General features: G+C 42.5%; 3 protein-coding genes across 6 annotated transcripts; 1 reads left to right on the top strand and 2 right to left on the bottom strand.

Annotated features, from left to right (window-relative positions):
- Positions 1 to 7,234: 7,234 nt before the first annotated feature.
- Positions 7,235 to 29,593, bottom strand: SYNM (synemin). The gene is made up of 4 exons (XM_069867074.1): positions 28,711 to 29,593; positions 22,758 to 22,882; positions 16,096 to 16,169; positions 7,235 to 14,576 (listed from the first exon to the last, which is right to left on the bottom strand). Exons 1-4 carry the CDS (start codon positions 29,494 to 29,496, stop codon positions 10,780 to 10,782), a joined length of 4,782 nt encoding a protein of 1,593 aa, XP_069723175.1. The 5' UTR covers positions 29,497 to 29,593; the 3' UTR covers positions 7,235 to 10,779.
- A 54,330-nt stretch (positions 29,594 to 83,923) lies between these two features.
- Positions 83,924 to 273,180, top strand: IGF1R (insulin like growth factor 1 receptor). 2 transcript variants are annotated; one of them, XM_069867140.1, is made up of 21 exons: positions 83,924 to 84,282; positions 117,322 to 117,867; positions 222,144 to 222,456; positions 225,045 to 225,190; positions 226,804 to 226,948; positions 233,322 to 233,536; positions 235,478 to 235,604; positions 236,583 to 236,821; positions 237,277 to 237,444; positions 237,646 to 237,850; positions 242,132 to 242,418; positions 243,934 to 244,070; positions 244,384 to 244,543; positions 245,193 to 245,298; positions 246,653 to 246,723; positions 249,231 to 249,460; positions 249,753 to 249,863; positions 251,899 to 252,058; positions 254,049 to 254,178; positions 259,172 to 259,306; positions 265,689 to 273,180. In XM_069867140.1, exons 1-21 carry the CDS (start codon positions 84,189 to 84,191, stop codon positions 266,053 to 266,055), a joined length of 4,092 nt encoding a protein of 1,363 aa, XP_069723241.1. In that variant the 5' UTR covers positions 83,924 to 84,188; the 3' UTR covers positions 266,056 to 273,180. The 2 variants fall into 2 exon arrangements, with proteins under 2 accessions (XP_069723241.1, XP_069723240.1); XM_069867139.1 differs by having other exon boundaries at positions 84,108 to 84,282; positions 245,196 to 245,298.
- Positions 273,181 to 273,697: 517 nt separating this feature from the next.
- Positions 273,698 to 286,111, bottom strand: PGPEP1L (pyroglutamyl-peptidase I like). 3 transcript variants are annotated; one of them, XM_069867165.1, is made up of 5 exons: positions 285,695 to 286,111; positions 283,006 to 283,058; positions 276,747 to 276,863; positions 276,012 to 276,241; positions 273,698 to 275,060 (listed from the first exon to the last, which is right to left on the bottom strand). In XM_069867165.1, the coding sequence occupies exons 1-5, from the start codon at positions 285,726 to 285,728 to the stop codon at positions 274,892 to 274,894; spliced, it is 603 nt and encodes a 200-aa protein (XP_069723266.1). In that variant the 5' UTR covers positions 285,729 to 286,111; the 3' UTR covers positions 273,698 to 274,891. The 3 variants fall into 3 exon arrangements, with proteins under 3 accessions (XP_069723266.1, XP_069723267.1, XP_069723268.1); XM_069867166.1 differs by having other exon boundaries at positions 273,698 to 274,213; XM_069867167.1 differs by lacking the exon at positions 285,695 to 286,111 and adding an exon at positions 277,079 to 277,268 and having other exon boundaries at positions 283,006 to 283,059.
- Between the last annotated feature and the right edge of the window lie 2,247 nt (positions 286,112 to 288,358).

Below are 288,358 nucleotides of genomic sequence, written 5' to 3'. Positions count from 1 at the left end.
TTTTGGTCACTGTTTCTCTCACAAAAAGCAACTCTGCTGCTGAAAGAAGGGCCAGGAATTAGAATGGCTGCAGGGATCTTAGCCCAGAAGTAACCAAGACAGAAGGGCGCCTAGAAGTGACAGAAGAGGGTAAAAGGACACGCAAATACAGCACTCATGAAACCTAAGCAGGTACAATCATTAGCTAAGAGTTGGCAATGTTCTAAGGATGCTTTTCAGATAGGCAATTTATACCCTGGCAGATCTTACTCTGGCTGACAGTTTGTAATGGACCAGGGTTCTTCATCTCAGTAACAGGAACTTGGCTCTTCCAAATCATTCACAGAACTAGGAAAGTGCGACAGCAAGCAGTGAAGAGAAATCCCATATTTGTAGCTGCTGCTAGCTGATTCTGCTGGAAAGTCCGATACTGGCATCTGCACTCCAGAGCTCATGGAAAAAGTTATGCTTTTCAGCTCTACCATCTACTATTAACCTGTATATAGTTTCTTATTTGTCAGCACTTCTGAACACTTTGCTGTGGTAGGAGGCAGGTGCTCTTCTCCATTAAGGGGAGAGTACAAACTCTGCTAACTTCTCTGCTTTCTCCTCCTGCTGTGAGTCATGGCGTTGTGGCAACACACAGGCATCAGTTAGAACGTCAGTGTACAGGATGAAGACTCCAGGCTCCTGCCAGAGCAGCACAAGTGGCTGTTTATCTGCTCAGATCCAGCCAGCTATGGTTTAAATAGAAATTTAACCATTACCTGTTTCAGTCTAAGGTGATACTGACACTCGTGTCCGTGAACTGCAGAAGCTGAAGAAGTTGCACCTCCCCTTTTGTTGTCCTTGACACAGCGCTGGCTAATTGATGGCAGAAAACTGGGAGCAATTATCTCCTCAAGTGACAGATCCCACCTGCCAGAGCCCTCCTACACTCTTGGGAATTTGGCTGGTGGTTCCCAGGCACTGATAACGGGAGGTTCCTCCTCTCGGCTCTTGGGGGCAGGAAGTGTTTATTCATGATATCGCAGAGTGTTTGCTCTGCTTCAAGACAAAACTAGAGGCGTTGTCAACTGCTTGCTTTCTAAAAATAATCTTTTTCATTTCATTCCTCTGAAAACAAGTCCTAAAAGGGAGTTACCTGGCTAAATTGCTATGGGTTTGATCATCTCTTGCATGAAATTTAATGTCCTGCTTACTACTATTTAGTTTAATGATGTGGGATCAGCCATTCTTTGCAAATCATACCATATTCAAATAAGTGCTAAACCCCATGCTTTTCCTTCTCCTCCAGGCACCCCAAGCTGAAAGGTTTTTGCGCCAGGATAAGGGAGGGATCAGTAAGTCATCAATATATCGAATGGCCTGCCAACAACTGGTTTACATGAAACAATTTTACTTTAATCTAGCTACTCAGTGGAGTGATTTTTAATAACGAGCACGTCCTTTGTAAGTTTCCAGAAACATGAGAAGTAATACATTTATTACAGAACACTGTTTTTGTTCTGACAGAGAATTATATCTGCTTTGGAATGCCAGCACAAGTTTTACTTATCTTTTTGTTTTTCCCTTGTGTTAATATATACTTAAAGCAAATTCCCATGAGATTCAAATGAGGTTAGTCTATTTTCAGCTACAAATAAGCAAAACCATATTTGGTGTCACATAGAATACACAGCAGATCTCAAATTTAGATTTATAACACAGTTTAACCTATTGCTATGTTATTTACCCTTACTCGAGCCATGGTGCAAAAGAAGATAATAGTTATTAAAGAAAAATTGGGCTATTTTACATTTTCCTTTTAAGGAATTAATATAATGTTTGATATCTTCTTTAATTTTTTAATTTGTTTTCTTTAATTTTTTAATTTGTTTTCTTTTGTTTTATTTTATTCAAAAAAAGCAAGCAAGAAATTGGTCCTTCCCTCCTTGGTAAAATTCAGTATTCAAAGTACCAATCATTTGTTTCAAACATTTCCTAGCAAAAAAAAAACCCAAACCCAAGTAGCTTGTTGGACTTTATGGAAGTGTAGTCTTTTCCTTTATTTCAAAAGCGTTTATAGCAGTCTAAGAGATGTAAAAGCTCACTTCATTTTTTTTAAAAGAGCACCCAACACTATAATAATTTTTTTCCATTACATTGCTCAGAAGCACACGCCACAAAACTTGCCCGATTCAGGCTTCGAAAGCAAGGCCAGTAGTCTCTTAGCATAGGCTACTTTTGTGGACTATTTGAACTGTCCATTCTGCTTTATAGCAGCCGCTGCAGGGGTAGTTTCCAGCATAGCTGTTTGGAAACCAGTTCAATAGAAGTTTTTCCAGATGTAGTTTTGCGTGTGCCAGCTGGTCTGGCTCTTCAGTACAAAAAACAAATGGGAAGTTGAGGCTGCCGTGCTTTAGCAGTGAGCAGCTTTAATCAATGCTCAGCTTGAAGAACCCTTTTCCTCTGAAAGATTGTAATGGTTCCAACAGGGCTTAATTTGGAGAGCAACACAAAAACGTGTCAGTCTTCTTCCCTCCTCCTCCCCCTCAATATTTCCTTTTTCCCTCCCAGTAATACAAATTGTCTAATAATCTATATAAAGTTAGAAATATCTCTACCGAGACCCCAGAAAATGGATGTTATACTCACAATACTAAAAAACTACCCAATAATGTAGTATGTTACAATTACTCTCTCGCACAAAGAAAGGATAGATTACCAATGATCCAACCAATCAAATGATTTACCACAGAATGAGATGGGATCTGATGGAATAAATAAATTCTGCAAAGGTACAAATTGCCTATCAGAAAAGCACCTTTATAACGTTGCGAATTCTACACTTTAACTTTTCCCCCTGCACAGAAACACTGCTGTTTAGCAAAGGGTGATGTCTATGAATTACCTTACAATTATCTGAAGTTTTGCCAAGTCTACCATTGTAGATTATTCTATTTCTCTATGTCAATTGTGATGTACCTGACCTGTGCTCAGTGTACCACTACCTACGGCTGAATTAGAGGAACAACTTAAAATACCAAATACAGCTTTTCAATTCACTCACCTAATCTGGGATTCAGACTATTCTATTAGAGGAGGAATCACAGGGAGGGGCATGTGTGTATTCCCTGGTGTTCTGTAGCATATTTTTATAATACCAATTCCCAGAACCCTCCTTTTCCTCTTCCTACTTTCTCTCTCTCCAAAAAACTGCAGGACCCTTAGATGTACTTGTACATTGTACCATGAACAGTCAGTCAGATGATGAAAAACATCTGATTTTTCAGCTGTACTGTCAGTTATTACATATTTACGTCCATCTCTCAGTTACTGCTGCTCCAAGTTTGTGGAGGTCCTTGCAAATGATTTATTTTAAGTGCACTGAGGGCTGAAATTAAATCTTGACATTTAGAGCTAGTGGGCTGAGAGCATTCAGATTTCCTCCCACTACAGGAACAAGATCTACCTTTGTATGAAGTATCACTGGCATTTGAGAGATGGATGTCTAAAAAATCATAAGTTCGTATCTAACTGATAACAGCAAAACTAAAGGTTAGTACTTTATAACAGTCCATTTAAAACTAACCATAAAACCAGTTATTAAAAAACCCACAATTTCTTCTACTATTTGCTTAAAATTTACATGAAACAGGCTGTGCATAAATAGCACCACATGATCTTTGCTTCTTGGTATAATAGCCAGAACCTGCTGCATCAGGAAAGCATCCCGTAAGTGAGAATAATCTTATCAGTCTCTCAAGAATAGTAAGGAACCACGTACCTAGAAACATTTTATTTCTTCCCTAGCTGTATGAATTGATCTGGATAGGTGTATTTTTTTTTCCCTATAATCTTTACCGTCAGATTTAGTAAATACAGTCTTAAAACACAGCCTCAAAAACCCTTTTTCACCATCCAACTCCATATGGACTAATATTGTGACCCTGTATTATTTATCCCCTCTAAACATTATTTGCCTTGCATAAAATTGCCATGATAAATGAGGGAGAGAAACATCAGCTTATAGGTTCAAAGGGAAAAAAGACCCAAACCAAGTAATATTGTAACTTACTAATTTTCAGTAACTCGTTCATTTTCAAGTTGTTCCTTCCTGGCTTTGGTTGGTAATCTAAGGATTTTACAGTAATTTCTAGGGCTTTACTCTTTGAGCTGTTTCTCCCTTGCTGAACAGAATCTGTTCTGCATTATCAATGATAGCAAAGTAACATCCAGTACTTATAGAAATGTTCACCAGTGTATAGTCAAAGCCATCTACAATAAATATACTTTATTCCCCAGTCCTGTGATAGAAAATACAAAGTTATCTTAATCACAGTCCTGCCTCAGTGCACAGCTCCAGAGACAATGCTTTTATGCAACCTGAGACTTTTAATTTAATTAACCTTTTCCTTATCTAGTTTGACTGTCACAGGGCTAACTATTACTCAGTGTAACAATATTTCCAATACATCTGCATATACTAGTAGCAAATAAACGTATTTGAATTTTCTCTATCAGTTTACTCCAGTCAGAGTCTCAGAAACATCTATTGTTGAATTATACGTTGTGCTGCCTTCACTGACAAATCTCATTTGGCACCCACAATAAAAAAAGGATTGATAGCAATTCAAGAAGCTGCTGACATATTCAGAGCGAGCTTTTAATTAGGTCTCTTCTTGCATCTTTTTGCATCTTGTTAGAATCTATGTTCCTTTGCTCCTCTCAGGGCTATTGAGGCACAAGAGTCACACAAATGTCTGATGGAAAAGACAGATGAGTCAAACTGTTGGAAAGTTCCCAGGGCAGCAGTTCAGATCACTAACTATTCAGAGTTTTTCCTCTGCTAAATGTCAGATGTGTCACTGATTAAACAGCCATTGCCTGAAGACATTTGATTACGTGCCACCATCACCCATCTTGATTAATGAAAGCACTAAGTGAAATATAGGAAGAGAATATGTTCACCTCCGATTTTTTTTCCTAACTCATAGGAATAAGTAATTCTCTTGGTTAACTCCTCCATTTAAGTGATAATGGCAAATAGTGACAGAGGTGGTCGTACAGCATCTCATTGTCTTCAGAGGGTGACACAGTGACATTAAGTGAATGTAAAGTCACAACGATGAGAAAAATCAACTAACTGTAAGCAGCAGTTTTCAATTAGTAAGAGAAATTGCCTTTTTAAAGTTGTATGAAACATCTGGATATGCATACACTCTATGCAACACAAAATTTAAAAGATAAACAATAATAAACTATAAACTATGTCTCCCTGCCCGTTTTTCAGAGCCACAAAAGCTGACAAAACAAAAAAATCAAATAAGAAAGACCAACACACAAACATCAGCCCACCATGCATCTCCTTCTGACTCTTGTCCCAAAGCAGAACATGACTATCAGAAAACAAGACTAGTATGCCAGGCTTCTCATTCTTAACAAAGATTAATCCATTTGTTCCATTTCTCCTACACACCATGAAGAACCAGTGTCCCTTCATTGCATGAAATACTGAAAAAAAAGAAATAATTTCCTTGAAGGCTGGTTACATAGATGAGTACAGGAATAAAGTTAATAGAGGTGAGCATATTTCTTAAACAGTGTATTTTCGGAATAGTAGTCACGGTCTTTATTTCCCTTAGTAAAATACTCACTGAAATTCAAAACAAAAGAAGTGAAACAAAGACAAATCAAGCACTCTATCAGCTTGTACATTATAAATAAACTTATTACCTTCTTGTATACATCTAGATTTCAGTTTTCTAGTCTATTCAAGGTATTTTTTTTACTGTAACATGAATCATGAAAGTACAAGGAAAGCAGAAATTTTAGCCTTTAGAGACATGTTTCTTAAAGCATATTGCTTTTCCTGTCAGGTCTATAAAACCTGAAGCAAATTCTACCTAGCATTAGGGTTCAGCATTTCTTAACTTTTTCACCTGAAAAAAAAGCATCTTTCATTGAATAAAGTAGGCTTGATTCCAGCTGTAAATTCCTGCCATATCAACTTCACATTATGATTTGGAAATGAAAACCAAACACTAGTAGTTTGTGATAACCCAACAGCTGGAGATAAAATCTTTCAAAACACAGAGTTTTTACCAGCTGAAAAAAAACCCCTATTCTTTGTTTTTGTTGGACATATTGCTTATTATTTTGCTCACATTTGGTCACAGGGATATATCAAGAAAAAAACCTTTGAAACTATTTAAATGTGGAGCATGAACAAATGCCCTTTTTTCTCATTTAATTCTAAGCATTCCTTTATAGAATTTAATATTGAGGACCGCCCCCCACCTTTTCACTGCATCTTTAAAATGTTATCACAACTCACAAGTGTCAAAACTAGGAAACTGAGAAGAAATCTTAAACAGTGTATGAAATGCCAGCCCACCGAGAGTCCCATTCCTTACTATTCAGAAACGCTTCAAGTTTCAGAGAAATCAGATCTTCAGCACTGACAGCTTAAGCAGCAATACAACTTCACTTAGGAGATGAAGGCTGAAAACATGTTTTTTCTGAGAGGCCAGTTTCAGTGGAAACTATTTTGCTGATCATTTAACCATCTTCAGAAAATACTGTGATTTACTGAGTAGCTTCGGATACTGCTTTGCCCTCGTTTGTGAGAAATGGAGAACTAGGAGTTTTTTCTCAGTGTACTAAAAATGGATCTCTCTTTAGAAAGCCTCATGCTTTCACACAAAAATCTTACTACGACCCATTTCTTTAATCAAGAGAAAACTGTGTTAAAGGTATATTTTCTTCAGTACAAATAAAGCAAGTGGTTAAAAAGCAAAGTTCACTTCACAGCATAGAGAGGTACTGTTTAAAAATATACGTATATCCTTTATATTAAAGGTCTAAACATGCATTAAAAGGTTTTCTTTGCCAGAAAAGGGTAAAAGTTAAGACTTACCTTGGTCAAAATCCCAAGATCTAAGGAAGACTATGGTGCTGGCAAGTCCAGGACTTCCACCTTCTGTGTTTTTACACTTTGCCTCGCACACTACGTGCTGTTGAACTCAAAACCCACTGCTCATCCACCCATGTTGTGTGTAATTGCAATAAAGAACATACTATGCTTTACCATCATTTCTACTATTAACACAAAAGAGTTACGCCTTTGCTCAAGTGAAAATTATGTTCATTCTTTGAACTGAAATTAACTCTGTCTGAGAGGCCTTAGGGCAAGATATTTGGAGTCATGAAGGATTTTAAGGACAATGCAGCATTAAAAACATCAGACGGGAAGAAAAGAGAAACATCTGTATTGATTTTCATTGTTTAATACTCAAGAGTGAAAAAGTGTAAAATCACAAAGCTTATACCACCACAAAAATGCAGTTTCATTGCAAATGACCAAAACAGAAGGTGCCTGCAAAGTTTCACACAGCGGACAACAAAACCAGTTTCAACATTCTTACCATCTTTTTAAACACCTGCTATTCACAAACATCAGTCAATACAGAATTCCAGGTCTCTCTAACATCTTTTCTTTATATTCTATGTTATATTTGCTTTCTAGACCAGTGGTTTACATACTTGGAAAACAGTGTCCCACTTCTGATCTATATCAGCATATAAATATATAGTTTTACCCTATAATATATTACCCTAATGATATTTTAAAGCATTTTGTCTAATCCAAACTCAGCAGCAATTGTATTGTATTTAATGATAAGCACAACTTATATGAGTAAGCTTCAGAAGTGCATGCTGACTGAGGTTCTATCACTAGTTCTTTCAGCCACAGGTTATAATACTTATGCAGAAAGTGATCATCTAGGGTGAGTTCGTACATCAGACAGCAGGTGATATTTGTGCTGCAACGTTTGTACCCATGGCCCTGCTTCTGCAAATACATGCCTGCAGGATGCAACTGTGCACCTAAGAATTTTTGTATTACCCCAAAGCTATCATTATGTCAAAATATCTCAGGGCAATGAGAGCTAAATGAAAAAAGGGCTGCTTACACCAACATTTGTAAAACTTAAACCCTTTTTACTTGAGATATCTTTATTTTCACAACCTGAAAGTATTTATGCAAAGGAACTGTGCATATTGTTATACGTCATGTCAATGCACATTTCTGGTTCTCTACAATAAATTAACTTTCCAACAGTTGATTAAAATCCCAATCTTAAATAGAACTAAAGAAAGTACGCAGAAACTTTTTTTCCTTCCAGGCATTCAAAATAGAAATATATCTTGGCATAACCTATTGCATCTGACAGTGATGACTGAAGTAATTTTTAAAGAGCTGCTGTCGCCTCAGTGGAAACAATAACTGCCTTGTTTTCCCCTCTCCTTCAGCACTAAGGCCATATACATTTTATGATTCACTTGCTCCTCACTGGTTTATTCCTTCATCTGACATTATAATCCTCTGAGCAGGTGAACATAAACGTAACAATGTTGGTGTAGCTGTTCCTAAGGCACACGTCTGTCAAAGATTCCACAAGGATCAAAAAATAGGTTTGACCCTGTAAGTAGCTTTTTGTTGGTTACAAAATGCATTTTCTGCAGGTTATGTCTGTTTTACAGAGAACGTTAAGTTTCAGCGCAGTATAAAACTTTGAAAAGCCTAACACTGACTGGAAAATTCTGGAGAATACTCACACAGGATTATTAAACACAGAGATGTTGTCATGTTTAAACTCACAGGGTCAGCTAAGGAAACCAAGTATACCGTGGTATTAGAAGTATTACAATTATTAACACCCTCTAAATGGAAGCATGAGATTTTTTTTGAGCACATATGCATAATTTTGAAAAAATACTATTATCTGTTACACAGTGAACAGTATAAACAAGCTTAGCATACATGCCTTTAGTGCTTCTGTACAACTGTCTCAAACTCATTTTCCAGGTGTCGGTTACACTTCCAATTTCAAGAAATTATTTTATAGTACATGATAGAAAACTATCCAATCCTGAGTACCCTGGTACTCACATTTATACAGAAATGAGGAAAACGTACAGAAAATTTTGCAGTGCAGACAAACCTTGTGAGTTAATCTTTGGAACATTAATAGCTTTGCACAGTTTAAAACTTAATTAATAAGGCACACAACAATCAAACTGTCCCACATTGGAAACAGCTTGATATGTCAGTCAGCATGGAGCTTCTCTTCAGCTTTGCATTTACATTCATCTCATCAAGTAGCAGTCAGTTTTGAAAAATCTGGCTTCTATTGATATTAATCTCAAAAGTGACTAGCCATGCCAGGCTATGATAGTTTAACTACATTCTAATATTGATTAGCACACACAGAGCTATGTTTACATAACCACAGGAAAAAAAAAAAAAAAAAGAGTTGGCAACCACCGTCCTGGCACAACGTAGCCAGGTGTGCTTCTGCTCTGCAGAGGGTGCGAGAGTGAGTGAGTGAATGTGCATGTGTGAGCATGTAAAAATAGCAGCTTCTCATTTGTGTATCTTATTTCCCATACGTGTCCAGTACTGTGTCTTCTTACCCCAGTGACAAAAATGTTCTGGCTGCTATTTTTGCTTCTGCCAGCACTGCACAGTTTAGTACAGTTATTGGTGCTGCCTTCTAAACTGGACTTTGAAGTCACTGAGTTATAATCGCAAAGTTAAATGATGTCCTTCATTTAACCAATGTGCAATCCAAGTGAAATTAGCTTATTTTCAAATGATTTAAGCAGAAGCCAACTTTGGCCCGAGGCAAATGTTACAACACGAGAAAACATAAGAAAATAAAGAAAATTCAAATCTCAAGTTGGCTTTGCAGAGCAAGTAATTGAAAAGGGAATCTTCTCATTTGTAAACAAATCATTATCTAGAAACGACTTGACACACAATGACCTAAGTGTCATCAATGCCATTTTTACAAGTTTTTACTGGCTAATTTCACTGTGTCAAGAAATTAGGCATTATACAATCATGTTTCACACTTCATGCTTACCTTTAGCGATACCTAGTATAAAGGCAACCCATATATTGCAAAATAAATTGATGTTATTAATGTACACAGCCAGTGAAGCTGTAAAGAGTTCTCCTTACTTCAGTGGAAGTACTATCCACACTGTTTTTTTAAATCTGTTTTTTTCTTTAAAGATATTAAATGTACTACTGTCCAACCATAAAAATCACTGTTTCTCATTAGGAATACAGTGAGAAATTCTTGCTTTAGTGTTACCTCTTTCTTTTTTGCACTGCATTCTAGCTATACAAATAATATATTTTTTTGTCAATTCTTGCTATCTTTAGTTTGATCCTACAGAATTGTGTTTATTTTTTTTACAGCTGCAATAACTCCATTTTCACATGTTTTCATTAGGTATTGCATATAAGTACACAGAAAATCAGCTACCTACCACCCTCATGCGTCTTATGTATATTTGTGGTTAGCAGCTTGAGATTTAAATAGAATTGCTGAACATTTTAGTAACCAAGTACAATACAGTATTTTTTAGAGAAAAGAAAAAGTCCTATTCAAGTACACACTTATTAATTGACCTGCTATAAAAAAAACAATGAATACAATTCTTTGAATTTCACAGTAGGAAATTCCTGTCGCTATGGGTGGAAAAACCTGAAATTATTTGACACAGGTCTCTGAGGAAAAACCTACCAATACCGTGATTTTGCCCCAAAAGAACATTTCCCATGAAGTAAAAGGTGCGCTGAATAGGTAGAGGCTTAGATTCAAGACTTTTCAGTCCATTATTTATAATCTGAATAGTTTGAGTGTTACCTCATCCCTTTTTTATCTTTTTTTCTTTAAAAAAAAAAAGTATAATCAAAATACGTGCCAACAAGTTACTAAGTAGACTTCATTAAGAGTGCTTTCAGAACCACTGTCCATCATTATCATCATTTTCTTCCTCCTCATGGTCCAGATAAAGAAGAGCGACTTTCTTTTCATCAGAAATAACTGACCTTTGGTCTACCATTCTTTGCAGCTGTACAGTCTTATCAAAAAATGATTTTTCCACTACCTTTTCACCATGATCTTGAGAAAAACTGGAGACTACGTAGCCTCCTCTTTTATCTTCATTTTCTACAATCTGGTCACTTTCAATGAGAACCTGTGACTGACTAACAGAAGGGTCTTGCTTATTGGATATGAGCACTGTTGCTTGCTGTTCTCCACTTTTTGCTGTGGATATTCCACCCATATTGGAAACATCCATTTGAAAAGTAAAAGATGTTTCCTTGGATCCTACTTTAATATGCTTTATAGACCTACTGCTCTCAGATGAATCTTCTGTTTGTGAAAGATCTTCCCGCATTTCAGAAGTAGGCGTTTTAAAGATTATTTGCTCATGAGTTTCTACAGGACCTATTTTAACATGCCTGAAAGATCTATTGATATCTGACATTCCTTCACTCTCTGAAAGATGTCCTTTGCTAATGAGCTCTGGAGTTTCAGAAACGGAGCCCTGGTATATGATTTGTTCAGTGGTTTCAACTCCCACCTGACCTAGTCTAACATGCTTTATTGAGCCTTCTGAAAGAGTCTGGTCTTCCAGTTCACTGATTGCTGTGTGCCGAGAGACAGGCCCCTGGTAGATGATTTTTTCAGCTGTCATAAACTCTTGGGGACCCAGCTGAATGTGTCTGACTGAACCTTCTGACTGTGAGAAGTCTCTAGTGTCGCTGACCTCCACTTTACCAGAGATTGGTCCTTCAAAGATAACTTGCTCAGTGGGGCCTAATTTAAAATGCCTTACTGATCTGCTGACATCCACAGACCCTTCTGTCTGAGAAAAGTCACTTGAGCTATTGAGTTCCAGAGATTCCGAAGCAGACCCTTGAAAAGAGACTTCTTCAGTTACTTGCCTTGATCCTACTGTGACGTGTCTTGTGGACCTGTTGAAGTCCGTTGAAAACTTCTGAGAAAGATTTCCAGAATCAATCTCTTCTACAGTTGTAGTAACAGGGCCTGTATAAATTACTTCTTCTGTGGTCTGGATTTCTTTAGGACCCAGTTTAAAATGCTTTACAGATCGGCTAAACTCTGATGATCCTTCTGTCTGAACAAGATCTTCCGTAGCGTTGAGCTCCAGTGTTTCAGAACCTGGCCCTTCATATATGATCTGCTCAAATCTCTGAATTTCTGCTGGACCAACCTTAATATGTCTTATGGATTTGGTCTCATCAGTTGACTGTGGTGAGTGAGAGACTTCTCCAAAATCTGCTTTTTCCAAAACTGAACCATCATAAATAACTTGTTCAGTGGTATGATATCCTGCAGCACCACTCCTCCTAACTGTGGATGAGTTATAGATTTCTTGATCAGCCAAAGAAGCGTATTCATCACTGCGGGAAGAAACATCTATATTGTCTCTACCGTCAACAACTCTTTCTAAGCTATCTTTTTTCAGAGAGTGCAATGTTGCTCTCTCCTTCTCACTTGCAATTACATCACCAAACTTAGCTACATCAAATTCATCAGTATTAAGTGTCTGTGACAGATTGACTTCAGCAACAATTGTCACCATGCCACCCTCCTCCTTTTGATCAACTTTTTTGATATCAAATGCTAAGCTACTAGAGTCAGCTTGATTTTCTTTAGTTAATGCGGACAGCTCCTCTTTCACACTTTCTGGGAGACTGCCCTCCAATTGCTCCAAAGCTTCCTTCAGTTGATGTTTAGGGTCCTTTGTTTCCTTTGATAAAAGCCCTTTTATTGAAGTCTGAAATTCATGGGGAATTTTAATTTCTTTTTCAATAACAACAGATTCAACATGGGATGTTTCAGCTTCAGGATGCTCTTTTAAAATCTGGGCACTTGCATCCTCCCCTACCACTTGATACGTTTCTTCTGAAGAGCTCACACCTTCTTGTCTCTTACTCTGTGTGCCTTGCAAAAATTCATCTTGCCAAGAATATTTAATAGTTGATTCTTCCTCTATATGAATTTGCCCATATACTGAGTCATCATCTTTTTCATTAATAATAGGATGTTCATCAGGAACAGATACAAAATATTTTTGTTCAATAGGTGAGTCATCTTCCTCGGTTACTTCTTCCACATGAGTGAAACTCTCGTGGCGTTGCTTCTTCTTTTTAACATCTTCATATGTGAATGTTACATTTTGTTCTTCATCACCATAACGCCTCTCTCTCTCAGGGAATGTATCTTCCACTTCCTCTACTTCAAAAGGTGTTGAAAAATCAGTCCTTTCATCACTGGCATAATCTAGTGGCTCCTCTACAATCTCAACATTAACAGACATGTTCTTTCTACCCTCATCTCCTTTCAGGCCATCATGAACTATATCTTCTATCTCCTCTTTGGAAAGAGTTCCCTCAATACCCTCTCGAACCGCTTTTCTAACATCCTGGTTTGATAGACCTCCCGTGCCAACTTTGTCAGAAATATCTATGTTTTCTTTAACCTGAGATTCCATTGTGATCTCAGTCTTTATTTTGCCATCTTCTGGTTGTTCTTTCTTATTGAAATAAGTCACTTTCGTGTCTGTTGATATTTGTGAACTAGAAGACTGCGTAAAGCTTTTCAGAATGTCAGCAACAATATTCTCTGCTATATTTTCAGTTGACAGAGTACCTGTTTGATGACTTCTGTCACTAACTTGCTTTTCACGTTTCAGACTGGATTCTTCTTCTGAAATACTCACTTTTTTAATTTCAGTGGGTTTACTTACATGGTCATCAGTTTGTCTTCCTGTAGAGGATTTAAAACCTTGTAACCTTATATCTTTATTACTCTGAGATTCCTTGTCAGCAGCAGGCATTTCAAGACTGATAGGTATCTCAATAACTTCTTTGCTTCTTGACTCCAATGTCACATTTGTATCTTTTTTTGCTGATCCGCTTTTCAAACTTCTTGCATTATAAATATCACTCCCTGTTAACTTCTGGTTAATAACTTCCTCATGGATATATGCTTTTTGCTCAGTCTTCCTTCCAAAATCAACATGTCTTTCTTCTGTAAGAGGTTTCTCATCTGTTTTCTTTTTCTCCTCCTTTGTTTGTTTCTCTAGCTTATCAGTTTCTTTCAGCAGAGATTTTCTCTCTTCAGTTGGTTTGCTGCCTCCTCTTCTTTCTTGTAGTGTGGTCCGAGTTTCAGTTATGGTTTCTTCATATTTAGATGGTCTAAAATTGGTGTTCAGCTCATAAGCTGGAAATCTAGTGAAGCTTGGTTTTGTTCTTATGTTTTCAGAAATCCCTGGCTTTGTGCCAGGTTTGTGGTCCTTGTCTGATCTTTCAGCATGTGCCAATTCTTTTGAAACAGATACTGTGGATGAAGTCGTAACTTCTGTTTTCTTTCTTTCTGGAATTGTCTTTTGCTGCATTTCAGTATTTTTCCAGCTACTGAAGCCTGGAGTAAACGTTCTGAATTCTTTGTGGTCTGTTACAATCTTTTCATCCTTTTTAAGAGTTGTTGAAGGGTGATATATTGAACCAAGTACATCTCTTCCAAAAGTTCTTCCACTAGCTGTTGTCTGTGATCCAGCATGTGTTGACTGCACTGAATAACGTGTAGAACTGCTAGTATCTGTCAGAGGCATTCTATGTCTTGTGTCAGTGATCCTGGTAGCTGGTAAAGCTTTATTTCTATTTCTTTCTTGATAAGCAGAATAAATATCAGTGTAGTTATACGAAGTGTTTATAATATCTGCAAAAAGAGCACAGGTAACTAAACATTAAAATAATGGCTTGTATCTAAAAAAATATAAAATAGGGTGCACGAGCTAAGATATTTTATACTAAATTTTTGAAAGAAATAATGATTTTCAGTGGAGCTTTTTAAAGGTGTTCCTGTAGGTTTTGCATGATAATTAAGTCTATCCAGAAACTATATTATAACTGAAAGCAAAGCCTTTTACTAAGTTGCAAGTTCTTGCTATCTTTACCAGTGAACTACTGGTTATCATGGCATTTGCTCAAGAATTACACCTACTATATTTCAAGGAACATTCGTTCACATTAACAATTTCTCATTAAATAATGTATGCTAATATCCTGGGCCTGACTTTTTGCTTCATAAGTCAAAGAGGCCTGAAGTTTCTCAGTTCTTACTGAGAATTAATGGTGTTGCTGCCATTAATACTGGAAATTGAAAACACAAATACAACACTTCATAGCCACAAGATACAACAAGGTACAACAAGGAAGAGAAAGAACTAACCTTTTATGCTACATTTATACAATTTAATAAAACATGCAAGGAATCACTGCCTGGCTCCAAGGCCAACCAGCACTGCACGACTCAAATCTACTCCTGAAGAGCTCGCCACATCTCCTCTGACATTTGGTAGCGTTTCCTGGTCTGTGGTAACCAGTGAACATGCCTGAGCATTATCTACAAAAGCACTGGCTAGTCCAGATCAGTGCTGTGCCAGAGACAGCACTAACAGTTTAACAGCATCAGCAATTCCATGTGAGCAATTCAGCCTAGGCCCTACTCTGTTTAATTTACTACAGACACACCCCTCACATCTCTTCTGGGACTACTGTCTGTGATAGTCTGAAGATTTAAGACCACACATTGCTAAACTCAGGAGTATTATTGAGACTAATTCTGTTAGCAATAACACTGGCCACAGCAGTCAGATTGAAGGTCCAGCTTCTCTAGTATCCTGTATACAGTGACCAACAGTAGAAACAGGGAAGAGTTTAAGAACAGGGCAAGTAAATTGTGATACTTCCCTGGCATACTCTCACAGCTTCCAGACACTTGCAGCTCCTAAGATAGAAACGGTATCTTTATGTTTAGTAAGTCTTTGAATTTTCTTTCATTACTCTGCTAAAATTGCTCATTAAACCCACATAACCTTTTAAACAGTCACAGTGCCTCTTGGTGATGAATTCCATGGTTTTAACTACATGTTTTGTGAAATACCTCTTGATTTATACTTCAAAGCTCTTAAGAGCTATGGGCATCCAAAAGTTCTTGCACTATTAGACCTATGAAACATCACTCCCTATTTCTCTTCTCTATCTGACCCATGATTTTATAAATTTCCTCATATAGAATAGCCCTATATTGATTTAAAATATTAACACTCAAAACCAATTCAATATTCACATTGCAATACCATCACAAAAAGCATGCTTCAGGAACACTATAACACAATAGTTTCCAGTTGTATTTAATTTCATTCAACGTTAATTTTTTAATATTCATTTTTTACCTTGAGGCAATTTCCCTGCATACTGATCTCTCCATGTAATAATCCACTGGTTGCTCTCCCCTTCTAACAAAGCTCTGCAAAACACAAAAAGGCATTCCATTAAAGTCCTGGGAAGAATAATCATAATAGTTAACATTTTTAAGTCTTAGAAATGCAAACAATTATCCTGGCATTGGGTCAGATCCTGAGTGTTTTTCACACCCCATATTTTTATTATAGGGAATAAGAAACCCTTAGCATCTTCCAGACTTTGTTTGCAGAGTCCTGTTGGCAAGAAGTAGGCAGTAACCTTACAGTAGGTGACAGCAGCAGACACAGTACAGTTTCAGATCAAATTTTCCACATTAGCCAATATACTACTTCTGGACATGGATAAGATCCGCTGATTTCCACTAAGGAATCATACAAGCGAGCAAGCTTTCCAGAATGATGACTAGGAGTTAGGAGAAAACAAAGCCACACAATATTCAGTATAACAGATATTCAGTAAAGGTTTCCAAGAGAAACACATGGAGATGTTTCATAAAGAAAAGGCAAAGATGAAAAAAAATTTTGCAAGCAAATAGTCAGGAGCTTTCCTGCAGGTAGTGTAGTACTAAAGGTGTTGTTGCAGTGTGATAGATGAGGGAACTCTTACAGCCAGGATATCAAGTTCTATCCTTTTCAAATGAAAACTGAAGGAAAGTATTACTTCTACTGTCAAACACTGGCTAATGCTGGAGGAAACAACTTGCATTTTTAATTTAAAATAATTATTCCTAGTTCCTGTTCATTTGCAAATCAACTCAACATTTTACAACAAAGACTAGGAAAATTCTTTGTGATAGAAACTACTTGGTTTCTTTTAATGACACCTCTGCTTGTCCCCTCTGTTCTTCAGCTTCCCACTCATTCTTTTTTGCAGCAACTCTATAGTAGCTCCCACAGTTCCAGGCAACCACCACTTTCAAAGGATTACTGTGGTCAAGGCTTCCTCTTGACTGAGGATGACATCATGTTAGCTCAGCAGGACTTGGTCAGAAACAGACAGGATGCTGATCTGCTTACCTTTACATCATGGAAATTACATCACTACAAATAAATAGCAGAAGCAGGCAACAGCTGTAGATAATCTGCTTCACAGTTTGGTCAACTACTTATTCTTGCGTGCAGTTCTCAGAAGCAATTGCTCTGCACGAAGAATATTCATACAGGCACAGAGCATACTTTTGTCCGGGGTGTGTGTCCATGTGTGTGACCAAGTGCCTTCTCTAGAATTACCCAACTGCTCTAAAAAACAAAACAAAACTATCTGCTTCCATATAGTGAATACAAAAAGTATATATATTACTGTGATCTTATTCAGTCTTAGCGGTTTTAGAGACTGCTATCCAGTAAGACTGGATCTTAGAATCCCTGATAAATTCTCTAGAAATCATTGTGTGCTTTCCTTCTCTCCTGCTGTCGATATGCTTGTACTGTCAGACATAAAATATGTACAGCCATTTTCTTTTTAAAAAAAAAGGAAGAAAAAAAAAATTTGTCCCTTTTATACTTTTGCAGGGCCACAAGCTATATAATCAATAAAAAAGTGCTCAAATGCAGCACTCTAGTGCAGCAGCCTAGAAATTCTGTGGTGCGTTCTTTCAATATACTACTGAGTGCTATAACCAGTACAGTAGCTTTGGTGTTTTTATATTCACTTCTACCAGTGGGATAACAGTTTCATCATCTCCGGTTTTGGAAGTGCCAGATGTTTTGCACTGATAACATACAGCTGCAAAATGAAAGCAGTCAAGAGTAAGGCTGGAGGATTGTGATAGCTTCTGACTCCCTAGGGGTGAGCATTGAAAGCAATTTAGGATTGTGGTATAAATACACTTGCTAGGCATTTCTGTCAAAATGAACAGTGCAGGCATTTTAAATGTCACCTGTAGATTTCACATTTCACATGACTGAAGACTTTGGACATTTAACACTTCTTTTGGTTTCTGACTGCTTCTAGATTCTGTAGAACAACACTACATCAGCAAAATATCTTTAGTAAAGTTTTCTTTGCAACCATAGGTTTACCTAGATTCAGAAGAGCCAGATTAGAATCACCTAAAATTTATTGTAGGTCACTTTTCCCCTTAAAATAGACTCAGGTGGACACCTTTACTACTATCTTGCTAGTCAAATTCAACTCTAGGATAACCTTTATTAGGTAAAATCAAAGTGAAAGCGATTTATCTTCCTTCATGTTAAGGGAGGCTTTAGAGGAATTAGATCACTTCAACACATATAGAGAATGTCCCCAAGACCAAACATCCGATCTGATGAAGCTAGTGAGTGCCAAGCAAACTGCTCTGATAAGACACAGGCTAGAGAAGCTGGTGGTGATGTTGCAGAAACATATCAAAGAGCTGGCTCTGGAAGTGTTAACCATGACGAAGGAAACTAGGAATGTGGGTAGTCTGACTAAGGATTTCTGGCTGCTGTTAAAACAACAGTTGTTCAGTTGCTGCAGCAACGGATGAAGTCACTAAAAATAAGTTCCAAGAGGTAACTGTATATGGCAAAGGGCAGCAGCACACAGAAAAGCCAGATCTGAAATATTACTACTGAAAATACATCACCTACAAAAATGAAAGGCAAAGCTTCATGAAACCTCTATAAAACTGGACGGTAAATCAGTGTTCTACTGTACAGAGTTCATAATATGTATTTCCTCAACCTTATCAAATAAACAAAACCATGTTAAACTGACTTTGGCTTAATACAAAGTAGCTTGAGAAACTGTAGTATAAGGTACTGAGCACTGGCTTGGAACCCAGCAAACGCAGGTTAATGTTCCTCAGCTTGAACACAGCTTCAGTTTATCCAAATATTGTTTCTCTGTTCCTTTGCATCCTAGCTTAACACTAACTATTTAAACTATAACATCTTTGTGGTGAGGACTGTTTTTTAAACTTAAACTGCCTAAAAAACACAGTGCTCATCTCAACTGTATGAACTCCTACGTAATAACAAAACACATGCCTCCAAGAAGCATTCTTCTAAACCACAACCATGTGATAAACTTCAAGAAGCTGGCCTCTTCTCCCAAGTGACAGGGGACAGGACAAGAGAGAATGGCCTCAAGTTCCGCCAGGGGAGGTTCAGGCTCGACATAAGGAAAAAATTCTTCACAGAAAGGGTCATTAGGCAATGGAACGGTCTGCCCAGGGAGTTGGTTGACTCGCCTTCCCTGGAGGTGTTTAAGGTGCGGGTGGATGAGGTACTGAGGGGCATGGTTTAGAGATCAGTGGGAATGGTTGGACTCGATGATCCGGTGGGTCTCTTCCAACCTCTTCCAATGATAAGCATGTCAGCTACATCCTGGAAATTGGATCCCAAATGACACGTACCCACACTGTGTTATTGCTTAGTTTAAGTCTTGCCAGAACATATTCAAACTGTACCTTAAATGTCATTAGATTAACTCACCTCATTATTAATGTCAGCAGCCACATGCTAGTCAGCCTGAAGCCCTGCTGTTTGAGGGGGTGACAGGAGAAATACTTAACTAGTCCATGAAAGCAGATGGATGAGATAAATTGATTGGGGTGGGGAGAGAGACGTTACCAAAACCAAAAGGATGCAGTGCAAATGTAATCATGGCCATTCACAACAGCGATTATTTTGTTTCAGCTACAGAAACCCAAAGCTCAGAGAGAGGCAGTTAGCCAGCAGGCCATAAACATTCATCCTCTCTATCCAGAGTATTTGGAAAGGCTTTTTTTTTTTTTTATAGCTCCTTCCAGGAAATGGAATGGAGGAAGCATTTTTACAGGTAAAGGCCACTTCACATCTTTTTTTCCATCACAGGATGGGAGGACAAGGACTTTGTAAAGAACAGCAGTAACTGACTCCATGTTAAGTTCCCATTAAAAACTCAGAATGTTTTCAAAATAAAACAAGTAGAGAAATAGGACACATTGGATGGTAGAAGCTGACAACAGGAAATAACACTGACTGAAAAAGCAATGGTGAGTATCTGAGGAGGCCTTAACGCTGGTGATGATCTCTTGAGAGGAAGGCATGGAAAGGGTCAGAAGTGTTGATGGAGGAAACCAACTGAAGGAGGATTGGAAAGTATGCCTGAAAAGGGTATTAAAGAGATTCCAACACTGACCAAGACAAAATGTGAAAAAGAGAAGAGTAAAAAGGCAAAAAAGCTTTGTAGCCTCTGCTGCTTCAAAATGCAGGGTAGTAACCTTGAATAGCACATTTGTGTGACACTAGGATTGCAAAGTGAAACCCTGTACCCTTGAACAGCAACATATTTTGGAGAGGACAGAAAAACTGCTTAACTCATGATAGAGGCTCTGGGCAGCGTCTGCTATTTGAAAAGAAGTTTCCTGATAGCTGAGGAGAAAGGCTTGATAGGAATTCTGATCCTAGGCAGACTTTCTGTCTCCTTTTAAAATTAAGAGTCTTACACAGTGAATAATTCACCACTTCTGTCTGGAAATAAAATTTAAGCACAGTCTAAGTAGTTGTGGTTTTGCAGGGTTCCAAGAACACCCAACAAAACTGCCAGATGATTGATAAATATTCACTTCAATGCTGGTGAAAAAGGATTGAGAATGAAGATTCCCATGAGGTATAATTTCATAAAGCCATATAAGACACATTTCACTTCCTGAGTGAACCTCAGCTCCCAGAGCAGGAAGGGTGAACAGAATCAGAGAGGAAGCACACTTGGTCCTTGGGGAAGGGTGTTGTTTGCAAGTGATCCTTCCTGCAAGTCCAAGCATAATGCTGACTAACAGAAAGAACTAGCTGTGGCAGCTGTAAAACAAAGAAAACACATGGTAGGAGGTACAAAGAAAGCTCCGAGAAGTAGACCAGATACCACACCCTTAACCTATAATGCCAGGAGGAGAGGAGGTAGCAAGGCCCTCATGGAAACCTCTCAATGGAAAGTTTGGGATGTTGAACTAAGTGTGAATAGGTGCCTTTTTTTTCCAATATGCATAAGCAGATGTACATGCCAGCATCCTTCCTGGAAACAAACTGAAGTTGGCTTCACACGCCCTGTTTTTCACAAATAAAAAGACCTGGGAGAGGAAAAAGATTTGAGAAAGGATATAGATGAGCAATCCAGAATTCTGCTACTAAAGAGGTTAGTAGCTGGAACCATGCCGATTCCCTCCCACAGCAGTGCTGATAAAGGCATACTGTAGGGAAGGCATTATTTTTGTAAGTGAAGGGAGAAAAAGAAGAAAAGAAGAACAGGTAAAATTGCATAAATGTAAAAATACAAATCAAATCCACCACTTTTCAGCAGCATTACATAGCCTGTTTTCCGTAGCAAGGCCCATTTCTCCATTTTCATCCGTACATCTTTTTCAGTAGTTAGGTGTTTATTCACCCACTTAGTCCTCCCTTGCCAATGCAATCAGTGGTATGAGTTGCACTCACTACAATCAGATGAAGAAACCCTACACTTTAAGGAGCTTCTAAACTGGACGACAAACATGCTGCAGGTGATGCTGAGTTGTTCCTCCTTTCACGAACGAGAGCAGCAAATATTTGGACAAACAATAATGCTCAGAATCAGTGGTGTGACCTCTGCAGAAGTTCCAGAATTTAATGGGCTTACCAGGTTTAACAGAGCAGAAGCACTGATGGTTCTCTTATTAACTAAGAGCATGTCCAAACAACTAAATAGCTGGGCATTATCATTCCTACTTCTGGATGAATACAAATCATAGAGACAATTCTGATAATTCTGCTATTGTGAAAGTACTGATCCCATTTTGTAGATGAATAAACCGAGAGAGAAAGTTTAAGTGACAACAGTAAAAGTCAACATCAGAGCTAGGATTCAATTTAGAAGAATCTTACTTTTTATGAAAGTTAATAGAATTAACACAGAAAGATAAGGAGCACAACTCGCTACTGTTTGCACAGTTTCTTTTCTGCTAGTAATGCCCCAGATGCTACTGGCTTACCAGGGATCACAGGGATCCCACTCCACCAACAAACATCCAGGTACTGCTTCGCACCACTTGACTGCAAATTACTTGTCCCACATACTGCTTGTGATCTTATCATCTTGTCCAGAAGTTAACTTTGGTCTGTGCCTCATATCACACAGTACTCAAGGTCTCTTGAACAGACAGTTTTCACTCTTTGAGGGACTACAGGCATCCTTTGCTCACTAGTCTATTATCAAGCTACTCAGAAGTTATTCTTTCAGGTTTCTTGTATTTTCAGTTACACAATTACTATTACATTTCATATTTATCAGTGGATTGCTTTAATCTACACTTTTCATCCATAATTCAGCTGCTGCCATCTTTATCCAGACTTAGATGCTTAGTCTTCATAGCAATGTTACATGCTTAGGACACAGCATTAAGACTTTAGGACACAGAAGCATATATCATATAACTGGTAATACCACTGTCTTTTTACGCTGGTTGAATATGAATATACACAATACAGACAAGCTAATGACTGAGGCAAAAAGAAGACAAGTAGGCTGACACTAAATTTTTTCAAATTTTTACTTTGGCCAATACGAATTGCACTTCTCTGTATTTGAAGGTCAATATTTCAATTAAAGTTAACACCTCTAGTGGCGGGCTCCTGTATCTATAAAGCAGGACTTATCCTCCAATTAGACAACTCAGCGTGATCACAATTCTTACCTGTAGGTTTCAATTTCAAGGATGAGACCTGCTTTCACCTGCAGTAATTCTTGGTAGTCCTTCAGGTAATCTGTGATGGACATGGTCAGGAACTGCTTTTCTTCTTCCAGGGCATCGATTATTCTCTAAACAGAAATACTGATTTTTAGTTTTGAAGCAGCATAAAGATCTATACATTTGAATGTCTATTAACTCAAAACTTCTAATTAAAATAATCTGAGAGAATAAATTAATACATTCCATCACTTCAAAAACAAGAACAAATCAGCTCTATGACCTCCCTGTATACAGTCTGAAATGTATTGCTACTGAAAGAGATTTATGCTAAGATTTCATTTTATGCCTTACTAAGTTAGTTAAATATTGAAACAAAACCCATTCAGATGCCCTGTACAAAACTTATCAAGTATACATAACAAGGAAAAGACACTCCTCTATAAATGTAACTTAACTGTGACTAATTTAATCATTTTAAGAGCATAGAGGCACATGCTTAAATCGTACTTGATATCAGAAGTTTTGGCAACTGCTTTGATGTGAGAACCTGGCTTGCTTCTCTTTATCAGTATTTTCAGTTCCAGAAGACAGGTTTGGGATTCTAGTGACTGGAGATATTCATAGTCCCCACAAAGTGAAGGATGAACCTCCTGCAGTTCTTTGTACCATGCCTTCTACAATATTTGGACACTTGTTTTGTAATCCACCCAGCTTTGTCCTAACTGCTACTCAGAAGATAGACAAGCAACTGCTCATTTTCATCTTGATAACTAAATATAACTTTGTAAGGGGTGTGTGTGCATGGGAGAGAATGCCAAGATAATAGTTAAGGACTGCCCAACCTTTAACAAGTTTTAGAAACAGATAAAGGGACTGATGAGCAGAAAAATACCAAAGTCCAAAATAATCTAAATTTGAACATACACTGAAACACTAAATGAACAAATACAGAGTGGCTGTACAGAACAGAACAAGCAATGAAGGCTTACGCAACAGAACATTAAGATTTGATTTAAACCAAGACAGTAGACACCCAAGTTCTTCAAAAGAATATCACAGAAAGCAAGTGCTTTAATCAGTGGTGTTACTTCTCAGATGAAGGGCAAATTGCCATCTTCTGGAAAATAAGCCCTTCCCCCAATAACTGAGAGGATCTTATTCAGTTCAGACTCAGAACTAGTATCAGTTTTAACCCAGATGAATCCTCCTCAGCCAGCAGATTGACGCTAACCAAAATGCTGTATGTTACACTTCATTCCAGGGGCTGGGAAGCCAGAAATTAAATCTCAGCAAAAGCCTGATTCTATTTTATTCACATCACTCTGCACTATGTAAGGACACCGAACTGTCATTTACAGAGCAAAATCCCATATACACGTACAACACTTAACAGGAATTCCTGAGAGCCTATTTCAGATTGGATCCTAACAAATAATTTGCATACAAACAGAAAAATCAAGCCACTGATAGTCTTGTTTTAAGAAATTCAAAATACATCATTTATATGCAGCAAGTGTTCAAGTATCACAGTGTGAGCAACGGCATGAAAATGAAGATAGAGCAGGGACTCCCTGGGTTGGTTAATGCCGGTCTTATATGCTAGGCACAAGTAAGGTTTAAGAACTAAGAATGTAAAGTGCTGGCACTTCAAACACTAATAATATTTTCTTTCTTTGAAGCAAAAGTGAAAAGAAAGCTTTATCAAGGAAGATATGCTGTTCTCTTGATGTACCTGTGAATATATCTCACTACATAACACATTAATCTATTTCTTCATTTACAGCTGCTGCCAAATGGTTACACTGATGTTGATAAACCTTGCCTACAATTGTTAGTGTCCCTTGAAAATCCCTTTTTATAGCAGAAGACAAATCATATCTGCATATCTGAAAAAGCACTATCACCCAGCAGTCTCATCCAGACTGCAGTGGAGGTAACATCCTGTATGGTCACACACATCAGCAAGCAGAACCGCTGACCTTTAGCAGCTCCGAGGCAACAATCCTGTTCAAGGACTGACAGAATGGAAAATCCCAAGACGAGAAGGGACAAAAAGTGCCAGACTCTGCATTTAAGAGGAAAAAGCTATCAAGTAAGAATGGACAGGGTGTTGACACAACTAGAGGAATCAGCAAAAGGAGCAAAATCTAAGAAAGACTGGATCTCTATGGGACCAACCCCTAAAGGTGGTAAGAGTGCTGACAAGAAACATTAAGTGGTTCAGGTATTTGTTGCCTCCCAATTAAACATAAAGACTAATGTACCTATGTGCATGCATATGTTGAAGAGATTCATAACGCAGGTCTGAATGCAGTCCCAAAGGAATCTAAACAGGGAATCTGTTAACTGGTGTGTGGAGCTCTGAAAGACTGGGGGCATTCACACCTATTTTAAGACACAAGAACTTCAGTCCCTCATCCCCAAGTTCTGAAGTCTGGGTTTGAAAAGCCGCCTAGATTCTACCCACTAGATTTGGAGAGCACACGGGATCCAAAAGTTTGAGTTAAATACCATGTCCTAATGATTACCATAAGGGGCTACATTACTCAGCCAGCTGAGCATTAGCTCCAAAGGAATTCATTCCAACAGGAGCAGCCATTGTAGACTGGATGGCAAGCAGCCACCCCTCTAGCCCTCCAGTCACTGATACTTAAACATAATGCAAAGGATGATTGCCTTTAAGTCCTGTTTCCAAACGCGGAAAGCACACATAGACCACTCTGGCAAAGTTCAGGAGACTGCAAGACAACAAATTTCCATTTCGCAAAGGTAACCTGAAGTATTGCAGCTGTGTTTGCTTCAGACAGGACTCTCTTGGAAAGGTTTGTTTCTCAACCACTCCAGACACATCCCCCCTCCCAGTCCCAGGGATGTCCTGCTAAAACTGAGTAACCAAATAGAAGCAATTCTAACTCTTTGGATGTTCCTTTCCAGGCAGCAGTGGGAAATTTTAGAAAGGCAGTAGCAGGGGAATTTACTTGGATTGTCCAAGCTACACCTACTCGGGGAATAAAGAGAGAATTCCAGGCTCCAGCCCTTTCCATTTAGTACTATTTACCGATCCCATAGCTCATTCAGTAACTCAGCAGGGGAGGAACTGACATTCTGCACTCATCTAGCTAGAAAGTGGTACACAAAAAAATTGCACGTAGCCTATTGTTATTACATGTTCATTTCACAAGATGTTTTATTCTTCTCTGAAGCTCTTATGAAAGAACCAATCCTAAAGCCACTGTATAAGTGAAAAATTTCTGCCTGTTTTCAAAGTAGCAGGAAGAGCCATGGCCATTTTTACATCTGAAAAATAGAAGACTTAATTAAATCACATTTTTTGCATAAATATTGTGACAGCACAGAGCTAAAAATTGTGGGAGAGACTTATTGAGTTCATCCCTTGAGCACCCAGCCACGGCCAGTGAACACTTTCCAAACAGTGTATGATTTACAGCTTGCCTGGTCCAGCTAAATGCTAATTCCAAAAACATATTTCTGTTTAACATTGCTGAAAGCTTTAGTGAGGATAAGGACAGTGCAGGAGGCAAAGATGGACATATAAGGCGACGGGATGACATATGGAAAATATGAATAAATCTAATTGCCACTGCGACTGCAATGGACAATAATCACTTGACTTAAATCTGAACATACATAACATTTCTATGTGACACTTCACAATAAATAAGCATGGAAGAGATGCTCTTTAAGGAGTAGCTGAAAATCCATGCTGAACTTATTTTTCGCCAATAAAAGAAACAATGAGGGAGGTCAAAAAGCTTTGCTCATAAGAATGAAACTTAAAACAATTGCTTCTACACATTCTATAACTTTTCTTCCTGGATATGAACACAAGATACTTTATTTCTCATGTAGAAGGGCCACTGGAAAAGAATCAGGACAATTCAAGGGCAAGCGCTGATTTTGATTACCTGACTTCTACAAGAACTTGCTCCATCTCCACTTGCTCTTCTGAATAAAATTCTTTAAAAACCACAGTCAGCTACATAGTTAACACACTGGTATAAAAACATTCTCACTGAGTTGAAAGGAAGAGTTCGGTATCTGAACACACCCATTCTAACTGTCTTTTGAAAAGAAACTTATAATCCAGATGATGAGTTATACAAAACTCTTATTAAAATAACACCATATTTAAAGGCTTTCAATGTGAGCAACGATGATTGAAGACCAATGAAATTTTCATTATAAATCCCTAATAACAAATCTAGACAGCAAGGAGAACATATTTTGGAAACTGAAGTAACTTATATGTTAGCAGGCTCCTGTACATTTATAAAAACTTGTACTCATTAAAAAACAAGGCAAAAAAATAATGTTTTTTTTTTAATTCTTCACATTTTCACTTGGCTTTGGCTGATGGATACATTTAATAAATTAGAGATATAAATAGCATAAACTTCTAAAGCTTTGGAAACATTTACATACATGACTAGAAAAATGAAACGTTCTGTCAAAAATGAAGAAAACCAATTGATTTAAAAGTTAAAAGCCTTTCTGATTCCTCGTTACACGCTTCATCTGCCTCAGTTCACAGCATCTGCAAACTACGCAACCTGCAGACAATCTACCCAGGTACAAAACCCAGACACACAGCAACAGGTCCCACTCCTTTCCCAATTGCCAGCATCTCCCTAATCACAGGTGGATGAGGTGCTGAGGGGGATGGTTTAGTGACTGATAGGAATGGTTGGACTCAATGATCCAGTGGGTCTTTTCCAACCTGGTGATTCTGTAATCTGCCACGGCTGCCGCGTACAACGTGACTATGAGCACACGGCGTTCAAACACTGAGCTTCAGCAGAGTGTTAATAAAAGATCTAACAATGAACAAAAGAAACGTCGCCCTCAGGAAATCGATTGATGGTTTGGATGATCTAATACCGCTCTCCAATCTAAATCAGATGAACTGATATTCTGCTGCTCCAGCATTTGCCGATCTGATCACACGCGCAGGGCGATCACACACCATTACCCTGCTCTGGCAGCAAGCACAGATGCAGATGCTTTAGCCCTGTTTAACGCCACCAAACAACCACCTTGAACACATATCAGTCACCTGCTTGGCTAAATTTTATTTCTATAATTTCCCACCTCTCGCTGCCTTTAGCCCAGTAACGAGTCTTCCTGCCTTTAAACAACTAAAAGTGTCCTTAACTACGCAGGGGCCCACAGGCTCTTCTCTAAGCTCAAGGTGCGCAGGAGCCCCTGTAAACCAGGAAGAAAAGTTAGATCGTTTCCCTGGTCACCACAGGTCAGCCTCAAGCCTAAGGCTACAAAAGAAGCTTGGTGTCCCACTGCACGGGGACCCAGTTCATCAGCTCCCAGGGACGCTCTGTAACCCTCATGCTCGTGCCAACCGCAGCAGGAGTCCTGGCAAGCCTGTGTGCCAGCTTCGTGCTCCTGGGTCCTTGGTGAGGGCAGGTTGGGGAGGGAGCACCTGTCACCGGGAAGGTGTCCTCAGGGTCACCGTCTCCCTTCCGAACCCCACCTTTCACAGCCGGCTCTCCCCCAACAGGGTCTGAAAGGGCCTCCCTGCTCCCCCAGAGAAGGGCTCAGCAGCAACAAGCGCTTCCTGGGTCACCGCCTGCTCCAGTTCAGGGAAATGCTGCTGCAGGAAGGCAAAGTGGGGTGAGGGAGCCCTGGGCCAGGCAGAGTCAGGAGGAGCCTTCGGAAGGGTTTAGGCAGCTCCTGCAGCAGAGGGAACAGCAGGGATGGAAGCTGGTCTATGGGAACAGAGTGCCAGGGTCACGCACGCTTGGGCTGACATCTCACCACGGGCCAGAACTAAGGGAAGAGACTCAGAAGCACCGGAGGGCGAGAGGGTCCTGGTGGGAGGGTGGAAGGAGAGCCAGGAGCATCACAACCAGCACCGGAGGGCAGGAGGGTCCCGGTGGCAGGGCTGGGGGCGCGGGGCTGGCCGCGGGGCGCTGCCACCCACCTGGTACTCCTCCACCTGGGCGCCGTGGCGGTCCTGCAGGGCCAGCAGCTCCTGCTCCAGGCGCTCCCGCAGCCCGCACAGCTCCCGGCCCTGGCGGTGCAGGTCCTCCAGGTGCTGCCGGCACTGCCGGCTCTCCTCCCGCAGGAGCTCCAGGTTCTCCCGGCTCCGCTGCGCCTCCTGCTCCTGCAGCACCTGGATCTGCTCCTGGTAGCGCAGCAGGGTCTCCCGGCAGTACTGGCCGAGCAGCGACTCGTAGGTCTCCTCCAGCTCCTCCAGGCTTAGCCCGGCCAGGGGGGGCGGCAGGGCGGCCAGGTCTACCCGCAGCTCCCGCATCTCGGCCGCCTCCCGCCGCTGCCGCTCCGCCAGGTGCCCGTGCTCGGCCTCCAGCCGCAGCAGCAGCTCCTCCAGCGCCACGCACTCGCCCCGCAGCCGCTCCAGCAGCTGCCGCTGCCCGGCCAGCTCGGGCTCGAGGCGCCTCCGCATCGCCAGCACCTCGGCCCCCAGCGCCCGCAGCCGCTCCAGCTCCCGCCGCAGCCCGTCCCGCTCCAGCTCCGCTTCCAGCTTCGCCCGGCTCAGCTCCTCCAGCTGCAGCCGCAGCCACGCCAGCTCCTCCTCGGGCACGCGGAGCCCGAGCAGCTCCTGCTCGCGCAGCTCCGCCAGCTCCCGCGCCAGGAAGCGGTTCTCCTCCTCCAGCTCCCGCACGCGGGACACGAAGACCCGCAGCCGGGAGTTGAGCTCCTGCAGCTCCCGCTTCTCGTCCCATCCCGCTTCCCAGCGCCGCCACATCTTGCCGGGGCTGCGGGGTCGGGGCCGCGCTGGACCCCGGGCTGCCGGCGGGAACCCTCCTGCCGCCCGCTCTGCGCGCCGCTCGCGCCGCCGGGACCGGCCCGTCCGCCAGGCCACGCCCACTGCCCGCCAGGCCACGCCCCCCGCCCGCTAGGTCACTCCAGGCCACCCCCCACAAAGAAGACCACGCCCTCACGTCGCAGACCACGCCCCCTCGCTGACCCAGACCACGCCCACCACACAACCCCTCGTCGGCGTAGGCCACGACTCTTCCGCGAGTCCACGCCCACCAGGCCCCGCCCCTCAAAGACCCACCCCCCTTCCCCAGACCACGCTCCCCTCCTGCTTCGCTGCCCTGCGGCGCCCCCTGTCGGGCGAGAGGGAAATCAAAGTCCGGCTTAGGGGGCAAAGCCCCGTTTAAAGAGTCGATTTCGGCTTAAGCGCTGCTTAGGGAGAAAGGCCCCGCTTGGGGAACAAAGCTTGGTTGACGGAGCGAAGCTCAGTTTGGGAAACAAAGCTCGTTTTGGGGAGCAAAGCTCCACTCAGAGAGAAAAGATGAATTAGGGAGCAAAGCCTGGCTTAGGGAGCAAAACCAGACTTGGGGAGAAAAGCTCTGCTTACAGACCAAAGCTCAGCTTGGGAAGCAAAGCCTGGTTTATTGAGCAAAGCCCTGCTCTAGGGAACAAAGCCCAGCTTGGGGAGCAAATGCCAGCTTAGAGAGTGCCCTGCACCGCTCACAAAACCACCCGTGCAACAGCCTTTGTTCTTCTCCCAGCACGGGCTGCACAGGCTGAGGCTCAGCCTGCTTTTCCCTCACAGTGCCCTGGAAACTCAGTTTCCTGGGTGGTTTGTTCAGTTTGTGACCCATCAGCTGCTGTCACTGTGCCGTGGCGGGGCTGCAGTTAATATAGTGTCAAATGCCGTTCTAATACGCTGCTTCTAAGTTGAGGAAGCTACGGAAATGTCTCCAGTTTTGAGCTCGGCACAACAGAAAAGCATCCCACCTCCCAGGCTCAACACATGGTGAAAGCACCTGTGGTCAGCGTGTCCCTGATTCTCCTCTGCTTTATTCCTCACCATATGTGGGCTGGATGCAGCCGAGTCCTTTCATTGACTGCACTGGAACCAGCTCTGCACAAGCTGCTCAGCAAGGAAGCAGCGAAGCATCATCCCCTGTACGAGCTACCAAACTAGACAAAAAGACGAGGAGTGACTCTCTTCAACCATTTTCATCTCTCCAGGCGTCCCTCCTCTCCCTCTCAGACACACACACACACTGAAATTTCACCCAGTGCTGCAGCTTTGGGAGTTTTGCAGGGACTTGCTGCTTCACAGGCATTGCACAGCTCCCACCTCTATGCTGACTCCTCAGGACTGGCTCCTACCCAAGGCTCACACCAGGAAAGACCTGGAATTTGACACAAGTGCTGCGAGGGTGGCACCAGAACACACCAGCACCGATCTGCTCTGGGCACTGCACCCCCTCCTCTGCTCTGTCCCCCTCTTCCCAAAGCCTTCACCTCAGCTGCACATCTCCCTGCTGTTAGAAAGGACACGTTTTGGCTGCTTTTTTGCTCTCTGCTGAGTATGTTTTCTCCTAATCTCAATAAAACCTCCAGGATTTGAGCCCAACCAACATAGATAAATCATTGGTTTTGGCCTAAAAGTGAGCCAATTTAGCCTTGGCAGATTTGCTCCATCAGAGGTCATTGAGAATCTGATATTTTATAAAGACATTTGCTTCTTGGCTTTGTGGTCAGAATCAAGTCCCTCAGTGACATTCTAACACCTGCTGTTCTTTTATGAAGGAAACCACTATGCTTCTGGGAAGAGGTGAGTTCCTGTGGTTTACGAGGCTTTTTCTGCCTCTGAGGTCACTGTTGTCCTAAAAGCCCCAAGTACAGAGCATGCTGATGACCAGTGTCCTGCGTGGAGCCACGCCGTCACCCTGGCAGGAGCAGGGCAGCTGGTTTAAATGAGTTTTCTGGGGTTCTCTGTGGGTGTCCTGCCAAATGTCCAGCCTGCAATTGCTTTTCTTTTCTCGCTGACAATTTGACCACTTTTTTGCTGCCACTGTTTAATAAATTTTTATGGTTTCATTGTTGAAAATACTGTAGATACTGAACCTCTGCTTTTATCCCTCTTGGCAAAACACCATAAAACTCCCTTTAAATGTTGGATAGCTTTCCAAGCTGGTGGATCTACTTCTCCATCACTTATATGCATTGATGTCTGCTAAACAGCCTGAAGTTAATACATCGAATCAGAATTGTGGGATAGTTTGGGTTGGAAGGCACCTTAAAGCCCATCCAAGTTGAACCCCACTCTGTGGGCAGGGACACCTCCCACTGGCTCAGGTTGCTCAAAGCCCCATCCAACGTGGCTTTGAACATCTCCAGGGTGGGGGCATCCACAACTTCCCTGGGCAACCTGGGCAAGTTTCTCACCACCCTCATAGTGAAAAAATTCTTCCAGATGTTGAATCTAAATCTCCCCTCTTTCCGCTTAAAACCATTCTCCTTCATCCTATCCCTGCAATCCCTGATAAAGAGCCCCTCCTCAGCTTTCCTGTACTGGAAGGACATAATTTAAGTACTGGAAGGACATAATTCCTGGGCCTGGACCTGCAATCAGGCAAGGAATTTGTGATGATGTAGTAGTGGGAATGCCTGAAATGGGCAAAACTTGGGCAAGTCATTTCTGAAACAGATTTAAAAGTTTTGTTGACTGAACTCCAACACTCGGTAGCACCCTGAGAACCTCCTGACCAACATAGGTATGGGGAGAACCGAAATGCAAATAAGTCATTGGAATAATTCTCCCTGAAGACTTTAATGAATTAATTTGCACCTGCAGAAAAAGGGAAAGAAACCAGATGTGCTCTACTCATGATGGGAAAATTAAAAAACACCCAGAGACTTTTGCTGCACAGATATTTATCTTTCTTTGTGGAAAGAAGTGTGATAGAGCCACAACTTTGTGCTGTCACTGACATTGACAGGTCACTGTCACAGCTGCAGGTGAGCCCGTCAGAAGAGAATATGAAGCAGCAGACCTTCAGCACCACCAAGACAAGTAATGGCATGGAGCATCCCTCTTCCCAAGGTAAATCCCTGGTACCAGGGACCACGTCCTGCCCCTAGGAAGTCACCAGGCAGTAATAGCAAAGATCCATAGAGGGGGAGAACACGGGGGACTTATGGTCTTCATTGCCATTTCCGTGACAGCAGAGGCAAATTCAGCTCCAGTGAAGGTCTTGTGCTTTTGAAGGGCTCATTGTCAGCATCCTACAAACTACAAAGTGTCACCCTGGTAACTCTTAATCCTGCTGCAGCACAGATTGTTCTGCATGCGCTCTCATCTGCAGAGTTTAAAGGATAAAGCTGTCACTGGGGAAATGTTCTGATTCCGACATTCTTGAGATAGATTGACACAAAGGAAATGTAGTTTATTAAAATGGTGCAAGATGTCTTGATTCCTATTTATATGGGAGCTTCAAAACACGTTTGTTTACAGACAGTTCCTGCAATTGGATCGATGCAGGAATATTCCCCTATGGTAGGTGGGGAAGGAATGGGAAATACGTCAATATATGCCATCTTCCCATTTTGACTTCCATGGCTATCCTGTGTTTATAATAGAAACAACAAAGCAAACACCAACCATTTACTATTTTCATCAATATCAGATATTCCCCTAATACTGGTGAAAGCTGGACTTCAGCTCCCTGCAATCCTTTTCCTGGGCTGCACAAAACCTGCAACCTCTCAAAAGCTGCCTGAAATATCACCAGGGTAGGGACGTTTCTCCAGGGACTGGTACTGAGGATCTTCTCTGCTTCTATACCACGGGGGATGGTTTCTCACGCCCACAGTCCCTGCAGTGTCTCCAGCATCCTTGCTGACTTCAGCGGGAGTTTCACAGTTTATGGATTCCTTTTGCAAGAGGTGCCAAAGAAGAGCAATTCCCTACAAGCCATCCTGTCAGACTTGCACTCCCTTGGATGGACCTTTGCAGACGGATAACCTGAAAGCAAGAGCCTGTCTGCAGAGGGATTTGTGCTGTCTGTACATGCCACAGCCTCTGAGAGTGAGCACCGTCCTTCTGTGACCTTTGGAAGTCAGAAGGATGAGCAGCAGCCTGGTTTTCTTTCCAAAAAGCTGTTGAAAACAGGAACCTTGTTTGACTTGGTACTGACGCACCTTCTTTTTTTTTTTTTTTAGAATCTCCCTCAGAAACTCTTATTTCGATGAACGCTGATGTTCTGATTAAGGTATTTTTGTTACCTCTATAGAGTTGAGGTGAGTTTTCCTTTCAGTGAGCAGTTTAATCGCTTCTGTCTGCAAGGCTTTGAAGAGCACTTGCAGAAGTGGTGTCCACCTCTAGATGGTGTGTTTTACTCAGAGAATTCATGCTGCACCTTAGCACGAGTCCTGCTCACTTGTCTGAGGTTGCAAACCCTCTCCAACCAAACCACACAGAGTTTAGTATTTCCTTGGTTTCTTATCATACGTATCTGGACGCAGTGCAATGCAAAAATGATAAAAACATAATCCTTAGATCCTTCCAAAAGGTGCATATATGGCATATGTGGTTGGAGATGTGAAGTATCTACTGAGTAATGTGTTTGTTGGGTAGCTGATAGCATTGCATGTCTTGTGGGTTCATTCCTGTGCTGACTGAACTAAAACAGAATCTAACTTTTTCTAATACGCTGCCTCTGCTCTTGTTCTTGAATGTAAAGAAAGAGGGAAGGCCGATGACTGGTAACACCACACAGCCAAAAGGGTGGTGGTGGTGCAATAACTAGCTCCATCCATGGTACTGACACTTCTGGACCACATAGGATGGAGCTATGAAGCTCTGAGTGGGGGAGAAGTGTTTTAGCAAGTGTGTAACTTTCCCTCAAACTTTTGAAGCTCTTTGAGAGCTGTAGGCTGCTTGGGCAGACGATTCCTGACTTTTAAGATGGTTTCTGTGGTACAGGCTGCCCAAAAAGGATGAAGAACTTTTTCTGAATATTAACTCATTAGGATTTAACATTGTAGAGTGAGGCAGGTGAAGCTATCCTGACCTGATCCTCCTGTCTCAGGTCCCTATCAGGACTGCTCTTAGTATGTAGCACAGCAGTTCAGGGCGGACAAGAAAGATGACAGCTATCAGATCTATGTAATGGAGGACGATCATAACTCCATGCAGTTTCAGTTCAGATCTTAACAGGCACAGCCCGCGGTGGTGGTGAGAGGAGGGCAGGTAGAGATGTACTTTGTGGTGGGATGTGCAATAACAACGGCATCTGCATAGGACTGGGCTGGGCTATACTGTACAACTTGTAGAATTACTGCTTGAAAATGTCTTGGCAGATTCAAAAGCTGATCTATCCTTGGACCTGTGATTCTATTTTGTGCCTGTTTTTTGATAATCTGGAGGAAATTGTGTGCAGAAGTATATCCAAGAACAAGCAGCACAGCTCATCAACCCCTTTCCATCATCTTCCAACAGTCCTGGAAGACTGGGGAAGTCCCACTGGACTGGAGGCTGGCTGATGTTGTGTCCATCTACAAGAAGGGTCGCAGGGAGGATCCAGGGAACTACAGGCCTGTCAGTCTGACCTCAGTGCCAGGGAAAGTCATGGAGCAGGTGATCTTGAGTGCTATCATGAAGCACATGCAAGAGAACCGGGTGATCAGGCCCAGTCAACATGGGTTCACAAAAGGCAGGTCTTGCCAAACTAACCTGATCACTTTATATGACAAAGCGACTCGGCTGCTGGATGAGGGAAAGGCTGTGGATGTGGTCTTCCTGGACTTCAGTAAAGCCTTTGACACAGTTTCTCACAGCATTCTGCTTCGGAAACTGTCAGCCTCTGGCCTGGACAGGCGCACACTCTCCTGGGTGGAAAACTGGTTGGCTGGCCGGGCCCAGAGAGTGGTGGGAAATGGTGTGAAATCCAGCTGGAGGCCAGTGACAAGTGGGGTTCCCCAGGGCTCAGTGCTGGGTCCAGCCCTGTTCAATGTCTTTATCAATGACCTGGATGAAGGCATCGAGTGCACCCTTAGCAAGTTTGCGGACGACACTAAGCTGGGTGGAAGTGTTGATCTGCTGGAGGGTCGGGAGGCTCTGCAAAGGGATCTGAACAGGCTGGACCACTGGGCTGAGTCCAATGGGATGAGGTTTAACAAGGCCAAATGCCGGGTCCTGCACTTGGGGCACAACAACCCTATGCAGTGCTACAGACTAGGAGAAGTCTGTCTAGAAAGCTGCCTGGAGGAGAGGGACCTGGGGGTGTTGGTTGACAGCGACTGACCGGGAGCCAGCAGTGGCCCAGGTGGCCAAGAAGGCCAATGGCATCTTGGCTTGTATCAGAAACGGCGTGACCAGCAGGGCCAGGGAGGTTATTCTCCCTCTGTACTCAGCACTGGTGAGACTGCTCCTTGAATATTGTGTTCAGTTCTGGGCCCCTCACCACAAGAAGGATGTTGAGGCTCTGGAACGAGTCCAGAGAAGAGCAACAAAGCTGATGAAGGGGCTGGAGAACAGGCCTTATGAGGAACGTCTGAGAGAGCTGGGGTTGTTTGGCCTGGAGAAGAGGAGGCTGAGGGGTGACCTCATTGCTCTCTACAACTACCTGAAAGGAGGTTGTAGAGAGGAGGGTGCTGGCCTCTTCTCCCAAGTGCCAGGGGACAGGACAAGAAGGAATGGCCTCAAGCTCTGCCAGGGGAGATTTAGGCTGGACATTAGGAAAAAATTTTTCACAGAAAGGGTGATTGGGCACTGGCAGAGGCTGCCCAGGGAGGTGGTTGAGTCACCTTCCCTGGAGGTGTTTAAGGCACGGGTGGACGAGGTGCTAAGGGGCATGGTTTAGTGTTTGATAGGAATGGTTGGACTTGATGATCCGGTGGGTCTCTTCCAACCTGGTTATTCTATGATTCTATAATTCTATGATTCTATGTTATTCTGTTTTAATTCTGTAAAATTTAATTCCTTAATACCCTTCGATACGCAGGAGTGTAAATAAATTATATATACCGTTTAACAAAGATTCCAAGATATAATTTGTGACCTGTTTGAAATGGAGTTTCCTTCAGAATGTCAGTATTGCCCTGCTTGAAGGAACAATATGAGACAATTTACCACCTCCAGTTTTGCTTGCTTAGGAAAGAAACAAAGAGGACACAGATAATTAAAACCACTAGTTTGAGGTTAGGGATCTTAAGGGCCTTTTGGGTTTGCTACACTCTTTTTTACTTTGCTTTTGATTATTTTTTTTTTGGTTGTTGTTTCAGAAATTGAAAGGACGTTTAGTTGTCTTCACTGCTCTAGGGCACAGGAACAGTGAGGTTAAATTAACTCAGAGCAGAAAAGGCACCAATCTGCCTGCACTGTCCTGCTGAAACATACAGAAAGTAATCAAACAGAATGAATGGTGAAAAACAGATAAAAAAAATCTGCTGGGCTTTCATAAGCTAAAATGTCCTTCATAACATGAGTAAGGAAATTGCCCATGCTGACTTCAATGGGTCCAAGATTTTCTCCATGATTTCTAATCTGAAATTGCTGCTTTTAGAAGTTTGTTTTTTGTTTGTCTGTTTGTTTGTTTTTAAAGAGCCTTTGTATGGAATCAACTTTTCTAGTGCATTATGAGTGATATCTACTGCTTTTCTTTTACACCTAAGCTTAGCAATAGAACTTTCTTGTAAATAAGGGTTATTTCCGCTAAAAGGCTATTATGAAGTTATCTTTGATGCTTAGGCTACAGTCTCAGCTCCCAGGCATAAAAGAACACTTTAGGATATAAACAGCTTTGCTACATCTGCTTAAATACCCTGTTTTCTGCAGGAGCAGCCTAGGGAGGAGCGAGGGCGCAGCCTGGGCTGCTTTGCTGCGGCATGTGACATTTCACGCTCCACTGGCAGGTCTCTGACAAAAGGCCACCACACCAGAATCAGGCTTTCATGTGGTTATCGCAGGGTGTTGTTAGAGGGTTTCATTTCACGTTTACCACCACATTTTTCCTCCCGATTGCTGAGAGGCCCCTAAATGCCATCAGAGGTACCTCTCCTGCCGAGTCCCTCTCTTTTTTCGTGTGCTGTGACCAGGGCTGAGCAGCCGCGTGGTTACTGCTGGATCCTGATTTAATGCAATGTTCTCTTCATTGGTTTCGAATGCTGGAAGTGGGCGTTGAGATTCGTTCTTACATCATTTGGGGTTTTTTCTGTGTTTTCTGATTTATATCCCTCAGTTTTAGCATGGGTAATGGACATCCCTCACCACAACACAGGAGCCATAGGGAAAAGACAACACTCGGAGCCTTCTCAGAGAATACATCTGCCCCCCTCACACTCCTCCTTGACCTTCCAGCCTCTCATTCTGTTTCAGTCTTTCTCTCTTTTTAAGTCTTCCACCTTCTGCTAGCCTCCAACTCCTTTCTGGTCTCCCACGTCTTCTTACTCTGCAACCCTGTTTTCAGCCTCCCACTCTTTCTTTCTGCCTGCAACTCTGTGTTCAGCCTGGCACCCCTTTTTCAACCACTCACCCCCTTTTCAACCTCCCACCCCCTTTTGGCCTTCTACACATTTTTGGCCTGTCAACTCCTCTTGGCCTTCGACTTGTACTTTGGTTGCCCCTATTCAGGGTTGCGGGAAGGGCAGCACTGCAGCTGGGCTATTTTAGATTCTGGAAAACACACCTGAGAGGCTGTTGATCACATTTTTTAACAGCAGTTTGTTTGCAAGGAAACTGCTGAGAGCATTTGCACTTGGAATTTAATCAGGCCCAAAATATTCAGAGAAACCTCAGCAACAGCGCTCCTTTTCTCATCTGTCAGCTGGGCGTCTGTGCAGGCAAGTGTGGGGAGAAGTGGTAGATCTGCTCACACAGACACGTTACCTCTGACATTACCCTTAGTATCTTGTTTCCTGTCTCCCCACAATTTTCTGGCCATGTCTTAGCATCAGTTGTCGTGGTTATTCAAGATTAAAAGCCCTCATGCTCTGGGGAGAGGGTGGTACCTCCCATGCTGGTGGTCTTACCCGAGCAGTGGCACAGGGCAAGGAGAGCCCAACAAGGGCAGCTTGCAGGGGCCAGCCTGGCCTCTTGTCTCCTTTTAGCCTTGGTAGCTTGGGTTGAACCTTCAAAATGGGTGTTTTCAGCTCACACCTTTATGCAACATCTTGCCCAAATTTCCCTCACCCCATTGAGCCCTTTTTATCATTCTGTTTTCACATGGAATACATGTTTTAAGCTTCTTCATGCACAAAGAAATGCATTTGCCAAGCCATGTAATTCTTGTCAGCTTTCTAAAAAGCATTGGTGATACAGAACATCTCAGATCTACCCCAGTTTCGTCTCAGACTTGTATAAAGTTCAAGCAATTAGATCTGAAGGACAAATCTTAACATTCCTCCTCCCATGCCTTTACCTATTCTAAGAGTTAGCTAATGGAAGTGAGTTTAATGTGTTATTCCAGCAATACTGACCACTAACCTTGGGTCCTCATCTAGGAATAATATTTAATCACAAGTTTGAAAGGAGTTACTTTTAAAAATCATAATCTCACCCATTTGTTCTGCCCAAGGCTTCAAGAGTTAACAACAGGAACATCTGCAAAACAGTTATTGTGGCAATCAATTCCAAAATACAAATAACTCAGTAATTTATAATAGACCTCCACCATAAAATTGTACTGTGCTCTTTTTATTTATCTCAGTGTTTATTATGCATATTACACTCATTTTTAATAATCTCTCCAGCCTTTTCATTTGCTTACTGGTGTTCATCACATTTAGTTCTGGTTTGGTGCTGGAAAGCCTGTGAAGCAGGCTGGATCTACCGTTTTAATTATTCCATTTCACTGGGTGAAACAAATCTGACTTAGGAACTAACATATAGTCACACCAGACTGACGAATTTTTGTTGTTCAGAGGAATTAATACATGCAATTATTTTGTCTTTGCAGGTTTCAGAGTCTCAGTCCAAACTTCAGGTTTTGCCCTGGAGCCAATTTCTCCCATATTGTCTGTCACAGAAAGAAAAGTCACCTTGCCCTTACCTCACCCTTGCCAGTCCCTCTGAAGAAACTCTAGAGCACAGTTACATTAAGGACCAAAATTATGACCACCTGGTTTCTGCTCTGGGAGCTTTTATAACACCAGAACTCTCAACATACTTCTTCCTGGGGACCAGCCTTAGCTTTGCAGGTGAAGGCTGGAGCGTTGCAGTCAAATGGTACAAAACTGGGAACCAGAGACCCAGCCCTGCTCACAGTGGATGTGAGCACAAGCAGAGCAGTTGGCTCTGGACAGATCACTGGAAGGAGAAAAGGCACAAAGGTTTTGTGACTTTTGGGTGTAGATGCAGTTACTCCTACAGCCTGAAGGCATCGGCATCCTTAGTCATGCAGCAAAGAGGACTTGGGCAGGGAGTGTGGTTCCTGTATTTCCCTTTGATAGTATTCCTGTCAAATTTTCCTCACTAGACAATGTCAAAATGAGACAGGTGAGGGCTGAAAGTCCTCCAAGAAGCATGTGAGATGGTGCCAGAGGTTTTGCCGGTGACACTTATTTCTGAGCGAGAGCAAAGATGGTGTAGAGAAGGGCATTGTGTTGTGCTGCCTTGCATGAGCTGAGAAAACAAAGTCATTGGGGATGCTGGGTGGCTTAGTGCTAGAGCAGAGTTGTGTGCTGCACAGCACAAGGGAGGTTTTAAAGCTGAGCTGTAAGCACAGCTCCCGAGCATCGCCTGGACTTTCTTGTTCTTACAAATTAAGAAGCGTCATGCAAACCATCATTTCTCGGAGGAGTTGGATCAGGTGCTTGCTCAGGAGGATTCCGTGGTTTGGCTTTTAGACATCTTTGGCCAGGAAGATACAAACACATACCTCAGCAGAAAGGTCTTCACCCAGCCAGACTTCCTCGTGCCCTTCCCAGTTTCACTCTCCCGCCAGGCAAGTGCTGTGCTCACAGCCCCTTGGCATTTAAGAGGGGTGGGCTCTTCCCTGCTGCTGTTAGCAGAGATTCAATCCCCATGGAAACAATTTGGAGAATTTTTGAGCTTGTGTAGCATTGCTATGCTGTGGTTTTTTCTTTTCACTCTCATCCGAGGGCTGCAGAGCTTAATATATTAACATCTGAGAAGCACTTTGAGGTCCTTGAAGAAGGTGCTCCAGAGGAGCAAAGTGTTATTACCTCAGAATAACTGTTTCTGTTTTGCCCTGGAGTTACAGCTGTGAGTGTTGCAGTGTTTGGTGGAAGCCAGAATAAGGGAGTAAGGTCTTCTTGTCAGTGGCAGCTTCCTGGAAAGCTCTTTTGTCCACAGGTTTATGCTGCAGAAAGTCACAATGACACAGAAGGGGAGTCTGAGCAAAACATCTGCGACTGCACTCAAACAAGGAATAAATTCTGGAAAGCTCAGTAGCCTGATTCTCATGGGCAAAACAGAGGGAATTTGTAAGAAGAAATGGCACTGCATGGTTAATATGCTCTAGTGCATCTCCAGACAGCTGGACAGACTGGGTGAGAGCTCAGAGCACTCTGCACGGCAGGGGGATGTGGGGATCCAGTGCTGCCTCCGATGTGAGGGTCAGTCCCTAAAAGCTCTGTCAGAAGACACTATTTACTGCTGTTGAAATATCCAGCTGCTTCAGGGTTGTACATTCACTTAAGCCAGTTGCAATTAGGAGGACAATTTCTGCTCCCCACTTGAGTGGTGCGAACACAGAGCTCTGGTATAGATTGGAGCAGACTGCACCCCACTGCTGCTGTGGCAGAGCCATACCACATACTTGTCCATAATTCAGGAATGTAACATGTTACAGCCTAAGGGTTTTTACATTTCTATTCCCTACCAAGCGTCTCAGCACCTTCCAGATATCTGCTGCTCCACACCCCACCTAAACTCCTGCTAACTGCATTTGCCCTTAGGAATCGCTGCACAGCTCTGGGCACTTCTGCACCTATGGATTGGGGTTCAGTTTCCCCATCCTTCACTCTTCTATCTGCTCCTCTGTGTGGGAGACCCAGAGGGCGAGTCCCCTGCAAAATCCTCTCCAGCTTTCAGTTCCATTGGCCTCCCCAGCTCTGGAAGAGAAGTCTGCAGCTGCTGACTAGGTTTCCTGAGGAGCCTGCCAATGGGTATTGTATCTGGACTGGCTTTTTCCTTCCCTCCTTAGACTCTGGAGGTTTTTTCCCAGCGGTGTTGTTGGTTTTTAAAATTATGTTTTTCTTTTTAATTAATCATGTTTTTTCGGGAAGTTACAAACAATAAACACAAGCTAAATCTGCACTGCCTGCCTTGTTATGGGCAGAGTGAGCTGGGGCCACGTTGCCTGATCTCTTATCTTTATTCCAGCAACAATTACAAAAGCCAGGTTTAAACCGTTAATGTTTAAAACAAATCTTTTCTCCTGTGCACTTTCTCCAGTTCCGCGTTATCAGCTGCTAACTAACCATACTCCAGAAAAGAAGAGATCAGTTTCTGTCTTGGTCAGGTACTAACCTGCAAGACTGGCTAAACCTTGGTCAAGAGAGACACAATGGGACACAAGCAGGGGGAGGGCAGCCAGGAGGGTCCTTTGTTGTCACAACACTCACAGGTCTGCTTGGGCCACCCTTGAGAACACCCTCATTCCATCTTCCTCTTTCTCATTAGGTTGGATAGGGCTCCAAGCAACCTCATCTAGTTAGAGATGTCCCTGCTCCTGCAGGGGGGTTGGACTAGATGATCTGTAGCAGTCCCTTCCAACCCAAAGCATTCTATGATTCCCTGGAGATGCTCCATCTCCTTCCAGCCTCTCCCCTTGTTGCTCTTGACCCTCTCTTCGTGGACTGCTCCCTCTGCCCGCCTGGTTCCAGGTGCCCCTTCCCCCTTCTCTACATCCTCTCACTGTTTGCTGTGATTCATTAATGCTTCAGAGATAGCAGTGAATGGAAAAAAACTAACCAAACCTCAGGTTGTGCTGCTCTGTACATTTTCTCTAGTGACTCACAAGTCTGACCAGATAACCCCCCTTCCCTCTCACTTAGTCACTCTCTCCCTCCCAGCTAGGCCTGTCTGACTTCTCACTTCCCTCCTGCCTAATTATTCCCCTGTTTTCTTTGCCCTTCCCTTTCCAGCCCGTGCTCCTCGGCAGAGCTTCGGGATGTGAAGTTCTCCCTCACTGACCGGTCGCACACAATGAAGAGCAAAGGAAAACCCTGACTGCAGCAACTTTGCCTATGGAGAAATCATAAAGCGGAGCTGCACTCTCCCCCCTCTTTTCTCCGCCTGGGCTACGCACAAATTACTTTGTCATTGTGGCGAAACAAATAAGGCTTCATTATCATTACCATCCTGATGGGAGTAAACAAGTTTATTTACACTTGAGCACTGCTGAAGAATAAAGTCATAGAGAAAAGTTCAGGGTAGGTGGCCTGGCTTTGTCATTAGGGACAGATTCTACAGAATCACTGCCCCTTCCCCAGACAGGCTGCTATTCAGGCAGGCCCGGGTTAATGAAAGTACGGTGTGTGCTTGTTAAAAGGAGGACCACAACACTTGTAATCATGGGTGGTCACATTTTTATTTAATGATACGTATCTTTCCTTTCTCCGGCGTTTGCTCTTAACCCATTGGCTCCCACTCACCAGCCCTTATACAATGAATAATTATGACTCGCCAAGTAAAATCTGATATTTGGTCCACAATGAGCTAAACCCACTTAACAAGTGATTTTTTTTTTATTTTTAAGAACCTTTTCATTAACAGCCCTGAGTTTCCGACAAAGCAAAAAGACCTCAAAGCACAAGAGGCCCCACATGTAATCGCTGGAGCTAAAACAATAATAAAAGGACAACTGCAAACAAACTTGTGGGAAGAAAGGGCTGCAAAATAGAACTGCTTCCTTTCTTTCAAGGCCTTCGTGTGGCCCCGGTGATAAATCTGTTGGGACAAGGATACTTCAAAGCCAGAGGTCAAACTCTGCTCTCACTTGTGTGAGTCTCACAACTCGTGTCAATGGCTTTACACCCAGGCAGGAGGCTCAGACCCACTGTTCTGCTCTCACACATGCAATGAAAGCAAAAGCCAGCCATGATGGGGAAAAATATCTTTTTATCTATTACATGACCTTGCTGAAGTCCCGGGTACAATCATGCTACACTAAAAAACCCCCTCCCAACAGCTCCCAACATTCTTGCTGTTTCTTACAACTAACCAGTATGAAGTGCTTACCCTGGATCATGGGGATGTTCAAGCTCAGATGTATCTAACTGGTGTAAAGAGGGGAAGATGTGCACACACAGAGGCAGAATTCACCATCATCCATCCAATATTTCCACCTGGCTGTTGCAAGCTCTCACTTCTTTCTATGGTCGCACATGGGAAGTTTCTCTGCCTGTCTACCAGCACCCCTCTCTCCCCACAGTAATTTTTGAACTTCACAATCACTTTTGACAGAGGAGCAGAGGTGTGAAGATACGAAATTTCTCCAAGTTTTAGAAACCTACAGCTGTGTGAAAAGCTGAGGCTCTGCTACATGTGAATTATCACCTGTCACTTAAGTATCTTACAAATATTTTCCTGTAGTACTCAGGAATGTAAAAACACAAATTACAAACGCTTTTGGGAATGGGGAAGATTCATTCCTCAGATTTTGCATCTGCTGGTTACCCCCATTCAGTTAGGACAGGGAGAGCAAAGTGTTTAAGGCAAAGCTTTGTGCAATAGTTTTATTTACCTGCAACCCATCTCCTTGGTTTCCTTACTAGGTCAGGGAAGACCTTCTTACCATTCCTCCTGCTCTGCCATCACCTCATGTTCCCCTCACTCAGGAAGGGCCAAAACCATCCATCCCCACATCCTCATCCAAGGCCTGGGGCAGCACTCGAGCAGGAAGAGCTGCCACTGATACAGAGAGAGAAGGAGCAACGCGAGCGTGTCACTGCCTGCCCCAGTGCTCCTAGCACTCACTGGCCCTATTTTAACCTCCATTTCAAGCTATATTTATTATTCCAGGGGAAACAGCCCTTTGGCTCTATAAGTTATGATAAGAGGGTGAATGATGGACTTTAAAACTTGAGGCAGCCTGAGCCTCCGCATATTTCAGATTCAGCAAGGAAAATGCAGGTAGCTAAAGGTATAATCCAGTGCTGTTGTCACAAGTCTGTGGGAATTAACTTCAGCAGAGCTCCCATAGCTCCTGCGGGAAGGCTGCGCAGGAGTCAGGCTGAGACACCACTGGGAACTGTCAGGGAGCTTGGCAATAGCTATAGAGTGAACCATCCTCCTAGAGAAGTGACCAATAACCTCCTTTCCCTGTGCTGCACAAAGCACAGATGGAAATGGCTTTTATATTTTTTTTCAAAACTAAATACATTCTAAAAATCAGGGGAACATGGGTGGTGATTAGCATCACCGAGGGGTTTGGTGGGGTGGCAAGATTGCACCTTTGGCCCCAGAGCTCCTGGCTGAGAGTGGGGTGCCAGGGAGGTGCAGGAAACCTGCCCAGGGTGTCTGTGCCACATGCAGCTGCTCTGCACATACCTCATCCCCAACCTGTGTGTACAAACCTGGGGTGTGAAGGCATGTGTGTTAGTCTGGAGGAAAGTCTGCATAAATAAGGTGAAGCACCAGGGCAGGAGGGTGAACGAAAGCATTGCTGAGACTGCAGGTGACAAACAAGGCAGAGTGTTGCCTCTGAAGTAGAGGATACAGATGTATTTATTAAATAAATATGCTAAGATAATAAGCAATGCTGAAATTATGTGCATAACTAACACTCATTGCTTGAAAATCATTAACCTCTCCAAGCGCTTTACACACATTAGCAAGCAACCCATGGAGCCCTGCTGCTCTCCCCTGCGGGAGGCAAACTGAGATGCAGTGTGAAGGATCCTGTTTCCAGCGGATGTTTCTGAATTTGGGAGCCCAACATGAGCTGCTCTAAACTAAAGGGAATGCTTTGAGAAAAAGGAGCTGAGAATGAGGGGTATTTTAATGCAGAATGATAGGAACTGTGTCTCTGTATACACAGCAGGGATTAATTCAGGTGAAGAAAATTCAAAGTGAATATGTGAACCTCTCACCTTAGTTACTGCTCTACACTCAGAGGCAGAAACAAACCCAAGCAGACAACCAGGAACAGCCAAGGCTTCCCCTGAGCACTGCAGTTACTAAAGGTGTCTCTGGGTGTTTTCCTTCACCTTTTCCTCTTTATTTTCTCTCTTTCTCCCCATTATTTACAGAAGGCAAAGAGGAGTCGCTGGTCATGCAGGGGTTAATGAGTGAAATCTTGCACCTTGCTACAGCAGGCAAAAACTAATGAGTCTTCATGTTGTCAGGAAGGTGTTGCTGAGCTTACGCTGCATGAAATATCCCAGAACTCCTGCAAACTGTGGGATTTAAATTCACAGGCTATAATTACAGAGTCTCCGGCACCCTCCCACACTTTGCAATTCCTCCACAAGCGAGAGCAACAAAAACACCTGTCCTGGGCTCCTGTGGGCTTGTAGGTCCTTGCCCGCAGTCAGGCAGGGCTCGTACCCTGGCAGGCAGCCAGGGCCCATTCAGGATGACTGCTCCCAGCAAAGCCTCCTCCTGACAAGGATTATGGGGTGGGAGTCTGGATTCTCCTGGGTGCATTTTGGAAACAACCCCGAAGCCGTCAGAGAGGTCACATTTGCAAACAGGTACTCACCGCCACGTTAATTTGATGCCATTTTATAGTCAACTCGATGATGGGCTTAAACACAAGGCTGGGAGGACTTGGGGAAGCAAGAGCATGAAAACAGCTTTCCTGGGATTGCTCCTGCCTGAGTGAGCCCGAGGCACACCACAGCTGGGAACCACCAGCAGTGCTCCCGAGACTCTTTGGGGCTCCTCAGACTGATGGCAGTAGTAAACCGAGCAGTTTTACTGGGGACTGAAGAAGTGGTTAACAGCCCAGTTAGCAAAAGCACAATCCCAGGTTGCTGTGAGTCTCTGTTAGGCCAGTACTGTTGAAGGTGCAACCCACCTCTATACACACGGGAGCATCCTCTGTGCCCCTGGCAGGGATTTGGGTGGCACGCAAAGTGCCAGATGCTCTGGGGATGAAGCTTCACCAAGGCCAGGCTGTCCCTGGTTTGCAGGGTGCCTCCTCTGTGGAGCGAGTTTGCCCTGTGGTGTTCAGCAGGGTCTCCTCTAGTGTGTTGTTTTGAAGCCAGTTGCGAGCTGATGTCATGAGATGCCCTGCCCAGACTGGCACTGGCAGGTTTCTGCACAGAGGTGGTTCTCTCTTCCTCTGAGGCACTTTTAGGAGATCCCTTCCACAGCACCCTCCCCTCCCTGCCCCCACAGCCAAGCGGCAAGGTGAGGAGAGCTTCCTTCCTCCTCCTGCTCTTCAAGTTATGTCAGTGCTAATGCCAGAGCCAGCAGAGCCGGCTGACAGGTAAGAAACTCCCCAGGACCTCAGCGGGCAGCATCCGGATTGCCTGGGGCAAGGGAGAGCCCACACCCACACCCAGGGCCACCTTGGGAATGCAGTCACTGTGTTTACCCAAGAAATCCTGCATGCCAGGTGGGGTAAATGTAGAGGCTGGAGCTGTCAGGGATATCCACAGCCACCAGCCAAAATGCAGCAGCACTGGGAGGTGATGATGCCTTGGATTGTGTGGGGACAATAATACCTATGTTGCATGCTGTAAGTGCATTCATGCTGAGAAAGTCATTCAGTTCCTTCTCTGTCCTTATGCACTTGGGATTTTTTCAGACTGTGCTGATGTTTGTCTCACCTCATGGTGGTATGGGAGGGTATTTCTCATCATAATGAGTTTGAGAGTTAATAATGGGTCCTCTGGTTTGTGGTAGAAGGTGCATTTAGTGCAGCTTCACATCTGTACCTGTCCTGGCTTTTGTCTTCACCTCCAAGGCCCTTCTCCCCTGCTGCAGCCCATCCTGGCAGGGCTCCCACCCCAGCATTGAGCCTGTTTGTTCCTCAACCTTCAGACGGCCTCTGCCCTACACCTGCAGCTATCTGCTCTCCTGCCTGTTGGCTGCTTTAGGAATGAGCCCTGGAGCTGCGGGAAGGACCCTGCACAGCCCCTCCAGCAATGCTGTGCGCGAACACTCCTGGCATCGCATCGTGGAGGAGCAGAGGTAACTTGGAGCTTCCTCAGGGTGAGCAGGACCCTTCCATGGTCTCTGCACCAGGCTGTCCTGGTGGGATGTGTGCTGGTTCATCAGCGTGGCTGAGTGCAGCCCCTGAACTAGCATGACCCTGTGCAGCTTTCCACAGCTTGTTCGTCTGACTCCGCTCTGCCTGGCTTTGAGCTGACAAAGAAGGCCCAAACAGGATTTTCATTTACAGCTACTCATTATCGTTGTAGCTGTTACTTTATTAGCCCTTAACAGTTGGTCGTCTGCTGTTTCAATCCGAGTTGACTAATGCTGAAGCTGATAAAGTGCACCTGATATTAACTGTGAATAGCTGATGTAAACTTAGCAGACAGTCGTATGACACATCATGTGGGCAAATTAATAGACCCCCTAATAAATTCAGCATGTGTCCTATAATCCCACTTGAAGGGCATCTGTTATGTCAACGTCACCAAGTTAGCTACTGTGCTCCCTTGGGAACACAGCACCGAGCTTTTCGGGTCAGAGGGATTCCCCTCTTGCCGCTGGGACCATGGGGCAGAAGCTCCAACCACTGCAAAACTGTCGTGCTGAGCTGGAGATACAATGTGTGTTTAGCTCTTGAAGGGAACTTTCCACTCACCAGCTACTAAAATAGCACAGATTGTTCCTGAGCGGTGCTTTAAGTCGCTCATCTCTTTCTTTACATCATCCAAATTGAAACTGAATTTCGGGACTTACAGCAATATGCATTCTCTGTGGAGAGGGCAGAAAACAGGTTCCCTTGAGAAGAGGCAGCTCATGCCTTGTAGCTGCTCTTGGACCACCCATGGCACTGCAGGAATCAGGTTTTCATCAGAAAAAGAGGCAGACCAGTTCCCAGCCCAGGGGTTTGGTTCTTGCAGGAGAAGTGTTCTCCATCGCTGGGACCCCAGCAGGAGCTGGGACACTGCACACCGATGGGGCGCTCAGGGGGAATGGTACCAACAGGACCGGTATTCCTCCTGGGTCATTCAGCCCTGCTGCTGAGAGGCTTCACTCTGCACAGCTCCTGTGCTGCGACTGGGGTGATGTGAGACCCTCAGTCATTGCAAGTGCTCTGGGAGGTTTGCCCAGCAGAAGCCTTGCACGTCTTGTGCTCTGCACCAGGGGCTGCAGGGCTGCTGTGAGAGGGTGGCTCTGAGCCCTGCCACACTGCTCAAGGTCTTGCGTGAGCATCCTATTGCTCAGCTGTGCTTTTCTGTGGAAATAACACCCAATTCAGTGTGTGCCGGAGCAATGGGCAGCATCCCTCCCACGACAGGGCTCGACAGCTCATTCTGCTCCCAGGCTCCCATTGGGATCAATATATTGTGCTTCCTCAAATGAGCTATTTCAATGATTATTTTGACCTCTTCTGGCATCCTTTCCCCTGCACATACACCTTGCCTCCCCACCTCCCCCCCCCAAAAAAAGGAAGAAGAGGAATATGAAAGCAGAAGTTTCACTTTTCAGAACCCTGAAATCATCTGACTGAGGAACAACATTTAATGCAGGATTCAAACCTGTCTGTTTTGCTCTGTGTTTCTCACAGGACCGAGACATTGTTTCTCAAACCAGTCCAAATTGCTGTCACGTCACCCACTGGCTTTCCCGGAGAGCGGCACGATGTGGTGCTGGGGCAGCCGGAGCCCAGCGTGAGCCGAGGGCCACCCATGGAGCCTCTGCCTGCGTCACACTCGCTGGGGAGGGCTGAGTCCAGCTGTGGGTGTCCCAGCTGAGGTCCCTCAGGGGCAGCTCCGAGATCCATGGAGCGAGACTCTCTGTAAGCATCACTGAGGTCCCCTGCTCAGCCTTTGCATCCTCCCCTGAGCTCTGCAAGATCACCCCTCATTTCTGCTCACTCTCTGGGACCTCCATCTGTAACCACATGAAACCCTCGTAATCCTTCAGTGCACACTCTGTTTGCTTCTCAGCATTATTTCCCCAGTGGATATTTATTTGAAGGGTTTCATTAAATTATCGCACCAACATCAGTTGGTACACAACTACAAATTAATTTAGTCAGTTTGCATTTTGGCTGACCTAATATTCATTATATTCCAGTCGAGTGAATGTGTTTTCTATTTGACAGGTTTTTTCATGATAAGATACGTGGTCCAAAGTACTATACTTGGAAATAAAGGTAATATTTACAGACACTCCACGCAAATACTGCAATTACCTGATTAATTATAGCTCTTACATTTGGTTCTGCAGATCACACTCTTCTCCCTGCTTTCTCCCCCTCCTTTCCCCACTGCCGTATTTGTATATAGTGGATAGGACTAGTCTTTAGTCCTATATAAACAAAGCAAACCTGGCTGGTTTTAGAGCCTAAACACTACGTGATCACTCAGAGCACCCCCCTCTCTCCAGTGCTGTGCTCGCCTGCAGCGGTTTGTTATGGCTGGGATGCATGGAGCATTAACCAGTGCTGCATTTTAATAACAATCTCAGTCCAAGAGATTGGAAATGGGAGTCTAAACATAGCCCCAGAGAAGGATGAAAAGAGAAGTCAAGAGGGACTTTGTAATAGTGTTAAACATGCAGGAGTGCTGTAACTGCGGTTCCCTTTAACCGCAGAAAATAAGCAAGCTGCAGACCATGCTCCAGGGACTGACAGACAGACAGCTGTATGAGGGAATGGTACATTTGTACCACACTTTTCATCCTGGGATCAAAAAGCACTTTAAAAACTCTATGCAACTGAGCAAAATGCAGCCACTGAAGTCAAGTTGCCCCTGAGGCGAGATGCAGCCGCTGGCCACACCAGCCCAGCGCACCTTATCAGCCCCTTCCTCTGCCCTGTTTCAAAATATATATTTTTAATGTAAGTTTAATTAAAGGGAAGGATTCAAACTCAGTCTTATCACTTCATTCTCACCCGATTGTTCATTCAGTCATTCTCATTTGTCCTTTCTAATGTCAGAGAAGTCATTGCTGATTTCCACAAATTTAGGAGGGCCTGTAGGTGGGTTTTGTGGCAACAAAACAGCCTCTGGCCTGGGGTGGATGATGGTGTTACTCAGCCGTTGTTCTTCACAGGACAGTTGGACAGCCTGGGGCAGAGGTGACTCTCAGTGCAGGATGGCTTTGACCTCAATGGAGGGAAGCAAAACAGAGTGGTCGGATAGAGATGTGCTCTGAGCAGATGGCCACTAGTGTGGCATTTGGCACATCACCGCTCCAGCAAAACCACGTGTAGCTCAAGAGCTGTGACTTGGCAACGTTTCCCACCCGCTTCTCCCTGGTGCAAAGTACGACACTGGGGCAGCATGGAGAACTGTGCCCCAAATTTAACCACCTTTCGAAACGTGCATGTGATAGAGCCGTGGCACCTCTGCCTGGTTGATGAAAAGGATGTGTATGAACTGAAGTGATGCTGGAACACTGCAAACTGCCCCCAGCTTGACAGCAATGGTGAGTGAGTGGAATTTGCTTAGGAGACCTCATCGTGAAAAATGAGGCAACGGAAAGGAGCATGAACTGTTCCCATCGCCCAACTCATCCATTTTGCCTTATTTGTGCAGGATTGTTTCATCCTCCTTTTGCCACTTCACCCTCCCTCTGCCCAGCTGGGGACTGGGCATCGCCAGCCTCTGCTGTTCCTTATCTGCTTGTAGGTACGACTCTTTCCTGCTACCTCTTCGCAGAATCCTTGACAAGTGCCATGATTCCTGCCCCCTGCCAGGAGGTTTCCTAGAGGCTTCATTTGTGCTTAAGCACCTTGCAGTCAGGAACCCTACAGCAATGCAGTTTCATTATCTGCATGCCAAATCCATCAATAAGCGGATCTCCAAGGTGAAATAAAAACATGCATTACAAATGAAATGCGCTGTTGCTCTCCTTTGCCTCCTACCGTCACCGGAGATCTGAGATCTTTGCGGTTAGTGTGCAAGACAGCTCTTCCCTACTAATTAACATTTAAAAGTGTTCTTCTCTCCCCCTTGCACCATGACACAGGGGCTGCTGTAGCCTAGGTTGCTCCTTGAAATAATTCATCACTTGAGAAACTTTAGAGGGCTCATTGTAATCTCACAGACCTCTCCTAAAGCTGAATCTGTCCTCCTGCATCAATGCAATAGCCTCTGCAAAGACTGACTCGGGACATTAACTAGATTTAATTCTTAGAAATCATCTTTCCATACAGTGCATGTCTCATTTTACAGGCAGGATTTCGTTTTCCAAATCAATAAATAGTCTGAGCAAAGCAAACACTCTATTGTGTGTGTCACCTCTGACAAATCACAGAATATACCCGTGTTTCCAGTTACCTGTTAAACTCCCACCTTTTCTTTGTACAGATCATAAGCAGCTGGAGACAGATATTGTCCTTTACTTTGCATATCTGCAGTGCTTAGTACAACAAGGGCCAAATTCCTCATAGGTTTTCTCTTGTCCTGCAAAACTCATAAAATATAATCCACCTACCTCCACAGCTTCCCATGCAGAAGCAGAATGACTTGTAGAGATCCCATCTGTGTAGACTTGCTCTGCAGCTGTCACCTCATGGAGTGTGTTACAGAAGTGGCTTCATGTCCTCCTGGACGTGGATGTCAGAGGTACGTTTGCCCTGTCCCCATCCTGGCATTAAGCCTCCAAAATCTGGGAAATCCCATTTGCTTCAACTCACTTTCTATATCCTCAGGTTTCAAACTTGAACAGCAGAGATGCTCCTGTTCTCTCTGCCAGTGGACCCTTGTACCAGCATCGGGCTATGGAGGTCATAACGGTTTTGGTCCTGCCTCTGTCTTTTCCTTCAAGTGATATTGCCACTACCAGATAGAAAAGAGATTGTTATTCAGTGTAAACCAGTCACTACCCATGAAAAGCTCCTGACACAGAGCATGGTTGTGTGCAGGCTGTCTGCAAATGCTTCTTTGGCTTTTGTGAGCTGTCACCAGTGGATTTTGTACTCAGACTTGAGGTCCATATAGTCAAGCAAAATGGCAAAAAAGTCCATCTACTCAGCAACGTCTCAATCTCGGAAGATGCAGGAAAAATATTAAGTTGGTGCCTGTTAACCCCTCAGGTCTAAACCAGCAGTTCCTGAACTCATTTTGCTAAGGGACTATTGACATGATGACAGGGCTGCTCTCAGGCTCACTATAACCATGCACCTCAGTCGATTTGCCACAGGACGTGGCACAGGGCTTTGCAGGCAGGACCACACACCACTCTGAGGGAGTCCCTACGCCACAGCATGCACCAAATGTAGGGGATTATCACCTCAGGAACAGGGCTGGAAAGCAAGCTTCTCTTCTGCTTGTTTTAGTATTTTCAGTCTTGTTATCTGTCTTGCAGCACTGACCTACAGCGAGACCCCCTGAAGACCCTTGGAAATAGTCTGCTAAGTAGAGAACATCCCTCTGGGGATGTCCTTTGGTTCTGCTCAGGCACAGCAAGTCCCACGGACACTTTTGTGGGACACTTCACTTCAGCCAACAGCCCTCTCCGAGAAATCGGATGAATTACCCACAGCAAAGCATCGCACAAGCCTGCTTAAACTAGTCCTAACATCTCTGTGCAACGCTAAACTGTGCTTTGGAGATGGTCAGGCTTTTTTGTTATTCCACACACAACAGAGAGCAGCAGGCTGGCACCCTGCATATTGGGCACCTACCAAATCCATGCGAAACCTCGCAGGGATTATTGTGACCCCCCATTTCATCCCACTCCCTTTACTCTCTCCCTCGATCTTTCAGACATTGATTTGAGTCTGCAAATCGTGGGCACCAGCTCTGAGGAATGCTGCCTTGTTTGCAGTTGTTTGGCACCTGTGGTTAGGGGCAATCATGTGGATCAAGCTGCTGAAGCCTGGGGATGTGAAGCAGCACTGTTCTTGTATTTCTTCCACCGAAAAGTACCTTTTTTTTTTCTATTTTACCTGCTGATACTGATACACACCAACTGATAAGAAAGTACTTGGGATACAGCCCAAGCCACAATATCCCTCCATTTCTCTATCTAGCTTGCCTACCTATTTATTTCGTGAGTGTCCATCACTTTTGCATCTACACGTGCTGTACAAGAGCAAAAATCTGGAATGTCCCACCAGGAGCTGCCTCTGGCTACTTCTTAGCACACCAGGGAGTCAGGTTTAATCCAAACTAGCTGCATCTGTAAAGATCCTGTTCATGACCCAAGATGCAGCGAGTCACCTCTCGATCATTACTTGTATCCCCAGGAATGTAAGCCTTGGAGAAAGAATCACAGTTTTGGGAACAGACGATGACAGAACGGTAAATTACATAACCTCCTGTAAACGGAGCCCGTTTGTAGCCCAATTACCCGTCCCAGCAGCCCCATACAGTTGATTGCAGGATTATATAAAGGGCTTTTCATTAGTCAGAGAGCCACAAAGGGAGCTCTTTTCAAGTTCTCCTTAGGATTACTTAACCATCACCCCGGACAAGACCAGCAGAGTATTATCTGGATGTGTTAGAACAGTATCCACCATCCTTCCCCCATACACATCCGCCCCACTCAAGCATCTTCCCACACAGGGGCACAGGGAGATGGGTGATGTGTTTCCTGCATGAGACAGAGCTGCCCACACACCGAGCCCTGGGATGAAGGCGATCTGCTGTGCCTCTCCAGGGCAAGACATCTCCAGGTTGGAGCACCTGGCTATCACAGCCCTGAAATGCTGAAGTGGACTGAATGACGTCAATGGAAATGCACTCTGCGCCCAAAAAATGTCCCGCAGGTGTTAGTGAACTGGTGGAGCACCTGTGCTGTCAAAGCTGAACAACTGAAGCTGCAGCACATAGCAGATCTCCTTCTCTTTCTTCTGCAGATAGGGGTGGGCAGGCTTGTCCAATTTCCCTTACCTGGCATATTTAATAAAACCATTTGGCGCTTGTGACAGTGGCACCATAACTGCGATGTTGGCACCACACCAGAGAAAGTGGCCAAGGAAGCAGGTCCTAATTGCGTCCTTATCACTACCTGGTGATGTGACCTTAGAGGAGTTGCTTACTACAGCTCATTCAAGCTTCTCCTTCTCCATGGCAGAGATAGCAATAGTTCATGGGTGTCGCAGAACTTCATTCACGTTTCTGGTATCTCAAAGAGCAGGCAGGAGGAAGACTGGCAAAGAACAAGTTCCTATCCACTTGTCAATTGGAAACAGTAAGCTATTTTAGATTAAAAAAAAGAAAAAAACTCTAAACCTGAGAGTGGTTTTCCTTTGATTTTTACTGCTGCTCATTTTAAAAACATCCCAACCTCCACCCTGCAATCTCCTGGATGAAATGTGGACCATTTCACAGTGCACCGAATTGGTGTCTTCCCTCCCCTGGCAGGAATGACAATGCAAACAAAAATAGATAATGCATTTAAAAAATCTACAGTGGATCGTCATGGCGATAAATAATTGTAGCATGTTGCCATAGTAACTGTAGCTGTAATAAAGAGAGGCCTATCTGCAGCTTAGCTAAATTTAGTTGTTCCAAACTATTAAAAATATTTTCAAATATTCTGCTAACTCTTTTTAACATTTTCTAGGTCTGGAAAAAAGAGTTAATCTTCATTCATGCTTTTGTGTTTTCTCCATATTCCAAGTACACTTCATCACTACAATAATCAATGCCACCCAATTTAAAAGTCGTTAAGCTGAGGAAACTGCTGAGGATTTTTCTGTTTCCCACCCAGTCAAGCCTTTTCACCTGGAAGTGCAAAATCTGCCTGTAGGAGATTTCCATCCTGCCAGGCGTGGTGGGAACTCACCCCAGAGCCAGGATCTGGACCCAGCACGCTCTCACAGGCGCTGGGAAGGTGATGGCTGTGGGAAAGCGCTTGTGTCTGGGGGTTTTTTGGAAGGGTGGGATTTAGGGGGCTGAGCTGGCCCTCAGCGAGCATGGTTAGTGTGAGGGTACTGTGCAACTGGGTTGCACAAACAAACTGGGTTGTGTGCCTCTTTCCCAGTTACCTGTCTGCTTTAAGAACAAGGCACATCTAGTGAGATTTAAACACTGCTTAAATGTCAAAATCCTTCCCTGCCTCTCTCAGCTCACTGCCTGTTTGAATGGGCAGCTACATCCTGCCTGGAAACCTTCCCTCTGCCAAATGGGCTTCATTTTTCTGGAAGAAAACCTTAATTTGCTCCATTCCTTATTTTTTTCAGATTTTGACATGATGGTCTCTTCTAGCTCTGTCTCACCGAGAGGTGGAATGAAAACACACTGCAAGGGGATATTATTTTATTAATTTTCTTGGTAGCGCTACCTCCAGGCTGAAAAGCCCTGAGTCATCCCTCACCTTGCACTGTCCATACCCTTGGAGAAGTGTGAGTCCATTGCTTCTGATCCTCAGTGGAAAGAAGCTGCATTGCTTATGTAGTGGGTCAACCCCAGCTGAAGACTTTAATTGCTCCCCTCCTTAGTTGGACAGGACAGAGAAAATGTAACAGAAGGCTCCTGGGTCAAGATAAGGATAGCGAGTGATCACTTAGCAATTGCAGATACAGGCAAAATGGACTCAACTTGGGGAAATGGTTTAATTTATTACCAGTCAAATCAGAGTAGAATAATGAGAAATAAACCCAAATCTTAAAGCCACCTCCCTTTCTTCCCAGGCTCATCTTCACTCCTATTTTCTCTGCCTCCTCCCCACCAGCAGCATAGAGGGGTGGGAAATGGGAGTTACAGTCAGTTCATAGCACATTGTCTCTGCTGTTTCTTCCTCCTCAGGGAGAGGACTCCTCACAAACTTCCCCTGCTCCAGCACGGGGTCCCTCCCATGGGAGACAGCTCTCCGCAAGCTTCTCCAATGTGAATCCTTCCCATAGGCTGAAGTTGCAGTGTTAGTTCCTTCCACAGAGAGCAATCCTCCAGGAGTAGGCTATTCCAGTGTGGGTCCCCTGCAGAGTCACGAGTCCTACCAGCAAACCTGCTTCAGCATGGGCTCCTCTCTCCATGGGTCCACAGGTCCTGTCAGGAGCCTGCTCCCCCATGGACCTCAGATGGGGTCACAGCCTCCTTTGGGCATCCGCCTGCTCCAACATGGGGTCATCCCTGGCCTGTAGGTGGATATCTGCTCCACCATGGACCTCCATGGGCTGCAGGGCACAGCCTGCGTCACCGTGGTCTTCACATGGGCTGGAGGCAAATCTCTGCATGGGTGTCTGGAGCACCTCTTATTCCTCCTCTTTCACTGACCTTGGTGTCTGTGGAGTTGTTTCTCTCGCATATTCTCACTCCTCTCTCTAGCGCCAATTGCAGTTGCGCAGCAACTTTTCGCCCTTCTTAGGAATGTTATCCCAGAGGTGCTACCACTGCTGCCAGTTGTCTCAGCCTTGGCCAGCAAAGGGTCTGTGTTGGAGCTGGCTGGCTCTGTTGGACACAGGGGAACCTTCTAGCAGCTTCTTGCAGAAGCCACCCCTGTGTCCCCCCTGCTCCCAAACCTTGCTATGCAAACCCAATTCAGTTTACGTCTAGAGACGAGGTTTCAAGATTGCAGGTTCTCGAAAAGCACTTACTGGCTGACTGATTTTGAAACCTTGGCTTCACGTTTCTGAGCTTATCTGGCTCCACAACAACAACACTTGCAGAATTGGAGATTTTCATGTGAACACCTGATAACCAGCTCCGTGGTTTTTTGAAAAGCAATCGGCAAAAACACATGTGCCTGAGAGCAACAGCTTGAGGGCTGGTGCCTCCTCCCTGCCTTCCCCTCCAGGACCCTTTGCTGGAGTTTTTTGCAGGGTCAATTTGCTGGAGTTATCTGAGATTTTTTCACTCCCATGATGGAAAGGTGGTTTCCACCTGCACTAATGTAGTTTTTTTTCCTGTAAACCATGGATTTAAGCCTCTTGTCTGAGCTGCAGAGCAGCAAGGGAGTCTGTGCCACGGTCTGGGCTCCATCCCATAGGTAGGTTGCCAGCAGCAGATCTCCCTCAATGTGGAGGGACCTGCTGGGTTTGCTGGGATATTTCTGCCCACCGCAGGAAGCGCAGCACCAGCCCTTGTTGCCTTGCCTAAATATTCTAAGGCAGACGTGCTAAAGGACACACTTTTAATAAACACAAGTTGCAAAATAATTTACTGAACGCTTTCTCATAGCTATTTATTTTGCTATCAGCCCGTGACATGGTCTTAATGGCTCAATGAATTATAGTTGCTGGAGAATGGGGCAACATGTTAATAGCCCTCTTCCACAAGCAAAGCTATGTTTCTAAAAGGCACTTTTAAGCTAGTATAATGTTCTATGTCTGAAAAGAAACAAAAGCAAGTCCTTTGGTTGTTTTCTCATTGAAAAGAGACCACAGCCTATAGCTCACAAACAACACGGCATAAAAACAGAATCTACGGCTCCGATACCTACGCTCCCAATAACCACATGATTTAGGGAAAAAGAAACTATCTTTTCTTGCTGCGATTCAAAACCAGAGAAAAGCATTTGGAGTGCTCTTTAACACATCACTGCCTGTAATTATGGAAGTTTTACTCTCTGTGTGCCCTAAAAATCTATTGAAATCAAGGAGAGGGCAGGAAACGCAGCCACAAGCTCAACACAGGGAGAAGAGCCAGTGATTATGGTGTTGAACGCAGCCTCAGAGGTCTGCTCAACCTTTATCTTGGACTTTTAGTAGGACCTTGGGGAAAATCACCTGCAAATGTGCTTCTGCTGCTGTTTCCAAGTGCAAAACAAGACTAATGCATTTACCTCTCACCCTCTGAGCAGAGGGGGAAGCTCTTTGCAGCCAGGGATTGTGTTTTGGTGGTGCATTTACTCAGAACCCAGTGCATCGCAGCTTAAACTTAAGCTGCGCCTTGAACATACTGATAAGGTGCAACTAATGATAGCTCTCTAGTTCTGCTTTCCTCTAGGCTGGCAGCACCATCTTCCTCTGTATTAGGTCCCTGCTTACCTACAGCTCCACATAGCCCCACGTTTCTGTGTAGTCAGTGGGGGGTGGGTGTTTCCAAGTGCTTGTTTGAAGATTCCCACTGACAAACGGAAAAATTACTGTCTCATTGGATAGTCCCAGGTTTTGAGCCATCACTCCTTGGCAGACGTTGTCTGCTTCCACGTGCCCACAGCCCTGGGTGAGCTCCCTGGTAGCAGAGGCTGCATCCCTCCCAAGGTGAGCTTTGTGTTATTGATTCCCCTTGTTTTTCTTTCCGCGCTCGTGTGCGATGGCAACGTTCCAGCTGGTGATGTCCCACCCTCCCCGTGGTGCTGGCAAGAGTTCCCTGGGGCTGGACCACAAAACCCCTAAGAGGCCGTGAGGGAGCAGAAAGGGATGTGGTGCCTTTTCCTTGGGACCATTTCAAGTTCTAGGGACAAACCAGGATGTGGCACAAGGACGTAGAGGCTCTTCCCTGGACAGAGCAGGAAAATCAGAAATCATGAGAATCATTGGGGATGGTACAATGAAAGCCACCTGCGATGTGGGCAAGAGAAAGACCCTCAGGTCCCTCAGCCTCCGCGCAGCAGGGTTCCCAATGCCCTCGTTTATGCTTAAAACTATGAAGAAAAGGGCGTAATCCGGTCTCATTCATGGTCTGTGTGAACTGATATTTTGGATACTGGGTCTAAATTAGGTTTTAAAAATAGATCAGTGGTCTTTTTTTTTTTTTTCTTGTTATAAACAGAAATTATTATCTCATGGAAACATTTAACCTCAAATGGAACCTCATCTAATTTTTGCTGTGTTTATTATAGCCTGTGAAATATGAATGAGGATCACTGATATGACTCTATACAATTATTGAGCTGTGATGGGCTGGCTGGGAAAGACTCGGCTGTTTGGATAAAGAACTGAAAGTTCTGATATTATGCTGGTCTTTACTTGAATGATCCTAACCTCTGAGGCAGATAATATTGGCTCAGAAAGCTCTGGGAATTGTCCCTTCTCATTGAGTTTTATTATTTCTGACCCTAGTCATTGCTGCGATAGGGAAATACAGGAGTCAATAGGAAAAATGCATATCGTATTGTAAGTTACTAATCTATCTGAAATAAAAAGTGAATTCAAACCAGTAGTTTTACACTTTAATTTGTTTTTTTAGATGATTAAAAATATCTGTAATGCAGGATGTTAGTATTAATTTCTCCCATTTTGATGCAAGCCTAAATAATATCTTCATTATAATATATGACACATAATAAATATAATAAAATATATTAAATAGAATATGTTACATATATAAAATATATACAATAAAAATGTGATGGGAAAATTTTGACCAATTCTACAGAAAGGCAGAACTCTGTTCTTGTTTCATTTGTGCCAGTAGTTTCACCATCACAAATTTAAAATCAAAAACGACAGTTTAAGCAAATCTTGCCAATCCTGCAAACACATGAAAACCACTGTGATTTATTTAGGTTGGGGAATTCAAGGATTATCTTCTTGGCTGAGTCTGTACGGTTTCTGGGACACTGCCATCACATTTCATAGCTGGGTTTTCCAGTCATTATTCCAATAACCCTAACAATGGCTGTTAATGCCATGCAAGGACTGCGTGCGGGGATCAGAAGGGGAATTTTTAAGACTCCTTACTTAGACGTACAATTCAATTTATGTGATTAGAAAAAGTATGCTAATAAACCCATACAAACTACTATGTCTACCCAATCTTTCTTTAAAGAGAAGTGAATTATCTATACAGTTCTCTGGACAGTTGACTGGTGTATCATTCATACAGTGGTTTAAATATAAGAGTTGATGGAGGTCTAGATAAGTTTCACATTAAATCCCTGCTTAAAAATAACGTAATTTTAAAAGGAAAAGATCAAAATAGTTGCTGAGAAACTACCTACAATTAATGGTTCTTCATGAAATGGACAAACAAATATTTCTACTAGAAATGGTAAAGCTGTTCTGAAGAGTAAATCAAATGCTTCAAATAGAAGAACAGTTCTACCGTTCTGTTTCTGTTAGAGTTTTCATACATGCTACTTTTGGGGTAAAAATAAATGTGGCTTAATTTCAACAATGCAATAAAAAGGAGTTTAATTTTGTATCTGGGCAAAGTTTTTTAATACGTAAATAACTAAATAAAATTCTGGATTTTATTTTTCAAACAAGAAAATAAAATAGAGGAGTAATCAAAAGTGCATCTAAGAGGTACCTGTGATGAAAACAGAGATAATTTTTATAATTAGTTATGTTAGTTAATAATTTTATTACTTTTTAGAAGTCCACCTTTTAATTTTTGAGGGGTATATTCTCTGCTTAGCTAAACAGAAACTAATTTGTATTCTGCAATTAAAAGTTATCTAGAATCTTGGGGTTTTTTTATTGTCTATTCAAAACCACCCAGAAATGAGAAACCGTTCAGTGTCTTGCTTTTATTTATTTAAAAAAGCACAAAATTTAAAATACATTCAGGGGCTGAGCTCAGTTTGTAAGTTCCCGGACATCCAATACTCATGATTACTTTGAAGTAATTAGAAAAAAAATGCCATTAAGCCATTTCAATGCCAACATCTTCCTCTGAGTGAAATAATATAAGTGCCTGCAGGGCATCATGGGGATAGGAGCAGCCTGCTGGGGTGACACTCACCCCTGGGTCCTTGGGATAGTCTCTGTGTCTTTTATTCCTCCTGGCATCTCAAAAATACGTTGTAATAGTCCCATATTGCCATGTGCAAGGTGCAGATTATGTGCTCTCTCTAGAGAGGCCATCATTGTGGTATCAGGGCATTAAAAAAAAAGGCTGTTAAGGAACAGGGCTGATAAACTGTGACTGGGGCAGATGGTGTGTTGTTGATCCATGGTCTCTAAGGGCAAAATAGCCATGTTTGCAAGGAGGAAGAGAAAATGGATGAAAATTAGGAGGTTGGAAAGAGTCCTGAAGACCATGTTGGAAGGACAAGCTGCTCCCAGTGGTACTCAGCTCTGCTTTTTGGAAAGCTGTGACATGGAAGCCCCAGAAGGAAAGATGACAATGGGCAAAGCTGTGTCCCACAGGCTCTGGGCACTCACTAGGAGCTACTGCTGTGTGTTGGGGATGTGCCAGGAGTTCCTGTCCTGGGTCCCCTGGACCATCGCTGACACTGCTGTTCATCAGGATCAAGAAGTCACTGTTGCCTCTACAGCAAGCAGCAAAGAGCATCACAGTTTTCACCTGCAGACAAAACAGAAAATAGTTGGTTAATGTTACGTATGTGTTTGACTCCTGCTGTCCTCAGAGCTAAAAAAGAATAAAAAGAAGGGATAAAAAAAGACCCTTTAAGAGTAAATTCACACTGCTCGGAGATGCCAGGCCCTTCTGGTTTATCCAGGAAGAGGGTGAGTGCATTTTGAGGAGGGAATAAAGATTGCAAGAACTGTATTTAAAGCACTCAAATGGTGTACAGCTGCTCTGTGTTGGGTTAATACCTTTCAAGTTCTGAGCACCCCAAGCTGTGGAGGTGAGTGATGCTCTGAGAGGCAGGGTTGAGCAAGCAGGTCAGAGGGCGTAGAGTTGATGCTCAGGAAAAACTCTTTCCACCTCAACTAACTTCCACGAAAAGACACCCAGAGCTGCTTTTAACATGCACTGCAGTTCCCAGGCTCCTGGGAAGCTGCCAGCATTTGTCTTGATGTCAAAAAGCGCAAGTGCTTCGTCATAAAAATAATACAGGAAGAGATCCAGCCGAAGCAAAATACAAAAAGAGAGAATGGATTTTAAATGTCCTGTTCTTTTTCTTTTTTTCCATTGGCCTAACATAGAAAACTTTAAGAAGCAACCCCAAACTTTGTATCATTCTGAGAAATGGCTCCAGAAGAAAGAAAAGATCTGTGCTGCAACAAAGCCTAAGTTCTGGCTGGTGGTATCTGTATGAAAGAGGTGAGAAGGAGTACAGGGAGCTGCTACTTTACAGCAAGTGAAGAATAGACTATTGCTGATCCACAAGTCTCGTTTGGGAGGATCCTTCGCAGTCCGTGTAAGGCTCAGATGTAGAGGGAACCTGCTTTCCAGTAGCGTCGGTACAACTATTCTTAACTCAATATTCAAATGTTTCCTTGATGGTCTTTTAAGTCAGGAGCAGAAGGTGGCTGGAGCCAGCGTGGAGGCTGGGCTGCCCCAGGCTTTGAGTCCTGGGCTCTTCCCTCGATTTGCCAAGCACTTAAGCATTTGCTGACTCGGGGTTAAGAAAGGTGGAGGCACCGAAAGAGCTTTATTGACTCATGATATTTTCCAGCCTGGCTTGTTTGTTTTCATTGTGCACACAAGTCCTGTTTACCTTGATCAAAGATGGCAAAATCAACAACAACACTCTGCAGACAGGGACTTGCGAAATTCCTACCCAAGGCATGACTGTGCCCAGACCTGTAGCTCCTGCTCTTCCCCCCAGCCTCTTTCTTTCTGCCATTGCACATCGTTTCTGCCTTACCCAACCCGTACTGTGCCCTGCCTGCCAGGAAGCACCCCCAGCCTCCAGTTGCTTTTCTCAAGAGTGGCAAAATTTAATCTGAGATTCCCTAGTAGGACTGGCAGCAGACGATGGGAGGAAGGAGGTGCATGAGCACCACAAGCTCCTCTTGCCCTGTGCACTGTGTGGTTGCTATTCTCTCCTGAGCATCCCTCTGGACACAGCAGCCACCACCTGATTTTCAGACTTGGACTAACACCTCCTTGTTAGGATTTCTGGAAGGATGTGGCCACTTGAGTGTATTCTCCACTCATCAGCTTCCCTGGCAGAGGAGACCGATATGCAGCCTGCATTCATCCTGTTATGGTCTGCACAGCTTTTGAGGGTAAGGAAGAAGCAGAAAAACAGTTAGGGTGGTCCTGAAATTCTCTGAGGTTACAGCAGGCCCTGAGCGAGTTTCTGTACAACCCCAGAGCACGATCCCTTCTGTTCCAGAGGCAACAGCACTGATGAGATTAAGATCTTCCGTCTGCTCCAGCCTCTGGAAAGCTTCTGAACATGCACTCCTCTGAGGAGCCATCACAGGCATCCAGAGCGTGCTGTAACAGCAGAATGGAAACCCGAGAGTTATGCAAAATCCATCTGCAGTTTATGGGTGTGATGCAATGGTCCGGCCTCAAGCAGCTCTTGCACAGGTTAGTGTAGCCGTTGCGGTACCAAGGACCCAAACTTAAGCAATTTAAAGAGGGGGCCTCAAACAGCCCTGTCAGCCCTCAGGAATGTGACAAAAGGCATTAGAAATGCTGTTTTCTTTTCAAATTTCTTTCCTGCCTAGATCCAAATGTAATAGTTTAAATTTAAAAGGCCGACTAATTCTTCGGTGCCCAGCTGAAGCCTGTGGCAGCTCCTCCAGCTGAGAGCAAGGGGAATTTTTGTACAGGAAAGGTACTAAACAATATTTTGCTCATGCTAAGCAAGGCTTTGTCAACAGGATGCCCATCTGTGGTCTTGTCTCAGTCCTTTATAACTTCAAATGATACGAAGAAGCCACTCTTTTGGAGTGATCCTCATTAACACACCTTCATTACCAGCATACACTTTTAATTTCCTCCTCCCTCAGCAACCCAGCTTGGAAGGCTTTATCAGAAAATAATTCCACGTATCAAAGCAAAACAAAGGAAGCCAGGGAGAGCCTGCAGGCATCAGCATAGGTAGCCAAAGCAGAGATAGCCTGCACCCAGAGAAATCTGCTTCAGGATTTGGTGGTATGGTGCAGTAAATTGGTGTAAAATAAACAGCATCTATTTATAGCGGAGCAGAGCCTGCCTGCAGGCATTGCAGCTGGGTGTTTCTTTTCCTCTCTTTGCTCTGGATGAATGAGGGTTTTTCAATGAGGCTCCGGGCTTCCCAAGGAAAAGTCCACCCCACCTCTTGGAGTAAACCCCCAGACAGTCCATATGTCATGAGCAAAATATGTGGCGCCCTAAAAACCGGAGTGGAGCCTCACTCGGGGTGGGATTGGGACCTGGAGGGAGACCCACGGCTGCTGGGCAGCCCTGGAGCAAGGAGATGGAGAAAGGCACCCAGGTGGTTTCCACCAACAACCCCTTGGCACCCGCAGGATCTGGGCAGCACCGAGCGTCTCCTGGCAGCCCCTCCAAGCATCTTCGTCCGGCCAAGGACCAGCCGTGGGTCAGCGGCTTGACCTTTGCTTTTAGTGCCCCAAAACTGAGCCCAGCTCTCCTGGCTCTGAGGTTACACACTCAGACACAGACACACACACAACCAAAATGATTTCCATGCATGCACGGCTCGCATCGGATGTGGGTGGTCCTGGCGAGAGGAATGCGAGCGATCGGATTCACGTATCATCTCGCGCGCTGGAGACCTCTGGGGATTTTTCTGTAGGCGATTGACCCTTAGAGCATCCGAGCTCCGCTGTGTTTTCCATGCGTCTCTGATCAAAACCTCAAAGAAAAAAAATTGATTTCTCCCAAAGTAAGCGCCCCTAAGATGACAAAAGGGCTCCCTTTTTTTTTTTTTGCCACCCCCACAACAGCAAAAAAGGCGGAAAGAATAAAGTGTTGCTAAACACCCCGTGCCTCACCACGACACAGATTTACATCTCTGAGTCAGATCTTTGCAGCTCCCTGCATATGGTCCGCATGATATGCAGTTCCTGGCTAGTGACTCACTCAACACCAATATAAAGAAATTGCTTCAGATCAAGCAAGCAAACAACCTGAATTTTGCCATCCCAGGCTCCAAGGGACACGGCAAGACCTGGCTGAGCCCGAGTTGGCTCTCACTGGGGTGAACTGGGAGTGACTTCACCAAAGCCCCGTCATAATTTTGTAAAAGCTTCTTAAAATTGCCTTTCTGTCTAATTTTTGCTGTGGTTGACAGAAACATCTAAGATTACTCAAATTGAAAAAGATAAGATGAATGCTTTCCTCTCTTTCTTTCCAGGTTGTTTACTTGGTTCACTTGATACCGCTTTGCAGACGGGGTATTTGGTTTCGGTGTTTCCACTGTGCGGTCACTTAGGTAGTTTCCGTTTGTTCTTCATGTGGGGCTTTTTTCATAAAGACATAAAGAGAGTGAGAGGAAAAAACCTTTTAAAATATGATGGTTACAGCCACAAAAACTGGCAGGTGGACTCACACATGTCAACTTGTAGAAAGTAAATTAATTCAGCTACTCATTAATAAAAGAAGAATTTATTGTGCAATTGATTAAATTTCCAATGGACTTCATACTAGATGAGCTCACAGATATGGAGTGTCAAGTTTGCACAATATTCAGTTTGCATTTTGGTATATTGGGGTAGTTTTTAATTTTTTAAATCACTTTAAATACTTGCTGCAACAATTCAGCTGCCATTAGTGAGGGAAAAATAATGGTAGGGAAAGCTGCTGAAATTACATTATCTAGAACTAGTCACAAAGATGATCATCCCAAGCCCCATATAAACATTGTTTTGTGGGCTGAGCTGGTTCCCAGCACTTTTCCCCCCTCTACACTCAGAATTGAGAATCTGGAAATGCTTCTCCTCTGTTACTGAGCGAACAGAGTGAAAAAAATCTCAGGAATCCCAGAATGTACTCAAGCAGCTATCTTTAACCTCTCTTCTTTTTATTTAAAACAGTAATATGGAATCCAAACCCATTTAATTAATTGGTAATTGCTACACTTAAGTACAGAAAAGAACGATCAAAAGGGACGCTGGACCCCTTAAATAATCAAATAGCAGTACCATAAAGTAAGATGTTAGTATGCACAATAAAAGGCTAGACTGTGTTAATGAGGTCTCTCGCATATCCTGTCGGGTCTGATTCTTTGCTCAGGATCACCTGGTGTGGTTGATTCTCTCTCAAGCGATGAAAACACTTCCGTTCATTTTCTAAGATATCTCCCACATACACAACAACTTCTATCCTGCCTCAAGTGCCAGTGTTTGTGTTCTCAAGAGTCCTTCCCCTAGGAAAGAATTCCAGAAAGTTCCCAGGAATTTTGACTGAGGAGAAAATCAGGATCCTTCTTCCCTCAGACTATTCAGGTATGAAGCACTGATATTACCTGATAGATAGCCGGTGGGCATGTGATTTCTCGTTCAAGTCCCAAGGTGTTTGCTAGCACTAAAGAAGGAAGCAGCTCTGAATACACTCACCTGATGGCTCTCTCACAGCTGTGTGTAGGAGAATCTGGAGGAATAACGGGTGCTGACATAAGCAAGTGTGATAGATTAGGTGAATAAAAGAACAGAAAAAAAAAAAAAGGGCTGAAAAGCACAAGCTTATTTTGGCCATAAATAACATCTACAGAAGAATTTATGGCTGTGTTGAGAAAAGGATGTAACAAGCAGTACCTAGGCAATATGGTCCTGAAACATCCCTCAACAAGTTACCACATGCTTCTACTACCTAGAGCTGCAACAGGGCTTCACTTCTACAGACAGGTACACCTGTAGAGCCCCAGGACCAGAAAAATAACATTTAGGGAGTATGAACAAGGGCAGAAGGTATGTCTTGGCCAAGGTTGCCAAACAGGTCAAAACCAAGCTTAGAAGTAAATCCCAGCACTTCAGAATCCTCCTCTGGAGGTCATTCCTTGGACCATGCTGCTTTCCACATGAGCAACCCCACAGACAAAGGATAAATTACAATTTTCCTTGTTAAAGAACCGAACCCCTCAATTACGCAGGCACAGCTGCTGTAGTATCAGATGAAACAACTTGCTTTCTGCTTGCGAGTTTTAAAAAAACCAACAGGAAAAGAGATTAAAAAGCTACCCAACTCCTTTTACAAGTGATTTCCTGATCTTGACTGCTTACCGTCTACCACCCTGGCTCTGGAAACATTAATCCAGGCTACGCACATTCCTGGGAGTGGATTCCACCAGACAATGTAACACTCTAATTAGGTAGTACCAAGGCAACTGTTTACAAGTCTCTTCCAAATGCCTCCCTTGCGTTTGCACCCTCCTACTACAACGGCAATATTTAGTAGAAGCGTCCTAGGTACAATTCTCCTGGGGCTTATTCAAATGTCAGTCAGCTCAACAGAAGTACACTGTGGAAACGGATGAAAACAAAGGAGGATGAGTTTCTGTCTTTCTTGGGAAGCAGCGCGTTTCTCAGAAGGTTTCGGGTGCATTAGTGAATGTTCTCCAGTAGGGGCTGCCAGAAATAAGACATGAACCCACTGTGCAAAGGGCTGCCCTGAAGCCTGTAGCTCATTGTCCAGGCCATATTCACAGCAAAAATCCATCCAGCAGTCTGTGGCTGTGGTGGGACAGAAGTGCTCCTGGTGGGACAGAAGACCCCATATCCCTGTGCCATCAATCCCTTCTCAGAGCAACAGCAGCTTCCCCGTGGGGTACCTTGTGTTCTAAAACAACCTAAGCAGAGGATGGGAAACCAGAGCCACCCTCATTAATGTGTCCCCTCCAGCCAGAACGCGATGGTGTTTCTCAGTCTTGGAGAGGCGATGGGGTCTGGTGTGCTAAAGTTGAAATGAAGCAGAAGATCTGATGGCTGAGCTGTTGGGGGACACCGCGAGTGCTTCTGTCACTGCATACCCTGGCAGGGAGGAGTTAGCTAGTGATGGAGAAACATAAAAATCGTGCTATGGGAGGTTCAGACTATGATGGATGATGTTCTGCTGTGGCTGCCTGCAATATTTCCCTTTTTATCCACCTCACACCATATGCTTTTGGCAAAATAGCTATAATATAAAGGAATCACTTCACTCCCATTGAAATGCAGCTGCGTTAGACTACTCAGCTGTAATCAATGAAAGAAAAACACTCGGTGCCTTTTAAGCTGTAAGGGGAATTTACAGAGGCAGAATGAAATTATTCAGTGTGAATTCAGCTCGGCTGCAAGGATGGGCAAAACCTTCCCTTATAAACAGTGAAGTAGAACTTTACTGGGAAGTTAGTTTGGTTTTCTGAGATCATCAGATTTAAAATGACACAAAAAGGTCATGGATATTTCTCAGCTGATACGAGTAGGTCTGACTCAGACCAGTGGAAAGTACAGGACATTGTCTTGGAGGGTTTTTGTGAGTTAATAAAAAGTTTCCTGGAATGATTTACAAATCTGGATTGCACAAAGGAATACAACAAAGGGAAATGGGGAAACTCAGGTTGCACAAAGCATTGCAGAGCATTTGTGAAAGTAATTTTCTAACAGTCATAAGTAAAGGCTGGAAGTCTAAGAATTTCTGGGATTTTGTACACTGCTATGTACTTATTTATGCTAAAATCCAATATTTCCATTACTATAAATGTAGTTTCATCATTCCATGATTTAAAAATAATTTTAAAAAGCTTTCTTAAGTATGTTTTCTGCCAAACTGGTTTGCACTTCATTGTTAGGCTGGTGCTTCCTTTTACAGAAGAGGGCTGGATTAAAATTGCATGCTTCTCCTGGAAATAAGTTGACCTTTCAAAGAACTGTTTGGGTAAGTCATGGAAGAGTTGAGGAGATAGTGGAGGACTGGCAGAAAAGAATAGTTGGTACAATGTTCAAAGAAAAATGGAACAATGATCCTAACATCTGGCTCGTAACTCTAATGCGAATAGCATCACAATAAAATATGCTATTTAATTTTTACAAGGGAATATCCATGAAGATGATCGTACAGGTGACTTCAATGGATCTCTGATAGTTTGTGCCACCTGAGGTTCTCTTCTTATTTGCAACACAGGGGAAGGTTAATGAAAATAACATGCAGGTGTGGATGATGGAGAAAACCCAGCTACAGGGATGAGCGTGGGAAATGAGAGTGTACTAGTATGTACATGGCAAAGGAAGGAAGGAAGCAGTTGCTATTTCAGTTTTGGACCAAAGTCAGTGAAGTACAGAGGACCTCGAAGGCGACAATTTGTTTGTAGTGAATGTGAATGGTATCTGGCAGCCCAGAGGAGGCATGGGTTGACAAGGATGGCTTAAGATGTGACTGGTGGGACCGGGCTGGTAAGTAACGTAAAGCTGCACCTTTTCCCCTAACACATGTCTGCAATTATTCTGTTTTCCTTCCCGTGTGAGGCCCCATAGCTCAGCTCAAGGTCTGGACAGTGGAAAACTGCTGTTATGCTGCTGCTACCAGCAAGGTCTCATCAGGGGTAAACTGGTCTCATGGAGTTTCCTGAGGGTAAAAAGACCTTGAAGACTCCTACTGCAGGTCCCTGTTTGTGGAAAGTGTGTGCCAGCTGCTCACCAAATCTCTGCTGAAGGCTTCTATGTATTTTTTCTCCTTTTTTAATCACTCAAATTCAAATAATATTAGGATCATAGCTGTAAAATATTATGCTGTTATACAACATGTTTTGTGGAAGGCCATCCCGGTATGAAGGTAATTTCTTCAGTGTTGCACACTGGTGAGAAATGACAGGCTTGCAATTAAAAGAAAGAAAGACTGACAGAATGGAGTGAGACAGCTGGATATTCCCCTTTTCATTTAGAAGCAGGCAGCTACTGTTGGACTATTCAGGCTTCTGGCATTACTGTTTAAAAGCCTTAATCAATATGCATGGAAGTTTTTTTCTGTTTTTTTTTCATGGGTTTGTGGTGACAAATTTATGTAAGTTTATCTAGAAGATTTCTAAAACTAATAGCATTGGTTGTATGAATATGATACAGTTAATGTCTAGCTGAAATACCAGCAGTCTACTATTAATTTTAACATAAGAATGGGAACATTGACATTAACTGAATTCCAACTATTGTGGGAAGGAGCAAAATACGACTAATGGGGGGGAAAAAAAGCCGTTCTTTACTACTCCATTCTGTGCTGTGCCCATTGCCCAGCTGCTGGGACACGTTTGCTGCAGGAGAGTTGTTTTAAGGCATTGGGAACCCGAAATGAAAGGTTTTCTAAGCAAGATGCTCTCAACTTGAAAATGTGATGGCATTTTATGTATTACAGGCTTAATTCGTGTTAGCCTGGCACATGTAATTGAGGTGGCAATGCATTGCGCAACCACCAATACTGCCGTTTTCCACTGCCGTTCACACCCCTCTTTCTGATGGCAAGCAACAGATGCATTGCACTCACAGTGCTGCTTCTTGCTCAGTCATCCTTCCAAAAAAAAAAAAAAAAAAGGCATTTCAAGCCCATTTTTTTGTAAGTCCAGTAGTGCCCTATAAAACCGCATGAAGAAGTCAAGCTGAGCTTGGTCCTGCCCTCCAGTAATGATCTTGGAAACCTTCTCCAGAAGGTTGTTTGGGTGGTTTGGTTTTGGTGTGTTTGATTTGGGGTTTTTTGGTTTTCTTTTTTTTTGGTAAATTTGCCTTTTACAGGCATCTTTATCTGGAATTTTGGAAAAGATTTCAGGGTATGTGAACCCATGATTTGCTGCTAAGGCTTGTATAGAATCAGGAGGCTGCTCCAGGCATGATGGTCCTGTGGCTCCGACAGAGAGGCAGAGGAAAGTAAAGTCAAAGGCAAGGCAGTTTTTAACCTTAATTTCCAGCTATTCTCAGAGAGCAGATGGAAAGATGGAGTCATGTTCTGCTCTCTGGACCCTCACAAAAATCCAGAGACAGCAGAAGTGCTGAATGGTATAGCCGAGAGGAGCATCATCCATGTCTGTGTTGAGTGGGGAAAGGGCTGTTTGCTACACTGCAATATAGCTCAGGTCTGGATTATCCTCTGCGTGAACACGGACAAACTGACTTTTAAGACCTCTCTCATTGGGGCAGAAGTGAAAAAAGTTCTCAAAACTGCTGATTGTATCTGGGGGCTGGGTACAATGCCTAAAGCGTCCCTCACGCTGCACGGAGGTCACACTGTGCAACACTGGAGATGCTTCATGTCCTGACTTGGGGTTAAAGTGGGGAGAAGAGCCAGTTTATAGAATAGCCAGGCTGGAAAGACCTCTTGGATCATCTAGTCCAACCATTCTTATCTGACACTAAACCATGTCCCTGAGCAAAAAATAGGAGAGGAAAAAAAAAGAGAGAGAAAAAATTGCTAGTGGGGTCCCCATAGCAAATAAAATTTATTCTGCAGTTGACAGCTTCTCTTCTGCTGCAGTTTAGGTAATCTCCAGGCAGCAAAAAGCCAGATTCCCATCTTTAGTTCACCAGCATCAGTGCAGAAAACTCCCCTTCAGTCACAATGACACCACTGCAATCCTGAGCAGTGCTGACTAGCATAAGTTAAGCATAAACAGAGCATAGAGGATAACATTTTTACCGGGGGCTAGAAGTGCTAGAAATCGCTCTCCGGTATGCCAGAATCTGAGAGTGCTCATTATATGTTATTAATAGTGTGATTTGGAGAGGCCACTGCTGCATTTGGGCTCTGAAGTTATATAGCACCATAAGCTACTAAACACATAAAGGCACATTACCCTTTAAGATCTTGATTGTCTTCAGTTTACTATGCCTGCTCAAACGTGTTATGCTTTACAAGGGACAATATTACAGTGCATGTGATAAAACTACTGTATCACCACTACAGCCAGAGTGGCTTGTGCTGTGCTCCGTGGGCGAATGTGGGGAAGCCGGGAGGCTTTGACGTTTAAATGCCAGAATGGGATCCAGGAGGAAAGAAAAAAAAAGTAATGATGGAAGTCCAGTCCTCTTCTTCTTCGGAAGCAATGACACCCTCCAGAAAGCTGATATTCTGCAAAGCCTCTTCCTGATGTACTTCAGACCTGGTTAAACCAGAAGATGCTTCTTACAGTGATTTATAAAATACTTTTCTCTCCAAGCCAGACTCTGCACAAATATTTCTGCTGAGGAAAATCTTTGGCTTGAACTGATATGGAATAGTGTTTAGGTTGACCAGTATAAAAAGTTTGAGGAGCAAAAGGCTCCTTTATGGACCACAAGTTCTAGCATTGCCTACTCCATCTTTTGACTTGGAAAACTTATGATTTGTTTCCTAGGCATTGTGTTTATGGTTCTTCTGGCTTCTTCTAAGCAGATGATAGTACTTTAGTACATTTTATCAGTTAAGTTGTACATTTAAGGTGCGTGTTGCACTGGGTGGCATGGCTGAATGACACAGTCCTGCTGTCTGGCTCCTTGTAGGAATCACTTTATAAAAATCCTCTCTCCTACTCAATGCAATTGAACCTCCATTGTTGGTTTCCCCTCAACACACAGGAAAGGGGTGCATCTTCTATGCACTTGTCCTTGATCCCTGAGACTGTAAAGCTAATAATATGTTACACCATAAATATGTTTTGAGCAGTCCACCTACAAAAGACAATTATTTGGATTAAGAGCAATTTAAAAGATCCCATGATTATGGCATGGGTTTGTTTGGTGTGCAAGTAATAGCTGCTACTATGTGTATTTGGAGCAGAGGAAAGGAAAAGCCACCACTGAGAAGGAAAGAAAGGAAGGAAGAAATCAGCCCAAATCTCCCTGGCACTCCTGCATGCAGCTTGCTTTCTCATCAGGATGTCTCTCTTGGATGGAACCTCCCCTGCTGCCTCCTCAGGAAAATTCCTGCAACTTTGTGTGTTAGAAAGTGAACGTAAACATACACGGGCAGATTCATGCCAACTAGAAGCCCGTGAGAGGATTTTTCAAAAGCATATTTGACAGTGAATATAGTGTGACTAAATGACTGGAGGAACATTTGTCGACTTGAGCAGGTAGCAATGTGGCCTTATCTCAGTTACTTCCATCTGGATCGAGAAGGTGGAGAGAGTAGCCAGACACCCTTGTATCTCTCTCAGCAGTTTATCTAGAATTTACATAAACTAATCTATGCCAAAGTCCCATGAGAACGACCTTCTCTGATAAGATCCTGCCCCTACAATGACAGACATCTCCCTGAAAAACCTGCTCTCACCAGATTTCACTGTCGAATGGGAATCTCGTGCTTAACCAACACGTAATTTTGCCTGGAGATTAGAGTACTATTTTAATTTATCTGCACTTACTGTAGCAAATACTACAAAATGCAAATCTTCCGGTATGAAGATACAGTTATGTAAGAACTTATTAAAAATTGTCTTATTTAAGAATGCCCTTGAGCATATGTTCAGTTTCAGCAACACATCCTGAAGAGTGAGGGTCTTAAAAATGTACCTGAGAATTTTCCTTCCCCACTGATGGATTTAAGTGAAATATTATCTAACGCAAGTGGGCATTTTTCTCTGTAAGATGACTTAGCAGAAAGAGCATTTCTTCAGTCAAAATCACATTCCTTTGCAGGAGACATTCTTTCTGCAATTTCTTGCATTAGAAGGTTTCTTTCAGTGATGTTTAAAAATCATTGCATAACAAATACTGTGCCATGAAAAAAAAACAGAGACTAAATGAATTCTTCCTTTTAAGCCTCAAAAATGTTTGAACAGAAAAATCTTTAAACCAGGGGAAGTGTGAGTTCATGAGAACGTTTCAGATATTCACACTGGGGTACAATGGCAAAAGCAGCTTTGCAAGACTAGCAGGTATTTTTTCCCCACAGCCTCTTGAAAAGGCAGACTCGTTCCTTTCCTAGGGACAGCAGAGAAGCGCATTAAGCTTTGGTTCATTCCGTGCATTCAGTGAAGAGAGTTTTTTTGGGAAAGATGCCCAGATACTATGGACCAAGTTCAGTTCCAGCGTAAGCAGACAGAATTCCCACTGAAATCAATGTGAGTTGCACCTGCTGACTTTGGAGTTGAATATGGCCCAATATGTGGATACTATAAAGGTTCTGTTTCCAAAGTTTCTTCTGGCCTGTTTTATGGGAATGCAGACCTGGCGCCAGGAACGTCAGAAGACCAATAAATTCACTATGGGAACTTCCAGGCAAATGACAAGTCTCTCACACAAAACAAATCCAGAAGCTTACACGATGCTGAAGGACAAATTCTCAGTGTTCCCCCAGTTCATTTGCATGAATACCAGTTTCAGAAATGCTCTGAGAGAATAAAATGGAGAGTGTTAGGCTAGGAGTGATACTAGGGGAAATGCATTGATTGGTTTGCCAAAATTATTTGTATAAATCTCTTAATCAGCCTGATTATTTGTTAACTTGCTGGAAGAGTGGTCTGAAATCACGAAGAAAGGCATACAACATATATATAAGCTATTTGATGGCTGGTCTCAAGAGCTGCTGTGCTTCTTCCCAGTTTGGACCGAGTTTTAGCTGTGGCTGTCTCCAGGGGAAGAATAAAAGTGCAGACAGGGCTAGAGGAGTCCATCCAGAAAAAAGCAGTAGCTTGAATGTATCCACGTGGCGTTGAATACAGAGGAGTTAACAAAGGCATTATGTAAAGGAGACAGTTTGTCTCTGTTGGGGCTATAATCGGCTAGTAACTGAGATTTAAACAACTGAGATTCAAAGTCCACATTTTGATTAATTTCTCTCTTATAGAACCAGCCTCCTCACATAGCACGTGTATACATGGCAAGTTGTTTGTAGGTAGTGGAAGTACAGAAAGAGAAAATTAAGACTGCAATAAAAGAAATAATCTTTTTAGATTCTTTTTTAAATCCTAGACCAAATAAGCATTAGACCCATATCCTACGTTCTGATTTGACCTGAAGTTTGAAAATATTTGAAGTTGTTATTTCTGGTTCAAGTTAATTTCATTAATATGCAAAACTATTTATTCAAATGCAGTAATTTTCTCCAAGCAGGATGTATTCACTTCATAGCATGAGTATCGCACCCGCTCTGAGCTCTGGTGTGGTACGAAGAATAAGGGTGGAGGAGCAGGGTGAAGGCAGTGAGTACCCAGGTGCCAATGGAAAGCCATCTTTCAAAGGAATATTGTAATTTCTTGTGTGTGGCATTTCCTGGAAAAGACTGTTTAGAAATTTCTTTTCCAAGCTGTTTATGATTAACAACTTTCCTTCCACGTCCTCGATCTCTAGCCCAATATTCCTTCTGCTGCCACCGAACCTATATGAGTCATCCATCTTAAAATATGTGTGGTCAGACAGAACACTAATGTGTGTGCACACACATACACACATACAGAGTAAATTAGGGGAAAATTGATGTCAAGACCTATCAAGTAAGAAGGACCTTTTAAAACTAACCTTCAGAATGTGCTAATATTTGCACATTCCCAAACCATCTGGAAATATGTTCCAACTGCTTTAGAGCATTTTCAATATCACTTAAATGTATATGTAACCATTCACAGTTGTACATCTATTTACCCTAAAATCTAATGATAATACAATGTCTTGGAAAAAACACCTGGCCAAATCTTAGCTTTTTTTAGGAAGCAAAAAAATCCTATTTCAACCAAGGAGGAGTCAGGGTTTCTTTTCTTCAACAATTTTCAGAAATATTTTTTTTATTTTTGTGCTAGAGATCTGATTTATTAGTTTTAAGGCTGAGCTTTTCCACCTTCTTTTTAAATAAACATTTTTCTGTCTTCTTGGAAATGCAAAATTTTTGGGATTTCATTAGGTTTGAAGGAGTTTTGTTGCTAGCCAGTCATAGAAGTGATGGAAATCTGACTAAATGAAACCTAAAAATGCATACTCTTGTATGTATCATGCCCATGTAAAGTTTAGGTCTTTGTATTTTGTATAGAACTCTGCCAAAGATTTGGTGGAATGGAACAGTTACAGTCCATAATTTAACCCACTATTGACTTCATTTTGGGTTCCATTTATATGTTCTGCTGAACTAGAACAAATAATCTTAATTTTTATAAATCCATCTCCACCTGAAGTTAACTGCAACTACAGAAAGAATTAAGAAGCTTATTGTGAAATCTATTTAAAATCAATGATTGTATACCTGAGAGCTAAAAATCAAAAAAAAAAACCCTCCAAACTCCCACAACCTAGAAGCATTCACGATCCTTATAACAATTCTGCAGGTAGAAGGGGTGAACTTAAAGTCACTGGAGCTGATCTGCACCTGTGTTTCTTTCTTCCCAGTAGAAATAATTATCCTCCTTACAAATCAACTGTGACATTTAATTGCCTATAAACACATTTTAAGATCTGGGGATGGATGTTCCTATTCAGTTGGAAAATGCAGCAAGTTTCTTCCAGGTATTGGTATGATTACAGCAACTCCTCTCACTGCTGTGGGCTGGCAACACATCGCCCCAGACGGCACCCGGCTGGACTCGCTTTATGCTCAACAGGATTCGTGTACGTCCAAGGTTTAAGAAGTGAAAACACAAAGTGCTCGATGCAAAAATCAAATCATATAGTAAGGACAGATCCTTTCTGCCCGTTACGTGGCATAAGAGTCTGATCACTCTCCCAGTTAGGTTGGTGGAATTCCTGCTGGTAACATTACCTACTGAAGTTAAAGCGTACATTGCTTTGAAAGAGTTAATAATACAAGATTAATAGCTGTTATAAGAGTGTTGCAGACATCAGGAGTTTGTGTTATAAAATGTAATAAGTGCATCAACACATGGTCTGGTAGATGCTCATAAGCCATGGTTACAAGCAAGCGATTGACCTGTTGGACTCTGTTACAATCTCCACAACTGACTAGCCATGTATTCAAACACCTCTCAGTCATTCATTAACTCTTTGTAAACTATTTACTCACACAACATTAATATACAGTATGATCACATTGCCACCGTCTGCAACAGGAGTAGGACAGAGCCCTAATTACTCGCAACAGTTTATTAATTCAATACATTAACGGTAGGCACGTTTTGACAGCCGCGGTGCTGGAGCAGGGAAGCCGACAGATGCTGGAAGCACACGGCAGCTGTTCTCCTGCTCCTATCGCTCACTCGTCCTGCCACGCTCACCTTTGAGGTGTCTTTTTTTGACTAACTTGTCACATGCAGAAAAATGAAAGGGGAAACAAACATGACAACGCGGAGGTTTGGTAGGGAAGTGAAATTGCCATTGTTGAGCTGTGACGCGAAGGCTCGGTGCGATTGCAGAGTGCTCCGACAGCCTTTTAAGACACTGTCAAAAAGGCATAAACATCAGCATAATTTATCGGTGGCTATTTTAGGCAGGTGCACGGGAACTCTAAATATATGGCATTCACCACTTGCTGCAGTTGCTATGGATATGATATCTCAGGCCTGTAACGAGCGTTATAAATGCTGTTGTGCACTTATTATTGTTGTTGTTATTAAAACATGAATTTTATAGTTATTCCTTCTCAGCTGCAGCTCCTAAATTGTCCATGTAACTGTTTGAAGGAGATGTGTATGGGAAAGAAGCAATAAACAATACCCTTTCTTCCCTTCTGCTTTTTATTTACTCCAGAAGGGACCAATTTTGAGCTACTGTTTGCAGTACTATCAGGGCCAGGAGAATCAGAAATCACTCAAAGCCAAAGAAGTATACTTCATTTGGGTCTATCTGATTAGTACGCTGCTATTTAAGCCTTGCACACATCAAACATGTCCAGTCTTTCAGCTTGCCTTGAAGAGGCAATCTCCAGCAGCTGCAGGTGAGATGGTTGCTTCTACCAAAATCCTGCTCTATGCTGCAGATCTGGGAAAGAAGTGACAGCTGGTGGATGGAGAGGCTCTAGAGACACCTCGACCACTGCAGAGAAGTTAACGGCAACCTGCCCACCCAGCGTCTATCTGAGTGTGTGCTGTATTACTGTCCCTTTGCCAAGAGGAGAGACCAAGCACTTTCCTGCAGATGAGAACCTATGAAGGTCATTGGTAAGTGATGCAATTCACAGCAGAGCAAAAAGTGGAAAAAAGTGCAAAATGTAGTTAAACTGGGCAACCTGCATTTTGCCTAACATTGAAGGGCTTGTTAGGAGTCTATAAAATGCAACTAGTAAGTGGAGATTTTTGGGGAAAATAAATGATGCCCAAGGATTTATATGTGTCCTTCAGGTGTACAGATCATACTCACCCCAGCTGTGTAAAAGATGTATCTCTTGCTTAGCCATAATTCCTACCTGGCGTGCTCACCCACTTACAGCAAAAATACTCAGTCTAAAGCAAAGCCTGAACAAGGTGAGCAGGCAACATCGGGAGCCCCTAGAAAAGTGGAGGTGCCTGTGGTGGGTGCTCTTTGCTGGAGCTGCAGAGACCTTTGAAGCAGCACCTCAAGCAGGCACAGGCATGTGGGCAATGGCCCGTGATGTCTGACCTTCGTCCTGGGGAGCTGACACGGTTGGAGAAGGCAGGAGAATAAATTTCAACTACTCCCTTATGCTGGTAATACAAAATGTTCAGATGCTTAAAGGTTATGACAAGCCAGCGTCTGGTAAAGAGGTCAGTCTGCCCTGAAAGTGTTGCAGAAGCCAAAATAAAGTCTAGTCAAGCCTATGTGGAGTATGAGCACTGAGGCAGGGAAAACAGCGAGGCCTCTTTCTCCCCAGTGGTGGCCCCAGAAAGCAGCGGTAAGGCTGCTGTTAAAATTAAAATATGGCTGAGTATTAGGATATTTGCCTTGGGCAGATATGTGTTTTGAGAGACCGGGGTCAGTGGCTGCTTTAACCGCGCTGCTTCACCCCCACTGCCACACTTCCTGAATGTTACACTTAAGTGGCATTTTGAACAGGACACAGGTATGCTGGTGGCATTCAGCATCACACTCTAGAGGGTAATGTGTGTGTGTGTGTGTGTGAAAGAGAGAGTATTCATGTGTTTCTTTCTGTCCATCTGTCTATCTCAAGGACCATAAACCAGCAGTGGAAAAAAGAGAGGCATGGAGCCCAGCACAAATGGAGGGGAAGACTGAGTGTAGAACCAATGGGACAGAGAAGAAAGTAATTTCCTACCATCAGGGAAAATCAAGTAATGACAAAATCATTCCTTACATTCATGAAAATTATTGTTTAGACTTTATGTGTGAAAAGAGGTGAAAACTTTGCACAAATGTAGACACACAGTACACATTGAACAGTGCATACCTTGTTTTTAAACAGTTTGATTTATTATTAGTGGTCTCATGCAGGAGAGACTGCCAAGGATTGGGACCCCAGTGATCGCTAGGCAATAACAAAAGACCAGTGATTGCTACAGTTCATAGCTGAGCTGTTGGGCAAGAAACAGCAGGCAGAAAAGCTGGAAATGAGGTCTGTGTTGGTGGGAGAATGACCTAAGAAAATAAACAGGTTATGTTTGTTTACGAGGGATGGTTTTACCAAATATCAGCAGGGACTGCAAATGGTTACAACTTGGAAAGCCTTGATGTACCACATCCTTGATGTATTCAGATGGAACTGGGGAGACTATGATCTATATGAATTCTGCATCTTGATCATCTCTTTTAATCCATTGGCTGAAATGTTTCCCTTCTGAGCTGCATATTTTTATATCCAGTTTTGCTTTCTTGTGACAAAGTTCCAATAAAACATATTTAATCATTTCTTGATCCAAAGACAGGCTTAAGCTATGCAAGTTGCTTGTAGGATCTGAGTATTGTTCAGCCTAGAATAGGATACCAGATCTGGGTTCCTGGTAAATAAAAACTTCTCACCATTCATGTCAGCCTCCTTTGTGCAGGTCTGTAGATAAAAGCAGAGCTGTACAGTGTTGACAAGGAAACAGATTTCATCATGAATCACCTTTGCACATTACCATAAAAAATGCCTTTAATTTGGCCAAATTAAAACTCTTGCACATGTAGTATAGTTTGCTTGAGGCTTCCATAGTCAAAGATATGATGGTGCTGTGGTTTAACATGCTGAAAAATCCTGACTTAAATATTTCTACTGAAAATAACAGGACCACTCTTGGAGAAATATGCCAACATACAGGAGCTGAATCTGATTGCAAGTGTGCACTGAAGCTGAGCGTGTGTATGTGCATGGCTGGCACTGAAAGCTGATGAACATGTGAAAGGATAAGTAAAGCAGAATGCTGGGCACAACTGTCTTAACCTCTGGAGAGTATGGAGCTGCGGTCATGTCAGCATGCATAGGAAAGGGGCTTCTTCCCATGTATGTCCACAACACAAAAGGTAAAAATGTCTCGGCAGAGTCCAGCCAAATAATTCCAAATTGCTAATTTCACATTGGCAGCTTGGGGGTGGAGGGTGGAGAGCACTGTGAATGCCTCCAGTTCAACACGGTTCTCTTATTCTAATCTCTTCTTTTGCTTTTAGAAGAACCTGACATATTCCAGAAACAAACTATGTTACAGCATCTATAGGACTGTGTTTACACAAGGCTGTAAGCTCTCTGGAGACACAGTACATCTTTTTGTTCTCTGCTTGAATGGCATCTAGTACAACGTGCTTGTCCATGAGTCGCCCTATTCGTCAAAGTAATGAAAGAAAGGCTATTTTATAATAATACAAGTACTTTATGACAGCAGAATGATAAATTATAGATGTTCAGTTCCCACTTCAGCTCTGTCTTTACACAACAATACATTAATTTGTAAATAACACATTACAATTTCTGCTGCGTCAATGCCATAATACAGACAGAAAGGACACTTGTTCTGCTTCATATCCGGCACTGGTATCAGGCACAGCTGTATAGAGCAATATTAAAAATTTATTGGACATGAAGATCTTCCTAGCCCATTACAGCCAAAGCCTTGAAGGCCCATGTGCAGTCGATAAAGTCTACGGTAGACACGTGCATGGCAGTCGAGGACACTTTCATCCATAAATGCCTGGTTCTCCTACACTGAATCTTAGGAGTCGTGCTACCACCCAAAAGGATACGTACCCATCCTTTGACTTATTGAATTATTGTCACAGCCCTGGATATGTCTGTGTGTAACAATTCTGCCCCTGTTGTACTCAGTGATGATTTTCCCCCTCAGTTCTGTAACATAGAATAAAGCTTTTCATCCTTCCTAAGGGGTAGGAGAGCTCATGTGTAACTAAGACAGGAATATTGGAGTATTCTGACAAGTCAAATGGTATAAAAACAGATAGCAAAACCATAAGAAGAAAAAATAATTTTAAGGTTGTGGAAAATAATGTAGTAATGTAAGTGAAGTCTATTGTAATATAAGATGTTCAAGAAGAATTTAGGTTTAAAAGTGAAAACTTAATTTTGACATTTGCATTAATCACGTGACATTTGCATGTTTCTCAATGTAGCTTTTTTAACCTTTTTTTTTAAACTAGAATACAGCTAATGATCCCAGATGTCTGCTTTCTTATACTTCAGCATCATTTTGCTATCTCCCCATGCCAATGTATTGAAACAAATCGGTGATAACTCAGGACATCCCGTGTGCTGTGCAGCACAGCTGCTACCAGCTGCGGTGAAACAGTGGGAACATGGACCACATTTTCTGATTCCAAAAAGTCCAAACCTTCTCTGCTTCACCTCCTGCCATCTCTCCCCACGCAGGGCCTGGGCGCACAATGTCACTGCAGGATACCCGCGAGCAGTGGAGAAACACGCATGAAACAGAGTAAAGGAGTAGTCACTGAAGGGCAGGAATATGGCAGGAGACACGTTCTGCTGCTGTTTGTGAGTGATGCCTTTGGCAATCCTTCTGGGCCCCTCTCTACAAGAAAGACGTTGAGGTCCTTGAGCGTGTCCAGAGAAGAGCAACGAAGCTGGTTGGAGGGGCTGGAGAACAAGTCTTACGAGAGGTGGCTGAGGGAACTCCAGTTTAGCCTGGAGAAAAGACTGAGGGGAGCCCTTAGCGCTGTCTGCGACTGCCTGGAAGGAGGTTGTAGCGAGGTGGGTGTTGGTCTCTTCTCCTGACCGACAGGTGACGGATGAGAGGGAATGGCCTCAAGTTGTGCCGGGGAAGGTTCAGATCGGACATTAGGAAAAATTTCTTCACCGAAATGGTTCTTGGGCAATGTTGGAGGCTGCCCAGCGGGGTGGTGGCGTCCCCATCCCTGGAGGTGCAGATGAAGTGCTTAGGGACCTGCTTTAGTAGTGGACACGTGTGGTTGAACTTCACGATCTCAAAGGTCTTCGCCTAGCGATTCTGCGATTCTCTAACTATTTATTCTCCGTACTCCCCCTCTGCCGCCCGGGCCGCTTCCCTCGGAGCAGCCCGCTCCAGGCGGCCGGCGTTCAGTCCAGAGGAGCAATTGCGATTAAACACCGTAAGTAAACTAACAGAAGATGTGAGAATCGGGGCCGGGAGCCGCTCATCGCTCCTGCCTCGACCCCCTCCTTTCCCCGCACGTTTCTCTCCCCAGGGCAGCGCAGCCCCCAGGGCTCCCTCACCGCCTCCTCGCCCCCTTCCCCCCTTTCTCGGAGGGCGGGGGCCGCGCTCCCAGCCCCCGCCTCCCGCAGCAGCCGCCCGGCTCCGCTCCGCTCCGCTCCACGCCGGCTTTTCCCCCGCGCCCGCTCGCGCCCCGACGCCGCCGCCGCCGCCTCCGCGCGCGCCGCCGCCGCCGCCTGGGCGAGGGGAGCCCGCGAGGCGAGGGAGGGGAGTGGGGGGGGCGGGTGCGCGCGCGCGTGTGTGTGTGGGGAGGGAGGGAGGGAGGGGGGTGTGAGCGCGCGCCACCGAGGGCGCGCGCGCGGGATTGAGAGAGAGAGGGCGGGCGCGAGCCCCGTCCCCGCGCGGCCGCGGGGAGGAGAAGCGGCGGCGGCGAAGGAGGAGGAGGAGGTGGAGGAGGAGGAGGGAGCAGCAGTGCCGGGGCTCTTGTTTACCAGCGTTTACGGGAGTCGTCGTGCAAAGCGAGCCAGCGCGGAGGAGGAGAAGGCGGGGGGAGACGCAGCAGCACGAGCGCTGCAAGCCCTGCTGCGAGCGAGCGGCGAATTAATTGGGGAGGAGCGGCGGCGGCACCAGACCCTTCCCCCTCTTGCTCCCCTCCCCGGAGGAATTACAGACCCTTCGCTGCGAGCTCCTGGGCTTTGACCTTCAGCAGAACCGGCTCGCCTCGCCCCCCGGCTCCCCCCGCCTTGGGTTGGGCAGCGTCGGGGGAAGCTTCGCAGCCGGAGGAGGAGGGAAAAGGGAGAGGAAGAGAAAAAAAAAAAAAAAAGGATTTACAAATTCGCTGGGTGTTTTTTTGTTGTTGTTGTCGTCCTCCTCCCCCCCGCCCCCGGCGTGATGGCGAGGCGGCTCGGAGGGATGCGAGGAGCAGAGCTGCGGGGGGAGGAGGCGGGGTGCTGAGCTCCGCTCGCCCTGCTGCTGCTTTGTGTCTGTGTCCTGGATTTTTCCCTTTTTTTTTTTTTTTTTTTCCTCTTTCTGGGAGAAGGATCCTGTGGCAGCGGCGCCGAGGAGAGGAAGAGGAGGAGTAGGGGTGGCGGCGAAGCTTTTGCGATTCATTTTCCTTCGCGATCCCGCATTTCGGGAGCCCCCGCAGCCGGCGGGCGGTGGTTGCGCGCGGGGTGTTTCCTCCAGCGCCGAGCGGAGCCGGGGGGGGGACCCCGCCGGGGCAGCCCCGTGCGCGGCTGTTGTTTTGTAATAAGATTTGTCTGGGTCGCGCACACCCTCCCTCCCTCTCTCCCTCCCTCCCTTCCCCGCCTTCCCTCCCGGTTTTTTCAGTGCGCGCTGCCTCTGCGTTTGAAAATGGAGGTTGAAGATGCGGAGCCCCGAGGCGCCTCCTGCTCGCGGCTCCCCCGGCTCCAGCGCGGCCGGCGCTGAGCGGGGACCGCCGGGCCCCGGGGCTCCCATGCCGCCTCCTCCCCGCTGCTGCTGTTGTTGTCGGGGCCGCCGTTGATGCATCCTGAGTATCCGTGTGCTCTCGGTGTGGTTGCTCCGGAAGATCAACACCCAGGGACCTCAAAAAACCCCGTCGCTTCGCCAGTCCGAAGGGTCTTCGATTCGTTCGTTTCTTGAGGCAACGTGGATTTATTTACCCAGACCCGCTTCTCGCCCGCCTTTCTCCTCCTTCGTTATTTTTAGAGGAGAGAAAAGAAAGCGAACGATTTTGGACTCTCGTTTGTTTGTTTGTTTTTCTTTTTTTTTTTTTCCGGAAAGAGGGATTTTGTCCAATTAAAAAAAGAGGAATGAAGTCTGGCGCTGGAGGAGGGTCCCTCGCCGTCTTCTGGGGGTTTCTGCTCGTCTTCGCCACGCTTTGTTTGTGGCCGACAAATGGGGAAAGTGAGTAAGGAGCGTGCAGGGGGCGGCATGGGGAGGGGGGAGCTCCCTGGCTGTGTTGAGGGGCTCCCTCTGTGTGTGTTTGAGGGGGGGGCTCCCTCTGTGTGTGTGTGTTTGGGGGGGGTCCTCTGTGTGTGTTTGGGGGGGGCTCCTTCTGATGTGTGTGTGTTTGGGGGGGGCTCCTTCTGATGTGTGTGTGTTTGGGGGGGGCGCCTTCTGATGTGTGTGTGTGTTTGGGGGGGGCTCCTTCTGATGTGTGTGTGTTTGGGGGGGCTCCCTCTGATGTGTGTGTTTGGGGGGGCTCCCTCTGTGTGTGTGTGTGTTTGGGGGGGCTCCCTCTGTGTGTGTGTGTGTTTGGGGGGGCTCCCTCTGTGTGTGTGTTTGGGGGGGCTCCTCCGTGTGTGTGTTTGGGGGGGCTCCCTCTGTGTGTGTGTGTTTGGGGGGCTCCCTCTGTGTCTGTGTGTTTGGGGGGGGCTCCTCTGTGTCTGTGTGTGTTTGGGGGGGCTCCCTCTCTGTGTGTTTTTTGGGGGGGAGCTCCCTATGTGTGTTTTTGGGATGGGGGGGCTTTCCTCTGTGTGTGTGTTGGAGGGTGTGTGTGTATGTTTTGGGGGGGGGACTCCTTGTGAGTGTGTTTGTATCCCTATGTAGCTGTATGTATGTTTGTAGTGTTCCTGCGGATATGTCTGTGTAGGAGGAGGGGTCCTTGTGTGTGTGTGTGGTGTCCCCGTATATGTGTGCCTCCCTGTCTGGATGTGTGTGTTTGGCGGGGGGGGGCAGGGAAGACGGGGATCCCTCTGTGGATGTGGGAGAAGAGGAGGTCCCCCTGTCCTCCCCTGAGTGGCTGTATGTGTGTGTGTGGGGAAGCGGGGTGTTCCTGTGTGTGTGTGTGCGAGGGGCTCCCTCCGTGTATGTGTGTGTGTGTGCGAGGGGCTCCCTCTGATGTGTGTGTGTGTGCGCCAGGGGCTCCCTCTGATGTGTGTGTGTGCGCGGGGCTCCCTCTGATGTGTGTGTGTGCGCGGGGCTCCCTCTGATGTGTGTGTGTGCGCGGGGCTCCCTCTGATGTGTGTGTGTGCGCGGGGCTCCCTCTGATGTGTGTGTGTGTGTGTGTGCGAGGGGCTCCCTCTGATGTGTGTGTGTGTGTGCGAGGGGCTCCCTCTGATGTGTGTGTGTGTGTGCGAGGGGCTCCCTCTGATGTGTGTGTGTGTGTGCGAGGGGCTCCCTCTGATGTGTGTGTGTGCGAGGGGCTCCCTCTGATGTGTGTGTGTGCGAGGGGCTCCCTCTGTACGTTTGTCTGTCGGGGTTGCTCCCTCTATAGGGGTGTGTGTTTGTAAGGGGCTTCCTTGTGTGTGACAGGGGATCCTCGTGTGTGTGTCCCTGTTCAGGGTGTGTGGAGGAGCTGGCTCTGTGTGTGTGTCCGTATGAGGGGGCTCCCGGTTTGTGGCTTTGTGTGTCTCCCTCTGTGTGTGTGTGTGTGGAGCTCCCAGTATGGGGGTGTGTTTGTAAGGGGCATTCCTCTATGTGTACGGGGAGGGGGGCTTCTTCTATAGGGGCTGTGTTGATAAGGGATTCCCTCTGTGTGTGCCCCCCTATATCGATGCTGGGGGGGGTGTTTGTGCCCCCCTGTATCGGTGCTGGGGGGGGTGTTTGTGTCCCCCTGTATCGGTGCTGGGGGTGTGTTTATGCCCCCCTGTATCGGTGCTGGGGGTGTGTTTGTGCCCCCCTGTATCGGTGCTGGGGGGTGTTTGTGCCCCCCCTGTATCGGTGCTGGGGGGTGTTTGTGCCCCCCCTGTATCGGTGCTGGGGGTGTGTTTATGCCCCCCTGTATCGGTGCTGGGGGTGTGTTTATGCCCCCCTGTATCGGTGCTGGGGGGTGTTTGTGCCCCCGCTGTATCGGGGCTGGGGGTGTGTGTGTGTTTGTTCCCCCCTGTATCGGTGCTGGGGGGTGTTTGTGCCCCCCTGTATCGATGCTGGGGGGGTGTTTGTCCCCCTGTATCGATGCTGGGGGGGGTGTTTGTCCCCCTGTATCGATGCTGGGGGGGGTGTTTGTGCCCCCCTGTATCGGTGCTGGGGGGTGTTTGTGCCCCCCCTGTATCGGTGCTGGGGGGTGTTTGTGCCCCCCTGTATCGGTGCTGGGGGTGTGTGTGTGTTTGTCCCCCCCTGTATCGGTGCTGGGGGGTGTTTGTGTCAAGGCCGTTTTTCGCCTGCCCGCGGGGATGCGCGTGTTTTCCTCGGGTTCCGCGCCTGCTCCTGGAGTACGTTTAACAACCTGGGGCTGCACGTCTCCCTTTCTTTCCCTCCTTCCCGGGGTGTGTGCGTGTGGGAGAGCTGCTTTCACCCCCTCCCTGCGCAGACCGCAGCCCCGCTCGGAGCAGGGGGTGATGCTTTGCATCCCCCCCCATCCAACCCGGAGCCTGGCGCAGCGTTCAGACCTCTGCAGCCAGGGCTGCGAGCTGCGTAGTAAACACTTGCAGGCTGGGAAGAGCCGTGCTTGCTTTCCCCGCACGGAAAGAGCTTGATCTTTGTCAATATTTAGAGGTTGTATGCAATAACCTGCCATAGCGAGTGGAGAATTCCTGGAAATTTGCACCTTGCCTTTTATTGCTGCTTTACTGCCGAGGAAGGGTTTCGCTCGCCCTGCTCGGGGAGCAGGATTACGGTGGCATCCCGCAATCTAAAGGTCACGGTCTGCTTTTATTTATTTATTTTTTTAAAACGAATTTGCAGGCTGATAGCGTACGTTCTAGCAGAGGCAGGACTGTTCGGTGGCCGTGGGGCTGTACTAAAGGCGATGGTTGTTTCTAAGCGGCTGCGCTGCGTTCGCCGTTGAGGTTTGTGCAGTTGGTCGAGCAGAAAGAAGCGGGGCTCGTCGTGCGCGACCGCACACCCGGGGGTGCCCGGGCCCCCCTCTCTTTGCGGGTCCTCTGTCTGTCTGTCTGTCTTGCTCGGGAGTCGCAAAAGCCCCGACTTTGTTGTCGTGCGTTTCAAACCTGCGGTTCTGTGGAGGTGCAGGCGAGGAGCCTGCGAGCATCACCTCCTCCCTACCTACGCTGATCGGTTTCCTGCTGCCGTGTCCTGGATTGAGGATCCTTTGCATGAAATTAGACATTTCTGGGGTGTTTCTGTAGGCAGGGAGATGTTAAATGTACCTTGGAACCCAACCGTTTTAAAGAGCGACCCTCTCCTTTGGTGTCTGCAGAAACAGGGATGTGTCTTTACTGCATCTCGATGCTTTAATTTCTTCAGCTCTGTGCTTTTCAGCAAACTCCTTGAGCTGTTGTGGTGTGCCTCTCACTTTCAGAAAGATACAGAACACGGAGATCAATTTTCTGTATTTTAAATATAAAGGGGAAGAATTCAGGAGGCAGACAGGCTTCTCTAAAAGTAATAGTTTTGGGTTGTAAAGAAAGGGAAGTTCGTTGGATGCACCGACAATGAGGCTGACTGCAAAAAAATAAAAAGTGAGCCAGAAGAGCATGGCTGGAGTCTGTAATGCATATTGAGTAATATTTCGTTTCATTAGCCAGTGAATGCCAATTAACTTCTTGCAAATTAAGGCCCAATTTAGGCTTTAGCTGGAGTGGCTGGGCCAGCCAGGGCTGGAGAGATGCAGTTTTTCACGAGTGGAACTTTTTGGCTAGAGCTGTTCTCAAGAGGGAAGATAATTCTTTTAAGTTTGAAAACAAAACCCCAGTGCCCTTCTTCAGGGAAGGGCTTACAAAGTATCGAGTAGCATGGAGAAACAGAACAGGAGAGGAGATCTGTATATCCTTAAGCTGCTAGGATACAGGCTTACAATTTATTTTCTTGTTTACCTTGTACAGGACACCTTCAAATAAAAATGCTCACCCAGCTCTGGCAATAAAATAATGCAGGAATGATATGTTTGGTTTTTTAGATTCCAGTCCCCTGAAGTGTTTGCGCTTGCCACTTAGCTGAAATGACCCAATTAAGACTCTCCCAAATGAAATTTCTTCTGAAGAAGAAGATCTAGGCATTTAAATATGGGAAGATAAGCTGAGAAACTTGTCTTAGCTGAATACTGCCTCTAATCGATTGTCTTTGTAGTTTACAGTTTAATAGCCTTTGTTTTCACAAGTTATTGCTGAAAGAATTTTGCTGTTAGGGGGAAAAATGATCTCCAGAGCAGATGTTTTGCATCTCTTCATATTCTTCTCTCTCCCCACAATAGTGGAAGGAAGATTAATCTTAATTTTTATTTGTTTTTCATATATACTGTGTCATAGCTAAAAGGCACTTCCATTTTCGGTCAAACAAGCAAGGCATTCCTAAATAGGAATACAAAGGAGTTACAACAGGAGGGGAGAGACCCATCCCTCTAATGCTAAATTATATAAAATCTGTTTGTGGTTATATGACAGAAGTCTCTTCAAAATGCAGGTAGCTTCAGTGGAAAACTTCTGATTCAAACACAGTCGTGTAAAAAAGTTGAGAATTTCCTGGGATTTTGTTAGAAAGGCACAAAAATAAAAATAAAAAGAGCCCTAATTAAGATAAAGTATGTGCTGGCGTAAGAGTGCATTTGATGTATAAAGCTTATAACTGTTGGAGACTGTTTCATCCCAGCGATGTGTTTAAGACAAAAGTGTGAACTCAGTGATTGTTTTCCTTTTTTACCTTGAGCATGGTGGGGGTTTGATTTTCACCTTTGTGTACGTTTTCAGATGGAATGTCCAGAGGGGAATGGGTTAAACATTTAGAATACAAGTAATGGTTTTCGATCTGACTGGTACTTGAGACTGATCCAGGTGGATCTGTTCATGTTAACTGTGCTTTTGTTTGTCTATCCAGGCTGGATTTTATGTTTCTGATGTTAATAAAGAGCAGCTCATGCTGTGTGTGTGTAATCTCTCTCCCAGGTTGCTTAGTAAGCACAACCATCACCTTCTGAGTGTTGGTGTTGCACATGCTTAGCTTCCATATCAGCCTTCTATGCGCCTACTGGTTAGGGAATATTGTTACATGGGAGTTGGATAATTCCTTCTCAAATTGAGGTTGTGAAGAAAATATGCCAGAGCATTTGTGGAATTTGTGTTGGTCAGGCTGATCAGAAAGAGGAGAGGAGGAGACTGTTCAGGGAGTGGTGGTGGTTGGGTCCATGGCAAGAAGCAGTGAGCCAGGCAGTACTTTGACTTTTTGATTGAGTTAGATTGTACTTTCAAAGCGTTTCCGTACCAGAACTGGAGCAAAGGCTCATTTGACTCAGAAACTGAAAAGTTTAGGAAATGGTGGTGACTTAGCTAATATTGGGCAAAATGTTTTGAGAACGTGAGAGGGCAGAGGAATGGGTGTGGAAGGATGATGTGTGTTAGAAGTTTCAGTGCTTAACCAACACTTGAGGGAGAGAAATACTCTGTGTACAGTGAGGGGAAATTAAATCTAGTTCTGAAGTGTGTTGTGAGAAGGTAGGAAAGAGATGCAGAGAGCAGGAAGACAGATCAATTAGTTTAATTTCTGTACAACAGAAGGCATGATTTATTGGCTCAGCTTTGATAAACTCTTGTGTTAATTTTTGTTATCTTTTCCCTGGCCAGTTGTTCCCTCAAACTAATTTGGAGTACAGTTAAAGTGCAGCTCCAGGGATACTGAAATTGTTTTCATCTTGAAATATACACACAACATCTAGGGCTGAGGAATTTACATGTGGTGATTTTTTAATCTGTCTTCGTTGGTAAATAATTAATTTCTATCAGTATATGTTACCTTGGGAAAAGTTGTTTCAAATCCTGTTTAATTTTCTGCTAAACTGGCATTTACTAGGAAAATCTTGAAGGAGAATGTCTTCAGTGAGAATTTCTGTTATGCATTTAGAATTAAAATACATTTCAGGGCTACAGCTATTATCTTTTAAGGACAATTTCAGTTCGTGTTTAACTGAAGCTTTTTCATCTTCCCCATTAACTGTGTTTTATTCTGAGGTGGATTTTAACACTGGAACTGTTAACTTGGTGAGACCAGAAGAGACAGTTTTGTTAAATGATTAATTATATTGTGTGTCTATTCCATCTGTGTGAATTGTGAGCTACTGCAGTCTTAATTGAAGAGAAGTTTGTTTACGGTCCTGAACTTTGAGAGAGAAAGAAAATAATATATGCAGGAATTCTGTTTTTCTCACATTAGGTGTTAACTCTGTGATCTCACGCAGATAACCTATCTAGCTCATCTTCTGTAATGGCCCTGAAGTTCATAACTTATAAACTACTGAAGTAAAGTATTTAAAAAAATCAGAGTGTTTCTCTATGTTATTATATTATTAATTAAATAAATAAACTTGATGAGTATATTTTTCTTTCTTGAAAGGGTGATGACTGAGGATCAATGACAACTTTCTGAAAAAGTTCTTTAAACTTTGGTTTATGAGATTAAATATATTCCTATTTGGATTTTGGGGTGAAGCTTTCTCGTGTGGAAATGTTTTGTGATTTTATCAACCAGCAGCTGTTGTGAGTTTATATGTGTGAGTGCTGACATAGGAATGGGTGACCTGCAGTTTATTACTGAAAACTGTTGTGTATGTTACTAAATTCTAAAAAAAGCTACAGTTTGAGTAATTCTCTGAGTCTCATAATTAAAGTTGTTGCAGATTTGTAGTTTCAGTTCATTTCAAGTATTACTGCCAAAGTCGAGCTTTTAAGACTTAGGCGGTAATGGGACATGCTGCTTTTAAGAGTTCTGTGTTCAGAAAGACTTCAGGAATGCAATGATATGTTTGAAAGATAGAAATACTGTTTTAGTATTTTGAGGTATTTGACATGTATAATTTTTCTATCACTGTAAATTGTATAGACAGCTTCTTTGTGTAGGTTAGTTGGATTAGTTTTTATGATTTATGAAAGCCACTTTAAAGAGAATAGTGTTAGTATGTTGTTGTTGTTGGACAAAAGCAGAACTTAACAAACAGTAGTTGATGAAGACACATTTGCAGTTGTTAGCCAGCTTGTCTCGTTTGTGGTTGGTGTGGTGGTGTGGTTTTTTTCCCTCTTAGCCAAGCCACGACAGGTACAATTTGGACTGATTTCTGTAGTACTGTATTTGTCTTTTTCTTTTGTCCAGAACTCTCTGAGACAAACTTTGAGGACTGGCAAATGATTAGCAAGATACAGTGTTCATTCATATGTTTCTGTGCTCTGCAAACAGAGCTGTACCAAGTCCTCAAACTCAAAAATAGGCTGTTGTTCCCTTGGGCAGGACTTGTTTTAGCTAAATAAGTTTGATAATAGTTTGACTTGTTCATTAATTAATGCATTCTGGCAAAACTGATGTTAGTTAGCATGGTGTTGTGAAGGTTTAACTTGCATTTATCACTGAAAGTTTTTCTTTTTAACCTTTGCAAATGCTAAATATGAGCAGTTCCCCTAGGGTATCTTTTAAGACACCAATTAACTTCTTCAATGTTGGTATCCTCAAGAAGTTGCTGTTGTGGCACAAGATTATTTAAAATGTGCTGTAAAGCAAAATTGTTCTTCCTTTATTTACAGATTGATTTGCATATGACTTCTAAGCTTTAATGTCGTATAAATTTACTTATCTGGATATTCCAGAATTAATAAATATGTGCATTCCCTATTACTCTGTTCCTTACTTGGTAAACTTGATGTTAGGAGGAAAAATAAGAATCTATATGTTTCATTGACTGCCCAGATAGTTTTTCAACGAGTCTATTGTCTTTGATCTACCCATTGAGAAGGGACCTCACACCCTAATAAAGTACTGAGAATATTACTGTAGAGGAACAAATCCACTTCGTAAATATTTTGTTAGAACAGCAAATGTGTGCCTTAGTAGCAGCACAAAGTCATTTTGAAAATAACTTGGAGCAATAATTCGTGTTAAGGTTGTCAATGAAGAGGAATGCTAACCAGGTTGTGCTTTAAGAAGTTCATGCTATGCTCTTGATTTAAAAAGAAGTGTACATTTTACAAATAAGAAACTTTTTAGGCAGGATATAGGACAACTGCACATGTATGTGCCTTACTGTAATAGTTTTAAAAACTGGGAGTTCTGCTTCTGTGAGTACTTAGTTGGTGAAGATGTGTGTTTTGGGCAAGTCCAATGACCTAATGAGTTTGTTTGCTAAGCTCTGCTAGCAAGGCACCTATTATTGAAATAGCTCTGTGACCAGTCAGGGTTGGTGTTATCTGCAAACCTCTTATTGGTGCCATTACATGCTGTAAAGATAGCTTTGTTTACTTGGAAGTGTGAGCATCCACTGATCAAAACACTTTCTCTTTACAGGTGGGCTTTTTTTGGAGTTCTTTGCTGATCATTCTTTCTCCCTGGGGAGGGGAGCAGTGTCAGAACGTGACAACATTTGGCAAATGCCTGGAATATTAAAGTTCTTAACAATAGAGTAAAATGTTACAAATGTGGTTTGTTTTTATTTTTTTTTTTTTCCTGCTGTTGAATTGCGTGGTGGGTCATTTTTACTGATTGTTCCAGAAGCTTTATAGTTTTTTCCTTCAATATAAACAGTTCACAAATTAATACGGTACTTAAGTCAGCTGCTTCTATAGTACTGTTTGAGTAGCAGAGTTTGATTTGAGGTAGGAAAGAATTTTTTGAAGTTCAGAGTGCATGAAATGAATACGTGCTGAAGTAGTCAAAGATCTCTTGTACTTTATCAGAGAGGAGTCTGCTTGAATGAAAGGTACTGTACCTGCTGTTAAGTTTATAAACTTGGTTTATACAGATTACTACTTAAATTATTCATGATGCAACATTACAAGTACATCTGACAGGTTTAAAATAAATGGCTTGATGGTAAGAGGGAGCATGCATAAATTAGAGCTGGGATAATGTGCTCTTTGAAGTATCTCTTCCATTTGTTACTACTGGAATACAGTAGGTAGCTGCAGTTGAATGTGTGACCCTCAAATACAGAGTACATCATTATCTTCGAACTGTGTTGTAGCGGCATTTCTTCTGTAAGACATATGAGATGAAGTGGCAGAGAGGACCAAGGTGCTCACTTTGTATTTAGTTATATACGCATTTCTGCTGAAACGTGGAGAATATTTATGGAACGAGACTTCTGTAAGCACAGCAGTTGAAAGGATCTGCTAGTAGCTGTGTGTTGGTGATGTTAAAGATCTGCTAGTAGCTGTGTGTTGGTGAGGTCAGGGTAGCATCACGTTGTTTTATTTACTCTTTTTTGTTAGTGCTGCTGTGGGTTTGTAAGAGGTGTTTTACCAAGGTGCTAGGAGGCTTTCCATTATACTTAGTGGGATTCTATGTCTGGTTTGCTTATGGATCACGGTACTTGGCTCGAGAGGTCCTCCTGATACGTATGCACGGGAAAACTTTCCAAGAGCTGAACTGTTGTGTTTGGAAAAGGTTATTGGTGGGGAACGAGAATTCTAGATCTCTTGGATGCAAAACCAACTTTCTCAAACATAAATTGACACAGAGCTGATTTTCCTGATTTTGTAGACAGGCAGCTCATTATGTTTGAGAAGCAAGCTTCCAAATTACTTTATGTTGTAGAAAAAAAAAGCTAAAATGATGAGTTATAGAGCAGACCTCAAAAATAATCAGAAGTTTTTCTGAAAGTGTAAGGTCACCTTACAGAAGTGGATAGTTCAAATTTGAAGTCTTAATTGAATAGGTACAGCATTTTGCTGCAAGGTCTGATGACATCTGCTCCTGGAAACAGTCTGTAACCAAACTGTTAAAAGCAGGTTGGCTTGGACTTCGGAAGGACTTTATCCCTGGATCTCACTGGGGTGGTTTCCTCATCATTTGGATTGACTACAGTTTAGAGTCATCTCCATGTTTTGTCCTTCTATGAACAGCGCATATTACTTCCCCGCTGCTCATGTTGCCTGCCCTTGGGTCCTTCAGCGTGAGGGTAGGATGTACCTTGCAATGCCGAAAAGCAACATTCCAGACACCTCATGGGAGGAGTGGAGGCACTGTCCCTGTTCCTGTAAGGACAAACACTGCTTTGCACTGCCCGTCTGATCTTAGAGTGACATTGGGCTGTGGAGTTAAGAGTTGCAATTGCAATGGAAATACCTTGTTTGTCCTATTCCCTGTGCTCTTTGCCAGTGCAGAAAATACTTCTGTTGTGTTTTTGTTGCTTTCGCCTGGGGTTTCTGATGTGTAGTTAAATTGTTACTGTTGTCTTTTCTAGGCAAATTTCATGTATCCACTGGGGATTTTGTTTGTTTTTCCTGGAGTTAAAATGGTGTGGCTGTTCTCCATAGACTTTCAGGTGGCTCTGCATTTCTCTCAGCAGAGAACCAGTGTTAAAGGACACTGGACATGGTGATGGCACAAGCTGTTAAGAGTTCACAGACTCCCTGGGATGGAGCTGGGAGCCCACAGTAGTGCCTGGCTGCCATAGTGGGAGTTCTAGCTGCTGCTTCTCTCTGGTTGTTCTGTATCCCCAGCAGGTGGAAGCAGCTTGTGGTTCTGTATTGATTGCAGTTAACATCTTATTTCAGTTTCTTGTGGCTGAAGCTTTTTTTTTTTTTTTTTGAGGTATACAGTTTACTTGTCCCTTGCAAATGCCATGCCTCCTGGGAAGTACATCAACATCTGTCTGTGTTATGATATACATATAAGTTGCTGTTATTGTGTGTGCTTTGCTCCTCTTCCTTGGACCTGAGAGGTGCTGAGACTGTGAGGAAGGAATGTTGCAAAGCAGTGGGATGGATGGGCATTCGTTTGTGGAGAAGGATGCCAAAATCCTGTTCCTCATGCACCTTGTTTATGGAGATTCTTGTTTCCATGAATTATGTCGGTATTTCCTTGCAGCTCTTCCAGTGGCTGCATCGATGGTGGAGGTTGAATCTGTGCAGTTGTCACTGTACAAGAAAGCAGAAATGGGGTTTAAGAGAAGCACGTTTGTTGGTCCAGACTTGAGACTTGGTTTGGTTTGTGACTGTGATTTGAGCCTGCCTGAAGGTGACTGAAGCTTTTGATTGTTTATTTGTCTGTTTCTTTTTTTGTGTGCGCAATAACAAAATATTTGTATTTTTGTTGCATTTAGTAGGATAGACAAATATTGTCATTGATACTGTGCTTCAACAAGAGGCATGTAATATGATTTAATACAATTTAAGTTCTGGGAGTCCCTTTTAAAACTTGAGCTTGTATATGCTCCAGCGGGTTGTGGTTCTATAATGTGGCCAGGGTTACCAGAGAATGAACAAAGCTCCTTTCAAGTTGGTTCAGTTGTTATCCTACAGAAATAAGGCACAGACAAAGAACTGTGTTTGTGTGTGTGTGTGCATGTGGCAGTGGTTCTGAACTTCAACAGAAACACGTGTGAAATGGACATCTGTTTTTACATGGTTTGTTTTGTGTATCTCTTTTGGTAGTTCATTGTTTAAATAAACATGTTGTGTTAGCTGTGAGGCTTTAGTGCCAGTTGCCCACTGATGAGGTGTATTAGGGTTTTGTTGTTCCCAAGCCATACTGAGAAGCAACTGCTTTGCAGTTCAACACGTTTAAGGAAGATTACAAAAAGAATTTGGGGTGGATTGCAATCAGCACTTCAAAAGCAATAGCTTTGGAGTAACTCCGATATAACACAGTGCAGCCCATGGAAAAACACTGTCATCTTAACAGATGCAGCATTATTTTGGAGATTCCACTGTATAAATACATGTGCTGTGGTTAAATTGTGATGGCAACAGATGTGATTGTTTTATCTCTTCAATATTTAAAAATACACCGCAAAGTTATAAAAAAACCCCCAAATCATCAACAATGAAAATACATCTTCACTAAATTGTGGGGATCGTACCTTTTGGGTCTTGATTCCTTTCAGATTAGACTTGGGCATAGTAAATGCTCGTCTTGGAAAGCGAGTCTGCAACTTGTGGCTCATTGTAGAATTTGCATATGAATGGATTTATTCAGCTATACTGAAGGAATGTCAGCAGGGTTGAAGTTGGAGTTGGTTAACCTGGCAAAAAGATGTTTTCAGTATTTTTCATGAAAGAAAGTGATGAAGACAAGAATTACACATTCCACTAGCTAATCCGATGTTGTCTGAGGACTTTCTTGGTGTTTTTGTGGTTGATATCAGTGACTTTATTTTTAAATTTGCCTGCAATATATTGCAGTGTTGTAGAGCAAGAGAACTGGAATGCAGGAATCAGATGTTGTATCGTAATGCCGCACAGTTGTGCTCACATTTGTTTTTTCTTTCTAGATTTGGTTTTGTTTAAATACTGATTTGACAAGTATAAATTGAGAGCAAGGGCCTTTGTTTGCTGTTCACAGAAAACAGTAAAGCATAGCAAGATGTTATCAGTGCATTCTCCTCTCTCCATCCACTAGTTGGGTAGAAAATCCTGAAGTTAAATACTGCAAATGGATTTTAAAAAAGACTGGATAATTTTTGTGAGCAACAACGTTGGTAGTCGTGCATGCTAAAATAGGGAGTGATCGCATCTCATGCTTCAGAGGCTGACAGCATGCAAGAGTAAGGAAGAAATTGTATTCCTCCTCCATGTGTTTGCCTTTCCCTCCCTGTTTGTGAAATACAGAGAAAAGCTGTCCTTGAGGCATGCTTAAAGGATTTTGTGTTTAGAACACTGACATCACTCCAGGTGTCTCTGTGATACTGTGGTCCAGGTGAAGGCGCTTTCACCAGGGAGCTTGTGTTGTCAGGTGTTCTTAGCAGGAGGATGGGGGTAGGGGTGTTGGAATCAGCTGGGTGATAGGAAGGTAGTATATTACACTGAAAATAAACCCCAGATCTTCACAGGTGACTGTTAAGATCACTTGGTATCACATGCAGTTAGAATAAAACAGAAGTTGAGGTTGTTTAAGCATGGTTTGGCCTCCCTGTGAGGCTGTGATGCTGTCTGTTTGTTCCATAGATCTTCTTTTCATTCCTCAGGAGTGACTGTGCTCGCAGGAGCGTGCAGCTCTTTGGTGTTTCTTGCTTTTGCATGTGTGGCCACAGGCCTTGTTTACTGTGGTATCAAAATACTGTTGTGACCTCAGGATGACTGTCGCTGCTCATGGTGTCTTATGCCTTGAGTTTGTCATTAATGCCCTCGCAGCTTCCCCCAGACTGGGTGAAAAAGGCAGCTGTGTATCCTGTTGGATAGGGGCAAGCGTGCGTGGGAGAAATGAAGAGCAGGGAGGCAGAGGATATAATTGTCCTGTCCACCAAGTTGTGCAGGGGAGGGAGGAATGCGCCCTTCACAGTGTCTGCGTACCCTGGTTGGGTATGTCCCCTGCTGTTCTCCCTCTCCATCAATACTCAAGCTTCCCGCGGTGTCACACGCTCACTATGTCGCTCCTTGGTGTCTTGGTTGAAGAGGAGCGTGTCTGCAAGGCTGGCTTTGTTGGTGTCGAGCCTAGTGCCCAGAAAGTGATGAACTTTTTTTTAGGCTGTGGGTCCATGGCATGCTGTGCACAGTTGCAACTGCTGGGATGGTCAGAGTTCATGTTCTTAGCCGATTTAACTAGAGAGTTACACTGGCTTGTAGAAGGGCAGAGTGGGAGCTTGAGGGGATGGAGCTGTGTGGCTGAGGACGGGGTGAGGGAGAGGCAAAAAAATTGATTGCTTTAGCGTAGTTCTGCAAGAAGTACTCTCTCTTCTCGTGTCTGTGCTGTCAAGGGAAGGTCTCAGTGACTTAGCCGTGCATCGCGCAGGACTCTGGGACTGGAAGGGGGAATACTTCCTCTGAGCTAGGGGGCATTTGGTCTGTGGATGAAAATCTCTCTGCATCTGCTCAGCCTCCTGCTTGGTAGAGGCAGGGGCTTCTTACAGAAATGGCTGTGAATCCTGGGGGTGGGTGAGTTATCATCCACCCATATTCTCAAAGTAGCTGAATTATTTTTGTTGGAATATGGGGACTTTGGTTTGCAAAGACATGCTTGAGCAACAGCTGTAGGCTGAGTGCTTGGTGAATGAAATAGTTCTACAGATTTAAAACCAATTCTTCGCTGGGCACTACAACTCTGTGTGGCTTCGTAAGCTTCAGGTGGAAATGTCGTGAATTTTGGTTCATTTGTCCTTCAAAGTTTTTTGTATTTAGTGTGAAGACCTTGGAGCCCTACTAGCATGTTATTTATTGAGATGGAGTGTGTGATTTTCATAGTAACTTAAAACAGCAAGCAGGAAGAGCTTGCTTTAAACACACAGTTTAAATCTCATTTTGCATATTTTTAGCTGCAATTTTTTATTGGCTGACAGCTGTTAGCACACCTTGATTTGCAAGTACAACCTTTTTGGAAAATAGGCTTTTTTTGCCAATTGTATTTGCTGCTTCTACAGTTCTGTGTAAAGAATTAGGTACCTTAGATACATTTACTTGTATCCTTAATTTTCACATTTTTAAGTGACAAAGTGACAAATAAATTGTCTGGTAGATTACTTCTCATTTGTGTTATTTTTTAGTTGGATGTAAAATAGAATTTTAATTGATATGTAGAAGATCTGAATTTTGAGACTTAATTAAAACTTGAAGTGTGTCGGACAGGCATGATTTTAAAAATAATCAACAGAAAAATAGTTTGTCATTGTTTCTCAAAAGTATAGAGTTAATAGATCTTGCCCACTGTTTCTGTGCTGTGGTCCTTTTTAATTTGGAATTAATTGCTTGTTGAACTGAACCATTTGAGTAAAAAGAAATGAGGCACTTGCAGAAGTAGCTGTTGAATGTAAAAGCTATCTTAGCACTTCAAGAAAGGGTGGCTCCGAGAGGGCACTGAAGAGTAAATTCACCAGTCTAAACTTTCTTTTCTGTAAATTATATGCTCACTATTTTTATTTTATGTAAATTACAGTAAGAATTTGCCCTAGTATATGCTGTTATAATTTCACATTAGATTTGTAATTAAGTTTCTTTTTAGAAGAATGCTTTAAAGTACTTTATATAAAATGGTTTTCTATTTTTGTAAATGAAATAATTGTTTTTATTGACTTAATTTCATGCAAATGAGGGTTTTTTTGGCTTGGAGGTTATGCAAGCAGAAAGAAACCTAGTGATTTGAGAGTATTCTTTTAAAAAGTAGAAGATTCATTGTCACTGACTAGGGGCAGTGGGAGGCAGTGTTAACTTTTATTTAGACGTGTTCAAATGAGTTTATATAATTTTATTTACTGATTGTTCTTCCTGTTTAAGCTATGAAAGCCAAATTGTAACTGCATATGGAACTTGATGGGGAGATGATAAAGACAGTGACCGAGTGGTGATTTCTCAAGATGCCTGGATATGTCTCAATCCATAGCAAGTCTCATGGGCAAGGGAGTGTTAATTGTGTGCAAGCTAGATTTGCTATTTTTAGTTTGGCCTCTCTATCATGTCTCTTCACAGATGAATTTGAAGGCTAAGGGGAGTTGAGTGATGAGTCATTATTGAGTTAGTAAAATCACAATTGATCTCCATTTCCTGTTGATTCCAAAATTACTGAAGTGTGAAAGCAGAGAGTGACTGATGACTTCTTGGAGGGGAGTTTGAGGGTGGAATGTGGAAGTGACTCTGTCTACCGTAATTCAATGCTGCCCTGGGTGTTAGTGAAAAGATCTCTATAGAGGGAGCAGGTGTGTATCTGAGATTGGAAGCTTTGAAGCCGGCGGGACGGTCTGGCTGGCTGAGTCACCTCGGCGCAGCGATATCTACGCTCCAAAACACTCTCGTCAGCAACACGGGAGTAGAGGTTTCTGAAGTGACTACTGGTGGAAGCTTAAGATTAAACTTTTCAGTAGTCTCCTCTGTACTGGAAGTACCTTCTGATTGACCCGTGTTTCTGTCTCTTAGCTCAGATTTTATCTTTAAATTCCATTACTTCCATATACTGTACTGTTTACTGTGCCGTTTTTCTGCTCTCCTGCAGCATGACTGCAGAATGGATGTCGGTCTGCACAGCAACAGAGTGTGCGATGCAGGGACAGCAGTGTAGCGTGATGGAGAAAATCCTGTTTATCTCAGTTGTTGCTTGCGATTGGCTTTTGATGAATCTTTGATCTTATCATTCCGTAGCTTTGTTCTTTTCTTGTGGTGAAATAGGATTAATGCTGTTCTCATAGATACTAATCAGGAACATAGTGGTAACATGCAGGGAAGATTTAAAACTTCTTTTTTTTCTCTGCTAGAACTTACTGTTAGTAGAACTTTCTTTTTGTTAGAGCTATTAAGTTACGTTACTAGACTGCCTATGTTACATATGTGAGAGTAAATTCTGCTTAAAGGGGATTGGTTGGAAGAAGTTGAGGGGAGGGTATGTACTGTTCTACTGGGAAGCAAGCTTTAAAGAAACCTTGAAGTATCTATCACTTCAGGAAGAGAAAAGGTAGTTTAGTTCCCTGGAGGAATAAGAGGAGGTGTGAGGTATGGCTGTTCCAGAAATAATGAACTAATAGAAGGAGAAATATACTTTGTCCTCGGAAAGCATGTACAAGCTTTTCCTAGTGTTGCCCTATTTAGGAGTGTAGGAAACTGAGAACTGGAAAAAAGAGATGGTTGATCATGCTGTTTGTGAATAGTTTGGTTTTCAAACTTATAAACAAAATGGGGAAAAAACCTTCCAGGCTTCTTGACAAGCTAGAAAAGCTAATTCAGTTGGTCTGGCTTTTGCAAGGGTCCAACTGGAGAATTAAGTTGCTGTGAGAGGGTGTAAAGAACTTTCCTTTCCTCTAGAAAAAGTTGAGCAAACATGGAGCACTGATTTGCATGGTTAAAATTTGGTGAAGTGTGGCAAGAGTCTGATGTTTCTTCAGAATGTTGTGGATTCAGAAGCGTTGCCACACTTAACCCTTACTAAGACTGAGATGTGTCTTATGTGAGCTTCAAGAGAGCTTTATTGGGAATGATGACAGCAGTTCTCAAAGCTGTCACTTGCAGAGAATCTTCAAATACTTAAAGCTACACCTTAATACCATATACCTTGTGTCGTATACCATATACCATACGTTACCATGTAATACACCTTACATTACCATGTAATACCATATACCTGTGTTGATATGTCCTAGTACGAAAGCACTTTGTTAAACTAATTAAGTGCATAATATTTTTATAATACTTGTGTTTTGGAAAAATCAATATGACCAGTTTCACTTTGAAATGACAAGAAGCTTGTTGTGCTGACAAAGTAGAATGGTTAGGAAGTGTTGCTTTGTATCCTCTCAAGAGTAATGTGCTCTTGTTTTTTCTTAATCAGCAGGATGTTCTCCTGTATGTCAGATGTCTTAGTTGTTTTTGTGATCTGTATTGGAGAAGAGCGAGGGGAAAAAAGTGTCAGAGAAGCAGAATAGGTTTAAATGCTTTATAACAGCAGAAAGCCTGCAGCCTTGTATTTCTCTGTTTTAGTAAAAGTGGTAATGGTCATGTTTGTATTGGACACGTTGTGTTTATGCTTGTGTTTTAAAGAATAAGTAAAAGAACAGCTTGCCCTTCAGAAAAACATAGCGTGTAGCCTGCTGAAATACTCTGGAGCATAAGGGTTATAATTAACCCTTTTTCCTTAGCTTGATTGTAGGTAATGAAAGATTTCTGAAATATCCAAACCAGTTCATTCACCGGTCATTGGAATGAGGATTTTTTCAGGTTGATCATCTGAAAATTAAACATCATCTTCCTCTCTTCATTGCCTTCCCCTCATACCCTGATCTGCAGTTTCCAGGTGTGTAATAGGTTTAGTACTGATGGCTTTTTTAATTTTTCCATTCTTTTTTATTTTTTTTTATTTTTTTTCTTTATAGAACTTAAAAGCAGCAATTGAAAATCAAGTTTATTTCCTGTCCCTCTTGCTCAAGGTGATAGAGAATAGATCTTGGAAGTTTAGGCACTTGTTCAGGCCTTTCAGAGAAATTTTTAAAAGATTTTTTTTCCCTTTTGATGCAGTGAAGGAAGGGCAGCGATTTGAAAGGACTGACAGCACAGGGTTTGGCTTATTTTATGAAAAAAACCTCCTGCTGTGGTCCTGAAGTACATTGCTTTACTGACCAGGTGGTCAAGTAGCCCAGATCTGTTCTGAACTCTCTCTTTAGATAGTTTTGGTACCATTCAGTGGAATTTGGCTGAGAGGAGGCAGAACTTGAAATGCTTCCAACTTTTATTCTCATCTTGACTCTTCTTGAGGAATGTGTGTTAGCGTGAGAATGTGTCTGTAGCTCCCACTGGGTCAAATAGAGGTTGAGGTAAAAATTTATATCCCTGTGTACATTGTAATATTGATTGTCATCTGGTAAATAATTCCTTGGCAGGAGGATTTCCAAGTCTGATTTTACACTTCATTGTAAATTTTGGTGCAGTCTTGCTGCTGACTTTGTGCTTAGACCTACTTATTGTTCATTGATGGGTATCTTCTTCATTACTTCCTTTTGACCAGCCTTTCCTTTCAGATAAAATGTCATCCTTTGGATTGGCTAATATGACTGGAGCTCTCTTGATCTGCTGGTTCACCAGCTACTTTCTTTTGTTATGACAATTTAATAGGATAACTGTCTCCTCAAAGACCCATCTGTCCACCACCTCCTTCAGCACAAGTGTGTACATACTCGCACCAAACCAAAAATTACTCCTGAGTCTCTCTTTCTTTTAAACTCTTTTTGTTTTAATGTGTTCTGTTGTAAACTTTAAGTAGTATTTATTCCATGCATTTTAAGGGAGAACACTGACCTGTGTGTTACTTCAGGTTGCCTCTTTTTCTTTGTGCCCTCCCGGCCCCTCCTTTTCCTGCCCAAGCTGTCTTAGTTGATATTTTTGGATTAATTTGGCAAAGAATGTAAAAATATGACTTGGTTTGGAAATGGGTTTATTCAGACTTTGGCAGCATAACTGAAGCGACTCCAATTCAGTGCTTAGAAATTCAGTTCCAATTCATCTGTGCTGTCTTTCATGTTCTCTTTGGTTTAACTCAACTCAGTATCTGAATTGAGATGAAAGAAGGACTCTTTAGTGTCGTTAACAGAATGCTGTCTTCCTGTGTCCTCTATACCAAAGGTAGCTTGGAAATCCATCAGTATGTCAGCTTTGTAGTTGGCAGCTTTGTCTCCACTAAGATGGCCAGTAGGTACAGGCTTTTGCCAGGATGCTGGGTGAAGCCCGAGCAGCTGGGACATTAATGTGTGACTTTGTGCACCCCTGCGTTAGGGCTAATAGAAGCATTTTGCGCTGTGGCAGCTGAGTCAGTGTCTTGGGCCAGTTGAGAGGAAAAAGAGGAAGGACAGAAGGGTGGGCTGTTAGATCTCTTCTGACAGTCTGAGTATGGGAAGTGAAGATGATGCTGGGGACGAGTCTGCTTTTGTTATACACAGAGGGCATCAGAGATGGCTGTGGCATCACCCACCATAGTTATTCTGTTGCTGGGGGACTGACTCCCTGCTTTGAGTGTTCGCCTTTTCCAAAGCAGCCTAGAAAATTTTTCATTAAAGACAGTGTGCAGCCTCCCACAGATCTGGGGGTGGTTCGAGAGTGCAGGACTTTCTCTGTGTCCTAAATTGCTGGTTAACTGTGGAGGAAATAAAGGAACTTAATACTGGTTTCTGAAGCTGAATGAAGCTGGCATGTGGTGAAGCAAAGCACAGTCAGCTCAGATGTGTTTTCTGAACGTGGAACCAACCAAATACCGTGGTTTTCTTTCATAACAGCAGCAAGAGGCAAGTAGAGCTGTCAGACAAGTGAGGCGAGACCAAGAACTATCCATCACCTGTGGTCTCCAGATGATTTTGCCTTCAAGCTAGCAGTTGGAAAACGGGGGTTTTTTTGCCTTCCTGTCACGACCTTTCTTACCTATGTTCTTTTTCTTTTCTTTTTCCCCTGGTCTTTTAATTTATACTCTTCTTTCTCGGATCAGACTTAGTTTAAAGCTTTGTAGTATAGCTGTGTTTAAGTGTATATATGTCGCTGTTACCCAATCTAGTTGTGCCATCGAACACCCGCGCCGTAGGTGCGGTTTGTGTTGGCAGGAGCTGTTTGGCTGGTGTGACTTAATGTTGTTTGGGCAGGCAAATTGTAACTACAGACAGAACAACTCTTTTTGTGAGGGTGGGGGTGGCTGTAGTGGCACTTCCTTTGCTGTGGAGATTAGATTCTTTACCTTGAAGGATTGGCAGCTGGTTTTACTGTACATTGGATGGGGGTTGAGTGGGAGAGGATGCAGGATGCTATAGTTAGTTCTGGGATTTCAGAGCCTTTTTTGTGTCCAAAGGAAGCGGTCTTGCCAAAGCTTTGTTGAATGAATAGTAGTCTGGATGCAGAATACGTTTCTTTGATGCAATCCTGTATCCCAATTTTGAAGTCATGTGAGCAGCTTCTGCCTATGTGACAGTTTCCTCTGTGTTAAGGGATGTGCGGTATTATTTCTACTGCTGGTCCCTCTATTTGAGAGATGGTAGCTATTGAACATCAGGTAATGTTTTTTGTCTGTCTTGCACAACACAAAGTGGCTGTATTGTTATTCATGATAAAAGAGTTTCAAAATGCAGTGAAACTAAAGAATGTCTCATTTGGTTTATATATTTAAGAGTGCATTGCAGAGTTTATGTGATTTCTCTTACCTCCCTTTTTCTAAGTAGCTTCTCTTATTTATTGTAGTGGATAAAGTCACTGTTTAAAGTAATTTTGGATTTGTCTAAGGAAAAATTTCTCATCATAGGCTAATTACAAATATACTTACTATAATGATTTAAATATTTAGTAGTACACACTTGTTAACAAAGAGCACTTGGCTGAAGAAACACACTTGCTCCACATGCTGTGGTTCTGGGTGTTATAGTGCTAAACCAGTTTTTGACAGCAGTAGCCCAATGTGCAAGTGCCCAGGGAGGAAATTTTGTTTTAATTCAGTCAGCCAGGGCATGGTAGTTGATGAGTTCTGTTGTATTTACAAAAATTTCAGTCTGAAAAAGATGTTCCCTCCACTCTGCCCCATACAGGTGAAAACTGACTTTTGAGAGGATGAAATCTTCGGTGATAATCATCTTCCCTTTAACTGGGTTCTTTAAGAATTGATTCAGGCTAATCCTAGTAAAGCATGTTTAGATCCACTTTTTCCTAGTGAATGCAACAACCTAACTTTAAAGGTGACTTTTAATTTGTTTTTCCAAGTTGTTTTGTGGATATCCACTACAAAACCAAATCAAAATATCTTTTAATAAAGTGTCCCCCACGTAGCATTCTCTTCTTTTAATCAGCTGATTTTGTGTTGATCTAAATAAATGCAGAGCTCTGGAATTGGACAAGGATGTTAGTACTAATTAAATCAACTGCTCATCTTTTGGTTTGGTGAAAATACCAAGTGAAGAGACAGACCATTTAGTGAAAAATCACTGTTATTTAGTAGTTACTAAATACCAATAAACTAAAAAAAAATCTCAAGCAACTCCCTCTCAGTATAAATGCAAAATGAAGTAGTTAACTTTAGTTTTGTGTGGGAATACTATGTTTATCTGTTTAAGTGTCAACTGAAACTTAGGGGTTGAGTGGCACTGGTTAGAGATAGTCCACCGTTCTGCCCTTTCACTTGGGGGTGAGAGGGAGTTAGCCAAACCAAGCTTGAGTGCATGTTCTCCAGCTCTATCTTTAGCTATGAGTGGGTTGTGTATACAAGGTATAGGGTAAAAGCGGTGATGAGGACAGGGATCTCCATCTCAGCCTTGCTTTGATGAACCTGGAATGAGTGTGCAGTTGCAGAACCCAGGGAAGGGAGGTGCCTGAAGTCGGGGGTGTCTCAAAGATCCAGGATCGACATTGCTATTTGGTTTGGCTCCAAGTCTCATCTCCTGTAACTTCTTGCGTCCCTTTCTTCTAACACAAGGACATGAAAATACTCTCCCTGGACACCTGTGGAGCAGACTACTGCTGTCAAAAGCTGGTTTACCACTAGAACACCTGGAACCCACCGCCTGCTGAGCAAGTTTTGGCTTAGAAGGGGAGCAGAGTGGATAATCCCTGATGATGAGTTGCTGAATGAAATGTGCCGTGGCTGTGTTTCTCTGACTCAGTATGACCTAGTGTTTTGTTGTAGATGGGTTTGTTAGAACTGTGTTAGGGCAACCTTTTGCATCCCGGGCTCTCAAGAAGTACCTGTCTGAGGATGAATAATAATTCTGCTTCTGGCTCTGCCATTCCAATCTTTTTCTAATAAAGGTGGATGTTGTGACAATAATTGCAGTTGCCAAGCAATAGAACTCAGTGCAGCTAGGCTGATTAAATACCTAAGCCATTTTGTTAACCAGAATTATAACATTGTGCATCACCCACACTGCTTATAAGCAGTGCCTGAAAACAGTATGTGGGGTTGGAAATCCAGTGTCTTGAACAGTGTTAAATGGAGGGTATGGGCCAAAAGGTGACCTTGAACTTAAAAGCCAGATGTGGACAAGTGACAGAACAAACCACTGTTGGCAACTTTTCTTAACAAGATATATAGTTTTCATGTTTTTTATTTTCACTGTTGTGCAGTGAAGGTCAGTTAATTGCTGAACAGAAGATCTGCATGGATGTGTTGAGGATCCTATACTTAAGACTGGGAGCTTTTCTTCAGTGAAATGAGGACCTGGAGTTCTGGTTGCTGAGTGCCGAAAATGGCTCTAGTTTTCTGTGCTTAACCCTGCTTAGCTGGTTGCTTCTCACCTGCATGCATTGATGGTGCTTTGTGTGTGGTGAGACTCATTCTGACTGGTTTTACAGAGGCATTCTGTTATTCATGGTTATTGTCCTGTGATGCCTCTGAGAAAAAAAATTCCTGGTGTGAATGCTGCTGTTGTAGCATAGAGGACACTTCCCCTGGTTGGGTTGTGTTTGTGAAACTAAGAGAGAGTCAAAAGCATCCAGTTGGCCAGAAAAGTGAGTTTATATAACTCCTATGGACAGAGCTACTTTGGTTTATATTTGCCTTAAATTGTGTTCTGGTGCAACTATTTTTGGTTGATAAGACCTGAACTACCAGTCAACTTGTCTCTGGTGCCAATCCACGTGCTTAACCTTGTATTTGGAGGGGAAGTTTCTTTTTTCAATCTAGTTAGCTCATGACTGGAAAGCCCCACAGCACCTGCATATACGTAATTTAATACTTTTAAAGCCCTTTTTGGGATTGCAGATTGGTCATATTTTACCTGCCTTTAGAAAGCAGGTTACAGCACGACCTGTGTGATTTTAAGCTGTGTAGCTGCCATGTGAAGGGAGGGGTGGGAGGGCTCCCTGTTCTGTTAAGTAATCTCATAGTGCTGTCTTTTTCTTCTGTACAATCACTCGATTTTTTTGTTGTTGTTGTAAACTGTCTTAAATCTCAGTTCAAGTGAAATCTGGGATAATGGAAGCCTTAGTTCAGTTTGTTAAACAAGAAGCATTACTATGGAAGGCGAGGGAATGTAGGATTTCTGTGTTTCATCACGTATGCACAGAATAGTGGGGCCATGTGTTGTATATTGTTAAGAGTAATTGCATCAGACTTCTAATTTTTCTGTAGGTCTAAGTAGAACTTCCCAATGCCTCTCTATTAAATCCTTTTGCTGAACATTGTGGATGCAATTATATGTCATGATGCTGTTTTGTCTATTTGCTTCTAGGGGAGCCTGATGATCTGGCCTGGGTGGCTGGTCATTTTGAATAAAAGGAATACTTTTTAAAATATTCCCACAAAGCTTTAAAGAGAGGCAAGTTTCCTGAATTACTTCAGGATAGCAATTCAGCAGGTAGCTAAAAGCGTAGTAGTGTCTCCCTAAATGTAAGCTACTGAGCCCAGCTACATGATGAATTTTCATTCTGGAAGAATTGGCTGATTATCCTGGCTACCCAGGTGTATATTCCATAGGTTCTGTCAGCCAGTTGCTGAGTCACTTGGGTATGTGGACAGCTGTTTTTAAAATATAAAATAATGCACACAACTATTTTTTTTTAAAGGAGGAGAAGAACAGTCCCCAGGAGAGACAATTTCTGTTAAGCTCTGTTGTCATCACAGATTGTGAAACATGGATTCAGTGTTACAAACAGCTTGCAATTTCAGTCTTCCAAATTTACTTTAGCAGGCATTAGGTTGAAGCTACCGGAGTAGGGCTTAAATATTATTATCACTGTTTAAAAAATGTTTTACGCTCACAGTTATTGATCACAATGTGCCACCTACTCACCCCTGTGTCGTGTGTTTTGTATCGAATGGCATGGTTTTATTTGGTGGTGCTGTCAGAAAAGTGCTAATGCTGGGTAAGAAAGAGTGCATGAGTGTGAAGTCTGGTCTTCCTTGAGGCTGGAGCTCATCTGTAATGATGGCATTACCTACTTTCTTTTGGAGGTTTTTTGTTTGTTTGCCTTTGACGATTTTCTCACAGGCTGGCAAACTTGACCATACTGTGACTCTGAGTGTTGCAATGTAGTTTATGGTATTACTTTGGAGTTGCATTCAGGTGGTGCTTCAAACAGCATTCCCTTCCTTGTAAATACACAGAAGGATCTCGTCAGATGTTCAAGTGTTCAGCTCCAACCATAACACTCAAACAATGGCTTTCAGTGTTTGACACATTGAACATTAATGGGTGAGGTATTTATGGTAGGTTTCATCTTTCTATTGGCTTTTTGTTTGTTTGGGTTTTTTTTCCTTCTTTGGTTGAGCAGCGGAGAACCTTGCAGGCATTGTCCATAACCCAGGGCACTGTGGGTCAGAGTTCAGTTTGGTGCTACTTTTACTTGGTTTGATAGCCAGGGGTTGTGGGGCTCAACCACTTGAATGTTATTAGCTCTGCAATACCTTACTCCACTTTTGTACCCACAAGGATGAACAGAAATCCATGCCAACTGAGCCAATCGCTCACGTTATGCTATTTCAGGAGTAGGAGGTAACAGATGTGGCTTCAGAGGAAACCCTCATGGGTCTGTTCTGTCCGTGCAGACTGGGTGAGAGAGGATTAGTTTGGGGATGGCTTTTTCATGAGGATGCTTTCATGTGACCTAGGCTAAATCCAGACCCACTTGCTCTGGTGAACTGTGCAGAGAAGGCATCAATCAATGTTGTTAAAGGGATGCAGTTCATTTTGTTGGCTCCATTTTTGCTAAGCTGCTATTCCTGTTGACATTCTAAGTAAAATGTTGGCAGAGAGAAAGCAAGTGAGATGAGGGGACAGAAATGTGATTTATTCTGAAAGTTTTTTTGTGTAAACTTAAGGGGAAGTTGGAGGAAGTTCATGGAAAGCAGCAATGCCAGAGATATCTTTAGCCAATGACAGCTGAAAATCCAAGAGCCAGTTTGACTTTGTGATGTGGGTTGTAGTCCTTCTGTGTGTTATTTTTGTGAATGTTTTGTTCTGGTCAGCTTGGTAACATAGTGGCCATTGGGTTGGAAATATATAGTTAGTAGAGTGGTAAAAGAAAATTAAAGTAAGATGTGTGTATTTTTTCAAGGGTTATGGGACACAACAGGGGCATGTGTGGAGAAGGGGAATTTGGTCCCTTTTTTGGGCTGAATTTGACCTCTTGTGACAACACTTTTTTCTTCCAAATCTGGAAGAGAAGGATTCTGCCAAAGGTTGCTGGGAGTGATGAGTGACACAAGGCAAATTAATGATAATAGACTATATTTCTCAGAAATGACAAGCTACATTGCAGTATAATTTCCAGTCCCTTGAGTGTTTAGAAGATCATATGGTCTAGCTTTGTCCTTTAAAGTTTAACTTTTAATTAAATGGAGAAAAACGCCAACTTCTCTTCCTGGGCCTTAGGTCTGTAAACAAGAATGTCCTCCAGACTTCAATTCAAATAGAAACAGTTGGATTTTTTTGTTTGGGTTTGAGTATTCCCTTTCATGTTTTTCAAACCAAAGATGTCAGCTTTGTGCCTAGCGCTAGAAATACAGAAGTTAAAATGCAGTTATGGACAGTCTTATCAAAAGATAAAATGGTCAACATGTTCTGTATTGTGAGGTCCCTTTTGTCTGTTCTCACCACCCACCCATGTTGAGAGATGTAATTTCATAAGATCTTAGGAAATGTAAAGTGGTTTATATAGCATATTTGACGAAGAAGAATTGTTCAGCGATTAGGGAGACAGCTTGAATCATGTGGTGTAAGATTAGTTCCCTCCCTCTCACTGGTACCGACATCCCAAGAGGTAATACAGAAGCTGGCTTCCCGGAGAAGAGATCTAGTGATTGATGTGACACATACAGGATAGGTGAGCTTAGAGAGTACAGAAATTTTGTGGGAGGTTGTGTAAGTACATTAAAGACACTAAAATATATATTTCATTCATAGTGTCACTACGAAGGCAAAACCAAGAGCTCAGTGGGTGGTGGAATCCTGTGTTAATGTAAAGTGTCATAAGCAATCTCCAACCACTGATTTCTGTGAACTCCACATTTAATTTCTTCTTTGCATAGCATGCAATTAAAGAATCCTTCGACTTCTCTAGTAATTCCCCCCGCCCTGTGTCTGCTGAAGCTTTTCATGGGCTTGAAGATAAATCATAGTTGCTTATTGGTTCCTTCTCTATCTGTCTACCTTTGCCTTCCAAGTTCAGGAACAAGCTAGGCTTAAGGGCAGGCGATGGACTGTGGTACCTCTCTGTTCACCAGTGACTGAAGAAGAACAGTGAAAGATTTTGCTTCTTCAGGGCTGTGTGACAGTCCTGATGATTTTCATAGAACAAGCATAATACTTAGCAGTGAGAATGAAGACAGAGGTTAAGGTGAAGTTTTACATTTCGCTGTTTATAATCTGTGTGGGTATGGGTGTAACGTTTTTCAGACTATTCCCTGTTTCCACTGATGTGTCCTTCTGCTGTTCTTCTGAGCGATTGCAGTCGTGTAGATAAGAGGCTCCTTTTAAATCTGCTGATGAGATATATCATGTGTAGTTCCTTCTTCCCAACCTGATTCGAACCAGTTTTTCAGATAACATGGAGATGAGGATGCTGTTATTAGCCACATTTGTTCTTCAACCTTCAGGTGTCTGCAAGGAATCTTTTTGGGCCATTGTTTTTTTTCTGACATGCCAAACAACTGCTCTATTGAGTAGATCCAGTATATAGTAAACTTGTCAATATGCAGGCCATTATACATTACGCAGAGCTAAATCCACCCAGTGCAATAAACGTGTTCTTTGTTATGAGAGGGGGATGGTGTCTCTGGAGATGCTTGCCTAAAAAAGGATGCTGCATGCAGTGGATCTGGGATGAGGGCTGCTGGACTGCAGCTGTGTTCAGTAGCTACTTTGGACTGTTTTTTTGTTTTTTGGGGTTTTTTTGTAAGGACCTGCCATAGATTAAAACTGAACAACACATGAAAAGGAAGTGGTTCCATAGGGAATAAATAGCAACACTGTTCAGAAGATGTGCTGGTCTCCCAGAAAGACCCACAGCTTTGAGCTGACATTACTGTGGGATGATGTGGTCAAGTCTCTTTCATTAGAGGAGTCTGGGAGAGAGCAATGCTGCTGTGTTCAGTAACATCAGCTCTTAGCTGACCAGAGAGTAGAGTAGCTGTCTGGGAAAGCAGGCTGCTCATTGAAGTGGAGGGTGCCCAGAAAAAGCCATTACTGGCAAAGTGAGGTTTTTCTGGTGCTGGTGGTATGAGCAAGCTGCTCTCTAAAAGTAGAGCTAGCCACAATTGTTTTTTGTATTAGGCCTTGTAGTTCCTTCTTTGTGTAGGAAATCGTCCAGCAGTGATGGTAACACACTGTACTTGTTACCACTGTACAGAATTTCAGGGTAAACCAGAAGTTGAGCAACCTCATACCCTCCTTTCACAAAACCCTTTTGAACCTTGTGGATCACAGACTTTGTTCTCAGAATGGGTGTTTTAACCCCTGGGTAGGGAGATGGTGGGGGATTATAACAGTTTCTGCACCGTCAGTGCTTTCTTTCAGTAGCCAGTGTAAGGGAATAAGGTGTGGTGGGTTGGTAGGTTTTGTTAAGATGAAGATTTAAGATGAAGTTCTGCACCTCTACTCTGAAGTAAAGGAAGCAATGTTCACAGAAGGGAAGTTAAGACATGGGAAACAGGGAAATCATAATTTGCTTTAGTAACATGCTGTGAGTATACAAAACACAAGAAAGTTGAAGGGGAGTTGATTTCAAGATTGCCGGTTAGATGTTAATGGCAAGCAGTCTATCTGGATTCTCATTACAAACATGTAAATGACTATACAGGCTGAGCAATTCTGTGTTGCTGGGGAGAGCCTGACCCAGCTGGAGCAGACTCAGGTTGAAAAGGGCTTGGACTTCTTGGACGTGTGGAAGGGTTGTGCTGGGACGACTGAGTGACTCAGAGCTGCCTTGGTGCTGTTTTGTCGAAGATTTTAGGTTTTTTTTTTTTGGTGTTTAGAGCCAGATGGTGATGATTGCTCCATCTGTAACTTCTGGTTAGTTGAGAAGGTATTGAGACTATTCAGTGTAGCACATCCTTTTAATGTTCACCCAAAGAAGCAAAGGGCCAAAGGCAAGTCTTAAAATGTGAAAGTGTGTGTTTTTCCAAGGAAAATCTAAACGGTTGTGTTTCTTCAGAGCTTTGAAGTGGACTAACTGGGATTAATAAAACTTTGGAAGCAAGAGCTACCCCATGATGAAATGGTTTCTTGTAGGAGACTAATTCTTCTTGTATTAAAAACAGTGAATGTGTAAACTGCCAGTCCTGCCCTCTAATGCCTCAGTATTGATAACAAATTAACTGCCATGACATGAATAGCAGTACAGCTGTAACAGATGCTGTAGCAGGCAGAAGTTATACTGTAGGGTGAATGTTGAACAGCGGGCTTTCTGCTGATTTGTCTGTCGTAGTGTGCCAGTTTGCAAAACGAATGATTTCTTCAAAGTACTGAAGGGCAACAGGCAGGTCTCTTTAGGAGTAGCTGGTGACATGAAATAACTACTAGATATATAAAAGAATGAAGATCTGCTGTATGTGGTGAATGATTATTTGATGATAGATGGTGATGAAAGGGCAGGCGTTTCTCAAGGCAGGGTTCTTCTCCATGTCAAAATGTCTTTTTTTTATGATCAAAATGAGCATTATGCAATTGTAGTTAAGGTTGAATTTACTGAATCTCTGTAGACTGAGCTTTTTGTATCCCACAGAGCTTCGCTTGAGCCTGCCCGATTGGTGTGTGCTCAGTGTCAGCTGGTGCCCGTGTGCTGTGCCGTGTTGTGTTTGCTCCTTGGTGCCCCAGCCTGGAGCAGCAGTTAGAGAGGAGACTTGCCAGGAGATTCTGCCAGATTAAGTAATAGGCTGCATGTTGCATTAATTACTCTCACAGTATGAACCTGATCAGTTTTCCTGGTAGTTCATTGACCCCTTCTCAGTTACTTGATTGGTCTTGGATCTGTCCTCTGTCCCGGAATGGGCTGTGGGGCCTCGAAGAGACTGTAATATGGAGTGGGTTTTTGTATTGCCTTTCATAAAATCATAGAGTGGTTTGGGTTGGAAGGGACCTTAAAGATCACCTTGTTCCAGCTCCCCTGCACCCTGTAAACTTGGAGGTTTTACATGCCCTGCAGCTACACCCAAGAAAGGGGATGAGTTGGCTTCTTTTTGGGTAGTAGGTGAAACTGAGTACTTTTGGACTAAAGTGCTACTTCCAGTGCTATTTCTATAGGTAAAGAACACATTGTTTCTCTTTGATGTTTTACTGTGTTGCAGAGTTACCTTTTAAACAAATAAATATGTTTTTCTTTAAATAACTGATTTTTCACGTAGAATTAGATGCTTAGGTTAGAATCAGTCTGAGAAATGAAAGGCAGTTTAAGGAAAGGCTTGGAATTCTGTAAGCGGGTGAATGAAAGCAATATGAATCTGACTATTAGTAATGATCTGGGGTGTTTTTAACCTACCTGAGACTCAAAACTGTGGAGGCATTGTAGTAAGCATATGTTACACTTTTATTTTTTGTTAGTGAGAAAAATAAATACATAATAAGTAATTTCCACTTCTGACTTGAACATGAAACCAAGGTAAGTTACATTAGTCATAGTAAAAAAGCTCTGTAAGCTGGAATATCAGAACCTGTTAAATGGAGTATAAATGCTCTAAAGAGCATTTGATGTGCACTTCATTCTGTCTGGCAGACCAGATGATATTGTAAGTCCATATACGCTTTCTCTAAAATGGGATCCAAAGGAAACACGGCAAAGCCAAATGGAAATTGTAGCTGACTTTGAGCTCTGATTAATTTGGTTTTCATATAATCCTTTTCAGGGCAGTGAGAAAAACGTGAGAAAAAGATGATGCATTGTAGTATAATTAACTTTGAACAATGGGAATTTTGAAAGAAATTTCTTTTTAAAAAAAGCCCTTCAAACCTGCTTTAACTAGAATTATTTTCCAAATATCAGTATGGACCAAGATTCTTGTCCTTCTTCATGTTTGGGTCTCTGCAGATCTCATTATGTACACGGAGTTCTGCAAAACGTAACTCACTAGATAAACTAATAAGTTTATCAGACAGATCAACAGCATGCTCACGTGCTCATGTAACATTGGAGCCCACTGGACATCATCCTTTTCCGTTTTAAGGGGATGAGGTTTCATAATTGAGGCAAGTGAGTGCATACTTTTGCCATAAAGTCCTTGAAATCTCATTGATTTATAAAAGCATTAAATATCTAAAATTAAGTAACTTTCAAGATGAAACAAGCATAAAGCTAAAAGCAATATGACTTTTAAAGCCCAGCCTCAGAATAGACGCGTGAACAGATATATAGTGCTTTAGTTAACGGTTGCTGCCATTTCTCTTACAAATTGTTCTTCAGGGTATTGTAACTCAGCTGTTTTTAAACCCATCACTCTGGAACCTTGCCTACAAAATGTCAGCGCAAGTGCAAATTTTATTTCTTTAACAAAATAAAGGGCTTGGAGCAGTTAGGCTTCCTAAAATTTTACAGCAGTAAAATAATTTTGGCTATTTCTACTTTGCCATAACAGGAACTGACAGCAGGTAGAGACAGAAACCAAAGTAGTTTAATTGGAAAAACAATGTGTGTTCTAACTTGCCTTTTTTAAAAAAAGAGAAGCCCAGTGTCAGAGTGTGAGTGTACTCCTGTTGTCAGGCTGTACTTTGAGCAGAAGGCACTGTCCCTCGAGGGTAGGTGGAGGAGGGATGGTTGCTTCAGAAGAACATTTCTGAAGTTGAAAGCAAGACTTTGGTACCAGCTTATTAAAGGAATTTAATCTGCGTTGAGATTGTCTTTCCTACAGATTCAGCAGAGTAGCCCACACTAGCACAGCATGAGACCAGTGCATCTAGTACCAGATTACTATCTTGGAGATCTTTAACATTCCTCCTCTCCCATCTGGCTTCTAATGCTGGGAATGCCAACATGTTTTTTATTGTTTAAAGCACTGGTTAAAGCATTGACACGTTTCCCAGACAGTAGTATGTGATTGTTTTGTAGTCAGTATATACTGAAATAGTTTTCCTGTCTCACTGGTTGTGATGTTACTGGTGGTACATCAGTTTTGGTGGTTATTTTTTTTTATTTATAAAGGTTTAGGGAATGATCTTTCTTGTACATAGTTGCTTCTAGTGCAGCAAGTCACATTTTAATAGCCTCTGATTTCAGCTTAGATCTTTGCAGAAGGAAGATTAGGTAATAGTTTGTGTAGAAAACATCTGTTTCTTAACAAAGCTCTCATCCTGTTGTTTTTTATGTTGCCCCTCAAACAAGAAAGTCCTTTAGTCTTTCAAAGACTTAAAGACTTTTAAGTCCTTGTCAGATATTAAGAGTTGCTGTGGTTTTAACATGTTCATGTTCTAGGTCCCTTGTTAGCTTAAGTTATTAGCCTTAGATAGTGCTGCGGGATGGAAGGGCTGCTTTCTATTGTCAGCTCAATTTCTGAATCTCTGGACAATTTGTCTGGGTTAGAATTTAATTTTTTTGGCTCTAGTGTTTGTTTAGACCTTTTCCCTGTCTGAGGAAAAGATGTTGTTAAAATAATTAAGCCTAGCATGCATGAAAAGAGAACCTTTCCACAAAATTGAATTGCTTGGGGTTTATTTAACTTCTGGGTTGCTTAAATAAATTGGTGTTTTGCTTTGTTTGCTTACAAGCAGCTTACTGTCTATTCTTGGGCATCTTTTTTCCATGTTTTCCTCAGAAGACCAGCTCTGAGGGTTTCCAAGAACAACAGCTCTGTGCAATCCGTAGTTCTTTGTTTTACATCAAAGTGCATTTTATGTGTCTAATTATTTCATTATTATTATGCTTTTCTTCTAGCCCCTTTACAGTTTTTATTGTGTCTAGTACGGAAAGACCTAATATATAGAGCTATTAGTGAATAATCCTTTTGGTCATTGTTTTCTTGCGGGTACATTGAATTGAGTCTGCTGTTTTCCAGGGAAATTCCTCACTGTGATGCTGCATGTTCTTGTAAATAAGTTTATCTTGTGTTTCTTAGAACTCCAGAAACTTTTTTATATCTTCGTGCCAAAATCAGTGAAACTTGGTTCACTGGAACACGCAAACAGGAATTGAGTGCATTGGCTACAAATCAGCACTTTTTCTTCCCAGTCACAGTGCAGGAAGTGCTGACCAGCTTTCCGTGGATTTTGTGTTGTTGCTGATCTACTGCAAGACGGGCGTTCAAGAATTGGGGCTAGTTTGGCTTGTGACTCTGGGAAAAAAGAGTGATTTGGGAAATGAGTTTTAATTTTCTGGCAGCGTTCCCCAAATATGCATATGCTTAAAGAGGGTGGGAGATAAATTAGTAATGAATGACCAGTATGTTCCTGGTTCTGTTACTGAACTTGTTTGAAGTTGCGTGGCTGATCCTCTGGTCTGGTTGCACATGTTGTAATGTAATTTGAAGCAGTGTGCGGTTTATCTTGATATTCCTCAATCTAACATTACTCTTTGCAATAATAATAGTAAAACAATAATTCTGTTTGCAGCAGAATATTGGTAGTTCGCATCTCTGTGCTGATCCTGTCTGGTAGTGTTAATGGTGATGGGAATGAGAGAAATATTTAGTGTAGGTGTAAATCAAGTACTCACTTCCTAATTTACCATTGCAACCTAATTAAGAAATTAAAAATGTTATGGCCATCAGAATATTCTATTTGCATTCCAATTTAAAAAGGCTTAACAATGCCTTATTTACTAACTTCCCTTTTTCTTTTTACATTTTCAGTTTGCGGGCCAAATGTTGACATTCGCAATGATATCCATGAGCTGAAACGCCTGGAGAACTGTACGGTAATTGAGGGTTTCCTTCAAATTCTGCTCATCTCTAAAGCAGAAGATTACCGCAACTTCCGCTTCCCAAAACTCACTGTCATAACTGACTATTTGCTGCTGTTCCGTGTGGCAGGCTTGGAAAGCCTCAGTGATCTCTTCCCCAACCTCACAGTTATTCGTGGGAGGAACCTCTTCTACAACTATGCCTTGGTTATCTTTGAAATGACAAATCTTAAAGAGATCGGGCTATACAACTTGAGGAACATAACCCGTGGGGCCATACGGATTGAGAAGAACTCTGACCTCTGTTACCTTTCCACAGTGGACTGGTCTCTCATCCTAGATGCAGTGTCCAATAATTATATCGTTGGGAATAAACCTCCAAAGGAATGTGGGGACTTATGTCCAGGAACAATGGAAGAGAAGCCGTTGTGTGAGAAGACATCAATTAACAATGAGTACAACTACCGCTGCTGGACCACCAACCACTGCCAGAAAAGTAAGATTTGTGCAGATAATTGTTTTTATTACCTCTTTTTGAAGTAAAGGTTTAATTTTGTGGTTTTGTTTGAAGTTCTTTAGCAAATTAAACTTTTATTCTGGTTGTGTGTAGCCCACGTTACTAGTTATCCAGTTACCACACAAATGTCTCCCTCCCCAGCCAGTAAAGGATCATCTCACTCGATTTAAGAGCGAAAAAAAACAAGAGGCCAAAACTAGGAACAACCGAAACCCCACAGACTTTCTCAGTTACTTCCCCATGGATAGGCTGCAAAGTAAGTGTACAATTAAGGCCATTATAGCAAAGATGGAACCAGTTTTACCTCCCTTGGGAGGGAGGTAGGCTTTGGCAGGAGGTGGCTGTTGAATAACTTCTCCCTTTCCTTGCTGGACTGCTGTTGCTTGTGTGCCAGATTCGTTGCTGTGCTGAAACTGCTCACTGGACTTTGACTTTGTTCTTTGCCTCCTTTAACATGCATCTGCAGAAGTTTTCGTAATGGTAAATTCTGTACAAAAGAACTCTTCTACTGAAGAGTAGAAGCCCAGTCTGTAGTGTCAGAGAGTCAGCAGATACCTTGACTCTGGTGAAATTGCCCATTTTTTTCTTATCTGCCATGGCAGTGTTTGTGTCTTTCTAGTAGCAAGTATTAGCAAAAACAAAACCTGATCTCTTCTCACTTTTTAAAAATAGAGTAAACAAATACATAGTTTACTCACGTAACATGATTACATAGCAGGCTTTTTGAGTTCATCCTGTAACTTTACGAAAGCTGAGCCCCCTGCAATATCAGTAAGGCTTAATTACAAGCAGGCGTCACTGGAAGGAACAGTTCCTAAATTCCACTTGCAGTCTTGACCAATGCTGCTATAGTGGTAGCGAACACCACAGTATGTGAGGAAAAGGGTGCAGGGCTCTGTTAAGGTTCCTTTCCATTTGGGGATGCTGTTTTTAATGAAGTGGCTCATCGGTTGCTTGTGAAGCACTCATGTTCAATTGGAACTGAAATTCAAGTACCTTGTAGGGCTAGCGCAGTTTGAGTGAGCACATGCTAAAAATATCTCTGAAAGACGACATTTGTAGGGATATGCTTTTACCAATAATTCTTAGCAGAAATAGTCTTTTTAATAAAGAAAAGAAAGCCCCTCAGCCTGTTACTGGAAGACTTTGTGATTTGTCCAACACGAGGAAAGTGAGCTGCATTGCTTGCTTACCATGAGTTGCTATGAGTCATTAGGCTTCTGCAGGCCAAATTTATGTCTCATTAAAAGAGTGTCACTGTTGTCTACAGAGGGTGACCCAGGTGATTCCTGTGTGGCCTCATTCTCTTCAGTGATTTGAATGGATGTAACTGCAGTGTATTTAATGAGGTATAACAGTGTATGTGCCTTCTGTTGTGTGCTCTGGCTGTTTGGAATAGACAAAAGTAATGTTCAAGAAAAGCTTGTTGACTTCTAGGGGAACGTTAAAATAATTTGGATCCCAAATGCATGTGAGAAGAGATCTGTTTAAATAAGATGAGGTTGTGGTTATACTGTGATGGCAGGGCTTTTAAGGCAAGGGGGTAGGTAATGTTTTTCTTATATGCTTTCATCTTCCTTTCGTGGGAGATTGTGAAGAAGAAAGCAAGTATTGGAAAAGAGCCTTGAAGGGCTTGTTAAGAGCATTACTCTGGAAAAACAGTGTAGGTTTATAGTATCTTAGGACACAGAGCATATAAAGAAATGATCCAGTTCTAATCAACAGAAAGTAAGAAAGTTGGACCTAATTCATATTTGTCATGATAAGCTACTGACTTCAAGGAAGGAGATTATACATTTTTCAACTGTTCATCTGTAAAAAAAACAAACAACCCAAACCTACTCCCTTTCTAAAGAAAAACAAGGGAGGTATAAGTGTGCAGTTGTTCAAAAGGAAGCTTTATGTCTCCTGCTAGATGACTTGGCTGCTTTGACAATGAACTCCTGATCTGGAGAGTTCTCTTGCAGTACAGAATTACATAAGATGTGAAAAAGAACAGAAGCAAGGACTTGTAATTTACCGAGTGTTTAAATCTGCATTTTCATACCAGTAGAGATATGAGACCTCTGTTATTTTCCAGGGAATATTTTCCTAGTGCAGTATCTAATTTAACCCTGACATTCTCCTTGTGCGTCATAGTAATATTAAACTGAAAATTCTGTCTAACACTCAGGGTTCTTTTTTATTTTCCTTTCCTCTTGATCTGTGGAGTAGTGTATATTCAATCTCTTTTGTCCTTGTTTAGGTTTTGCGCTGAAAGATCTCAAGTTGGTGGGTAAATGTTGTGTGGGAACACTTAGTACTTTAAGTAGCTTGGCTTCTGTTTAGTTTTGCTGTTGAGTGGAAGGTGGGGTTTTTTCCCTTCTTTTTCTTGCTCACAAACAAAGGAAGAACCCTGTGCTTCCTTCAATGTAACTTGTGCAGGAACACTGTTGAGGGTGGAGGGAGGAGAGAGGGGAGGATATGCTGTGTTTGACTCAGAAATGTTAATGGGCTGTGCTATAGTGGAACAAACTAAAAAGAAGCTGTAACTTTTTTTTTTTTACTAATTTTTTTAAGGTTGACTATAAAGTGCCAGCCACTTCTCTGCCAGTTTTCTTGCCCTGGTTTCTGTGCAATATACATTCCTCTGCCTTCTGGTGTCCCAAGGCAGCAACCTTACTAGTTCGCTCGCTTTGGAGCTGCAATGTGCTGTGTTGGGTTTGGCATGCTGTTATCACTCTGACTTGCACCTACTTCTCTTATGGCATATCAAGGACCAGCTGTGCTTCTCTTGGGTTGCGGGTCCACGTAGAAGAATCCCTCAAGATAAAAGGGGAGTGTACTGAAGTTGTTTGTATCAGTGATCATGTTTTGGGGCACAGGTAGATGTGGAAAAGATATAAAATTTGAGCATCCAGATGTACAAATAAGAATATGGCAGTTTTATATCTGGCAGTTGGAACTGCTGAAAACATTTATGGAAACTGCCTGCGTCTTGCTCGGCAAATGATGTGAGAACCAGAAAAACTGCTACTGCTGTGCCCCTTGGAAGAGTAGTCTCTGGTGGCACGCTTGCTCTGCCTGTCCCTGGGTCTGCTGTGAAGAAAACTTTTGTTTTCTATATTCCTTTTGCTGATGACCAAGTTCTGAGGTCTGCTGCCTGAGTCACTAGGCTGTTGTAAGCCTGCAGAAACGGAATGTAATTTGTAGCCTTGAAAGCCTGCTAGGAAGTTTAGGATCCCTTGTCTACCATAACCTTTGTGTTCTTCTTTGAACAAGTCCAGCTAATGGTTCCTAAGACAGTTTTGCGTTTGCTGGAGCCCTAAGAAATGAACTAGGCAAACTGTGTGGGAAAGTAGTAGTAAAACTAGTAGTGATCCATACATAAGACCAGTGGTGTATGGGTGGGTGTTTTCCTTTCTGCTTAACTTAATCTTTCTTATTCCTACACTTTCCATCCACCCTGCCAGTTGAGATGGAGGTGGTCTCTGTCAAATATTAGCTGAAAGTCTTCTGCTCCTACTTGGAGAAAAGACAGACTAGGGGTCTGGGTGTGGGGAAGACAGTCTGCTAAAACCCACTATGCAGGGGTGAAAGGATAACAGCACAGCTTGAAATTCTCCTTTGTGACAGAGCAAGTCAGTGCTCCATAAAGGGGATCAAACAGCTGCACTTCCCATAAAGTAGTGAAGGTGATATTGGCAGTGCACAAGGGACCTTTAAGATTACATTTGCCACTGTCATAAGAAACAGTAGGTTTAAAATTGCATCATAGAGAGAGCATCGACTAGGGCTGTAAGCATTAAGTACTCATTTCAAAAGAGGGGAATTTGACGTGCAAAACAATAGCTTACGTATTCTGTGCTTCACAATACAAGAGAAAACTTTCAGCTTCCAAATGTGTGAAACTGAAGACCATGGAAAAGGCATGTGAGGATTTGGAAGCTGATAAAGAAACAGATGGTAGCTAAGCACAAAATGTTTTTAATGAAAATGTATCTTTATTCCTTTTTGAATTGGTTTGACAGTGGCCTGAAAAGATGTGGTGTATGTGGGGAATGAGGAACAGGAGGAAGAGAATGACAGTGAGTGGGAAGAGGGGTCCATATGTACCTTCTACTAAAATGTTTAAACATATGGAGACAGTAACATGATGTATTCTTACAAATATTCAGAATCTGCTCCTGTTTGTTTACACGGAGCTCAAGAGATAATGCAGTTGAGTGGTATCATTTGACATAGCTTCATTGACTTGTGCGGTACTTACCAGTGTATGCCATCTGGGAATCTGCTCCCTGTTGATTCAGCAGAGTAGTGGTGAAAGCCATGTGCTGGGCTTTTTTTTTTTTTTTTTACCCCTTCTCTCCTTCTTGCTTTCCCCTCTCGGAGGAGTATTCACTGCATTCCCCTGTCCTTTAGAAATACTGAGCATACTGAATGATCTATGTAGACATAAAGAGAGAGGGAGAAGTTGGGAGCCAGAGGTCTTGAGTCAGATAGCACTTAATTTGCATTAAATGATATCTGCAGACATTTTTCTGTTAGCTGCTACATTTTAAGGTATTTTTTGTTTTTTTTCTTAAACCCTGAAATACAGTAGGAAATGTGTGTATCAGTGCAGGACAACAGGTTTTACAAATTGTACTCTTTTAGCGAGCAAATCTGATATGGTATAATGTCAAGTGAAGCTGGTCTGTGTAACGCCAATCCAAGCTTTGTTGAGTTAAAAGAAGAAGAAAAAAAAAAAAGCATAGAAACCGGAACGTTATTTTGCAATGGGCAGGTTGTTTGTCCGTTTGGTTGGTATGCAAACTCTCCAGCAAATAAACATCTTCTGAAAGGAATAAATAGAAGAGTAGACAAAAATTGTAAAAGGCACAGTTGGTTGTCACCGAGTTAGAAAAATCTGGAGCACGTTAAAAAATTTTATTAATGTTTTCATTCTGAATGAAGCTTTTGCCTGACTTTCACTTTCCCCCCTCCCAAGAAGCCTGCTTTTCAGCCAGAGGTTTCCCAGAATTTTTATTATGGCTGTGAGAGCATATTTAATTAGTAAGCTGGAATGGCCACAGAGCAGTTGAGGCCAAACTGCAGTTAATTACTGTAGCAGTGGTTTATGTTCTGAGAAAAGGGATAAAATTAAACAAATGTATACTTGCCATTTTTCTTTATTCTGTTGCAAAATGCCATGACCTGAGAAGAATATCTTGAATCTTGCAGCCTGCAATAGTCACAAAAAACCCCTAAGTGCTGATGTTTTTGAGAGGACTTCAAATTTTAGAGTTTTGTTTTCCAGTATTACAAAGCTTGCTGCAGTAACTACGTCCATCAATCATATTTTGCCATGGGTTAAAAAACCCCTACTTTTAAAAATCCTTTAAAAAATTTAGAACTTTCCCCCACTTTTTGAAATAAAGAGTAAAGAAAAGCTAGAAGTGTTCTTAAGAGTTTGTGAAAACACTTCATGTCTTTTCTGCTCAGGTGTACACACACATATACAGTCTTTTCTCCTTACGAAACATTGTATTTTACACTTGCTTCTCTGTGTCAGTGTGGAGGTGTGTTACGTTCAGCAGATGATTGTGTAGCTGTTTTCTACTGGCCATCCATGCTGTTGGAGAAACTTAGCAGAAATAATGCCAACAGAAATGACAGGGAGGGGCGATCAATGTGTTGTAGAACAGTACAGTAAATATTGCCATGATTTCAGTGGAAGTACAATGCCTTGTCAGTGATAGTCAGGGGTGTTAAAGTATATTCCCTTTTATTCTGGGTAATAGAGGCTGTTTTGCATAGAGATCGCTCTGATTTTAGAAAAATGAGGATTAGCATTTCTAAAGTTAACCCCACAACAAACTTTCTTAAGCAAGGAAGCAGAGGGAAGAGTTTATGTAAATGCATCTCGTACTTGCAATTAAACAAGAATGTGCTGTGAGTGAAACCTGGCTGGACAAGAAGCCCCTCTGGATCCATGCTGTGCTTGTCTTTCGTGGCTTCAGATTTTGGCCTCACAAAACTCTGAAATCGTGAGTCATCTTTATTGCTACCACAATATGGTTTTACTTGAATTGTCTCATGCCAAGTGACTGCTTCCCTGTCAGAAAAACAACTATAAAAATATAACTGGAGATCGCTTATAGGAAATAGTCGCTCCCTGGTTTTATGGGTTGTATGTGTGTTAATTCCACAGCTTGGTTTCTCTGATGCCCTGTGGTAAAGGGTGGGGAAGAAAAACAATGCCAGTCCTTCTTACAGGAAAATACAAAAGCATCACTAGGTTGTCACGCATACAGCGTGCGATATTTCAGTGTGCAGTGCTTAAAAAGAAGTCCTGGTCTAACCTCTCATTACATGGTGGCTCATAGGAGGAGGGAATGGACTTCATAGCCCGAGGGGCCCGAGACTGCTGAGCAGAGGAGGGTAGGAAGATGATGTCTCCAATCACATTCACTGAGATTTTTGAAGAAGATGTTTGTTTATTTCAAACTTAAAGAAAAATAAAGTTCTTTAAAACTTCAGTGACATCCAAAAGGTGCTTTCAAAGGTACTATGTGTCAGTGGTATTTCAGCATTGATTGTCTGGCACTAGCTAGGATTGGAAACAGAATGGTTTTGGTTTTACTTGCAATACTCCTGCTGTTCTTAGCCATTTGTTTCCATCCTGCAGGAAGATGAGAATGATGTGGTGTTTAGAGAATTATTTTTTGTTTCACCTTTCTGTGCAGCAGTACCTCGTTAAATGTGCAGAATTAAATATGCATCTAAACCTGAACCAAATCTTTCATTAACCTGCTTAACATGGGCTTCCAGGCCCCATTGATACTTGTTAGACAAATGTTTGTTAATAGAAAGATAGTTGGATTGCATACATAATTGCATGTAATGTAAGTCTTGAATTTTGCCATAAATTTGCAAAACAACTGGGAGCTGGGAGTAGCTGGCAGTAGGGAAAATGTCAGAGAAATGTCAAGTGTAAAACCAGAAGAAAGCTATGTTTTTATGTGTTCTTGCAAATGGCAGGAACAAGGAAAACTGAGCCTGGCTTGGCATTTTCTGCAGTTCTCTGTCCGTAGCTCTTAACGCGAGAAGTCCACCTTGTAGTGGGTTGCTAGCTTTCCGGGGTATTTTCGGTTTGATGCTTGCATGGATATCTAATGAGGGGTGAATTTGAGCTGCAGCCATTTGGTCTTGTATGGGGTCCCTAAACGCTCTGTCCTCCACCCAGCTGTACGTGTTTGTGGAACACAGAGAAACAGATCTTTTGTGATGACCGATTAGCAATTGAATTTGGCCAAAGTGGACTGAAGGAGGTTTAGAGGTGGGTATGTGAGCGCACCTGCTGAACTTGCCAGCCTACTTTTTTGTAATAAGTAGAGGTAAAACTTGAGTTCAACCATCAGTGGAAATCATGCCCTCTAAAAATTTTGAATGGTAGGTGCCATTTTCCTTTTATTTATTTCCCTGAACACCCAAGAAGGTAGGAATGGGTTGTCTTAAAGCGTTTTCGTAAATTGTTTTCATGTGGCAAACAAGTTTTTCAGTGTTAAATAGTGATGAAACAACCTTTGTTTAGCCTTCCTTCCCACTAATATTGTGATTTCCCTCTCAAGTCTGTTTATGGCTCTAAGAATTAACTTGTAATAAAAAGATGCTTGGATAATAGTATGCTAATACAGATTGTTGAATTGTGTCTTTCTTTTGAGGTGAACTCAGCCTGGTTCAGTTGTTGACTATCTCTTCCTCCCCCTCCCCGGCAGAGTTCTCTGCCTTTGGAATGGAATGTGCATGTGCCATCAGCTGAGCGCTAAAAATTATTTAGCAAGTAGTTTGCCCACCATGAAATGGTAAGGGTCTGAGGTGCCTGTAATCTGGCTTTATAAAGCTAGAAAACTCTATGCCGTTTTCTCCATTTTGTTTTGTTTACTGTTTCTTGCTGGGCAAAGTGAACTTGTAGTTACCTGCCCAAAGTGTAGTTCTGTATGCCCTGGCTAATTATTAAATGCATTTCTATGGCCCTTGTTGGTGTAGTTGAGAAGGAACTCAGTACATGACTTGAGGATCCCTCTTGGAGACGCTGGTGTTTTTTGGAATTTGGTTGCTGATTTGCATGTTCAGAGGCAACTCAGAGCTCTCATTGTTGCTAGTTGAAGTTCGGCTTCTGCTCTTAGGTGGATCAAACTTCTATTTTGTACGCCAGTGTGACCTTCCTGATGTGTTTTTTCCTTGTTGCAACATATTGGGTTTATATGCGCTTAACTGTTCCCTTCTTAATAAACAGTGTTGTGTGGCTGCTGAGCCCTCTCTTCCCACATACCCATCGTCGCTCTGATAGATTCTCTAGCTTTTATGAGCCTCCCTTAGTCAAGGGGCCTGTTTCTCCTATTTTGTTTTTTTTCCGGTTCAAGTATGGGGATCTATACGGATGAGTAAAGGTTATAGTTTTGGGAAATGATGCCATTTAGGAAGCATGTTTGAAGTGTTGAGCACGCAGAGAAAGTCTTTTATATCGGTGCAGTCCTAGGGAGGAGGAGATGTTTTTCTATGTATAGAAACTTCCCGTATAGGATGGCGAGAGAAGGTTGCAGGGGGGTTGCCTGTCTCTTTAAGTGGGTTTATAATTGGCTAGGAATTTTTGTCAGCTTAGTCACTGCAGCATTCAGCGGATGAGGGAAAAAAACCACAGGCCCCAACCGTTACAGGCCGTGGATAGGCTCTGTCATCCCAAAGGAATGCATGTGAACAAAACACTTTGTGCGGTGCAACCGTTGGCCTAAACAGTATTGCATTCTTAAAGCAGGCTCTGAGTCACATGAAGCAGATGGATTGTTTCACTAAAATGGAAGTTATGTATCACTGAGCACCCGGATCGAGCTTTTGAGTGTGGTTCGAATAGGTCACGATATGTGGGTGTGATGAAGGGGCGTAAAGGTAAAGAAGAGAAAATAAAGCTCCTCGTTCTGTGGTTGCAATAGTTTCTGTGGCATTAGAAAGGCAGGGAAGTCTTTCGCTTCGTTAATTACTAGCCTGATGCACCAGTTGAAAGATTCCTCTCTGGATTTCAGACAAGCATGATCTTAATTCTGAGGCACTTTGTGTTTGTCTGGAAAGCTCCATGCTACCCAAACTAATCCAAAGGAACCCCTGTTTCATAGGGGTGCGGTCAATGAAAAACCCCAAAGCTATCAGCTCTTCTCACAATGTCGCCAGCTGCTCAGCTCTTCTTCCTCCACCCTGCCCAGCCTTTTACCCCAAAATCTGTCTTCAAGCCGTGCTCTCTAGTGGGCACAGTGTGTTGATTAGTGAGAGACACAGCTTTGTCTCTGTGGGTGGCATTACCCTTTATTTGGCTTTATCTCTTCCCTTTAGGGGATTTGAAAGGATCTGATAGGACCCTTGCCAGTCCCCAGCCTTCAGAGCGTGCAGAGGAGCTGTGACTTCTGGCTAAATAAATTCACAGCTGTCAAGTGCATTTTTATTTTTTTTTAAATTATCTTCTTTCCCTACCGTTTTGTGGGGAATCCTCTAAAGAGTGGTCTAGGATTTAAGGGAAAACCCAGCCTCCAGTTGGTTGATGTTGACAACTGCTATGATTTGGCAGGCTGTTGCTGTTTGGAGTGGAGCTAGTTTGAAGGTCTTAATCTGGTTATCGCTAAGGCAGGTGTTCCAGAAGCAGTGCCTCCCCATGTAGTTTCGATTGAATCTTAAATCTTTACAGTGCAAAGGGGAAACATGGACTCCATTCCCTTCCATCTCTGGAGCTTGCCTCATGAAGGCAGCACGTGAATAGGAGCTCTTTCTTAGAGATGATGCTTTACTTTTTAAGTGCCTGATGAAGTCTGTTTGGCAGAATCAGAATTGACTGGTCCACGTGAAATACTACATGCAGAACTGAAACTGCAGTGAGTCACTGTCTGCTCTGTCTTTTGTGATCTGAGAGTCTGGGATACAATACTGCAGTGGGTGTTAGTGATAAAACCCAGTATGCAAATCATTAATTCAGAGATGAAATGTTCTTCCTCTTCTACTCACTGCAGTTGTTTGTCTGTGTGCATCCCTTCCTCTTCTGTGGAAGGGAAATTAAAATCAGCCATACCTTGCTCCAGAAAATGAAGAGAGTTGTGACAGGGAAAACAAATAACCCTTCCAGCATACCAGGTGCGGAGGGTTTGTTAAATTCAAGGGCTGGTTTAGGATCAAGTTGTTCACAGGAGAATATAAATAATTGGAATATATCTTACAGATGGAGAAATTCATATTCTTCCTAGGCAAACATTCTATTCTTTTCTACCCTTAAGGAGGCTTCTTGGTCTGCTTGTGGCAGAATATCCTTTTAGGAGAAAGATGAAACACAGGTAAAACAGCGTGAGGGGGCACTTTTGGAGTGGGGAATGTAGTGGAAATCTTTCAGTACGGCAGTGCCTGGTGGAAGAGGGCAGTCACTGAACCCTGTGGTGATCGTAGATCCCAGCCTCTGGCTTCTGGTGACTTGAGAACTGGGCTGCCTGGCCTAAAAGGAATATTTTGCTCTGTGAACTGGCATTGTGCTCGGATCTGTGTGCTGTGCCTGTGGTTTGTTGCTAGGGCTCTGGATACAGTGTCCATGTGCTTCCTGGGCAGATAAAGTCAACATCATGTCTGTAGTACCTGAAAATCGCAAGCTGTGAGGCTTTCTTGCTTTTCTTGTCTACTTATTAAATATTTCTTAAAATGGTAGCCAGCCTGAGATGGGGGAGGAGGAGATATTATTGAGAAACACAGGGCTCACCAGTCACCATAAATGGTGCAGAGCTCTGTGCAGATCCTCCAAGAGATGTACTTTGTTTATATTAAGCATACTAATAAACAGTATCTGCAATAGGGCTACTTCAATGAAATTGCATAGGAAGAAGTAAAAACGTTTGCTCTTCTCTATCTGCTGAGTGGGCTGCATGATCTGACCTGTATGCGAGGGTGCTGTCTGGACAAAGAATGTTATGAGCAAGTGGACAGCTATTTTGCAATGTTATCTTACTCATTCTTCTAGTATCCAAGAGACATTGGAATTGGTGTGAATAAGTGTGCTGTGCCTGGTTCAACACAATGCCTTAAAGCAGGAGTTAAAACAATCCTAAACTGACAACATCGCTACTCCCAAATCTTACTAGGCTGAAGGAAAAGGAGAGTTTCCTCCTTGCTTGTGATCCAAGTGACAGTAGTGTGGCAGCAACTTGCCTGGGTTCTCACAAGCTGTGCTCTTGTCTTCCTTTAAGACCTCTGCCTTTTCTGTCCTCCCCTTCCAATAAATATTTGAGAAACCAGGAGCCTTCCTTTTGCTTGCCCGGTCCTTGTCACCATTCTCTGCAGCAGCACAGAAATGATGGGCCTGTCTGTTCTGTTCTGCTGCTGCTTGGTAAGCTAATGAGCAAAGGCACTGCAGCTGCCAGGAGGAATTCCTTTCCAGCAGTTTTGCGAGAAAAGTCAGCAGGATTAGGGCCTGGTTAGAACTTGATGTTTCAGCAAATCTGCTATGCAAACCATTTGGGTGAGGGAGAGAGCAACCAGAGTGGCAACCAACTTTGCTTGAGGCAGAAATGAACTGTGGGAACAAGAAGGAGACTGTCTTGTTCTCCATAAACCATAGTGCTGCTTAGAGCATTTTGGTGTGCTTGAGTACATATATATGTATATATATGTGCTTTTTCTTTCCTGCAACAACACCACAAGTTACTGTCTGTCGTGGCTTAGAGGAAACAATTATTTCAAAAGCCTTTTCTAATAGCCTGTTGAGCTGCTCTGGTGTTTTGCTGTTGGATGTGCCTGATCGTGCACTGGATCTCAGTGTTGTGGAGCACCTACTTAGTTATCTATCTAGGCAGGGAGCATTGGGGCATCTCCCAAGTATGTAAAAATAGAAATAAACATCTCATGCTTGCTCTTCCTTCCTTAATTAAATTTATTGGGTTTGTGTTAGGCTTGTTTTGGTTTGTGTGGGTGTGTGGGTGTGTCCTGTGGATGCAAAAGTAATTGCTGGAGAGCTAGAGTCACAGCAATGTATTTCTGCATTGGTTTGGAAGCTGTACAGTCATTTTACTTTCTGGAGTCAGTTTACAGGAGAGTTCTGCTTTGTACATTTTTAAGACTGATTATTTTTTTGGGGGGAGGGTCCCGGTGACTGGTGAAAGGCAGTTCCTGTGGGCGGCTGCTGTCACAGCAGCAAGAGGCGATCTCTTATTGCTGTGAAGCTTTTGAAGTGCTTGGGGAGAGACTTTAACTGTGTTACATAGAGCAGCCGGTTCAGAAGGTAGATCTCATCATCATGCTGTTGGAAAGGCAGTCTGCAGACAATAGCTTTCTAAATAGCTTTCTAGGATGTGATAATTGAAGAAGTGGAGCAATTGCAGTAGCCAACAGAGTCTACACATGTGATTACAGTAATGTGTTCTTGAGTAAAATTAGGTGAAGCATGTATCGGACTATTTTTTTAATTTTCTTGTTAAATGCTTTATTTTGTCAGTAATTTTTTTCCTTTCTTATGTAGCAGGTGTGGTTTAACCTGCCTGTATGCTGTGGTGATGAACACTTAGACTTTTGTCTGTAGTATGTGGAAAGTAAGATTAGCAGAAAAAATAAAAACAGTGTTTGTGCTGCTGCAAATGTGAGAGCTAATGGGGCACCCAGAGGCAAGAGATGAACCAGTTAAACAGGGACCAGGCACTCTGGTTTAGCAAGCCACTCTCTTTCTGAATGTGAGGGATGGGTACAAGTTAGGCAGTGATAGCAAACTTTGTTGACTCTGCCTCAGCGCTTCCTGAGCTAAGCTGCCTCAGTTATATGAGGGATTCAGTTCTCAAAAGGACTTCCAGATAAGTCCTTATCTGGACTTGAACAAAACTTACATCTGTAGCAGTCCTTTCTCCAGGTGAGGAGAGTATTCATGTGTGAATATTCTATATGCATATCCTTTGGAAGAACTCTATTGACATGTTTTAGTCTGCCTTCTCGCTATCTATTGTATAGGACCAGGAAAGAACCTCTTAAGTGCAGAGAAAAATATTCTGGGCCAGATGGTCTGCTTTGGGGCATGCGTTACAGAGAAGTGTTTGGTTTGTCTTGAATGTCCTGTTTTGTGAATTGGAGCTGTAGAAAGCCTCCAGAGAAGAGTAATGATTCAAAAACTGTGAGTTTTATAGTGTTGGGTAACTTATCAACGATGTGTCCCTTTAACATAGTTGTTGCTTCCAGTCAAAACACAGGAAATGCTGGTCTTCAGTTGGCTGGTGTGAAGGGCCCTTGCGGATACTGATAAAACCTGAAGAGTGCAACCAATTTTCAGAAGAACTGCCTCTGTGGACTGCTGGCTAACTGCAATAATGAAGCATCAATCTCGTATTATTATGCACAAGCCTTTTCTTGCATCCCTTGCTACCTTGGGCTGTGCCTTGGGTGGACAAACTGTTTGGAAGACTCACAATGGTGTGTATATTAGTGGCTTCAGGTAAAGCATAGACTGAGATGAGTGTTCATCAAGTGAACTTTGTTTATGGAATCATCTCTTGTTCCTGTTATGCTCTTACTCTCTGGACATTTTGCTGAAACCAGTTTGCAGACCAGGGCTTCTAAATAAATGCCAAATAATTCCCTGTGAATCCATCGTGTTCCATCTTGCTTCACTCCAGGATAATACTGATAAAATAAAAGGCATCTCCCAGTCTGTAGGAAAGATTGTGTATAAACCACATTTCTTCCTTTGTCAGAACTGTGCCGCAGCCTTGCCTTGTCTTGCTTCGTACTTCTTCTGTCGTCAGCTTGGGTTTTTTATATGAAGCAGTGGTGTCACACTGTAACATAATATTTGGATACTCATTTTAACAATTTACTTGTGCTGTGAGCGTTTCCTGAAGCTCGCCTCTTTCTGGATACAGTAATTAAAAAAGGGATGATTTTTAGGTTTTTCAGTGAGATACCCCAACTGATTTTATTTATCTTAAAGAGTGTTCTGGGTCACAACTCTCTGATGGGCAGTGTGACAGCTCAAATATAAGGTGCCTGATACCAGTAGCCCTGCTTGAAAATATAGGGCAGAGGGTTTGACAAGTGTAAACATTGCCTCCTGGTGTGAAAAACAACCAAACAACTTTAGTTCATTAATATAATTTACTTGAAGACAGACAATGCACTTGACATGGCTCTTTATACCCAGGCTTTATGCCATTTGTATGTCTGATTGATTTTTAAATTGGCTGGTTTAGAACAGGCCAACCCAAAGTGACTCATTTAATATATAGTAGTAATTCCTAGATTGTCCAATTACATTGCATTTATTCATTAAAGAAGGCATCTTAATACTAATCTTATAGTTAACTTTAACAGGAGTTTGGTTGAGACTTTCCATTGTTCTCTTTCGCTCTCTCTCATTCTCTCTTTCACTCTTTCTTGTTCTCAGAAGACATAGAGCAATTTCTGTAGATAATAGGAGAAAAACCCAGCTTAACTATGGAACTGGGTCCCGTTCAACTTCCATTGGAGCCACCCTGTGGGTATACACTGATTGCACTGCACAATGGAAGCTCCAAAACCAGCATCTGGATCGCAATAGTCTGCCCTGGAAGCAGAGTGAGATGGGAAGGATGCTGCAGTCTCATCAGAAACGCTGCTGCGGTGTTTAGAAACAAACCTTTGCAGACTGCTCCCTCTGTAACAGCCAGAATAGTTCAGTCTGTGGGACGGGCAGTCATTTGCGATGCAGTCAGTATCAACCCAGCTATAGCAGTTGATGCCGCTGGTCAGTGCTAGCGGCTGGAGAGTTTTCCTTCGCTCCCTTTCCCTTTTCTTCCTGCTCTCATGTCTACCTGGTAGTGTCAGAAGAGCGCCTGAGCTGTGTGCTGCCTTTAGGAAATAGGTGATGAGACTGTGGAGTTGTTGCAGACTCTGTCCTCCTCCGGCGCGGGCTTGAGAGCGATCTCCCCTCCGTGCCTGGGCCAGGCGGCTGTAATTGTGTTTATGGAATCTCCCCTGTCCTGTGCGTTCCCCAGGGTTTGTTGTTGTCAGACCTCATTTTACCCCCCACACCCTTCATCCTCTTTTGTTAATCAACCAGTTTTGGGAGTGTCTGCATAGTGTTTATTGCTTTTATTGTTTGGGTGGGGAAATGGCCATGGAGCTCTGATTTTTTTTATGGCAGGAGAAAGGCCTTGCAGAATCCCAGGCACTTTGTTTTTTAACCCCAACAAGGATTGCAGAAAATTAACCAAGAATTTAATCCCAAGTGAAGAATCTCTTGCTGGTTTTAGCCTAGGGACATGTTTTATCAAAAAATCAACCAGAAGATAAATCTAATTACTTTCTAATATTGCCTGTTACAGCATGGATCAGTCCATACTGCAAATGAGTTTTGGAGATGCTGGTGAGAGTACATAGGCTCCAGTTTTGATGGTAGATTTAATGTTGGATATCAGCGCTTTTTCTGATAACGATGTTGTTGAGAACTGCGCTGGCACAACAGACCCTGCATGCCTGTAGCTTACTGTGTACGTTAACTCAGGACTTTGGCTTGTTTTGTCATGCCTCATTTGGAAAGTTTTGATTTGGGAAGGGGGAAAATAATGCTGCCTGCTTTTAAGCATTTAAACCGAAAGTGCAGAAGGCTGGAGAGTCTAATTTGGAGGTTGTGAAAGACACATCATATATTTTTCTTCAAAGAATAACTTAGTTTCTCTTTATATATCTTTCAGAAGCTCTATCATTTGGCCATTAAAATATTTATGGAGATGAGTGGTGAATGTCTGACCTTGCCCTGTTTTTTGTTTGTTGTGTTTTGAGGTATTTTTGAGGGGAGGAAGATGCCTTTCTGCAAGACCAAGCCTTTTCTCCCAACACATTTGTTTTTTATTAAATGTATTAGTTTTAGATGCTGAGCAACATCTCCTTATGCTCTACATTCTTACATTTTTCCTGTGCGTACAGAGAAAAAAATATTTAATAATTTACTATGTTCCCAACAGATTAAAACCAAGTGTTTGTAGACACTTTGAGTCTGTGTTAATTTGTATGCTAAACACTGTTGATAATGAATTGAAACATGTCAGCTTGTTTGATATTTATTGTAGCTTTCTGTGTATGGAAATTTACATAGTAAGATATTTAAAGTTGTAGCAACTATCCCTAGTAAGACAGCCCAGGTAATTTATTACCATTGTTCTCTACCTAAAATATTTTAATCCTTAAACTGATATTTTCTTTGCTTTTTATTAGTTTTTGGGTTTTTTTGTTTCGTTTTGTTTTTTTTTTTAAAGTGTGGTATATCACAGTACTTAGATTAATCCGAACTTGTTCTTGTATGTCTGAATTTTGAAGGTCTTTACCCTTTTTCTGGTTGATGCATTTGATTTGTCTGCTCTGTGTTACCTTCTGTAAATGGGCAGCTATTTAAAATGGTCTTGCACTTTTAAGATGTTAGACTGGGCTTGTTTTGTATTTCTGTCCTACACTTGCTTTATGGGAAAGTCATTTAAGTTGCAGTGTCCCATCTGTCCAATAAGGAGGATAATCTTATTTACCATGAGTGTTGTGGTGCACCAGTTCATGTTTGTGAGTGGATGCATGTACCTTTTAAATGCAACATAAAGAATTGGTGGGTATCCTGCTTGGCAATTTTGTTGTTAAATGCATTTTTGTTACTATAAACCCCTATTTTCATTCATTGCACTGGACCAGTGATGCACAGGACTCTATTACAGTCATGCAGCTTGCTGCTTCTGGAAAATAAATCTGTTTGGGTGGGTGTGCTAGTGTTTTTTTTGGAAGGGCATGTAAAGCACATAAAACCAAGGAGACTTGCATTCATCACTTGAGTATAAAGATCCAACAGGATAGCTTATGTTTTTTTCTTCCAGCGTGTTTTTTAAGGAGCTGAGATGTTGCAGAGGAGGGAAATACACACAAGAAGGAATACCTGCTTCTCTGTTACTTTTTAAGTCCCTGTCTTTTCTCATGTATCTGTTCACATACCTAAGGCAAGAACAGGATGTGTGAAGTTTTTTGGAGTAAGGGAACAGAAGTAGTTGTATCGGGTAATATTCTGGTTACCTTAATCTTTATCATATTATTCGTATTGCTCTGTCACTACTGGTGGAGAAGTGGCTGCTGTGAACTGACTGCAGTTACTCTGGAAAGCCTGACTTTTATTTAACTTCATTTTTGTAAAAAACTTTTTCAATGTGTCTCAGCAAGAGAAGTATCTCCGCAAGACAAGCTCATATTGTTGGTTAGCAGCTTGAATGGAACACATGAATTAAAACCCTTTCTCCTCTAGAACACTGGAAATAAATGAAGCATCTTGTTTTATAATTCATTCATGATCCAACTCTATTAGGAAATGATCTGTTTTACTTAATGCTATCTGGGTTAAAAATGAGTCAAATTTCAGACCCTTTTCTCGTCTCCCAACCCAATCCAGCTGGGCCTAAGAAGTTTGTAAGCAATGTGAATCCAGAATTGAAAGGTTGTGGAGAACGGGAAGGAGAAATCAATTATTTGCTGGAATGTTGGTGCAGGTATGTCTTCGGGAACAGGAACTATTTTTCTGGTCCTTGCTAAGATGCCTGCAGTGTATATGCATCCTGACACTGCGTCTTCCTCATTGTGAGGAGAAGTAGGCTTTTAAAAAAATAATACTTGCCATGACAGCCAAATAAACTCTACAAATGAACCCTCTTCTTTCTTGAATGTGTTGTTGAAATGTCTCTGTTTTTTGAGTGTAACAGTAGCATTAAAGCTGTTTCTCTCCTTTTAGTGTCTTCATCCAACCAAATTCAGTTATGAAGGCATAATGTGTACTTGGCCTAGGAAAATAGGTCAATTCTGTAGTTAGTGTTTCTTTAAGTGGTAGTTAGTGAGTAGCCTGCAGAAAGGAAGAGCGACTTACTTTTGTTGTTTTTTAAACCAGTCAGCTGTGCCACAGCTCTGCAGTGTCTGATCTGCTGTCTGATCTGCCGTCAGTCCTCAAGAGAGGCCGCTCCGCACAGCGCAGAGAAAGCATCGTTTGACATGAAATGACAAATCTGGTCAGATTCATTTGGTCCAGGTGTCACTCGGGTGTATATTATGAAAATGGTTTCTGGTGCATATTTCTTCACATTTTAAAGAAGCAAAACAATGCTGTCATGCCAGGTCTAGTCACTTGGTATCTAGGAGCATCCTTTTGTAGTCTCCTAGGAGGACGACTGTTCTTTGGGTGTAGAAGAATTGGGAAAGGTTTTGTGTAATAAGCCTTTAGCAAGCAAAATCTTTATTGAAAGGGGATTTTGTTTTAAATGGAATAGTTTCTCTCAGGGATAACTGGATTATGGGTAGCAAGGAAACTTGTGGGACAATGTTGGAAAGACAGAGGTTTATGTACATTACTGTGAGTGAACATTGCCAAAGTTTTTCCTGTAGGACCCTTTCTCATAAAATACGGAGTGGCTTGAAAATGTAAAGGTAGAGTCAACTGTAATGAGTGAGGCTTAGATCTGCGCATCAGAGAAAGCATCTTGATTCTGAGAAGCATTTGACTGTGGGATAATGCTTATGGAGGGACAGGAGGAAATTTATGCTCATGTATGGGGAAAATGAGATCCAGAATACTTAAATGACGTGATCAGATTCTCATGCCTAAGACAGTAATAGCAGAGGGAGAATCACTTGCTGCTTGTCAGGTAATCCAGCTAGAAGGTTGTGCTCTGCCAGCTTAGTAGTACTGACAAGGACGTGGCCTTCTGCGAGAGTTCCCTACAGGAATTTGCTATACCTGTGGATTTTGAAACTGAACCCCCGCTTTGCTCAGCACTTGTTTATGTGTAACTGCAGTCTACAGACTCATATGAGAAGGTGGCACGGGTTTGTTTTTCTTACTCCTTTATTCCTCTGCTAGAATTGGGAATTTAGTAGAGTGTGGGTGTATAGTGAGCATTGCATTTGTCGAAACTAGAAGAAAGATGCAGTAAACTTGAATTCTGAAGAAGCTTAAGTCTCTCAAATCCTCTGAGGAGTGATCTCTGTGTACTGCACTGACTGAGCAAGATTGACTTGGTCAGGTTACGGTTGTAGAAACAAACATGTTTTCCACGACCCTGCTCATAATTCATAATGCTTTGTTTATAAAGGCTGTTTTCCCTGCGAGTTGGCTGGAGCGCTGTAAGTGGTCTCTTTGCTCTGCCTGTATTCCCTGTAGCTGGGTTTGTATGGTTGGAAAGCACATTGCTTTTGTGTGGCTCATAATCCACTGTCTGACCATCATCCTTCAGTTTACTCACAAAGAAAGCCTCCGTTGGCGATGCAGCAGAGGAGTTCAGCCGGCAAAATTTTTATCAATGCAATGAAAGTGAATCCAAACAAGTAGAGAAACAATGGGCTTTTTTTGCAGCTTGTAGGTGGAAAACATTTCTCTGTTTCACTGTGGCTTGCAGATGAGGCAGCGGGGTTGCTGTTTTTGTGTTCTAGATCAGTGTTTTCGTCTTGTCTGCTACACACGGACTAATCTCTCTAACCTCTTTAGTCTGGAATGGCTGCTCTGGCAAAGTCTAGGGTTGGGCAGTATTGAACTGCGACCTGCAGAAGCTTACGTAGTAATTTTCTTTGTCCGTGTTGTACATGCAAGACTCCTGGAAATGCCTAAGGGAAAAATGAGGGGCTGGAGGTGGCTGGTTGTTGAAAGCAGTTAAGTTTTACTAAAACTGGGCCAATTGGAGAAATACTGCCACAGTTCTGTAAATTTATTCATTTCATTTGGCTTGTTTCACTTTTTGAATGTGATTTAGATGAAAGGAAAATTGGGTAGTGGGGAAGAAACTATTTAGCTACTTCAGTTGCTCCTCTTCCCTCTGAGTTGAGTAGGGTAGCGTTGCCATTTCCGTGCACCCGCAGCGTGAGGGTTGCAAACTTTTTATGTGGTGCTTGCAGAACTGTGTGCAAGACTGCTAAATTCCCTCATCTTTCTGCCAAAAATAGTAAACCTTTAAAAACAGACAAAGCATTCCAAGGCTTGTGAGAAGCAGCATGCTGACCTACAAAGGTTTTGCATTTTCAGAGTAGTGTGTTAGATGTGCTGTAGGCATATTTGTGTTCGTGTGCTGCAGGCGGTCTGCCTTGGGCTGGTGCCTTGTCAGGTCATAAGAGGAGGGTCAGGCCTTGTCTGTTCTGGAAGGGGGAACTTCTTCAATCTTAGAAGAACTCGACTGATTGGTATTCTGTTTTTAATTACTGATGCTGCAGCTTAGTACTGGAGGCATTAAATTGTATTCCAAATGATATCTTTCTTTGACTAAGAGTTCAGTGGAGATCTTCATGGCTTGAATCAGCACTCAGAGAGGTACTTTTTCTCTAGAATTATAGAATCAAAGTGTAAGTAGTTCAGAGTATGCAAGTGTTTGATGTTTTCCTTTTTCAGTTTAATGCTGTCATCATGGCTTTGTATAGATAACTGTGGTGGACTTTCAGAGCAGCTGCTGTGTTGCTCCCAAGAACCTAGTGGGAAATCATGTAAAAGGAAAAAAATAGCCAAGCTTATATGCATTTAAGTAGAAAATGTGTGAAGTAATTGGATTTCAGAATTGCACAAAACCAATACATTATTTCAGTCAATTAAATATTTTACGAAGTAGTAGGACTAAACCTGGTAATTTTTTGAAGTATCCGTAAAAGCATTTATTGAGCCTAAAGAGTCTTCTGTTGTTTCAATTCTAATTCATGTTAGTCTTTCTGATTCATCTACCCACAGTTTTCTTTAAAATTTCATGAACTTTGAAATGCACAAATAAATTTCATCCCTATTGTTGGGAACAAAGGCATTTCAAAAAAAAGGAAGCAGCATTTATTTTTCAAATTTGCTGCCCCCACCACAAGATCAATTCCTTTATTTTTTGCTGGGCTGCAGTGGAATCTCAGGGCAATGCGCTCCAGCCACGTGCGTTCACTTGCTGTGTGTGCCCCCACCTTTGTAAGTCAGTGATGAATGTGAATTTTTCGATATTGTACTGGAAATAAAAAACTTCATCTAGGCATATCTGTATTTGTACCAAATAGAGAACTAGCGAAAGCTGCACACATCTCTTGCTACACACAAGTCTACATTTTCTCGTGCAGTGAGAGCTAAGATTAGAAATATTTTAAAAGTAAGGCAAAACACTTTGCAGTTGTAAAAGTGAAGACGTGTGTAGCCTCATGTCTCTTATTTGAGGAATCGTGACCTAATCTTATCTACAAGTATCAAATGGAGCCCGCTTACTTTTGGTTCAGATTTGAATTCTAGGGATCTTGTCTTAAATGGAGCCAAGGTGTTTATGATCACAGTAGAAGAGTGAATGTTCAGAGAGGCATAGGGTTGGTAGAACATCTGATGACTCTCTAGTAGAGTTGGGGAATTGTATGAGTGGCAAAGAAATTGATAGTCATAGGTATCAAAGGAAGATACCTTGAAGATGCCTACCGTCAATCCCAAGCACAGCTATACACAAATAGCTATGTTTTTTCACTTTTTTGTTTTCCCTCTTTCAGTAGCATGTCTGGCTTAAAAGCTTCCTTGCCTTGTACCAGCCTCTGTGCTGGTGCGATTGTTTATGGGCTTGAGCAGTGGCTGGGAACAGAGAACTCCATCTAGGTTAAAAATAACTTGGTAGCAAGAAATAATCTATATTTTTAACCTGGATCAAGTTTCCTGATCCAGAACACTGCGCAGCCCTGCAAGCGCTTGTAGTGACACAGCAGGAAGGTGCTGCAGGGGCCTGTGGGTGCAGCTGAGGTGGTTTAATCCAGGTTTTATGTTATACCCCAAGTACAATAGGCTTGGCAAGCAGATATGGAAACCAGTTTCTGCCGTTTCCCAAGCCTGCAGTGGAGGGACGTGCTTTGTGGGTGTTTGGGGCCTTTTTGAGTGCTAAGTAGTCTGTTAGTGAAAAAGCATGTTTTACATTGTAATTTAACCAATAAGGCCTATTTTTTCAGCAATAACAATTGTAAAAGAATCCATTTCTTTTAATACTGAAGTATTTTTGTGGAATGACTTGGGGAACATCCAGCGTGTGACAGGAGAGAGAAGTGGTAAAATCTGGAGGCTCAGGATATAGAAATGGCAAAATCTGGAGGCTCACGAGGCGTAGTGCTGCACATTGCTTTCTCCTCTGGTACTTGGCAGGGGTCTCCGCTAGAAGGGTAGGGTGGTTTTCAAGGCCTGTCAAGTGGGGACAGAATGCCATACCTTTTAGAGATGTCGAAGGGCTGTTGGTGATCTCTGCGTGTCACTCGGGAGACCTTTGGGGTAAGTGCGTGTCATCCACTTGATGGGATGTGCCAGTTCACGAGCTGTCTGTCTGTTGTCTCCTGTCACTCACCCTGTGTGGCCTCTTTCACATGTCTTCCACTCCCCAGAAAAAATGTATTGAGCCATCTTCTAGCCCCAGCAGTGTTAATGAAACAACCCAGGTCTGTTGGACTTGATTTTATCAGGTAAAAGTTGGAATCTTTCTGAAGCAAAAATGTCTCCTTTTCAATTCTAGCAAAAGGAAAAGTCCTACTTGCCTTTCCCTTTGAAAAAAAATGAATATGTAGTTGCTAAGGAGTGAGCTGTATTCTGCCTTTCACGTGTAAATTCTGCCAGAGGGCTCAGTCACTTCTGAATATGGATCTCAATTTTGGGCTGTTCTGTGGTGCAGCTTAAATCAGTATTGAGTTTCAAAGTGTGGGGAGGAGGCAGGAGGTGCACACCGTGGGTCTGTAAAGTTTTGCTCTTATGCTCTTGATAATGTATCTGGTTGAGACAACTGAGTCTGCCTTGGGTCAGTCTTCTGCCTTCCTAAGAGTTCACATCTGCTTGAGTGTTGTGATGGAGGGCTGAGTATTGAGGAGTTAGGATCATCTCACAACTTGGCCATGAGCATTTCAGAATCAGTGGGTCTGTTTATGATGTCGGGTTGGGTTTTGGGGAAGGGAGGGAGAGTTGGGGTCTGTGCGGGACAGTTCTCTTTAGGGTTTCTGTTGATTTGGTGTGTGTTTTGGTTTTCTTAGAAATGTGATTTGTAAGTAGTAGCAACAAAGTGGAGTGAAACCAATTCTTTATTTTCTCTTGCAATTCACAGAGCTCTTCTGGCATGGTGAATCTTGTTTCAGCTTAGTTAGGGGTCTAGTGGTGGGCTGCCTTGGTGCCTAATACAGCAGATACTACATCTGCTTCCTGTATGTTATCAGACGTGTTTTTAGGTCTGGGCTGTAATCTGCAAAGCTCTTGTGGAACTGGCCCTGGTTATTTTAGAGGCTGTTTTAGTCTGTGGTCTGGAAAAACACAGTAATCAGGGACTCCAAGTAGAGGGGGCTTTAAAGCGATAGTATCGCGGGGTGATGAGAAGCTTGCTTGGCAGTGCTGAGCCTAGATCTCTGTTTTGCATGATATGAGTAGGAGCCTGGGTTTTACTGTTTTTAGGGTGAAACATGAGAAGTCTGGTTTTACAGGTTTATCTGCAGTGCTAGCTAGCAGAGTGCTCCAAGTGAGGCCACTTTCGAAACAGAGATTCTCTGTGCCAATACCTGAATATAATCCGATTCTTCAATGCTCTAATTTCTTATATATAATTACCATGTTTTTCTAGGCTGGTGTTTTTTTTGTCTTGTTAAGAAATATCTCTGTCCTATTTTGCTGTAGTCAGAAAGTATCTGTTTTCTTGGCTGTGGCATGAGCCTAAGTTTAAGTAATCACTTACAAGTAGTACTGACTTTCTTCTAGCTTGATAGATGTGTATGATTTTCAGAGGTAATCTTATTTTGCGCTCCCTTTTGTTTTTTTAGGTAAGAATAAGTAAATTTCAATTTCTAAGAATTCTCATGTATGAAAATACAAACTATTTGTGGATGTCTGCTACTGAAAGGAGATCATCTGTTGAATATTTGACACTAAAATGCTTGACAGAAAGCTTCGGAGTGGCAACGGTGGAGGAGGTGGGGAGAGTGATGTTTGTTTGAAGATCAGTGCTCCCTGGAGAAGAAATTTATTATGATAGTATCAGAGTAAATAAAGTCTTCCTTTGGAGTAGATTTGTTTGTATTTCTAATTAGCATGGTTCCCTGGGGGCAAGTTACTGCTGGAGGTTGACCTGCATGGGTTTATAGTAAGGGTGCACAAGAATTTCTTTCTTACAACCATTATTCTAGGCAAGTTTTTTTGCTTTCTTTACAACTGATGTGGCGAGCACAGGTTACCAGTAACAACAGAGGTAATTCTTAATCATTCTGTTCCTAGGGTGTGGGAATTATCCCAGATTTCATGTTTTATTTGCAAACAGTTTCAAGTCTGTTGTTTTTTTTAGGGTTTTTTTCTTAAATCCATCTTGTACCTGTGCTTTGACACTTGCCTGTGTTTTGTTAGTTGGCTGTGGCAGGCACTGTGTGACAGTGTTGGAAGCTCCTTTCCAAGATGTGCTCTTTGGTTTTGTTGTTGAGCTTGCAACTGGTTTCAAAACTTCAAACTGTTGTAAAATAGGAGCTGGTGAGGTACGTTGTGCCCTATTTGTTTGGGGAATGTGGTCTCAGTTTGTCCCAGTCAAGAATTTCACTTTGGCTGTCATTTGGATGTGGGGGTAGCTTAATGTGGTGCCTGCATCTGTAGGCTGGGTTAGGGTTATGTTCCCTGTCACATTTACAGGACTGTCTTTGACATGATTGTCATAAAGACACTGTTTTTTCCCAGACTTTTTTTGGGTTTAATTTTCGTATTAAAGAGAGAAATGGCAATAAATACCAGTTAAGAGTCCCATTTTCTTCTTTGTTCTGCAACTCTGAGATCGGCATCGGTTTGCCCCATCAGTGAAATGGGGCTTGTCACAGATTTTCTCAGTTGTGGCATAGTTACTTTTATGTTAGGAGAAGTGTATGTTACGTCAGGAGTTGAATGCAATCAGTGTTTGCAGATGAAGGGCACAGCGTCCTGTTAAGTTCTTAGTTTTACCTATAAATAAAACCAGAGTCTCAAGTTTTGGGATTTTTTTTAAAGATAGAGTTTGTTCAGAAATGTCTGTTACTTTGCTTTGTGCAGCAGAGTTTCTTCCACCTGATCGGCTGCAGCTGCTGATCATCACCTTTCCTTGTTGGATGTGAACCTTGTAGCCTCCCCTGGAGGCACTAAGGATGGAGAAGCTGCTCTGAGTGTTGCCGAGGCAGACAGCTGCTGCCCAGGACTGTGAGCTGATCTGTTGCACCTTTGTGTCCTCTTCCAGGCACAGGGGATGTTGAACGTTGCTCCTATGAGTCGGAGCTCCTGGCATTGCCAGCAGGGAAGGTGTGAGGCCATCGGCAAGGCTTTGGCTGCTGTATGGCAGCGCCCGGTGCTGCTGTGAGCTGGGAAATGAGACTTAGTGCCCATCCTGCCTGCTGAAGTACTGCCTTTCTTTCCATGGGCTAGATCTGTAGGGTTAGACTGTGTGTCAATTAATCTGCTGATGTATTTTTATGAAGAATTAAACCAATTTGCTTTCCCACTCATGCATTTACAGATAGAGGAGTAGTTTTTCACATAATTCTATGAATTATTGATTACTCTGGGCTTTCCTTCAATCTTGGATCCTGCTACTTTGATTGAATACAAAGTCTGTGATGCTGCAGAGCAGGGCTATTTCCCAAGATCGCTGTGGCGGGGAACGAGACGAGACTCCATTAAGGTCAGTGTTAGAGAACTAACGATGCAGCTAGCAGGAACACTGATGGACACAGAGTTCAGCACTGATAACCACCATTGCTTTAAATGCTTATATCCTTTCGCAGCAGATAGTTAACTCCAGGTCACTGTGACTTCTTTTTACCTCAAGGAAAGCAGAGCAGTTTGAGAGCTGTGTAGCACATATGTATGTGTTCTTCTGTCCCCATCCCTGTGGTGTCAGACTAGAAGAGGCTTAGGATGCAATAACAAAGCTTTGCTAAAGTTTCCATTATTTCTCTTGTGTTTTTACTAATAGTGAAGGGATGGGGGAAAGAAAAAAATCATATGATATTGGCATGATGTACTTTTCTTAGAAAACAGCATGTTGCAGTCCACTGACACAGCAGGGTTTACAGCACAGACACATGGAATTTTCTGTGCTGGGATAGATGATGAGCTTATTCTGTTCTTCTCTCAGCCCAAAATGTAATTATTTCACCTGTGACTTGAATGCATGCATTTTTTTCCTGAGCACACTTTTTTTGCACAACTCCCATGCCTGTAGCCAGCATTGCAGTGGTTCTTTTCGTGGCAGTGTTTGCTCTTGTACAAAATGCCCTCCTGCTGCATAGCATGTGGCGTGCCCCGTGGTGGCTGCACTTGGGTTACTGTGCAAACGCCCAAGTGCTTGTCTCAACAGAGGGGCTGTAGAAATACCGTAATGTTGCTGCTGCTCTAATCCTGTTCTTGAAAGCAAGAATGTTTATGGAGTCTTGGTCTTTTTCTTTACGTCTTGCATTCCTCAGTAAATGACAGCGTTTGACTGTAAAATACCATTCGGGTTTGAATAAGGGAATGTGTGAGAGGCCCAAATGTAGGAATCGGTATGCTTTTGCTTTGTGGCCTGTGTAGCAGTGGGTCTTGCCTTCTGTGCAGGGAGAACAGGCTCTGAAGGCAGCTTGTCAGGTTGTACTTCGGCTCTTCGTTGCATATCAAGTGGCTGAAATTTCCATCCTATCTTCTTTCTCCCCCTCTGTCCTTACTCTTCATGCAGAATGAAATGAAGTAAATCTGGCATTTTGATTAGCTGGGGTGGATGCTCGGCGCTCTGCGGCATAATGCTGTCTGTAACAAAATACACTGAAGTTGATCCTTTCTCTGCTGTGACAGTAATGAGGGGGGCTGACTTGAGGCAGGAAGCATCTTCCCGTCCTTCTCCGATAATCGAGTCAGCTTTGAAAAGCTTAATCACTGTGGCCTGGTTAGGAGTGTTTACTGTATGTGAGCAGGGAAGAACTGCAGCACTTACCACCCCTCCAGTTTTTCCTGTCCTTACAAGCATTAAGCAGTCACTCCTCAGGAATTCCTCACCCTGCAAATCCTCATTTCTCCTGCGTGCTTGTGTTTCCTAAGTGACCGTTATCTGTGGGGATAGGGCTTTAGTGACCAGTTGATCTGGATCTGGGTGGCCACAATCTCTTATCTTGCTGCATTGACTTTGTTTTGAGAGCAAATTCTGCTGGTCATAAATGGAAATTACTGCAGTTCTTGCTGACTCTGGCTGTTTGAATCCTCCTTTAGAAGCTGGATGAGAGTTTTTAGATAAGAATCCTTAAAAGAAAAAAAAAGGGGGTGTGTGTGGAATCGGGCCTTACAGACTATGTCTTCCTGGTGGATGAATACGGGAGCAGTAAACATCTTTGCCATTACAGTTAATGTAAATTCCAGCAGATCCGGTATCCATTGGAGTTGTGCTGAGGGTATTAGTCAGTGCAGAGGACAGTTAACTGTTGCAGTGTGGTTCAGCCAGTGGCCTCTGACAGCTTTGTTCACCACCTCCCCTTTATTTACATAAAATTCCAAAGGCAGCTCACTTACAAATTTTGTTTTAGAAGCTATGTGTTTTTAAAAAAATTGATTGATTTAATAATATGGGCAGAACCTGTGTGGAGAATGTCTAGCCCTCAGTGCTCCACAACTGGATTTGGTGACTCCGTATCATCTACTTGGTGAGGAATGAAAAAGACACAGTTAAATGGTTTTGAGATTCCCCCAGCAAAGAGCTTGGTCTGCTTGCTGATGGACACCGGAATCTTCTGGGGAAGGAGAGGGGAAACGGAACACACTAGTGGGGCTTTTTGTCAGGGAATAAAAAGGGAGAGTGAAATTTTGCCAGCAACTCTTTGTCCCTGTGGATCTTAAGAGTTTCGAACAATTAGTAATGCATCAGTGTCAAACACGTTTGAAATCTGTCCAAGGCTTACAGCTTACGTCGAAGTCCACGTCAGTAGTTTTCCATGGTAGAAGGGATCACTGATTTGAACTACGTGCACGTATCACAGAATCATAGAATAACCAGGTTGGAAGAGACCCACCGGATCATCGAGTCCAACCATTCCTATCAAACACTAAACCATGCCCCTTAGCACCTCGTCCACCTGTCCCTTAAACACCTCCAGGGAAGGTGACTCAACCACCTCCCTGGGCAGCCTGTTCCAGTGCCCAATGACCCTTTCTGTGAAGAATTTTTTCCTAATGTCCAGCCTAATTCTCCCCAGGTGGAGCTTGAGGCCATTCCCTCTTGTCCTGTCCCCTGGCACTTGGGAGAAGAGGCCAGCACCCTCCTCTCTACAACGTCCTTTCAGGTAGTTGTAGAGAGCAATGAGGTCACCCCTCAGCCTCCTCTTCTCCAGGCTAAACAACCCCAGCTCTCTCAGCTGCTCCTCGTAAGGCCTGTTCTCCAGCCCCTTCACCAGCTTTGTTGCTCTTCTCTGGACTCGTTCCAGAGCCTCAACATCCTTCTTGTGGTGAGGGGCCCAGAACTGAACACAGTATTCAAGGAGCGGTCTCACCAGTGCCTAGTACAGAGGGAGAATAACCTCCCTGTACCTGCTGGTCATGCCGTTTCTGATACAAGCCAAGATGCCATTGGCCTCTGCCCAGCGGTCCAGCCTGTTCAGATCCCTTTGCAGAGCCTCCCTACCCTCCAGCAGATCGACACTTCCACCCAGCTTAGTGTCGTCCGCAAACTTGCTAAGGGTGCACTCGATGCCCTCATCCAGGTCATTGATAAAGACATTGAACAGGGCTGGACCCAGCACGGAGCCCTGGGGAACCCCACTTGTCACTGGCCTCCAGCTGGATTTCACGCCATTTCCCACCACTCTCTGGGCCCGGCCAGCCAACCAGTTTTCCACCCAGGAGAGTGTGCGCCCGTCCAGGCCAGAGGCTGACAGTTTCCGAAGCAGAATGTTGTGAGAAACTGTGTCAAAGGCTTTACTGAAGTCCAGGAAGACCATATCCACAGCCTTTCCCTCATCCAGCAGCCGAGTCACTTTGTCATAGAAGGCGATCAGGTTAGTCTGGCAAGACCTGCCTTTTGTGAACCCATGTTGACTGGGCCTGATCACCCAGTTCTCTTGCATGTGCTTCATGATAGCACTCAAGATCACCTGCTCCATGACTTTCCCTGGCACTGAGGTCAGACTGACAGGCCTGTAGTTCCCTGGATCCTCCCTGCGACCCTTCTTGTAGATGGGCACAACATCAGCCAGCCTCCAGTCCAGTGGGACTTCCCCAGTCTTCCAGGACTGTTGGAAGATGATGGAAAGGGGTTTGGCCAGCACATTCAAGACAGTTTAGTTTGCAGTAGGTGCCCGTGCCTGCGAGGCTGTTAGGCCAAAGGGATAGCAGGTAGCTGTGGCTTTCCATGCCCATCAGTCCCATTTTTAACCTGCTGTGGGCCAAAACTGTTGTCTTCTGTTCCCAGTGCACTGGGAACAGTACAGCATGTGTTCAGGGCACTGTGACTTCCCTCACTTCTTGGACGAGCCTAAAACACACGTGTCAAGGATTTTTTTTTGTATTAAAAGACATATGGCTATAGGTTGGGGCCTTTTATATGAGTAGTGCACCAGCCAAGCTTAAAACTATGTATTGTGGAGTTCAGGAGAGCCCGATACGCCCAGTTACTCCGTAAAGACTTGCAGACCATAGATGGGAGCTTAGGACCCTCTTCATCATGTGCTGCTGTGTCATCTTATTGGAATAAGATCTTCTTGAGCAGACCAGTAGCTGCAGTAAGTAGTTGCAAATAGGAAGCCTACAAATAACTGAGGAGAATGGTACTGGCTCTTGCAGAGACCTCAGTGATATAATTTCTCTCTATCTCAATGAAGCATTAAAGTTAGTTTACATAGTGGTAAATATAATTATTGTAGTGATGCCTTTGTGCCCAAGATGCCTAGAAAGTTGAATATGAAATCTTTTTAATGGCATCATAATGGTCTTCGTAAGTGTTACAGATTTCCTAGTATTATGTATAATAAATTATGCACATTATTTTCCAGTGGACTTGCACAACTTGACAGTGTGTTCACACAGAAAAGACTTTCTTTCATGTCTTGAGAAATAAAATTTTTTCAGTGGCCACTTCCTCTGGTTGGCCTGTGTTCCGCTGTTGAAATGACTACAAGATAAGTGAACTACTACATTGGGCTTGCTGGGGAGCAAATGTGTGTTTGTGGAAGTAGGGGGAGATGAGAGAAAAAACATTCTAGGCTTTGACGAGTAAGTTGGGTGCCACCTTCTTTTTGCTAATACATTTTTGTGCATTAATTTCTGTTTTGTCAGTAGTGTATTTCACAAGAATACACAGACTTACTGCGGGTATGGCTTCCTTCCCTTCTCCCTCTTAAATCTCTCAAAGGAAACAGGCTGTAGCTAGTGTGAGATGCTTGTTTGTGGATTCTGGTTCACTTGGCAAACTGTGACTCTTTTCACTTTGAGTCCCATTCCTGGCAAGGGTCATTTACTACAGAAATCGGCAGGAAGCTGTTGGACCAAGATGCATCAGGCAAAGGAAAAAGTGTTTATATTTTTTTTTCTTTGCTTCTTCCAGCAGGTTTGAATTAAAAGTATGTGGAAAACTGTTACGTCCTTGAATTTTTAATATTAAAGTGTACTCCTGCCTTCTGTTTAAAATTCTATGCCAAGAGTGTCTGCACCACAGTAATTTGTCGAAGATGAACCATGAGTTTTCAGAGTTAGTGTTGAATCCTGTGTGGTCCTACCTTCACTTGTGCTTAAGGGTAAGGATTTCTAGCAGCTCTGCATTTTTAGGATACGTGGGTCAGGTAAGATTTAGGAGTCAATCTCTTGGTATCTGAGTAGAACAAAATATTGCCTCCATAGCAACTGCAAATGAGATAATACTAAAATGGGTCATTTTTAACAGTTCTTTCTGATCCGATATTTGTAATGTTCTGTGAAAAGTGAAAGGATAAGAAGTGATGGGGAGATATATATATATGGTGACTTTCAGAACCACGATTTCTTCATTACTTTGACCAAGCTCAATTTGGATGATTACTTATAAAGAGCACAGTATCTCAGAAGCATCTGGCATGGTGGTGTTGTGCAGATGACTGTTTGAAATTCAGTTATATGGACTTACTTTCCTTGTGATTTTGATGCTTTGGTGGAGGAGGGAATGAAAAAGATGAGAGAGAAGCATGGCTAGTGAATCAAATATGTAGCCTTTTCCTTTTGGAATACAGCATGGGTGGTCTGTCTCTCAACGAACGTTTTTAAAATCTTCATTCCCGCGAGTTCGAGCAGAAATAAGAAGGGTCTTTTACAAATCTGGCTGCATTATGAAACTTGTCCAGCAGAACCTTTCCAGCGTGCGAGTGTTTCATGGGCCTGTGTGGGGGTGTTATTACAGCGCTTCCTTCAGACAAGAGCTTAAAGACATCTCTCCAATTGCTTTAGTAGCTGAGGAACAAGACTCTCCTGATGGCCTTACAGGGAAGAACAGCATTACCAGGCAAGAAGCGAAAGCTGACATCTGTTTCAGCGCACTGCATTTCGTTTTTGTAGACCCGGTGCAACCTTCTAAGTGTGAAGAGTTTTGAGATCCCCTGTGGCGCTCACCACAGCCTCAACTATTGTATTTAAGTTCTTGGATGTACCATACCCTGTGCAGGGGAGGTTTGTGTAATATATGCAGGCGCCTTAATTTTGTACGTTTGAAAAGAGATATGCACATAATATGCACACAAATGTAAATGTTTTTATATCATGTGAAAGGCAATCTAATGAATCTTTTGTACTTTAATTATCCTCTGTCACCCCCAAGACTACCAGTTTACAGGGCTGAGTAATTCCAGGCTAGTAGTCATCGATCACATCTGATGTTACTCCCTTTTAATTGTTGCTTGTGTTGCATTTCTAGTTTTAACCAGAGACTTCTCTGGTCAACCCACAGAGCCCAGACAGTTGCAGTGGTCAGTATGGTGGAACACTAAGGTGGGCATGGAGGTCTCCTGTCTTTTTCAAGGTGACTGGAAATGCTGATGATGTGTTCAGTGACGTTACGCCGAGTGCTGCTCTGGACTGTATGCTCATTCCTCCTTTTTGCACACTAAATGTAAATGGTTCTGCTTTGCTGTTTTGCTGAAGCTGATAGACTGTAAGATGTTGACAATGCCTCTTTTTTCTAATGCTTTTAAAAAACTATAAAGGCTGCCTCCTGGGTGGGAACTTCAGTGAGTTCCTTCAGTTTTGTTCAGTGGGCTCACAAGTGTTTCCTCATTTTTCTCGCTTGGCTGCTGGTGGAACAGGACGGCTGGCAGTGAAGTACTGGTGTCTTAGGTTGTTGCATGGTGAAAAAAATCTGCTTTGAGAAGAAGAAACGAAGTCTCAGTGGCTGTAGAAAGCCAGTTAGTGTGGGACCACACAGTGTTAACCTTAGCTCTGTGTGCGTGAAGGAGTGCTGTGCAACAGAGTGGCTCTTCCTCAGAGTGTGTTGGCCCAAGCCATAGGAACAGAGGCAGCCACAGCCCCTGCTGAAATGCGGAGGCACGGATGCAGGAGCATTGGTAGTACTGGAAAAGGAAACGGGAAATGGGATGTCAGGTTGCCGCAGCAGCTTGCAAAAAGTAGAGCTGTCTGTTGGTTCAAGCTCAGGGCTGGAGGCTGGTCTGTCCAAAGCTCAAATTGGGGATAGACAATATGCTTCCTGTGACCTGAAGTCAATCACTTAATCTAAGTAATCTTACTTTGTGTTTTGCTTTCCTCTTTAAGGTAGGAGAGATAGTGTTAGCTGCTGCTGTCTCTCAGGTGTGTTAGGATTAAGGGTTTAAATTTAGTTAAGACATGTCAGGCAGAAGTAGGAGATAAGTGTAGTAAAAATGCTGCTGTTACTGAAATACCATCTAGGAGTAATCTTCTTGCCAGCCCTTCCCAAGCACCAGTCTGCTTAAGGAGGGAGTTTCAAAGTTTGAACTGCTGAAGGTAGAACAAGTACTCTGGTATTGGAAGCCCCTAAATCACACCGAGGTGTGATTGTTATTGTCATATTGTCTCATGTAATCAGCAAACAGGCTTGTTCACAAACAAATCAGTTATGTGTATCAAATGGAGCTGTCGCTTTAAGGCTTCCTGGAGCACTTTAAAATAATGATTATGTTGCAGGGCTCAGGTAGGTGTATTGCTAAAAAGGATGACAGGTTGCTGCTGAGCTGGAGGAAATTCAAGTTGTCTCAGCTTGTGCGCAGAGTTCTCACGAAGACAAGTTGTACACCTGGCTTGGGTTACCTCTTTGCAATTCCTGCTGTCTGGCACAGATATTGTTCCCTTCAAATGCTGTGGAAGTGAGGGTTAACTGTCAATGGAAATTTCAACTGCCTAAATTGGCTACCTCTGACTTTGGGCAAGAATGAGTTACCTCTCTCTGATGTAATAGCTTATCGGTTTTTCGTAAGGCTTTTAAATAGGTCCTCCTTGTGAAGTAGCCTTGAAGGGATTGGCAACTTTTTTTCCCCTTGCAGGAACTCTATACCTGCCCTGAGTCTCTGAGAGAGGATTTTTGGGGGCGGGCTGAGTGAGAGGAGGTGCAGAAAGCGAGGGTGTTTGATGTTTTGCTTCTCCCTTGCCTGGAACGCTTGAGATGGAATAACCAAGGTATTGTCTGGCATATCTGAAACCAGTGCTAGAGCTTACAAAAGAGCTTAAGTCATTTCAGTAAATGAATTTAGCTCTTGTCCATCTACATCCTGTGCTTGTTGAGACTTTGCTGATTCCCAGCTGTTTTCTATTGCTCCTGTGCCAGCAGTTGCTCCACTTCCTCTCAAGAGCTGGTGGAATACTTCGAGTGCTAACTTCCTTCAGGCAAAGTCAGTCAGGGTTGCAGAAACCTCCTAAGTGATGGGAAGAGCAGGGCTGGCTCAGGCTACTGCAGTGGGGTGGGAGTTCTCCTGCAGTTCCTCTTTCGCCTCTGCAGTTGGGTAGTAACCTTCAGCAAGTGAAAGGTGGCAGTGGCTTCTGTCCTTGTCATTAACTGCATTTGGAGAGGTGATTTTTACATGCTTAGGAACCTTTTATCTTTCATATACCCTTAAATGCACCGATTCTAGTGCTGCAGCCCCTTGCTGTAGTAGACTAGGGGGAAGGAGATGGTAGGAATGCTTTCTACAAATTGCTCAGATTTCCTGCAGGCAGTAAGGGACAAGAATGTCACCATAATGTTTAAATCTGTGTGAAATAGAGCCTTTGCATGGAGTTGTAGGAAGACTGTAGTAAAAGAGTAGGAGACGAAACAGCTGCTTAAGCCAGAGGGTGCCAGTTTCCAGAAAAGAGGAAAGATAAATTGAGGTTTAATGTTGTTCTTTACTGTGTGCTCGCTGGACTATCCACGTAAAGGTTCTGCTCCATCGAATCTGTAAAGTAGAAGCATTTGAGCTTCGTATAGATCAATCTGTAATCTCAGTGATGACTTTTGTATTCACCTCAGTTTACTACAGGATGTATTCAGATTTCTACTTGAAAAAATAGGTACCAAGATGATCTGCATTTCCTGCAAATTATTTGTCATGGAATGAAATGGCGTTTGTTTGGTTTGGGTTTGGTTTTTTTTCTTCAATTATCTAGTCTCTCTCATGCAGTGAAAATCTTCTAATAGAGTCTTTTTGAATACAAAATGTTTTTATTAGTTTGCAAGTAGTGAAAGAGCAGGGACCAAATCCCTGGAAAGTTCTTTTTGTGCTCTGTTTTTTAACAAGCACAGCCTGGGAAACTCAAAGTATTTAGGGATTATGTTATGATTTGCTTTGAAACACAAGGAATTGAGAGGCAGGGCTGAAACCTGGTCTGTGGCTCTGAATGTTTGGAGGTCTTAAGCTGTTTGGATGTGACCTTTTTGCCTGGAGTGGAAGGAAGCTGCTAAGTCTGCATTCAGTTAGCATTAGCTGGGTGATGGGGAGTTGGCATCCTGTCCTCGTAGTACAGCAAAGGTGCTGTGAATTAAAACTTCCCTTGTTAAATTTTTCCTTTAGCAGTTTCCTTTTGAAATACAGGTGAAGAACACACTTTTTACTGCATCTAGAAAGAGGAAAACTTCTGGTAAATAAATTTTTATTACTCAGACTTTTATGAGTACTTGTGCATTAGATATTTTAGCTTAGTGGAATATCAACACCTATAGAAAGTCCCTGACAGAGTATGCTTTTTTTGTTTCAGGTAAACAAACAAAACAGCATGGCTATTTGAGGTGCCCAGAATAGACTTGTTCTGATTGTAACTGGGAGCCTGGAAGAAGTTTTAAATGGAGAAAGCGACATGAATTTGTGCTGTTGTTGCTGGAGTGCAGCCATCCTTGGAGCATCTCTATCAGTCTGGGTTAGTCATGAAATACTATAGGTTCTGCTGGGTTGAGGCTAGGCATCACAGTAGAAATATTAGCCAGAAATCACTTGGAGTACTGGAGGCTTTTTGAGTCCTGGAGGAAAACTGGAGAATAATTTAAATTTTTAACACTCTCTCTCTCCAAAGAAATCTTCTTCCCCGGTCAACTTCAGTTGTAGTAACACAGGTTAAGGCTGGTGGCATTGATGGCAGTGTAGCTTCTGCCACTCTGTGGACAAAGGAGTTTGTGGTGCGTGGTCTGTCGTCACGTTTTCTCCTCTCTCTCCCCTGCTTGTGCTGTAATATGGGGATTCTGCAGTTCTGCAGTTGTAGTAATTGCTCAGTGGGAGTGTGAGAACATGTGATGTAAAGCTCAGTTCTCAGTTTTTGCATTTCTTAGCAATTGATACAGGAAAATAGACTATTGCTGAACCGCCCAAAGCCTGGCACTCACAGGCTGATCAGTAAAATGGAGTTACAGATCTCCTCAAAATAAGAAAAAAATAAGAAAGCTCTAAGTGACATCACTTTCATCATTCTGGCAATCTTGGGTTTGGAGCACCTCTCAGCTCTGTAAATGCTGTTAATCAGTTTTTAAAAAAACAGACAATACTCTCTATTAGACTTTGACTAAGTAGGGGAAAACTTTAGAAGAACTTAGGGCAAAAAACTTTTAAAGAGTAAAATGGCTGAAATAACTGTTATAGATTAGTATAGTTGATTAGTCCAAAACGAGCTGAATGCCTAAAATTAGAAGCTGCTTTTTGTATTGGTTTATGTTCTTGCATATATTTCTTTCTCTGTTATGAAGTTTATGTTCTATGAGCAAGTCTAGGAACATGGAACAAGTTATGGATACATAACTTGGCAAATAAATCTGTCCACACCTTATTTTCTGTTTGGGAGATATGCTGAGGGTGGAGTGAAATCGAGAATGGAAGATGTTGAAGTTGTGGGGCTGTCAGAGACTCTGTAGGATGGCACCACCAGAACAGCTTCCTGGGCTTGACTGCTAGCGCCGCTTGCTACTGGCAGTACTGAATAAATAACCAGATCTCGTAGGGTACGAACAGGCTAAGGAGGAGGGCAGGGTGCTTTGTTTTTTTCTGGTGAGCAGGCGGAGTTACTTTACATGCGTTATGAAGGCTGAATTTTAAAATCTGTATCATTGGCTGGGATGTATTTTATGTAAAGCTGTTTGAGTTCTGAGGCTTAGTGATTCACGTTTTCCAGATGCAAACAAAAGGCATTGCTGCTGGGGGTGTGCCCTGTCTAACTGATAGTGAGTGCAAAAGTAGAGACTACGACAAAGCCCACGTGGTTAATGTCCTGGTGCAGGGAATAATCTAGTGGATTTTATCCAGGGACTCTGTTTTGTTGAAGTGTCTCTGTTGGGGATGCTTTTTCTGAAAGCTGGTAGTGTTAGTTTGGGGATAACGAAGGGGGAAGAGGATTTGGGATTAAAATTACTTGCTGCCTGGTATGTGCTATAGATAGCTGTGAAATAGCGCAGTTTGTTCAGGGACAGCTTTGCTACCTGGAAATAGAAAATAATCCCAGAGTGAAGCTATGTCCCGTCACGCAAATTTTGTAACTAAAGGAACCTTTTCTGGAAGGACAGATGAATTTGTGCAAGGACAGGGCAACCTTTTCCTGCTTGGTGTTGTCAGAATCTGGTAACCATGGCTCTGTGTTTGAGCAGTGGTTTCTGTGCTTTTGTGGTTAAAAAGAAACAAAAATGTGGGTTGATCAGGAGGTAAAATGAAATCACTTGTTTGATAAACAATCTTTAAACTTGTTTCTAATAATACAGCAGCTCTAATCTACTGTAGAAGGGCTGAAACAAATCCCTTTAAGAGTTATGCACCTCTTCACCGGTGTGCTGAGAGCAGAGCAGCAGTGACGTTCTGTAGCTGGCTGCGATGCTGAATAATATTTTTGCTTCATTGAAACCTCTGGTTTACTTTTGAGCTCCTGGATGTTCTTTTTCTGGAAAAAGTATGTTTGCTTTGCCTCATGTTCCTGATAAAGATGTGGAGTTCAGACCAACATAGTTTGTTTAAATTTATTTTTGTAATGAAATATTAATTTAGTTTACCAGTGGTCAGTTGCCCAGAATCTTAACTTTGAACTGGCTGGAGTGTAAAGCAGTTGAAGTGCTGTTGTTATAACAGGGTCAATGTAAATTTAGTTTTAGCTCTAAATTTAAGTTATGTTTACTTAAAAAGTAAGAAAAGAAACAAGGCGGTGGAGTTGCCTGATATGAATGTTTTCTATTTTAATTAAAAATTGTTGGTTTATATACTCTTCTGTGGAGGGATCGGGGCACGGCAGCACTGATCTGGAATGCTCTTGCAGCTGAAAAGTGAAACCGACAAGTCACTCTTTTCTCCTGCTTTTCAGTAAAGTTAAGTGTTTCCCATCCCAAGAAGGTAAGTGATGAAGAGAAGACATGAATTGCATTTTGAATTGATTTCAATTGTAATGATTGATTAACAGTAGGTGAATAATTACAAACAACAGTTCTTAATACTAGCATTCAAGACTTCACTATTTTATAGTAATAAACACTACCTATTTTCATTCTTTCATTCTCCTAGGCTAATGGATTCATTTGATCTAAGAAAAGAATACCTATAATGTGATTAATCCAGTACTTGAAAATACTCCTTTCTTCAGAATAACCCCTTCCTTTTGAAAGGAGACTCTCAAACTTCTAATCATCACAACTCCTCCTTGCACACTAAAGTGTGTACCTTGACGTTTGGTGAAGCGACTCCTTCAAGGTCACAGTCTTTGGCATTGTTTGAAATAGAAGTCTGATGCCAGACTTGTTTTCCTCTGACATAACAACCAGCCGTGCTTTCCCCAAGTGCATTCTAGAGCTGTGATGGCTGCTCCTAACTTGAGAACATGAGAAAGCTCTGTGTAATGATGGATGTTTCACTAGCCATGGATTTAGTTTCGGCAGACAGAGTTTGTTTTGAATGTAAGAAGGCAGTACACAGTTAGGTGAAGGTATAGGAATTACAGGATGTCTCTGGAGAACATGGTCCATATTAGAAGAGTCAGGGTGAGGAATTGTAGTTTACTCCAAGTGAGTCAATTGGCCTAATGTGGTACTGCAGTTAAAAACAAAAAGGCTGAAACCAAAGTGAATGTAAATAGTTAAATATGTTATCATTTTACTTGAATCTAACAGTCAAGTATTCCTCAGATTCTTTCTGCTCTTGATGTATTACTTGAATAAACACAGACTTTGACTTTATGAAGGATATATTGTGATATCTGGATGGTTGCTGCCTGCTGTTTTTACTCGTTGAGGCCTTGCAAACGCTTTTTCCTCTTTGCTAAAATCTTCAACTACAGAAATAATTTGCAGAATTTGAACAGAGGAAATTAAAGTATTGACCTGCATTGATATGTTTTCTACTGACTCTTGAAGTCAGCATAGTCTTGAAAGCATCAAAGACGCTGCTACCAGGATTTTGATACGTTGCTGGGAGTGAAGGTTAAGTTTTCATTGCTATATAGACAGCTTGTAACAGGGCTCATGAAAAGATAGCACGTGAGATGGATATTAACCTTTTTTTTTTTTTTTTTCCCCCCTGCTCCTTGGGTGTACAGATGCAGGGAGAGGAGAGGAGTAGGAGGGATGCAACTACATTTCAGAGGGCCATAGTAAGGCTTGTGCTTTAGGCAGCTTGGTAACTCCAGGGGAGCGCTCCGAGTGCCCTGTGTGCGATTGGATTGCGTGGATGGCACAGATTCCTGTATAGCTTTTGGATCTGAAGCTTTCCCCAGGAATTGTAATTTGCCTTGTGACTGTATCAGAAGGAGAGCTTGTGCAGCTCTTACACAACTATTTAATAATCTGTGTACTTGTCTCCCAGGCTGGTGTATTGCTGATCTGCACAAGTTTTGTGCTTTAAATGTCTTTAAATCCCAACACAACAAGCAGCAGTACAGTGTATTGTGATGCTACTTTATTGCCAGGGTAGACTCAAAATGGGTGACTTAAAAAAATGTGTCATTTATTTCTTCACAGATTTATTGCAAACATCTTCGGGGGGGGAGGGGGTAGTTTGTGGCTGTGGCTGGTATCTGGTGTAGGCACGTTGTTTTATTATGACTAATCAATTGTCTCTGAAGCATGCATTTGACTTGGGTGGTTTTAATTCCTGTAATGATTTCACTTCAAGCTCTTGAAGAGGGCAGTGAAAGGAGAATTTTTTTTTTTTTTCTAAATAATTCATAGTTACAAGGAGTTTGCCTTGAGCTGTGCAAACATCCATGCTCCCTTTTCTTCTGGACTTGTAGAATCGCTGTATATTCTTGAAGAGCCTCTTGGAACACCTGAGCAGGATGAGGATAGGAAATGTTCACGTCTCTCCACATCACTTGTGTTAGGTAAACTTTACCTGCAGAAGTGAATCCCTCTGGTGTCCCACAGTTGCGATGGCCTTGGAGAGAGGGAACAGCATCTGGTTTGCCTGAAACAAATTTGCTGGTCAGAGTGTGCTCTGTGTGTGTCTAGGATTTTTGCTTTGTGCAAATCTGTGCAGGGCAGGCGACTTGATTTTAATATGTACCTGTACATGCTGGTCTTCTAAATCTGTTAATGAATCAATGGTACGTATGTACACATCAATAGCAAATAATTTTCAGAGTTGGCCTGAACGTTTTAAAATTACTGGTGGTGTTGCAATTATTGAGTGCTTTTCAGGTTTGAAGAGCTGTGTCGCAGGTTCCTACCTTTTGTCTACAAAAAGCTGCTGAGACATTCAGCCTCATTCACTGGTGTCCCACTTGAAACACGGGCCTGTAAAATCTGGTGCTCTGCATTTACAGCAGCAAAATTGGTTTGTTTTATTTTGCTTCCAGAGCCTAGTAAATGTCTCTAAATGTGTCAGATGCCATTTCAGTGCTTTGCCAGAGCAGCAGTTGGAGCAACAGTTGGTGGTGCTTGGAAGCATACCTGATGGCTTTAGTCATCTGAACGTTGCATTTTTGTCAGTGGTGCTGGAGAGGCGAGCAGAGGGTTTTTGGATGGCTTGAGAGCCATGCGGTACCTGAACAGTGGGATTGAATTCTCATTAAGGCAGCATCAGACTTCTGAAACCCATATAACAGATAATTAGTGTTCTGGGCACTCTGGGCACTCTATTGAAAGCTTTTGCTTGTTCTTGGAATAAGCAGTGTCTAATGTTACTAAAAGAAATAGAAATACGCTTGAGAAAAAAAACAAACCAAAAAAATCACACATTTAGAGTCTAATTCCTTTGTGTGTTGGCTGGGGTTCTTGTCTATAATCGGGGGCAGGTTTTTAGACTTGGCCAAATTGCCCTGCTGTGAGGGGACAGAGTACATCCCACGTGGCAAAGCCTCTTTATTGTTCCCTGGAGGGAAGGAGGCTTCAGATCTACCCCCGGGACCCCTGTCCCTCCCTCAGACCTCGCTTGGCTGCTGGATATCTCCTGGCAGCCACTGCTGGCTTAGGAAGCCTTTCATTGCTTCCTGGAGTACTTCCTGAAAAGTCTTTAGGGGCTCAGTGAGATAAACCTGCTCATTTCCTCTACGGTTTCCTGATGACTGGTCCACAGGACAACTTTTCCTGTTCCTAAGGGAGGGGGAAGTTTTTCGTCTCCACCCACTTGACTGGCTGGTCACAGTTATGGGGTGTTAGTTTGTCCATCCTTTTGCTGTAGCTCTGGTTTACCTTTTTCGTGTTAGTTTTATTGGTTTTTCCTCATCCACACAGTTTGAACTGAAGTGTTTAAATTTTGCCAAACCTCCAAGCTTATTTACACGTCCTTCAAAGTGGGGTCAGACAGAGTTGATAAATCCCTTCCTTCCATTGCAAAGCAGTGCTGCAGGTGGTAACTTCTTGCTGACCTTGAATTTACCTAATACGCTGTTTTGTAGAAGCCCTTTCAACTTATGCTGTCCAGGGAGACCTTCCTCCTGCCAAAGCAGCTTTCTGTCTTTGGGATCCCTCTCTCTGCTATGAGAACAGCTGGCATTTGTGCTTTTCAGCCTTTGACCCCAGTACTTTTCTAATTCTTGAGACTTTTGAATTCTCTGTTGCATTCAGTAGATGCACTGATAATTTTTCATCTGAGCTTTCCCTTCAGTGGAGTAAAAATAACCTCATCTTTGGTGGTTTCATTGCTGCTGTTTGTATCTTGCTGACCAGCTCACAATGAGGTACTCAATCACATTAATTTAATTTACAGATTGAATATATTGTGATCATGTTTGAGTGTATAGTGTATTCTATGGGTACAATGTTACATATAAAAGAATAATGGAATTGTTTTCTAAGTAGTTTGTTTCTGCATTCTTACTTTAGAAAAGAGAAAAAGTCAATAGATGTTCTTTCTCTGTGTCTGGTCGCAGTCTGTATCGTGTGCTTTGCTTGCTAGTGGTATTTTAACTGCAACTCCCAACTGATTTATGGTAGGTACTTTTAACAATAAAAAGAATTTCTGCTCCTTTTTAAGTAGGTCAGGTGTAGTTTATGAATTAAGAATCCAAAGATGAGCTTTATTTTGGGTGGTGGAAGAGACAAAACTGAGTAGAAGTTAACTTGCTGTGGTGGCTCAGGTTGTAATTAGATCTAGGAAACTGGAAATACTGTTAGCTGCAGTGTGTGTCAGGCTTCTGAATTTCCAAGGCTTTGAAGGGGATGCACAAAGAAGTGTAGCATGTGGAAAAAAATATTTATTTTTAAAAACAAACCAAGTATTGTCACAGCTGACAACAGTGAGGATGGTTGTTCAGGAATTACTTAACTCCCCAGCTCCTATACTGCTTTAGGAAATGCAGGCAGTTAACTGCATCTCTATCTAATTGGCTACAGGAAATAATCTGAACATTTTAACTGTCTTTTTCCTTTGAATAAGAGTTAAAAGTCCCTGAGGAAGCTATTTAACATTAGCAGTCACTTACTGAAAAGTCTTAATGGTTCTTGTATTCAAAGTGATTGTTTTATGGAGGATTTTGTTTCCATTGTGCAATTAGAAGAAACAAAATACATTGTGGAGATTTAAGTTTTTTAAATTTAAGTTCTTATCACTCCAAACACCTGAACTTGTTGACTGTTTTTAGTTTGGGCAACAACAGGAGCAGTGCAGCGTGTTGACTGGCTTGGGGGAGGGTTATGGTATGTACAGTGTGTGTCTGCTGCTTAACTGTTCAGCTGCAAGTGAGTTTGGGACTGGAAAACTGATGAAATGGGACCTATGGGTTTTGGTTGTGTCTCATTTTTCCCTGCTGTAAAGGAAGTGAAGAGCTAAGCGTTGCATTTTTATGTGTCTGTAAGAGCCTGCAGGATTTTGTGGAAAGGTACTGACTTCAGTTTGGCCTCATCTGTGCATTTACATTTGGGGAAATAATTTTGGGAATTTGAGGGCTTGATTTGCGGTGCAGGACTTGAAGACTTTGACTGCTAAGGTGCTTCATCTTCAGTGACTGAGGACAGTTCCTTTTCTCATGTTCACCCTTGCATGAGCCTGCATTAGGAATGCCATCTTTCCAGACCGGCCAGTGGTCTAATTTATCCTTTTGATTTAACTTTTGGGATTGTTGCTAGTACTGAAATGAATGTGTTTTATACAGACAGCCCCCTCCACAGGTAATACTTCGTTGGTCAGAGAGCAGTGCTGGTAGTTTGGGTGTAGGATCAATGTGCCTTTCCTACCTGTTAGGCAAGTTAGTGGTTCCCCTCTTGTTACACACAGAATTGCCTCTGAAAGACTGAGACCTGCCTTTGATGGCTTTTGAAAAGCTTGAGCGTGTGGCTGTGCATATTGGAGCCACAGGTTGCTCTAAACTTGTATTGCTCTGTATTAGTTCCCTTCTTCATGAGCAAGTTCTTTCTGTAGCTGAAACTAGCAGATAATCTTGATTATATTATCTGGCGATTATAACATTTCCTTTAGCTTTCAGTAGTCCACACAAGTCCTTACTGGTGCAAGCTTCTGGCAGGAGAGGGTGGGAATAGGAGGGCAAGAGATGGCAGCTTGTCAGCTAAATTAAGTTTTTTCCCCATGTAGTATTGTATTCATGTGGAGGGGAGGGGACTGAGACTGCTTTTCATAATCCAAGCATCACTGAGTAGCAGCAAGCCTGACAGCTGCAGGCATCTGCTCAATGGGGACCTGCTGCCGCCAGAAATCGAGCTGGTAATGATGAGCAGCTCAGTGGTGTAATTAAGGTCATATTAACTCCAGCAGCTCCTCCTACCCTGCACATGAAAATCCAGGAAACCCGTTGTGCAGGAGAGCAGCTCAGGGATGAATCCTGTTAGGTAGTGAGCTCTGAATCCCTGTGTTGAAAACCAAAGGGAAGTTCAGAGAAGTTGAAGTGGATCATACAGGAATGTTTGATACAAACATCCTAAAGGTTTCAGGACATCTTTCATGTCACGTTGCTTCTTCAGCAACCTTTCTGCAGCACGCACAGCTCTGCTATGCCAGAAGATTCCTGAGAGTAGCTAGAAAGGATTTTTTTTTAATTTTTTTTTCTTCTGAAACTGGAGGAGGGTGGTGTATATGCTGTCATCTAGTCCGTGCTGGGGTGGGAAGAGTGGGTGAGCAAGGCTTTAGAAATCCAGGAGATTCCTTCCAGACTTGGTGTTTTTTCCTGAATTTCTGAGGTGTGATTTATGAAGCATATCTAAAACACGGAGTCAGTAAATGCTTGCTGCATTGACTGTGTCATTCAAGGGAAAATCATGCTCGGTGTTTGAGGAATGCAGAATTAAGAGCTTGAAGTAAAACAGTATATTGTATAGGTGTTCTAAAAGGCTGTTCTTCTGTTCCATTTTCAATTCGGACAACTTGCTGGTGAGACGTCTTTGGAGAAGCTGTTGTCTTTTGATCTGCTTCTCCAAATGTCACGTATGGTTACTTGTTTGCATTGAGTTTATGACCTGTAAAGTGACAACATCATCGCAACTTTAAGCTGTTCCAAAAGCTTCTCTTGTATTCGATGACTTCTATGACAGATCTTTAAACCAAGTATTTTTTGTTTTGGATGCTTCTGGGCTAAGACTTAAGAATAACTTACAGCCCAAGCTAAGTCCTGTGAAACTGAGCAATAAGCTTCTTAACAGAGCGTTCAGAATGCAAATTCTTAACTGTAGCAGCATTAGTGGTGGTTGTTAAACTGAAATATAGTTTTGGAAAGTGTGTTTGTTGGAAATAGACAGATTGATAAAATTGGACTTCTTTTTTTTGAGATCAGCTGCTTTCCCTGATGGTGTGCTTAGGCTGAAAGCACTTACCCACATTGAAGAGTTTGGAAGAAAATCCTTCAGCTGGTGGATGGGTAATAATGTGCAACCTTGTGCTGCTGAAATATGTTTTTTATTGTGTTTTGGGAGCTAAGCATCTGACCGAATGGATGGATGCTTCATCATGGCCTGACATAGCGTCTCATTGTCTTGCAAGGGCAAAACGACAAGTTCCTCTATGCTAATTCTCCTTGTGTAGCCCCAGCACAAAGGGCTGCACTGCTTACCCTTCGCTGTACTGTGAGCTAAGTGCAGCCATAAGTAGCAGCAGTACATTTTCCAGTGGTTAGTAAAATCCAGGAGTCCTTTAGAAGAGAGGCCAAGCAGGGTTGAAATGGATTTGTACCCCATACAAAAGTAATGTGCTTCTGTTGTATTTGCTGTGTGGACCTTACAACACTGCAAAGGCAAAACTGACAGGAAAAGTAAATTTCTAGCAACTTTCCAGAAGCATAGAAGTGTTGACTGCATGTGAATGAGTTTTCATCACTCTGTGTTGTAAATTGGTCCTGGCATGAGGTGGTGAGCTCAAAAACTTGTGTGTCTGATATACAGAGCTGCAGGGAACGATCAGGTCCACGAGGAATGAGTGCAGTGCAATGGGCACAGCAAGGCTTCATTGGATGCTTTTCATGAAAGCAGTCAATAATTAAAGAATTACCTGGAAATCCTGTTCTTGCACTTTGTTCCAGTTTAATGCATATTGTTACAGAAGGAGAGTGGAGAGAAAGTCTCTTCGTCCATCGTGCTTGTTTTGATGGCTTGAAATCAGGCGATACCATGTCAGATCTGTATTTCCCCCTTCTGAAGTGAAAAGTGGTCATCTCAGGAGTGTTAAGAAATCTTGTGCACAGAAAACACTTCCATATTCTCAGAAAAATCTGTGTTCTGCGTTTCATTTGCAGTTGTGATTCCTTAGAAAGGAAAGTAATTGTCTTTTTGACTGGAAATCTGTTCGGTGCTTTGGAGCACAGGTTTCTGTGACTGTAATTGTATGTTTTTCTTTGTCATACTTTGAGACATCAGAATTGCTTTTGCACAGTGATCGGTGTGTGTTGCCTCTCAAAGCTTCTGATGTCTCGCTAGAGTTGTCACTTTCTCACCTAGCTGGGGAGGATTCCTGCTCGGTGTTTCTGGGAAGCTGGAAGGGCTATTTCTGCTCCAGGTGGATGACTGAGCAGTTGGGTTCTCCATGCTGCAGCTCTCTGAGCAGAGGTGGTGCTTTCCTGTACCAGAGGATGTTTATGTGCCAAGGATGTGTTTTTCGCAGAGATGCATGCAGTCTGTGTTTATGAATTTTTTTGGATTTCAGGGTGTGGTTTTAGTAGGCTGCACTCAAAGTCACAAAACCAAACAGCAACAACAGAAGGGGTGCAGCAGACTGAGGAGACGGGGAGCGTGTGCTTTTAAAAGTGATGCCTGGAGAGGGTAACTCAGTGCCTCTCTCTCCCGCCCTTGCGAGGCCCTGTGTCTGTTTTAAGCTGCTCCAGGCACTGCAACCTCCTCTCAGCAAGTGTGTCAGCGTGAGGCACCTCGAAAGGGGGAGAGGAGAGGGTGGCCTGCCCCTGCCCTTTGTGTGTTTGTGGGAAGAGGAATGACATGAAGTTTGGCTTTTCACACAGCTTTTTAAACCCCTAGCCTCCCCAGACTTGAACTGAGCATGCTTTTTTTGCCATGAGACCAGAGGTTTTGTTGTTGCTTGTAGGTTTCTCCTGGCTCTGTTTATGAGCCAGTGCTGTTTGAGCTGGCTGTGATTGGGAGGAAGGAGGGAGGCAATGGATGTTGTGCCCTCTTGTTTTTCTCTTGCACAGGAAGAAAAAAGCGGAGGAGCCTGTCCTCCTCTGAGTCAGCTGTGGTTACGGTTTGCTGAGTAGGCGTGTGTATTTTGAATGGAAAAGCATCTTCAAATTAAGTCAGCTAAATACTGGCCCCAAATAAGTTTGGGATAAGTTCCCCTAATCTTGCCAGAGCTGACAGTTTGGGGTAAAACTAGTTTATGATCATTATTGAAACTATTGTATGCAGTGGGTATACACTCTTGAACTAAAAGGTTCTGTGCCACAGTGAGTTTTCCGTTTTGTTAGATGTTGTTGGCACAGCAAGCTGAAGCACTGAGCTGCAGCGGGGAAGTGTACGGTAAAGAATCGCACCAGTAGTGTCATCTCCCTCCTGCAGGTACATCTAGATCTTGCTGGTACAGCAAGGGTGAACTATTGACACATGTATTTTGTGTTGTGTTGGGTGAATTGTGGTCGCTGTGAAAAAAGAGGGTCTGGAAGAAGACTTTGTGAGAGTAGAAGGTAGCTGAGGAGGGCAGAAGTGAGCATCTTCCATGTGGTAGAACAGAAGAGAAGGTGCCCGAGGAGTTCCTGTAGGAATCTGACAGCACAAAAAAAGATATCTGGAAGTTGATAGGAGAGCGTAATCATATTATGAAGCAGCTGTCTAACAGTCTTAGAAAATGACACACAGAGAAACCCAGTTCTCTCACCCGTTCTTGTGTTTTGGCCTGTCGTTGTCATACACAACAAAATCATTTAGTTGAGAACTTCAGTTAAGAATCAAAGAAACTCAAATGTGAATGTCTTTTGCAAATGCTTCTGGAATGTGCTACACCTCAAACTTGTGAATAGTCCTGTTGAAATCATGTGAGTACTCCAGAAAAGTGAGATCTAGCACCTGTTCTTTCCACATGAAAACAAATGTGTGCTCTGTAAGATGTCCTGCTTTTCTTTTCCAGTATCAGCTGTGGGAAGTCCTGGGGCACTTCTGTGCGTTTTTAACTGAGTCACGCACAGGTGTTTTTAGATCAGGTAGTGACATCTGCAGTCTCATCAGTACAGCACTGCAGTATTAGCTATGGGTGATGAGGACTGGATGGACAGATGAGTGAAGGGTTGAAAGCAGAGGAATGTCACGGTGTCCATGCACAAATCAGATGGGTGAACTGTTACTGAGGTAAGACGGAGCTTGGTGAAGTTCCTGTTCCAGCTGTGACCCAAGGACTCGGCTGAGGGGTTCAGTGTTGGGATACAGGAAGCAGCTGACACAGGCTTGATTTTTGCATGTGATGTCTCCAGTGTTTTGCAGAGAAGCCTGGCTCTCAACCATACACCTCCTGATGTTACTGGTTGTTGCCAGTGTGACAGGAAATGTTGATTCCTTGCTTTTATCTTTACTTGCTTTATCTTTGCTAAGTGTTTTATTTTATGACAGAGATGGAAACTCATTTGCTCTGTGTTGTTGGCTTGGGGTTTTTTTTTGCCTATCTTATCTCTCTTTCCTGCCTAAATGAACATAATGTGATTTGTAATGGCTACTTTTTGGACAAACTGATCTGAAATGAAATGTAAACGGCACTGCATACTTGCCAGCACAACTGGAGTTCCAAGTGTACATCTTGTTTGTCATTTGATTTGCTGTTTTGTAAGGACTTTGATTGTGGTGAAGTTGCAAGAAAGTGCATAATGTTGTTTAAGTGAGAGAGGAATGTATGAAAGCAGCTTTACTAGTCATAAGCATGTCCTCAGACTCTATTACAGACTTTGAACTGACATCCTCAGGAAAAAAAACCATAGAAAAATACGAGGACTTTCTAGCTGGATGCAAAATTATCATTTTTGATGAACTTTAAATACTAAGCTGTTTCCTCTGTAGAGCTTTTGGTTCAAAGTGAACAAGTTATTTCCCCTCACTAAATGTTGTCCTGCGTCTTGGTCTCAAGTCTCAAATATCTACCAAGTTTCCTTTTGCAAGATGTGATCACTGGCACTTGGCAGTTTGTGGCTTCTAGGTTTTGCACTTGAAGCTATAAGTTAACTATAGGGTGTTGGGGAGTTTTCTGTAGCTCATGATGTTTGGGTACCTGTGACATGGATATTCTTTGGACCCTCCAAGACAAAAAGCATATCTCCATCTATATTTTGTGGAGCATTGAATTTAAGACAGAAAATGACACTTCCAGATTGTTGTATTTTCCTTTTTGAAAATGGCTGATTCATGAGTTAGTGCAAGAGCTGCGATTTATATGCTACAAAGCCAACCAAATGTGTTGTTTATCTGAGAAGTTTGATCTGTTTTTGTTACTGAGGAGCTGGGTATTGCACAGCTTTAAAGGCTACTATGCTCTGAAGTTTTTATTTGTAACTTGAATGAGTTCTTTGATTTACGTCTGAGGCTATCCAGAAACTTCCTCTCATCACATAATACCTCTGCCAAAGAACTTATTTTGGGGCAGAGGCACAAAATTTAAGGAAAATCGAGCCACCTCCTTCTTACTAGGTTGTTTCCTAACGAGTCATGCTATGTAGCAGTGATGAGAGGTTTGTATACAAAGACACTTCAAGCCAGTTCTGTCAAAAAGGTTAAATGATTTTGTTTTGTTTTTTTTTTCTCATAAAAGCGGTTACTTGGTTGTAAGTTGTGACATTGCTTTGTTGATTGGAGCAGTGCTAAGATGCATACATAGAAGTATGTAATGTGTGTGTATTAGGTGTGTGCATGCACATACGTGTGTACCTAAACCAGTAATACTAACTAAGCTCTTTGAAACGTGGTTGGTGCACAGAAGCTTAGCTCAAGGCATGCCCATGCCCTGTGCATTGAGGAGGTGTCATTATTTGTATGTCTTGGCCAAACAGTGGTTCAGTCTGGACAAATCAGGAGCTAAGCGGGTGCTACCCCCAATTTATCTCTTCTCCGTGTTTAAAGTAATGATATAGGAATGTGTTCTGCGTAGGACGTTGTGCGTGCTTTTTTTTCCTTTGCTTGCCCTGTGCCGCAGAAGGCGCAGATGACGCACACAACGTTCAGTATTACAGTTCTGCTCTAGGAATTTTCTGTCCTTGCTAGTGCTGGTTTAATTAAAACAGTTCCACAAATGTAAATGGAAACCATGCCCATAGAAAACTGATGCTGGAGTATTCATCAAGAAATGTTCTCCTGCAGAGCTTGTAGGTTCAACCTAAACCTTGTTGAGGGGGTTTAGACTGGATACTAGGAAGAATTTCTTTACTGAAAGAGTGGTGAAGCACTGGAACTGGCTGCCCTGGGAAGTGGTGGGGTCACCGTTGCTGGAGGTGTTAAAAAACAGTGTAGATGTGGCACTTCGGGACATGGTTTAGTAGGCACGGTGGTGTTGGGCTGATAGTTGGACTGGATGATCTTAAAGGTCTTCTCCCACCTTAATGATTCTATGATTCTAACTATTACTTCTAGAGCATAAAATCCTTGGTGAACACACCTGTGGGGAACGGCAGTTGCAAATGGTTTCCACCAAATGCCAGTGGGAATTTCTCCCCAGAAGCATGTCTTAGACTTTCATGGGCAATTCTCAAAATATTTAACAAGTATTTCTTTGGGGGAGAGGTGCCAGCTGTGGTTTGTCTTCGGATCTGATAACAACGTGCCTGCTCTTCAGAGGGCATGATTGTGGGTAACAGATTGGCTTCAAGGTTTAATGGATGTGTGACAAGAAGGAATGAAACCTGAGAGGTGATGGGGGGCCACTATCTGCATTTTTTGTGTGCCTTTTCTGTGAATCTGAGCTGATTGATACATGCATGGAGCAAAGACTAATCTCTCAGGAGTTTTACTGCCTCTTTTCTGCAACTGAATGCATCCAGTGGGTCAGATGTGGTAACGGATATCTGGTTGGGAGTTTGGAAACTCTATTTTATTTTGAAATGCCTGCGAGGTGATGGATCACTGCTGAGGATCTTGCACCACCTCACAGCATTCTGTGGGCATTTTTATGTGATTTTGTCACTGAATTATATGCATGTTTAATACATTTGATTGAAGATTGAACCTGTGTTAATTCAGGACCTCTTCCTTTTCTCCCCCCCCCAGTCTACAAAGAAAAATGTTTTGGTGGTAAAGATATAGCTGGGATCTGGGTTAGTTCTGCAGTACCTGTGGGTAATTCTTCCAGTGTTGTAAATGTGATCCTTCCTTTCTTCCTACACTGTGTGAAAACAACACATCAGCAGGGCTGGGTGCTTTTTCCAGTGTGTGAGTTGGTCAGTGCCTGCTCCCACTTGCATGTGTTCAGGCTGGGGGCCTCTCTGGGGCTTTAGCAAAACGGTAGAGAGATGTTATTTGTCATCTTTTACTTTGTCAAATTATTCTAATTTTGGAATAAGAAACTGCTTTCTTAAGGGAATTACTTATCTTCTTGGAAAGCTGGCTGTAAAAGTCTGTTATTAAATGGCTTTGTAAGAAGTGGATTAAAACTTCCTGATTTATTGTGTAGCAGGAGAATTGTTCATTGTTCAGCAGGAATTTAGGTTTGTTTAGCAGGAGAATCAGAAATGAGTAACTCATACTGATGGTGACAGTTTGAATAAGTTAATTTATTTTCTGATGATGAAATAAGGTCCTTGGCCAGGCCTTGGCCCCCCCTTGCCATCTATCACTAGTTCCACAACTTTCGGGCAATGCTTATAAGCCTTTTGCTTAGCATTCCTACGTCTGTGCAAGTATTGAGCATAACAGCTGGTTCCCCCCCCCGCCCTTCATCCATCTTCCTCACTCCTGTGCACATTTCCTATTTAATTTTTCTTCTTTTTTTTTAAGGCATTTTGGAAATTCCCTTTTGTAACTATGAACAGCACGCTGTGTTGCTGTGATTTATTAGAACTGATACTGTTATGACACGTGTGAGTCTTGTTTGACCTAATTAAATTGTTCTGAATGAATTCTGAGCTGCAAATAACATGAAGACAACCATAAGGAATAACAGTTACCTATGTATGCCTGCAAGCTGGGGATGCACGGGAATGCTTTTTTATTGCTTTTAAGCTAGCAGAATTTGAGGTGACAATTTCTCCTTGAAATCCCTTCTGCCTTGTCTGTTCCTCTGCATCCATCCATCTCCAGATTCTGTTCTCAGCCACCCCGATGCAGAGGGAAGACAAAGGCAGGCTTTGAGAAGTCAGCTGGCAGGAGAGGTGCTGTGCGAAACCCGGCCTGAGCCTGCTGGAATCCGTCCGGTGCGTGGGCATCTCTGTCGTGGGGCGGCAGCCGGAAAGCTGATCGTGGCAAACATCCTGCCCGAGTCTTCCCACCACCCCAGATTGCAGGCTGGGGAAGAGGTTTGAGAGAGGAGGGAAGGAGCTGTGAAACCGTAATGAAGTCCTGGTGAAAGTAGTTCTCTCTCTGGCCGTGTGTCAGCGAGGGAGCCACGCTGCGTGCACGCAGGCCGATGCTCGTCAGCTGGAGCTCCCAGCAGCCATTTATGAATGAGGCTCCAGAGGGGGAGGCGGGATCGCAGCTACAATAACAGCCTGCTGCTGGCTTCATTCACGCCATGCAGTCTCGCTCTGACTGGCGCCGTGTTTTAATAATACCGTGCCCTGCTTTTTCTGAACAAAACACATTTCTCCTCCTCCTAATTGAATTGGTTGTGTGATCTACTTTCCTTCCATGCTTTCTGCATCTCTTCCCTGTTCCCCCTGAAGCCCACCCACCATAAAGGTCATGGGTCATGGTTTTGCTCTTTCTTTAAAACAAACCAACAAACAGCATAGCTGCTCTGTTTCTCTTCTGCCCCGTTTGGGAAGCGTGGGCTGAGCTGCATCCCTTGCCGCTCGGCTCCCTCTGCGCATGGGTCTGGTGGCACCGCGCTGCGTCCATCCTGCGTCACCACCCTGACATAGATGGCTCTGGTCTGAAGAAGCATCAGCCAGGTTTGAGGCACTGGAGGGACGGGTGAAGAGCTACTGTGGGTACTACAGAGCTCCCCATCCTTCCTCCTTCTGGCTATGATAGGTAGCCCGTTATTTTCAGCACTTCAAACCCCTTTGTTGTGACTGAATTGAAGCCGGGTGACAATGGCACCCTTGCTTCCTATTCACAGCAAAATGAAGAGACAGGCCATTGTCCTGAGCATAATCGAGCCTCTATCAAAACACAAACCCAGAGAGAGGGGCAACTCAGTTAAAGCTGCTTGTTTACTCTAACAGTGGAGGCTGTTCAGGTCTAGAAACCTAATTACCAACAGTATGCTTTTTAAAGCCAGTGCAGCATCCCTTTTCAGTTGAAGACCTGCTAGTTAAGAAGATTTTTTGGTTTGAGATACTGACTGTTATTTATAAGTAGTGTATACTGCTGATGACACCTCACCACCTACTTCCCATATTTGATTATAATGTTCTTTACACCCAAGGTCCAGAGGAGATCACGAGGTCCAGCATCAAGAATGTCTCCTCAGCTTAGCAGCTAAGCCAGCAATTTCATAAAATATTTAAGCAGCATGTGCTTGGTCAGGTTTAGTATCTTGTTTCAGTACAGTGGATAAAGCTATTGTTTTAGCTGTTGTTTTTCCTGACTCTCGAAGTCTCAAAACATAATTAGTCATTTTCCACTGCAACTACATAAAGCACAGCATTTTTCTGTAACCAGTATCATAAGAACTGCCGTAAGGTGGCCAAAAATACTCCCTATCTAAGTTCATTTTCCTAGCCTGGATGAGAAGCTTTCCGAGTCACTTCCACTGCTGTGCTCGTTTGTCAGCTGTAGGAGAGTGAAAATGTTTGTGCCAGTTGATGCTGCTGCTCATCATCCTCCTGACCAACAGCCCACTCTCTTTTTCCAGTCATCCTCAAGTGAAGGGTAGTGCATGCTGGGTTAAATCAATAAAAATCTTCTATATTGTTATTTCCCAATAAGTTGGTTCTTTGATCATCTGAGGATGTGCTTAACCTCGTGCCAAGTAAATGGTAATTTCCTAGGAGATACTGAAAAGAGCGCATGTTCGATGTGCCCTGTGTGCCCTTTGTAGGGGGCAGGTCTTCCAATAAGGAAAATCTCAGTAAAGAATAGGGATCTCGACACTGGCCTGTGGCTTTGGAAAGACTCTTTAAAAAGCTTATTTGGCCGGATATGGGAAAGTGATGAAAAGGTTGAAGTGTGGTGAGGGGAACTTATTTCCTGGTTTTTATGTGATCCTTTGAGAACTATATCTCATGGGAATGAATTGTTGAGGGGTTGGGAAGATTAATCTTTCTTTGTTCCTGCTAACATGATTCTGAAGTAATTTTTAAGCTGGGTAGGCACATCACGGTTTGGAGACAAATGCTGAGCTGTTGGTTGAAGTGTGGTTGCTAATGGCTTTTGTTCTGGAGCGAAGGGAATCACAGAATCACAGAATAACCAGGTTGGAAGAGACCCACCGGATCATCGAGTCCAACCATTCCTATCAAACACTAAACCATGCCCCTTAGCACCTCGTCCACCCGTGCCTTAAACACCTCCAGGGAAGGTGACTCAACCACCTCCCTGGGCAGCCTGTTCCAGTGCCCAATGACCCTTTCTGTGAAGAATTTTTTCCTAATGTCCAGCCTAAATCTCCCCTGGCGGAGCTTGAGGCCATTCCCTCTTGTCCTGTCTCCTGTCGCTTGGGAGAAGAGGCCAGCACCCTCCTCTCTACAACCTCCTTTCAGGTAGTTGTAGAGAGCAATGAGGTCTCTCCTCAGCCTCCTCTTCTCCAGGCTAAACAACCCCAGCTCTCTCAGCTGCTCCTCATAAGACTTGCTCTCCAGCCCCCTCACCAGCTTGGTTGCTCTTCTCTGGGAAGGCACGAGCACCAGCCTTTGGGCAGACAGGGATGAGAAGAGCTCCCCTCCTCTGAGCAAAATCTGACCAGACCACTTTTCATTCTGGTCTGATACCAAAGCAAGTAGTGATAAACCTTTGATGTTGGAAAACTAAGTGGTCCAGTTCCCTAAGATCCATATCCTTTGTAGTGTTGGAGCTAAGGACCTCTTTGTGACTCTTCTCCACTAATGTAGCAGTGTCTGAAGAAGAGCCTTGAGGGACAAGTAAACTGAGGTGACTTGAGAGGCTTGTGAGCCACGAAGGTCTGGCTAATAGTGACTGGAATGACACTTCAAGTTGCTATAAAACCTGCCTGCAGGTTATGTTTGTTTTTCAATGGTGAGCAATGCACAAATAATGGAATATATTGCAGAAGTCAGTTTTTATGTACACAATTAGGGGCTTAGTATGGGCATAGGAATTGATAAGCTTACCCCTTCAAAACCCAGCAGCCAGAAAGCTTTCAAACAGTAGAACCAGGCAGAGGCTTGACTGTTCTTCCACTCCAGGCTGCGTACAGTCTGATTTGCATTTTATTTTCCTGAGAGTCAACAAGATCAACATGTTGTTTCCTTGTGAGTGTGGGCTGCAGACATGTTTAATGTGATTCCACCAAAGTGGTGCGCAGGCATCTGCAAAACCTGTCTCTAAATATTCAGGGAGTTTTTTGGGGGCCAGGTTTTTTTTAAGTTTTCTGTAAACAGGGAAGATACTGGAATGTTTTGGATTTCCTTTCTGGAGGGACCTTCTCTGTCTGTGTGTCTCTCTTCCTCTCTCTGTAGTTCTGTATCATTTATGTTGGTAGGATACACAACCAAGCACATGCTACTTAAATTCTTCACAAGGTTGTTGGCTTACAGGGCTTTGTTCTCAAGAGATTCCTGATGCTGGACCTTCTGATGTCTTGTGGACCTGACTCAGAAAAAAACCACAGTTTGGGAGATGGATGGCTTGTGAGTTGTTGTGAAAGATATCACTACTTGTAAATTCTTGCCTAGCTATTTTTAATATTTGGAAACGTGCAAAGCCTGTCAGTATGCCAGTTTTTTAAAACTGTTGAAGAAAGGGTAGGAAAGAGCTCATCTTGCACCACATAAGTGAGCTCTTCCTGTCGAGGTTAAATAAGCGGGCTCTGAGCTCCGCCGATCAAAGGCAGGCACGCTTCACGGAGGAGTAACTTTAGAAGTTTAGCTCCGGGCCATGCTCAGTGGTTGCCCTCCATTTCTGAGCCCTCTGCTAATAAAACTCCGTTCTCCTTTGAGATTTACCTAGTTGCACATTAGGGACTAGGATGTGGGGAGGGATGTGTTTGTGGCTTTGCAGTTTCAGACATGTTCTTTGGGGGTTTTATAAGCTGTTTGGTGAAACTGAGCTGAAACAAAGGAGGAAAATGCCTCTTGGTTGCCTCACATTAATATATTATTAAACAAACAAGCCCATAACAATTGTCAGTTATTTTTGTTATGTGGAAAATAGATATTATTTTATTTTGTGGTTACCTTTTCTTGAAGTTGAATTCATTTGTTGCCCATCATTGGCCAAATGAAGACTGAAAGAAGATAGGGGAAATCCCACATTTTGTAATCTTTATGTCTAGCATGAGCTAAGCCTCTGTTCTGTGCTTGCTAGGTGATTTCCATTTGAGCAGCCTGAACATAACACAATTCAGGATTCAGAACGAGCCCCTGGGGTAAACTGATGGACTATTTCCATTCTTAAGAGAGAAACCACGTGGAGAGGGCCAGGGCTGGCTGCGTGCAGAGTTCTGTGTAGGTGTGTGGAGCTGTGACCTTGCTGCAGGTTAAAACTGTGCACAAACTGCTGGCCTGGGTAGAGTTTTCAGTTCACACATTTCGGAAGAAGCTCCATCCTCATGCGTTTTGACTGCATCTGGTTTTAAAATACATCCCTGTCATCTCCACATTCTTTTTCCTGTAGCATACACGCTTACTGCAGTGCTTCCACGCCAAACTAGTCTGGAGTTTTAAACAAAGAACGTGTTATCTGTGTCTCTGCTTGTCTCACCGATTTCTTTCATTGCAGGTCTTTTTTTTTGCATGACGTAAATTTGCCCTTGCTTATTTACGTCTGGGGCAGAAATTCTTTATCTGTGGTTCAGCAGCAGTGGGCTGATAAATAAGGTGATATCGTTTGTTGTTATTACGCATTGTTCTGGGGTTTAGTTTGTTCTAAGCTACTGCAGGAATTTTTTAATTGCCACTGACTTGAGCACTTCTTAAAACAAATTAAAAAAGCCAAACAAACCCAAACCCACTACCAAAGCAAAACATGGCCTGTCTCTGTTTTTGTGTGCTGGAATCTTTGCCTTGGAGGTAATTAAACATATAAGTGTTCTCCTTAATGGAGTTTCTATACAGCTGTGTTTCTTACTAAGCCTGTCTGTGTGCAGCTGGTTGAACAGAAACATAGTAAACACGAGAAATGGCTGGTGTTGTACTCAGAGTTTCTTATATAGGTATGTATATATTTATTTAAGAGCAGATCCTGCACAGCAGTTTGAGTTACGCCAGGTAGCCCACAGAGCTTTTTGAAATGACCTTGGAAAGGACAAGTGCAGTTAGGGAGTTGCTGGCTTGGGAAGCGCATCTTGTGTTCTCCAGTCATACAGACATATAAACTGGGTTGTAGGTGCTGGGTTGTGGGGTTGGGTAGTGTTTGTGTATGTGAGTTGTGGGGTTTTTTTTTGTTTTGTTTTGTTGGTTGTCTTTTTTTGTTGTTGTTTTGTTTGAGCTTTGACATGGATCAGAACTGTAATTGCTTACCTCTGGGGGACGACGACGATGACTTTGGTTGAATCTGGCCGCATCTATGATAACCTTGCAGTTTGTCCTTCTCAAATCATCATATCTTTGTACTGGAAACTTGACGTCTCATGGCCAAGGATGAGTCTTTTGTCATAATTTGAGCACACTGGCTTCACTGAAAAGACTAAACTCCATGAAGCAGGCTCATGCCTTGGTAGCCTTGGAGTGTACAGTTTACATAGTTTTTCAGTACTTTTTAGGTCTTTGCTCCTATAATGTGATCTTGAACAAGGCCTATGTAGAAATAAATGGATTTTGTTTTCAGCAGAAGTTTATGGCAGTTTTGTCTCCGTTGTGTCTCCCCTTCCCCCACACTCCAAACCTGTGCAGTTCACAGCTAGCAGCACTGCCTGCCTGTGTGTGTTGTGGTATCTCTGCTGCATGGATGCAAAATACCTTCACACTTCAGCTCTCCAGGTACAAGTTCAGACCAATTCCATTTTTCTGCAATATGTCTGGAAAACAATGTGAACTTTTTTTTTTTTTTTTGGTGCCTTTGCTCACTGCTGGTTTTCAGGGAAGCTATTCACGTGCCTCCCCCCATGGAACCTAACAACCAGGGGTGCCCAGGAACAGAGGTTGTGGATGCTGTTCATCAGTTCTGTCAGGGCAGTGAGACTGGGAATGTTAAGGAAAATGCAGGATCACCAGCCTTTACCTCAATGGCAGTGCCTTGCCTCTGAAACCTTGGTCTGTAGCCATGGAAAAACAAAAAAACAGTGCTTGTGGTGACAGCAGAGGAGGTTGTTGACTAGCGATATTAAGGGAGACTGGCTGCTGGTTCTCAGGAAGCACAGAGCTCTGAAGTACAGCCTTGGGAAAAACGAAACCCAACAAAATTCCCCAACTAACCAACCCACCCCACCACAGAAATGAGAAGTATTCACCATGGGACATTTGCAGGCACTGCGTTACTACCTCAGGTTTATCTCGATGAAAGTGTAGCTTCTGTTTGGGTGGACTCTCTGTGGGATGAGGAGCCCAGGCTGGGGGCGTGGTGATGTTGAGGCAGAGCTGTTCAAGTCCCTCCTTAGAGTGCCTGGTCTGTTAGGAAGGCCCAACTCCATGGATTGACTGCCCAAGATGACCAGCTTATAAGCTGTACCCCCCCCAAATAGTTATGGATATTGGAAAATAATAAAATATCTGGATGGATTCTGACAAACACGTCTGCAGTAAATACAAGTTCAGTAGACATTGGCCTTATGTGCGTCATATGGCAGCTGAGGAAGGGGAATTGGAGTGAAACTCAGGCAGTAAACACACCACCTGTGAAATCTTAAAACATCACTGTATGCAGTATTTCCTTTATGGTGGTTGTTCCTCTCCATCTCTGTTACTTCAAGTAGTGCTTCTTCCAGTAGGGCTTGGGATGCTGCCTCGTTATAAAAAAATAATCAAGGTCTGGATGATAGAATCTGAGGAATGTGCTTTTCTGTGCTGAAACATAGACCAGTAGATACAAAACCAAATATTGTGTGATGAGCCCTTGATGATGCTACTGTTCTTGGGGAACCAAGCAATACGCACGTGGAAGTTGTCCCTGGATTTCTCCTGGTGTACTGGAGTACTGAGTGTACCGTATCAAGTTATTACATGCTGTTTTCCTTCCATTGCCATCTGTTATCTCTCTTCTGGTCCTTATCTTTAACTCTGCAAATCCTCTTAGAAGTTTCTTGAAATACTGAAGGGGAGCTGGCTCTTAGGTAATGTTTTTGTTCGTGGAATGCTTGTTTTCATTTGCACCACACTCTCTATTTCGTTCTGATATCTGTCTATGTATTTTGGGTACGAGACTAGTGTAATCTAATTTGCTGAGTCCAGTGACATCATATAGTTTAAGAACGGAATACTGGAAGTCCTATAGTAAAAATAAATAATACTAGGTGCACCAGCCTTTTCCATCTGACTGACATCCAGTGTATAAGAGACCAATTAGCATGCTGATAAAAACTTTTCTTTCCTAATCTCAAATTTTAGCAAGTCTGAGTGTGAGGGCCTGCTACAGGTAGCACTTAGAATCATAGAAATCATAGAATTGTTTAGGTTGGAAGTTACCTCCAAGATCACTCAGGCCACCTGTCAGCTGAACGCCACTGTGCCTACTAAACCATGCCCTGAGGTGCCACGTCTGCACATTTTGTGAACACTTCCAGGGATGATGACTCCACCGCTTCCCGGGGCAGCCGGTGCCAGTGCAGCGATTACCATGTTATTCTGTTTAATGTGCCAGTGGGTGAGAGAATTATATATCTATTGTTATAATACGGATTTAATTTGAAGTCCAAAGGGCAGTGTGATTTTCCAGGATGCTCTTCCTGTATGTTACTAATGCTCCTCAATATCTGTTTTAATGTTCTTGCAGTAAATTCTTCTGATCCAGTGAAGAAGGGGGAAGGAGATGCTAATGAAGTATGTGACATTTGGGGTGTGAAAGAAAGGAGAGTTCATGTTAAGAGCATTCAGTTACGTGCTTTTGATTTTAGTTTTGTTTTTAGGCTAAGAAATTACTGTCTTGAAAAGCTCTAAGTCTGTAAAGCAGCTTTTGAGTGTTGAGAGGTTTCAAAATGGGTAACAGAAGGATTGTTCTGCTTGTGAGGATGGGAAAGGATGTTCCCCTCTTCTTTTGGTAATTCAAAATCTCTTGGTTTCCTTGCTCTCAAAATGAAGGCAGTGATAGCTGAATCTGGTACTGTTTGTTCCGTTTATATAAATTTTGCTGTGAGTTGGGTTCTGGCAGCTTTGCTGAGTGGGAAGCTGATATGTTTGGCCTCTGCAATGGCTGTGTGGGCTGTCATTAGGAGGTGTTTTGCAGAAGTTGCTGTATCTTACCTTCTCACTTAGTTATAAAGCTTAAACATGTGATCTGCCCTCTCCCAGCTGGTGCTGTGTTTGTGGGTCTGAAGTGGTTTTAGAAACTCTGGGTTGCCAGGCTTGCAGAGCATGTAGCTTGTGTTGCAGGTTGGGTAGGAGCTGCAGTGCTGTCTGTTGGGTTTTTGTACCCCAGGTATTGTTATTAGCGCTCACCTGCCTCTGAAGAGGAGCACCTACAAAATACTTCGCATTTCAGAACAGGGTTTCCACGTTCAGCTAACCTGCATACATGGGTGAAACAGCATGTCTTGCTGTTGGAAATTGGGAGTTGTGTTAGTAAAGCAAAATGTCATGAGGTAGAAAAACATCAGAACCATGAGGGAATGAAGAAGTTACCAGGTCACACAATGCCACATCAGGGGCTGTACTTGCTTGAGTATGGCGAGAAGCTCCTTGCTGAGCTAAGTAGCTCATTCTGCAGCATACCAACAAATAAGCTCTTAAATAGTAGGTCTAAAAATGGATTATAAATGAAAATTATCTCCTTTTCTGGCAGTTTGTGCATTCAAGTCAAGGGCAAACTCCATGGAGCCCACAACTCTGGTCATGCAGGTATGTGGGAGGTGCTTGTCAGTGTTGTCAAAGGGCTGCACCACATATAAAGAAAGGAAATGTAGTTTATCCATTCTCCAGAAAAACACCTGAGGTTTCCCACTAAATTATCTGTATGTGTGAAGGAATTTTAACTTGCATAACTGTGAAATCCTCTTTAGATTTTAGGCAAACATTCGTTATGCAGGCCTATAAAACATCAAGGCAGAAATGAAGAGAAGGGCAGCTAAGAGATAAGCATTGCAAATGCACAGATACTTATCTGAATCTTTCTGGTTTAGAAATTTGATTTGGGAATCTGGAGAGAGCCTGTTCTCACGATAAGATGCGTTGTAAAGCCCAGACTCCCACTAGCTGAGAACAGCATACGTTTAGCCTTTCATTTCATTCAAAGGGCTGAATCGGTGCACTAAACAGAGGTGGTTTGATGTGCTTTGCATCTCAAGGTTACAGTGAGGGTCTCTGACTAAAAGTTCTTAGGAGGTATGAAGTCTGGTATTAGAAATTGAGCATTTTGTTAACTAAATCTTTTCCACAGGTTATTAAGGTAATGCTTGCACTGAGCCCTCTAACTTTTAGTGATGTGCTGAGATTGTGTGATTGGTAAATGAGGACACTGCTTGTAAGGTAACCTTGTTTAATCAGTGGTTATGTTGAAAAACATAGACTCTCAATGGGTGCTGAGCTCTCATGTTGAGATCAAGATAATGGCTTTCATTTTTTTCTTAGAAAATCATAGCCTTTTGCATTGAAAAGATATGGAATTAACAGTACGTGCATTTTAGGAATCATGAGCAACTGTTAGTGGGGTTAATTCTAACTTGTACTTTTTCTCTTTGATTCTACTGGTAAGTTGCCTGCCTGCAAGTGTGAGTGTTTGTGTTCTGGAGTTTCATGTCAGAAACAAGAGTTTTGTAATGCAGTTCTTGGGCTCTGACATAAGAGGTTGAGTCCAGGGTACTGCAGGGAAAAGTCTCTAATGATCATTCTTCCTTTAAACGTGGTGCTCAGTGGAGAAGTGAGTTCTTCTCCCACACTCATTAGAAGTTTTATGCCCAGATTTCTAGAAACGTGGATCTCTGTCCCAGAGCCTGTTTTGGTGAAGGCTTGTTTTGGAGATGGCAGTGGAGAGTGGTTCTGCCTCCCTCAGTGCTGTCATGCTGGGGCTGGCAGAGGTGAAGCTAGACAGCTCTGACGCAGGGCAGGGAGGAATGCTCCAGCTTTGGGATGGTCTCGTGTGCTCTGTGGTTATTGAGTAACTTAAAGAAATTCTCCTTTTGTAGAGAAGGGGAACGTTTTTCAAATACACAGTTGTGTCTCAAAGCATATTTTTAAAAAACATGGTCAGGTGCGGTCAGTGATAAGGCAGCTTTGCTCCATTAACCTTTCCCCATTTTCTGTGTGCCTCTTCATGCTGTAGCCTATAGAGAACCAGGCAGTGTCTCCATCTGTAGATGCATCTTGGAAAACTTTTTGACTGTATATTTTCATACTGCATTCTGATATTTCTAAAAATTTTGAAGCAGGAATTTTGCATAGATTTGTCATAAACTTGCTTTAATTGCTGTGACCAGCACCTGTGTTGTGTTCTTTGTGCCTGGTGTGGTGTTTCAAGTGTAGATCAGGCCAATTTATGTGCACTGATGCATTTATAGATGCACTTCAATAAACAAACAAAATAACCCAATTTAGAGCAAACTTGTAACTATCTGTGCTCTTGCAGCTGGCCATGCGGGCTCTGCTTTCTTCTGTTGTAAAGAACAGTCTGGCTATTTGATCTCATAGCTGACTTAATGTTATAATAACCAGTTTACACAGAATATTGTGCTATGTTACATGTAAATAGTATGCTGTGGTAAACACTCGGCTTTGGAAAGATGAGTGCTGAGATGGTACTGAGTGTGGGCTGCTCATACTATGTAGAATTAATGCATATTTCAGGCAGGCAGGGTTGGGCACTCCTGTTTGTCTGGCTTGGTCTTTTCCCAGCTTGAGTACTTCCTCATGCAGCTGACACAGAGATAATTTTTGAACATGCTTATCTGCGAGGTGGGGTAACCAGTTAGTGATCTGTTTGGAAGAAGTGTTTTGCCTGGAGCCCTGGGACAGCCAGAACTCTGATTGGGGCTCGGGTTCATCACTGGCTGCGTTCTGGCGGTGCTGTCTGGAACACGAAAGGTGGCAGAAGTGCCCGAGATAGCTGGCTGGGTGCTGGCGAGCATGGGGATCCTTTGATGTTGCTGGGGCGGGTTGTTTTCTCATTCCTGATGTGAAGCATGAAGGTGAATCAGTACAGGAATTACAGCTTTCAGGTTTCTCAACTCAAATGGGTGATTCTTTCAAAACACCTTATGGGCAGAAAAGGTCTTTTCATTGTTTTCTTTTAATATCCATGGAACAGCCCTGCCTGGGCTACAGTGGCTGCCCTTAAACAGCTTCTGTCTTAAAAATGGCAAGCGCCGTGTGTGCTCGGAGGCCGTGCGTTTGGAACAGGAGAGCAACGTGGTGGGGCACAAGTGTGAACGTGTCACCAGCCCCCCAGATCAGTCCCATGGTGGCCACAGAGGGTCTCCTTTGGGGGCAGTAAGACATGTTGTGAGGTCTGTGGCAAGGCATGGGGGTTCTATAAGGAGCATTTGTTTGTTTGGCTTGGCTTTTCTCTTTTTTTAAAAGCAGGAGCCATCCGATGGCTGCCGCTTCAAAGCCCCAGTGGCTGGCTGCCATGGGAAGGTGAAGGAGTAGGAAAGGAGCCATCTCAACAGAGCAGGAGCTGGGGGCCCCAAGCCCTGAAAGCTGCCTTTGTGTCCCCCTCCCCCTGGGCGCTGCTTAGGGCAGAACACTACACAATCTGGCTATTGTTTGCTTGGAAAAGGCTACGGCATCCTATTGCAATTATTTATGAAAGAAAATATTTGATGTTTTTGTCTAAGGTGGGTGAGGGAAGCTGACTTTACCTCTCTTCTTGTTTGTAAGTAATATTTCTTCCTTTTGTTCTTCCTGTCCAGTTGTTCAAAAATTTTTCTAAACAGCGGAGAGTGCCCATTCCTGTGGTCTGTACCACAGCGGAAGGCTGTTAACACCAACACGCATCCCTCGGTTGTACAGAACTTCTCCCAGTGATGTAAATGAAGATACTCACAAGCCCCTTCAAGGGTTCTGGTTCACTTCCTTCACACTTCTGTCCAGTGTGTTTTACAGAGGTAGCATTTGGAAATGTTAGATCTTCCTCAGTTTTCCTTGGAAGTGTGGGCAGAGTGAGAGCAGCAACGAGCTCAGGAGGATCCAGAAGAAGATGATCCTGATGGAGATGCTCAAAGTAAATGCAATGACTTGAACAAGTTTTTCTCAGCTTTGGGCCTCTCTGCAGGTGATATAGAAGGCATCAGGAGTGCAGATTAAAATAACACTAATAATTAAAAAGTCCTCACATGCTTGTAAAAGATAACTAAGCTAGAAAATACTAAAAGTAATGAGTAAATATCCAATGTTTGTGACACCTTTCAGTTTGTGGCAGTTCTGTGCAAAACCTAGTGATTCTATGAAAATAAATCTCAAGCCTGTTTTCCTAAAGGCCAGGTGCCTAGGTTTGCTTGAACTGAACTTGGGAAACTGTTATTAGGTGACTGGGCTGCTATAACATAGTTTCCAAAAGAAAACTGCCAGAGATGGATGCTCATCAGTATTACTTGACCACATGAATTGTGGGAGCTTGCCTTGCGTGTGCTTTGGGGAGATATTTTAGTTGGTGGATTTGGGTATTTCTGTGTTGTTTTTGATTCTTCTATAGGTCTCGTGATGTCTTGGCTTGTATGTTCTTGCCTCTGGCATGTGATGGAAGAGTCCTCTTGCAGGTGACTCCTCCAGTCCTCCTCTTTTTAGGCTGATGCCTCTAAATGGTTGATTGAGGGAATGATGAGAAGACTCATCATGACCAGTGGTGGTTAGTAGAAAAGTTTTTGAACTTTCTACAGTCTCGTAGCCAAAATCAGAGTGAGGGCAACTCAACTTCGTAGTTCTTTGGAAAACTCATATCAGATCTGGGAGTAGACACTTTCTCTTTGCCAAAAGAGCTAAGGAAGTGCCATTTCACTGGAAACTGTAGAGTGATTTCCAAAGGCTTTGCTTGCTGCAAGGTATGTTCAGGTGCGGTGTGGGATGTCCTAGGATTGTTCTTGGTGAGACATATGGGGGAAGGTGTGTGTTCTTGTGAGTGATTAACATGCACTCCTTTGTGCCAAAGGGATTGTTTGGATTTTGAGAGCGTTCTGGGAGGCGTGTGATAAATGAAGAGGTTGTTATGTTTCAGGGCCTGTGTAATGATTGCAGCATGTTTTGCTGAAGTCAGGAAAAGCTTGCCGAGCCAGAAGGCTCACCATGGTGCTCTAAGCGTGACCTATTCCCTTGCGACAGCAGCAAAGAGCACATCTATCTTCTAGCAGCTGTCTGGTGTCTGCTGCAGATCAGACAGACTGGACTGTACCTGTGTGCATGTGGGGTTTACCCTGTTAACCCCCATCGACATGCATGGATGAGAACAGAGTCTGCGTTTTCAAATCATTTCTCACGTGGCAGCAAGGAAACTTTAATGGCTGAGGTCACAGTTGGTGGGAAATGCCCCTATGAAATAGCGTATTCCAAACCACGCAAGGTAAACAAAATCTCGCTTCTGTGTTTGCCTAATTTCACTGGTGGTTTTCCCCCACCTTGTTACTATCTAGAAGTTGAAGCTAGAACCATTTTACAGCATTTTTATTTCAGTTTCACATAAAAGCATTCCGTTTCCCTGTGTGTAATGAGGGTTGAATTATTGCCTTGGTAAAATGTGCTGAGGTAAGAAGCACTATATATTAAAATTTAAACTATTAAGAGGCAATTTTAAAAGTAGTTCTGGGGTTCGAAGGATAGTTTTTAAAATAAAACTTAATGCATTGATTTAGTGTCTTGAGATACTTACATTCTCTTAATACAGAAGAAATAGTGGCATTATAATGTGTAAAAATGATTAGGTCAGTGATGCTGTATGTGAATATAGGTACAGCTGAAGTGACATTGGCTTGAATTTATGTAGTGGTTTATGGTACTGCCTGCCATGCCTAAGAATCTTTTCTCCAAAAGCTTTACCTCATAGGATGTGTTGTCTGACAGGTTTAGGATTCGTAGAATGGGCTGTGTTTTCCATGGGATACATGGATGGTGTGGTTTAAAGGAAACACTTCAAATGCACGGTGCTGGAACAGTGTAGAAAATACATTCTGTAAATACAGGAACTCGTTTTGGGAGCACAAGTGTATTTGCTTAATTGATTTTGTGTAAACTGTGCCTAAAACTTTTCCAGATTGCAGGCACTGTGTATGTGTTTTGAGACGCCAATCAGTGAATGCAGTCTGCTGTGTCTGAGATGGGGCACTCTCCATGCCGTGTTATGAACTCAAGCTCAGTGTTAACAAACATATTTTTGTACTTATTTGAAACTGATCTTCTGCCTGATTGATCCGTGTTCATGTGCACATGAATAATTCATACATCTATGCATTTGTAGTTTGCATTGTGGTCCTAGGGCGTATGTGCTCAACAGAATCCGTATGGTTGAGTAGGTACAGAGGCAGGGCAGCTCATTTTTCAGTTTGTTTTTCCAAAGCCTCATTGTAGACCAGCTATCTTCTCCCATGGTTGTATGTGCTATAAAATAATATTTGTCAAGATGGGGAAAATACCAAATTTGTTTCATTCTGTGCTTTTATAAAATCACTTGAGAAATTAACATTCTTTTGTATCAGATTACCGGTGTCTGAGTTCAGAAGGGGCGAGCACATAAGGGGAAGCAGGATGTTGAGTTGGAACAAAGGCAGCCTTCCCGCTGCGGAAGGGTGAACAGGAGATGGTACCACATTGTGTTAGATCTCTTATGGACATGAAGGAAAGTGTGGATGCTGGAGGGCTTGTGAGCAGTCTCTGGAGGAATTTCTCTGCGTGCGTGCTCTTTTCATATATGTTGTGTATGCGAGTATGATTACATGTGTGTGCATGGCTGTTATTAACCACGTCTGTTTTTACATTGCATATGGTTTCCATTTGCCAGTCTTCAGGTCTTCTGCAACAAGTTTCTTGGAGTTTTGTTTTAACTCTCACTGCCTTGTTGTCAGCCTGCTGCCCCCCGTTAGCCTCCTGGCACTGCCGCCTTCCCCCAGCTCAGAAATCTAGCCTCAGCAGAGAAGCAACTGGCCTTTCCCTTCTGCTCCTGCCTGTGTGTCGGGGAGCCCTGAGCTGGGGAAGGCAGGTCCGGGCTCTCATGTGCTGCTTGGGACGCACTGCCTCGCTCCGCTCAGCTTGACTGAGCTGTGTGAGGTCCGGAGGTCCCGAAAGGGGGAAGCTGGAATGCAAACCTGAAGCTGAATAACAACATGATGTCACTGGCAGCCAATCGCGAGGGGTGATGTCACATGCCTGGCAGCCCCTCTGCCCACAGTGCCAGAGCAGCAGCCCCTCTGCGCCAGTTGTCACCGGGAACTGCTGGGGATCGAACCTTTTGGAGTTCATTATTTGAGAGTTAAGTGCACAGAAAACACCATCCATCACTCCTCCAGTTCATGAGACTCAGAAGTTTCCCAAGACTGTAAAGGTGCTTGGGAGCTCCTACTGCTCTGCCATGAAAGGCACAATGAGCAGGGAAATGAACTTTCTTATGTTTTTTTACAGCACTTGCTGTTCTGCCCTGTGTGGGCTGATCAGGATGGTTTTCACTTCTGATGTATGGTACAGCATTCTTATTTCCTTACTTATTTTGTGCTGCACATTTGAGCCTTTTTTTTCATTAGTGCCGTTTCCCATTTCCTCCTATCCAGTTTGCAGAGGCTGAATTGAGCTTCTTGACGGTTCAGACTGTTGGAGGCATTAAGAGTTGTTTGTTACTTCTGAGTGAAATTTAATAGGTTTTCAAACCAGGGAACTGAGGCAGCCGTTCTGATACTCAAAGCAATGACTGCATGAACAGTTTAAGGTAGCCTTAAAAAAGAAAGTGTGTGTGTTTGTGGGGAATTACACTGCGTGAGGACAACGTTGGTGTCAGTCAGGGAAGAAAGATGTGAGCAAACAGATTTGGAACAAAAAAGTTTGAGAATAGACAAGATCCTGTATTATTGTTTTCAGAAGTGCTTTATGTTTCTGCAGTGAGGGGGCACCAATGGCAGTGGTGAGGAAGGAAGACTGTAGGTTCTGTCTGCATTTGGGACAAGCAGGAGTCATGTCAGGGCAATCCAGAGGTTTTGAGTTTTCAGTGACAGGTAATCTTCTCCAGTCCAGGTACTGGAATTCTTTTGTATTTTAGTCTCTGTTGGATTTCACGTGGCGCATACAAGAGCTGTTCTCAACAGCCACGTGACTCTATTAGGGATGCCTAAAACATTGTTGGAATGAGCGTTAAATATGAGGCTTGGGGAACAGAACAAAGGTGGTGTTCAGGTTGTGCTTTGTATCACTAATGTGAGGGCTGGGAAGGTAGAGAGAGGCACGTTGTCTTGATGAATGGAGATACCACAAGGTGAAAGGCCGTTAATAGTTGATTCCTCCTGACCCTTGCCAAGGGGTGGTGAGGCAGACTTGCTGCAGGCAGGACGCTCGGCAGCGAAGCAGCCTGTCTGTCCTCTGGTGGCTGGGGAAGCCGATCATAGCATGACCCAAATTCAAGTTGTTTGTTTTCATAGTGCAATATAAAAGTGATTTAATGCCTCATAATTATTTTCTTGCAGGAAAAAAAGGAAGCTATACAGCACATACGGCTATGCTGTAATTCATCTCTGAAGGGCCTGGTATATCTTTAAACATATGCAGCACCTTAAGATAACTGTATTATTAAGAAATATTTGATATATAGCGCCTCACTGGAGCTACGTGTCAAAAACATCTTTAAATTTGTTCTTCAGTGCCAGGTGTATGGAGAACTCCTGTGTCATTAGGCAACTGGAGACAAGATTTCAGATTTCAGTGCTTTTAATAGTTTTCTTCTTTGCTTGTCAAGAATCCTGCTGTAATGACAAGTACTGACATCAGAATAAAGTGCTTCAGGAAAATAATTAACATTACGCATTTAAGTATCTTGGGTGGTTTAGCAGCATTGATGCTGAGGATAGGAAGACTTTTACTGTATTTTACAACTATCAGTGTATTCTGGAACAGCTTAAAACATCTAAAGGAACCATAAAACAGCCCAGGCTACAATGGATGTGTGGCTGTTGGTGTGGATGCTTTTATGCACGTGTATAGAGGTACAGAGCATGGTTTTCCATTGTACAATAATTGAGACAAAAGCACATGGAGTGTTGCAAATGGAATAGGCAGGGGAAGATGCTCCAAGAAGAACCATTCCCACTACACTGTTTGCTGTGGTCGTGGCCAGCTTAGATCAGTGCTTTCAGACTTCTGTAGCAAGCAAGATGAAGACCAACCGGATCCGATTCCCCTTTAAACAGATAAGTTGCAGCTTTCTGTGCTGGACAGCCGCTCTTTATAGGGCATTGTTGAAAAATAGCAACTAATTATTTTTTTAATCTTAATTTATAGGCCATCTCTCATACATGGTTTCCTAGAGGAACACTTGTTAGTCGAAGGCAAAATGAATACAGCTTAAGTGTTTCCATTTTTAGGCTGTCTAATTCTGGGAATATCTTATACAGCTGAATTAAAAAGTAAAGAACAGACAGCATGGTATTTTTGCTACCCGCAACTGTGAACCAAAGTCATTCCTGATGTGCTAAAATGGTGAATTTTGTATTTTGACACAAATGGGAGATGTTTGTGAAGCTGAGTTTGCCAAGAAAGGCTATCCGTAGGGTTTTTTGATGAAGTGTGGTATGAGAATGCACCAGGTAGTGTGGCCCAGCTGCAGTAAGTGTGTGTGCATCCTTGCTCCTTAGTTGTGTTCAACAGTTGTAGACACTCTCCATCAACAGTTTTTCTAGTTGCTTGTAGTAATAGAAATAATAATCTTGCGTAGGAAATGGCTTATCTGTAAAGTGAAACTGTTGAAATGTTGATATGCTGAACTTGTACAAACCTTCTGAGGTCCTTTAGTACAGTTTTATGTTACTGTGTCATATTTGTGAGTAGCATGAATCAGAAAGCATGTCAGCAGTGCTCCAACTTAACACTCGGATGCTAGATCTGCTTTTTGGGTTGTGCATTCGGGGTTTCTGATGTAACTGATGTGTTTTACTTGTGCTGACTTGCTTGATGGCCTGGTTCACTTTTAATAGTTAAATGTGGTGATTTGTTGAATGAAATTTTCCTGCTGTAGCATCAGGATTAGGGTATATTATGACCCTTTAAGAGGCTCTGTTGATGTTCGTCTTGTCCAGGAAGAAATTTCCAATGTGATCATTCTGAAGGCAAACAGTGTTTCAAGTGCACAAACATCGGGCCACTTATGATCTTGGCATGGCCTAGCGAGACTCACTGCTGATACCCCATTTTCACCTTTTTGTTCTGTGGAAAATTTGGTGTTTCTTTTTTAATCTAAGTTTTTGGTAATTTTGCAGTGTTGATACTTTTAGCTGTGTCGCTTCTGACTATGCCTTCTGGAGAAAACAGTCACAACTGATCCCCTTCCTCTACATCCAAATGAATCTTCCAAGTACTGAGACTAATAAAATACTGTGGAAAACCATTAAACTAGAATTAAACCCCAATGAAAACAGCTTTTTAATGAACTAAAAACTGTAGTGACAGACCTCTGGTCAAGATTATCTACTGCGTTTATAGATGTGCCTTAACCAAGAGCTTGATCTGCCCTCAGCGATGGGTTCCCACTCTGGGACATCATGTCTGGATATTTTTATTGCGTGGGTGGCTATTGAGTGTCGAGTGTAATCTGCTTTTATAAACTCAAATGTGAGTGTAAACTCTTGTGGCTGGTTTTGGGCTGGAGAGATTTTTGTTTTGCAGAACTGTCCTGTGCAGTCAGTGAATGCAGAGAGGTTTTCTTGGGATTGGAGGGATAACTAACTTGTGCAGGTCAGCCTCTGCGTAGAGGTGCTTGGAGTGTACAGATCCACCTTGTGTGGATGAACCATGAAAATTTTAAATTCATGAATGGCCCTGTGGGATGGGACTAGTGTCTTCTGTTTTTGTTTAGAAATAATAACTTGAGATCTCTCTGAAATGTCATGTGTTACAGCTTAGCTTAGAGGCAGTGCTTCAGATCAAGTTGTGAACTGCTGAGGAAATTGAATTACTAATTGGAACACAAAAAGCTAACACCAGTATAGTGAGAAGTGGAAGTGGAATGTCTCCCTGAAGAGAAAATGCAGGGTCTAAAGGTAGAAAAACATTTTTTTGAAGAAGGCACTGTTTCAAAGGCTGAGGTTTTTTGAAAACAATTTGGTGCCAAAAGCTTAACCTGTTTTTCATAAACACGGTTGCTAGTTGGAGCCAAACCAAACAATTAAGGTCCTTAAATGCACTGAAGTAAGGAATTGCAGCTACCCTAGCTGGCTGCTGAGAATTGTAGGTGCAGCTACGTGTGAGTCAAAGGAAGTTCAGGAGAGGGGACTTGTGTGGTGCATAGGTTTTCCTCTTCACTTTGCTCTCCTTGGTAGTTTTCTTAGAGGTGTGTAAGAAGGCATCTTGGGCAAGTCCCTCTAGGTTCGTGCTTCCATTTCCTTTCTAAACCACCTTTGTACACACCTACAGGAAAAGTCCATGTATTTTCCTTGACTATAGAATTGCAGTTGTTAATTGAGAAATACACTGGATGGTCTCAAAAAAGGGCCTCAGCTTTCAAAAAGACTTCAACAATTTCTTGAAAGATGCCATAGCTAATCATCGTAGTAATTGAATTTAATCTGCTATTTGCATACTTCTGCTTGGGAAATAGTTCCAGTCTATTTCAGAAAGCAGAAGGATGAATTATAAGCAAAGTCCCACCTCAGTGACAACTATTCTGACTTTGATAGCATTTCACTTGCCTCCGTGCTCCTTTCCTGCCAGGTTAGAGGTGCCAGCAGTGAAGGTTAAGCTCTAGAAAGCTGTAGGAATACTGTTTCCTCATGCGTTCCTTTATAGTCACGAGTGTGGAAGGGACTGGCAGAGGTGAGAATTATTCGTGACCATAAAATGAAATGGAGTTAATTTTAAATTTACCAACACAAACAAAGGGTGGTAGGTCTTTTCTTCTTCTGACTGTGTCTGTGAGAAAAGTGTCGAACTGCAGATTATTTATGAGCTGTTGCAGATATTGGACTTCTGCATGACGTCTCCACCTCATAAATACCTTGTTTGGGAACGAAGAATAGCTGGCGCATTTCATTTTCCAATCCTGCAGCTCCCACAGACGTACTCTGGTTATCGGACTTGACGATGTGGCAGCCTTGGGCTGTCTGAAGATTTTTGCTGTGGAAGTACTCTTGAGGCAGATCAGCTGGATGCGTGCTTGGTTCACTATAAACAAAATATTTCTCTTCAAACATTAACCAAAAAGGAAATGAAGCAAGGAAATGTTAGTAATCCTCCTTAAGGAGTGTAAGTAACAATGTCAGTGTTGATTCTTTCATAAAAAACATCATCTCCACCTGTTAAAATGTTTTTCTGGTGGATGCTGAGTTTTCACAAGCCCTGCAGAATTCCTATACAGTTAGTACACCTGCTGGTTGTTGGTGCAGCATGGCTTTGGCACTTTTGAAGTCAGCCCTTTCCTCAAAATTTAGGACCTAAATCACAGCTTGAGGATCTACTTATTGCTGGAGAAGTTGCTTGAAGAGACCAGGTAAAGTGTGCTTGGGAGGTGATGTGAGGACAGCCTTCTGACCTGCGAGGCACCAGTAGTTCTGTGTTCTACGGACAGCAGCTGTACCGTGGGCCTCTTGCTGGAAGCGACAGGCAGTTGGGAAGCTGTGCCCTCTGTCAGTCAGCTCTGCGTGCCAGAGCTGCTCCATCCAGGCGCTGGCACCTGGTGGTGGGGAAGGCGTCCTGACATGAGCCTGGGGCACCAGGAGGAAGCAGGGCTGAGATCTGCACTGTGAAGATGCTGCCTTCTACTGAAACGAGTGACAGATGTACTGTGTTCCGTCTCCTATGTAAAAAAGCAAGTACAGCTTCTGTAGTGAACTGTGGCTGTTGTAGTTCTGTTTCTCTGTGCAAAATGGGGACTGTCTTGTAATTAGCGACTATTCAGTACAAGGACCTTTCGGGGTGGGATATCCGAAGTGAGAGTCTTCTGCCTATCTCCCCAAATTTCCTTCTCTGACTCTTTTGGTATTCCAAGCAGTAAAAAAGACTGTACTTGCAACCAACAAGTGGTAGGTTTTTCTTTTCAGTTATTTTATGTCTTACAATCACATTATCTATTATTTATAAGCAGGTGTGCTTTTCCTCAGACTATTGTTGCCTATAGTCTGATTGAGCTTCTGGCATCAGGCACCATTTAACTGGGATCCTCTGAAGGATCTTGGATGCTGCACAGGATGCTGAGCAGGATTTGTGCAATGCTGCCTAAGAGCTTGCATGCTGCTGTGCCCAGGTTCTGCTCAGCGGCAGGTGTGTCCTAAACAAGACTGAAAAATTCTGGCCTGATCCCCAGGTGGCTCCTAGAGCTTCTCTTCAGTGGAGGTGGACATGTTCCTGGTGAACTACAAGTTTTTATTAAAACTTAAACCTGGAGAAAGGATGTGCTACCTCAGACTGGGGTGAGGACTCCAACTGACATGGGAGCCCTGCCAGTGAGGCAGCCTCTGTGCGTGTGCGTGGTGAAGTCACTCATGGTCTTGGGTTTTTCTACTGAATAGGTGTATCTTCTTATTGAAAACCAGCAGGATTTTTTAACCAAAATCAATAAAAAAGCAAACCTGCTTTTGTGAACATTCAAATGACAGAACCTTTCTAAATAGTTTTAGTGAGGAGGAATCAGATGTCAGAACTGCTGAGAGCAGTGATTTAATGAGTGCTTGAACCTAAGAGAGAATAAACCTTGATTAGTGGAGGCAGATCTCAAATACTTAAAGGCACTTGGAAGGAGCTTTTAACTAGGTATTGCATGAGTAAATACTACGCAGGCAGAAACTGAAATTAATATCAGTGTGAATCTCACATTGGGCAGCTTCTGCAGTTACTGCAAAGTCACGGAAGATCCTGTTTCGTCCTCTTGCTGCCCAGCAGCCGACAGATGTTGCCCTGGTTGCAGCAGTAGCGCCCTGCGAGGGACAGGCTGCTGTTTGGCAGAGCACAGGGAAATTCTTGACATACTTGAGAATTTCTTTGGAAAGCAGCTTTGCCTGTTTGTTATCGCTTTGTTTCCAAACTGAATGTTGGGCTCCTTAGCAGACAGGAGCAAGTGATGAACCTGGTGCTGGACTCTTGCAGCCATGGTTATAGTAGGTGGGGTTTTTTTCCTCTCTAGAAAGGAGCCTCTCACTTCATTTTTGGCTTTTGGCACGTACCTCCAAAATATTTGCAGTGCAGAGAAGAGCAATGAAACTGGGGAAGGGGCTGGAGAACAGGTCTTACAAGGAACGGCTGAGAGAGCTGGGGTTGTTTAGCCTGGAGAAGAGGCTGAGGGGAGACCTCATTGCTCTCTACAACTACCTGAAAGGAGGTTGTGGAGAGGAGGGTGCTGGCCTCTTCTCCCAAGTGACAGGGGACAGGACAAGAGGGAATGGCCTCAAGCTCTGCCAGGGGAGATTTAGGCTGGACATTAGGAAAAAAAAATTCACAGATAGGGTCATTGGGCACTGGCAGAGGCTGCCCAGGGAGGTGGTTGAGTCACCTTCCCTGGAGGTGTTTAAGGCACGGGTGGACGAGGTGCTAAGGGGCATGGTTTAGTGTTTGATAGGAATGGTTGGACTCGATGATCCGGTGGGTCTCTTCCAACCTGGTTATTCTATGATTCTATGATCTTGAAAGGGGGAAATAAAACATATTTGTTCCTATATGTAAATACCCTTTTCCCACCAGAAAAAAAAAAATTTGCTTTGTTTGTAAATCCAGTCTGGTTTTCACCTCATAGTGTGAATTCCTGTGAGCTCCTCCATTTCTGAGGGCAGGCATGTGCACCTGGAGGTTATCATGATGCTGAAATAAAGGCTCCCTCGGACGTTTGTAAGAATAGGTGAGACTTCTTGAAGAAAGGACTCCAGCGCAGTGGTTAAAATGACCTTCTTAGGAAATGCCATTCATTCCGGAGCGCATAACCTTCCTCCCCATCTCTCCCCCTGCATAGGAGGGGCTGTGGGATACAAAGGAGCCTGGGAAAGGGAATGCAAATTCTTCTGTACAAAGGAAGCTCAGAATCCCCTGATGTAGACATGGGTCTCTCTGTCTTCCCCCTTAAAAATGTTTTTCTTTGCCCTGTAATCAGAGATTTTTTTTTCTTATTAATTTTACTTTGGGTGGAGAAAAAAGGGGAAGTTCTATTGTTTGGATGGAAGTCGCTGCCGGGGGTGACAATCGTGCTATTGTTGGGCTGTAATTCTACTCTGTGGCTCCAACAGGAGGTGAAAAGGAAGAAGAGGAAAATGAACAAATCCAAGTATTAACTCTGTAATAATCTCCTGTTGTTTACCTGACCAAGCAGAGCCCTAGGTTTGGTCTTTTTTACCCTGAGGCTAATGAAACACAGTGTTACTGTAATACAAGTAGTGATGCTGCTCTCCTCTGAACATCTTGGAGAGGAGAAAGAAGGGAAGATTTTTTTCCCTCCAGCTGAGGACGTGCAGTTATTTTTCTAAAATCAAAATGAAAACTGTTAGTTGAAGGCAGAAACAGAACTTGGGAAATGCTGTTTCTTTTGGCAGCAAGAGACAAAGATCCTTGTTCTTCAGACCAGCCTTTGTATGGTTCAGAACAATAACAATTTTTTTTAATAAGTCTGATAAAGAACAAGTGCTCATTATGATAATGTGGAAACAGAGCTATAATTAAGATTGTTCTTGTAACTTTTTTTTTTAATATAACATCTTCCTTTGGGAGATCTTACTTGTTGAAAAAAAATGACTCTCTATTTACATTTGGCAAAAAGAGGCTAGGGGACTGAGCGTTTTAATGCAGTGCTGTTTGCTTTTCTAGACTCTTACGTGAGAGAGAGGAATTGAGAAAGGAGTGAAAAGATCCTGTGAATTAACACAGGTGTTGCTCATGATTTATCCAGAAGAGAAAGCAATCACTTCACTATGAGGTTCTTATAAATTTTATGCCTACCTAATGTATCTGCATCACCTTGAAAATCCTAGGGTTGCTTTGGGATCACCTCCCAGCTCCGCATCCCTTCTGAGGGCACGCTGGCAGGGCATTCATACCACCATACTGGTATATATGCTTCTGCTTTGAAAGAGTGGTGTCTCCTTTGAGATTAAATAACCTCTTTCATTATTTAATTAAAATGTTTTCCTTGTGTACTTGTTTTTATTACACAGTATTGGTCTCAAATGCTGACTCTTTCTGAATTCCTTGGTCATTAGATTCCCTTGATGCAGAAGTTGCGTGTAGTCCAATGAAGACTTTAATATTCAGTTTTCATTTAAACTGACTTCATCCTCAGTGACACATCAGTTTTCCATGCTGTTTTCACATGTGGCCCTGTCAGGTGCCAGTGCTCAGGTAGTAGGCAGGGAGCCGCAGTTACCCAGCACCTCTTCCTCTGCAACTTGGTAGCTGGTTTCCTGCCAGAAATAGGGAAAGTTGTCATCGATGCTTTTAATTTTTATGAGCATTTGAGATTAAAAATGTTTACTCTGTTTTCAGCTGTGGAGTCTTTGTATTTAAAATAAATAATCTTGTTTTAAATTAGCGTTACCTGGAGGAAGTTCTCTGCCTGTTGTGAAGTGCTCTGTCAGTAGTGCTGAGTCCATGTACCAGCAGCAGAGGAAGGATCTTGTGTTGTTACCTAGAGCAAGGGAGAGCTGGCAGGGAAGAAATTCCCATCAACAAGGCTTTTTGCTCCCTACTGGTTTTTTTGGGTTTTCTTATTGCACAGATGGGTCTCTGGTTTTGATTGAACATTAATCAAAAATCAGTTTGTGACTACATATAAGTGAAATTAGATAATTCTTCCCTTATCTGTGGTAAATGAAAACATGGTTTAAATGTGAAGAAACAACAATCTTGGCTTGGTTTGAGTTTAAAATAGACAGGGAGAGAAAATTTTAATTAAAATGTCATTATTGAATGTGTTCTTGTTTCATAAGGATATTTAGGTTAGCTGTAGTGAGGTAGAAAACATAATGGAACTAAACCTAAGTATTTTAAAAAAGAGGCCAAAAATAAGATTTGAGAGATCTTTTAGTAGAAAAATTAGTCATATTTTATGAGTGAGGAGAAGATGACCAAGTGGGTAAAGTATAACCTTGAGGATGATAGAAAATATGGACAGCCCAAGGAAGTTTGGGCCTGAGTACTTTAATTCACTTCAAGGGTGAACATCCACCCTGTGAGCTTTAACAATAAATATAATATAATATAAATATATAAATAAATATAAATAAATATAATATAAATAAATAAATTTATTTAAAAATAAATAGAAATTAGTTTCAAGTAGGGATGCTGGCTTGGATGTAGCTGAGGAGATGTGTTCCTGCTAGACTGACCAAATGAGCTTAACAAATGGATGCATGTTACAGAAGCACCGGGTCTGGAATAGCTACAGCACCGCACTTGATCTCTTGCTGTTTGAGAGTACAGCACGGAGCTGTGAGATGGGAACTGCGAGTTCGGAAGAAGAGTCGATACAGGGTGGTTGTAGCGGGACTGGGCAGAGAGCAGAGTGGTGATCACTGCATCGTCTGTGTTTGCATCCCCCCAGTTATTTGGAGTCCAATTCCAGATGAGATTAGGAAATGGGAGCAAAACTCTGCTGTCAAGTGTTGTGTGTGGATGATGAAATCTAGTCTGTGTATCACATAGCTACTAGGGCTTGTGTCTGACTTGAGTTCCTTCTTCATGCTTCAGTCTGTTTTAGTAGGGGGAAAGAGACTGAGATACTGAGATGCCATTTGGATATAGGTATTTGTTAGACTCTAAGGGTGATGATGGCAAACGTTGTGGTGGGAAAGCGAATGCACTGTTAGTGACGTCTGTAGTTAAACACTTGGTGCTGTGGAACCTGGGGAGTTGTGCTGTCCCAGTGTCTGCATACCTGCTGGTTTGATCATAGAGCTGGAGTGAAACGCTGCTCTCTAAATTAATCTAACACAGTGTTTAACTGGTAATTAAGACAGCTGGCTTATAAGAATATTAATTAATATATTACTTTTATTTGAAATGAGCCATGAAACTTGTCAGGAGACCTGTTGTCCTCTCAGACTTGTTTGTACTCGTGATGGCATAGGATAGGAAAAAAACCCACAAACTGGACTGGAATTCTAGTTATTCGTAAGAATTAAATGTGGATTTAAGCATTTTACTTGCAATTAGTCTGACAGTAATTGTGATTTTTAATTTTCTTTGTGTTTTTTCTTCCGGCTGAAATGCTGAAGAAGAGTCTCTGTTTTCATGCATATGTGTGTAGTTCTGGGTCTTTGTTTTACTTCTCTGTGCCTTCTCCAGTTTCATTCCATCGTTTTTGAGCTGAAGGGATCAGAGTTGCAGTCTGTATTTTGAGATGCGAGCAACCTGCACGTTAACCATGTAACAATGGAATTTCTTTTCTTTCCCCACTGTTCTAAGTGAGGTTTCTCAGCCATGAGAGCCCTCCCTGCTGGGGGTGTTCAGGAGGGAGGACCCCCCTCTGGGGCCCAAAGTGGGGGTGCAGCCACGGTAGGAATGAGAAGGGGGTTCTGATGGGGTTGGGCACTGCGGCTTTCTGTTCCATGATGAAATGTGCTGGGCCATTTGTTGTGCACGCACAACATAGCAGTAGTTGGCAAAACTTTTTGGCTGGCTTTGACTTGTTGTGTTTGTTAGTTGTGTTTGCACCTGGAGTGCAGGGAAGAGGATTGAATTAAGCTTTAGCATCCTCTCAGTTACTGGGCCAAATGCCGCTACTTTTGCTGCCAGTAAAGCCTACAGAAGATGTGTGGGCATGAGGAGTGTGGGAGTTTCAGAATACACAGCATCTTTTAATTGACACGGAATTTGTAAAGTGCAGCTTGTGTAACTGGTGATACCTAATCTCTCTCGTCCCTTCCAAGAGGCACGTTGATGATCCATATGCTCGATGGAGGTGTTTCTTTGTTTAAGAGAGATAAGAATTGCATAGTTGATCAGAGATCTCTTGCCTCTCCCTTGCCTGTAAGCTTCCAGATTTAAACCACCATTTCAGAATATTCTCTTGCTGGATGGAGGTTTAATATTTTAATTTGTTCCAACAAAATGTTTTCCTCGTGCGAAGGAGGCCTCTTCCTTCATCTTCCCATTTCCCCTCGTTTTTAAGGGGAAAAAGAAGGAAGTGTTGGTATGAGGGAATAGATCTCAGTGTTTGGTGTGAGATGTGTGAGGAAAAGTTACACCACGAAGTCAGGTGTTGTTTGTCGCTGCTCTCCTCACAAGGTGGTGGATGTATGAAATACTGCTCTGCAGGTACTTTGTTACTTGATACAGTGTCATTCCTCTGGAGGGGCTCTGGGCATGTCTAACCCTGCCTGATCGCCAGGAATTATGATACCACTTTCCCAAGCTTCCTTGTGGAAGAACCTGTTAGGGCAGTGGTTACAGCAGCTTTGGTGATAGGGGATGGGAGGCAGTAACTCTTACAGGGAATGCAGGAGAGGGTCTTTAGGAAACAGGTGATCTCCGAATCATAGGATCATTTAGGCTGGAAAAGACCCTTAAAATGAAGTCCAACTGTAAACCTAACACTGCTAAGTTCACCAGGAGTCAGGTTTAAGTAGCTGAAAGAGTCAGTTTTGAGAGACTATGCGTGTCCAGGAGAGCAAAGAAAACTGGGAGGGGGAGGAAAGGAGAATGTTTTATAAATATTTTATTTCTAGGTATAGAAAGAAGGTATGCTGACATCTGTTTTTCTTCCCCAGTGCAGTTGTTGCTGTGTGCTGCCTGTGGAATAGCTTCAGTCTTCTCTGTGGCGTTGTCCTCCTTAAGTAAACAACAAACACAAACAGAAACCCCACAAAATAGTGGAGATGCAAACTCCGTGATAAGCTTGCTTTTGTTCACAGTTGAATTTTTAAGGCTTTATTTTTTTCCCAGACCTGTGCATCCCAGGTTGAGATCCCCGGTGCTGGGGAGTTCAGGCGTTGAGGCAGCACCCTGTGATGAGGGCAGCAGCCCGGTGGCTTGGGCTCTTCTTTGGCAAGAGTCTGAAGTTACTTCCTAATGTTAAACACAAGTAATGCTGTGAGATTTAATGTAGGTTCTTCATAGCTCATTCAGGGTTTTCTTGTTTTCACTGTATCGGGAATTCTGTGGAGGAGACTTTGAAGTGAGTGCTGGGTTGATTTCAGTTCCCACTCACGTTGCAGATGCTTTACATCAGGTTTTTTTTTGTCCTCCTTGTAAGCCCTTCTGTTCTGAATCGCAGCACCCTGATAATCCCGGTGCCTCCCTGGCTTCTACTCTGTATTTCAGCAAGAGAATCCCTAGTAAGGAGCTGGGCATAAATCTAAGAGCACCTTTTCCTCCCTCCCTGCACAGCCCCTCCTCGCCGTCCTCCCTTTTTTAATACAGAGATTTGGAGTGTTAGGAAAGGGTTCAGACTGGTTCTTTGTTTTGAGAAGATGGAAACAAAATGTCAATGATGTTGCATTTGATTCTGTGTTTAATTTAGCATTCCTTGATGTGTAATATGGAGGCAGTGGTGGTAGTGAGGTCTGCACACAGCTGTGTAAAAATTAGGGAATGCTGTATTCTTTTCAATGGCTTGCGGAATAAATTGAGGCCAGATTTGTGCTCCCTTCTGATACTCTGTGTGTTTCAATTGACTTCAGAACATTTAGGCTTTTTGTAGTTGTGCAGTGATAGAAAGGTGGGCAGATTTCTTGCTGGCAATCCAATTTGTAGGTTGTTCTTTTTCATGCTGATGGGTGCCACCATTGGATCTTCTTTTTTCTCTTTTAACATTTCCTACCATGCATATTGCTTTTCAAACATGATATGGAGGCGTCATGTTTAAGATACTCTGAATGTTTTCCAAGCCAGTGAGTTGCAACACCAGGACATGCAACTCTGCCTCCCAAACCCAAGCACCTGAACTGATGTGCGAAGGATGGAGCTGAGCGGCTGTCTCCCGTGCTGCCCTCTGGGCTGTCTCCCACACTGGCTGCTCTTCCATTTCTCCAGCTTAGGCCTCTTTTGAAAGCGACCTTTGAGGCTCAGGAAGCTGCATTGTGTAAACATCTTCAGCAATAATTTATTCTCTTGGAATAGGCCAGATGAGTCCTCCCTTCCTGGTTAGAGTGGCTTTAGCTATTAGTCTGAGCAGCACATCTTCTGTCTTGCAATGAACGTGACATCACATGAATACAGCAACAGAATGTGTTCAAAAACCATTTTAAACTAATTTTAAAATCCTCCCCTGTGGGGTGGATTTATTGGGAATGTTCTTCCTTCATCTGTGTGTTATCAAGCTAATTAGAAAGCCTTGGTTTTGCTAGAATGTTTCTGTATGTGTAGAAAAAAAATTCCACTGCTGATTTCAGTTTGTTGATACTCTCCCCCTATCCTTCCCCTTTGTTTTCTGTCTTGGGATAGAGCAAATGCTATTTATAAAGGGGAAGGAAGGGGGAGAAAGGGCTTTATTAAAATCTGCCCGCATAGAAAATAAGTGAAATTATTTCCTGAATTTTGGAGTGTTTGTGAACATAGTTTGGTGTAAACAAGTTCATAAAGTCCTTCTGTATAAACATGACTTTGGTTTTTAGTTTTTCCTCTCTTATAGGAACAGCATTCTTAACTTTTGCTTTACAATTTTTTAGCACAGCCTCAGAATCTCGGTGTTGTTTTTGTCCTATAATAACACTTGCCTCAGCAAGGACATGGCATCTTTGGGGTTTACCTCTGTCTCCAGCCCCTGGGAGGTTGTTTACTACTTTCTGCCTGAAATAACAGGCCAGTCCCAGGGATCCTCCCTGGGGAGCAGGGTTATTTGCTTCTGCCAGAATACCACCTCGGTGCTGGGCCTGGCTGGCGGTGGCGGGATGCTGGTGTGGGTACGGTGCCCGTGGGGCAGGGGGATGCGGGATGCTGCTGAGCCACAGGGCAAGCAGAGCCCCTGGCACTGCGAGTTCAGCACACGTCTCCACTAAAACAGTGAGACCCTTCTCAGGAGGGAGGTGTGTTTAAGCCTATATTTGGATAATATGCCTCTTCTAAATTTGGTTTCTCCTCATTAATACAGGAGCTGTTTCAATTGCCCCATAGGGGAAAACATGGGCTTGCTGTAGGGCGGGGTGGTATTCTGGTATTTTTTTCCACCCTTAGTAAAAGGCCAAGGTCTGTTTTGGAGGACTGAAGGCGAGGGAAGGGGTGGAGGGCAGGAGGGAGGGTCTGCTCTTCTGAGCTCCTTTGTGTGGTGTGGAGCGCTGCCATTCGAGCTTCTCCTCCAGCCTGGCTGGAAGGGGGGCACTCGGATGGGGCAGATGTGACTGTGGAGACCTGCAGCTTGGCTCTGCTGTGCTAGGGGATCTCATACTGTTGTTTCCATCTCCCCTTCTTCATGCAAAGGCAGCCTTGGGTTTTCCGCAGGGAGGTGGCTGTCCCTGGATCTGGGAAGCGTGGAGAAGGAATCGTGGCAGTGTCATGTTAGAATCGGTGTTTTTCCACGTGACCTGAATGAGATTTTTCCCCCTTTGCAACAGCACAGTGTGCTTGCAGTGGGTGTGATGGAGTAGTGGATGGAATGATTCATGCTGGGGATGCTGGGAACGCGTGGAGCAGAGCTGCGCGTGGGAGCAGGCGCCTCTCGCCTCCCAGGATCCTTGCTGAGCCGTGGCCAAGCTGTGTCTGCCGCTGCACCGCGCTGGTTGCAGCTTTGCCAGGCTCAGCACACGCTTAGATATCTTTTCTTGCATGTCAGGGGTGTTTATACAGCAGCTCCCTTTTGTGACACCTTGGGGTGTGGGTGACAGAGGATGGGGTTTGTGTGTTGCTTTGTGTGTCGCTGTATCCATCAGGGAGGCTGAAGGGCCTGGTGGTTTTGTCTGTCGACCTTGTCCTAGTGACCGGGGCAGCTGCGAGCATCTAGCTTTGATGTAGTGACCGGCAGAGACCTCTGCATCTGCGCAATTCATGGTTTGCAGCAATTCCAGCCGCAGCAGCATGCGGAAAGTGGCTGCATCCTTTATCTCTGTGCAGGTCCTGATGAAAGTAAGTTCCAGAGAAGATGCTGATAAATATGAACAACTGTGATCAGGGGGAAAAAAAAAAAAAAAAGTGTAAAAATACAAGTTCATTGGGGCATTGCAGTAAGAGCATAAAGGACTTCGGGTGCTAAGCTTAAAAATCCAGACACCCTAAGGAAATACAACAAAATTGAATTAGTTGCAAGAATTACTTCATTTTTGCTAACTCCTGATATTAATAATTTAAATTATCTAAGATGGAAATTACAATTAGAGTAGTTACTTCTTGCTGTATTTCAGGGTACTCTTCCCTCCGGTAATTTGACCCAATTTACCAGTGGTTTAATTCCACTCTCTCGTTCTGAACATTTTTCTTGTTACCAACTTTGTCAGGTCTTCTAAATATTTTACTGTCTGCTCCATTCCAGGGTCAAATGGGACAAGTGTTATCTTCTGGCTTCAGAAAAACTGTATTGAAAACCAGTACTGCTGAAGTCCCTTAATGGAACAGATGCATCTGACCTGAAAAATTACTTGTTTGCTCCAAAATTTACTTCCTTCCTACCCCATGATCTCCAAAAGCATCTGATAAAAGATTTTTCTACTGTAAAAATCCCTTATTTGTACCCTTAGACCATTCAAATCACCTTTCTCTTCATATGTGCTGAAATATTGGGGTTTTTTTCCTGTTCTACACTTCTGCCAGTCTTTATAGTGAAGATTAACTTCCTAACTAGGATTTGCTTTTCAAATGACTGTTTGCCTTTTGTGAAACTTCTGTGGCGTTTCTGCTGGAATTATATGTTCGAAATGGATTTCACTGTGTTGCATCAATGGTGCACGTGCTGCAGGGGAAGCAGCAGATTCCTGAGACGATTTGTGTATGGAGAAGCCTTGCTCTGTTGTGATGGCACTCATTCCTGGGACAGATGTACTGGACTTATTTTTTGGATTAAATGCAAATCACAGGGAGCGCAGGGTTGTATTTTAGCCGTGGCTTTTGAAATGTAGTTTTCTATGCAGAGTGAAACGTGCCGCTTTGGGCGGCAGGCAGAGTATGAGGAGTTACTTCACTTACTTATCAATGAGCAAACCTGACAGGTCTTTAGAAAGAAGCTGAAGAATTACATTAGTGTTTATGCCTTTGACTTGTGCTTTAATGTATTTTGTTACTGCTGTCCTCTTCAAATGTGCAGAGAGAGTATTGTGGGTCTGATGAAATCACTTATAAGGAATTGGACTCAACTTCTAGAATGTTGTGGTCTCTGTGAGTAGGGTAGCAATTAATATTTTTACTCAGTGAATTTTGCAAGCAGTATTAAATCACTGAGGTTCATCTCCTGACGTGTTTTTTCTCCAACACTCTCCTCTGAGGAAAAACATTACGGGTACATAATGTCTTTTTCAACAATATGAAATGAAGGGCTTTTCATGTACCCTTTAGTGCCTGATGTCACGTATCCCATTTTTTTCATCAATGTATAGAGACACAAATAGTGTTTGACTGTGATCATATTTCTGTTTTTCAAAATAATCACTAAAAATTATTTAGAAAATAATTTCTACTTCATTCTCATTCCCCATGATGTGCAAGGACAGACAGAGCTTTTCTGGACTAGGTCATCATCCACATGATCATGGTTTCAAAACCAAACAAAAAACTTTTAAAAAAGCTTTCTGCCTTGTGTTACTGAATTTCTACCAGTTTAAGATACTTACTCTTCCTTTGGACTTGTTCAGGTTATATGAAATTCAGATAAATGAAACAGCTGATGACTGTACTGTACATGAGGTAGGAGACATATTACATATGTCATCAGTGAAACTCTGGTATCCATGTGGCGGCTGCTCCCTGCCGCTCGTCCGTGGTCAGTCCTTGGGCCACCTCTTTGGCCATTTCTGATGCTTGACTGTGTGAGTTGTGCCCAGCAGCGCTTTTCTGCCTGTGTTGGAGTGTTCATGGCTGTCTCTCAGCAGCATTGGCCCATGGACTTCCCATTTCATTCAGAGTTGAGCAGACTTGGGCTTTTGTAAGCAGGATTTAAGCTTTCATTTGGAGGTGAGTCCCTTCTCCTGCGAAGGCTCCAGGCTGTGACCTGTATCTTCAAGGCTGTTGGTTCCTCACTTTGTCAGACCTGGTTAAAACCATATTGCACCTCCAGCTGATGTTTGCATTTCTAGTTGATGTGGTGACACCAGATGCAGACTTGGAGTACTGGAGTAGTTTCCGTCTGGGTCCCATAGAAGTTTACTAGCCCAGAGCAGGCGGCCACAGCACCTGGTGCTCCTGCATCACTTGCCTGGCTTGCACAGGGACTGAGGTGATTTAAAGCAACAAACCCAAAGCCCTGAGGTCCATCATCACAAGGTCAGCTCTGAAAAGTGTTGGTGTAAATTATGATTCAGTGCATCTAAAGGCTGCTGGATTTGGTACCTGGCTCTCCAGATTCATTGGATGTCTTTTCAGTGAAAAAGAAATAAGAGCTGAGAGTGGATGGGTGGCATGGATGGACGTGCAGCACATCAGAACAGGGTGGGAAGGGAGGGATGGATAGCGCGTGGCTGATAATAGCACGTACTGTAAGGAGCTTTAAAAAAAGGAATATTCTGAGAGTGGCTGTAACTTGCAGGAATTCAGGGTATCTCACTTGTGGCTGTACTGAAATCTCTGTTGCAGCTCTTCTTTTTATATCCCTTATCCTTTGAAACGTCTTGCTGTTAGGGTTGGGCTCTTATTTATTTATTTCTTCCTCTCGGCAGCTGCAATGCTCACACCAGTAGGCTGAGATGCTAACAATGTGCTGCCTGCTGCCAAGAAAGGAGGTATTTGCATTCATTTTCACTTTCTTATTCTAAATATAAAAAAACAAATAACCTCCCTGTGGTTCCACTGAGTCCTGCCTCCCCCGAAAGATGAATACATGTGCTGACACACGATTTAGAGTATTCGCTGGTGGTTTGGTACATACATCAGCTTACCAGATAGGTAACAAAGTGTCCATATTCTGTGGACAACAAAGCAGTCTCACAGTAATCCAGACTAGGCATAATTAATAAAAAATATTCTATGTATAAACACCAGCAATCAGTTTTATAGCAATTATTTAACAGATTCTAAGTCTGATGCTTTACTCCTGTTGTATTTTCTGGTTTGTTTTTTCTCAGCATTGCAGAGTGCTCATACTGATCATACCATCAGCAGTTTGTGTACAAAAGAGGGAAATGGTTCACATTTTTCACTCTAAGTAATTCTGACAGCGGCATAAGAAAGGAACAAGAGACTTGTTTGAAGTTCCTGCAGGTGCAGCCTTTGAGGGGCAGAGCTGGGTGATGGGGTGGCTCCTTTGTGGATTTGCAGAGTTCAGGGTGCATCTGGTAGGCCCTGGATGCTGTGCTGCTTGCTCCCTCTTACTGATGATTTTGTGGAAGGGATCATAACCTTCTGGAATGTGGAGCTTGGGATGTGTTGACTGGATTATGAAGGCAGCAATTTAACTAAAGGGACATAATTTGGAGGGGGTGGAATCCAAGAAACCTACTGTTTTTATATTGTAACACATTAGCCAAAACAGATAGCAGAAATAACCCTATTGCCATGACACTTTTTTCTGCTTTTAATAAGCCTCTCGTTATGGTTCAGAGCACTGCACAGAAATCCACTATGCCGTCTTTTTTCTAATGCATTAAATGATCTACAGTGCGTTTCCTTTGAGGTGAAACCCCATTGCCTCAGCATGGAGAGTGCAAAGTGTACATGTGTGTTTGTTTAATTCAACATGTTTTTCTCTTTTTGTGCTGGAAATAGGACATTTGTGTTCCTCAGTCACCACCTCAGCAGAGATGCAAGTTTCTGAGAGCTTGCAGGGTACTGGGAAGGGCAGGGAGGGCACACGGTGCGTCGCTCCTAAGTCTGTGCTTTGGATTTCCTTGGCACACAAAGCCCCTGTGCTTTTCCCAAACAGCTCCCACAGCCAGGTGCATCACGGAGAAGTCACACCCAAAGACAAGGATATCTGCAGTTCTGCACTGGCCCTCTGTTCTGTGCAATTTGGGGCTGTTTTTTCCTTTCCTTCTGTAACATCAGTGTAAGGAATCAGAGGGCTAAGAAAAAAAGAGGAAAAAAACCCACTGGTACTTGTTTAGAAATATCACATAACCTCCAGCATGGGATTTTTATCTTGCCGTCTTTGTGGTAAGAGAGGTAGAGCAAAGACACTTGAAAGCCTACGACAGTGTAGCCTGCAGGAGCTTTACAAATTGATTCAGATGTTCCATTCAGAGCAGAGATTTGATACAGGGTAATGAAATCAAATGGCTTAAAATAATCTTTTATTGATTTTTATGGCGCGAAATCTATACCTGCAGAATCTAACTGAGGTTATCATAAGATCTGTCTTTAAATTTTGCTTTGTTTTGTGCATGTGTGCTTTTAAAAGCACTTTTTTTGTGTGTGCCTTGAATGGCTGCTTCTCCTTCTCTTCCGTGTTCAGTCTGAAGCCAAGAAATGTGTGCTGAAGTGTTAGCAACACGAGCACGTACTGTCCTATTAAATGTACCTGGCTACCTGGGCAGAGTTTGGAGGCAGCGTTTTCAGTGGGAGAGTGCTGCGTGGCAGGCTGGGTTGGTGTGGGGGCGGTGGCTGTCCTGGCCCCGTGGGGAGCAGCGGGGGACGTGCCTCGTGATGCTGCTCCAGACTCATAAACAAACCCTCACGTGGCTGCGCAGCCCTGCCGAGTGCTCTGCGGGCAGGGACAGACAGCGAGAGCATTATCCTAACTGGATTTCCCCTCCGAGCTAGTCCTGATTGGAATGACTTGGAATGAGTGGTGAATGAAACAACAGAAGGCGTGCTTTTTTGTTTTGCTCTTCTTTTCCGTATTTTCCTTCTCTTTTCAGCTGTGGGTTTAGGATGCTCACAGAATCACTGAACCCTGTAAGAAGCTTCTCCAAACACAGGTGCTCACAGTGCAGCCTGCTTTTCTTTCTTGACAAAACATGTCAGCATGAGCAAGCTCTGTACACTGTCACGTGAGAGAATGCAAAGGTGCAGATAAAGCAGTGAATATACTTGAGATTTTAAAGAATTTTATTCTGTGCATCTTTTTTTTTCCCCATTTAATCAATGTAAGTTTTATTTAAAGTGTATTTCTGTTTGATGATGTATAGTTCCTTAGACCCACTGCATACCTGGTGGAAGCCTCGTTGCTGTGGTGGTGAAATGATTCCTTGGACCAGTCTGCTAACCCTGGATTGTGAATGATGAGGTTTCAAAAGCATTTAGCTCTGCGTGTAATTATAACTCAATTTCTCTGTGTTGAATTCTGATCTACAGTGTGCACAATGAGTAGGCTACTGCCCATAAAATAATATCTGCTGCAGTGCTTTGCTAAGAACGTAACTTAGATCATGAGATCAGACAGCTGAATACTTATTAGTTGTAATCTTCATCTTTAGCTACTGGAGCTTAGCAATCCCTTAGATTGTTGGATATGTGTCAGCATCACTGTTTTATCAGCTCACCCTGATGTAAACCAGTAGAAACTAGATGTGCACTTCATGAAATGCGTAGCTTCTGGTTATTGATAGTGTTGCCAGTAGACTGTATTGACATTTGGGGAGTATCAAGTTCATGATGATACTTTATTAGTGGTTTGTAGGGGATAACTGATGAGACTGCATTTTTAGGAGTCTGGAGTAGGGAGGAGGCTTGAGGAATGATTTAAGAGCTTGACAAAAGACTGCAGAATGTACAAGCTACTGAGGGACAATTCAGACCAACACGGGAGCAAGGGAAGAAACGTAACAGCAGGAGATGGTAAAGTGAACAGGATTCTGTCCTCATCTGTCCAGAGGTAAAACAGATGTGAGCAAAGCTACACATTTCCATGCAATGAGATGAAATCTGAGGGAATGAGAAGCCGGCAGAGGGGCTTGTGGACTGGTAGAGTTTTTTTAAGTTTAGTTTGGCAGATTTCAAACTACATTTAAAAAAGATTTTGGTTTTCAGAGACATTGCTATTAAGTTGTTTGTGTCGAGCCTATTCTTTTTTTGTTATCCACTGCACCAAGAACCACAAAATGCTTTTAAGATTGTCTTTTCTCAGAGGTACTTAATGCTCAGGAACACATTGACCTGGTAATGTCATTCTCTAAATGATTATTTTTAAGCCAGATACAATGTTAAGCTTAAAAAAGGCAGTTTGGAGAAATCTCCCCAGTTAGGCTGCAGACAGTTTGGACCATGTCCCAGGCTGTGCAGCTGTGGGCAGATCATGCAGACTCCAGGTTCCTTGTTTGTGCTGTGGGTGAAATCCTGTTGCTTTCCCACTGGTATGTTGAGTAAGGGAGAGAAATCTGCCAGTGACCACAGGAGCCTTGAATGGTTTGGGTATTGGTGGCTTAGAAAAATCTGGGCAGGATTGAGGCTGGTTGTGTAGTAGAGGTTGCATTGGATGTTGAACAGCCGAGTTAAGTGGGGACCTGAGGTAAAAAGATGGGACTGAGAAGATGGGACTTTTGTGTCTGAAGGTGGTGAAACTAACTCTGTGTGTGTGTGTTTGTGTGTGTCTGTCCTGCAATGGAAGAGGCCACCATCTCTCTCAAGTGAGCACAAAAAGCAGAATTAGATTAACCCTTCTTTTCTCAATTGCTAAATTTGGCAGCAGTATCTCTTAAAAAACAAGTATTGACTTGAAGTTAATTCAGAGACCCTCAGTGGCATAAGTACGTAAACTGGGCCAGGTGGCACTACCTGCACCTGTGATTAAATACACCAAGGAGGATGAAAAAAAGAAAACTGTGCAGTTTAAAAAATGAAAGTAATTTGTCAAGCCCTTTGGCTTACTGCTAAAAAACCCTCTGAAGTCCTCAAGTCAAAATACCAAAAGTAGAAACTTCTGGAAAAGGTCTCCTGTGCCTTTTCTTATAAGAATCCCAAGATTCTGTTTTACATCCTTTCACTGATGCAGCTCATAATACTCCTACCAGATAAATCTTACAGTTAAGTGGTGTGGTGCTGACTTGGATGGATCAGCTATGGATCACCATAAAGCCTTTGGCTCAGCGCTGTTCTATCAGACAAGCCTCACTTCTTCTCATGCTGGAATGGTGACATTCGTTGTTATCCTTAAAAGTCCGTAGAATCTTTGCCAGGACATCTTAGCGTTTATTTGTCACAAAGGGCCCAGGCCTGATACTACAAAAGTATTTTACATTCCGGACTAGGCTGTGGTCCGCTGTTGGAGCTGAATTATCTATTTCTTTGGGGTTCCTGACATATCCACTGCTATATTTTTTTGCATATAACCTTCAAATAAGCTGATTTCTAACATAATTTTAAAATTTGGCTTCTGCTTATCTTTTCTCTGTTAGGTTCTAACAGTCCGTCAGGAAAATATTTGAGCCCTAGCTCCTCTGAATAGCGTTCTGTGTGCTGCAGTCTGTAATTCAGGGCTTGCTACATTGAAAAAAAAAAATTACTATGGTCATGTTGTGTCAGAGACTTTTGCATTTCGAGACAAACAGCTGCTTCTGATCCAAAATCCTTTGCTGTAACCTTGAGTAACTCGGCATTTTTTACTGCATCTGTTCCCCCCCTCCCACTTTAAAATGGGCATCGAAAACAACACTTCTATTACATTTCATGCTTTGTAAGGCATTTTGAGAACTGTTGATTTAAAAAACACTGGGTAAATGTGAAGTATGTATTTCTCTGTTATTAAGCATTCATGAAGTTTAATTTCTAGAAACCAAGGCCAAGAGCTGCTGTTAGTAGGAGCAGGTTTTAAAATGTGGAAAAGGGAAGCGGAAGGTTTGTCGAATGAAGGGCTGGTTGAAAAGCACTTTCCAGGAAGGAGGTGATGTGAGGAGGAGAGAGTAATTAGTCAGTTTGGAGATCCTTCTATAGCAGTTAATCCTCCAGCGCCAGCGTGGCCAGCAGCGGATACTACATCCTTAGGGATGATCTCTGAGAAGCTGCTTTACTTGCTCTCATCATTTCAGCAAGCCGTGGTGCCTACATACAGCACATCAAACGAGCCTGAGAAATATTTAAGTTGAAATAGGTATGGAGGGTAGTAGTGAGCCGAACTCCCTTACTTTTTTCCCGTCATTCCCAATTCATAAAAACAAACAGTAAAGTACTCTTGAACTTTGTGTAAAAATCTGTTGCTCTGTAATTTGCAATTTAAATGATACTTCTCCGTATTTGACTGCAGGCAAAATCAGCCATTCCAGTTCCATCCTATTTAGTGCTTTCACTTTTGTGAGTGTGTGTGGGATATCCTGGAATACTAATTATTATTTCCTCTCCCTTTTTCTTTTTTCATAACCATCAACAAGCAGGATCTGCTGGTGTTTGGTAGTTCCTTTGTATTGTTTTTCAGTGAACGTTGAGCTGTCTGCAAGTTTGGATTTGTGCGAGTTGGGTTTTTTTTGTTCCTTTATAATCAGTGTGGATTTTAAACAGTGTTCAGGCTGGGGTTTGCATAGTTATGGGAAACTTTAATGCATATGGGAGTTCAGGTTCATATATCTGCAGAGGAGGCAGGGCCTTCCTTCCTTGAAATAGAGATCTGTTCGTTGTTTCATTTTGCAGTTGTAAACATTGGAAGAGAAATGCCATTCCTAATGATGGAATTGGAAAGTGTTTCTCCAGCTGTGTGTGGTCTGATGGCAGCTCTGCACCGTGTCCCCGCGACTGGCCAACACCAGCCACTGTGCTCCTTTATCCTCACTGGTGTCCAGTCCAGAGGGAATGGATAACTCTGTCACAGCATTTCTCAACGTCAGCATAAAACGTTTCTGGGCATGATATTGATAACTAGCACAGGCAGAAATGTTTGTTCTTCCTCTGCTTTGCGTTTTGTAAATATACACGGAGAGGACTTAGTGAGTGGTGTGGCTGGCATGTTCAGAATAGATGGATAAAAGGAGAATGATGGACTTGTGAGTAGTGAAAAGGCAGTGTAGAATCACAAGGAGTTAGAAAATGGGAAGCGTAATGCTGCTTTCACCCATTTGACCTCTATAACCAAAGATGTCTGCGGTTATTGGCTCAAGGAGCCCCATAACTGGAAGAAAAAGTAATTGCAATCTTGTTTACAGCAGTATTATTGAGGAATAAAGCTTAGAATTCATTAGGTTTTCCATTTGTAGACATTTGTAGGTGTCCTATAAATCTAATAATTTCTAGTGTAAACGAGGTTGTAAGAAGTCTTCCCAGTCTGTCTGAAGCCACACATTTTCTGTGAAGAGCTATAAATAATTTGAGTACTGAAATGTGTAGTGATACTTTGTTTTGGGAACCTGCATCTTCTCCTGTACTTCGTACCAACCCTCTGCAGCTTAAATTAAATGCTTAGTGAAATTTGAACATAAAAAAGAGAATTTTAAACCTTAGAAAAGGGTCAGTCAGGTTAGAATGCTTTGTGGAAGAGCATCTGTGCTTTAATTACTGCAGCACAGACCTTTTTTTTTTTATAGTATAAATACAGGGAACCTAATACCAAGGTTCGCTTTATTTAGTTCTTCAAAGAACTTTTTATAATTTTCCTCCCTAATTTTGATGGGAGCACAAATATTCTATATTTAAATCCTTCTCTCGAAGTGAAGTGAACTTTAGCTTAGACTCATAGAATCATAGAATAACCAGGTTGGAAGAGACCCACCGGATCATCGAGTCCAACCATTCCTATCAAACACTAAACCATGCCCCTTAGCACCTCGTCCACCCGTGCCTTAAACACCTCCAGGGAAGGTGACTCAACCGCCTCCCTGGGCAGCCTGTTCCAGTGCCCAATGACCCTTTCTGTGAAGAATTTTTTCCTAATGTCCAGCCTAAACCTCCCCTGGCGGAGCTTGAGGCCATTCCCTCTTGTCCTGTCCTCCGTCACTTGGGAGAAGAGGCCAGCACCCTCCTCTCTACAACCTCCTTTCAGGTAGTTGTAGAGAGCAATGAGGTCTCCCCTCAGCCTCTTCTCCAGGCTAAACAACCCCAGCTCTCTCAGACGTTCCTCATAAGGCCTGTTCTCCAGCCCCTTCACCAGCTTTGTTGCTCTTCTCTGGACTCGTTCCAGAGCCTCAACATCCTTCTTGTGGTGAGGGGCCCAGAACTGAACACACTATTTGAGGACCGGTCTCACCAGTGCCGAGTACAGAGGGAGAATAACCTCCCTGGACCTGCTGGTCACGCCGTTTCTGATACAAGCCGAGATGCCATTGGCCTTCTTGGCCACCTGGGCACACTGCTGGCTCATGTTCAGCTTCTTAGGATAAATTTAGATAATTTTTCTTCTTGCTAAGTAGGAGGAGTTTTTAAACAGCTTTCAAAAGTTTGTCTTGTGTTACGGGTATGCAAAGTGATGGAAAACAGTTGCACCAGTAGCATTGCCTTTTAGATGGGGAGAAGTACTGGTTATTTTTTTCCTTTGAACGTCTGACTCACTGGAGTTGTCTGTTCACCTTGTCAACTTCATTGCAAAGCAAAGAAAGCCATTGAATAAAGTGGAAGAAAACCAGCAGCACTCCTGCCTACCTGCAGCAAAGGTTGTGCCCAGGATCAGAGAGAGAGAGAGGCAGGCACTTCCCTCTGTGCCCCTGAGAACTGGATTTGCAAATGGCTGGGACCACTGCAGAGATGGCTTCAGGCCCCATACGCTGTTTCGAGTTGTTGTAATTGTTTGCAGAACCCATTCAGAGGCTTTCGTCGTGCTGGTGCTTGTTCTGAGCACAAACGGCGTGCACACAGACCAGAGACCAGACATCCAGTGCCACGAAGGTTTAAGGTCATGTTTCTTCGTCACAAGTGCCTGTGTCTTGGGTGTGGGGTCTGCTCAGCCTTCACAGCAGCAAATGTTTTGACTGAACCAAAATATATCTCTGTTGACCTGTGCCCTTTTTTCTTTTTGATATCTCATTTTGCTAGGGTGATTTAGGTGATTTCTTTCTCTCTCAGCTGGAATATTCTAAGGACAAATTTATTTTGCTGTCAGAAAATTTCCTCAGTTCGGTTAAATGAATGTGGCCATGTAGGCCGCCTGCTTCCCTGGGCATGTTCTTTGGGTCATGGGTATGGAGGCTTTATCTTTTTGAGCATAGTCCAGATTTTGCCACATTTTTGTATCTGAAGCATATAGATCCCTAGACGATTTCTCCTGAACTTGAATATGGTCTGACTGCTCAGGCACTGGAGGAAGTAGAAATTACATGAGTTGTTACATAGAGGCAAGAGTACAAAGGCAATTGTATATAAGGAGAAAAATGTTTTCCTTGTTTCCTTTCCCCTTTGATGCTGGGCAGTACTCTTTCTGCTTTCTTTTAATTCCTGGTGTGACAGCATGATTCGGTGTTCTTCAGTCTTGGGACTCTATAAAGCCTCATAGTAAAAGTTGTGTGTTTCTTGATTTTTGTGGGTTTCGTATCTTGGGTACTGTAGTGAACCTGACTCCCTGAGAGCTGGACCCTGACACCAGGCACCACAGTGTATTTTGAATTTGAAAAATCTGCCTGTGCTTTTTTGTCCTTCTGCTTTTTGTATAGGTGTTTATTTATATTGGACATTCTTAGGCTCTGTGAATTAGGAGCAGTTTCTGTGTCCCGCAAGTGCTTGGCATGTGTTAAGAATCCATTGATTCCGAGGCACTTCCATCATGATGGAGACTTAGACTTCTTTATGGGATTTATGAGCTAGTGAAGTGGTTTTGTTGAAAAGATGAGACATGGTTGCATGATTCTTAAGCAGAACTTAGGACATTCATACAGTTTGAGTGTCACTTGCCCCTCATTCATATGAATCCATCCTCACTTTGCTGCATTGAGATACTTGATCTTTCTGCCACCCATTTGCCAGCATCACTGAACACAGTGTGGTCTCAGGTGGATCTTGGACAAAGTTTGAGTTTGTCTGCATCTGATTTTGAGAGACTAATGCATAACAGTCTGTTGGGCTTTGTTGTAACTGCTTGGATTTGGCTGGTGCTTCAGTTGTGTCTTTAACGTAGGTGACGGAACAGAGCTGCTTGGCTGAGCATCGCGGTGCCTCGATTTGCAGGCGCTGCTAAAATAAATGGGGTAAGGTTAAGTGTGTGGTAACAACTGTACGGTTTGGGCTGTGTATGGGTCTGGGCTGCAGACTGGGTGTTGGTAGCGTCAGTACACAGTCCAGTGTCAGTTAGGCATGTAATTGTGCAGAAATGGTCTCTAGTACTAGTTTGAAGAAGAGCTGCCAAAACCACAGTGCTGAAGGCCTCTCCCTCTGCGTTCGGCCAGTGCTCGAATGAAACAGCCCCCAGCTTGTTCCTCCGGGACACAGGCCTGCCTTGTTAGGAAATCGGTGAAGTTTGGGAACCCACAATACCTCACATAGCTCTGTGTACAGTAACGGAGGGTGGAAATAGGGCCATAGGCATGAGCAACCAGACGAGTTATAAATATAGAATACACTCTCAATTCCAGTTTCGTTACTCATGGGAGGACAGTGAGAGTTTTATAAACTTATAAGGAATATACAAACAGTTCTGAATTTAAAATAACTCTGTATAATTTTTTTAGTGTGTGAAAAGAATATTCTTTTTTGAGACCATCTATGTAAGTATCTGTTATACACAGTGTGTAAGGGTCTGTGTATTTATATGTTCATGTGAATGTGACTTGAGACGACAAAAACGGTACTGGAGGGGAAAAGCGTGGCTCAAATGTGCCGAACTCTAGCAGAAACAGAGTGGGAAGCTCAGTGCTTCCCACTTTCTGCCAGTATCAAAAACATGAGTCTCTCCCTTTTTCTTCAATAAGTGCCATGTGATGCTGTCTCCAGTGTCAGAGCAGCCAGCTAGCATTGCTGGGCTGGCTTTGCGGCAGCCCCTCTCAGATCCAGTGATACAGCTCACCTTGACTGTCCTTCCTATAAATAAATAAATAACACTGGCTGATGCTCCCTAATCTGATCACAAATCCTTACTACAGGAAACGACTTAGTCTGAGGCAGTGCCATAATGTTTTTTTTTCCCCCAGTCATACTAATAGAATTCCTCAAAAGCGTGTGTGTTGTGTGTAAGCAGAAACAGCTCGCCCATCCCAGTATTAACAGTGGCGTTTGTCCCTCGGGCGTGTTCTGGGTGTTTGCAGGTTCTGGGGGATGGCAGTGTGAAGCATGGTTTTCCTCAGTCAGTTTATTTTGTTGGCATGTTGGAAGAACTGAAATAATTCTGTCTCCCAACAGAGGGTAGTTTAAAAGATAGTGGACTAAGAGCAGGCTGGGTGACAATGCTGTCCTCTGGCTAAGTCAGAGGGAAGCACTGAGCCCATTTGTGGTTCCCAGCAGTGCCTCTCACTGACTCAAGGCTCATCTTTCCATCTTCCTATTTTAGGTGTTTTGGTCCTTTGCTCGGCTGAAATGAGCTGGGGATTTGGAGCCACTGGAGTGGTTCGCCTGCGGGTTTCCTTTAGGGTTGTGGAGATGTCCAGTGCCTCTGTGGATCAGGAGCATCCTTTCACTTCTCAAAGCAGGCTCTGCAATCCAGCCCAGCCTTTTCTGGCCACAGAGCTGTTCAGTAACCTGCAAACAAACAGGCAACTGTTGCAGCATTTCTGTCCTTTGGAGGACAAACCACATAGGATGGAGTTCATGTCCAGACAGTTCACGATAATTTGCAGGCTATGAAAGCAATTTGAATCAGATTTGAGAAGATATTAAACATTTTCCTTCTGAAATACTTTCAATCCACGGTTGTGGTGTGTGAGAAGAAACAAATTCCAATGCAGATTTAAAGTCAGTTATGTCATTTCTGTTGTCAATGTTGCCTGTAAATTTGTTAAAACTCATCAAGAGATGCGTTAATGTGCTATCTTCCAGTTTGGTTTGGGTCCTACAAACTCTGCCTCTTCCTGTATTCCCTCTATGTTTATAATAGAGGAAGGATTTAGAATAAAAAAAATTACCCCATGGTTGTTAAAACCAAGAAGGGAGCTCACCTTTTGTTTTGAATCTGAAGAGCAGAACCTTCAGTTGCTGTGGGATTTGCTTACTCTGTCTTGAATTTCTGGAAGTCATGAAGGAAATACTTTGTTTAATGTTTTTGAACGTAATTGCCTTAATATTGTTTAAAGTGATGTTGATCTCCACAGGGTGCCTTGCGCTGTGCAAATGTCATAAGTGATGAGGTCCTCCCAGACTGACTAGTCCGTAATTTCAAGTAAATGCACCCAGGTGTCCCTGATAACTTCCCAAACCATCAGCATTCCTGTGTGTTGTTTTGCCTTTCCATTGTAATTATTCTCTTTTCTCCAGTTCCTGACTATCTAGATGTTAATCCTGGTTTATTGGGTTATTTCAGTAGCAGGCAAACAGCTTGAAAAAAAAACTTGCTCTGCAGTAAAACAGTTGAGTGTTCTTGCTCTTTCTGGCTGTTTCCTTGTGTTTTCATCTTTTTTGATGATTAATGCTCAACAGATTGTGTTATTTATTGTGCACGCTTGTATCCTTATTGGGAATGAGCAGAATCTTTCTAAGTTTGCCCTACCATGGATATTGTAAACATCAGTTTTACTGTAGCTCCCCCCCATTTTTAGGGTAATTAGCTCTCAACTGGAGCAGTATTGATGTCTGCCTTGAAGATGAGCATTATGTTTGATTGCTTATGGTTAAGCCTGTTGATGGGCTTCATGCATAAGGGCAAAGGGCATTCCTGAAATGAAGCAGTGACTTCTTTTTGCCCAAGATAAAAATACCATTATCCTTCAGCATTAAGACAGCTCCATCATTTAGGCCAGTGTGATAATGTTATCAGACTGTCTTCCTCCTTTAGAATAAATCTGGAATGTGAACAGTATTCTTCTTCCAGCTGGGGTTTTGCCAGGACATGCCTGACCAGCACTCCTTGCTTGCAGTATATTAATTAAATCCAGTAAAGCTTATTGCCTTACACTTGCAGCATTTGGAAGATGGGCAGATTAGATCTTGCTTTTAGCAACAACAAGCAAAATCCCAATTTATCACTCGTAATCTGGAGTGAAAAGAAAAATCCTTTGCTTCAGCGCTGTTCTTTCTTTCCCTGTGTGTTAGTAAAGAGTTTAGGAACTTAAGTTGCCCTTTTAGAAATGCGAACAGATCTGTGACTGTGAACAGGGAGTGATTGCAGCAGACAGGGAGCAGCTTTCACTGCTGCGGGGTGACCCTTGCTTTCCTGCTTTCATCTCCACTGGCTTTGGCATTACCATTCTGATCTACATTTTCCAGTGGGAAATTTCCCTTTTCATAGAGGAAATGTTTTTAAAACAGTGCAGCACTGATGGTAGAACATTCCTAACCAACTTGTTTACCTGGTGTGGAAGATAGAGTCAAACTGGCCTTGGACGCCTGGTAGGAGGCTGTGTATCTGCCCCAGCTGGATTTGTTCATGTACTGAATGCACACTGGTGTGGAAGGGACAAAATGGACTTGGTTTTTTTCCTCTTTCTCTTGAGTGCCAGCTGCAGTGATGCCAGTCTGGGTTGTGCTGGGCAACATAAACTGTTTTGAAAGAGAATGCAATCCATGCTGCCTGGGTTTGTCAATAACTGGTGTTTATTTGCACCTTCCTGGTTGTTCGATTACGCACTTAGCAGAAAATGGAGTAACTGCACTATCTATCGGTTCCTGTTGTCTGTGGTCTAAAGTAGTTGTTTTCTTCACTTAGGTTTCCATTTGCTCCAGTTTCAGTCTGATGTGAGTATCTGTAACGCTGCTGGAGCTTTTAGCAGGGCTGATTGCTTCATTTGCAGAAAACCTGCAGGATGGGGGTTTCTACAGTGCCAGATAGTGTCCCTGAGTCCTCTAGGCACTCTAAATGAAGTGGATTCAGCACACGTGTTGCTATGTATCACAGCTGGGAAGCCTGGAAGCTGTTTTGAGGTAACTTCTGGGGTAAAAAAATGAATGTCAGATAGCCAAAAGAGGTGGTAGGTGGGGGTCATCGTACTCCAGTGCATCCAACTGAAATACGCTTTGCATTGTTTTCTTTGTTGTTTTTAATTGGCTGCTCTCCTCCTTTCAGCTGGGAAGGAGAGCTACAGGTACATTGGGTTGAGGCAGTTGTGTTTGAGGGATTACAAACCATACTGTGAGTCTCTGACTCCTTGGAGCTGTGCAAGTGTATGTGCTGCTCTGAAATGCTCTTGGTACTAAAACTGAGGGGAAAGGGAAATACTAAGAAAGAAAAAACCCTATAAAAGTAGAAAGCATCAAGTACCTCACCACAATGTGTTCTAGCAAAGTGTGTGTTTCATTGAACAATGACTCTTTTCTCTCTCGTTTTATAGACCTCTCTGCATCTGGTGGTATCTGAGAGTTTCCAGGTTCTGGGCTTTCCTCTCCTAATCTGTCCCCACTCCTTTTTTCCACTTTCTATGCTCTAGAATCACTTACAGGCAGTGGGTTCCAACTGCTGCGCAACTAGCTATGCAAGCATTTAATGTGGTATTGTTTTATCAACCATAAAAACCTGAGGAAGGGGGTGGACAGTAGATTTCTATATCAATCTTCCATATGGTTAAAGATTGAGCAGTGAGTGGGCTGGTATCAGGTTGGGCAAACCCTTTGAGGTTGTTTTGAGATTTGGGATGATAGTCACACCCAGTCCCTCACTGAGGGGTTATGGCATACAGCATCTGTGACAGACTGAGATACCGAGGAGCAAGGGACCAGAAAGTTTTGTGTGAAAGCCAACCAGTTGTAGTTAAACTTTAGCTGCATGTGTATAGTACAAAGAAAATAATTCACAGATCAGCATTGGAGTAATTTTGAGATCCTTGGAAAGGTCTGCCAGATAAAAATGGGCTGGCAGTGACTAGGATGTAAACATGGAAGCGACTGATACATGTCTGGGTTGAACTGAACCTTTAAATTAGATCAGGCAGTTAATTACCAAATCTGCCAAACTTTATGCCTTTAGCTACTAGAAGGAAAGCTGTTTGACATGGTAGCGGCTTTTTCCTTCAGGGTTTTGACTGAGCATGAGATATCGGGGCTTTGAGTGCAAGGGAAAGACAGAGAAGAACAAAAATACACCTTTGTCAGTGTGTGGCTAATACCGTTCTGTGCCACTACAAAGATATTATACAACTCCGGTACGTGGCCTTTTCAGTTCCTTTGAGATGACTTGTACCCATATTTCTGTGATTGGAACATGTTACTGCATGCATCTAATATGTGTATTTCCTTGTTACAGCCTTTATTCTGTATTTGATTCCAGCCCTTACCATGAATCACTGGAACTGGATTTTCTGAGTGGCATCTCTGCAGTGTCTTTATTCTCTCAATGTATTGGGCAGGAGAAATCAGGTCCTGTATAGGCTGCTTAAGCATTTGAAGTCAGCTGTTTGAAAGACCGCAACAAAGTTTAGACCATTAAAATATTAAATATTAAAATATTTTTAAAGGTCTGTCATGTAGAGGGATTAACATTCCAAAAATGACAGAGTTTTTCTGTCTTTGGGAATAAACTTAGACAGCTAATTTTTTCAGTAGTTGGCTAGGAGGAAAAGCTCACTTTCTTCTCTGGGTTCTGGTCAAAACTAACCCTCCCCCCCGCTTAGATTCTGAAACATTATTTTATATGAAGGATGCTCTAAAATAAAAGTAGAAACAGTATGAAAAAAGGAAGGATCGAATACCATTTTACAAGGAGAGAAAGAATCTTAAAAAAAATATTTATCCCACACTTGGCAACTTTTTGCTCACCCGCATGTGACTGGCACAGTGCCATCCTTGGCAGGGTCCGGTGCTTCAGCTTGCCAGAAGTCTTCCTCTTCTGGCTGCGTTTTCACTCCCTGTGACCGATTGTTTATTCACCTGATTTTTCTGTTCCAGCATTGCTGGAGTCATGGCGTTTTGGAGATAAGAACACTTTGTCTCTCCAAACCGTACGATAGCCGTGATGTCAACGCTGAGCATGTGCAGTGAGCTTCAACTTTGTGCGTGCTTCAAATAGCAGGAGGTGTTTGATGTCCAACAAACCTACTACCACCTCCCTAGCATGAGGCAGTCCAAGAAGGAGCTGCCTTAAATACTGAGAGGTTATTTTTTTCTTTCTTTTTTGGAGAATTGCGTTTGAGGATTTCCAAACCTTGCTTTGTGTTTGCAGTTCGGGGTTAGCATTTTGGGGATTTTAATCGAGGATAATGAGTCTCTGAGTCAGATTCTCTTGGAGCTCCTCTTGTTTGTAGTATCTTTCCATTTAGTTTTGAAGCATCTCCTTTCTGTATGTCAGGTCTGAATCTGATTTTCTCAGTAAATGGGCATCTTAAAATGAAATATTTTGCCTGTCTTTTGTGAGTGATAATAATATCTTAATTGCATTTGGAAAAGGTCCTGATTTTTGGTGACAAGGAAAACATTTGAAGAAGTCGATGAGAGGATAAAGCAGGGACGGTCAAAGAAGCTTAGCTTTGTTCCAGTAAATTTGACTTATGGCTACTACTGGTACTATTGAAACACGTCTCTGAAGATGTGATTGCTCAGTACTCTCACTCCCTAAATGTAAATAGATGCTCTCGTCTAGTCAAGCCTCCTATTGCCTCTTAAATATCACGAAGCTGCTTAAGGGTCTGCCCTTCTCTAAGCTTGCTTTGACTTCCTTTTTCTGAGGCTGTGCCCTCCAAGGTCTCTGAAATTTTCCATTATCTTGGTAGCTCCACGTGATCACAATTAAACTTTTTTTTTTTCTTGTACTTGGCAGCAAGGATTTGTTGGGGTTTTAGTTTTTTTGTGTACAGTCATCAGCCTTGGTGATCCAAGTGCTGTGGTACTTGGCTGATAAATCCTGCCCCCCAGTGTTGGCCCACTGGTTGCTTGTGTTTGTCTCTGGTGTTCTTGTGGACTAAAGTTAGCGGATTATCAATGTATTTCAGGGCTTGGTTTTTGGCAAAAGTATTTTGGAACCTGCAGTTTAAATGTTTTAGTTCAAATGTAGCATCCCAAGTAGCACCATGTGGGAATGCAGGAGGGAGGATGGATGGGGCTGGATGATGAGGCCAGCCAGGGTTGTTTTCTATGATTTTTGTAACAGGGATATCTGAGGGAACTGGAATGTAAGGCAGATAAGAGTTTTTGTTGCTCATAATATACCCTACACACACACAAAGTTCTTGTTCTGCCTGTTCAAAGAAACAGGATACCCGTATTGTCTCCAGGCTGAAAACTGTGCCGACGTTAGCAAGAACAAGCGAAAAATAGGACGAAGAGAAAAGCAAGGTTGCTGAGCTTTTAAAAAATTATCTAAAAAGTTTTCAAGGCTTCTTGTTAAAATGGTTGTGATTAAAATATTACTATAGTTTTGAAAACCTGTTTCACTGATTGCCTTTTTCATGTGAACTTGTATTTCCTTCTGTGCTTCGATTTATATTTCTGCAGACGAGAGTCAGCAGATTTAGCAGGAGATGGAGGGGATCCTATTTATGTAGCAGACTGTGCCTGAGTGGCAGAAGCATTAAGGGAGTATAAAAGTCTTTCCCAAGAATGAAATGAACTCCATCTTTTTCTGCTATATTTATCTGAATACTTAATGTAGCAGTGTGCATTTTTTTTTTTTTTAGCAAATTGGCTCAATGAAAAGCAAAAAAATCGTGTAGTTAATCCATACCTCTAGGAATGAACTTGGTGGAGGCTTGGGGGAGGGAGTGGTATTTTTCTTAGTAGGGTTTTGAACTGGAAGTGTAGCTACCACATGAAATCCCAGTTCTGGCACCCACTCAGAACAGCAGTCCATCTGCTAGCAAGACAGACCAATTTTTTTTTTTACTTTTAAATCCCTGAGTAGTCACAAATGCAAGCAGTGCTGTATAGCCTGAGGAAAGAGGCAATTTGTAGCAGCTGGGCAGACTTCATCCTTTTACACTGCTTCAGGTTACCCTCAAAAAACAAGAATATACACCTGCGTACTTATTTATTTTTCTGTAAGGGGTTGGTGTGTATGTTGGTGTGTATGTGTGGTCAGATTTCCTTCACAAAGCCTTCCTTACCTTTAATTGTATAAGGTCAACCCAACTCGGTACCCAAATGCTTGAACTTGCAAAGCTGGCTGTTAGGGCTTAAAATAAGAACTGAATACAGTTAAGCAAGATCAATATAGAACCATTTTGATAAGAAATGCAAAGTTCTCTGGTGGCAGTTTTACAGGTCCTTTCCAAGTTGAACACTGCCTTAAAGCTGGTACAAAATGACTTCTTATAATCAAAACTTGACATAGGATGTGCAGATCCTTGTACAGAGCTGGGAACAGTTTTTCTGATTTTCTCTTTTATTATTGCTTAATAGCAGTGCCGAACTTTTGGTCCCATTTCACGATTGTCATGCTCTCATCAATAGCATTGTAAAAACGTTCTGGAAAGCCTAGATCTCATTATGAGAAGAGGAGAGGGTCTGGATCTTAGGGTGCTTTGTCCTGGCTTAAAACAACACTGTAGCTGCAAACAGAAAGGGAAATTGCAATGCAGAACTCTCATGGAACTGTTAGGGTTTCTTAAAACACTGTCTCTGCTGCTTCCACACTCGTTTTGGGGTATTAGAACTTCTTTGCTGGTCATATGCTTTTTGCTCAGATCATTCGGCTTAAATGTCTTGTGATGCTTTTTCTCCGGTCTTGCTTGTGCCACTGACATTTTATGCTGTGATTATTGGTCCTATGTCTTAGCTAAGTTAGAAAGTGGAAAACAGTTACTTAATGCAAACCAGATTTCCTATCTGTGTTTGTTTACAGAGCCCCTGGCACACAGCTCACATGGCTAAAAGGCCATACAACGCTGTAATCAAATTGTTGTTGTTACATAAATATAATGCTGCCACTTCTTTTGGATTAACAGTGGTGAGATTGTCTGCTGGCAATTCTGCTCTTTGTTCATGTCTTCCAAGTTGAAATGCTTTCACGTAAAACAAATGTCTCCATAAATTTGCACCCCATTTTTTTTCTCCCTTTGTTTTGTTCTCTGAACTCAGAATCTGGGGATAAGGCAGAATTCTTTTAGATTCTTCAGGGGAAAATAGTAGCTCTGTGATATTTGATGTGTATATTTGATGTGTACCATCTGCACTTTATTAAACCCCATTTTGCATACATAAGCAACATTGGGATGTGGCACTGGGGTCACCCAGCCATGCGTGCTGCAGCATAGCAGTGCTTTATTGTACAAGTGTGATTAAGTTGTTTAAAGGAAGCCTGTTTTCTTGCCAGTAAAAGACCAATTTAAAGTACAAATAGGAAAGACAAGAAAATGCTTAGAAGGACAGTAAGTCAGCACACAAGAAAGCATTAACCATAATACTGGGGCTATGAAATAGATTCCAGTACTCAGCTGTTTTTATTATCCTTATGTTGATCTTGCTTTCAGCAGTTTTCTTTATTATTTAATTAGCTTGTGTTATAAGTTTGATCTGAGAAAAAGATACTTTCAGACAAATAAAGCTGAGAAAAACAGAATTGAATTTGTCAGTTTTACAGTAGTTCTTTGTCAGGGATGCTCTGGAGCCCAGGGAATGAAAGCAGCCGGCTGTATGAATCAGAGTTCTTCCTTCAATGCCATTCACTTGACTAGCTCTTGCTGACACTCCCTTGCTTTCTGTCTTGCAGTGTGCCCCAGCTCATGCGGCAAGCGAGCCTGTACAGACCAAAATGAGTGTTGCCATCCCGAATGCTTGGGGAGCTGCACGGCGCCTGACAACAACACTGCTTGCGTGGCCTGTCGCAATTACTACTATGAAGGAGTCTGCATGCCCACCTGCCCTCCCAACACCTACAAGTTCGAGGGCTGGCGCTGCGTGACTAAAGAGTTTTGCTCCAAAGTCCCTGCCACCGAAACAAGTGAATATGAGAGGTTTGTGATTCACAACGATGAGTGCATGGCAGAATGTCCTTCTGGATTCATACGCAATGGGAGCCAAAGGTAATGCAGCTTCTGGAGAGTTGTTATGTTTGTGTTTTTCTGCCACCTGTTCTGTTGCAGCTTGTGATGCAAATTGCATTAGGTAGAAATGAGAACATATGAGGGGCAGTTGCATGACTTCATGGTAAAGGGTTGCTTAGGTTAATTAAGCTTTAAAAAGGCTGTTGGTGTGTCATCCTATGTGCTGCCTGTTGCCACTGAGTCTTCTGAAGGACTTGAAGAGTTCTTCAGAACCAGGTCTTCAAGTAGACAGTAACAAAATGGAAGTGGAAGCCCGGGAACACAAGGTTAGAGGTTGACTAGTCATCATTATTACACAGAACAAACCATAGGAGTTACCTTGCTTCACAAATTATTTGCTTTATGTGTGCTTGCATTTTAGACACATATATTCTTCAGTGTATTTAATTTTATTTCCCTTTTTTTCACTGTTTCCAGAAGGTAACAATGGTGTTTTAGAAGGCAGCAATCATGTAGATGATGACGAAAATAATGCAGCAGCTGACAGTGTTAAACAGAGGAATTTCTTGCAACGACATCACTCACCTGCTCTTATTTAATCCTAATGGCTGGAGTGATGTGTGCTTATGATTTTCTTATTTCACCAGTGGTCTAAGCAAACAGCCTTAGTTGCCCTCTGACCCTTGGAAGTCATAAACTATGTGTAAAGCACAGTCAGTGGGCTAAAATTCATAGCGCTTCAGTTCTGTGCTAAGAAGATGTCACTGTAGGCTGTTCTGAGATGTTGGGTTTTTTGGAAAGGTGGTTGTGGCAATACCTGCATCAGAAGTGTGTCTGTGCATGCATGTGCGTCTGTGCGTGCGTATGTCTCATCCATCTCTTCAATCACACAGTAAGGCAGTCTCCCGCTGACATTTGGATGTAAGCAACTTAACGCTGCCTTTGCTTGAATCCAGATACTCGCCTGAGAAATGTTTCTTTTGTTATCTACTTAAGCTTGTAGTACCAGCGTTTGAACTGCTCATACTGAAGTGCGTGGCCATCCTATCTTATCTCAGTGTTGTGCTCTGCTGTAAAGAATGAAAGGAACTGTAACTCAAGGCCAGTGAATGTGTTGTTCCCCAGAGGTGGTGTTAACAAATAATTGCAAATGGAAAGCATTTCCAGCATTCTTTATACATTTAGTTGAATCCTCTTCGTTGTGTCTGCAGCTTTTAGTGGTTTGTGCCACCTTATAATGTAGGATTGTGAAATAGGAGCTCCCTACCAAGAGAAGGAAGCTTCTTTCTTTTATTGTTTATGAATGAAAAACCGTTGTTATCAATTGACATGTTTCTTTAAGCCTCAGAAGAAAGTGGGTTCAGTTTCTTTTAAAAGGAATAAGTAAAAGTCCATCTTCACTGGTGTTGTCATCAGAAGCCTTTGTCTTTAGAGCTAGGCTTGGGGTTTTTTTTCCTTTTTACCTGTCTAAAGTGGTAATGTAGATATAAGTAGTAATGAAATACGAAGGAGCGTGCTAGAATAAATTGAAAAATAAAAATGACTTTGATTTGGGACAGGCAGTTACCAGGAGGAGCGATCAGAGGGCATATTTTGTGCACACATGGAATATTCAGTTTTGGGATGAGTATGAAGCAGGATAACATGAAGCCTTTAAAAAGCTGCGATAGCCAAAGGCTGGGCTGGCCTTGAGTTCTTGCTCCTTGGGTTTGGCCACTAAAAGATACTTACGAGTATGAGAAGCTGGAGCAGTGAGCCTGCAGTTCAGTGTTTCCTCCCAGCGTCTGGCAATCCAGTTTCTCTTGAGCCTGGGGCTGTGTCTATCTTGGTGTGTCACAGCTACTAGTGGACCTGTTCTCTTCCTATCTGTGTAATCCATTTGAACTTGTTTAGATTTCTGGCCCGTCTCTCACAATTCCTGTTGCAAATTAATTTTGCCTTGTATCAAGGCGCATCCTTCTGTTTCTTTAAACTTGCTTCTTGGATGCCTCTTAGGCTATAAGAAATAGTCACTAATTCATGTCTTGCTTTCTCCACATCATCATGACTCCTACAGTTGTCTTTCCTGAGTTAAAATGGCCAGGAGCATGGGATTTGCTACTGTTGAGCCTCAAATGTTGGTTTAGGGGCATGAAGACAGACAACTTTGTAAGAACTTGGACAGTATTCTCCCATCTTCAGTTCCTGGCTGGCCTGTTTTTGGAGGCTGGGCCTGGGCTAGCATGAAACTTCACGGCACTGCGGCTGTCAGTGTGAATGAGAAGGGTGGTCTTTCTGGTTATAACTAAATTAGAGTAAATGCACAAATGCAAGGGCGTGGGGTTTTACCTGAAGTGTCTTCCACTTTGGAAGAACCACAAAGCCTTTCAGAAGCTGGCAGACAGTGGCTATGGGTCCATTAATTTCCTCCAGTCATTGCTGTAAACCAGAGGTACGATGTTCCAGCTTCTGGAGTCCCATGGGTGAGCATGAAAAGTTCTCTGCAAAGTACAATAACTTTCATTCTAGCTTTAAGAATTTCTCTAAGATTTAGACGGAAATGACTTTCAAACTTTAACTCAAAGTGGTCTATAACATCAGAGTTCTGTATTGTTGCTGATTTTTAGTCGCCCTTTCTTTCCTGTCAGCATGTTCTGCAGTCCTTGTGAGGGGCCTTGCCCCAAGATTTGTGAGGATGGGAAAACAAAGACCATTGACTCTGTCACATCAGCACAAATGTTGCAGGGATGCACAATTCTCAAGGGGAATCTGCTGATCAACATCCGTCGTGGAAGTAAGTGATTTTCTTCTCTTTGTGAACTTCCGATAAGTCTGCTTTGAATATTTTTCCTTTTGTCTGTCAGCATAATGATAACAACATTAAAATCTCAGCAAACTGTTGCTTTCCAGTCCCATAGCAATGCTCCTGTTTGATTTGGCCCACTGTAGCACCATTCTCCAACACGTGGCTGGGACAGGCAGTCAGCTACTGAGTTACAAGGCAGTCTAAGCTGGTATTTTTGTTAGCTTTTTTGACTGGGCAGGGAACCAGGATTAGGCAGTGAGATGAGCAGTGTTCCCAAAGGATAATCAAGGCCTGAGAAGGTGGAAAAGTTGAAAATCCTTGCATCTGGGTAGGTAAGTAACTTGTTTGCAAGTAAAGCACAGCACTGTAAGACTGCCTATCCTCACTTTTTAAGGCAAGGTGTGATGTCTTACTAAAACATAGAATCCAGAGCTCTGAGAGCTCATATATAGCCTAGCAGTGTGTGTCTTGATGGTCCTTACTAGTGAGCTGGCCACCTTTATCGTGTGTCCTGGGCAAGCTCTGGATTGAATTTCTTAGAGTGGTGATTAATCGGTCAGGGAAGTTTTGACAGTTGATGAGCTCTTAAAAGCAGAGGGAAAACCACTGTTAGGTTTTATTGGAAATGTATCTCCCTATGGAAAGTTCCCTTCTGGTTTCATGAGTAACTTTGAAAGACTGAGATATATTTGATTCCTTTCCTCTTGCTGAATGAAAACTTCAGCGTTTAGAAACAGCAGCGTGTGCATTATTATTGCACTGTGGTCCCCCTGCTACAGGTACAGTCTTCCCTTGTGGGAGATGTTGCAGTTACCTGGGGCAAGCGTGGGGAGTTTTATTCTTAATCATGGCACACAGGGGGCATGGGCCAGGGATCGCTGGAGGTGAAGACTGCAAAGCCTGAGCCTGGTGGAGGATGGGGTGTTGCAGACATAGGCAGGGACAGTGCAGCTCTAGGGAGGAGGGGGCAGTACTGACGGGCAGAGCGTGCTCTGCGGTTGTTTTAATAATTTATTGCAGAAATTCACCTCTAGCGAGCTACATGCTCTGTGGCATGGAGACATCCTTATGGCTTTATCTTTGCTGTTTCATCAAGAATTCTCAGTTTTGTAGCCAAAGCTTTTTAGGTCACTGAAAGCAAAGTTTTACACCCCAGAGAAGACCAATATCGTACCTCTACCTCTTCATCTTCAGTCTCATGCTCCATTTTCCAGCGGAGCTTTCTGCCTAAACCTTGCTTTGTACCTGAAGAGCAATTCCAGTGTCATGGATGTGTACATTTGCACAAGGGTCTTTTCATCGTGGCTATAATGCTGGCTCAACATTTGGTGCTGGCTTCTGAATGCAGTGTCCATGGAAAAAGCAGGTAGACCATTTGGAAAAGCAAGACTGGTTTTCCACTGTCACTCTGCGGCTTTATTTTGCCCTTCAGCCATCTGTCTGCACAAGCAACTGTTACCGGGGCAGGGACACCGGTGTCTCTCCTTTTCAAGAGCAACATACACAGGCGTTTTCATTTACTGAGATAATATTTTGTTAAGCACAACAGCCATTAAAGCTGCGAATTTCACAATAATAAAATCATTTTTGTCTTGCTCTAGATAACATCGCCTCAGAACTGGAGAATTTTATGGGTCTGATTGAGACGGTAACAGGGTATGTGAAGATTCGCCATTCCCATGCTTTAGTATCCCTGTCTTTCTTGAAGAACCTGCGGTATATTCTGGGAGAGGAACAGGTGGACGGGTAAGTGTTCAGTTATCTGTAGATGCAATTTCTCTTGAATCAAAAGCTGCAGAGAGTAAGTCTCCTAATAAACATTCACATACCATTTATAGAGTCTTCTCATCCACTAATATGCTGCATTTTTCTCCTACTGAACACCAGAACGGCATGTTAAACTGAGCATATTATAATTATTTTTATGGTAACTTTGCTGTTGCTTTTCACTTCAGGTGTTTTTTAGGGAGACTCTTTACATTGATTCATCTCTTTTCTTTGCTCTATTTGAATAAAGAGCGTCTTCAGAATCAATTGATTTCCTTACAGTTCTTTACTGTTGGCTTTTAGTGGAGTTCTATGGACAACGTCAGCTGAAAGGAAACCTGGGCTTGACAAATCAGGGAGTACAACTGGAAGTGACCCAATAAGTGTGGAATAGATTGCAAGCTGCAATTGTTTGCAACTCTGAAATACTGACATTAAATGAATTATCGAGCAGGAACAAGACTGGTCAGGAAATGTGAAGTTGATTCTTTGAAATGTTTGCTATGGGTTTTATTGCTTCTATAATTACACAGTGTAATTGTTTTTTCAGTATGTAATTCCTGTTTTCCTATGATGCTAAGAGATAGCCAAGACAAAAGTTTCTTTCTCCGTGGAACGTGCAATGCTGAAATGAGGTGATGATCCTTCAGTAAACTGCCTTGCTCTTTTTCTTCCTGAATCAAGCAGCCATCCCAAGTTTAAACCAGTGTTCTCTGGGAGAAATAAGTCTCTCTCAGTAGTGAGAGGACTATTAAACAAAGAATTTTGGGAACTGATATAAGAAAAGGTGGTGGGAGGGCCATGGGAAAGGTTGCTTGTGTCTAATTTATCTATCCTGACAGGATAAAGTTACAGCATGAGGGATTCTTCACGACCTCCCTCTTTCTCTTAGGCTAGTCTTTGGTCAGCCTTAAATTCTTCAAATTCCACCATCTGACAGAGTGAGTTAAAGGGCAGCTCTTCATCCCGCACTTGAAAAGCACGCTCTTTTTCAGTAAGAACACTGGCTCTACAGAAAAGCTTATTTCTAATTGCAAATCCTAGAGGCTTGTCGCTTTGCCGAGCACAAGGCTCATTCAGCCCACTTAGAATGTGGCGTGCTCTCGCAGACGCTCCGACTATCGATTTGTATTTTCCTCTCTTCCCCTCTCTCCCTCACTGTCTTCAAATTTGAGTTTAGCTTTGGGTTTGAAGTTGTAATTATATTTATGCTCCCTTGTATGTCAGCAAGGAGAGCTGGTATCAAGGGAGACAGCAGGGTTTTAAATCAAATTCCCAAATAGAGAAGTAAAAGGTGCAGCTTTGAAGAGGAAAATGAGTCTGAGTGGGGGAGGTAAAATAGATCTACAGTAAAGAGCTGCTTGTGCTAAAGTTCACCCATGCTAGGAAATGACTGCAGTTACTTACCTTGGGTTAGGAGCAGTCTCTTTCCTTGGAAGATGCCTAACATAGTTTAGCCATTACCACAGCCTGAATAACTTCCCCAAAAATACTTAGATAGAAGTAGGCACCTGGCAAGGAAGAACTGTGCTTGGACTTCACAACTTTGGCAGAGTTGTGAACAACAGGGAATGGGATCTTAACCAGGGAAGTACTGGGCTGCTGGAACAAGGGCTGTTTGTGCCAGCATCACCCTGGGAGGTGAGAGGAAGGTTAACTTCAGATCCATTATGAAAGTTACACACCTGACCCTACCACCACTATCCATTTTTTTATTGACTTGGACTAAAAGAACAGTACTTTGGTATTTCTTTCTGCTCTGTTGGGTTGCTGGTGCCTGCCTTGGTTATCACAGGAAAAGGAAACTTTAGAGGGAATTACTTTGTTTACAGTGTTCATGGCCTCTTTTGAACACCATGTCCATAGTGAACCTGCTCTCACGGCAAGAAATACATTTCTTTAGCACAGAAGGAAACTGAACTGGAGATGTGCTGGCAGGGCCTCGGTGTCCATCACAGGATTTTGATTCCTCATCTGGTGTTAACTCTGCCAGGCCCCTCTGTCTCTCCCAGGGTGCTGCATGTTCCTTGCTGTCATCGACTGCAGCTGCCGTGTTGATGGACGGTGTGTGGGCAGCACTTCTGAGTGCGTCTTCAGGTTGCGTATCTAGAAAATGAGCAGTTTGTGGCCTTTGGGAGCAAGTGAAGAGGCAGTGGCTGAGGCAGAGCTCCTGTTGTAGCACTGGCCTGATGCAGTCGTCGTGTTTCAGCTTCTGTGGCAAGCTGGGGACAGTCTGAGTGAAAGCAAAACAACCCCCTTGGTTTTCTATGTTGTTTTGTAGCAGGAGCATCGGTAGCTGTCAGGATTGTTGGAAGGTGTGAACATGATATCTAGCTGTCGGATGGCTCCTTGCTGAAGACTTTACAGTTTGTTTTCCTGGGATCATTGTTGTCAGATGATGAATTTGGACAGTCGGCATGGTGGCAGCAAGGCCTGTCCTAGCCACAGCATTCCAACCAAGCAATCACCCTATGGGTGAGAGTGCTTCAGGAATGAATGAGGTCGTCCAGGCTGATGGTGAACGTGGGTGGGGAGCCTGTCTGCAGTGGGGGGCTCCGTGGAGAATGCTCCTTGGCTTTGTTGTTCTTTAAGTGGAGTCTCTAGAGAGACTGGTTCTCAGCCACCCATGTGTAAATGGAGTTCCAAAAAGTGAGTTGGGGATTTCGTACATTGATGTGCGAGGTTGGATTTGTGGGGGATGAAGAAGATCATCAGTTTATCTTTTCGAACTAGACAAGAAAACACTGAACTTCAGTGTTAGTAAGGTGCATTAATTCTAAATCCACAGATTAGTATAAAAGCTCCTAGTTTCCTACCCATCTATTTGCTTGTGGAGATGCAATTCTTAACCAAACCCAGCTGTTTCTAAATTGCTTATAATTTACATTAGCAAATTATCATTTTATATTTATATCTATGTGTAATTATCTATTACAGACAGATATTATATTTATAATCTCAGTGGTCTGAAGTGCTGGTGGGCAAACACAAGCAAATTTACCAATCTTATTAAAACATTAGCAATGTTCTGGAAATTTGATAAAGTTCATGCTTGTAGATAGATGCTGAAGAACAAACCTATTTAAAAAGAGGCCGTAAAGTGGAGCTTTTTGTTCGTGTTGTCCTCTGTATTGTTCACTGTTGCGGTCTTCTGCTGTTTGTTTGATTCTGTTGTTGCCAGGTCCTCATCAGGAAGCAGGGTCACACCGTGTGACACACACAGTGTGTGACATTCCACAGGTGTGGAATGTATACCACGTTAATAGACAGTTTCTAGTGAACATGTGGCAAGTTTGATATATGTAAAGCAATGAAGTTTTTCCTTTTCTCCTGTCTGTTACTGGTTAACATCCCAGCTATCTTGTCCAGTGGGGTTTTCTGTCTTGTCATTGTAGCACTGAGATGAACATCGTATGCTCTGTATGCTCCTGTGAGGCGCTCATCTTGTCCCAACGTAGTCAGTCTGCCATAAACCTCTGCTGCCTGGTCATCTTCTGTAGCCAGCTCATCCATTCACATTCCTCTGCCAGTACTCATTCCCTTTTGGTGCAAGTCACTTGCCTTTATGGATCACGCATTGCTTTCTTATTAACGGTTTGCTACTCATTTGATTGTTACCTGTTTCAGGAGCTTTTTGTATCCTTTGCACTATGGGGATTAAAGGGTGATTGAAAGTTTATTGAAAAGTTTTCATCACCCACATCTCCTTTTGGTTTGGATCTCATGTTCTGCCTCATAGCTTTATGATGGGTGAATGTGCACAGATGTAGCATTGCGTGCAGAAACAGTGTGAAGCTGGTTTTTAATATATGCAGTCAATAATTAAGTGGCTGTGGGTGCTTTGCAGTTGAGCGTAGAAATCACGTTGTGGGAATTCTGTGCTGAGGATGTGCACGCGTTATGCAGGTTGCCTTGAGGCTTTTTATGGCAAGCCTTGGACCAGATGTGCCTCCTGCTCCTGTTCAGAGGTTTAGCCTGTCCTTCAGGCTGTAATCTCCAGCCGTTCTCTTAGTTACTGTCTCCAGGGTTTGATTGGCAGTGCTTTGTTTTCCTACAGTGAATCTTGTATTCTTTCCATGCTATTTTCCTTGGCATCCTGTTTTTTTTCCCACAGCTGTTGGAGCAAAAGTCTGGTATATCCTTATTTATAACTTTATTTTTACCGTTGGCCTAAAGTGCACTCAGTTGCCCTCTGTACCACCTTTCAAGCCATGCACCGCACCTCTTCTGTTACTGAGACTGTATATGGCCTTCCACGAGTGGTTTTCCTTGGTGCTTTGAGTGGTGCTAGAATAGCATCCACTAATTTATACTTCTAGTGTGCACATGAACTTTGAGGACCCACTTGCCTTGCCTCAGATGGCTGCTCAGGTGTGTGCAGGTGGCTTTTAATGTATGAGCCACAGTAACTATCAGCTCCGGCCCAGTTGCTGTGTGGTTGTGTAAAGCATCAGTGTGTGCTTGATTTGCCTCATTTTTTCACTCCTGAAAGCTTAGCCGCATTGCTTTAATGCAGGGATTCTCTCTAGTGTCTAAAGAGTAATTGCCATGGTTTTGAGCAGGAGACAGACTAAGCTGTTATTAAATATTTAAGATGGTTTCTATAGTCATGGAGCCACACCTCTGTTTATTGTGTTCAGTCTGAGTCCAGCTTTTTGGGTCTTCTGTGAAAAGCTGAGTTGTTGTCACTTAATCATGCAGGTAATTATGGTGAAGTGTCATCTTTTCAGTAGTGCACAGGGAGCCGCAGGGATTTTAGTCATCTGTAACAGAGTAATAGGTGTCTCAAATAAACACAGTTTTTGGTGATGTCTGTCAAATCCCATATGCAGTTTAGCATCCTTGTTCTCTCCTGGCAAGGTGCATTGAAAGCACAAATGTGTATGTGCTCCCTTGTCAACTGAGCACGTACTTCTTGGCATCAGTCTGAAGTTGTACCAGGTATATCGACTTCATTAGCAATCAAGTCCTGGATAATTAGGAGACAGCTCAAAATAGGAAAAAACACTTCTCTTTCACATTGTTCTGAAAATACACTCAGCATTTTGGTATGTTAAAAGAAATTGCAACTGTGGTCTGCACAGTTTGCAACCAGAATGCACAGTTTTCAGGTTGGGTGTTGGAGGAATTAACGCTAAATTTTAAATGGAGTATTTGAAGGAAAACCGTAACTGAGTAGTATGTCAGCTTCTTAGTAGCACCATGGCTTGTCTGCTGTGTTACTCCACAGAAGCTCTGACTGGATTTAAAAAGATGTGTAGAACGCCTGGTTTAACTGCATTGCTGTGGGCTTACCAATGCCAAATGGCTTGCAGAGGTTGCAAGGCTTTGTTGCGTTAATATGGGTTTTAGTGATGCAGATAATAAGACCTCCCAGAGAAGAATATAACACATGCTGCCATGATCAGTTGATTTGATTTAGGTTCATCAGCTACACAGGCCTTTAACTCATTTCCCAGTTGCGCTTTCCTGCCCCTACTATCCCCAAAATGTCGTTGCAGGTGCTGTCTTGCTGCTGATGTAGAGCCTATATATAATCTTACTTCTACTGTGTTGGATTTTTTTCCAGTTCAGCAAAATTGAGTGGTACCAGGAATTTCTTCTTAATATATGATAGGATTTACACACAAAATTTTGCATTCAGTATCTGTGGAGGTAAAGGATGCTCATGTTATTTAGGCTCTGCGCGTGCTGCTGCCTGTGCTGTTAGTTCTGTACTTTGAAACGTGAATCCTGTGTGCTGTAGTCAGTGCAACTGTTTGCTGTAGTAAGGTTTTGATGTATAGGCACAACTGCACTTGGCACGATGTAGGAAATCTTTATCAGGCCAAGAGGTAAACTAAGACAGAGAGGCAAGAAAACCTCACTATGCAAAATCTTACAGCTGCTTTTGTAAACATAAGCAAGACAGCTGTGTTTATGGCTTTATTTTATCATCAGAACTGCGCTGTGCTTTTCCTTCTACAAGGTATGTGAGGGTATTGCTTCCTATGTACCACAAAATGGAAAATGCTGTGTAGAGAGCTGTGTTCAGAGGATGTGAGTTTATATTCCTCATAGCAGCTTCTATACTGTTGTATAAAACACCTGTTGGAGTGGGCTTTGCATGGTGTGTTGTCATCCTTGGAGTTCTTCATTACAGGTGTTTCCCTGCCCTCTGACCAAAGTGAGCATTCGGGGAAAGCTTCTTCTGTGCAAGAAAAGAAAATCCTTTACTCTGCTGAACGCCAATTTAAAATAATGAGAGGAAACTGTGTGTTAAAAGTTTGGGATTTTTTTACGATAAGCTATTCTTAGTTGGAACCAACTGTGAATTAAAACCAATGCTTTCCCTTCAAAAATTTCTTTCTAGGAATTACTCCTTCTACGTGCTTGACAACCACAATCTTCAGCAACTGTGGGACTGGAACCATCATAACTTGACAATCAAGGAGGGGAAGATGTACTTTGCATTTAATCCTAAACTGTGTGTTTCTGAGATCTACCGTATGGAGGAAGTTTCAGGAACCAAGGGCCGACAGAGCAAAGGAGACATAAATCCAAGGAACAATGGGGAGAGAGCATCTTGTAAGTAAACACGCAAACAAATCTCAAAGCAAACTACATAGGACGGTGTCACCAGAAAAAGACGCAACACACTACCACATTGTTGACCGTTACAATATTTAGAGTTTAGAAATTACAGTAAGCTTTCAGTTGTTTTATGTGTTTAGTTTTTAAAAGGTAGCTGTGAAAGTATGTTCACATGCACAGAAAATTCTAATCACTATCACTAATCACATAATCACTATCTCATCTGTAAAAACCATTTGATGGAGATGACTGCTTTCTAAATATCCTTTTCTTGTGACAGCAGCATCACATAACAATAGGAACATATCTGAGAAATGAAAAATAAAAGCTAGTGGTTTAGTGCATCCAAGAAGGAGCAGTTTTGTTTCCTTCACAAATGTACATTGTTATAGGTATTTTCCTCTCTCAGATACCTACTCTTTCTCGATACTAAGAAGGCTGCTGAATAACAATTCCATAGATGCCAAAACAAACTGTTATGTTCAAGCTTCTTTTTAACTCCTAATGAGTATTGTACTTCATTGCCAGAAGTGGTTGTTGTAAACTGTTTTCTTTGCTTAATTTTCAAATTATTTGCTTTTCAATTGGGAACAGGTTTTGGTGTTCTATAGTATTGCTAAAATTCAGTGTCTCTGCATTTAATTTTGGATTCTGCAATGGTTGGAATTATTAGAAAACTCTCTTTTGGCTTGTATGGTCTTCACAGCAGGTCCCCAGGTGTAATCTACACATTTAAAAGCTCTCTCTCATGTAGGAACTAAGAGGATAGAATGTTTACAAATTTGACCTCAAACTCTTGGAACTGACAACGTATTTTTCTTTGGCCTTTTTGTGGTGTTCTTGGAGCCAAGTAGATTAAAACAGATCTTGTATATAAGTCAAGTCCCCTTATTCTAGATGGTGTTTATAGGCCTCGGACGCGTACTCGGCTGAATGCCTCTTTAGGCATGATGCATAAATGCAGATGGCATAGATCCTTGTTGTAAGCTCACTCCATTCTTTGCACATTGAATAGAGCAAAGACTCGTGGTCCTGGAGGAGCTACAGACACACAGCCAGTCCTTACAACCACTGAGGCTTGTGCCAGCCGCTGCCTGTGTTTTAAAAAAAAACATTACAGAAAGCTTTCTGACTTGTAGAAGGGGAAAAGAATCAACAAAAGCTAAACTGCCTGTGAAAAGATAGCACCAATAGTGCCACTGTACATGAGCGTGAAAACCCCTTTATTTTCAGAGACTTCTATGGAACATTAAATACTAACTCACAGTTGACACTTAGAACACAATTTTTTCATCCAAGTTTTTAAAATGCTGTTTTGTTTTGGATTGGAAAGCTCAGCGAGTTGGTAGTGGTAAGCCATTCATTTCAAAGCTGCCGTCTTCCATCCAGCTCTTCAGAACAGTAGCTGGAAGCTGCTGCCATCAAATGGCTGTGCTGTATATGAACTGAGTTTTGGAGTTCTTGGTCCAGCTTCTCATTATAGGAATCTAAACTCATCTGTCGTTTCCATGTTGTTAAAAGTTGTCCTGGAAAGTAGAACAGGAGTAGCCAGTTACCGCTCTGTGTGTGCGTTGGAGCTGGATGATGAATTTAGTTTTTCTAAACCAGTCGTATGAATAAGAAGGACTTCCAAATCTCACTCAAGGAGAGTCTGAAGTAGTTTTCAAGAGCTTTCTGATGATGCATGAAAAGATAATCTGCTTCAGAAAAATAATAACAACTTACTGTGAAATGGTTGCCAGGGTTGGTGCTTACCCTAAAGCACTCAAGTGTAGTGGGATAAAATTGAATGCTCTGACCAGACGAAGGCTGTTGGTAAACTTTGGTATCAAAGGCACTACTGGAAAGGGTAATTAGCTAAACCTCATACCTAAGAAGAAGCAGAAACTAATAGGCAATATGATGCTAAATTTGTCTTGCATTTTTGTACTGCAGGTGAAAGCCACATTCTGCATTTTGTTTCCAACACTACGCTCAAGAATCGGATTAAACTGACTTGGGAACGGTATCGTCCTCCAGATTATAGAGATCTCATTAGCTTCACTGTTTACTACAAAGAAGCGTAAGTAGATGTCATCAGAGACTATTGGGACAGTCCAAGAGACAGTAGACAATTCTATTCTGACTTTTTGTTTGCTATGGAGAAAAGCTATTCAGTGAAGTTCTTCAGGTGGTTCCTACTTCATGCAGTTTCCCTATCTCATCTAGTTTACATATTTCATCTTCAAGTCATAGAATCATAGAATAGTTAGGATTGGAAGGGATCTTAAAGATCATCTAGTCTCAGATTTAAAATGGTCAAAAATACAAAGGAGTAAACTAATACCTCTTCGAGCAGTTTGGAGGTATGAAAGGAAGTTTCAGAATGCTGGTAATGACACACGGAGCAAGGCTGAAAGACACAGAAGCGCAAATTGTTTATGTCCAGCGTCACTAGAAAAAGAGTATCACTGTAACAGTGTTGCACTCTGATGCAATAAACTTAGTGCTGATGAGTCCGTAGTAATTAAGAACAGTACTTTGTGTTCTTGCACCAGTGCTGCAATGTATGAAAATTAGAACTATAAGACTACGTAAGTATGTTAGTATTGTGTGGAAATAAAGAGGGGGAAAAAAGCCTGTTGGACTGGTCAAGGCCAGTCATGGAAGTTTAGGTTCTTTGTGGTAAAAAGCTCAGCACTACCAATAACTGTTTGGAGTCACTTCTGTTTCATATGTGCTTAGCTAAAGTCTAAATATGTCTGAAGTGTTTCGCTGTCTGCTTTGGATAAAAAAAAATAATAGATTTAGGGGGTTTATTTCTTGGAGAACCTTGCCTCCTTGGTAGTGACTGAAGGGGAGATCTGCAGCTAAAAGCTATGCTCTGAATTGTGTGATGCTTAGAAACAAATATGAATTTTATTCTGTATTATTCTGCTGTGGAAAATAAGTGAGCTTTATTTGTTTCATTGAGCAACACTCAAGTGAGGCACTCTCATAAATATATGTTAATTTTTATGAGAAGGTAAATATTTTGTACTATTTTTTTCCGTTATTTCAGACCATTTAAAAATGTGACAGAGTACGATGGGCAGGATGCATGTGGCTCCAATAGCTGGAACATGGTTGATGTTGACCTGCCACCGAACAAAGAGAACAATCCTGGAATTCTACTGCAGGGATTGAAACCTTGGACACAGTATGCCATTTATGTCAAGGCTGTTACCCTCACAATGATGGAAAACCATCATATTCATGGAGCAAAAAGTGAAATTGTCTATATACGAACGAATGCTGCAGGTGAGATCCTGGGCTCTTGGGTAAGAGGCTGGTAAGGCTGCAGGTGTGCTTATTGTATTATCAAGCTACTTCTGTTGTTAATATGGACATTGCATTTATGTGTAGATGATGTGCATGATGCAATAAAGTTTTAGTGATTATGAAAGCAACATTAACATTTGAATTAAAACTCTCTGGTGGTTCCAACATTTTCATTGGAACTAACAGAGTTTTCAGGATTGTTCATTCCAGGTAAATTTAAGTACAGCTGTGTGTTAGGATTGTTGGTACTTACAGCTGAACCCTTAACAGCCATTGTTAGTGGGCCATAAGTAGGAAATCTTTCCTTTGAAGTACAATGGTGTTTTTTGTTGGAGTGTAGAAATTGGATTGGAATTCACTTCAAATCTTGCATTGAAATACATTGCAGAATGCTCCAAATTTGAATGGCTGCCTTTTCCTTTTTACTTCTCCAGTGCCATCCATTCCCTTGGATGTTATTTCAGCATCCAACTCCTCATCCCAACTGATAGTGAAATGGAATCCTCCCTCTCTTCCCAATGGCAACCTCTCATACTACATTGTACGATGGCAGCAGCAACCTCAGGACAGTTATCTTTACAGACACAATTACTGCTCTAAAGGTAGGAAAATGAAACTCGGTTGTGTTGAACTGCCCGTGACTCTTTCTGTGCACTTCATTGACGAGAGCCAAATCCTGTGCCCTGCTTCATGAGTGTTTTGTGAAGAAGAGCAACTAGAAGGGAAGGGGTAAACATGCATTTTTGCTGTATTCATAATATGGAGAGTAAAGAAACAAACCACTTATGTTCTTTTCTTTTAAGATAAAGTCCCGATTCGAAGATATGCTGATGGGACCATTGATACAGAAGAAGCTACTGAACCCACCAAGCCAGAGGGCTGTGGGGGAGAAAAAGGACCTTGTTGTGCTTGTCCCAAGACAGAGGCAGAAAAGCAAGCTGAGAAGGAAGAAGCAGAGTACCGGAAAGTCTTCGAGAATTTCCTTCACAACTCCATCTTTGTCCCCAGGTAATGGATTTTGGACACTTTCTCTTTGAAAAGCTAATAATTTTATTTTTTAACATTTCCTAGAGCTGAGGCTTCCTGGATGTGAAGGCTGGTGTAGGTAACGCCTGAAACACATAAACATTGCCTTTGCTTTTATGTTAGACAATCCGCTGCCTTACCTTTCATCTTCTCTTATTCACTAATTTTCATCTCTTTCTCTCAGTTTTAGCTATAAGTAAGGGTTCTTACCTATATTGTTCAAGAACTTTAGGTATGGTTTGTTTTCAGAGTCAAGAGTCACTTGAGGAGCTCTTTGTCTGAAAGGGTTTCGGAGAAGACGAACATGTGGCAGACGAAGGGTTTCAGATGTGATCTTTCTCTAAATAGCCTTTTAAGTGCTTATGTCTCTAATCTGAAGATTTATTTGCCTTTGAAACTGAGGGCATAGTCACCTCGCAGAATTGAATCTGGTCTTTCTTTCACACTGCTCTAATTGCAAGGGGCATATTGGTTTCCTGGGCTTGTGCTGCAAAGAAGTATTAAATATGCCACTCTTCCATGATAAACACTACCGCTTACACATTAAGTGGAATAGTAATGATTTTATGCTGCAACATAGAGTAGATACTACTGAACTAGTGGGTGACTTTCATCCTCGTTTTCCAATTTATTCTTCATGAAAGCTGTTTGTTCTTTAGATAATTGGATCCTGGGGCCTAGCCCACAGTGTATAGCTGTTATGTTACAGTCTATAAGCAGTCAGACTTCAACTGTGCAGGTTATCTCATTATATCTGTTGGCAGGTGAAGTTTATGGTGAAGCCCTGTGTCTGAGAGCTCTGAAGGGTGGCTTATTAAGACCAGTTTATATCACTCTCCGTTGTGGTTTTTTCAGACCTTTATTCAAGGATGTGTTGGATTGACTTGTTAGGGGTTGGGACTATGATATGTGAAGAGCTTCTTAGCTTTATCCAGAAAATGAACTAAATGCTGCCTCTCTTTGGAAGTGCTGGGTATTGTATGTGAGCTGTGTTTGAGTCGCATTTGGCATTTGTGGTTGAACTTGTGCAGTGTTTCCCTACTGATGATGAGAACCAGCAGCATAATGAGGTACAGAGAGGAAGCAGCCATCATGACTGGCCAGGATGTAATTCCCGAGCAATGTGAAATACTGTAGATGTGGTGTGATTTTGGACTTTATGAAGTAGCGCACCAAGGAGTTTTGAAAGGCGTGTGCAAGATCTAAACTACTTAAATATCTGTTGCAAAGGATGTTTTTTATTTCATCAAAGCTTTGACGTTTAAAATGTGTTACCTTCTCCCAAATTTTTTTGCATTCCCTCTGCCCAATGGAAACTCACACAACCTTGAACTTGGGCAGTACCAAGTAGACTGACCAGTTCCCAAAGGATTTCCTGAAAGCTTGTCTGTTTCCCTTTTTTCTTCACTTACTGTCATAAGGGTGTGTTTTGTAACAGCAAGGGCAGATAAGGTACAAAGCTCAAAAAGAGCTGCATAGCTAAGCAACTTTAAAGAGACTGTATGTCAGGGAAATTAAAGATTATGAGCTAGTGAGATGTCTCCATGGGACAAAATAAGCAGCTTGTTACTTTGTGATGTCTATTTTTTTTCTCTTTCCCATGGGAGAAATTAATTAATGTGTTAATGGAAGCCTCAATAGTAGTTTTTGTTTCCAGTGTTCTACCTGTCTCTGAGATATTATGAAACAGATGCAGCATGCAGCGTGTAACACAGCATGAAATATTTGGTTGGTTTTATGGTTGTTTAAGAAGCCTGTGCATCCAGTCTTGTCTGCAACTTCTGGGTGACCCCATGTGTGTTACTGCAGTGGTGAGGTAGATTTCAAACGCTAGGACTCTGGTTAGGCTTGAAGAGACGCAACTGCAGGAGAATGAGTTATTCTTCAAGTTTTTCAGTTCTCCAATGAGGAGGATGAGACAGGTTCTGTGCATCGTGGAAGGTATTTGAGAAGTAATATTAAAATTGCCATAAAGGATGAGAACAGGTATATGTTATTGACTCACATTTTTTTCCTTCTTTTTGATTTCAATTTGATTTAGTATTTTATAGTGTTATTTTAAATTTTTCTCTTGCATTTCTCTTCCTTTCCTCTCCATTAACAGATGAATATTCATGGATTTATCTCTAGAATTTTCCTTATTTCCTTGGATGCTTTTTTTTGTCTTTATCTGTGTCTTTCTCAAAACCAGGAAACTGCTTGACAGAAAAGCAATGGTATCAAATCTCTTGATGTTTTAATCATGTTTGCCTTGTGGCTGTCTTACAGGTCTCTTTCTCTTCCTGATGGGACTGTAGTTTTCACCAAGTTTTGTGTTGCTTTATCTTTTATCTTTTCCCCCTATCTTTGCCCAAAGGCAAGGCCGGACTGTACTTACCCCTCTCTGCCCCAGCCCTATACCCCAGAAGAGTTGAATCTTCTTGCTTCCCATAAAAGCTGTGATAGGCAAAATCGTGCTTTTTGGGTTCCTGCATTGGCATATGCTTTTGTGGCTGATTGAAAATGAACTTTTTATTTTCACTGCTTTTAGCACAAAATTGTTGCAGACATTCGTCACTTCAGTGCTAGGCATATCCTGTGTGCTTTCAGCGGTTCAGAAGTTTGTTCTTTCTAGCGAGTTAAAGCAGCAAATGAACACTTATCTCGAGTAACTTCTATAAATACCAGTATAGGGGAGGCACAAGTGCTTACATCTCCTCTGAAATTCCCACATGCCCCACTGACAAGTTAAGGCATTCGCTTGTGTGTTGCTTAAAACAATTTCTTGGTATCTTAGGAAGTTGCTTCCTTGTCTTCGTTTATTTCTGTGCTGTGGTTTACATGGCATCTGAGAGTGTCAAACGACTACTCAAAACCTAGTAAAAGGATTTTGGAAAATCTGTAGTGAACTCCTAGAAAAAAAAATAATTCATCCAGCCTCTGCCAGGAGATTTCAAAACCAAGTTAGCCTGGTTTTGGCTCTCTCTGCAGCGTGCTGGTCTGTGGCTCGATGTACTAAGACAGTATATTTGACTGTGAATTAACTTCTCCTGTTGAGTCATCTTTCTTCCTGTTGTGTGTTTGAGGGAGGCCTCATTCGCCTGGTTTGTAACTCCCTGTCTGATAGAAATGAGTTAGACTTTGTCCTTGGTAGCCCTTGTGCTGACCAGGTGCTAAATGGGCACTGGCCAAGTGTTTTCAGGTGGGACAGGATGCAAGCCAAAACTGGTTTTGTAATGATGCTTCCTACCTTCTTCTGTAATTCCCCATGTACCTGGCTTTCCAGGTGTGAGCAGTCCTGCAGACTTTGGAGGCTAAGAGAGCAGGCAAGGGAGAGCTGGAAAAGCCAGCTAGCCCTATGTAGTTATTGCTCCTGTGCAAGGCAGCCTTGTATCTGGCCCAGGACCGAGTTACAAGGCTGATGTGTAGCAGTCATATGTTGGTTATCTAACACCGTCCAGATGTTTATCAGTATGTTCATACTGAGGCTTGCGCTGATACTCAGGACTGTCTGCTACAGTGTTTCTTAGACTCAAGAAAGCAGTAGTGTTGCTGTAAATCCCCAAGTTTTTAACTTTCTGTACATTTCATACAGGTGCCTGTAAGGCGAGGCAAAGTTGCTGGGTGAACTCCTTACTGTACACAATATTAGTGCTGTGTTTTCTCATACTGCACAATCGTTCCTTTGCAGGGCCTTTGGGTGAAAGAAGTAAAGATACACAAATTACCTGCGTTAGTGGTGGGTAACATTTATGGCTTTCATGTGCCTTCCAAGGTTTATCCTCTCAGTGCAACACACTCTAAATTCTGTAATGTCACTACAAATGAAAAGGACATGAAGCCTACACAGAGTTAGCTATGCTAATCCAGCAATCTTCACAACAGTTTTTTTCCCTAGCCTTTTCCATCTTTGTCATCTGATTTTTATTTTAACTGTCAACATTACTGTCATTAAATACAAATCTGCTTTGCTTATTGAATAACAGTGAAGCCAGTTTTGCTATTCAGTTTGTTGTGGGAGGTCAGAAGTTTGTGCATTTGTCTTGGGGTGCAGTGTGAGCTTCAGAGTTTTGATTGGGTTTTGACCAAAAGAGAGAATAATAGGATTGCTGACATGTTGCAGGTTCAGATTAAGAGAAAGCTTTCATCTTGATTCAGCCTTTTTCTAGCAGAGTTACATATTTTGCCGTGGGAGGGTTTGCGCGGAGCTGTAAGAAAAGTGGTGTTTTCTAAAAGTGATGTTTCTCTAGAGACCTTTTCTGTACCTGTCTGTTTTCTCCACAGACCCGATCGGAAGCGAAGGGACCTGTTCCGAATCGCAAATGCCACTTTGGCCACTCGAAACAGGAACACAACTGGGACAGATCACTTCACCAATGTATCTGATGCAGAGGAGAGTGAGGTGGAATACCCGTTCTTTGAGACCAAAGTGGATGGCAAGGAGAGAACTGTGATCTCCCATCTCCAGCCTTTTACTCTTTACCGCATTGATATTCACAGCTGCAATCATGAAGCTGACACACTTGGTTGCAGCGCTTCCAACTTTGTCTTTGCAAGAACCATGCCTTCAGGTATGCTCTCACAAGTATAAAGCTTTGTTTTGATTTCGGGGAAGGGATCAATCTCGGGGAAGACAAACCCTGCAAAAACAGTTAGGAAAATGTTAATAATAAAAAAATTCTGTGCAGGAAAATAAGTTTGAGCTGTATAAAACTTTGTTACTGTAGTTTAACGTCCTTGACTGGTCTCTTGTGTGTACTTGCGTGACATGTATTGAGCCTGTCCTGTGATCCGGAGAAAGTTAGAAATGTCTGCCAAGTGAGTACCAAGGTAGTTATGAGAGAATGTTTCCTAGCGCTATAGGTAAGACCCACAGACATCAGACATGGTGGGTTAAAAGGTTTCATTCTTCAGTTCCCTGTGTGCTGAATAGAGGCAGGGGAGCATTTCTCTGCTAATGTTTAGTTTTGCTGTGTTTACTCTGAACTGTTTGCAGATGTTAGCGTTTTGCCGGTGGGAGTGTTTGCCAAATGTTTCTTTTGTCACAGACTGACCGTGCTTTTGTCCAGCCTGGAAACAGGAGGAGGACTGTGTTGCTTTGCGGCCAATGCCGGCATCTAGAGTACTTAGGAAGGAATAGGAATAGGAAACATTGAATGCTGTACTCATGTTTGGGACTTCTACAGATCGTACTTCTCAGAAGAATAGAGATGGTTTTAGTGTAAGCTTATACGTATCCAACAAAAAGCTTCTGACTCTAGCAGATGTCTGGGGATATTTGATGCAGAATGGTAGCAATTCTGTTTTGTTTCTAGAAGGAAAGATTGTCATAATCCAGATCCAGCTGTGACAGTAAAAAAGCAAAAAGTATTGCTTATTTCAAGGAAATAATAAATCTGTGATATTGGGGAAAAGGAAATAAATGTTCCCAGGTTTTTAGTGTGTGGCTCTGAAAAGTAAAGGCTAACTGATTCTGGTTTCTTCTAAGCCTGACAAGTATGTTAAAAGTGGCCTTCTTTGGCTTTCTTGGACTGAAACTGTCTTCATATTCCTGTTAAGTTTTGAGTAAAACACATAAAATAATCAAGAATGAAATGGAGGTAAATTCCTGAGTTACTGATGAGACTCCATTTTAAACTCTGACAGACTTCCTAGGACTGGATGTTTAGGAGATGGGTGTCTGTGAGTCAGAGCTTTGGTGTCTGGGGCCATTTGCGGCCAGGCTGCTGTTCACAGGTGTCTGGCGGGAGTAGCTGTGGCTGCACTGTTTTGGTACAATGGAGAGTTTCGAAGGAAGAACCCAGTGCTGATAAACAGCTTCTTAAGCACACAGTGACTGACATAGAGCCCATATCTGGTGAAGCTGTGTACACTGCACTGTTTTTCTGGCAATTAGCAGTTCAGACTCCACCAATCTCTCCAGCACGCCTGGCCGATGTGTTTTCTTCTCTGGATCTTTGAATAGCACTCGCTGCAATGCTTTGATACGTAAAGAATAATATGTACCTTTTATTTCCTCTGTTGTTGCATGAGTTCCTGTTTTAGTAATAGATGTTCTTCTCGCATCACTTGTAAATATTTTACAGAGGGAGCAGATAACATTCCAGGAACGGTAACATGGGAAGCAAAAGAAGAAAATACCGTCTACCTGAAGTGGTTAGAGCCTGCAAATCCAAATGGGCTGATACTAATGTATGAAATCAAATATGGCCAGCATGGAGAGGTGAGCATCTGACCTTTCTCTGTCAAGAGTTACTGCTTATAACTCTATACACAAGATAGGATCTTTCTTAACGTGCTTCTGCAGAGCAGAGATAGAAATTGTGGTTTCAAACACACAGCACCAGCCAGCGTGCCACCCCTTTATGTTGTTTGTCTTGATAGGTGTTGAATTCCATATATCTACTTAAAGTGTTTGAAGAAAACTGATGGGGCTTTTAGTCATAAAAATTAGCTTATCTGCAAGCACATCATTTTCTCAAGGATGAGGGAATGTGAAGCTATTAACATAAACTGTAATTTGTTTTTTCTTTTAGGAGAAGCGAGAATGTGTTTCCAGACAGGAATACAAGAAGCTTGGAGGAGCTAAACTAACTCATCTGAACCCCGGAAACTATTCTGCTAGAGTTCAAGCCACTTCGTTAGCTGGAAATGGGTCATGGACTGAGCCAATCTCTTTCTATGTGCAACCCAAATGTAAGATGAGTGTTCGTTGACTGTGTTGACTTGAGGGGCTGTTGTCTTTTTAATATTTCCTGATATTTGCCTGTGTAACTGAGCCTCTTGCCTGTACTCTGAATACTCCTCCTATTTGCTGATGCTTTTTTGGGAATTCCTCTACATTCCTGTTTTTGGCAAGTGCTGACAGACAGGAGATGTATCTGAGGTGTGGACGTTTTCTGTTTAGTTGTAGAGCAGATGTATCCACAGAAAACTGGAACTTCATTTTTTATTCTTTCTTAGTATTCTAATTGCTGGACTGTGAAGAACTTGGAAGTAAAGAGCAGTCTGTGCATATTCTGAATATAAGTATAAGCAATGGCAAAATGGAAAAAAGGAGAACGCGCAGTTCACTAAGGAATGGAAATCCTTAAGCATAGCTTGTGAAAACCAACCCCAGAAAGACACTGTTCTGCACAAAAGTAACACTTCTCACTGTCTGTTTTCTTGTTCCACTCATCTGCAGTCAGGGAGCATTTCTGAATATGTTTTTCCACATCAGACACGAAAATGAGTACTTTGATTTCTTCCCTGTATGGAAATGCACTGAATGGGATTTGAATGTTTCTTTGTTAATGGAGATTTTATAGAAAGATTGATACAATTGTTTTCTTGTTGGTTGCAGCAGCAAACTATGGAAACTTCCTGCTCTTGATAATTGTGCTCCCTATTGCTTTCCTGTTCATCATTGGGGGATTACTGATAATGCTGTACGTCTTTAACAAAAAGAGGTGAGTTGTATATGCTTGTGGTTAAACTGAAGATCTGTGCCCCTGGAGCAAGTTAGACATTAAAAAGAGGAATGGCATTGAGAGGACTTGAAGCTAAAGTAGATTCTATCTTGTTGATGTGTAAAAGGAGGTGGTTTAGAGTTACTAGCGAGCACCTGGCTGCTGCTTGAGATATGAGGAGGCTTTTTATTACAGTATCGTATTTGAGAAGGAAGAGGAGGGGTTGTCAGGAACATATCACTGTCAGGACAGTGATGGCAGACACTGAACCTATATAATCACAAGCTTTGATTGAAAGATAGGTCAATATAAATTCTGGAAACTTAGTTCAACTTAGGTTAATGTGATTTTTTGTGAATTCTAGATGTTTTTTGAAGTCTTTTTATCCACTTGAAAAATTACATCTGGGCAGAGCAGTCTAGAGGACTGTTCTGTTCGTTTGTTTTCCTGGGTTTTGGTTTTTGTAACTAGTGATAAATGCACAATGAGAACACAATGAGAAATCCATGCAAATGTTCAGCCTTGCAACTTTCTAGACGTGGAGGGTTTTTATTACACTCACGTAAATTATGCTCATTGAGTGTACTGTTATTCCCAGCTCTTATTCATTTGTGTGCAGACAGTAGCACTAGCTCTCCTGAAGCACTCCAGGAAGGACTTTGTATCTCATGAAGTACGATACCTGCTTGGCCTTCCCTTGGGCTCTCCTAGGTGAAGTGCCTGATAACTCATCCTTCTTGAAATAAGTTATTCTAGCCCCCAAGGATGTTTTGTCTTTGACTTTCTGAGGTTTGATTGAGAATTTTATTTCTATAGCTTGCCTCCTGCAAGAACTCTGGCAGTGCTGAATAAACATCATAGCCTGAAAATTGCCCCAGTAAAGGGCAGAGGGAGTGTTGTGTGGTTTTTTAAATAAAACAATAGATACACTTACAGTCGAATGGAATTCCCCATTAAAAACAGTCTTGTCCTTTGGTAGCTCGCTTCTCTCCCACAGTAGAGCAACTGCTGTTCAAAGTATGTTCTAAGCCACAGGTCACCAAGGTGAATCACTGTGCAGCTGCCTTGCTAGAGAGTTTACCCAGCAGCTGAAAGCACCTTGTGTTTACACATTTTCTGGTGCTGATCTGGTATAGAGAAGACTGCAGCTTTCCTGGGAAGGCTCTTCTGGACTGTTTTCCCATTGATTACGTGAGGTAGAATAAGAGCTTGGTTTGTTCCCTTTGTCTGAAAAGCTCTTCACATACAGTAAATATTACTCTGTCATTGAGCAAATGGTGGAAGTGCTGTAGAAGAGGTGGTCTGAGATTTACTTAGGTTTAAAGATTAAATAAGAAAAAAAATATTTCACCAGGAACAGCGACAGACTGGGCAATGGAGTGCTTTATGCTTCTGTGAACCCCGAGTACTTCAGCGCTTCAGATGGTAAGTGCGGCCTTTACACTTCTGGTGCTTTCTGGTACTTTCATAGACGAGCGTACCTTGTTTTATTGTGCTTTGCAGATATTGCTGGGTTTATTGCACCATTTTTTAGCAGTGAAGTATGTAAGTAAGTATGTACATTGGCTTTTTAAACATAATGCTATTGCACACTTAAAAGACTACAATAACTTTTAATAAAAACATAACTTTTATGTGCACTGGGAAACCAAAATATCTGTTTGACTCGCTTTATTGCGATGTTTGCTCTGTTGGGATGGTGTGGAACTGAACCTGCAGTATCTCTGAGGTGTGCCTGTATTCTGTATATGACTTTGAAAAGTACGAAACTCTAAAAGGGATGTTGTAAAACAGCTTTTGCTCTTCATTGTGTTAGCACAGCCATGGAATCCATCATTGATAATACATAAATGTCACCTGTCCATTGAAACCAAGGAGGTATTGAATTGTTTTCCCATAGTTCATTCAGCTAAGGTAGATTTGGATGCATCAGTTTGCTTTAAGATAGTCACCTACTCATCTGGTGATGTCATCACTGGAATGTAGTAAAAATTAATGTATTCATTATCTCTCATGTTTGCACTTTTAAGCCCTTTTCTGACCTATTGGAGCAAATCCACTGCTTGTTTCCAAGTACTTCTCCTCTAGAAAATAGTAACACTTGGGGAAAAAAACAACACTATCTCCTCGCTTCCTATCCCAATAAAACTATCCAACAGATTTTCACAGTTCCAGAAAGAGAAAAGCAATATTATGCGTTTCCAGGCATATCGCATGCAGAAATTTTGTGTTAAAATGAGCACAGATGTTTGATGTCATCCGTATTTGTTCTTCTTAATATCTGGAGTGTAGATAAATGTTTTTCTGTAGCTGGTGAAACAGTTTTTTAAAGCTAGTTTCAAATTGACCTGAGGTATTTGTAACTGATTTATGTATTTAGTGATGACAGTATTTAGAGGTGTTAGACTGGGACAGTTTTTAGATCCCAGCTGGTATATTTGTGCTGAATGCTCTTCTAACAGAGTGAAATAATTATAATTCTAAAGTCAGGTGTGGGGTTTTGGGGTACATCTTTAATTTCTTACAATTTTCTGTGGGAGCCACAATGGGGATAATGCTCAAGTCTTTAAAACTGTCCTGGAAATAAAGATTCTTTAAAACAAAATGACTCTTCCTAGAACAGAGTGCTTTTTTGGTTTTGCTTTCTGTATATATTTTATTTTCCTGTACTTTGCTATTTCCAGTTTCTTGTGTTGTCTCTCCCTGGGCAGCAGCAGGAGGTACATGAGGCTTGGCAGTCTAGGGATCCTCAGCTCTGCATCTCCAGAAAGCCCCTGTGCTGAGATGGCTTTGGAATGGAGAACTCTGGGAATTCAGCTTTCTGGTGAAATTGATTGCTTTGAAAAATAATAAAATACAAATAGGAACTAAGTTCCCACTGGAGCCCTACGTGCTAGATAATTAATTTATTCTCGGCTCCTCCTGAAGGTGTGAGTGTCTGTAATGACCATGTGCCTGTACCATACAGGTTATGTACATGTGGAGCTTTTCAAATCCAGGAGGAAATCAGAACATCAGATGAATTTCCTTGAGGCATCAGTTCTTCTGTTTATGGTTCAGTTTGGTGTTACTACTGTAGACTTCTTGCAGGAATAGTGTTTTCAAAGCCCCCAGGAGGCTAATGCTTTTAGCCAGGGTGGCAACAGAGTCTCCTACCCTTATTGTTTATTGTGACATTGTTAGGGTTAAAGGTCTGTCAATGTTCATGCTATAATTCTCTATTTTTACATTCTGCCATTTCACCCATCCAGAGCATGTGACACAACCGTCCCCTTCCTCTGGTGACTGATAGGCAGCAGCACCAGTGACTGCTCAGATGTCTTCTTGCCCGAGGCAGTCCTCCCTCCTGGCAGTCACTTTCTGAGATCTCTCTTCTGCCTCAGATCAAAGACTTGCAACAGCCGCGAGTTCTGCCTTTACTGGTGCAGCAGTGTGTATGCAAGTGATCAGAATGGTTTCATGCAAAGAGCCTACTAGATCAGAGAGTCAGTTTCCCTCTAGTCATAAAATCAATCTGCTAATAGAGAATACAGCAGACACTAAACTGATACAGATGATCGAGTGTGTTTGATGCTGTCTGGAAGAATTAGAAAACCAAGGATCCCAAGAAAAGCTGAAGCCTAATGTATTGATCCAAGCTTCTTCCCAACCTGACTTTGTGCTTTGTGGTTCCTTATTTCTCTCCCATTATGTCAGCACTATAGGGAGGCCTCTTCATGTCCACATTTCTTTAAGATTTATTTATATGCCAATTATCTACCCATCTCCATATGGGAAAGACCATGAGCTATTTGCATACGTTGTGCAAGGTCTCAGCATTGTGTCTGATGTTGTTTATAGTCAGACTGTTTGGTCAGTTGGCTTTGTGGAGCAGTGAGTGATGGCAGCACTTGCAGAAGTGGAATATCATGGGCTCTTCTTTCTGTCCTTAGTGTATGTGCCAGACGAATGGGAGGTGCCGCGTGAGAAGATCACTATGTGTCGAGAGCTTGGGCAAGGCTCCTTTGGAATGGTGTACGAGGGAATAGCCAAGGGAGTTGTGAAGGATGAGCCAGAGACCAGAGTGGCCATCAAGACTGTCAATGAATCTGCAAGCATGCGAGAGAGGATAGAGTTCTTAAATGAGGCCTCGGTGATGAAGGAGTTCAATTGTCACCATGTGGTAAGTCATGAAAATGTAAGCAGGCTATGATTCATACAGCTGTGGTGCTTATTGGCGTGAGGGAGTTCAGGGCATGTCTTGTCTGACTGGAGCGGGAGCTTGGGATTTTAGCTTCAACTCTGCACAGCTTTATGGTATTACTGTGAGACAGGAGTCAGAGGGGAACCGAATCTACTTTCAGACAGTTCCCACAGGTTCATGGGTGTTTGGGGCTATGTGTCAACGTGAATAAAGGATTACTACACTTCAGTTAGCTGTATTGGTAACTGAACGCTTGTTTCTCCTCTTCCAGGTTCGGCTGCTTGGTGTTGTTTCTCAGGGCCAACCTACGTTGGTTATCATGGAGCTGATGACACGTGGGGACCTCAAAAGTTACCTGAGATCATTGAGGCCAGACACAGAGGTGAGTCATGAGTAGCTGGATGTTTTTTTATTTCTTCAGTTAGAATCATCTTGAATGAAACAGCGTCACGTTGGAAGCCACAGGCAATTAGCCTTTCTTGCCCTTCTCTCAGAACAAAACATGAGCTGCTCTGTGATCAACACCTCTTTTCAGGAGGTAGCTCTTGCAAACAGCCCAGTGTACTGCATGGAACAGGCCTCCTTGTGTATTATTGAGTCCTGTTTTCCATATTTGGATTAAATCTTTGTCAAATCTGGTTTTTCATCAAGATATTAAACAAAAAAATGCCTGGTTGAAGCATGCATGTTAGTTGTTTCATGTTGTATATCCTGATTGTTGCCTCTGTAAATTAAAAATCTAATATTTTGACTAATGTGCATACTCTAATAGGTAGGCCATCAGTCTAGCAGCTAAACTTGCTGCATATGATACAGATGCTGAAGGATAAAGATGACACATAGGTCACTTAGCACTGAAATCATAACAGACTACGTAGAAAATGAGCTCAGCAGCTTTTGCCCTTGATCTAGAAATTTTGATGTGAATAACTTAAAGGAACAGAACATGAGCACAATATGTGCACAAGAGAATGAGCATGGTATAAGTGGAGGGCATTGTGTTAGCAAGAGCAGATTGCTTAAGTGATTGGATATATAAAATAATCATACTGGATACAGAACATACCAGTAGGACTATGGACTAAGGGCTTGACTAGCATTTATTATAAGTAATGCTTCAGGTTATATTAAGTAGTTTTGGTTGAATTCAACAAACTTCATAAAGACACAGTGACATCATATACAAATTACCAAAATAATGAGCTCTGTACTTGGCTTTTCTGTTTTGTATGCCGGTGCACTCCAAAGCAGTCTGTGTTAGGCCTGTGCCTAAATTCCCTGTCGTCTTTGTTGTGCAATGTAGAGAGTTGAGCAAAGTCTTTCGAAGACCAGAATAAGGAGGAAGGCAGGATGCTTCAATAAGATGTGGATAGAGGGCTTGCCTGATCACTGGCTTTACTGATAATTTAACCGTGCAGCTCCCATACTTGTCTCTTCCTCCTGTGGAAGGAACTTACACTGGTCCTTCTGGGCTTTCTTGGTTATATCTTCTTGGCTCCCATGGCGTGTTTTGTATTCATCTCTTGGGAGCCTGGAAGTAGTGGGTTTGGCTCATTATCTCAACATAAAATAGCATATTTTCCAAGTGATGGTGGGGCTGGACATGAATGCTTTCCATGGAAGGTGGGTAAGGGACCATTTAATCTCTGGGTGGGGATGTTATAAAGTTCAGTGACTTTGATGCATTTGTGCTTTAGGATCTTTGTCATTAGTAGAATTCAATACATAAGGCTGTTGATTTGGTTATTCTTCAGTAATGATTATCCAAGGGGTGTAAAGCCTAGACAAATTCGTACGGGTAAGGGATGGTTGGACATAACCAATTGTGTATAAATACTTGAACTCCATCCATGAGACTGAAAACAGCAGAAGCCATATATCCATGGATGCTAAGGAGTGGATTTTCTTTAGAAGAAATTGTCCCGTAAGGCTTTTCTCCTGTTTGCAAATAGATGTAATTCAAGCAACGTCTGGTTATTGAGAACTGGGGAACAGGGATTGAAATCATTTAGCAAAGCAAAGGTGGTAAAAGAGTAGATATCTCATTCAAAATAAGCCCTCTGCTTTGTATCTCAGAACTTGTGTGGCAGCAGGATGGACGTTTAAAACTCCATAGGTGTAAGATTACATCCCTATACCAAAAAGCCTTTCTGACTTGTATTCTGTAAAATAGAATGGCCTGTTATAAAAGAGCTGTTTGGGAGTTCTGTTTATAACCCAGCTCGATACGGCCAGTTTTCCCACTAGGCAGATGCTGTGGTGTACTTAATCATGAGTTCTTGTTAAGCTTGGGTTGTGTCAGACTGAATTGTGATAATGTGACTTTTAAAAAAAAAAATTACATGCTACAATTTGATGTAGAAACAGTAACTTTTTTCTTTCCCCCTTACCTGTTCTGTTTCCTTAATGTTACTCAGAATAATCCTGGCCAGGCACCTCCAACTCTGAAGAAGATGATTCAGATGGCGGGAGAGATCGCTGATGGGATGGCATACCTCAATGCCAACAAATTTGTTCACAGAGACCTTGCTGCGAGAAACTGCATGGTGGCAGAAGACTTCACAGTGAAAATTGGAGGTGCACCTTCTCGACTTTTTTACACAAACAAAAACATCATCCTGAAAAATTAGCATCTTGGAAGGCATTTTAGTTTTTGAAAGACCTTTTAAAACTTAGCTACAGTTTAAATTTCTGCAGAATCAAATACATTCCTTATGAAGGTTTGCTGTGATTTAAGACCTGGGAGCTGTCAACATTGAGTTGAAGCTCTTAGAATAGTTGTTATTGTTTAGAATATTAGAATAGTTGTTATTGTTTCAGCAAGGAAATAATGTGATGGGAAGGGAGGGTGCTGAAAGAGCGAGTGAAGCACTGAGGTGCAGATGCTGCAGGCATCTGGGTGGATGGTACAGTTCCCAGTGGTGTCTCTGTTGATGCGCAAAAATAATTCCACCTACTGTTTATTGATTCAAGCGTAAGAATTCTAGTATTCTTTTAAAGCATATCAGATTTGGAAGTGGAATGTATGGCTTGACTTCAGCTGGATGCTTTCCAGTCTGAAGTGGAGTTCTGCTTTCCAGATAACAGAATGGCTTTCCCTCTGCTAGAACACTACTTTTTTTTCCCCTCTTCACCATCCCTGCAAAACAGTGTCAGATGAGTTGTTTCAGACCTTTCTCTAGAGAGGGTGAATTTAAGCTTCTGGCTGTTTTTGAGCTGTGCACATTAAAATAACATGTATAGCAACAGGCTTCTGCTGTAGGAAACTAATGCTTTTTCTCTGAGCTTAGCTCAGCTATTTTGGTAGCTTGTAATCCTGTCATTTGGGAAAAAGAAAAAAATTTACATTTTGAATCAGTTAATTAGAAAATAAGATCTTTGAGGGATTTTATGCATTTTCTGCAGGTTTGGGGGAAGCCAGCCTGAATCCTTCCCCTTCCAGTTTTCTCAATCCTCCCTCTGCCAGCATGTTTTAGAGTTCTTTGAACTAGAGATGGTGCATTTCTTGCCTTTAACACGGTACATGGCTACCCTGAAAGCATTTTGTGAAACGTTCTGCCCTGCTCTCGTTTGTCTACTTGTACTGAAAACCCCTTCATGGAGAAACAGTTCAGGACCATCTTGACTGGAACACATTTAGGTCTTGGAGGAAGCTTTATGCTGCACTGTCCTATGCTCGTTACATATCTGTTTTGTATTTGCATTATCTTTTAAGAGAATTTTTAGTTACAATCACTGAGGGTACCAGTGTCCGTAGCAGACAAGGAACAAGAAGCATCAGTGGTTGGTCACTCATCCAAAGCTGGTAATAACGACTGAGAGCTGGAGGAATGCTGTCCTCTGTTTGCTCTGCTTTTCCCAGAAAAAAATGAGGCAACTGCAGGTCTGCACTGATAAAAGGGATTTTGCCTTAGGTCTGCTGTATTAGCAGACAGTATTTAGTATTAGTAAGAGATCGATGCCACTTGATTGATTAACTTATTGGTTAGTGTCTGAAAACATAGTTACTGGCTTAAATAGGCTTGTCCAAGACCCAGCAGTTTTTGTGAGTCAAACTGATGGTACAGAAAAAAAAATCTGGAATAGGTTTGAGTTACAGCCAGGAGGGTGAGCATTATTAGATCCAAGTCTTGCACACACTTATGTGTTTACAGCTAAGGACATGCGTGTAACCTGAAGCATGTCTTTAATATCAGTCTGTGTTAGTTACAAGTGAACAGCTTAATTCTCTGTAGGATTTGAGATGCAATATTATACAGGAACTGGAAATTATCTTTGGAGAGAGGACAAAGAGAGAGAAGCATTTCCCTCAACATGTGAGGTTCCACAATTTAAGACAATATTTTTAAGTACTGAAAGAACTCTTTACACTGTTAAAAAAAAGAAAATCCTTGGATTCAGATAACAGATGAGTGAGTTATATGACATTCAGAAGACTTAGCTTACTGCAAAGCTTGAGCATAAACCTAGGACTTTTCATGCTAAGGTACTTAAATCATTCGTACAGTGGGTTGTAGTAAGTGTTTATCATTTCATCATGAACACTCAAAACATTTATACCTTCTAGATTTTGGCATGACAAGAGATATCTACGAGACAGATTATTATCGTAAAGGAGGGAAAGGTTTGCTGCCTGTCCGTTGGATGTCCCCAGAATCGCTGAAAGATGGAGTCTTCACAACGCACTCCGATGTCTGGTAACAAAAAAAGGGCTCTGAATAACTGTCCCCTTGTCTTTCTAGCCTCTTGTTTTAGTAGACTTAGCATAGTTAAGTATAACTGCTTCTCCTGTCTCCTTAAAGGTAACTCTTTTTCCACTGTAAAGCATTTTGCTTTATATTTCATATTTCCATTGCAAGACCAAGAACTCTTGAGGTTAAATTCTCCTTTCAGAGAGAGCAGGATTAAATGGATTTCCAAAACTGGAGGTGGCGGCATGTTTCCTGCTGTGGGTTGTAAAATCAGTTGTGCAGTGAAAACATTACTTTCACCTGGAAGAGCAAGTTGTCATTTTTCAAATTGCCCTCCTTGAAGAAAAGCATTAAAAGTTGCCAAGAATATAGAAAGGTTCATAGTGCTGACCTGCTTTTCTATCAAAACCTCCTGTGTAAATAACTCCACTTTCCTGCAGATGGTTTGTGTACACTAGCAGGTTTTTTTTTCTTGGGAGATCTCTCTTGTGTATATCCTTCTCCATTTGGAGCCTTGTTTGCTTGTTTTATATACCGCAAGATGCAGAAATAGGTTTTTCTTTAGAAGCACGTTGCCTGGTTGCTGTATCTGTGATGTTATTAATAGAGGCATTCAGGAAATTTCAAAATACACTTCTTAGAAGAAATAATCCTCTGGAACAATTCCCCAGACACACCACTCCCCCCCCAACTTTTGCAGATAGGTAGGGAGGACTTGGCAGAAGGTGAATGTATACTGACAAAACCTCTACTGTCTTTTATGGTTTCCCTGCCTTCCTAACAATGTTTTTATGGCTGACCTGACAGAATTGGCAGCTGATGGCCTCCAAATGTCTAGAAGTCAGTAGGAATGGTGTTTTAGTAGTAAATTGCATATTCGTTAAACAGCTTGAAGATTTTGGAGTCAGTGGATTGTAGTCCACAGCCACCAGCATCAACTGAAAGGTTCAGAAGAGGAATTATGTAGCAAGTGAAAAAGCAAAGCACCAGAATGTTGCTTAAAAAATTTTGGCATATGGCTAGTAACTTATTTATGAATCCGGTAACCCTCAACTTGGAAAGAGATGAAAATAAGCACTGTGAGTTGAAGGGGAAGCCCTGCATCAGCCATTTATCTTACAGAACAGTGCAGGCATGCATTTGGCAGTTCCCCTGCAGTAAAAGAATTCTGGGACTTGTAATGGCTTCACAAAGTAGACAGAAATTTGGAATATAGTGCTAGAAAATCCCCAGATGTAGAACTGAACGAGCCTGGAGTGGAGAGCTGGCACACCTCCCCATTCTTGCCACACAACAATAACTTTTAAGTCTAGCCATCGTCTCCAGCCATTGCATTGAAAGCGGCCTCCAGCAGATGAGGTGTTCAGCTTCGGTGACGCACTGCACTTGTTCCACACACGCTTTCCTTTTAGTTTGTAACTGTTCAGTGATGTTATTGTTTAAACATAACTCAAATTACAACCGAAAAAAATAGAATTGCAAAATTACAGAATGGTTTTGCTTGGAAAAGACCTGTAAGGTCATTGAGTCCAACAATTCATGCAGACCTATTAAGACTGCCACGAGACTAAGTTCCCAAGTGCAACATCTACTTGTCTTTTAAATATCTCAAGGGATGGTGACTCAACCTCCTCCTTAGGCAGCCTATTCCAATGCTTGACAACCATTCCAGTAAAGAAATTCCTCCTAATATCTAACCTAAATCTCCTCTGGTGCATCTTGAGGCCATTTCCCCTTGTCCTGTCACTGCTACCAGGGAGAAGAGACCAACCCCCACCTCGCTACAATCTCCTTTTATGTAGGGAGCGATAAGCTCTCCCCTCAGTCTCCTTTTGTCCAGACTAAACAACCCCTGATTCCTCAGCCATTCCTCATAAGGCTCGTGCTCTAAACACTTCACCAGTTTTGTTTCCCTTCTCTGGACACACTCCAGCATCTCGATGTCCTCTTTGTAGTGAGGGGCCCAAAACCCTTCAAACCATAGATGTGACGCCAAATCAAGCACCAGAAGTAAATTAGTGCTTTAGTTGTTGCAGGAAAAATGTGAGTTTTCCTTCGACATTAGCAAGATTGGGCGTTCAGCACTCATTCAGCCCAAAGCAGGGCTGAGCAAACAGCATTGCAGTTGTATCAGCGGGGCAGTTTGAGTGAAATAGCCGAGCCAGACATCACATGAAGGAAAGTAGCTTACTGATTATATGGTTGGAGAGGGAGAGGAGTAAAATATTGCAGGTTTTCACTTTAAAGCATAGAGAGGGGAAAAACTGCTTTGTGGAGAGCAAGTCCACAGCTCTCAGGATTCTAGACAGTTCCTCCTTGGAATAGTTTGTCATCTTAATTATTAGAAGTGACTGATTGTGGAATTTAGTTCACATAAGTGTACTGTCTTTTGAAGTACAAAAATACTGGTTCAACGTGAGGAATGCGCTGTCTGTTCAGAACATGTACACATTTGCTTTTGCCACATGCATCCACAACTATAGAATCAGAAATTTCAATCCAAATTCCAAATGTAGTGGAGCTTGACTTATCGCCATCACAAAATACTGTCTATTTGATACGGCTAAAAGAATCGCTCCAGTTTACTTCTCAATAACTTTTAGACCAAACACTGTACATTGGAGCTCACTTCATCCTAGGAAAAATTACCTGAGTCCTTGTATTGGTTCAGATTTGAAGTTGCTTCCTGCAAACTTTGTAGCTTGGCTGTTTTGGGGTTGTTCATTTTCATCAAACAGTAAAAAATGTTGAGATTTGTTTTCCTGCCTTTTTGGTAGGAAGTTATGACATCTGGTTCTGTGTTCTTCGAGATCTCTTTTAGAAGCCAGAACGTCAGAAAGGCAAGACTCTGCGAGTGGTCAGAGTCCAAAATTTATAAGCTGTAAGGTGAAATGGCAAACTGCAAGAAGAGTGCCTGGAGATTTAGAAGGGTGGAGCTTTATTTTAGCAATTCATCCTTTTATTGCTCTTCAGACTGAAGGATGAGGTAATTAGCCAAGACTGTTTTTGTTGCAGTTAGGTTAGGAGAACATTTTAATGTACTGCTGTTCAGGGTGAGGGTGTATTTCTATAAATAAGTCCTCAGCATCTTGTGTTCTTTCAGAGCTGGTAGTTGCCTTGAAGGAGCAGCCTAAGTTTATTTGTTACGATAATATGCCTCGTAGGTGCACAAGACTTGTTCTCATTATTCCTGCAGTGATCAAAGTAGCTTCAAAGGCACCAAAATGTTGAGTTGACCCTCTGTCCCTCCCTCCCCTGAAAGGCAAACAATTGCAAGTCTGGCTTCTGGCTCCAGATGCAAACAGTTTTAGATACAGTGGATAACTGAAAGATAAAACCGCTCTACCATAACCAGATAATAATACTGGGCTCCTGTTTTCACAACAATACCCTATTGAAACTCTGCTTTTTTCTGCGAGCTTGACTCAGCACTTTAGCCACACAAGACAAGACAGTATTGAGATTTTCCTTCTTCGCGCAGCAGCTCTAAAAGTAGATGACTTTTTAGTGCTGGGCAGACAATTTGAGCTATGTCTGCTCAATAAACTAATTTTAAATGGAGGTATTTTTAGAAAGTGTCAATACTTAACATCCGAACCACGCAATTACATAACAATGTTTATGTTTCTTCGGCAGTAATCAATTCCTGTTGTTAGATACGCTTCTTTTTTCACCTCTGCTGTATTCTGTAGTTAGTTGGAAGGAGCTAGAAGCTGTTTCAGGAACATAGTTACATACCTGTTGTAAAAGGTCCAAATGAGTTGCTCCTGTGAGCTTAAATGTTTTGTGGCTGAAGCAACAAATTAAGGTCTTGGTACAAGAAGCTGGAGCATTTCTTCCAAGCCTTTTTCAAAACTTGGTTTTGTTGCTTGCTGCTCTGTTGAATGACTTCATCCTTACTTTTCACCTTTGACTTAGAATGTTGAATAAACCAAAGCAGAGGGATAATTGTGTTACACAAGAAGTGGATTTGTGCAGGGGGAATAGAGGTGGGTTTGTTTGCTTTTAGTGGTAGGGCTGATAAATTGCAGAGGTGCGGTGGGTAGCATTTGTAGTCTTGCTCTCGGCTTGCTAGAGCAGTAAGGGGAAGATGCAGCTTTCAAATTGGATTTGTGTGACTCGAGTATTTGTGATAAAAACTAGCTTGCACTGGAATGAGAGCATCCCATTCAGCATTATTTCCTTCCCATCTGCTATTGGGGTACCTGTTACATGAAGATTTTGAGCTTACTCTTTTAAGTCTACAGATTTTTTTTCTTATTGTCTCTGTGGCTTGGGATTGCTTGTCGAGCTCACTTTAAATAACCAATGTCTGCATCTTCTCTACCAGCTTAGAAGTTTTGATTCCCCGCACCCTGCCACACATGTATCTTTATGCAGACTTTAGTTATCAGATGTCTGTCCAGCTTGAGGTCCTCTGTACAGGAAGTACAGAGATAGGAATACAATTTTTTTAGATTTTTTTTTTTCCTTACCTGCCTCTTTCCCTTTCCCTCTGCACTGTTCTTGCCACCTCCCAGTGCACCTAAGGTCAGAACTTAAAGCCGTGGGAAAGGGAGAGGAGATGCAAGCTGATTCTCCAGGCAAGCCTCGTGAGTTAGGAGCCTTCTGGTCAATACAAAGAGCTTGTGGTGGCTTCTTACTGATTGCTCTATATAGAACTGATGTAAACAAGCCATGTCGATCCACTGAATGATTATAATCATGGCTAACTCTGAGCTGTAGAGTATGGTGTGGAGAATGGAGATGCAATATTACCAATCTTTTCTTACAGAGATCATTCTGAAGAGCCTGTTTCTCTACATTGACTAGAGAGGTTTGAAGTCAGCAGTCTCTGATGCTAGGTGATGTAGCTATCGCTATAGCTGCATAGTTTTTGAGCAATTGGAATTTTTTGGTAAAAGAAAGAACCCATGAACACCTACCTGCTCAGCATCATGTAAGAAAAATATCCTTGTAAATATTTCTTGGCTTTCTAAAGTTTTGATTTGTTTTCCAGGTCTTTTGGTGTTGTACTTTGGGAGATTGCAACGTTAGCGGAGCAGCCTTACCAAGGCATGACCAATGAACAAGTGCTCCGCTTTGTGATGGAAGGAGGTCTGCTGGAAAAACCGGACAATTGTCCTGATATGCTGTAAGTGTCCACAGTTACCACTCTTCTCAGCACACAGCTTATTCTTCCTGATCCCGTCAAGGTCCTTTTCTGCTCTGTCTGCCCCAGGAGGGGTTATTAAAGAGTGGTGGTAGTAATGTGAGGTGCTGCTTGAGCAGTCTGTCCATCCAGTGTGTTACAGTAGTTAGACATGCCAGAAAACAACTTCGCTTGTGGTCAAAATCTCACTTTGGGCTATGTCCTCTAATAAGGAAACAAAACCCAATCCTTGTGTTCCTGAATAAATTTAGATTTAATGAATGCTCTTAAATGACACTTGCTACAGCAGAGGACTTTGTGCCTACATCTTGTCTCCTCTGTTTAAAGTAATTCTGTTGAGCATAAAGGGAGAAAGAGCTTAGGATGAGCTGCAATGCACTGTGCATAAACTTTGTGGAATTCAGCTTTAGGTCAGTGTACAGATAAATGAATGTATGGTTCCTTTGTTTGAAGGTGTGTTGGATCAGCGGTTTCAGTCACAGTGCTCATCATACAGAGATAAACGAATCCCCCTGCTAACAGTTTCCTTTCCTGTAGCGCAGAAAGAAGTACACAAACCCCTTTGCCTACCCCTGGAATCAGTACAAAGCCTCGCAGGAGCAGAGGGTGTTCAGTGCAGCAGGCAGCAGTTTTTAGTGTTGCATTGTTAAAATAATTCTGCTGGCTTTTGTGTACAGTACTTCGAGTTATGCAGTCTTTATTACTTTGATATACTTCCCAAACTGGGTTTTGGGAAGGAAATAGTGCGTCTTGCAGTTATTGAAATTAGTTGGAGGCCCACAGAAGGGATACAATCACTTAAGGGCCTCAGCTGCCTGGGATTCTTAGGAAAAGAGCTTTTCTGGCTGGAGCTCTGGCTTTGGTTTCAGATGACAGGCAGTGTTGTTTTGTTGTTCAAGGGGGGTGGGTGGTATATGCAGGGGGAGGTGTAGCTGCCATGTGATTCCTCAATTTCACATTCTTTCCCTTCCATGATGCTGTGGAGAATTTCTGGCAGTTGGATTGACTGGAGATTGTTTAACGCAGAACTGTGTAATGGAGGGAGGGCGTGAGCAGAGATGGGGAAGAGTGGAGGCATTGGCTCCTCGAGTCTATAGGAAGAGAACACCTCGGTGGTGAGAACCAACTCAACAAGATATTCAGCATTAGGAATTCCTTGTTATCCTGGGGGATGTGTGGTATGAACAGGGGGATGAGAGGGGAGTCACAACAAGAAGCTCTATTTACTGCAGCCCACCCAGCCTGTTCTCCTTCCTCCTCAGAGACACTCCTCTGCTTGCTGGGCATTCCTGCTGGATGAGTCCGTGTCACGCCCCAGACCCATGAGCCATGTGCTCGCGTCCAGGCCCACCACTGCATCACCTCCCCCTGTAGCAGCCAGCTCCAGATCTTGAGCTCAGCCAGGTGAAGGAGAGCGGTGCTTACTCCTGCACCTCCACTCTACTGAACCTGGTGCCACAGATGAGGCCCACAGGCAATATCCCAAGCTCAGTCCTTGGGGAGGTTCTGCTGCTGCACCACCTCTACTATTTGTCGCTGGCACCGCAAAACAAATGCACAAATGGGCAGCCTTCACACAAAATGTTTAAGGCAAAGAGAGACGCGAAGTCAGGCTTTATAGTCCACTTCCAGGATAACTGGCTTGCAAGGTGGGACAGTTTGGTTAGTGTCTGGTAGAGCAAATCTTTGCCCCAGTGTATAAGACTGAAGGCATGTTTTGTGCTGGTTTTAGTGAAGAAGCTGTCAACACATCAGTTAGGGGGCCACCAAAACGTTGGTCATACATTGTAGAGGTGCAGATTGAAAAATCTGCTTTGAATTTAGCCTCTTCTCTCATCAGAATAAGGAACGGGGCTGAACTGAGAACTAATGCTTATCCAGTTCTGTGGTGGCTGCGTTTGGTTTTGGGTTTTTTTGGTGATACAGTAGTGTATGCAACATCCTGACTGTCTCCAAAATGCAGAAAGTATTAATTGAGTGTTTTGACCTTAGAAGTTCATTGTGAGCTTTAGCTCCCCTTCAGCTTGTTTTGTCTTTGTATTAGGAGAGCCACCCAAATCTGCTAAAAAATTCAGCGAGGCTGTTGTAGCAGTAACAGCAGGAAGCTCCAGGAATAGTCTTTGCCTTTGTTCCATGCACATGCATTTGGCATTCAAAGAACCTATTTAGTGTTGTTATGATGCTTTTTTGTATCTATGCTTTCGCTCCTTTCCCTGCCTTCCATCTCGTTAGCCCAAGGTGCTGTGCAGCTCTTGGTAACCTGACAGCTGCTGCCAGGCTTGATCCTCACACGTGTTGGTGCTGGCAGGCACAGAGACCTGGTCTGCAAGCAGAGTTCCTTTCCTCTCTCCAACTGTCTGATAACCCACTTCGCAGCAAGGGCCATAACAAGAAAAAATACTGGTTGGACAGAAAGGTGCTTGTAACAGAGTTGCAGAGAGCTTGGAATTGCCTATGGATCTTGCCATGCATCCCCAGCACGTGTGAGGCAAGTGCTTTATGAAAAAAATAGGGGATTCTCCTCTTTGTGGAGGTCACTGAAAGATTCTGTTTGAAGGCAGCTTTCACACTATGTCTGTGCTGTGGAAGGTGGTTTCTAGACAGGCAGAGTCCCTGTTGCAGGGCAGTCAGTGCACTGCTTGCACTTGGTACAGTGTGAAAGGCGAGTGGGAAGCGGAGCCAGGAACTGCACTTACCTGTCTCACTTGGTACACTACAAATGCAGAGATACTTTTTTTCCTCTACATTATTATAGTTCGGCTTGGAAACAACTAAAATTGTGGCTAGAACACAGATTTACCTTTCTGTAGAGCGAAGAGAGTGCACTGACATACAAAAACCTCCGGAACAGGTGGAGGAGGTGGGCTGCTGTGGGGATGAGAATAGAGAGAAGAATCTTGCTGCAACTGTCACTGAATCTGCTATTTTTAACCTTGCAGATTACACGAGTGTTGATACAGCCATGCACGCTTCAGCCACAGAGCGGTAGTTTTCATAAGGGCCTCTTGTTGCTTCCCCTGCACGAATGCTACGTGGTGCAGGCAGTCCTGGCCTTTCCATCTCTCCTGACTGCAATGCTGGCAATGCTTGTTAGTGGCCGTGCTTTGCTAACCTCTGGGAGCAGTGAATTGCTAGCTTTTAGATGGATAAGAGATGAAGGATGCTTGAAAAACTGGAGAGGTTTGGTTCTGCCCCTTGGTTGTATCAGATGCTTGTGCAAAGGGGGATTTTGCGGCGTGGTTGTCTTGTGATTCAGAGAGGTGGTAAATCCCTGTGAAAGAGCTAAGCACAGAGCGGATGGTAATTCTAGAGGCTTTTTACTCCTACACAGGGTGAAACAAGACTCAGTTCTGTTTATGCTACACCCTCTTGGCATAGTTTGCATGGTTTTACAGACAGAACCATGTAATAAGACAGATGGTTCAATAAGACAGTGCCAGGAGGCGAAGATGTGCTGGTTTGCTCCTCTTCCTGTGTAATAAGTTCTGTTTTTATGTACTACCATTGTTATGGCAGCGTTCATCAGGTGATGGCTGCATGGCAAGAAGGTTTGTTACAGTTGAAGCTCTCAGACAGTGTGTTCCCATGGGGCTTTTAAAAGTTGTGGAGGCTGGAATTCCACTCTGTTTTTGAAGCAAAATTGCTTCCCCCACATGTATTGTAGCTGACTAGACTATTTACGCATTGCTGATCTTCCCTTTGTTCCTGGCAAGCACTCGGCTAGAAACCAGGGTCTGCTATGCAGAGGTAACATCAGCGTGTAGCAGCAGCAGAACAGGAGAGGTCCTCTCAGTTTTCCCCACCAAATCAAGTCTCATGCAAAGCACAAACGCACACTCCAATGGAATGCAGCTTCTATAGTAACTTTCCAGTTTTCTGTTTTTTACTGCCTCCCTGCAAGAAGTTACTCAGTTTCTGCTCAGTTCTTTGAGCAAAAGAAGCATGAGAAAGGCAGTGGCTGTTCATCCATCTCATGACTGTATCTGCAGCTTCCCTGAGCTCACTTACCACCAGTCAGAAACAACTTTATAAGAGTGCTCAGGTTGTATTAACAGCCTGTAGATTCCTCCCTTGTCTCCTGGAAAGGGCTGGAGTGTTTTGTTTAAGATAATGTAAACAAAGTCTTTGAACCCGCAGAGTTAAAGAGAAAAAAAATCCTTTTATGGGAACTCTTTAGGGTTTTTAAATCTGGAATGGCTTAAAAGAAACATCACATGTCCTTGTTTGTGCTGATGTCACATGCATTACTCTGCTGCTTGTGGTATCTCCTTAGCATTGCCCTGAGGCCTCAGGGCGAAGTGCCAGCAAATATCCAGTGTTCTTGGCTCCAGCCAGCGCTTCTATTCAGGGACGCAGCAGTCAGCTGGAAAGGAAACAGCAATGAAGTAACAGAAATGGATTTTATATATTTATGTCTCAAGCTTTCCTCCTCGTTTGTGGGTGAGGGTACAGTGCAGTTTTATAGTTTGGCTTCACTTTCATCGTGAAAGACTTTTTAAAGACTCAAAAACAAGCACTAGCTGAACCGTGTTTATATGCCTACGTGCCTGTTGGAGTACAGCACTGAGTACACAGGGAGTTCTCCTGACACAGACTGGTTTTGCCAGCTTCTTTTTGGGTGCCATGGGCTGTGCTCAGGTGGCTGACTTCAGTTCACGCAGAATTGTGCCAGCTGAGCTCTAGCAGCAATATTAGTGAGGTTAAACGCACTTCAATTCAAATTGCTTTTGTTTTGGTTGAAGCGCTCCAAGTGGTGTTTGCATCCCAAACACAGCAGCTTTCCATCTCTTCGGTTCACCTCAGCTGAGCACACAGTACACCCTGTGAGAAAATTCAACAGTATTTCCCAAGGAACAAGTTTCTGGGGGAGGGGGTTGCTTTGCTTTGGTTTCAAGCTATGGCTCCCAGACTCTCCGAACCCAGTGATACTCAGCAACAGCCCGAGTGCAGGGTCTTCCAGCTCAGTGACAGTCCTGTCAGAAGGTCTGTTCTGGAGGAAGGGCTCTGGAGACATTAAGACGTTGCTCTGTGATGGACTTTAGGTGCTGTTTTAACTTAAAAAAATAAAGTCCTTCCACATCCTAGTGCAGAGATCTCGTGCCTGGCCACTGTGGTGTGAGGCAGTGGGAGCTACGTAAAGCATAAACCGAATTGCTTGCTTGCTTTCTGAAAAGCTGTGCAAGTTAGGAAATGGTGTTGTTTTATAGAATCAAAACTAAAAGTGTGTGACCTGGCTTTCCTTACATGGGAGGGCTGGCCACTGGACCAGCAGGGCCGCCAAGGAAGGGGGCTCAGACTGGGCCTGTGGGTCACAGTGCTGAAAGGTAAGTCTGGGATCCAAAGGCTTCTCCCATATGTTATCTTAACTGAAAGATTTTTCTTTGGCTTTTCCTAGATACATTCTTATTCTAGCAGAGAAAGCTGTAGGTTTGGCCATTGGTAACTTCCTACATACAGCGTGCTTCTCCGAGTACTCCATGCACAGAGAATTGGCTTCAAGAATTAATGTTAATCTTCCTTTTTTTATTTAAATTTGTGCTGTGTTAACAGAAGACATCCCTGTTCCACCGTCACAGAGAGTGAAATCCTCTCTTGTGTTAAAAGCTGAGGGCGATCTCTCAGGAATATCCGATTTTGCTGTGTCATGAAAGTGCTGTTTTCGTTACGCCCGTATTACTGTTTCATTTTGTGGTTTTGTTTTGCCAGCATGGGACATTGTACAGATCTAATCATGTATGTGCTTAAACAGATGATCTCACACTCTGTAAAATATGAATGCATCCCTGTCCGTAAATGAAAACAGTGTTGTTTCAAAATAAAAGATTAGAGCGTATCTTCAAGATTGGCAAATGTCTGTGGGGGATTACAATTAATTTTAATTTGATTTTCTTCTTTCAGGGGGGAAAAAGCAGTGCTTTACCTTGTGTATTTTAATTTTTTCCAAGACAATATTGCTAGGGTCTGGATTGGTTGTTTGAAAAAGATATTGTGAGAGGCACTGCCGTGTAGCTGCATGAGTAAGGAAGCGCAGGGTGTTTTGGAGGAAAAGGGGAGAAATACCCAGTGAGAATAAAATCACAAAATGCTCTGGATGTTTGGTATCTGTGAGAGTGTTTCATGAGTGAGTGTGTGGGAGGGAGCAGAGAAGATGGAGATAGGAGCTCTAGAAGTAAACCAATGATTAGGAAGAAGGTTGAAATGTGACACAGGGACCTTGGCCTGGAAAAGTTCTGTCACTTTATCTTCCATTCAAATGGAATGATTTTCTAAAATGCAAGGTCTGATTCAGTCACAGTTGGTTGGGCTCCAGCCAGGGCTCATGAAACACCTCAGTAAATGGTTGTCCTGTGTGTTCCCTGTCCAGGTTTGAATTGATGCGCATGTGCTGGCAGTACAATCCAAAAATGAGGCCCTCCTTCCTGGAAATAATCGGGAGCATTAAAGATGAGCTGGATCCAGCCTTCAAAGAGGTCTCCTTCTTCTACAGTGAAGAGAACAAGCCTCCAGACACAGAGGAGCTTGACCTGGAGACTGAAAACATGGAGAGCATTCCTTTAGATCCCTCCTCCACCCTTCAGCCCACTGACAAGCACTCAGGACACAAAGCCGAGAACGGCCCAGGCGTGGTGGTCCTTCGGGCCAGCTTTGAGGAGAGACAGCCGTACGCACACATGAACGGGGGACGCAAGAACGAGAGGGCCTTACCGCTGCCCCAGTCTTCGGCCTGCTGATCCTTAGACCCAGAATCTCACAGAAATAAAACACATTGGGGGAAGAAAGTAAGGAAATTACAATATGTTCAAAAGCCTACTGTACCTCAGTGGATCTTCAGAACTGCCATAGCTGCACTTGGGAGAACCCTTTTTTCAGTAAACGAGTTACCGTATTTTTCTTTTTTCGATATGCAAGCAGATGTTTGTTTCAGTAAAGGACTCCATTCATGGGGGCACACAGTCAGCCTTTTAAAACTCTAATGTTAACACTTAATAGCGACAGAAAACTTGAGATCTGATCTCTCTCTCTCTCTCTCTCTCTCTCTCTGTTCTTTCTCTTTCTGTCTCTCTCTTTGCTTCATAATGGAAACATATCTGCGTGCAAGTTCAACCGTACAGCACTTTTATCAGATCAAAGATATCGCAGGCCAGGTGGCTCCCGGTACCCGTGCGAGCGCCGGCCCAACACTGTAGGTCTTTATAAAAAAACAAACAAACAAAAAAAAAACAAACAAAAAACCACACAGAAAAAAATTTAAAAAGACTGGATTTTTAATGTTGCTCTTTAATCTTTTTAGGAACACGTAAAAGAATAAAAAAGGGCCATCATTCATCCAAGGTTGTTACCATTTTCAACGCTGCCAAATTTTGCCAAAAAAAAATGAACTCTATGTTATTTGTCTTTGTTTTGTTTTGGGTTTTTTTTGTAGGCATGGAAGGAGCACAGTAATCAACTGCTCTGTTTAAAAGAGATCCTGACCAATATGTTCGATCAATCATACACTGGTATTTAAAAAACAAATTTAATATATCAAATTGTCAGCTCTTTCTTCAAAACTGGACAAAATGTGATTATATTTTTTTCTTTTGATGGAGAAGATAAAAGGGATGGGGTAAAGAAACAGCCCTCCCTCCGCCCCTGTCCCCATCCCAATGAATTCTGGACAGAACTGGCAGTGCTGAGTTAAACAAACGTGCATTTTGTACAAAAAAAAGTCAACCGCACGCCAAAAATGAAACGCGAAAGTGACCGGCAGAGATCTCCATCATTGCAGCCTGCCTTCCTTCACAGGCTTGCAAGAGAAAAAACACCTAGAACCATAAATTGGAGAAGACAAAAAAAAGCAGTAACCGGATTCAAGTATATGATGCTTTGTTGACCTTTTCTCTTTATTATTAAGACTTCTCAAAGGGTCTTGCAGTTCTATGTTAGACCATGGATCATTTGCATACACATTGTCTTTTGTGTCACTTTTATAACTTTTTTACAGTTCAGATACTCATCTATATGTCTGTACAGAAAAAAAGCTGCTATTTTTTTTGTTCTTTATCTTTGTGGATTTAATCTATGAAAACCTTCAGGTCTGCCCTCCTTCCCTTCCCTCCCCTCCCACTTCAATGAATTTCTTATGCTTTGTACTATAGTGTGTAACCTACTTCCTCCTCCCCAGGAACTGATACCTTTCATATGATTTGCCATGAACTGTTTAATGCCTTTTTATAAATACATTTCCTCCTTTTTTTAGTTTTATTTTATTTTATTTTATTTTATTTTTCCTTCCATTAGTTGTTTTACAACATCTTGGCTGTGTGGGCTACAGGGCTTTTGAGGGGGACATGGAGAAAGAAGGGATGCCCCGCACAGAAACACTCTAGCAGTGCTGTGGTGTGGTGGTTTCGAACCCCAGTTTTCCTTCCTTCCCACTAACCTCTGCCCAGACAGCATGTCTCTTACAGTGCAAGGCATGATACAAACTCAGGTCAGAAAAAAAAGGTTTAATATTTAGTACATTCTTGTTCAGTGTTGATATTCATTGTTGTACAAGGGTCCTACCCCTCCTTCCCTCCCCGCTTGTTTTGGTTGTGGCACACATCCACCTCCCATCCCCACATGCTCCCCACACACATGTGTATGTTTTTTGTTTGTTGGGTACAACAGTAGATACCGGGCTTTTGGGTCACTGATTTTTAAGAAGGCTCTCCTGACCCTCCCGCCCCGTGGACACGAGCTGCACCAGTTGCTGCTGGAGCCCGCTGAACACCTGGCTCCAGCCAAGCCCAGCTCCTCGCCTTGTGGAGGGCACCGTGGGTTTAAAAACCCAACCAAACCCACCAGGCCATTTGTGTGAGGCCGAGTGGAAAGCTGGTAGCTGGGGCCAGCGGCTTGGCTAGCAAACAGTTAAGTGTTGGCAGCTATGGGAACCTGTTGGAGTACAAGCTTATTGCTTAAATCATAGACCAAACCTGAGAACAAAAGCAAGTGAGTAGGCTTGTTTGTTCAGTTGCAGAAGCCTTGGTGAAAGGGGAAGGAGGGGGCATCAGAAAATCTACAACCAAGGAGTCATACCAGTTTCTCTTCTGACGTTAGTTACAGCATCTAAGCCTTTGTTTAGCACTGATCCAACCAAATGATGGCAGTGAAGAGGTAGTTCTGGGATGGAAATATTTAAATACTTGGAGTAAGAACAAAGAATTGAAATATACTGATTGCTAGTTTTGACTGGAGATTTTTAAAAGTTTGTAATGCTTTTTGCTTGTGTAGTTTAGGTCCCATTATCTTCTCTTGCCTCTGTCCCATAGTTATTTTTCCCTTTTAAAAATGAAAAAGACAAAAAAGTTGATTAAGAAGGTATTCTATGTAGGATTTTTTATTTATTTTTGTGATATCAGTTTCAATCACTGTAGAGATGCCCCATAATAAATTTAAATACTGAGATAAGGGTTTTTGAGTATGACAGGGGGAGAGTTGTTGATTTTGTTTTTCAAACATTTATCTACCTCACTCTTATTTTTTTATATGTGTGTATATACAAAAAGTACATCTCTCATTTCTCAGCAGTCAATAAATGCCGTTGATACTGGTAACCTCTCACTCCATTATACCACATGCTGTAGGTTCTGGAGGGGAGCAGTCACTGCCTGGCACAAAGGGTCACTTCAGCAGATTTGCCTCAGTTCCAAGGAGTTTCTCCAATCTTTCAGTTCAAATTTATTATTGAGGGGAGGAATCCAAGAGTTGTCTGAATTAGGGTGACTACTCCTCAAGGAAACACAAAGGCTTTTAACGTGCTGTCACGGCAGTCCCCAGGTCAGCCATGAAACTCTGCGTGTTTAGCTGAGCAGAGACATAGCTGACCCAGTAGGAGGACTTTAAATTCTGAGTATTTCATGAAATCTCTTAGAGAAATGAATTGTTCACAATGTTTGATAGTCCAGAGGAACTGCTAGACTAAAGGGAATGGCCTTTCTGTGGAACAGGCTAAGTCATTACCAATGCCACAAGTACCAAAAAGATGTTTAGATGAATTGGCACCCAAAAATAAATTGGCTCAGATGGCAACAGCGTTGCTTTCTTGACCAAAAATCAGTTTAAAAACCTGTCACAGGCTGCCTGATGATACTATTACATCGAGTTCCTAGCTTTGGATTCTCTGCTGCTTCTATTTCATGAGAGCACTGATGTTTATTTTTTCTTTTTTCAAAACTAACATGGAATTGATTTCTTTTAATGTGCCAGTAAAAAGTCAGTTCCCTTTTCTTCCCCTGTTTATATGCTTCATAACTGTGGATTCTGATGGACCAGCCATCACATTTTAACTACCCTCTGACAGCGTGTAACTGGTTTACAAGCACACAGGACTAACACGAGCTTGCCATCAACTTGATGTATAGTGTTTCTCTTTCTCCAGCTCTGGCAGCTGTTCGTGCAGGTGTTCATTGTGGTATCTGAACAATGTGGTGCTCTGGCTACTTCGAGTTGTTCATGGCTTTTTGAACATAGAGCGCTGTGGTTAAGTGCTACAGAGCTTGTCTTTGCAGAGAGCGTTTCTCTCTAGCCCTGAGTCATCCACGAAATCTGAAGTGTTTTACTTGGTTGTTCTGGTTTTCCATTTTTTTTTGTTAGGTTCCAGTGACCTTTTGGTGCAGTGACTACTCCCCTCTCTTGCACATATTGATTACCACAACTGGAGATCCTCAGATCTTTCAGCTGGCTAGGAGGGTTTTGTTAAAACTGTCCAAGTTAGTGGTTTTTATAATTGTATGTAGGTGGTTTTAAAATGCATTAGGAAGAAACACTAATGACGTAGCATCCTTCGTGATAAACATTTCAAAAAGCACTTCAGTAGAAGACAGTCACAGGACGTCACGTACGCATGTGTGATGACAGTCAGCTCTCCTGGACCAAACCACCTTCATGATACCATTGCGTTCTGTGTTTGCAGTTCAAGCTTAATTCCTGTTTTGTTCTGTTTGTTTCCATAGCTTTTTGTTGTTGTTGTGTTTTGCGCATTTTGAATAGCTTTATTCACTTGGGTTTTTCATGCAGCCTTCCCTTGGACAGTAAATCAGGTTGTTTGTGCATGTGAACAACTGAGAATTGATGTTGGCTTGATAGAGTCATAAGGTTTGTAGTGTTGTTCTTCCCTGAGACCACTGGCTTGTCTGGTATGGAAAATTTACTTAGAACTTCAGCTATGTTTGAATAAAGTCAAAGTAATCTGATTCATTTATAAATTAAAAACAAAAGCCCACCCAGCCCTGAAAACCAGCATTTTGACAAATGGTATCAAGATGTTTTAATCCAGTAGGATAACAAATCGGCATCACTGTGGGGAGCAGGTGGCTTTGTTTTTAGTGCTCGGCCATTGTTCTCACCTGTCTCGTGTATAGAAGCTGCTCAGTGGCACAGAAGGTGGTTTGGTTGCAAAGGAAGGTGGCTCCTCCGTAAACCCAGAAGTGTCAGCTGTGTGGTGTTAAGATGCTCTTTTGGGGAGCAATAAACTAGATGCAGAAGCCGAGCATGATGGAAACCGTGAGGCCAGCCTGCATGCACCGAGTCTTTCTCAGTGCGATGCCTGTGCTCTTTAAAGCTGGTTCTGAGTGATGTGTGGTTCTAGACATGTTCACACTGATGCTCCTCTTGGTCTTTAAAAACAAAGGAAAGAAAGCCCAGTTTGCCCAGGAAAACTGGTCACCAGATGGAACTGCTGTCAGCAGCTCCCAGAGGCTGGGAACTGCTGAGGGGTGTTTGGAACAACCCGAGTCGAAGTGAACAACACTCCTATTGTTGGTATAACTCCATGCATATATATCTATATATACATATATATATTGGCATATGTATATCTATTATATAGATATATATATTTAAACCCTCTTCATTCCATTAGTACAAGTAACACTTGTTTCCTGTTGCTCTTATTTTGTTTGTCAACCGTGTTTTTAATCACTGGGCTGATCAACAGCAGAGGAAGGTGCAAGGGATCCACTCCTTACTAACCAGTGATAAAAGCCAGATATTGCAACTTAACCTGTGAGCAGTTGTGCAGACAAGAATGTAAGAACAATGTGTAGAAACAATACTAGTGGCCAGGGGTGCTGAAGATACAGAACTATAAACAGGCAGGAGGGCTTCGAAGGATGCCTCAGTTCCAAAACTGGTTGCTCAGGGACCATGAACGGCCTCTGAAATTGAGTGTAGCCATGTAAATCGGAAATGAGATGAGTTTATGAAAACAAAGGACACAGAAATGGGTATTTACAGAGACACGGGGCTTGGCAGAAGTTTGAGATGGTGTCCTGAGCTTGGTACATGGGACAGCATCAGAGCTCAGGTATCGCAATTCTGATCGCTGGTACTTGTGAATAAGCCTCCGGCCTTCCCAGCCGGAGAGGTAAATCCATTGTCAGGAGTTGAACGGTTGTTACCATCGGTCGGTAGGAATTGGTCTTGGCTTGCAGTTGGTCTGTTTTGCAAGTACCTTAGGACTCTTAACGAGTCTGTGTGTGTGCATATGTGTGTGCTCATCTTTTCTTTTGTATGCGTTCTGTTGATTAGTAATCTATTAGCATTTTCAATAGGGCTTTTAAGTCCAGTAGATTACGGGTAGTCAGTTGACGAAGATCTGGTTTACAAGAACTAATTAAATGTTTCATTGCATTTTGTAAGTACATAGAATAATTTTATAAAATGTTTGTAGTTTATAAATGCCTAAACTATAATTTAAGGGCACTTTTCCGTGTCTGTGTATGGGTGTGTCTGTATGTGATCAGGTTTTTGGATGGTACCAGTTTACTAGCTGGCTTTACAATATGCCAAAAAGGATCGCTAACTTGGCCAACTCATGGCGTGTCCCTCTCCCCCTACCCGCCCAAGCTTTGTGTCCCACTATACAGCAAGTGAATAAAGAAGTTGGAGAAATGTTCTGTATCTTCAGTATCCTGGTCTTCCAGAGCCCTCTGGTTGGGGTGGGATCATCTTAACTGGTCGTTTCACTTTACTGTCTAGGGTAGTTACCATGGATTACAAGAACCTCACTGGTCAGGGAAACAGAATGGGTCTTGCTGCTACCCACTCTCACTGTGATGTGCAGTACCTGCTTGGCAGTGGCCGTGTGGTTGGAAGGATGTGACTGCATAAGAGAAAGAGGGAAGACAGTTTTTGTAATTGCTGTTGAAGATTCTTTGCAGATTTCTTATCGCTTTAAAAGTTCGTATGCAGCCTCTAGAGATGCTGAGCACCATTTGAAGCTTTGTTGAAATAAGCAAGGCAGGGTCCCTATTTATTTTTATTTAAGAGTGTTGAAGATCCCTTCCCCCTCGCTCCCCCCGATTCTGAGTGACCACATTGTGGAAGGGTTACATGGATTTACATACTGTTTAAAAATCAGCTCTTCTGTTTTCTGAACCAGTGAGGTTTGAGATGAAAGCATTGGCCAGAGTTTGTCTACCTCTGGGACAAAAATTAAACTAGAAAGTGGTAAGGGATGGATGCAGTTGCAAATACAACATTTTCCAAGTTTTCTTGTTTAAATTTTTTTAAGAGAAAATTAAACAAATAACATGGCCAATTTATTACATAAAAAGACTTGCTGTGTATAAATTATTCCTAAAGAAATTCCTGTGTTTATATTAAAATGAATCCGTAGATAAAAAAAATTTCAAATGTTTTTGTATATTCTGTTGTAAGAATTTATTCCTGTTATTGCGATATACTCGGGATTCTTTACATTATAAAAAGAAGAAACTTTGTCTATTTTGAATGGCTGAAGCTAAGGCTCCTTTAGTTTCTCTTACTCTGCTTTTTTCTAGTAGTTTCAGTACTACATGATTTAAGTTAAATAAAAGAATTCTGTATGCATTTGCCTGTTTCTGAATTTGTTGCTCCTTACGTGAAGCAAGTACTGGTTAGAAAACTCAGAGTAAATCTCTCTTCTGCTCCTTTTGGCTGCATTTGATGGAGCTACTCTGGATAAATCTTGGTAGAGGTCAGTACTGCCAGTATATTGGGTTGGAATCAAAAGTATTTTCATCTGGTGACACCGAGCTCGTGGACCCTTTCTCACTGGGACGCTGAGTCCTCTTTTACAGTAGGTAGTTCCCTTGAATTAGGTAAGTTTGTTATTTATTTGAAGAAAACCTGCTTATTTACCCTTACAGCAACCCCTAGGTGAGCCATTCAGCCATCCAGCATGTGGTTATCAATTTGCTCTAACGGTTGTCTCAAAAGACAGTGGCAATCAAACTTGCTTTGTCTTGGCGTTTCCAGTTCTCTGATGCTCATCATCGAGGTGGTGACTGAAACAAGGCACAGTGGTGGCCCAAGCTTCATCAGCTGTCCATGCCGCTAGGTTTGTCTGTTCTTTTAACTGACGTGATGCTCCCTGGAGAAATCCCAGGTGTTCACATTAAGCTGCTGCTGTCCTGTTGTAGTGACTAGTTTCGAAAAATACCTGCTAATTTTATCTCATCCTTGTGTGCCATGGTACTGGCAAGATGATCAAGGAGAGAGAGCACCGGCATTCCCAGTGTGCTGAAGGGGAAGTGCTGTTAGCCTCTGTCATACCCAGCTTTTCTGGTGCTGAGCTGCCGTCTGTAGCTGTGTTGGAGACACAGGAGCCAGTGGGGCACTGGAGAGGCACAGGAGTCATCTGTCACTGTCCGATTCCAAGGTTTACAATTTGGGATCTCCTTTGGTTCCTGTCTTGTAAGTAACATAACGTACCGTAACACATTCCGCAGTGCTGTGCTTCAGTGATTGCTGTTCTCTGGACAAGCTGGCATTGGGGTTTTGATGTGCAGGTCCCTGAACAGCCGTGCCCTGTCCTGCTGGAAGACCGGCGTCTTTGTGCTGTGCTCTGCAGAAGAACTGCAGCGTTTTCCTTTGGGACAGGCACTGACAATGTGGGGTTAAGTGGTGTTTTCAAGCAGCTGAAACTCTTAATTACTGATGGCATTACAGTTCTTGCTGGATTCCAGCCTTTTGTTTGCTTTCTTTTAAGTCATCCCGTGTTCCCAGCCCATTTCTGATGTGGAAACTGGCATCTACAGCAGCTCCCTCAGAGAGTAGTGTAAAACTCCATGGAACAGATCCCTCCATGTGTTTGTTCCCCCCCATATTTACATTTTTAAGTGGGCTCTTGGTAGGGCCGAGCTATCCCTCTGGACTTGGATGGGGGCTGAGGGGCCCTCTGTTACATCCATCCTGTGCTGAGTATCTCTCCAGCTGGAAGCATCCATCTTGGGTCAATAAGTTTTATTAATGTCCGTGTAATGACTGGAACCAGGATTAAGCATCTAAAACATTTTAAGTCCAGTTTCATGCTTTTTTAATTTTGAAGGAACCTTATAGTTCTTATCAATACAGACTGCTAATCATTTGTGTTTTCTCGCAAGCTTTTTATGTCTAAGAGATCTAAACAGTTGTTCAGGGGTTGTGAGGAAATTTCACTGAAAATAACAAAATATAAAATCCTTTATCTAGGGGTTTAAAATAATCTTTAGATTTGCTCTCTTTAAGAGAGTAAGGAATTGCATTCTAAGAAATCCTTATTTGTATCTTACATGATCCATCCTACTCTCTTTCTTCCCCACACTGTTTTAACATTTCTAAGATAATTGTCTGTAATGCTTTTCCTAGAAAGTCTGCTGTTACCGATTTGGATAGTGGGGGCACGTGGATGAAAGCTGCTCTTCCATTGCCATAATACAGAGAAGCGTAGTAGGTGTAATCGCAGATATACCTGCAATGTTAAGAGCAAAACAAAACCTGAAACCTGAACTAAGGAACAGTTAAGTTTGATTATATTTAAATATTCTCCAAGTAGCCAAACCAGATCTGGTTTATGAAAGCATTAAAAACATATTTCCTTATTCAATAAAGGAAATGCTGAAATAAACGAAGTCTGAGAAACAAGTGTTCCTTATCTGATGGTTTGGATTCTCAGACACCCATCCAGGAGGAACTTTAAATAAAAAATTCACAAGACGTGCTTTCTTTTCTAGGCTTCTGTGTGAGATGGGAACGGTAACACAGCCAACTGGAACTACAGCCGCCTAATACACGTTTTAGTGCAAGTCATACGCTCTCACCATGTGGAGGGGTTTTTTCCATTGATTTTTAACTTGCAGGTCCAAATCCTAAAATTAGGGACCAAAAAGAGCCGATTTTTGTTTTTTAAGAATGAGACCATTTTCTGGTTTCTGTGTTCTCCTTTTAAACGAAAACTAGTGTAAAAGAAAATTGCTTCAGTACTACTGAAACCTGTAGTGAGATCGCAGGCACTGTTCTAAGGGTACCTGTAATTGCTCAGTTCTTCGGTGTATGTATTTCATTTTGTATCCCTCCCAGTTGGGGAAAATAGATTAAAATCTGCCACCAGTCAGTATTGCTTTCAGACTGTCTTAATAGCTCAGGTTTACTGGGGTTGTTAATCACAGGGCATGCTATGTTGAAACTTGTTTCTTTTGGAATTTACAAATGCATGGAAAAATATCTACTGGCTGTTGTTTTTCATGAAGCTGCTGAACATAAAATTTAAATTTATCCCAGTTCCATACTTTAGCCCCTCTGAAGACTTTACTTCAAAGGGATTTTGATTGGAGGAAAAGTAATTTCAAAGATTCTTCAAGGTTAAATGAGCTGACTGAGCTACTTCTGCTTTTAATGTGAGACCCCAATATGCAATATTTACCTTCCCGCATCTCTGGAAAAGATTATATCAATCCCTTCCACTGAAATGTTTTTCCAGAGAGTCTTCATATTAATCGTAGATTCGATCTTTTCCGGGCCATCTAGCATGCAACAGCCACCTTCTGGGTGAAAACCACAGGCATCCATCTCTTGGTAGCCTTTGTTCTTCCCACACTGCTCAAGGATGATGATTGCTTTGGCGGATGATGCCAGCCCAACGTGAACAGTGAGCTGTTTTTTTCCCACCAGAGTGAATAACAGGAAATTAAAAATGAGACCTGTTTTTAAAAACATGTAACGCAATAGCGCCAAGCATTGTTTGAAATACCAGCTTCAAGGTAGGGAGTCTTGCTTTAGCTCATGCCTAAAAAAAACTTCGATAAGAGATTATAAATGAGGAAAAAACAAGACACTTCAGTTAGTTTCTTTTGCATCCAGTCAGCTCAGGACTTAAGAGCTACAACACCTTTGTGCAGTTTACAGTGGATGTTTCTTTTTTCCTTAGTTCAGCAGGCAGTTATGCTGTTTAAGTGGCCCAGGCTTAAAACAGTGTGCTAATGATTGTGTGCCTCAACTTTTGGTTTGAAACCTTTATCACAATTTTAATAGTCACTTTGCAGCGTTGTCTGATGCACACATTGTGCAACACTCTTTGGGAGATCTGCTTAAAGAACCACTCAGAATAATAATATTCATAAGTGAAGGGGGGAAATTGTGTAACTTTCTACTTACTCACCTGTGGCTGAAGAGTCGTCCATATCATGAAGACTTTATCCTTTGCTTTTTGGTAAACCACCGGCAGCTGCATGATATGGAGATTGATGTTTTTACCAAGGCCTCTCTTGGACAGCACCTGTGTTTACAAAGAAACCACTGTGGACTTGTAAAAGCACTGGATTTCTCAGACTGCGATAAAGAAATCAGATTGATCCAATTGAGAAAACATCGACCCAAGAGCAATGTTGAGCCATCTGAGCACGTGGTTCCTAAATGCTGCTCTGCAGTGAGATTCAGTAGTCTTGTGGTAGCTCTCCCTTTTTTGACTGAAAGAAACTGAAATGTGCTGACCGATCTCCTCCTGTCAGGTCCATGTTGAGCCATTGTTGTGTTTTCCAAAGGGACGTGCAGTGTCCAATGGGTGGGAGTGTTTTTTGCTTAGGAACTGGTCCATGAGGAACCATGAAATACAGGAGCTCTCAGAAAGAGTCCACAGTTAAAAGCACCTAAATAGGCATCGATACAGGTAAGAGCTATTCCCCTGAATAATCTAGCAGAGAAACCTGCTAGATACAAATGGGGGAGAATTCACTTTAGCTGTCTGCTCAGATGCCACCTGATCTGCTGGCTCGAACTAGTTCAGGTAAGCTCTGCTGGAGGGGACTACCAGCACGAGGAAGGTCACATTTTGAATGTGTTTAATTTCTTTGTTGGTCTAAAATAATGCTTCCCCACCAAATGGAAATGTCGGTTACTGGGATGTTATTTCCTGTCATTTATGTAGAGTTGAAGTTCCACATGGGACCAGTTCCCAAAGGAAACAAAAGTTATGCTGAGGATTGAGGTGAACGAACCAAGGCAGCCTCCAAAGCAGCAGATTGTCCAGATGGTTGGAAGATGGTCTGGAGAACAAATGTCACGTGGAAATGAATGGAAATAATGTTGTCTGTGGAACAGGGCTAACAAACAAGGCATGAGCCTCCAAGCAGAAGGTAGCCTCCTGCAATGGCAGGAGGCAGGGGGAATGCATTGGAGGTAGAAGGCTTTGTCCTGGATAAGTAAAATGGTGGTTGACAATCCCTGTTGCATCCCAGCAGACCACTGCCAAAAGAGACTATAGATGAAGTTTCCAAGGGGGGCACAGGCAAAAAGTCAGCAGCAGAGGTATGTGATTAGCCCAAGAAACCTCTAACTTTTTATTACATGTCATTGTCTTCTCAAGCTTTCATTTCTCACTATAAGGATACCCGGGCAGATGAGACCCACAGTTCTGTGCTGTGCTAACTGGGAATTTTGCCCTTCAACACTGGCTTCCTATATAAACTGTTCCAATTTTCTTGTCAGCGGAAACATTGATTAGCTGTGCTCAATAAACTATTTGACACAAGCAAGGAAACAATGCCTGCAGGGAAGTAAACACATTCAGAGAACAGTGCCAGCCTTTTTTCCTCTGGGTGCTGACAGTCTTTGAGAGACCATTGCATCATCTTGCTTAAGAATGCTGTGCTGTGTCTTAGCTTCCAGAAAAGAAAACCCCAGCTGGTTCACAATTAGCATTTTCTTTTCTAAAGCATCTTTAATTTTAATATTTAATGAGGTTCTTCTTTTTTAACTGTGAGGCTTAGTGGATTCGACTACCCGTAACTTTGGTAAAGATGGTGGAGACCCAGAATGAGTTGTCAGGCTGTTCTCTTCTCGTGCTCTCTGCATTGACATCCTGTTGTCAGCATTTGTCATGGGAGAAACATGCTGAAATATATTTGTGCAGGACAAAACCAGAAGCTGGCCAATAGCAAAGGTCTGTGAATTTGTGCCAAAAGAAGATATTGCTATGTCCTAAGCAATTTCAGCATGTTGTCAGTAACGCATATTACTTTGTTGTCTAAGAATCCTAACCGCGGGCTTTTACCCCACTGAACCAGATGTTGTGCAAACATGGAATAAAGAAAAGGTTGTTCCCTGTCTCAGCCTTAACCAAAACTATTTTTGCCTTTAAGGTGAGAGACTGAGGATGACTGCATCTGGAAACTAGAGCTCACAGTGGTGAGTTGATTCAGTAAACAAGCGCCCGTCTTTTGTTGTTTGAACAGCAAAGGAAACTTCAAAGGAGGACTAACGTTTTGGAGGACTTCTTTGTGGGACAAGTGGTTCAAAAGAAAGCACAAAGATTCTTTGTTGGGAAGTTCTTCTAAAAGGAAATGAAATACAGCATTATCAGCTGATGACCTTGAGTTGTTGGTGAGTTGTGGTCATAGTCCTGGTGCACAGGAGTTCTGGCCCATGTTGTTATGCAGCCTTCCCCAAAGAGAAGTGATTTGCAGAGAAAGGTTGAGCTCAGGTGTGCTGGTTGTGCATCACACTGGGTGTTAGAAGCATCTTGAACTTCTAGAAAATGTCAGAGTTTGCCTGAGATTTCACTGATTTGGGTAGCCAGGAAGGGGAAGAGGGGACAGGGGGCTGCCTGTGTTAATTTTGTGAACCTCATTCAGAAGGGCTGGTGTTACTGTGGAAAGAAACCCAGAAGTTACCAGGTGACCCTGTCAGTCTGCAAGTTATGTCGCAAACAGCATTTTTTTTTGGTGTTTTTGGTGTGTTTTTAATTCTGCAGATACCTTGTTAAAGCTTTAGGGATGTAAGAAAGTTCCAGAACAGAAATGAAGGAATTAAATAGCAATGTCTTCTTAGTTTCACAGATGACGATACTAAAGCAGAGAGGGAGAGAGACAGAGAGATTAAATGACAAAGACCGCATGGTCAGTGTCAGGATGAAAAACTGCACTTGGAGATCTGATCCTCATCTCCCGATAGCAAACATAGTTCCCAGAAGCAGTTGGAAATGTGACCTGTTCTTTGCACTAACAGTTTAATTACTATGAATGTTGTCACTCAGCTTATATTTGTGCCCTATTAACTGGGGACTTTGACCTTGATGGTAGCCTGCCCTGATAGGTTATTTAGCTGCCAAGTGCCAGACAGGAGTTTCTGGAGGAGACACAAAACCAGGGTCAGATTGAGGGTTATTAGGTGAGACCATCAATCTGTAATATGGAATAAATAATTCAGGGGATCTGGGATTCTGAGGGTCCCACGTGGTGCTGAAGAACTAACACACCATGGTAACGCAATGTGATCTGTTAGCAAATGCAGAGTAAATACTTGGTGGTGTTTTCCTTTAGAGAGACTATCCTGCACTTCCAGAGTTAAAAGTGTAGCCGGTGGAGCTTTTGTGCACATTTTAGAAGGGTATTTCAGGTGAATGGAGGTATGAGGACCATGAAAAACTTAGTGAGGCAGGTTTCTAAATGAGAAGCTGTCTTCCTAGTGCTAGACAACCGTGTTGGGCCATGTGACATCATCTATAAAAGCTCTGAAGCTTTTCTCAGTGACCCTGAATTCACAGGTTCACCTGCACTTTCAGATCCATTAGACTATCTTTGTCCTCGAACGCTTGAGGGGTAGTTGTTGAGCAATGAGAACTCTGTGGACACAATGTTGATGAATGCCTTGTGTATAAGTTGTGCTGTGACGAGAATTTGAGTTCGTGCAAAAACATCAGAGTGGTACTCTTGGAAAATGATATTTTCATATTATAAAACTGGCAACGTGGGACAATGTACTGTGACATACTATCAATAAGAAATCAAAGAATTCAGAATAAATATTCTTCCTAAACCAGCAGAAATAGAGACTTGAAGAGTTTTATCAACATTTATCATCCAATTCCTGGGGATTTCAGAAAATGGAAATAGGCTTCTTCATCAAGAAGTTAGTAATGTTAATTTATAAGAGAAATGATACCACACAATCATTTTTCTGGGTGCTCAATGAAGGCATAGAAGGGATGCAACTATTGGAATGGGCTATGTGCTCACTGGATCAATCTGTGATCCTCCCTACAGCAAGAAAAGATGTTCAGGAAAACCACTGACCCCATCAGAAAGGCTGAGTAGAACAGCATCTGAGGGAGAAGCTGGTAACAGGGATTTTAAGGAAGCAGTTGGACATAGGAGCAAGCATTGCTCACAAAAGTGAAGCCACAGATCTTTGAAAAGGATTTCATTTTAAAACACATGCAGGGCAAGACCGTGCTTTGAGAATTAGGTCTCTGGAAGTCTTGTTACATGTATTTTTATGGGATTTTGGATGCTTTTGGTATAAGGACCCTTCTGGGATGTGAACTCTTACAATTACATGTATCACCATTACAACATTGCTGAGGGTGCCATGACATCCAGACTTTTGGTAAAAACCACGTTCATTTTGAGGTAATTGTTAGGGCAGTTTTTGGATAATGCTACAAAGGCGTTAAGCCTAATCTGGCGGCTCAGTACTTTCTTAAGGACGACTTTTAGCGTACTCTTGCTTGGTTCTCCGTAAAGAGACTCAGCAGGAGGGATTTATGTCACTTTAGTGATCCATGCAGGAATCCCAAGCCAAGACAGGATTACTTCCAGATGTAAATACTAGATTTTGCTACCTTAAATCTGTGTGCATAAGCTTCCTGAAGACCATAGGGCTACTCCTCTGAACAAGGCCAATGGAACAATATGATGACATTGCTATTTAGCATGGAGAAGCTTATCAAAATTCCAAGTGCTTCCAGATTTACAGCAAATTTCCCTGAATTGTCTGGATTTTGCCAGGAGAATAGGAAACCAAAGCAGCATCCCCATTATGACACAAATTAATTCCATGCAGAGGGTGTCACATCAGAGCAAAAGGGATTTGTTCTCCTTCATACACAAGACGCAGCCTCTGTTTCATTATGGAATGCTGTAGCCCTTGTTATGTAACTTCCTGGCCTGGCCAGTGCATGGCATTGTTACAGAAAACTCATTGGTGCATCCTCACTTTAGGCTGTTTTGCTTGCACATAAAGAACATGTTTTCTTTTTCTTTTCAGCCGGAAGAGGATGGTCTTGCACCCAAAATTAGAACCAATACAAATCTGGAAATCATGAACAAGAACATTGTCAGCTCACAAATATTTGTAGTTTAGGGCACATGTGAAGTTGGAGTTAAGATAATTTATGGGTTTCCTATTAGGATCCAGATGTGGAAAGGTGTAACAGAAGTAGTTTTGTTTCTTGTTAGCCTACAGGGGTAACACCCCTCATTACTTTGGTGGGTAATACATTTATTCTACCAAGCATCAAGTTGCACTGAGCATTTGTCATCCAACAAAGCCAGAATAGAAAATATGGGTTGGTGGAGTTGCCATAGCTTTGGTCCTTGGAAAAATGTACTAGCTCCTTGTTTGTCAATCATCTTGGCTTGACTACACTTCATTTTCAAGACAGATCTTCAGTAGCTGTCACCAACTTGTAATATGGTTATAGTCCTGTAGAGTCATCTTTCTATCATTGCTGATACTTTCTTACAGCTACCTTTTCATTTCAGTGAAGAATTTAAATATTTATGGGCTTATTTCAGTCTTCAGAATAGAACATAGTCCCCTCAGTTTGTTTTACATGTCTTGCTTTCAATTTTTACATACATGCATACATACTGTGACCTTTCAGGCTTTAGTTTGAGCTACAATACTAAAGTACTAACCTAGAAAAATATTTAATTGTAGCAGACATACTCATACATGCAATGGTTAGGTTTTTAGTTTGTAACATTTAAGTCATAGAAGTTTATGCTAGAAAAGTTTATGCTAAAAGCCAGATATACAAACCACCGCTTTGTATCACCCAGCTAAATTTATTCTAATACGCAAATTTAGGAAATAAGCAGGAATTTTCAAGACTTCATCTTAGACCTGTTACTGCTAGTCAAGGTGTATGGGCGGGGAAGAAATCTGAATGACCTTGTTTTCAATTTTAACTGTAGACTTCACTGTCATTTGAAAGCAGAAGCCAAAGCTGAGATGAAAACTTAGAATTGGCATGTTTAGGTTTTGTGTTTTTGAAGTAGGCAGTAAGAACTCAATAGGCGGCTACACTTGTATGAGAAGAAAACCACTTTGCACAGACATGATAAAATGAGTTGTGGCATGAAATGATCTGTATATTGAAGACAGGAAGGCATCTTGGGTAAAAAATACCCTTTTTAAAAATAAGAATAATATTTCGAAAAGTACCAAAAAATCTTGCAAATAAAATAATGTTTCACCTCTTAATTACCTTTTTTCTTCTATGTTGGGAGCCTGCTCCATAGGCACAATCCTGTCTAATGACTCATGAGAAATAACTTTTTTTAAGAGAATGGCAAGCCTGAAAACAGTTTGTATAGGAATCACAAATAAAACACTTCCCTCCCTTTTTTAATGCTTACCTTCACTGCTTCCCAGCTAGAATTAACCAGGTATTGTCTAAAGGGACCAAAACCTGAAAAGAAAGGAAGATGCCTTTAACCTGTGCCTACTCTGCATTTGTAATTTAGGTGTCAACGTGTATGCACGCATGTTTGGTCTATATCTTCATATTTTTAATTATGGAGGCTGATTTTTTTAGATAGGATTTAGCCTCTATAACACTTAAGGGAACAGGATTTTCAGTTTTTATATGCACTGATATAAGAACTAGTCCTACAATCTTCCTTCATGTCAAGGATTATGAGATAACTGAAGCTGGTAAATGTACTGGAGTCAATAGAACAGATCATGTAAATGACTATTTTGGACAAGGATCATCATCCATAGAAATACCACTACAAAAAGAGCTGATGTAAAATATTGCCAGGTCACAGTCAATGTACCATTTTTATTGTTAAATCTGATTAAGATAAAGATATGCATATTTAATGGAAATGTTTGAAAGAGTAACATTTCATTTTATTTGCAATTTTTTTTAATCCCAAGTAATGGAAACTTAAGGGTTTTTGTCAGGGAAAATATGCTTTTTGTGGTGCTGGGCAAAATCTCCTCCTTTACTTTTTTTCCCACAGTAAAAGAGAGGAGGAAAGGGAAAAGGGCCCTTTGAATCCAAAGTACTACATTTAATTTTATGCATTCTTTTTTTTTTTTTTTTGTCAAAGACTTTTTTAAATTTAAAAAACCCCTTACTTTGAGATAGATAGGCATTTTGTCATGAAAAAGTTCAATGGAAAACTCTTGTCTTTATTAATCACAATTACTGTTCTCAATCCAGAATGCTGCCAAGTCTTAGATACTGGGTGGCAGGAAAATGAGTTTGTGAAATTATTTTAATGCTGTAACTCTTAAATATTTAAAAATCCTTAAATGGACAAATAACTACGTGACAGCATATGACTGCTATTTTGCAGAGTGAAAGGTACTTGTATGTGGGGACAATTAAGTCTAAATGCAGGCTTATGACAGCTTAATTAATGCTAGACTTTGAGTGTTTCTTAATTTGTTAATGCTTATTTCATAACTGCTCAGTCTGTTCTCTTTAATATTATGAAAAGCCTGATGGTGTTAATGTTTTTGACAATGTTTTCCCCGGTTTTATGTATATACTACGGGGAGGGATCAAGGGAAAACAGTACTCATTTCACATTAACAGGGAGCATAAAACCTCACCAGTCCTGCTCTGCTTCTGGAGCAAAATTAGGGTGACGTCTCCTCCTTTTTAAATCTGCAATTGCTGTGCGCCTTTGTGTACCTGTGTGTGCAGAACTATAAAATTACACTAAAGTAATTAAATAGCTCACAATGAAATTAATGTATCTCAGTGGTGGCCATAAGTAAACTACTGCTTAGGATAAAAATTGCCCTATGAAAAGACCAAACGTAAGAGAATTTTACAGTACTGAGATACTTGCAGCAACTTGGGAAGCTCACTGGCTGATTATTATTAGGGACTATATAATAAACTCGGCTTGCCGCCAGCAGTTTTATATCATAAGCTAGTGAAAATGTGACAGAGGCATGCTGTGATAATCTCTGTAATAGCTTAAAGATGCACCTGTGTCTTTAACAGGACACACTAGTCTAAAACCACTTCAACAAGTAAATTGCTGCACCTAAATGGCTATCTAAGGGAAGGAAAAATCTAATAAGGTGCTGAGAAATGTGCCCATCAAGGCTATGTGCCATAAATATCGTGGAAGAGAACCAGACTGTAACCCTTTAAGAGGTTAGCAAATACCTCTTGCTTTCTTCTGCAGTTCCACTCGGTTTCACTGCAGTTATGTCTAGAGCAAGACAAACTAGTTCTGCTCATCTTGCAGCTATTCTAAAAAAAAAAAAAGTGTTTAATTGAAAACAGCAAGATGCAAATCTCTTTGAAGTAGCTTCAACCTCATTCCTATGTCCTCAGATGATCTGCAGTGGAAAATTATCCAGCAACTCACATGTCAAGATATGTATAGTGATTGCCTTTAGATGAGCCAGTGGCAACAAGAGGAATTGTGAGTAGCAGCATTCCTTAAGAGCTTTAACCTTTTAAAGCTCAGAAGTCTCTAGCTGGTGGTTCTGCCACTGTGATTCAGCAGCAGCTCTAGCCAGCAAGATAAACTCCAAATTTGGTCCCTTGTGCTGCATGTTCAGGCATGCTCCTTTGGTATATTTAAATTTAATGGTCTAGTTTAGCAGTGATGAGGCAGCATCTCCGGTTTAAATCTCCCTTATCTTGCCATGAAACTGAGACCCTGAAGCTTGCCATGTGTTGCTCTAATTCTGGACGCTGACTATGTGACATTGTGATGCAACCTGGTCTTATTGCTTCAGAGCTTCTTTTGGGTAAGCTTTATCTCACACGAGCCTGCACTGCCTTGAGCTATGTGGTTTGGATCAGAGAGAATGTCAACAAAGATTAAAACATGGAGAGAATGAACAACAAACTGCACTGGATGGCAGTAAAGAGGGCAGACTGCAGTCTGTTTCCTGCAACATACATCTGATTTTCTTTGGAAGGCACAGCAGCAAGTTATTTTCCATTTGGAATTGCTAGTATGACCATTTGCTACTGTTTTGCCCTCCAAGGAATTGTTTATGACAAAGATCAAGCATGTGTGCATACTATCTCTAGCTAAAATAAGAGTAAAATAAAAATCTTACCTGTTACAACCACAGTGTTGGAACTTGAATCCATGAAATCTATGTTCCAGAAGAAGAAATCTTGTCTTTCAGTTCCAAACAGTATTATAATTCAAGTATTTGTGGCAAACTACTTCTTCTGGGGTACCTTTTTTGTTCAAACTATAATGTGTCTGGATTCACATGACAGGAATGGTTTGGGGTTCATGCAACTTTCGAAGCAAAAATTGTTACGTCTCTGTATTAAAGATAGAAGGCTGACTGACCAGCTGACTGACTGGGACTGCCCCACACTACTTTTCCTTTCTTCAGGTATGCAATAGTATTTAGGAAGAACAGGAGAGGCTTAAAGAAACTTCTATTAAAACATCCAGCAGTATTTTTCTTCAGAAACCTGTTTATTTACAAGTAAATAGAAAATTACTTGAATCAATTTTATTATATCTCTATGGATATTCCATTTTTAGCACAGTTATAATGCAATTTAATAGTGAGTAATGACCTATCCACAAAACCTTACCTATTTCCACTGTTCTTAGGCTTTCTTATGACTTAAAAAACTTGGGGGTTACTTTGCTGTTCCTTTTCATAGCAGTTATAAAATTTACTAATCTTGATCTCTATATTATGTTCTTTATAGAGTCCAAGCACCTTACACTTTAAAAGCCAAACACTGATAGGAAAACGTTTGTATTTGCTAAAACAAAATATTTCCTCAGTAATATCCTTAAACAGGCAACATGTTATAAAAATCTCACTCCAACTTGCAAGGTCAAAGGAACTCTGGAAGCTGGGTTACAGCTTGCTGAAACTAGCTAGTTTAATAGCTACTCTGTCTTCATTAAACTGAAGCATGAGGACCATCAGGGGGCCTGAAATCAAAACATATGCACATTGTCACTGCCCAAAACAAAAGCATATGAAAGTTCTCTTGGGGATTATAACTATGTGGGCAGAGGGTTTCACTGGGTCTTGTTTTGAGTAGGAAGTGTATGTGTGTGCATATGAGAGGGAGAAAGATGCTAAGAATAGAAAGCCACTACATAATCTCAAGAGAGCTGCTAATTGTGAGACCTTATGGAAAAAAAAACCTCTGAAGAAACATCTTGGTGGTGGCTGGATGGGGTTTGGAGCTATGAGCTGTGTTTGTCATTTCAATCTTCCTGTGCTGGGACAGAAAAAATTTTCTTGATTCTTTTAAATAAAAAGACCCTGATTCCACCATCCATTTCTTCCTCTGACTAATACAACTTGCAAAACTAACTTTTGCAGGCTACTGAGGCTGAAGAAGCAGCTAATACAATAAACACAGAATTCTCTGCAGCTTTAAATGAGGCAAAATCTGCCACTGACATCAGTGAATTTAATCTAGAACTGTACCGTTTCATTCTCCTATGCCAATTAAGATTTTTATCAATTAATTTTTCTGTATGACCAGTTGGTAAAACTACTCCTATGATACTGAACAGGACAAAGACACAACAGACTTCTCATCATTATTTCCAATTTGTGTCTTTTTAAAAAAAAAATCAACACAATGCTTGATAGATATTATTAAAAAAAATATACCGAAGTACAGGCTAGTCTACTGAAAAAAGCCTATACAAGGAAGAAAACAAGATTTAAGGTCTATAATTGCTTAATTAAATTCCTGCATGAGAAATTACATAAGTGTTTTCTTTGGGACATCATAGGTGCTTTATAGATGTACATGAGCCTTATTGCTTGAGTGTGGTAAAATATTAGGCATTTTATTAGATATTCTTGCATAGCGTAGATATAAGTATGTTAGATCTATGCACTCTGAAACAGGAGTTTGGGCTGCTGTACAAGTTTTCAAAGTGTTCACATTGGTAAAAGAGAGTAGAAAAAAGACATAGACCAAGGAAGATTATTTCACTAAACCTTCATGAAGAAGCTGCTAGAAGATTTTTGGGGAAATAAAACCTCAAAAGACTTTTTAATGATTCATCAATTAAGCATTGCCCTCTATGGTTAGTTTAGTCCTTTTCCATAGAAGTTTGCTGATTTGGTAGTAAAGATTTTGTGATCCCTCCAGTGTTGTTATACGCGTGTGCAAACTTGGGAAGAATGCTCATGGTCTGATTAAATAAGGAATATTAAGTGCACTGAAATTAATTTTTGCACTGATTTAGTCGATTGCTTCTTTTCCCAGGCTTTACGTGCGTGGTATACTTGGAGGAATAATGCATGTTTTGCAGCTGCATTTTATTTCTGTAACGGGCAGAAAATAAAGGATATGGTAGCTTCAAAAAAGAATAATAAAATATTCTGCTTAGGCCAAAATTCTACTGGAATTATTTTCAGAAATGAACATTTTTCTTTCCCCTAACTCTTCTCCAGCAAAAGTTGAAAGTACTCTTGATTTTTTTCTGAAAGTATGATTATAGCTTTAGCATTAGCCCTCGCACTGATGTGCCCAAAACAATAGATACCAAGTCACTGGATATTTGAGATCTCTGCACATTAGTCTCCCCATCTATAATTAAGAAACCAAGCCCAGGATATTTGAAGGCAAGTCACAGACACAGCTGACTCAGCTAAACACTGGTTGTTCTTCTTCTTGCTATACATAAATCTGATTGGCATGGCACTCAGCTTGAGGTACGGAAGAGATGGAAGCAACTCAGCTATGAAAGCCCTGGTTATCACCCTGAATATCTT

The sequence above is a fragment of the Phaenicophaeus curvirostris genome, chromosome 12 (genome assembly GCF_032191515.1).
Source record: "Phaenicophaeus curvirostris isolate KB17595 chromosome 12, BPBGC_Pcur_1.0, whole genome shotgun sequence".
Lineage (NCBI taxonomy): Eukaryota > Metazoa > Chordata > Aves > Cuculiformes > Cuculidae > Phaenicophaeus > Phaenicophaeus curvirostris.
This window is presented reverse-complemented; position numbering and strand designations above follow the sequence as displayed.

What these genes read in the sequence shown, in the direction of transcription:
- SYNM (XM_069867074.1), bottom strand. Translation starts at nt 29,496, where the DNA reads ATGTGGCGGCGCTGGGAAGCGGGATGGGACGAGAAGCGGGAGCTGCAG. An exon ending in CTTGAAATTGAAACCTACAG is followed by an intron (nt 16,170 to 22,757) that starts GTAAGAATTGTG and finishes TGTGTTTTGCAG; the next exon opens with AGCTTTGTTAGAAGGGGAGA. An exon ending in TGCAGGGAAATTGCCTCAAG is followed by an intron (nt 14,577 to 16,095) that starts GTAAAAAATGAA and finishes CTCTTTTTGCAG; the next exon opens with ATATTATAAACACTTCGTAT.
- IGF1R (XM_069867140.1), top strand. Translation starts at nt 84,189, where the DNA reads ATGAAGTCTGGCGCTGGAGGAGGGTCCCTCGCCGTCTTCTGGGGGTTT. An exon ending in ATACGCAATGGGAGCCAAAG is followed by an intron (nt 222,457 to 225,044) that starts GTAATGCAGCTT and finishes CTTTCCTGTCAG; the next exon opens with CATGTTCTGCAGTCCTTGTG. An exon ending in ACACAATTACTGCTCTAAAG is followed by an intron (nt 237,445 to 237,645) that starts GTAGGAAAATGA and finishes TTTTCTTTTAAG; the next exon opens with ATAAAGTCCCGATTCGAAGA.
- PGPEP1L (XM_069867165.1), bottom strand. Translation starts at nt 285,728, where the DNA reads ATGGATTCAAGTTCCAACACTGTGGTTGTAACAG. An exon ending in CTAGCTGGGAAGCAGTGAAG is followed by an intron (nt 276,864 to 283,005) that starts GTAAGCATTAAA and finishes TTGTAAACACAG; the next exon opens with GTGCTGTCCAAGAGAGGCCT. An exon ending in TTTTCCAGAGATGCGGGAAG is followed by an intron (nt 275,061 to 276,011) that starts GTAAATATTGCA and finishes TTAACATTGCAG; the next exon opens with GTATATCTGCGATTACACCT.